At 39.3% G+C, this 287,350-nt stretch overlaps 13 protein-coding genes, 3 long non-coding RNA genes and 1 other non-coding gene across 35 annotated transcripts in view; 14 read left to right on the top strand and 3 right to left on the bottom strand.

Annotated features, from left to right (window-relative positions):
• Positions 1-8,038: 8,038 nt before the first annotated feature.
• LOC114155553 (uncharacterized) lies at positions 8,039-11,393 on the top strand. The gene is made up of 4 exons (XR_003597776.1): positions 8,039-9,216; positions 9,682-10,010; positions 10,109-10,267; positions 10,542-11,393. It is a non-coding gene; the product is annotated as an uncharacterized LOC114155553 (long non-coding RNA).
• Positions 11,394-38,752: 27,359 nt separating this feature from the next.
• Positions 38,753-42,949, top strand: LOC114156174 (uncharacterized). The gene is made up of 3 exons (XM_028036446.1): positions 38,753-38,995; positions 41,608-42,266; positions 42,890-42,949. Exons 1-3 carry the CDS (start codon positions 38,950-38,952, stop codon positions 42,947-42,949), a joined length of 765 nt encoding a protein of 254 aa, XP_027892247.1. The 5' UTR covers positions 38,753-38,949.
• A 1,822-nt stretch (positions 42,950-44,771) lies between these two features.
• On the top strand, positions 44,772-47,079 carry LOC114155554 (uncharacterized). The gene is made up of 4 exons (XR_003597777.1): positions 44,772-44,906; positions 45,372-45,700; positions 45,799-45,957; positions 46,232-47,079. It is a non-coding gene; the product is annotated as an uncharacterized LOC114155554 (long non-coding RNA).
• Positions 47,080-57,728: 10,649 nt separating this feature from the next.
• Positions 57,729-59,170, top strand: LOC114155555 (uncharacterized). The gene is made up of 3 exons (XR_003597778.1): positions 57,729-57,787; positions 57,886-58,044; positions 58,319-59,170. It is a non-coding gene; the product is annotated as an uncharacterized LOC114155555 (long non-coding RNA).
• A 3,303-nt stretch (positions 59,171-62,473) lies between these two features.
• Positions 62,474-66,408, top strand: mark3a (MAP/microtubule affinity-regulating kinase 3a). 3 transcript variants are annotated; one of them, XR_003597775.1, is made up of 3 exons: positions 62,474-62,693; positions 63,175-63,219; positions 65,945-66,004. XR_003597775.1 is itself a non-coding variant. In XM_028035493.1 (2 exons), exon 2 carries the CDS (start codon positions 65,976-65,978, stop codon positions 66,288-66,290), a length of 315 nt encoding a protein of 104 aa, XP_027891294.1. In that variant the 5' UTR covers positions 62,499-62,693; positions 65,945-65,975; the 3' UTR covers positions 66,291-66,408. The 3 variants fall into 3 exon arrangements, 2 of the variants coding, with proteins under 2 accessions (XP_027891294.1, XP_027891292.1); XM_028035493.1 differs by lacking the exon at positions 63,175-63,219 and having other exon boundaries at positions 62,499-62,693; positions 65,945-66,408; XM_028035491.1 differs by lacking the exon at positions 62,474-62,693 and having other exon boundaries at positions 62,724-63,219; positions 65,945-66,408.
• Positions 66,409-67,521: 1,113 nt separating this feature from the next.
• trmt61a (tRNA methyltransferase 61A) lies at positions 67,522-100,905 on the top strand. Of its 2 annotated transcripts, none has more exons than XM_028035490.1 (4): positions 67,522-67,713; positions 81,116-81,460; positions 89,305-89,571; positions 100,152-100,905. In XM_028035490.1, the coding sequence occupies exons 2-4, from the start codon at positions 81,130-81,132 to the stop codon at positions 100,466-100,468; spliced, it is 915 nt and encodes a 304-aa protein (XP_027891291.1). In that variant the 5' UTR covers positions 67,522-67,713; positions 81,116-81,129; the 3' UTR covers positions 100,469-100,905. The 2 variants fall into 2 exon arrangements, with proteins under 2 accessions (XP_027891291.1, XP_027891290.1); XM_028035489.1 differs by lacking the exon at positions 67,522-67,713 and adding an exon at positions 77,110-77,324.
• On the bottom strand, positions 68,727-78,044 carry ckba (creatine kinase, brain a). 2 transcript variants are annotated; one of them, XM_028035487.1, is made up of 8 exons: positions 77,904-78,044; positions 72,674-72,861; positions 72,393-72,547; positions 72,191-72,323; positions 71,228-71,399; positions 69,448-69,571; positions 69,171-69,360; positions 68,727-69,093 (listed from the first exon to the last, which is right to left on the bottom strand). In XM_028035487.1, exons 1-8 carry the CDS (start codon positions 77,924-77,926, stop codon positions 68,915-68,917), a joined length of 1,164 nt encoding a protein of 387 aa, XP_027891288.1. In that variant the 5' UTR covers positions 77,927-78,044; the 3' UTR covers positions 68,727-68,914. The 2 variants fall into 2 exon arrangements, with proteins under 2 accessions (XP_027891288.1, XP_027891289.1); XM_028035488.1 differs by lacking the exons at positions 72,674-72,861; positions 77,904-78,044 and adding exons at positions 73,990-74,191; positions 74,460-74,607.
• trnad-guc (transfer RNA aspartic acid (anticodon GUC)) lies at positions 80,916-80,987 on the top strand. Its single transcript has one exon. It is a non-coding gene; the product is annotated as a tRNA-Asp (tRNA).
• A 12,525-nt stretch (positions 100,906-113,430) lies between the features above and the next one.
• bag5 (BCL2 associated athanogene 5) lies at positions 113,431-130,523 on the bottom strand. Of its 3 annotated transcripts, XM_028035675.1 has the most exons (4): positions 128,617-128,734; positions 128,135-128,542; positions 124,479-125,372; positions 113,431-123,105 (listed from the first exon to the last, which is right to left on the bottom strand). In XM_028035675.1, exons 2-4 carry the CDS (start codon positions 128,164-128,166, stop codon positions 122,565-122,567), a joined length of 1,467 nt encoding a protein of 488 aa, XP_027891476.1. In that variant the 5' UTR covers positions 128,167-128,542; positions 128,617-128,734; the 3' UTR covers positions 113,431-122,564. The 3 variants fall into 3 exon arrangements, with proteins under 3 accessions (XP_027891476.1, XP_027891475.1, XP_027891478.1); XM_028035674.1 differs by lacking the exons at positions 128,135-128,542; positions 128,617-128,734 and adding an exon at positions 130,424-130,523; XM_028035677.1 differs by lacking the exon at positions 128,135-128,542 and having other exon boundaries at positions 128,617-128,752.
• coa8 (cytochrome c oxidase assembly factor 8) lies at positions 129,586-133,582 on the top strand. 2 transcript variants are annotated; one of them, XM_028035678.1, is made up of 5 exons: positions 129,586-129,862; positions 130,917-131,114; positions 132,700-132,763; positions 132,971-133,061; positions 133,439-133,582. In XM_028035678.1, exons 1-5 carry the CDS (start codon positions 129,737-129,739, stop codon positions 133,557-133,559), a joined length of 600 nt encoding a protein of 199 aa, XP_027891479.1. In that variant the 5' UTR covers positions 129,586-129,736; the 3' UTR covers positions 133,560-133,582. The 2 variants fall into 2 exon arrangements, with proteins under 2 accessions (XP_027891479.1, XP_027891480.1); XM_028035679.1 differs by lacking the exon at positions 129,586-129,862 and adding an exon at positions 130,477-130,575.
• A 2,091-nt stretch (positions 133,583-135,673) lies between these two features.
• klc1a (kinesin light chain 1a) lies at positions 135,674-173,260 on the top strand. Of its 8 annotated transcripts, XR_003597823.1 has the most exons (17): positions 135,675-136,124; positions 141,808-142,075; positions 144,336-144,566; positions 145,427-145,505; positions 148,039-148,267; positions 149,479-149,566; positions 151,401-151,502; positions 155,652-155,825; positions 155,962-156,061; positions 156,967-157,019; positions 157,244-157,311; positions 157,588-157,696; positions 158,173-158,334; positions 167,204-167,337; positions 170,302-170,368; positions 172,133-172,227; positions 172,675-173,260. XR_003597823.1 is itself a non-coding variant. In XM_028035802.1 (16 exons), exons 2-16 carry the CDS (start codon positions 141,809-141,811, stop codon positions 172,738-172,740), a joined length of 1,902 nt encoding a protein of 633 aa, XP_027891603.1. In that variant the 5' UTR covers positions 135,674-136,124; position 141,808; the 3' UTR covers positions 172,741-173,260. The 8 variants fall into 8 exon arrangements, 7 of the variants coding, with proteins under 7 accessions (XP_027891603.1, XP_027891601.1, XP_027891604.1 ...); XM_028035802.1 differs by lacking the exon at positions 172,133-172,227 and having other exon boundaries at positions 135,674-136,124; positions 158,173-158,307; XM_028035800.1 differs by lacking the exon at positions 172,133-172,227.
• Positions 173,261-177,798: 4,538 nt separating this feature from the next.
• On the top strand, positions 177,799-187,629 carry zfyve21 (zinc finger, FYVE domain containing 21). 4 transcript variants are annotated; one of them, XM_028035807.1, is made up of 8 exons: positions 177,799-178,006; positions 180,025-180,075; positions 181,367-181,535; positions 182,390-182,465; positions 182,584-182,675; positions 182,880-182,933; positions 183,258-183,388; positions 184,384-187,629. In XM_028035807.1, the coding sequence occupies exons 1-8, from the start codon at positions 177,881-177,883 to the stop codon at positions 184,417-184,419; spliced, it is 735 nt and encodes a 244-aa protein (XP_027891608.1). In that variant the 5' UTR covers positions 177,799-177,880; the 3' UTR covers positions 184,420-187,629. The 4 variants fall into 4 exon arrangements, with proteins under 4 accessions (XP_027891608.1, XP_027891609.1, XP_027891611.1 ...); XM_028035810.1 differs by having other exon boundaries at positions 177,983-178,089; XM_028035809.1 differs by lacking the exon at positions 177,799-178,006 and adding an exon at positions 179,411-179,564.
• A 1,514-nt stretch (positions 187,630-189,143) lies between these two features.
• On the top strand, positions 189,144-268,856 carry brf1a (BRF1 general transcription factor IIIB subunit a). Its single transcript, XM_028035403.1, has 19 exons — positions 189,144-189,412; positions 193,135-193,343; positions 195,570-195,650; positions 205,801-205,974; positions 210,506-210,537; positions 218,790-218,862; positions 229,173-229,322; positions 240,695-240,788; positions 240,943-241,069; positions 242,531-242,570; positions 243,010-243,102; positions 243,808-244,092; positions 252,738-252,799; positions 254,508-254,589; positions 255,356-255,411; positions 256,349-256,620; positions 265,792-265,843; positions 266,684-266,837; positions 268,005-268,856. Exons 2-19 carry the CDS (start codon positions 193,160-193,162, stop codon positions 268,040-268,042), a joined length of 2,049 nt encoding a protein of 682 aa, XP_027891204.1. The 5' UTR covers positions 189,144-189,412; positions 193,135-193,159; the 3' UTR covers positions 268,043-268,856.
• Positions 219,264-226,320, bottom strand: LOC114155497 (BTB/POZ domain-containing protein 6-B-like). Its single transcript, XM_028035407.1, has 4 exons — positions 225,389-226,320; positions 223,730-223,820; positions 223,509-223,627; positions 219,264-220,845 (listed from the first exon to the last, which is right to left on the bottom strand). The coding sequence occupies exons 1-4, from the start codon at positions 225,814-225,816 to the stop codon at positions 219,813-219,815; spliced, it is 1,671 nt and encodes a 556-aa protein (XP_027891208.1). The 5' UTR covers positions 225,817-226,320; the 3' UTR covers positions 219,264-219,812.
• Positions 268,857-272,120: 3,264 nt separating the features above from the next.
• Positions 272,121-276,082, top strand: LOC114155498 (tubulin beta-1 chain-like). Its single transcript, XM_028035408.1, has 7 exons — positions 272,121-272,277; positions 272,507-272,615; positions 272,984-273,094; positions 273,498-273,742; positions 273,856-274,178; positions 274,262-274,606; positions 274,677-276,082. The coding sequence occupies exons 1-7, from the start codon at positions 272,221-272,223 to the stop codon at positions 274,822-274,824; spliced, it is 1,338 nt and encodes a 445-aa protein (XP_027891209.1). The 5' UTR covers positions 272,121-272,220; the 3' UTR covers positions 274,825-276,082.
• Positions 276,083-278,261: 2,179 nt separating this feature from the next.
• Positions 278,262-279,952, top strand: LOC114155499 (golgin subfamily A member 3-like). Its single transcript, XM_028035409.1, has 3 exons — positions 278,262-278,679; positions 279,531-279,605; positions 279,683-279,952. The coding sequence occupies exons 1-3, from the start codon at positions 278,328-278,330 to the stop codon at positions 279,835-279,837; spliced, it is 582 nt and encodes a 193-aa protein (XP_027891210.1). The 5' UTR covers positions 278,262-278,327; the 3' UTR covers positions 279,838-279,952.
• Positions 279,953-280,578: 626 nt separating this feature from the next.
• LOC114155496 (myosin-2 heavy chain, non muscle-like) overlaps positions 280,579-287,350 on the top strand; it is a 9,528-nt gene continuing 2,756 nt past the window's right edge. The window contains exons 1-16 of one of the 2 annotated variants that reach the window (XM_028035404.1): positions 280,579-282,041; positions 283,097-283,168; positions 283,249-283,305; positions 283,825-283,887; positions 283,977-284,039; positions 284,121-284,183; positions 284,246-284,311; positions 284,390-284,452; positions 285,162-285,224; positions 285,318-285,380; positions 285,462-285,524; positions 285,739-285,801; positions 285,895-285,957; positions 286,044-286,106; positions 286,576-286,629; positions 287,339-287,350. The exon at positions 287,339-287,350 is cut by the window's right edge and continues 51 nt beyond it. In XM_028035404.1, coding sequence (XP_027891205.1) covers positions 281,906-282,041; positions 283,097-283,168; positions 283,249-283,305; positions 283,825-283,887; positions 283,977-284,039; positions 284,121-284,183; positions 284,246-284,311; positions 284,390-284,452; positions 285,162-285,224; positions 285,318-285,380; positions 285,462-285,524; positions 285,739-285,801; positions 285,895-285,957; positions 286,044-286,106; positions 286,576-286,629; positions 287,339-287,350 — 1,027 coding nt within the window. In that variant the 5' untranslated portion in view covers positions 280,579-281,905. The remainder of the gene's footprint in view (positions 282,042-283,096; positions 283,169-283,248; positions 283,306-283,824; positions 283,888-283,976; positions 284,040-284,120; positions 284,184-284,245; positions 284,312-284,389; positions 284,453-285,161; positions 285,225-285,317; positions 285,381-285,461; positions 285,525-285,738; positions 285,802-285,894; positions 285,958-286,043; positions 286,107-286,575; positions 286,630-287,338) is intronic. The other variant, XM_028035405.1, reaches the window with a different exon arrangement.

Below are 287,350 nucleotides of genomic sequence, written 5' to 3'. Positions count from 1 at the left end.
AACTTCTCAGATGGATATAAGAGCTTGTTTTAAGTCCCTAATTCCTTAAAATTGATAAAAGAAAATCCTAGTTCTTATAGCACATTATTTCACTTATAAAAAGATATTTTTCAGATGTTAAAGGTGAAACAATCTGCAGGTGGAACCATCACATTTTAAAAATCAATATTGAGAAACTGGTAACTTAAAAAGTTAGTAAGTTAGTTTTGTCTTATTTCAAGTGTACTAAGGTATTTGCCCTAGAAACTCGACTAAAACTACTTGGCAACACTTTGTGTTTTTGCGGCGAAAGGAGGGGAAGTGGTGGGAGGGAAACATGTGATCCCACGTGAGGAAATTTGTGTTTGGTCAACTATTTCATTGTACCAGTGGTTATTGGCAATAAATCTTATTCCCTTGAAAGCCTGTTTATTTCCTCTTCAACGTTCCCACATTGGGAAGGGAAATGCATTAATGGGCTTCACACTAAAAAAAACTGCGGAAGCTTCTCTCTGCCAGGACCAAACGCCTCCCTTTGCCCCACACCATCACACTGCCTCCACCAAAACGTGCTACAACTTCAGTAACACATGCATCATAACCTCCACCACCAGCCCACAAATGTGTTTTCCAGACGGATGTGGAGAGGTTTAAGCAGAATTAAACTCGCTTTTAGCAGTGTGCGATTTTGTGCTGAGAACATTTGTTACGAGGAGAGAAAAAAAATCGACTAAAATCCAATTTTTCTTGCTTGTACTTTTGCCATCTTGAGTAAACGGCGTCTTTCTAACAGGACCGGCCTGAAAGTGTCGGTGCTGATTTGTTGTTGACTCCCTGCTTTCTGTGCAGATCTACACTGCAAAAACACTAAAACTTACCGAGTGATTTTGGTTCTCCTATTTAGAGCAAATATCTTAAAATATCTGAAATAGGAGAAAACAAACTTACAATAACTTTTCAGCAAGCTATAGGAGCTTGTTTTAAGTGAATAATTCCTTAATTGAATTTTTTTTAAGTATTTGTTCTATTGGCAGATTATTTCACTTATAATAAGACATTTCTTCCCTGTTATAAGTGAAATAATCTGCCAGTGGAACTATCACTTTTTCCATCAACTTTAAGGAATTATTGGCTTAAAACAAGCTTCTATATATGATGAAAAATTATTTTTAAGTTAGTTTTGTCTTATTTCAATTGAACTAAGATATTTGCACTAGAAACTAGACCAAAGATACTTGGTATGATTGAATGTTTTTGCAGTGTAAAGTGTCCAAATCAGTAATCTCCTGGGATTATTTCACTATTAAAGATCTGCTTGTTTGATACGTGTTGAACCCTGCTGTGACGACATCAGCTGGTTTTTAAAGACATTTGAATATTTGTACAGTTCTTTCCTCTCAATGTTTGCATATTTGGACTTCATTCTAAACTAGAAGTTGATTTGTTGAATGTCTATATGTAGATGAAGACAATGAACAAAGTTTAAGAGTTGCACTATTTTATTACTTTTTTTTTATTATAAAGCATCATCCAACATGTCTTAGGAAGTGAAGTGAGCTGCAGGGGGATCAGTGCAGGGATGGGCATGAGGATGTTTGAGCAGCAGCAAGTATTCAGTACATGTTACCTTCTTACAATAAAACAATGTGTCAAACTTCCCTTCAGTTTGGTGATTCAATTGAAAGATGGGATCTGTTTTAAATGTCAGCTGACTTCATTCAGATGTTTTTCATCTCTCCTCTATAAGGAAGGGAAGGTGAGAGTTTTCCAAGAACAGCAGATTTTCTCTAATTCCCACATTCACAAAATAAATCAAATGATATAAACATTCTCTGATATACGTCCAAAAGTAGTTGCTTGTCTATGTAACAATGTTTCTGTGGCACCAAAGAACGGAAGCTACACTTATAACGATTTATATAAAGATAACAATTTAACATTAATATTAAAATACTAACATATCTTTTACTATTTAGCTGGTGCAATTTGCCACTTGTACAGTCCAATTTCTCTCGCGCACCAGCGCGTGCATTCGTCATTGAGCCTTCGTCAATGAAAGTCATGGAAACGACGTTAGCGTCGGAAACCCTATAAATGACGCCGACCTTCTGAATTCTTTCCTTTTGCTACGGGACTTTTGAAGGAGACGCCTGAAGGAGCCTAACGCCTCGGAAGGTTTGAACCTGTGGAGAAGTCTACTTTGCAAAACTTGCTGAAGAAGCGCTTGGTGAATTACGCACTTGCTGAAGAATCCCAAAACCCACGAAAGATGGATCCTGGCCAGGAGAAGGACCCGCAGGGGGATCAGCTGGAAGGTTCATATCATTCTTCTATTATTTTTATTAAACAAAAACAAGTTATTGCTAAAATAATAATGAATTGTTTAGTTTATTTTGTGTTTGTGTGCGTTTTTTTAAAAGAAATATTGCCTGCTGTATAAAAAAAGACAAGTAGCATTCTTGCTAGCATAGATCTTTCTCAACTAAGGAGTTTTTTTCTTGACTGAATTTCCAGGAAATGTCAGGAATGTTAAACTGGTGTAGTGATTTAAGAAACATATGTATTTTAGTTAATTATAGTCAAATTAGTTGAATTACTGTCAAATTCTTGAAAAAATTTGTTGGTTCGTGACCGTTATTTTTTGAAAAATACTCTGATAAACATTCAGTTTCCATGGAAACGCTAAATAAAATACATTAGCTATTTAATGTTACTTTAAAAAACATTTAACAACATGTATTTTCCCCTTTGATAGCCTGTAATTTAATTTAGTTTTATTATTTGAAGAAAGAAACATGTAGCCTGTTTTTTTTTTTTGTTTTGTTTGGAAAATTAGTTTGTTTTTGACCGTTATTTTTTGAAAAATGCCGTGATACACACTCGGTATCCATGGATACGCATTAAATATTTAATATTACTTTAAAAAACATTTTTAAAAATGTATTTTCCCTATGACAAACTATGATTTAATTGTTTAGTTTTATTATTTTTTCAAGATAAGGACATGTTGATCTGGGGTTTTTAGCATCGCCAGGAATGCTAACATGGTGAATTGATTAGAAAAAGCTAAAACGGTCAAATTTAATCTAACAGTATCAGGTTTGAAGACTTTGTGGTCCAATACTTCGAAATTTTGTTGACTTCTTTGAAATATATAGCTTCAATAGGTCTTTTTTGCTTTTGTGGGATGAAACAAATATGTGAGTTAATTTAAATAGTTTAGTGACTTATGTGTTAGCTTATTGAAATTTGTGGATAAATGTCTGGGATGTTAGCACTAGTGTTTGAGAAAAATTGGTATACTGGTTTGGAAAAAAATAAACGGAAAAACTGGCTTCTTTTTGACCGTTGTTTTTTAAAATGCCCTGACAAAACATATTTGGTTTCCATGGCAATGACATCAGACTTGTAGAGGTTTATTGAGACACTCAAAGAGGCTTTACATAAAATCAGTAATTTCCATTCATGCACATGTTCACACACTGATGATGATAAGCTAATGGATTGTAGCCACAGCTGTTATATCAAACCATTGGCCCTTCTGACCAACACCAGCAGGAAAGTGGGAGAAGAGTCTTGACCAAGGACACAACGACAAAGGCAGGCCATTGCAGGGCAAACTCCTACCACTGTCGCCCCAGTAATAAGCATTATATGTGTGTGTGTGTGTGTGTGTGTGTGCGCGCGCACGTGTGTGTCTGTGTCGTAGTGATCATCAATCAAAGCTGATTTTCAAATACAAAATAATGATTTCTTTGTGAAAATTAGCTTTTATGACTTTGGTGTCTAATTCTTGGCAAGCTGGATGGTTCTTTGTCCATTTTTTTTGAAAAATGCCCAACCATATTTAGTTTCCATGGATACATTGGGGAAATTATATAAAATGACTTCAATAAAAAGTTAAGAAAGACAAAAACTTAGGAAGGTATAATTTGCATTTTTGGGATGCAACATATTTGTGAGTTAATTGAATTTGTTTTGTGATTTATATGCTAGTTGTTTGAAATTTTGGAAAATGTCAGTAATGCTGACTGTAGTTGTTTTTTTTTAAAATAAGTTTTGGAACCAGCTTTTCGAAAATGTAGTATATGTAGTCTCCATGGATACATTGATTAAATGACAACAGACAACTTTATTCTTAGAAAAAATCTCTAAAGAACAATCAATGTGTGCCTATTGATTTCACAAAGTAACTAAATTATTTATTGTAATTACTCAAGATCAGAAAACAGTGTTTTGTTCCATTGCATTTTAGTGATGTATCATTTTCAGAAGTTACTTGAATGTTATCAGTGAATGTTAAAATTCATTAGAAAAACATTGATCTCGGTTTCAGTTAGTCTGGTTGTGATTAATTCGTTAGTTAACATTTTTTGGTGAGAATGTGGGGGTTTAACACTGCTTGTCTGGTTTAAAAAGTTATTTCTGGTTTTAGAAGATCTGTTTTGTTTTATTCAGATCTTTGGAATAAGAAGTCAGTGCCTGTTCCGGGTTTCAGAAAATGCCTCAAAAACACATTTGGTCTCCTTGGATACGTTGCTTTAAATTAAACCTTAATACTTGAAGATGAGAAAAGTTTATATATATATATATATATATATATATTTCTGTTTATATATCTGTTAGATATTTTAGATCTATATTTCTCCTGTGTTATTACTAAATAGTTTAGTTTATATTATTATTATTGTTCAGTTTTATTTTAATGCTGTCATGGCCCCTTGCATATTTCAAGCTGTAATATATTTTCATGCTGATTACGTTTTCAGAAAGAGTCAGCATTATTAATAGTGGTGTGGTGATTGGAAAACTTATTATGTTAGTTTGAGAGAATTACTTTTAGGGAATCCATTTTGTTGATGTTCTTTGTCTCCATGGAGAGAGTAATATTGACAGAATTCAAATTCAAAAATACTTTATTAATCCCAAAGGGATTTCTGGGTTGTGTGCAGCCATGATCTTCAGACTGATGTAATGAATTTCATAACACTACCTTCAGCCATAACTGAGCCATTTGGAGTAATATTAACATGTGATAATAAGACTTTGAGGCATCATGCACACATAAGGGATGCAGATTATTATTTGAATTATTTTGTCTGGCTTATCTCCAGACAAAATATAATGGCATTTTAACACTGGATATGGATTTCTAAACCAGATAAGCAGTTTTATTTTTGTAGGAGCTCCTTTTTACTGGAAACGGAGGAAAGGCCACTTGTGCTGGCCTGTTTATTTACAGTAGATCCCCAGTCTTTAGACTCTGATTTTTACAGATGTACATTTCTGCTGTTGGCTATATGTAGGGGTATATAGGTATTTATTCATACTGTAGGATTTACTGACGGGGTGTCAGAGTAGCTGTTGATGTGATTCTGAAAATTTGTGGAGCTCAGAGGATTTTAATTTAATTAACTACAGTTAACATTTTAGTCATTTAAAAATTCTAATGGAAACATTAATTATTTTTCAATTCTTTTATAGTGTTAAAGTTATGTAAGCAGTAATTTAAGTTTAATAGTAATGAATGACTCATGTTTCTTGTTTTGTCTGTTAAGATAAAACTTACCTGTTCAGCAGCATCAAAGATTTGTGAGAGTTATAGGAGGGTAAACTGAGTAACTTGTTGCAGTGTTTTATTTTATTCACACTAATGGTACAATGTAAGATTAAAGGTATTTTATTAGCTATTAAAAAGTCCTCAACACAGCACATACTTCTTTAATTTATATTTAGACATTCTCAAACCTGGGTTAGTGTATTTTGGTATTTCAGTGTTCTCTTTAAACATTGCTTTGGATTTTTGTGAAGGTCTTGATGCTGAACAATGGTTTTTTCTTGTTTTCCTTCACAGCTCATAGTGTAGGTCTTCCAGCAGACGGATCCCCAACGTTGAAGGAACATCCAGACGATGGTAAGGATCTTGGTAAGGTGTGGTCAAATGTTTTCCAAGAAATCATGTCAGACAACATGGTTTCTGGAGATCATGAAGAGGAGTCGAGGTGTAGTTCACCTCCGCAGTCTGTTGACTGTAGTACCAGCTCCAGTGGTAGCTCCAGTCAAGATGACTGGGCTAGCAGTTTCAGTGGTAGCTGTATTAGCAGCTCCAGTCGTAGCTCTATTACCATCTTCAGTGAAGATGAGGTAGGTAGTGACTGGACTAGCAGTTACGGTAATATCAGTACTACCAGCTGCAGTCCAACAGTAGACCGTCCTTACGCTGAGCTCGAGATGGCTCAGAAGCTTCAAGACGGCATTTTTCAATTGACCTCACTTGAAGAGCCTGTTTTGAGTCCAGATGACTGCAGACCTTTTGGTATCTCGCAACGTCATCAGGTAGGTTTGGTAGGGGATGTGACTCGTGTGACATCTGCGACCGGCATAAGCAGAAAGAGGACAAAGGACAGTGACTCTGAAGAGGAGCCCCCTGCCAAGAGGACCAGGGACAGTGATGCTGAAGAGGAGCCCCCTGCCAAGAGGACCAGGGACAGTTTTGATGAAGAGGAGCCCCCTGCCAAGAGGACCAGGGACAGTGACGCTGAAGAGGAGCCCCCTGCCAAGAGGACCAGGGACAGTGACTCTGAAGAGGAGCCCCCTGCCAAGAGGACCAGGGACAGTGATGCTGAAGAGGAGCCCCCTGCCAAGAGGACCAGGGACAGTGAATCTGAAGAGGAGCCCCCTGCCAAGAGGACCAGGGACAGTGATGCTGAAGAGGAGCCCCCTGCCAAGAGGACCAGGGACAGTGAATCTGAAGAGGAGCCCCCTGCCAAGAGGACCAGAGACAGTGACGGTGAAGAGGAGCCCTCTGCTAAAAGCACCAGGGAGCATCAGCCTAGAGATGAGCTCCCCTCCAAGAGGACCAGGGACAGTGATGCTGAAGAGGAGCCCCCTGCCAAGAGGACCAGGGACAGTGGTGCTGAAGAGGAGATCCCTGCCCAGAGGACTAGGGACAGTTTTGATGAAGAGGAGCCCTCTGCCAAAAGCACCAGGGAGCATCAACCTAGAGATGAGCTCCCCTCCAAGAGGACCAGGGACAGTGGTGCTGAAGAGGAACCTGCTCTCAGTCCCTCCACAAATACATTGTGTGAGGATTCTTTTCAGTACTCCCCTGTCTCCAGTCCCTCACCCATGCCATTCTGGGTGGATCCCATGTTTTCACCCTTCAGTCTTTCACCTAAGAGTGCATGTGAGGATCCCATTCTGTCCTCCCCTGTCTCCAGTCCCTCGCCTATGCCATTCTCGGTGGATCCCATGTTTTCACCCTTCAGTCTTTCACCTAAGAGTGCATGTGAGGATCCCATTCAGTACTCCCCTGTCTCCAGTCCCTCGCCCATGCCATTCTGGGTGGATCCCATGTTTTCACCCATCAGTCTTTCACCTAAGAGTGCATGTGAGGATCCCATTCTGTCCTCCCCTGGCTTCAGTCCCTCACCAAGATTGCCATGTGAAGGTCCCATTATGTCAGTCTATGCCATCAGTCCCCCAATCAGAGAAGATCCTGTTTTGTCAACCCCTGTCCTCAACTGTCCACCAATGACAGTGTGTGAGGATCCCATTGTGTCTTCTCCTGCCATTAGTACTTCCCCATCAACATATTGCAAAGTTCCAAGTTTGACATTCCCTTGCATATGTGTCTGTATGAAGTCTCAAATGGAAAAAGAAGAGGAATCAATGCCTTCAAAATCTGGAATTGGACCTGACAGAATTAGAGGAAGAGAGAGTTCCAGACAAGTGTATTTTAGACCTCACTACGACTTGTCAAGTGATGACTCTGATTAGATTGGGTTCTTGAAAAACTGAAGACCTACCGGAGAAGTCCCATTAGGATAACGTAATTTCTCTGTTGTTTTTGTTAAAGCCAATGGCTTTCTAGCAGGACCGAGGATGCCTTAGGTAGCGCCTTGCACCGGGGCTTTTCTTTATCCCGCTGCTAGATGTTTCATTTTAGATGTTAAGGATTCTAGCAGGACCGAGGATGCCTTAGGTAGCGCCTTGCGCCGGGGCTTTTCTTTATCCCGCTGCTAGATGTTTCATTTTAGATGTTAAGGATTCTAGCAGGACCGAGGATGCCTTAGGTAGCGTCTTGCGCCGGGGCTTTTCTTTATCCCGCTGCTAGATGTTTCATTTTAGATGTTAAGGATTCTAGCTGGACAGGCAATGCTGACTTTTTTGCTGTTGATGAATGTATGACTAAATGCTGGCGGATGCTAATTTAAATTTCTGAGGAACAAGACCTTACTGCTGAACAAAAAACACTAAAAGGAGTCGGACATGGATGGTGCGTAAAAGACAAATGCTAAAAGGAATAAGACAACGCCACAGGATTAATACTAAATCTAAACCAATCTTGCTGGGCAAAAATCAAACCAACAACAATTAAGACAACGCAGCTCCGGACACTGGAATCAATACAATTGAGACAACACTGCTGCAAATGAAACTCTAAAATTTAAACAATATTTCTGACAGTTCTAATTTTTAAGACATAATAAATTCAATATAATATGCAATACAATATAATCGGTTGAGCTCTGGTGTAAACGGATTGAAACAGCGGTTTTAAAGTTATAATCATTCTGGTCTGGACATTATAAAATCCACAGGGAGTGAAGCGTTTTACGTATGAAATAACAGTAACAACGGGAGTTAATTTAAATGTTCATAGATGAAAGAGGAAGAGAGAAATAGGCAGGACCTTTGGATCCCGGATATGAACTGTTGATCCACGGATCAATCATTTGGCGGCTGGATTCCAAAACCCTCAAGGCCACATGTTAAAATGAGCAAGACATTTAAACTCAGGCGATAATTTTAAAAGTAAGTAATGCTGCTGGGTGTCAAACCTAAAATCTCTTAAGACTGAGAAGAGACAACGCTTTTCTGGACAAATTCATTTCTCTAAGGATGGAGACAACGCTTCTCAAGTAGTGAGAAATTTAAATCTTTTAGGACTAATATGATGTCACGGTGGACAAATTAAAATGTAGAGGAATTAAAACAACCCCGCGGAGTACAAATTAAAATCTTTAAGGATAAAAGAAAAAGACAGAAATAAATGCCAAGTTTCAGGGTGTAATAGCGGTGCTTCCCCACACGGTGCGCTCTAATATAGTAAATTGTTCTCACCTGTACCTTCATTAATCCAGTCTCCCAGTTTTAATCTTCCAGGTTTTAGCTGCTCATCGCTGGATTCTTTCGTGGTTGTCCATGTGGTTCCTGTCCTCCTGGTTCCTGTTTGTAAGTTTTTGCATTCCACAACACGTAATACTGCTGGCCTCCTGCTGGCACTGGGACCATCAGCTTTACTAAATAAACATAGAAAGAAATTCACTATTAGTAGAAAGTGTTCCTCCATATAGAGTTCAAATTTACATTAAGTAAGGAAAGTTTTCCTGATAATATTTTGTATTAGAGACTTAATTAAAGCATCAAATAAGAAATTAGAAGACAGAGGAGAAGATAGACAGAATTTGTGATTGAGGGATTTAATTAAGAGCTTTTATGCAGAGGGAAACTAGAGAACAGGGTCAGAGGGAAGGAAAATAAACTATTAATCTCATAAAACAAATAGTTTCTATGGCCATATTCATGTGTTGCAACACAGAAAGATCACAAAAAGAGAATAGACTTTAAAAACTACAGATACTAGTCTCTGATCCAAGATCCAAACTTCTCAAATCTCTGATGTTCTGATCATCCCAGGTTGGATCTCCTGAGCCTGGAATCCTCCACCTTCAACACCGTCTGTCAGGTGGAGGAAGATAAGAGAACCCAGTTGACGAAAAAAGTAAGAACATTTCTATCTACAAAACATAACTAAACATTTCAGATGGAGCTGCATAGAGTTGAGCTGAAAGTTACAAACTGGTTCTGTCTGCTGTCCATGATTATTTTCCTCTTTAACTCTGTTGTCTTTTCTCTTTATTTCATTTCTCTGTCAACTCATGTCACATGACTTGAGTTGACCAACAAATAAAACAGAAGACCTGCTCCACCTGCTGATCTACTGGTTGGAAGAGATTGTGGAAAAGGTGAGGACATGATGATGACTTGATCAGAAAGTCTCCTTCAATCATCTGTTATTTAGACTGAATGTGTGTCTGATTATGTGTTGATTCTCCAACATCAGCGAGACAAGACAACAACTTTTGACTAATGAGGAGAGAGAAGACACAGAGGACTGAGGAGACGCAGAAAATCCTGCTGGAAATCAATAAAAATGTTTCCTGATGGAACAGGGGGACGGCTGAGGACAGGACACAACATAAAGAGACAGAGACCATGTGAAGTAGGTCCTTCAATAACAAACCAAGATTTTTTCAACTATGTTAATTTAGTTACTATTTTGTTGCAGTTAAAACAAGTGAATGTAGGGTAAGAATCGACAGTAGCCAGCAGACAAATAAGTAAGAACCTGATTCAAGTGCTTTGCAATATTTGCTGTGCTAAACAAAAAACAAGATTAGAGATATTAATGTTTATGTATGACTGTAAAACACATCCATTTGATAACATGCTCTTTTTAGCATCAGTAAGTGATGTTTGTACTAAATGTTTTCTAGATTCAAGGATGGCCTTTCAACCCTGGATTTCATTTATGCTTTGGAGCTTCATGCTTCTGTGTTCAGGCCCTTTGTGTGCGGAAAAGCTGACATCAGAAATGTGAGAGGAAATCTTTGAAGTTCAGCTCAGCGAAAAGGGCAGCACCAGACGACAAGAAGAAACCAGACTGCTAGGATTCTCCTTGAGACAGACCAAACCTCGCTTTCCTGTTCAAACTCTGACAAGATACCAAAGCCCAAGACATACGATCAGTTTCAAAGAAGACATGAACTTTGAATTACAAAACTCTTTGGACTTTATTAAGTTCAAATACAGAATCACAAAACATAAATGTGGATGTTGGCCTGTGAAGGCAGATGTTAACTTGTGAAACCTGCTCTGTCAAAGTTCTGACTCTGCTGCATTGTGGTTGTTTGACAACCTTTAAATTTTAGACTCATTTATTTCCAAGTCCACCATGTTTTCTAGTCTTGTGTAGTTTTCCACATAGGATTCCCAAGTTAGTGGATGCACTAGGCCACTGTCTCTGGAGGTCCTCAAACTGTCCCTAAAGACGGTCATGGCCACATTGACTGCTGATTGACTCGGTCATAAACTGTCCCAATTCCTCCTGGGAGTCTGGGAACCTACAGTCTGTTCTGCCAAACCCAGGAGTAAAATATGCATCAAAACAGGACACATAGTTTAGTTATATATTTATATTTCTTCATTCAACTGTCACTACCAACTGCTACGACTATTGTTGAAAACTGTTGTAATGTTTAATTGTATTTACATATAAATATTAGAAATGAAAATGTTTATGTCATCAGAAACTGTTCCAATAAAAAGTGACATATTATTAACACATGGCTGATTTTTTTTAATTTTTTTTATGACATATTATTTTCGAAAGCTGCCAAACAGGCAACAAATTAACCAGATATTAATTAAATAAATGAGAAAAACAACAACAAAAATCTTGTTAGGTAGGTGGTACATGACATCCGGTTTAACAGATGAACAGTGAGACTGTTTAGCAGGACTGATGGTATTTGTAGTCCATCTTTTCTTGCTTTCATCAGTGTCACATTGCAGCAAACCCATGAACACAAACCGTGTCTGTTCATGACTGCCACTAAAGACGTGTCTCTGCTTCAGATCATCCAGAACTGGGACTAACAACAAACCAAAGTTATAGTAAATGAAGAAAAATTTCAGCAGAAAAGACACAAACTCTCTAGAATGACATCATTGGTTTCCATAAAATTGATAACTTTTTAAATTTGCTCTTTAAAGAGCAAAGTCTCATTTGAACATTGTGAACTGTTGATAAGAAATCCAAAACTTCTGCATGACTGTAGCCGTCATGAAAGTACATCTTAATCAGATCCTCTTCTGAGAGCGAGTCCAGCACCGACCCTGTAAAACAAAATAGAGCAGAATAGAAATTCTTTTACTGTCCAACAATGGAGAAATTCAGGAGCTAAACTAACAATTAAAGCAGTTCGGTTCACATGAAGATAGAAGATAAAATATGTAAAAACAGAGTAAAATGCTGTAAAGGCAAAAATTCAACGCAAGTACTGTGGAGTTATTAAAAGTAGAATATAAATAGTGTACTCAAAAGTAATGTACAGTAAAGTATGTTAATTTTAAAATATTCAAAAATCAGAATCAGAATATATTTACTGATAACTAGCTGGTATTTCCATCTATGGCTGGTTGAACCAAGAGAACTTCAAGACTATTTACTGATGTCTTCACCTTGTGCCAAGAACCGAACATTTTTCCACATGAAAAGCAGAACATTTGAACTGTCCCTAGATTTTGACCACAGAAGACAAAAAACTTAAAACATGGCCACCTAAAAAAAAAAAGAGGGACAGTTGAAACCAGATATTTATACACCAAGAACAAGATACAAACATCTCTCTGTCTGTATAGATAGATTGATATCTATCTATGGAGCAGGGCGCCACCACGAAACTTGGGCCCCATGACAAAAAATTAAATTTGGCCCCCCTGCTGTTACAATTTGTTGAGTCTATTTGACCCATAAAAAGCGGCACAATTTTAAAGGCATGCAACTGCCTTGCTTTCTTGTCATGACAGTTTGTTATGAGACAGATAATCTGTGAAAAGATGAATCTCCTCCTCCTCCCTGACCGACTACTGACGGCTAAAGATTGTGATTGACAGCGCTAAAACCCTCCTCATGCGTCTGATTGGTTGTTTGTAGAGAGCACTGGGAGAACTTGCATCCACACACACACCCACACACACACACACACTAACTTGAGTGACCTTCCATGCTTAGTTTACATAGTGCAGCATATTACTGTAAAAATCGTTCAAATATGAATAAACATAACAGTTTGTATCTTTCCCTTTCAGGTCGTAAGTTTTTCATATTTCCCAAAAACCACTTGAATTTCAGGATGACGGACATTTTTCAGCGTGATCCTTTTAAACCAATTAGTGCCACAAAATGTTACCCAGTTTCATAATTTGGATTAACTATATATGTTATGTCATCTGCTTTTGACTATGGTGACTGTATTTCTAAAACTTTAGAGTTGTAGCAAAATAAGAGTCCAAAACTGAACTTGAGGACTTTGCAGTCTGCGAGACCAGACTGGAGAGACGGTCGTCTTTAGTGGTTAGCATTAGCTTTTTGTGTTTAGTGTTAGTTTCTGATACTTTTAATGAGCTTAGAGGTCTAGTGTTCGGTTCTACTTTTTTGTACATATCGTTATCTTACAATATTTTTACAATTTATTTGTGTTTAGTGTTAGTTTCTGATACTTTTAATGAGCTTAGAGGTCTAGTGTTCGGTTCTGCTTTTTTGTACATAACATTATCTTACAATATTTTTACAATTTATTTGTGTTTAGTGTTAGCGTCTGCTTTTTTATGCTTAACATTAGCTTACTATATTTTTTTGTGTTTGGGGTTTTAGCATAAACGTCCACTAAGTTTTTATATGTTTAGTGGTTTGGTGGTAGATGACCCCCACAGAAAGGGGTCAACTGCTGACCCCACCCTATGGTTTTACTTGGTTTACCACTTCACGGCTGAATTTCTGTCCTTCCCAGTCACTTCCACTTCATCAGAATACCACTAATAGACCGTGGCATATTTAGTGGTCAAAAAAAATTGCACAAATAATCCAATTGATTCAAACAAACGACTCTTGACTTTTCCAAAGAGCATTTGGAAATGCAGGCATGACATGCAGGGTAGCAATTACTGAAAAGGGATAACGTTTGTGATCCATACCATGAACATATGGGAAAGCAGCAGTTTGGTTTAACTCTGAAGAAAAAAAGCTCTGCAGATCAGGTTCACTTTATATGTGTTGATAGAGAAGGTGAGGAGATGCTTTCAAGAAATGAGCTACAGTATGAAGAAGCTAGGTGTAGCCAAGAAGAATTTGAGTGCGGTGCCGGGATGCATGAAATTACTGAAGCTGAACAATATAAATTTAGAGTTAATCCTGCACAGCCACAGGCAGTGTTCAAGCAAGTTCCAGAGCAGAGCGTTGCCATGGGGAGAGAGGATGGAGACGAGGATATTCTGGAAGAGGAGGATAGCTGCATGAGTGACAGAAGGTTTACACGATGAAGGACGGGATGGGATGGGGGAAAAAAGAACGGGGGATGAAGATGGTTGCTTTGTTGTTTAAAGATGCAGCGTTGAGTATTTTCCAGGCACATGGTGCCATTTTCTAATGCAATTAAGTAACATAGCTAAGATCTTGAGTTTCTTGATCCAAACCCCAGCAGAGGGAGCGTCCACCTCTATCTACTGCTTCTTTACACCAGAGAATAAGATGCTGACCGGTGGATTCTACAAACCAGTGAGACAAATTAAATAATGCTGTGTTTTATATAATATAGTAAAACTGGTGAAACAGAACTGTGTGAGATGAAGTGGATAAAAACACAAACATTTTATAAAAGACCAAGTATGAAGACAAACATACAAAAACAAACCAACAAAACCAAAACACTGTAGCCAGCAAAGTTAATAATTCACCTTTTTAAATATCTTTACCTCAATCTTCCTCTTTTTCCAGGAACTGTGCTAGAGCAGACAGCTGAAGGGCAGGTGAAGATGATGGCACAGCTTTGAAGCTGTGGGCTGCGAGCTGCCACCTCCTGGACATCCGCTGGACATAAACAACTCTGACTGCACTGTGCAGCAACATTTATATACGCTTCAGAAATACCCTGTTCATCTTGTGATCAAAATGTTAAAATCCATTGAACATTATTCATGTCCCTGACATGTTGTAAGACAACTTGGCCTACAACAAAATCACCGTTTAAGTTTGAGTCTTTCCATAACTTATAAAAAATACATGATTAGATTTTGTTTTTAATAATATACATGCTAAAACTATGTTTGTTTGTTTTTTTGTTTGTTGCCTCTGCAGCATTGTGCAGTTGGGGCCCTATTGTTCAGACAATATTATTCTAATGCAGTTGATTACAAAATAATTATCACAGCCATTTTTTAAACTTTATTATTAACTAACAGCAACAGGAGATGGATGCAAGCACGTGCAATTTGCGCGAATGCACCAGCGCGTGCATTCGTCATTGAGCCTTCTTCAATGAAAGTCATGGAAACGACGTTAGCGTCGGAAACCCTATAAATGACGCCGACCTTCTGAATTCTTTCCTTTTGCTACGGGACTTTTGAAGGAGACGCCTGAAGGAGCCTAACGCCTCGGAAGGTTTGAACCTGTGGAGAAGTCTACTTTGCAAAACTTGCTGAAGAAGCGCTTGGTGAATTACGCACTTGCTGAAGAATCCCAAAACCCACGAAAGATGGATCCTGGCCAGGAGAAGGACCCGCAGGGGGATCAGCTGGAAGGTTCATATCATTCTTCTACTATTTTTATTAAACAAAAACAAGTTATTGCTAAAATAATAATGAATTGTTTAGTTTATTTTGTGTTTGTGTGCGTTTTTTTAAAAGAAATATTGCCTGCTGTATAAAAAAAGACAAGTAGCATTCTTGCTAGCATAGATCTTTCTCAACTAAGGAGTTTTTTTCTTGACTGAATTTCCAGGAAATGTCAGGAATGTTAAACTGGTGTAGTGATTTAAGAAACATATGTATTTTAGTTAATTATAGTCAAATTAGTTGAATTACTGTCAAATTCTTGAAAAAATTTGTTGGTTCGTGACCGTTATTTTTTGAAAAATACTCTGATAAACATTCAGTTTCCATGGAAACGCTAAATAAAATACATTAGCTATTTAATGTTACTTTAAAAAAACATTTAACAACATGTATTTTCCCCTTTGATAGCCTGTAATTTAATTTAGTTTTATTATTTGAAGAAAGAAACATGTAGCCTGTTTTTTTTTTTGTTTTGTTTGGAAAATTAGTTTGTTTTTGACCGTTATTTTTTGAAAAATGCCGTGATACACACTCGGTATCCATGGATACGCATTAAATATTTAATATTACTTTAAAAAACATTTTAAAAAATGTATTTTCCCTATGACAAACTATGATTTAATTGTTTAGTTTTATTATTTTTTCAAGATAAGGACATGTTGATCTGGGGTTTTTAGCATCGCCAGGAATGCTAACATGGTGAATTGATTAGAAAAAGCTAAAACGGTCAAATTTAATCTAACAGTATCAGGTTTGAAGACTTTGTGGTCCAATACTTCGAAATTTTGTTGACTTCTTTGAAATATATAGCTTTAATAGGTCTTTTTTGCTTTTGTGGGATGAAACAAATATGTGAGTTAATTTAAATAGTTTAGTGACTTATGTGTTAGCTTATTGAAATTTGTGGATAAATGTCTGGGATGTTAGCACTAGTGTTTGAGAAAAATTGGTATACTGGTTTGGAAAAAAAAAACAACAAAACAAAATGGGAAAACTAGCTTATTCTTAACTGTTTTTTTTTAAATACCCTGACAAAACATGTTTGGTTTCCATGGCAATGACATCAGACTTGTAGAGGTTTATTAGAACACTCAAAGAGGCTTTACATAAAATCACTAATTTCCATTCATGCACATGTTCACACACTGATGATGATAAGCTAATGGATTGTAGCCACAGCTGTTATATCAAACCATTGGCCCTTCTGACCAACACCAGCAGGAAAGTGGGAGAAGAGTCTTGACCAAGGACACAACGACAAAGGCAGGCCATTGCAGGGCAAACTCCTACCACTGTCGCCCCAGTAATAAGCATTATATGTGTGTGTGTGTGTGTGTGTGTGTGCGCGCGCACGTGTGTGTCTGTGTCGTAGTGATCATCAATCAAAGCTGATTTTCAAATACAAAATAATGATTTCTTTGTGAAAATTAGCTTTTATGACTTTGGTGTCTAATTCTTGGCAAGCTGGATGGTTCTTTGTCCATTTTTTTGAAAAATGCCCAACCATATTTAGTTTCCATGGATACATTGGGGAAATTATATAAAATGACTTCAATAAAAAGTTAAGAAAGACAAAAACTTAGGAAGGTATAATTTGCATTTTTGGGATGCAACATATTTGTGAGTTAATTGAATTTGTTTTGTGATTTATATGCTAGTTGTTTGAAATTTTGGAAAATGTCAGTAATGCTGACTGTAGTTGTTTTTAAAAAAAATAAGTTTTGGAACCAGCTTTTCGAAAATGTAGTATATGTAGTCTCCATGGATACATTGATTAAATGACAACAGACAACTTTATTCTTAGAAAAAATCTCTAAAGAACAATCAATGTGTGCCTATTGATTTCACAAAGTAACTAAATTATTTATTGTAATTACTCAAGATCAGAAAACAGTGTTTTGTTCCATTGCATTTTAGTGATGTATCATTTTCAGAAGTTACTTGAATGTTGGCCTGTTTATTTACAGTAGATCCCCAGTCTTTAGACTCTGATTTTTACAGATGTACATTTCTGCTGTTGGCTATATGTAGGGGTATATAGGTATTTATTCATACTGTAGGATTTACTGACGGGGTGTCAGAGTAGCTGTTGATGTGATTCTGAAAATTTGTGGAGCTCAGAGGATTTTAATTTAATTAACTACAGTTAACATTTTAGTCATTTAAAAATTCTAATGGAAACATTAATTATTTTTCAATTCTTTTATAGTGTTAAAGTTATGTAAGCAGTAATTTAAGTTTAATAGTAATGAATGACTCATGTTTCTTGTTTTGTCTGTTAAGATAAAACTTACCTGTTCAGCAGCATCAAAGATTTGTGAGAGTTATAGGAGGGTAAACTGAGTAACTTGTTGCAGTGTTTTATTTTATTCACACTAATGGTACAATGTAAGATTAAAGGTATTTTATTAGCTATTAAAAAGTCCTCAACACAGCACATACTTCTTTAATTTATATTTAGACATTCTCAAACCTGGGTTAGTGTATTTTGGTATTTCAGTGTTCTCTTTAAACATTGCTTTGGATTTTTGTGAAGGTCTTGATGCTGAACGATGGTTTTTTCTTGTTTTCCTTCACAGCTCATAGTGTAGGTCTTCCAGCAGACGGATCCCCAACGTTGAAGGAACATCCAGACGATGGTAAGGATCTTGGTAAGGTGTGGTCAAATGTTTTCCAAGAAATCATGTCAGACAACATGGTTTCTGGAGATCATGCAGAGGAGTCGAGGTGTAGTTCACCTCCGCAGTCTGTTGACTGTAGTACCAGCTCCAGTGGTAGCTCCAGTCAAGATGACTGGGCTAGCAGTTTCAGTGGTAGCTGTATTAGCAGCTCCAGTCGTAGCTCTATTACCGTCTTCAGTGAAGATGAGGTAGGTAGTGACTGGACTAGCAGTTACGGTAATATCAGTACTACCAGCTGCAGTCCAACAGTAGACCGTCCTTACGCTGAGCTCGAGATGGCTCAGAAGCTTCAAGAGGGCATTTTTCAATTGACCTCACTTGAAGAGCCTGTTTTGAGTCCAGATGACTGCAGACCTTTTGGTATCTCGCAACGTCATCAGGTAGGTTTGGTAGGGGATGTGACTCGTGTGACATCTGCGACCGGCATAAGCAGAAAGAGGACAAAGGACAGTGACTCTGAAGAGGAGCCCCCTGCCAAGAGGACCAGGGACAGTGATGCTGAAGAGGAGCCCCCTGCCAAGAGGACCAGGGACAGTGACTCTGAAGAGGAGCCCCCTGCCAAGAGGACCAGGGACAGTTTTGATGAAAAGGAGCCCCCTGCCAAGAGGACCAGGGACAGTGATGCTGAAGAGGAGCCCCCTGCCAAGAGGACCAGGGACAGTGACGCTGAAGAGGAGCCCCCTGCCAAGAGGACCAGGGACAGTGACGCTGAAGAGGAGCCCCCTGCCAAGAGGACCAGGGACAGTGACGCTGAAGAGGAGCCCTCTGCTAAAAGCACCAGGGAGCAGCAGCCTAGAGATGAGCTCCCCTCCAAGAGGACCAGGGACAGTGGTACTGAAGAGGAGATCCCTGCCAAGAGGTCCAGGAACAGCGATGATGAAGAGGAACCTGTTCTCAGTCCCTCCACAAATACATTGTGTGAGGATTCTTTTCAGTCCTCCCCTGTCTCCAGTCCCTCGCCCATGCCATTCTGGGTGGATCCCATTTTTTCACCCATCAGTCTTTCACCTAAGAGTGCATGTGAGGATCCCATTCTGTCCTCCCCTGTCTTCAGTCCCTCACCAAGATTGCCATGTGAAGGTCCCATTATGTCAATCTATGCCATCAGTCCCCCAATCAGTGAAGATTCTGTTTTGTCATCCCCTGTCCTCAACTGTCCACCAAGGACAGTGTGTGAGGATCCCATTGTGTCTTCTCCTGCCATTAGTACTTCCCCATCAACATATTGCAAAGTTCCAAGTTTGACATTCCCTTGCATATGTGTCTGTATGAAGTCTCAAATGGAAAAAGAAGAGGAACCAATGCCTTCAACATCTGGAATTGGATCTGACAGAATTAGAGGAAGAGAGAGTTCCAGACAAGTGTATTTTAGACCTCACTACGACTTGTCAAGTGATGACTCTGATTAGATTGGGTTCTTGAAAAACTGAAGACCTACCGGAGAAGTCCCATTAGGATAACGTAATTTCTCTGTTGTTTTTGTTAAAGCCAATGGCTTTCTAGCAGGACCGAGGATGCCTTAGGTAGCGCCTTGCACCGGGGCTTTTCTTTATCCCGCTGCTAGATGTTTCATTTTAGATGTTAAGGATTCTAGCAGGACCGAGGATGCCTTAGGTAGCGCCTTGCGCCGGGGCTTTTCTTTATCCCGCTGCTAGATGTTTCATTTTAGATGTTAAGGATTCTAGCAGGACCGAGGATGCCTTAGGTAGCGTCTTGCGCCGGGGCTTTTCTTTATCCCGCTGCTAGATGTTTCATTTTAGATGTTAAGGATTCTAGCTGGACAGGCAATGCTGACTTTTTTGCTGTTGATGAATGTATGACTAAATGCTGGCGGATGCTAATTTAAATTTCTGAGGAACAAGACCTTACTGCTGAACAAAAAACACTAAAAGGAGTCGGACATGGATGGTGCGTAAAAGACAAATGCTAAAAGGAATAAGACAACGCCACAGGATTAATACTAAATCTAAACCAATCTTGCTGGGCAAAAATCAAACCAACAACAATTAAGACAACGCAGCTCCGGACACTGGAATCAATACAATTGAGACAACACTGCTGCAAATGAAACTCTAAAATTTAAACAATATTTCTGACAGTTCTAATTTTTAAGACATAATAAATTCAATATAATATGCAATACAATATAATCGGTTGAGCTCTGGTGTAAACGGATTGAAACAGCGGTTTTAAAGTTATAATCATTCTGGTCTGGACATTATAAAATCCACAGGGAGTGAAGCGTTTTACGTATGAAATAACAGTAACAACGGGAGTTAATTTAAATGTTCATAGATGAAAGAGGAAGAGAGAAATAGGCAGGACCTTTGGATCCCGGATATGAACTGTTGATCCACGGATCAATCATTTGGCGGCTGGATTCCAAAACCCTCAAGGCCACATGTTAAAATGAGCAAGACATTTAAACTCAGGCGATAATTTTAAAAGTAAGTAATGCTGCTGGGTGTCAAACCTAAAATCTCTTAAGACTGAGAAGAGACAACGCTTTTCTGGACAAATTCATTTCTCTAAGGATGGAGACAACGCTTCTCAAGTAGTGAGAAATTTAAATCTTTTAGGACTAATATGATGTCACGGTGGACAAATTAAAATGTAGAGGAATTAAAACAACCCCGCGGAGTACAAATTAAAATCTTTAAGGATAAAAGAAAAAGACAGAAATAAATGCCAAGTTTCAGGGTGTAATAGCGGTGCTTCCCCACACGGTGCGCTCTAATATAGTAAATTGTTCTCACCTGTACCTTCATTAATCCAGTCTCCCAGTTTTAATCTTCCAGGTTTTAGCTGCTCATCGCTGGATTCTTTCGTGGTTGTCCATGTGGTTCCTGTCCTCCTGGTTCCTGTTTGTAAGTTTTTGCATTCCACAACACGTAATACTGCTGGCCTCCTGCTGGCACTGGGACCATCAGCTTTACTAAATAAACATAGAAAGAAATTCACTATTAGTAGAAAGTGTTCCTCCATATAGAGTTCAAATTTACATTAAGTAAGGAAAGTTTTCCTGATAATATTTTGTATTAGAGACTTAATTAAAGCATCAAATAAGAAATTAGAAGACAGAGGAGAAGATAGACAGAATTTGTGATTGAGGGATTTAATTAAGAGCTTTTATGCAGAGGGAAACTAGAGAACAGGGTCAGAGGGAAGGAAAATAAACTATTAATCTCATAAAACAAATAGTTTCTATGGCCATATTCATGTGTTGCAACACAGAAAGATCACAAAAAGAGAATAGACTTTAAAAACTACAGATACTAGTCTCTGATCCAAGATCCAAACTTCTCAAATCTCTGATGTTCTGATCATCCCAGGTTGGATCTCCTGAGCCTGGAATCCTCCACCTTCAACACCGTCTGTCAGGTGGAGGAAGATAAGAGAACCCAGTTGACGAAAAAAGTAAGAACATTTCTATCTACAAAACATAACTAAACATTTCAGATGGAGCTGCATAGAGTTGAGCTGAAAGTTACAAACTGGTTCTGTCTGCTGTCCATGATTATTTTCCTCTTTAACTCTGTTGTCTTTTCTCTTTATTTCATTTCTCTGTCAACTCATGTCACATGACTTGAGTTGACCAACAAATAAAACAGAAGACCTGCTCCACCTGCTGATCTACTGGTTGGAAGAGATTGTGGAAAAGGTGAGGACATGATGATGACTTGATCAGAAAGTCTCCTTCAATCATCTGTTATTTAGACTGAATGTGTGTCTGATTATGTGTTGATTCTCCAACATCAGCGAGACAAGACAACAACTTTTGACTAATGAGGAGAGAGAAGACACAGAGGACTGAGGAGACGCAGAAAATCCTGCTGGAAATCAATAAAAATGTTTCCTGATGGAACAGGGGGACGGCTGAGGACAGGACACAACATAAAGAGACAGAGACCATGTGAAGTAGGTCCTTCAATAACAAACCAAGATTTTTTCAACTATGTTAATTTAGTTACTATTTTGTTGCAGTTAAAACAAGTGAATGTAGGGTAAGAATCGACAGTAGCCAGCAGACAAATAAGTAAGAACCTGATTCAAGTGCTTTGCAATATTTGCTGTGCTAAACAAAAAACAAGATTAGAGATATTAATGTTTATGTATGACTGTAAAACACATCCATTTGATAACATGCTCTTTTTAGCATCAGTAAGTGATGTTTGTACTAAATGTTTTCTAGATTCAAGGATGGCCTTTCAACCCTGGATTTCATTTATGCTTTGGAGCTTCATGCTTCTGTGTTCAGGCCCTTTGTGTGCGGAAAAGCTGACATCAGAAATGTGAGAGGAAATCTTTGAAGTTCAGCTCAGCGAAAAGGGCAGCACCAGACGACAAGAAGAAACCAGACTGCTAGGATTCTCCTTGAGACAGACCAAACCTCGCTTTCCTGTTCAAACTCTGACAAGATACCAAAGCCCAAGACATACGATCAGTTTCAAAGAAGACATGAACTTTGAATTACAAAACTCTTTGGACTTTATTAAGTTCAAATACAGAATCACAAAACATAAATGTGGATGTTGGCCTGTGAAGGCAGATGTTAACTTGTGAAACCTGCTCTGTCAAAGTTCTGACTCTGCTGCATTGTGGTTGTTTGACAACCTTTAAATTTTAGACTCATTTATTTCCAAGTCCACCATGTTTTCTAGTCTTGTGTAGTTTTCCACATAGGATTCCCAAGTTAGTGGATGCACTAGGCCACTGTCTCTGGAGGTCCTCAAACTGTCCCTAAAGACGGTCATGGCCACATTGACTGCTGATTGACTCGGTCATAAACTGTCCCAATTCCTCCTGGGAGTCTGGGAACCTACAGTCTGTTCTGCCAAACCCAGGAGTAAAATATGCATCAAAACAGGACACATAGTTTAGTTATATATTTATATTTCTTCATTCAACTGTCACTACCAACTGCTACGACTATTGTTGAAAACTGTTGTAATGTTTAATTGTATTTACATATAAATATTAGAAATGAAAATGTTTATGTCATCAGAAACTGTTCCAATAAAAAGTGACATATTATTAACACATGGCTGATTTTTTTTAATTTTTTTTATGACATATTATTTTCGAAAGCTGCCAAACAGGCAACAAATTAACCAGATATTAATTAAATAAATGAGAAAAACAACAACAAAAATCTTGTTAGGTAGGTGGTACATGACATCCGGTTTAACAGATGAACAGTGAGACTGTTTAGCAGGACTGATGGTATTTGTAGTCCATCTTTTCTTGCTTTCATCAGTGTCACATTGCAGCAAACCCATGAACACAAACCATGTCTGTTCATGACTGCCACTAAAGACGTGTCTCTGCTTCAGATCATCCAGAACTGGGACTAACAACAAACCAAAGTTATAGTAAATGAAGAAAAATTTCAGCAGAAAAGACACAAACTCTCTAGAATGACATCATTGGTTTCCATAAAATTGATAACTTTTTAAATTTGCTCTTTAAAGAGCAAAGTCTCATTTGAACATTGTGAACTGTTGATAAGAAATCCAAAACTTCTGCATGACTGTAGCCGTCATGAAAGTACATCTTAATCAGATCCTCTTCTGAGAGCGAGTCCAGCACCGACCCTGTAAAACAAAATAGAGCAGAATAGAAATTCTTTTACTGTCCAACAATGGAGAAATTCAGGAGCTAAACTAACAATTAAAGCAGTTCGGTTCACATGAAGATAGAAGATAAAATATGTAAAAACAGAGTAAAATGCTGTAAAGGCAAAAATTCAACGCAAGTACTGTGGAGTTATTAAAAGTAGAATATAAATAGTGTACTCAAAAGTAATGTACAGTAAAGTATGTTAATTTTAAAATATTCAAAAATCAAAATCAGAATATATTTACTGATAACTAGCTGGTATTTCCATCTATGGCTGGTTGAACCAAGAGAACTTCAAGACTATTTACTGATGTCTTCACCTTGTGCCAAGAACCGAACATTTTTCCACATGAAAAGCAGAACATTTGAACTGTCCCTAGATTTTGACCACAGAAGACAAAAAACTTAAAACATGGCCACCTAAAAAAAAAAAGAGGGACAGTTGAAACCAGATATTTATACACCAAGAACAAGATACAAACATCTCTCTGTCTGTATAGATAGATTGATATCTATCTATGGAGCAGGGCGCCACCACGAAACTTGGGCCCCATGACAAAAAATTAAATTTGGCCCCCCTGCTGTTACAATTTGTTGAGTCTATTTGACCCATAAAAAGCGGCACAATTTTAAAGGCATGCAACTGCCTTGCTTTCTTGTCATGACAGTTTGTTATGAGACAGATAATCTGTGAAAAGATGAATCTCCTCCTCCTCCCTGACCGACTACTGACGGCTAAAGATTGTGATTGACAGCGCTAAAACCCTCCTCATGCGTCTGATTGGTTGTTTGTAGAGAGAACTGGGAGAACTTGCATCCACACACACACCCACACACACACACACACTAACTTGAGTGACCTTCCATGCTTAGTTTACATAGTGCAGCATATTACTGTAAAAATCGTTCAAATATGAATAAACATAACAGTTTGTATCTTTCCCTTTCAGGTCGTAAGTTTTTCATATTTCCCAAAAACCACTTGAATTTCAGGATGACGGACATTTTTCAGCGTGATCCTTTTAAACCAATTAGTGCCACAAAATGTTACCCAGATTCATAATTTGGATTAACTATATATGTTATGTCATCTGCTTTTGACTATGGTGACTGTATTTCTAAAACTTTAGAGTTGTAGCAAAATAAGAGTCCAAAACTGAACTTGAGGACTTTGCAGTCTGCGAGACCAGACTGGAGAGACGGTCGTCTTTAGTGGTTAGCATTAGCTTTTTGTGTTTAGTGTTAGTTTCTGATACTTTTAATGAGCTTAGAGGTCTAGTGTTCGGTTCTACTTTTTTGTACATATCGTTATCTTACAATATTTTTACAATTTATTTGTGTTTAGTGTTAGTTTCTGATACTTTTAATGAGCTTAGAGGTCTAGTGTTCGGTTCTGCTTTTTTGTACATAACATTATCTTACAATATTTTTACAATTTATTTGTGTTTAGTGTTAGCGTCTGCTTTTTTATGCTTAACATTAGCTTACTATATTTTTTTGTGTTTGGGGTTTTAGCATAAACGTCCACTAAGTTTTTATATGTTTAGTGGTTTGGTGGTAGATGACCCCCACAGAAAGGGGTCAACTGCTGACCCCACCCTATGGTTTTACTTGGTTTACCACTTCACGGCTGAATTTCTGTCCTTCCCAGTCACTTCCACTTCATCAGAATACCACTAATAGACCGTGGCATATTTAGTGGTCAAAAAAAATTGCACAAATAATCCAATTGATTCAAACAAACGACTCTTGACTTTTCCAAAGAGCATTTGGAAATGCAGGCATGACATGCAGGGTAGCAATTACTGAAAAGGGATAACGTTTGTGATCCATACCATGAACATATGGGAAAGCAGCAGTTTGGTTTAACTCTGAAGAAAAAAAGCTCTGCAGATCAGGTTCACTTTATATGTGTTGATAGAGAAGGTGAGGAGATGCTTTCAAGAAATGAGCTACAGTATGAAGAAGCTAGGTGTAGCCAAGAAGAATTTGAGTGCGGTGCCGGGATGCATGAAATTACTGAAGCTGAACAATATAAATTTAGAGTTAATCCTGCACAGCCACAGGCAGTGTTCAAGCAAGTTCCAGAGCAGAGCGTTGCCATGGGGAGAGAGGATGGAGACGAGGATATTCTGGAAGAGGAGGATAGCTGCATGAGTGACAGAAGGTTTACACGATGAAGGACGGGATGGGATGGGGGAAAAAAGAACGGGGGATGAAGATGGTTGCTTTGTTGTTTAAAGATGCAGCGTTGAGTATTTTCCAGGCACATGGTGCCATTTTCTAATGCAATTAAGTAACATAGCTAAGATCTTGAGTTTCTTGATCCAAACCCCAGCAGAGGGAGCGTCCACCTCTATCTACTGCTTCTTTACACCAGAGAATAAGATGCTGACCGGTGGATTCTACAAACCAGTGAGACAAATTAAATAATGCTGTGTTTTATATAATATAGTAAAACTGGTGAAACAGAACTGTGTGAGATGAAGTGGATAAAAACACAAACATTTTATAAAAGACCAAGTATGAAGACAAACATACAAAAACAAACCAACAAAACCAAAACACTGTAGCCAGCAAAGTTAATAATTCACCTTTTTAAATATCTTTACCTCAATCTTCCTCTTTTTCCAGGAACTGTGCTAGAGCAGACAGCTGAAGGGCAGGTGAAGATGATGGCACAGCTTTGAAGCTGTGGGCTGCGAGCTGCCACCTCCTGGACATCCGCTGGACATAAACAACTCTGACTGCACTGTGCAGCAACATTTATATACGCTTCAGAAATACCCTGTTCATCTTGTGATCAAAATGTTAAAATCCATTGAACATTATTCATGTCCCTGACATGTTGTAAGACAACTTGGCCTACAACAAAATCACCGTTTAAGTTTGAGTCTTTCCATAACTTATAAAAAATACATGATTAGATTTTGTTTTTAATAATATACATGCTAAAACTATGTTTGTTTGTTTTTTTGTTTGTTGCCTCTGCAGCATTGTGCAGTTGGGGCCCTATTGTTCAGACAATATTATTCTAATGCAGTTGATTACAAAATAATTATCACAGCCATTTTTTAAACTTTATTATTAACTAACAGCAACAGGAGATGGATGCAAGCACGTGCAATTTGCGCGAATGCACCAGCGCGTGCATTCGTCATTGAGCCTTCTTCAATGAAAGTCATGGAAACGACGTTAGCGTCGGAAACCCTATAAATGACGCCGACCTTCTGAATTCTTTCCTTTTGCTACGGGACTTTTGAAGGAGACGCCTGAAGGAGCCTAACGCCTCGGAAGGTTTGAACCTGTGGAGAAGTCTACTTTGCAAAACTTGCTGAAGAAGCGCTTGGTGAATTACGCACTTGCTGAAGAATCCCAAAACCCACGAAAGATGGATCCTGGCCAGGAGAAGGACCCGCAGGGGGATCAGCTGGAAGGTTCATATCATTCTTCTACTATTTTTATTAAACAAAAACAAGTTATTGCTAAAATAATAATGAATTGTTTAGTTTATTTTGTGTTTGTGTGCGTTTTTTTAAAAGAAATATTGCCTGCTGTATAAAAAAAGACAAGTAGCATTCTTGCTAGCATAGATCTTTCTCAACTAAGGAGTTTTTTTCTTGACTGAATTTCCAGGAAATGTCAGGAATGTTAAACTGGTGTAGTGATTTAAGAAACATATGTATTTTAGTTAATTATAGTCAAATTAGTTGAATTACTGTCAAATTCTTGAAAAAATTTGTTGGTTCGTGACCGTTATTTTTTGAAAAATACTCTGATAAACATTCAGTTTCCATGGAAACGCTAAATAAAATACATTAGCTATTTAATGTTACTTTAAAAAAACATTTAACAACATGTATTTTCCCCTTTGATAGCCTGTAATTTAATTTAGTTTTATTATTTGAAGAAAGAAACATGTAGCCTGTTTTTTTTTTGTTTTGTTTGGAAAATTAGTTTGTTTTTGACCGTTATTTTTTGAAAAATGCCGTGATACACACTCGGTATCCATGGATACGCATTAAATATTTAATATTACTTTAAAAAACATTTTAAAAAATGTATTTTCCCTATGACAAACTATGATTTAATTGTTTAGTTTTATTATTTTTTCAAGATAAGGACATGTTGATCTGGGGTTTTTAGCATCGCCAGGAATGCTAACATGGTGAATTGATTAGAAAAAGCTAAAACGGTCAAATTTAATCTAACAGTATCAGGTTTGAAGACTTTGTGGTCCAATACTTCGAAATTTTGTTGACTTCTTTGAAATATATAGCTTTAATAGGTCTTTTTTGCTTTTGTGGGATGAAACAAATATGTGAGTTAATTTAAATAGTTTAGTGACTTATGTGTTAGCTTATTGAAATTTGTGGATAAATGTCTGGGATGTTAGCACTAGTGTTTGAGAAAAATTGGTATACTGGTTTGGAAAAAAAAAACAACAAAACAAAATGGGAAAACTAGCTTATTCTTAACTGTTTTTTTTTAAATACCCTGACAAAACATGTTTGGTTTCCATGGCAATGACATCAGACTTGTAGAGGTTTATTAGAACACTCAAAGAGGCTTTACATAAAATCACTAATTTCCATTCATGCACATGTTCACACACTGATGATGATAAGCTAATGGATTGTAGCCACAGCTGTTATATCAAACCATTGGCCCTTCTGACCAACACCAGCAGGAAAGTGGGAGAAGAGTCTTGACCAAGGACACAACGACAAAGGCAGGCCATTGCAGGGCAAACTCCTACCACTGTCGCCCCAGTAATAAGCATTATATGTGTGTGTGTGTGTGTGTGTGTGTGCGCGCGCACGTGTGTGTCTGTGTCGTAGTGATCATCAATCAAAGCTGATTTTCAAATACAAAATAATGATTTCTTTGTGAAAATTAGCTTTTATGACTTTGGTGTCTAATTCTTGGCAAGCTGGATGGTTCTTTGTCCATTTTTTTGAAAAATGCCCAACCATATTTAGTTTCCATGGATACATTGGGGAAATTATATAAAATGACTTCAATAAAAAGTTAAGAAAGACAAAAACTTAGGAAGGTATAATTTGCATTTTTGGGATGCAACATATTTGTGAGTTAATTGAATTTGTTTTGTGATTTATATGCTAGTTGTTTGAAATTTTGGAAAATGTCAGTAATGCTGACTGTAGTTGTTTTTAAAAAAAATAAGTTTTGGAACCAGCTTTTCGAAAATGTAGTATATGTAGTCTCCATGGATACATTGATTAAATGACAACAGACAACTTTATTCTTAGAAAAAATCTCTAAAGAACAATCAATGTGTGCCTATTGATTTCACAAAGTAACTAAATTATTTATTGTAATTACTCAAGATCAGAAAACAGTGTTTTGTTCCATTGCATTTTAGTGATGTATCATTTTCAGAAGTTACTTGAATGTTGGCCTGTTTATTTACAGTAGATCCCCAGTCTTTAGACTCTGATTTTTACAGATGTACATTTCTGCTGTTGGCTATATGTAGGGGTATATAGGTATTTATTCATACTGTAGGATTTACTGACGGGGTGTCAGAGTAGCTGTTGATGTGATTCTGAAAATTTGTGGAGCTCAGAGGATTTTAATTTAATTAACTACAGTTAACATTTTAGTCATTTAAAAATTCTAATGGAAACATTAATTATTTTTCAATTCTTTTATAGTGTTAAAGTTATGTAAGCAGTAATTTAAGTTTAATAGTAATGAATGACTCATGTTTCTTGTTTTGTCTGTTAAGATAAAACTTACCTGTTCAGCAGCATCAAAGATTTGTGAGAGTTATAGGAGGGTAAACTGAGTAACTTGTTGCAGTGTTTTATTTTATTCACACTAATGGTACAATGTAAGATTAAAGGTATTTTATTAGCTATTAAAAAGTCCTCAACACAGCACATACTTCTTTAATTTATATTTAGACATTCTCAAACCTGGGTTAGTGTATTTTGGTATTTCAGTGTTCTCTTTAAACATTGCTTTGGATTTTTGTGAAGGTCTTGATGCTGAACGATGGTTTTTTCTTGTTTTCCTTCACAGCTCATAGTGTAGGTCTTCCAGCAGACGGATCCCCAACGTTGAAGGAACATCCAGACGATGGTAAGGATCTTGGTAAGGTGTGGTCAAATGTTTTCCAAGAAATCATGTCAGACAACATGGTTTCTGGAGATCATGCAGAGGAGTCGAAATGTAGTTCACCTCCGCAGTCTGTTGACTGTAGTACCAGCTCCAGTGGTAGCTCCAGTCAAGATGACTGGGCTAGCAGTTTCAGTGGTAGCTGTATTAGCAGCTCCAGTCGTAGCTCTATTACCGTCTTCAGTGAAGATGAGGTAGGTAGTGACTGGACTAGCAGTTACGGTAATATCAGTACTACCAGCTGCAGTCCAACAGTAGACCGTCCTTACGCTGAGCTCGAGATGGCTCAGAAGCTTCAAGAGGGCATTTTTCAATTGACCTCACTTGAAGAGCCTGTTTTGAGTCCAGATGACTGCAGACCTTTTGGTATCTCGCAACGTCATCAGGTAGGTTTGGTAGGGGATGTGACTCGTGTGACATCTGCGACCGGCATAAGCAGAAAGAGGACAAAGGACAGTGACTCTGAAGAGGAGCCCCCTGCCAAGAGGACCAGGGACAGTGACTCTGAAGAGGAGCCCCCTGCCAAGAGGACCAGGGACAGTTTTGATGAAAAGGAGCCCCCTGCCAAGAGGACCAGGGACAGTGACGCTGAAGAGGAGCCCCCTGCCAAGAGGACCAGGGACAGTGACGCTGAAGAGGAGCCCCCTGCCAAGAGGACCAGGGACAGTGACGCTGAAGAGGAGCCCCCTGCCAAGAGGACCAGGGACAGTGACGCTGAAGAGGAGCCCTCTGCTAAAAGCACCAGGGAGCAGCAGCCTAGAGATGAGCTCCCCTCCAAGAGGACCAGGGACAGTGGTACTGAAGAGGAGATCCCTGCCAAGAGGTCCAGGAACAGCGATGATGAAGAGGAACCTGTTCTCAGTCCCTCCACAAATACATTGTGTGAGGATTCTTTTCAGTCCTCCCCTGTCTCCAGTCCCTCGCCCATGCCATTCTGGGTGGATCCCATTTTTTCACCCATCAGTCTTTCACCTAAGAGTGCATGTGAGGATCCCATTCTGTCCTCCCCTGTCTTCAGTCCCTCACCAAGATTGCCATGTGAAGGTCCCATTATGTCAATCTATGCCATCAGTCCCCCAATCAGTGAAGATTCTGTTTTGTCATCCCCTGTCCTCAACTGTCCACCAAGGACAGTGTGTGAGGATCCCATTGTGTCTTCTCCTGCCATTAGTACTTCCCCATCAACATATTGCAAAGTTCCAAGTTTGACATTCCCTTGCATATGTGTCTGTATGAAGTCTCAAATGGAAAAAGAAGAGGAACCAATGCCTTCAACATCTGGAATTGGATCTGACAGAATTAGAGGAAGAGAGAGTTCCAGACAAGTGTATTTTAGACCTCACTACGACTTGTCAAGTGATGACTCTGATTAGATTGGGTTCTTGAAAAACTGAAGACCTACCGGAGAAGTCCCATTAGGATAACGTAATTTCTCTGTTGTTTTTGTTAAAGCCAATGGCTTTCTAGCAGGACCGAGGATGCCTTAGGTAGCGCCTTGCACCGGGGCTTTTCTTTATCCCGCTGCTAGATGTTTCATTTTAGATGTTAAGGATTCTAGCAGGACCGAGGATGCCTTAGGTAGCGCCTTGCGCCGGGGCTTTTCTTTATCCCGCTGCTAGATGTTTCATTTTAGATGTTAAGGATTCTAGCAGGACCGAGGATGCCTTAGGTAGCGCCTTGCACCGGGGCTTTTCTTTATCCCGCTGCTAGATGTTTCATTTTAGATGTTAAGGATTCTAGCAGGACCGAGGATGCCTTAGGTAGCGTCTTGCGCCGGGGCTTTTCTTTATCCCGCTGCTAGATGTTTCATTTTAGATGTTAAGGATTCTAGCTGGACAGGCAATGCTGACTTTTTTGCTGTTGATGAATGTATGACTAAATGCTGGCGGATGCTAATTTAAATTTCTGAGGAACAAGACCTTACTGCTGAACAAAAAACACTAAAAGGAGTCGGACATGGATGGTGCGTAAAAGACAAATGCTAAAAGGAATAAGACAACGCCACAGGATTAATACTAAATCTAAACCAATCTTGCTGGGCAAAAATCAAACCAACAACAATTAAGACAACGCAGCTCCGGACACTGGAATCAATACAATTGAGACAACACTGCTGCAAATGAAACTCTAAAATTTAAACAATATTTCTGACAGTTCTAATTTTTAAGACATAATAAATTCAATATAATATGCAATACAATATAATCGGTTGAGCTCTGGTGTAAACGGATTGAAACAGCGGTTTTAAAGTTATAATCATTCTGGTCTGGACATTATAAAATCCACAGGGAGTGAAGCGTTTTACGTATGAAATAACAGTAACAACGGGAGTTAATTTAAATGTTCATAGATGAAAGAGGAAGAGAGAAATAGGCAGGACCTTTGGATCCCGGATATGAACTGTTGATCCACGGATCAATCATTTGGCGGCTGGATTCCAAAACCCTCAAGGCCACATGTTAAAATGAGCAAGACATTTAAACTCAGGCGATAATTTTAAAAGTAAGTAATGCTGCTGGGTGTCAAACCTAAAATCTCTTAAGACTGAGAAGAGACAACGCTTTTCTGGACAAATTCATTTCTCTAAGGATGGAGACAACGCTTCTCAAGTAGTGAGAAATTTAAATCTTTTAGGACTAATATGATGTCACGGTGGACAAATTAAAATGTAGAGGAATTAAAACAACCCCGCGGAGTACAAATTAAAATCTTTAAGGATAAAAGAAAAAGACAGAAATAAATGCCAAGTTTCAGGGTGTAATAGCGGTGCTTCCCCACACGGTGCGCTCTAATATAGTAAATTGTTCTCACCTGTACCTTCATTAATCCAGTCTCCCAGTTTTAATCTTCCAGGTTTTAGCTGCTCATCGCTGGATTCTTTCGTGGTTGTCCATGTGGTTCCTGTCCTCCTGGTTCCTGTTTGTAAGTTTTTGCATTCCACAACACGTAATACTGCTGGCCTCCTGCTGGCACTGGGACCATCAGCTTTACTAAATAAACATAGAAAGAAATTCACTATTAGTAGAAAGTGTTCCTCCATATAGAGTTCAAATTTACATTAAGTAAGGAAAGTTTTCCTGATAATATTTTGTATTAGAGACTTAATTAAAGCATCAAATAAGAAATTAGAAGACAGAGGAGAAGATAGACAGAATTTGTGATTGAGGGATTTAATTAAGAGCTTTTATGCAGAGGGAAACTAGAGAACAGGGTCAGAGGGAAGGAAAATAAACTATTAATCTCATAAAACAAATAGTTTCTATGGCCATATTCATGTGTTGCAACACAGAAAGATCACAAAAAGAGAATAGACTTTAAAAACTACAGATACTAGTCTCTGATCCAAGATCCAAACTTCTCAAATCTCTGATGTTCTGATCATCCCAGGTTGGATCTCCTGAGCCTGGAATCCTCCACCTTCAACACCGTCTGTCAGGTGGAGGAAGATAAGAGAACCCAGTTGACGAAAAAAGTAAGAACATTTCTATCTACAAAACATAACTAAACATTTCAGATGGAGCTGCATAGAGTTGAGCTGAAAGTTACAAACTGGTTCTGTCTGCTGTCCATGATTATTTTCCTCTTTAACTCTGTTGTCTTTTCTCTTTATTTCATTTCTCTGTCAACTCATGTCACATGACTTGAGTTGACCAACAAATAAAACAGAAGACCTGCTCCACCTGCTGATCTACTGGTTGGAAGAGATTGTGGAAAAGGTGAGGACATGATGATGACTTGATCAGAAAGTCTCCTTCAATCATCTGTTATTTAGACTGAATGTGTGTCTGATTATGTGTTGATTCTCCAACATCAGCGAGACAAGACAACAACTTTTGACTAATGAGGAGAGAGAAGACACAGAGGACTGAGGAGACGCAGAAAATCCTGCTGGAAATCAATAAAAATGTTTCCTGATGGAACAGGGGGACGGCTGAGGACAGGACACAACATAAAGAGACAGAGACCATGTGAAGTAGGTCCTTCAATAACAAACCAAGATTTTTTCAACTATGTTAATTTAGTTACTATTTTGTTGCAGTTAAAACAAGTGAATGTAGGGTAAGAATCGACAGTAGCCAGCAGACAAATAAGTAAGAACCTGATTCAAGTGCTTTGCAATATTTGCTGTGCTAAACAAAAAACAAGATTAGAGATATTAATGTTTATGTATGACTGTAAAACACATCCATTTGATAACATGCTCTTTTTAGCATCAGTAAGTGATGTTTGTACTAAATGTTTTCTAGATTCAAGGATGGCCTTTCAACCCTGGATTTCATTTATGCTTTGGAGCTTCATGCTTCTGTGTTCAGGCCCTTTGTGTGCGGAAAAGCTGACATCAGAAATGTGAGAGGAAATCTTTGAAGTTCAGCTCAGCGAAAAGGGCAGCACCAGACGACAAGAAGAAACCAGACTGCTAGGATTCTCCTTGAGACAGACCAAACCTCGCTTTCCTGTTCAAACTCTGACAAGATACCAAAGCCCAAGACATACGATCAGTTTCAAAGAAGACATGAACTTTGAATTACAAAACTCTTTGGACTTTATTAAGTTCAAATACAGAATCACAAAACATAAATGTGGATGTTGGCCTGTGAAGGCAGATGTTAACTTGTGAAACCTGCTCTGTCAAAGTTCTGACTCTGCTGCATTGTGGTTGTTTGACAACCTTTAAATTTTAGACTCATTTATTTCCAAGTCCACCATGTTTTCTAGTCTTGTGTAGTTTTCCACATAGGATTCCCAAGTTAGTGGATGCACTAGGCCACTGTCTCTGGAGGTCCTCAAACTGTCCCTAAAGACGGTCATGGCCACATTGACTGCTGATTGACTCGGTCATAAACTGTCCCAATTCCTCCTGGGAGTCTGGGAACCTACAGTCTGTTCTGCCAAACCCAGGAGTAAAATATGCATCAAAACAGGACACATAGTTTAGTTATATATTTATATTTCTTCATTCAACTGTCACTACCAACTGCTACGACTATTGTTGAAAACTGTTGTAATGTTTAATTGTATTTACATATAAATATTAGAAATGAAAATGTTTATGTCATCAGAAACTGTTCCAATAAAAAGTGACATATTATTAACACATGGCTGATTTTTTTTTATTTTTTTTTATGACATATTATTTTCGAAAGCTGCCAAACAGGCAACAAATTAACCAGATATTAATTAAATAAATGAGAAAAACAACAACAAAAATCTTGTTAGGTAGGTGGTACATGACATCCGGTTTAACAGATGAACAGTGAGACTGTTTAGCAGGACTGATGGTATTTGTAGTCCATCTTTTCTTGCTTTCATCAGTGTCACATTGCAGCAAACCCATGAACACAAACCGTGTCTGTTCATGACTGCCACTAAAGACGTGTCTCTGCTTCAGATCATCCAGAACTGGGACTAACAACAAACCAAAGTTATAGTAAATGAAGAAAAATTTCAGCAGAAAAGACACAAACTCTCTAGAATGACATCATTGGTTTCCATAAAATTGATAACTTTTTAAATTTGCTCTTTAAAGAGCAAAGTCTCATTTGAACATTGTGAACTGTTGATAAGAAATCCAAAACTTCTGCATGACTGTAGCCGTCATGAAAGTACATCTTAATCAGATCCTCTTCTGAGAGCGAGTCCAGCACCGACCCTGTAAAACAAAATAGAGCAGAATAGAAATTCTTTTATTGTCCAACAATGGAGAAATTCAGGAGCTAAACTAACAATTAAAGCAGTTCGGTTCACATGAAGATAGAAGATAAAATATGTAAAAACAGAGTAAAATGCTGTAAAGGCAAAAATTCAACGCAAGTACTGTGGAGTTATTAAAAGTAGAATATAAATAGTGTACTCAAAAGTAATGTACAGTAAAGTATGTTAATTTTAAAATATTCAAAAATCAAAATCAGAATATATTTACTGATAACTAGCTGGTATTTCCATCTATGGCTGGTTGAACCAAGAGAACTTCAAGACTATTTACTGATGTCTTCACCTTGTGCCAAGAACCGAACATTTTTCCCACATGAAAAGCAGAACATTTGAACTGTCCCTAGATTTTGACCACAGAAGACAAAAAACTTAAAACATGGCCACCTAAAAAAAAAAAGAGGGACAGTTGAAACCAGATATTTATACACCAAGAACAAGATACAAACATCTCTCTGTCTGTATAGATAGATTGATATCTATCTATGGAGCAGGGCGCCACCACGAAACTTGGGCCCCATGACAAAAAATTAAATTTGGCCCCCCTGCTGTTACAATTTGTTGAGTCTATTTGACCCATAAAAAGCGGCACAATTTTAAAGGCATGCAACTGCCTTGCTTTCTTGTCATGACAGTTTGTTATGAGACAGATAATCTGTGAAAAGATGAATCTCCTCCTCCTCCCTGACCGACTACTGACGGCTAAAGATTGTGATTGACAGCGCTAAAACCCTCCTCATGCGTCTGATTGGTTGTTTGTAGAGAGAACTGGGAGAACTTGCATCCACACACACACCCACACACACACACACACTAACTTGAGTGACCTTCCATGCTTAGTTTACATAGTGCAGCATATTACTGTAAAAATCGTTCAAATATGAATAAACATAACAGTTTGTATCTTTCCCTTTCAGGTCGTAAGTTTTTCATATTTCCCAAAAACCACTTGAATTTCAGGATGACGGACATTTTTCAGCGTGATCCTTTTAAACCAATTAGTGCCACAAAATGTTACCCAGATTCATAATTTGGATTAACTATATATGTTATGTCATCTGCTTTTGACTATGGTGACTGTATTTCTAAAACTTTAGAGTTGTAGCAAAATAAGAGTCCAAAACTGAACTTGAGGACTTTGCAGTCTGCGAGACCAGACTGGAGAGACGGTCGTCTTTAGTGGTTAGCATTAGCTTTTTGTGTTTAGTGTTAGTTTCTGATACTTTTAATGAGCTTAGAGGTCTAGTGTTCGGTTCTACTTTTTTGTACATATCGTTATCTTACAATATTTTTACAATTTATTTGTGTTTAGTGTTAGTTTCTGATACTTTTAATGAGCTTAGAGGTCTAGTGTTCGGTTCTGCTTTTTTGTACATAACATTATCTTACAATATTTTTACAATTTATTTGTGTTTAGTGTTAGCGTCTGCTTTTTTATGCTTAACATTAGCTTACTATATTTTTTTGTGTTTGGGGTTTTAGCATAAACGTCCACTAAGTTTTTATATGTTTAGTGGTTTGGTGGTAGATGACCCCCACAGAAAGGGGTCAACTGCTGACCCCACCCTATGGTTTTACTTGGTTTACCACTTCACGGCTGAATTTCTGTCCTTCCCAGTCACTTCCACTTCATCAGAATACCACTAATAGACCGTGGCATATTTAGTGGTCAAAAAAAATTGCACAAATAATCCAATTGATTCAAACAAACGACTCTTGACTTTTCCAAAGAGCATTTGGAAATGCAGGCATGACATGCAGGGTAGCAATTACTGAAAAGGGATAACGTTTGTGATCCATACCATGAACATATGGGAAAGCAGCAGTTTGGTTTAACTCTGAAGAAAAAAAGCTCTGCAGATCAGGTTCACTTTATATGTGTTGATAGAGAAGGTGAGGAGATGCTTTCAAGAAATGAGCTACAGTATGAAGAAGCTAGGTGTAGCCAAGAAGAATTTGAGTGCGGTGCCGGGATGCATGAAATTACTGAAGCTGAACAATATAAATTTAGAGTTAATCCTGCACAGCCACAGGCAGTGTTCAAGCAAGTTCCAGAGCAGAGCGTTGCCATGGGGAGAGAGGATGGAGACGAGGATATTCTGGAAGAGGAGGATAGCTGCATGAGTGACAGAAGGTTTACACGATGAAGGACGGGATGGGATGGGGGAAAAAAGAACGGGGGATGAAGATGGTTGCTTTGTTGTTTAAAGATGCAGCGTTGAGTATTTTCCAGGCACATGGTGCCATTTTCTAATGCAATTAAGTAACATAGCTAAGATCTTGAGTTTCTTGATCCAAACCCCAGCAGAGGGAGCGTCCACCTCTATCTACTGCTTCTTTACACCAGAGAATAAGATGCTGACCGGTGGATTCTACAAACCAGTGAGACAAATTAAATAATGCTGTGTCTTATATAATATAGTAAAACTGGTGAAACAGAACTGTGTGAGATGAAGTGGATAAAAACACAAACATTTTATAAAAGACCAAGTATGAAGACAAACATACAAAAACAAACCAACAAAACCAAAACACTGTAGCCAGCAAAGTTAATAATTCACCTTTTTAAATATCTTTACCTCAATCTTCCTCTTTTTCCAGGAACTGTGCTAGAGCAGACAGCTGAAGGGCAGGTGAAGATGATGGCACAGCTTTGAAGCTGTGGGCTGCGAGCTGCCACCTCCTGGACATCCGCTGGACATAAACAACTCTGACTGCACTGTGCAGCAACATTTATATACGCTTCAGAAATACCCTGTTCATCTTGTGATCAAAATGTTAAAATCCATTGAACATTATTCATGTCCCTGACATGTTGTAAGACAACTTGGCCTACAACAAAATCACCGTTTAAGTTTGAGTCTTTCCATAACTTATAAAAAATACATGATTAGATTTTGTTTTTAATAATATACATGCTAAAACTATGTTTGTTTGTTTTTTTGTTTGTTGCCTCTGCAGCATTGTGCAGTTGGGGCCCTATTGTTCAGACAATATTATTCTAATGCAGTTGATTACAAAATAATTATCACAGCCATTTTTTAAACTTTATTATTAACTAACAGCAACAGGAGATGGATGCAAGCACGTGCAATTTGCGCGAATGCACCAGCGCGTGCATTCGTCATTGAGCCTTCTTCAATGAAAGTCATGGAAACGACGTTAGCGTCGGAAACCCTATAAATGACGCCGACCTTCTGAATTCTTTCCTTTTGCTACGGGACTTTTGAAGGAGACGCCTGAAGGAGCCTAACGCCTCGGAAGGTTTGAACCTGTGGAGAAGTCTACTTTGCAAAACTTGCTGAAGAAGCGCTTGGTGAATTACGCACTTGCTGAAGAATCCCAAAACCCACGAAAGATGGATCCTGGCCAGGAGAAGGACCCGCAGGGGGATCAGCTGGAAGGTTCATATCATTCTTCTATTATTTTTATTAAACAAAAACAAGTTATTGCTAAAATAATAATGAATTGTTTAGTTTATTTTGTGTTTGTGTGCGTTTTTTTAAAAGAAATATTGCCTGCTGTATAAAAAAAGACAAGTAGCATTCTTGCTAGCATAGATCTTTCTCAACTAAGGAGTTTTTTTCTTGACTGAATTTCCAGGAAATGTCAGGAATGTTAAACTGGTGTAGTGATTTAAGAAACATATGTATTTTAGTTAATTATAGTCAAATTAGTTGAATTACTGTCAAATTCTTGAAAAAATTTGTTGGTTCGTGACCGTTATTTTTTGAAAAATACTCTGATAAACATTCAGTTTCCATGGAAACGCTAAATAAAATACATTAGCTATTTAATGTTACTTTAAAAAAACATTTAACAACATGTATTTTCCCCTTTGATAGCCTGTAATTTAATTTAGTTTTATTATTTGAAGAAAGAAACATGTAGCCTGTTTTTTTTTTTGTTTTGTTTGGAAAATTAGTTTGTTTTTGACCGTTATTTTTTGAAAAATACCGTGATACACACTCGGTATCCATGGATACGCATTAAATATTTAATATTACTTTAAAAAACATTTTTAAAAATGTATTTTCCCTATGACAAACTATGATTTAATTGTTTAGTTTTATTATTTTTTCAAGATAAGGACATGTTGATCTGGGGTTTTTAGCATCGCCAGGAATGCTAACATGGTGAATTGATTAGAAAAAGCTAAAACGGTCAAATTTAATCTAACAGTATCAGGTTTGAAGACTTTGTGGTCCAATACTTCGAAATTTTGTTGACTTCTTTGAAATATATAGCTTTAATAGGTCTTTTTTGCTTTTGTGGGATGAAACAAATATGTGAGTTAATTTAAATAGTTTAGTGACTTATGTGTTAGCTTATTGAAATTTGTGGATAAATGTCTGGGATGTTAGCACTAGTGTTTGAGAAAAATTGGTATACTGGTTTGGAAAAAAAAAACAACAAAACAAAACGGGAAAACTAGCTTATTCTTAACTGGTTTTTTTTAAATACCCTGACAAAACATGTTTGGTTTCCATGGCAATGACATCAGACTTGTAGAGGTTTATTAGAACACTCAAAGAGGCTTTACATAAAATCAGTAATTTCCATTCATGCACATGTTCACACACTGATGATGATAAGCTAATGGATTGTAGCCACAGCTGTTATATCAAACCATTGGCCCTTCTGACCAACACCAGCAGGAAAGTGGGAGAAGAGTCTTGACCAAGGACACAACGACAAAGGCAGGCCATTGCAGGGCAAACTCCTACCACTGTCGCCCCAGTAATAAGCATTATATGTGTGTGTGTGTGTGTGTGTGTGTGCGCGCGCACGTGTGTGTCTGTGTCGTAGTGATCATCAATCAAAGCTGATTTTCAAATACAAAATAATGATTTCTTTGTGAAAATTAGCTTTTATGACTTTGGTGTCTAATTCTTGGCAAGCTGGATGGTTCTTTGTCCATTTTTTTGAAAAATGCCCAACCATATTTAGTTTCCATGGATACATTGGGGAAATTATATAAAATGACTTCAATAAAAAGTTAAGAAAGACAAAAACTTAGGAAGGTATAATTTGCATTTTTGGGATGCAACATATTTGTGAGTTAATTGAATTTGTTTTGTGATTTATATGCTAGTTGTTTGAAATTTTGGAAAATGTCAGTAATGCTGACTGTAGTTGTTTTTAAAAAAAATAAGTTTTGGAACCAGCTTTTCGAAAATGTAGTATATGTAGTCTCCATGGATACATTGATTAAATGACAACAGACAACTTTATTCTTAGAAAAAATCTCTAAAGAACAATCAATGTGTGCCTATTGATTTCACAAAGTAACTAAATTATTTATTGTAATTACTCAAGATCAGAAAACAGTGTTTTGTTCCATTGCATTTTAGTGATGTATCATTTTCAGAAGTTACTTGAATGTTGGCCTGTTTATTTACAGTAGATCCCCAGTCTTTAGACTCTGATTTTTACAGATGTACATTTCTGCTGTTGGCTATATGTAGGGGTATATAGGTATTTATTCATACTGTAGGATTTACTGACGGGGTGTCAGAGTAGCTGTTGATGTGATTCTGAAAATTTGTGGAGCTCAGAGGATTTTAATTTAATTAACTACAGTTAACATTTTAGTCATTTAAAAATTCTAATGGAAACATTAATTATTTTTCAATTCTTTTATAGTGTTAAAGTTATGTAAGCAGTAATTTAAGTTTAATAGTAATGAATGACTCATGTTTCTTGTTTTGTCTGTTAAGATAAAACTTACCTGTTCAGCAGCATCAAAGATTTGTGAGAGTTATAGGAGGGTAAACTGAGTAACTTGTTGCAGTGTTTTATTTTATTCACACTAATGGTACAATGTAAGATTAAAGGTATTTTATTAGCTATTAAAAAGTCCTCAACACAGCACATACTTCTTTAATTTATATTTAGACATTCTCAAACCTGGGTTAGTGTATTTTGGTATTTCAGTGTTCTCTTTAAACATTGCTTTGGATTTTTGTGAAGGTCTTGATGCTGAACGATGGTTTTTTCTTGTTTTCCTTCACAGCTCATAGTGTAGGTCTTCCAGCAGACGGATCCCCAACGTTGAAGGAACATCCAGACGATGGTAAGGATCTTGGTAAGGTGTGGTCAAATGTTTTCCAAGAAATCATGTCAGACAACATGGTTTCTGGAGATCATGAAGAGGAGTCGAGGTGTAGTTCACCTCCGCAGTCTGTTGACTGTAGTACCAGCTCCAGTGGTAGCTCCAGTCAAGATGACTGGGCTAGCAGTTTCAGTGGTAGCTGTATTAGCAGCTCCAGTCGTAGCTCTATTACCATCTTCAGTGAAGATGAGGTAGGTAGTGACTGGACTAGCAGTTACGGTAATATCAGTACTACCAGCTGCAGTCCAACAGTAGACCGTCCTTACGCTGAGCTCGAGATGGCTCAGAAGCTTCAAGAGGGCATTTTTCAATTGACCTCACTTGAAGAGCCTGTTTTGAGTCCAGATGACTGCAGACCTTTTGGTATCTCGCAACGTCATCAGGTAGGTTTGGTAGGGGATGTGACTCGTGTGACATCTGCGACCGGCATAAGCAGAAAGAGGACAAAGGACAGTGACTCTGAAGAGGAGCCCCCTGCCAAGAGGACCAGGGACAGTGATGCTGAAGAGGAGCCCCCTGCCAAGAGGACCAGGGACAGTTTTGATGAAGAGGAGCCCCCTGCCAAGAGGACCAGGGACAGTGACGCTGAAGAGGAGCCCCCTGCCAAGAGGACCAGGGACAGTGACTCTGAAGAGGAGCCCCCTGCCAAGAGGACCAGGGACAGTGATGCTGAAGAGGAGCCCCCTGCCAAGAGGACCAGGGACAGTGAATCTGAAGAGGAGCCCCCTGCCAAGAGGACCAGAGACAGTGACGGTGAAGAGGAGCCCTCTGCTAAAAGCACCAGGGAGCATCAGCCTAGAGATGAGCTCCCCTCCAAGAGGACCAGGGACAGTGATGCTGAAGAGGAGCCCCCTGCCAAGAGGACCAGGGACAGTGGTGCTGAAGAGGAGATCCCTGCCCAGAGGACTAGGGACAGTTTTGATGAAGAGGAGCCCTCTGCCAAAAGCACCAGGGAGCATCAACCTAGAGATGAGCTCCCCTCCAAGAGGACCAGGGACAGTGGTGCTGAAGAGGAACCTGCTCTCAGTCCCTCCACAAATACATTGTGTGAGGATTCTTTTCAGTACTCCCCTGTCTCCAGTCCCTCACCCATGCCATTCTGGGTGGATCCCATGTTTTCACCCTTCAGTCTTTCACCTAAGAGTGCATGTGAGGATCCCATTCTGTCCTCCCCTGTCTCCAGTCCCTCGCCTATGCCATTCTCGGTGGATCCCATGTTTTCACCCTTCAGTCTTTCACCTAAGAGTGCATGTGAGGATCCCATTCAGTACTCCCCTGTCTCCAGTCCCTCGCCCATGCCATTCTGGGTGGATCCCATGTTTTCACCCATCAGTCTTTCACCTAAGAGTGCATGTGAGGATCCCATTCTGTCCTCCCCTGGCTTCAGTCCCTCACCAAGATTGCCATGTGAAGGTCCCATTATGTCAGTCTATGCCATCAGTCCCCCAATCAGAGAAGATCCTGTTTTGTCAACCCCTGTCCTCAACTGTCCACCAATGACAGTGTGTGAGGATCCCATTGTGTCTTCTCCTGCCATTAGTACTTCCCCATCAACATATTGCAAAGTTCCAAGTTTGACATTCCCTTGCATATGTGTCTGTATGAAGTCTCAAATGGAAAAAGAAGAGGAACCAATGCCTTCAACATCTGGAATTGGACCTGACAGAATTAGAGGAAGAGAGAGTTCCAGACAAGTGTATTTTAGACCTCACTACGACTTGTCAAGTGATGACTCTGATTAGATTGGGTTCTTGAAAAACTGAAGACCTACCGGAGAAGTCCCATTAGGATAACGTAATTTCTCTGTTGTTTTTGTTAAAGCCAATGGCTTTCTAGCAGGACCGAGGATGCCTTAGGTAGCGCCTTGCACCGGGGCTTTTCTTTATCCCGCTGCTAGATGTTTCATTTTAGATGTTAAGGATTCTAGCAGGACCGAGGATGCCTTAGGTAGCGCCTTGCGCCGGGGCTTTTCTTTATCCCGCTGCTAGATGTTTCATTTTAGATGTTAAGGATTCTAGCAGGACCGAGGATGCCTTAGGTAGCGTCTTGCGCCGGGGCTTTTCTTTATCCCGCTGCTAGATGTTTCATTTTAGATGTTAAGGATTCTAGCTGGACAGGCAATGCTGACTTTTTTGCTGTTGATGAATGTATGACTAAATGCTGGCGGATGCTAATTTAAATTTCTGAGGAACAAGACCTTACTGCTGAACAAAAAACACTAAAAGGAGTCGGACATGGATGGTGCGTAAAAGACAAATGCTAAAAGGAATAAGACAACGCCACAGGATTAATACTAAATCTAAACCAATCTTGCTGGGCAAAAATCAAACCAACAACAATTAAGACAACGCAGCTCCGGACACTGGAATCAATACAATTGAGACAACACTGCTGCAAATGAAACTCTAAAATTTAAACAATATTTCTGACAGTTCTAATTTTTAAGACATAATAAATACAATATAATATGCAATACAATATAATCGGTTGAGCTCTGGTGTAAACGGATTGAAACAGCGGTTTTAAAGTTATAATCATTCTGGTCTGGACATTATAAAATCCACAGGGAGTGAAGCGTTTTACGTATGAAATAACAGTAACAACGGGAGTTAATTTAAATGTTCATAGATGAAAGAGGAAGAGAGAAATAGGCAGGACCTTTGGATCCCGGATATGAACTGTTGATCCACGGATCAATCATTTGGCGGCTGGATTCCAAAACCCTCAAGGCCACATGTTAAAATGAGCAAGACATTTAAACTCAGGCGATAATTTTAAAAGTAAGTAATGCTGCTGGGTGTCAAACCTAAAATCTCTTAAGACTGAGAAGAGACAACGCTTTTCTGGACAAATTCATTTCTCTAAGGATGGAGACAACGCTTCTCAAGTAGTGAGAAATTTAAATCTTTTAGGACTAATATGATGTCACGGTGGACAAATTAAAATGTAGAGGAATTAAAACAACCCCGCGGAGTACAAATTAAAATCTTTAAGGATAAAAGAAAAAGACAGAAATAAATGCCAAGTTTCAGGGTGTAATAGCGGTGCTTCCCCACACGGTGCGCTCTAATATAGTAAATTGTTCTCACCTGTACCTTCATTAATCCAGTCTCCCAGTTTTAATCTTCCAGGTTTTAGCTGCTCATCGCTGGATTCTTTCGTGGTTGTCCATGTGGTTCCTGTCCTCCTGGTTCCTGTTTGTAAGTTTTTGCATTCCACAACACGTAATACTGCTGGCCTCCTGCTGGCACTGGGACCATCAGCTTTACTAAATAAACATAGAAAGAAATTCACTATTAGTAGAAAGTGTTCCTCCATATAGAGTTCAAATTTACATTAAGTAAGGAAAGTTTTCCTGATAATATTTTGTATTAGAGACTTAATTAAAGCATCAAATAAGAAATTAGAAGACAGAGGAGAAGATAGACAGAATTTGTGATTGAGGGATTTAATTAAGAGCTTTTATGCAGAGGGAAACTAGAGAACAGGGTCAGAGGGAAGGAAAATAAACTATTAATCTCATAAAACAAATAGTTTCTATGGCCATATTCATGTGTTGCAACACAGAAAGATCACAAAAAGAGAATAGACTTTAAAAACTACAGATACTAGTCTCTGATCCAAGATCCAAACTTCTCAAATCTCTGATGTTCTGATCATCCCAGGTTGGATCTCCTGAGCCTGGAATCCTCCACCTTCAACACCGTCTGTCAGGTGGAGGAAGATAAGAGAACCCAGTTGACGAAAAAAGTAAGAACATTTCTATCTACAAAACATAACTAAACATTTCAGATGGAGCTGCATAGAGTTGAGCTGAAAGTTACAAACTGGTTCTGTCTGCTGTCCATGATTATTTTCCTCTTTAACTCTGTTGTCTTTTCTCTTTATTTCATTTCTCTGTCAACTCATGTCACATGACTTGAGTTGACCAACAAATAAAACAGAAGACCTGCTCCACCTGCTGATCTACTGGTTGGAAGAGATTGTGGAAAAGGTGAGGACATGATGATGACTTGATCAGAAAGTCTCCTTCAATCATCTGTTATTTAGACTGAATGTGTGTCTGATTATGTGTTGATTCTCCAACATCAGCGAGACAAGACAACAACTTTTGACTAATGAGGAGAGAGAAGACACAGAGGACTGAGGAGACGCAGAAAATCCTGCTGGAAATCAATAAAAATGTTTCCTGATGGAACAGGGGGACGGCTGAGGACAGGACACAACATAAAGAGACAGAGACCATGTGAAGTAGGTCCTTCAATAACAAACCAAGATTTTTTCAACTATGTTAATTTAGTTACTATTTTGTTGCAGTTAAAACAAGTGAATGTAGGGTAAGAATCGACAGTAGCCAGCAGACAAATAAGTAAGAACCTGATTCAAGTGCTTTGCAATATTTGCTGTGCTAAACAAAAAACAAGATTAGAGATATTAATGTTTATGTATGACTGTAAAACACATCCATTTGATAACATGCTCTTTTTAGCATCAGTAAGTGATGTTTGTACTAAATGTTTTCTAGATTCAAGGATGGCCTTTCAACCCTGGATTTCATTTATGCTTTGGAGCTTCATGCTTCTGTGTTCAGGCCCTTTGTGTGCGGAAAAGCTGACATCAGAAATGTGAGAGGAAATCTTTGAAGTTCAGCTCAGCGAAAAGGGCAGCACCAGACGACAAGAAGAAACCAGACTGCTAGGATTCTCCTTGAGACAGACCAAACCTCGCTTTCCTGTTCAAACTCTGACAAGATACCAAAGCCCAAGACATACGATCAGTTTCAAAGAAGACATGAACTTTGAATTACAAAACTCTTTGGACTTTATTAAGTTCAAATACAGAATCACAAAACATAAATGTGGATGTTGGCCTGTGAAGGCAGATGTTAACTTGTGAAACCTGCTCTGTCAAAGTTCTGACTCTGCTGCATTGTGGTTGTTTGACAACCTTTAAATTTTAGACTCATTTATTTCCAAGTCCACCATGTTTTCTAGTCTTGTGTAGTTTTCCACATAGGATTCCCAAGTTAGTGGATGCACTAGGCCACTGTCTCTGGAGGTCCTCAAACTGTCCCTAAAGACGGTCATGGCCACATTGACTGCTGATTGACTCGGTCATAAACTGTCCCAATTCCTCCTGGGAGTCTGGGAACCTACAGTCTGTTCTGCCAAACCCAGGAGTAAAATATGCATCAAAACAGGACACATAGTTTAGTTATATATTTATATTTCTTCATTCAACTGTCACTACCAACTGCTACGACTATTGTTGAAAACTGTTGTAATGTTTAATTGTATTTACATATAAATATTAGAAATGAAAATGTTTATGTCATCAGAAACTGTTCCAATAAAAAGTGACATATTATTAACACATGGCTGATTTTTTTTAATTTTTTTTTTATGACATATTATTTTCGAAAGCTGCCAAACAGGCAACAAATTAACCAGATATTAATTAAATAAATGAGAAAAACAACAACAAAAATCTTGTTAGGTAGGTGGTACATGACATCCGGTTTAACAGATGAACAGTGAGACTGTTTAGCAGGACTGATGGTATTTGTAGTCCATCTTTTCTTGCTTTCATCAGTGTCACATTGCAGCAAACCCATGAACACAAACCATGTCTGTTCATGACTGCCACTAAAGACGTGTCTCTGCTTCAGATCATCCAGAACTGGGACTAACAACAAACCAAAGTTATAGTAAATGAAGAAAAATTTCAGCAGAAAAGACACAAACTCTCTAGAATGACATCATTGGTTTCCATAAAATTGATAACTTTTTAAATTTGCTCTTTAAAGAGCAAAGTCTCATTTGAACATTGTGAACTGTTGATAAGAAATCCAAAACTTCTGCATGACTGTAGCCGTCATGAAAGTACATCTTAATCAGATCCTCTTCTGAGAGCGAGTCCAGCACCGACCCTGTAAAACAAAATAGAGCAGAATAGAAATTCTTTTACTGTCCAACAATGGAGAAATTCAGGAGCTAAACTAACAATTAAAGCAGTTCGGTTCACATGAAGATAGAAGATAAAATATGTAAAAACAGAGTAAAATGCTGTAAAGGCAAAAATTCAACGCAAGTACTGTGGAGTTATTAAAAGTAGAATATAAATAGTGTACTCAAAAGTAATGTACAGTAAAGTATGTTAATTTTAAAATATTCAAAAATCAAAATCAGAATATATTTACTGATAACTAGCTGGTATTTCCATCTATGGCTGGTTGAACCAAGAGAACTTCAAGACTATTTACTGATGTCTTCACCTTGTGCCAAGAACCGAACATTTTTCCACATGAAAAGCAGAACATTTGAACTGTCCCTAGATTTTGACCACAGAAGACAAAAAACTTAAAACATGGCCACCTAAAAAAAAAAAGAGGGACAGTTGAAACCAGATATTTATACACCAAGAACAAGATACAAACATCTCTCTGTCTGTATAGATAGATTGATATCTATCTATGGAGCAGGGCGCCACCACGAAACTTGGGCCCCATGACAAAAAATTAAATTTGGCCCCCCTGCTGTTACAATTTGTTGAGTCTATTTGACCCATAAAAAGCGGCACAATTTTAAAGGCATGCAACTGCCTTGCTTTCTTGTCATGACAGTTTGTTATGAGACAGATAATCTGTGAAAAGATGAATCTCCTCCTCCTCCCTGACCGACTACTGACGGCTAAAGATTGTGATTGACAGCGCTAAAACCCTCCTCATGCGTCTGATTGGTTGTTTGTAGAGAGAACTGGGAGAACTTGCATCCACACACACACCCACACACACACACACACTAACTTGAGTGACCTTCCATGCTTAGTTTACATAGTGCAGCATATTACTGTAAAAATCGTTCAAATATGAATAAACATAACAGTTTGTATCTTTCCCTTTCAGGTCGTAAGTTTTTCATATTTCCCAAAAACCACTTGAATTTCAGGATGACGGACATTTTTCAGCGTGATCCTTTTAAACCAATTAGTGCCACAAAATGTTACCCAGATTCATAATTTGGATTAACTATATATGTTATGTCATCTGCTTTTGACTATGGTGACTGTATTTCTAAAACTTTAGAGTTGTAGCAAAATAAGAGTCCAAAACTGAACTTGAGGACTTTGCAGTCTGCGAGACCAGACTGGAGAGACGGTCGTCTTTAGTGGTTAGCATTAGCTTTTTGTGTTTAGTGTTAGTTTCTGATACTTTTAATGAGCTTAGAGGTCTAGTGTTCGGTTCTACTTTTTTGTACATATCGTTATCTTACAATATTTTTACAATTTATTTGTGTTTAGTGTTAGTTTCTGATACTTTTAATGAGCTTAGAGGTCTAGTGTTCGGTTCTGCTTTTTTGTACATAACATTATCTTACAATATTTTTACAATTTATTTGTGTTTAGTGTTAGCGTCTGCTTTTTTATGCTTAACATTAGCTTACTATATTTTTTTGTGTTTGGGGTTTTAGCATAAACGTCCACTAAGTTTTTATATGTTTAGTGGTTTGGTGGTAGATGACCCCCACAGAAAGGGGTCAACTGCTGACCCCACCCTATGGTTTTACTTGGTTTACCACTTCACGGCTGAATTTCTGTCCTTCCCAGTCACTTCCACTTCATCAGAATACCACTAATAGACCGTGGCATATTTAGTGGTCAAAAAAAATTGCACAAATAATCCAATTGATTCAAACAAACGACTCTTGACTTTTCCAAAGAGCATTTGGAAATGCAGGCATGACATGCAGGGTAGCAATTACTGAAAAGGGATAACGTTTGTGATCCATACCATGAACATATGGGAAAGCAGCAGTTTGGTTTAACTCTGAAGAAAAAAAGCTCTGCAGATCAGGTTCACTTTATATGTGTTGATAGAGAAGGTGAGGAGATGCTTTCAAGAAATGAGCTACAGTATGAAGAAGCTAGGTGTAGCCAAGAAGAATTTGAGTGCGGTGCCGGGATGCATGAAATTACTGAAGCTGAACAATATAAATTTAGAGTTAATCCTGCACAGCCACAGGCAGTGTTCAAGCAAGTTCCAGAGCAGAGCGTTGCCATGGGGAGAGAGGATGGAGACGAGGATATTCTGGAAGAGGAGGATAGCTGCATGAGTGACAGAAGGTTTACACGATGAAGGACGGGATGGGATGGGGAAAAAAAGAACGGGGGATGAAGATGGTTGCTTTGTTGTTTAAAGATGCAGCGTTGAGTATTTTCCAGGCACATGGTGCCATTTTCTAATGCAATTAAGTAACATAGCTAAGATCTTGAGTTTCTTGATCCAAACCCCAGCAGAGGGAGCGTCCACCTCTATCTACTGCTTCTTTACACCAGAGAATAAGATGCTGACCGGTGGATTCTACAAACCAGTGAGACAAATTAAATAATGCTGTGTTTTATATAATATAGTAAAACTGGTGAAACAGAACTGTGTGAGATGAAGTGGATAAAAACACAAACATTTTATAAAAGACCAAGTATGAAGACAAACATACAAAAACAAACCAACAAAACCAAAACACTGTAGCCAGCAAAGTTAATAATTCACCTTTTTAAATATCTTTACCTCAATCTTCCTCTTTTTCCAGGAACTGTGCTAGAGCAGACAGCTGAAGGGCAGGTGAAGATGATGGCACAGCTTTGAAGCTGTGGGCTGCGAGCTGCCACCTCCTGGACATCCGCTGGACATAAACAACTCTGACTGCACTGTGCAGCAACATTTATATACGCTTCAGAAATACCCTGTTCATCTTGTGATCAAAATGTTAAAATCCATTGAACATTATTCATGTCCCTGACATGTTGTAAGACAACTTGGCCTACAACAAAATCACCGTTTAAGTTTGAGTCTTTCCATAACTTATAAAAAATACATGATTAGATTTTGTTTTTAATAATATACATGCTAAAACTATGTTTGTTTGTTTTTTTGTTTGTTGCCTCTGCAGCATTGTGCAGTTGGGGCCCTATTGTTCAGACAATATTATTCTAATGCAGTTGATTACAAAATAATTATCACAGCCATTTTTTAAACTTTATTATTAACTAACAGCAACAGGAGATGGATGCAAGCACGTGCAATTTGCGCGAATGCACCAGCGCGTGCATTCGTCATTGAGCCTTCTTCAATGAAAGTCATGGAAACGACGTTAGCGTCGGAAACCCTATAAATGACGCCGACCTTCTGAATTCTTTCCTTTTGCTACGGGACTTTTGAAGGAGACGCCTGAAGGAGCCTAACGCCTCGGAAGGTTTGAACCTGTGGAGAAGTCTACTTTGCAAAACTTGCTGAAGAAGCGCTTGGTGAATTACGCACTTGCTGAAGAATCCCAAAACCCACGAAAGATGGATCCTGGCCAGGAGAAGGACCCGCAGGGGGATCAGCTGGAAGGTTCATATCATTCTTCTATTATTTTTATTAAACAAAAACAAGTTATTGCTAAAATAATAATGAATTGTTTAGTTTATTTTGTGTTTGTGTGCGTTTTTTTAAAAGAAATATTGCCTGCTGTATAAAAAAAGACAAGTAGCATTCTTGCTAGCATAGATCTTTCTCAACTAAGGAGTTTTTTTCTTGACTGAATTTCCAGGAAATGTCAGGAATGTTAAACTGGTGTAGTGATTTAAGAAACATATGTATTTTAGTTAATTATAGTCAAATTAGTTGAATTACTGTCAAATTCTTGAAAAAATTTGTTGGTTCGTGACCGTTATTTTTTGAAAAATACTCTGATAAACATTCAGTTTCCATGGAAACGCTAAATAAAATACATTAGCTATTTAATGTTACTTTAAAAAAACATTTAACAACATGTATTTTCCCCTTTGATAGCCTGTAATTTAATTTAGTTTTATTATTTGAAGAAAGAAACATGTAGCCTGTTTTTTTTTTTGTTTTGTTTGGAAAATTAGTTTGTTTTTGACCGTTATTTTTTGAAAAATACCGTGATACACACTCGGTATCCATGGATACGCATTAAATATTTAATATTACTTTAAAAAACATTTTTAAAAATGTATTTTCCCTATGACAAACTATGATTTAATTGTTTAGTTTTATTATTTTTTCAAGATAAGGACATGTTGATCTGGGGTTTTTAGCATCGCCAGGAATGCTAACATGGTGAATTGATTAGAAAAAGCTAAAACGGTCAAATTTAATCTAACAGTATCAGGTTTGAAGACTTTGTGGTCCAATACTTCGAAATTTTGTTGACTTCTTTGAAATATATAGCTTTAATAGGTCTTTTTTGCTTTTGTGGGATGAAACAAATATGTGAGTTAATTTAAATAGTTTAGTGACTTATGTGTTAGCTTATTGAAATTTGTGGATAAATGTCTGGGATGTTAGCACTAGTGTTTGAGAAAAATTGGTATACTGGTTTGGAAAAAAAAAACAACAAAACAAAATGGGAAAACTAGCTTATTCTTAACTGGTTTTTTTTAAATACCCTGACAAAACATGTTTGGTTTCCATGGCAATGACATCAGACTTGTAGAGGTTTATTAGAACACTCAAAGAGGCTTTACATAAAATCACTAATTTCCATTCATGCACATGTTCACACACTGATGATGATAAGCTAATGGATTGTAGCCACAGCTGTTATATCAAACCATTGGCCCTTCTGACCAACACCAGCAGGAAAGTGGGAGAAGAGTCTTGACCAAGGACACAACGACAAAGGCAGGCCATTGCAGGGCAAACTCCTACCACTGTCGCCCCAGTAATAAGCATTATATGTGTGTGTGTGTGTGTGCGCGCGCACGTGTGTGTCTGTGTCGTAGTGATCATCAATCAAAGCTGATTTTCAAATACAAAATAATGATTTCTTTGTGAAAATTAGCTTTTATGACTTTGGTGTCTAATTCTTGGCAAGCTGGATGGTTCTTTGTCCATTTTTTTGAAAAATGCCCAACCATATTTAGTTTCCATGGATACATTGGGGAAATTATATAAAATGACTTCAATAAAAAGTTAAGAAAGACAAAAACTTAGGAAGGTATAATTTGCATTTTTGGGATGCAACATATTTGTGAGTTAATTGAATTTGTTTTGTGATTTATATGCTAGTTGTTTGAAATTTTGGAAAATGTCAGTAATGCTGACTGTAGTTGTTTTTAAAAAAAATAAGTTTTGGAACCAGCTTTTCGAAAATGTAGTATATGTAGTCTCCATGGATACATTGATTAAATGACAACAGACAACTTTATTCTTAGAAAAAATCTCTAAAGAACAATCAATGTGTGCCTATTGATTTCACAAAGTAACTAAATTATTTATTGTAATTACTCAAGATCAGAAAACAGTGTTTTGTTCCATTGCATTTTAGTGATGTATCATTTTCAGAAGTTACTTGAATGTTGGCCTGTTTATTTACAGTAGATCCCCAGTCTTTAGACTCTGATTTTTACAGATGTACATTTCTGCTGTTGGCTATATGTAGGGGTATATAGGTATTTATTCATACTGTAGGATTTACTGACGGGGTGTCAGAGTAGCTGTTGATGTGATTCTGAAAATTTGTGGAGCTCAGAGGATTTTAATTTAATTAACTACAGTTAACATTTTAGTCATTTAAAAATTCTAATGGAAACATTAATTATTTTTCAATTCTTTTATAGTGTTAAAGTTATGTAAGCAGTAATTTAAGTTTAATAGTAATGAATGACTCATGTTTCTTGTTTTGTCTGTTAAGATAAAACTTACCTGTTCAGCAGCATCAAAGATTTGTGAGAGTTATAGGAGGGTAAACTGAGTAACTTGTTGCAGTGTTTTATTTTATTCACACTAATGGTACAATGTAAGATTAAAGGTATTTTATTAGCTATTAAAAAGTCCTCAACACAGCACATACTTCTTTAATTTATATTTAGACATTCTCAAACCTGGGTTAGTGTATTTTGGTATTTCAGTGTTCTCTTTAAACATTGCTTTGGATTTTTGTGAAGGTCTTGATGCTGAACGATGGTTTTTTCTTGTTTTCCTTCACAGCTCATAGTGTAGGTCTTCCAGCAGACGGATCCCCAACGTTGAAGGAACATCCAGACGATGGTAAGGATCTTGGTAAGGTGTGGTCAAATGTTTTCCAAGAAATCATGTCAGACAACATGGTTTCTGGAGATCATGAAGAGGAGTCGAGGTGTAGTTCACCTCCGCAGTCTGTTGACTGTAGTACCAGCTCCAGTGGTAGCTCCAGTCAAGATGACTGGGCTAGCAGTTTCAGTGGTAGCTGTATTAGCAGCTCCAGTCGTAGCTCTATTACCATCTTCAGTGAAGATGAGGTAGGTAGTGACTGGACTAGCAGTTACGGTAATATCAGTACTACCAGCTGCAGTCCAACAGTAGACCGTCCCTACGCTGAGCTCGAGATGGCTCAGAAGCTTCAAGACGGCATTTTTCAATTGACCTCACTTGAAGAGCCTGTTTTGAGTCCAGATGACTGCAGACCTTTTGGTATCTCGCAACGTCATCAGGTAGGTTTGGTAGGGGATGTGACTCGTGTGACATCTGCGACCGGCATAAGCAGAAAGAGGACAAAGGACAGTGACTCTGAAGAGGAGCCCCCTGCCAAGAGGACCAGGGACAGTGATGCTGAAGAGGAGCCCCCTGCCAAGAGGACCAGGGACAGTTTTGATGAAGAGGAGCCCCCTGCCAAGAGGACCAGGGACAGTGACGCTGAAGAGGAGCCCCCTGCCAAGAGGACCAGGGACAGTGACTCTGAAGAGGAGCCCCCTGCCAAGAGGACCAGGGACAGTGATGCTGAAGAGGAGCCCCCTGCCAAGAGGACCAGGGACAGTGAATCTGAAGAGGAGCCCCCTGCCAAGAGGACCAGGGACAGTGATGCTGAAGAGGAGCCCCCTGCCAAGAGGACCAGGGACAGTGAATCTGAAGAGGAGCCCCCTGCCAAGAGGACCAGAGACAGTGACGGTGAAGAGGAGCCCTCTGCTAAAAGCACCAGGGAGCATCAGCCTAGAGATGAGCTCCCCTCCAAGAGGACCAGGGACAGTGATGCTGAAGAGGAGCCCCCTGCCAAGAGGACCAGGGACAGTGGTGCTGAAGAGGAGATCCCTGCCCAGAGGACTAGGGACAGTTTTGATGAAGAGGAGCCCTCTGCCAAAAGCACCAGGGAGCATCAACCTAGAGATGAGCTCCCCTCCAAGAGGACCAGGGACAGTGGTGCTGAAGAGGAACCTGCTCTCAGTCCCTCCACAAATACATTGTGTGAGGATTCTTTTCAGTACTCCCCTGTCTCCAGTCCCTCACCTATGCCATTCTGGGTGGATCCCATGTTTTCACCCTTCAGTCTTTCACCTAAGAGTGCATGTGAGGATCCCATTCTGTCCTCCCCTGTCTCCAGTCCCTCGCCTATGCCATTCTCGGTGGATCCCATGTTTTCACCCTTCAGTCTTTCACCTAAGAGTGCATGTGAGGATCCCATTCAGTACTCCCCTGTCTCCAGTCCCTCGCCCATGCCATTCTGGGTGGATCCCATGTTTTCACCCATCAGTCTTTCACCTCAGAGTGCATGTGAGGATCCCATTCTGTCCTCCCCTGGCTTCAGTCCCTCACCAAGATTGCCATGTGAAGGTCCCATTATGTCAGTCTATGCCATCAGTCCCCCAATCAGAGAAGATCCTGTTTTGTCAACCCCTGTCCTCAACTGTCCACCAATGACAGTGTGTGAGGATCCCATTGTGTCTTCTCCTGCCATTAGTACTTCCCCATCAACATATTGCAAAGTTCCAAGTTTGACATTCCCTTGCATATGTGTCTGTATGAAGTCTCAAATGGAAAAAGAAGAGGAACCAATGCCTTCAACATCTGGAATTGGACCTGACAGAATTAGAGGAAGAGAGAGTTCCAGACAAGTGTATTTTAGACCTCACTACGACTTGTCAAGTGATGACTCTGATTAGATTGGGTTCTTGAAAAACTGAAGACCTACCGGAGAAGTCCCATTAGGATAACGTAATTTCTCTGTTGTTTTTGTTAAAGCCAATGGCTTTCTAGCAGGACCGAGGATGCCTTAGGTAGCGCCTTGCGCCGGGGCTTTTCTTTATCCCGCTGCTAGATGTTTCATTTTAGATGTTAAGGATTCTAGCAGGACCGAGGATGCCTTAGGTAGCGTCTTGCGCCGGGGCTTTTCTTTATCCCGCTGCTAGATGTTTCATTTTAGATGTTAAGGATTCTAGCTGGACAGGCAATGCTGACTTTTTTGCTGTTGATGAATGTATGACTAAATGCTGGCGGATGCTAATTTAAATTTCTGAGGAACAAGACCTTACTGCTGAACAAAAAACACTAAAAGGAGTCGGACATGGATGGTGCGTAAAAGACAAATGCTAAAAGGAATAAGACAACGCCACAGGATTAATACTAAATCTAAACCAATCTTGCTGGGCAAAAATCAAACCAACAACAATTAAGACAACGCAGCTCCGGACACTGGAATCAATACAATTGAGACAACACTGCTGCAAATGAAACTCTAAAATTTAAACAATATTTCTGACAGTTCTAATTTTTAAGACATAATAAATTCAATATAATATGCAATACAATATAATCGGTTGAGCTCTGGTGTAAACGGATTGAAACAGCGGTTTTAAAGTTATAATCATTCTGGTCTGGACATTATAAAATCCACAGGGAGTGAAGCGTTTTACGTATGAAATAACAGTAACAACGGGAGTTAATTTAAATGTTCATAGATGAAAGAGGAAGAGAGAAATAGGCAGGACCTTTGGATCCCGGATATGAACTGTTGATCCACGGATCAATCATTTGGCGGCTGGATTCCAAAACCCTCAAGGCCACATGTTAAAATGAGCAAGACATTTAAACTCAGGCGATAATTTTAAAAGTAAGTAATGCTGCTGGGTGTCAAACCTAAAATCTCTTAAGACTGAGAAGAGACAACGCTTTTCTGGACAAATTCATTTCTCTAAGGATGGAGACAACGCTTCTCAAGTAGTGAGAAATTTAAATCTCTTAGGACTAATATGATGTCACGGTGGACAAATTAAAATGTAGAGGAATTAAAACAACCCCGCGGAGTACAAATTAAAATCTTTAAGGATAAAAGAAAAAGACAGAAATAAATGCCAAGTTTCAGGGTGTAATAGCGGTGCTTCCCCACACGGTGCGCTCTAATATAGTAAATTGTTCTCACCTGTACCTTCATTAATCCAGTCTCCCAGTTTTAATCTTCCAGGTTTTAGCTGCTCATCGCTGGATTCTTTCGTGGTTGTCCATGTGGTTCCTGTCCTCCTGGTTCCTGTTTGTAAGTTTTTGCATTCCACAACACGTAATACTGCTGGCCTCCTGCTGGCACTGGGACCATCAGCTTTACTAAATAAACATAGAAAGAAATTCACTATTAGTAGAAAGTGTTCCTCCATATAGAGTTCAAATTTACATTAAGTAAGGAAAGTTTTCCTGATAATATTTTGTATTAGAGACTTAATTAAAGCATCAAATAAGAAATTAGAAGACAGAGGAGAAGATAGACAGAATTTGTGATTGAGGGATTTAATTAAAAGCTTTTATGCAGAGGGAAACTAGAGAACAGGGTCAGAGGGAAGGAAAATAAACTATTAATCTCATAAAACAAATAGTTTCTATGGCCATATTCATGTGTTGCAACACAGAAAGATCACAAAAAGAGAATAGACTTTAAAAACTACAGATACTAGTCTCTGATCCAAGATCCAAACTTCTCAAATCTCTGATGTTCTGATCATCCCAGGTTGGATCTCCTGAGCCTGGAATCCTCCACCTTCAACACCGTCTGTCAGGTGGAGGAAGATAAGAGAACCCAGTTGACGAAAAAAGTAAGAACATTTCTATCTACAAAACATAACTAAACATTTCAGATGGAGCTGCATAGAGTTGAGCTGAAAGTTACAAACTGGTTCTGTCTGCTGTCCATGATTATTTTCCTCTTTAACTCTGTTGTCTTTTCTCTTTATTTCATTTCTCTGTCAACTCATGTCACATGACTTGAGTTGACCAACAAATAAAACAGAAGACCTGCTCCACCTGCTGATCTACTGGTTGGAAGAGATTGTGGAAAAGGTGAGGACATGATGATGACTTGATCAGAAAGTCTCCTTCAATCATCTGTTATTTAGACTGAATGTGTGTCTGATTATGTGTTGATTCTCCAACATCAGCGAGACAAGACAACAACTTTTGACTAATGAGGAGAGAGAAGACACAGAGGACTGAGGAGACGCAGAAAATCCTGCTGGAAATCAATAAAAATGTTTCCTGATGGAACAGGGGGACGGCTGAGGACAGGACACAACATAAAGAGACAGAGACCATGTGAAGTAGGTCCTTCAATAACAAACCAAGATTTTTTCAACTATGTTAATTTAGTTACTATTTTGTTGCAGTTAAAACAAGTGAATGTAGGGTAAGAATCGACAGTAGCCAGCAGACAAATAAGTAAGAACCTGATTCAAGTGCTTTGCAATATTTGCTGTGCTAAACAAAAAACAAGATTAGAGATATTAATGTTTATGTATGACTGTAAAACACATCCATTTGATAACATGCTCTTTTTAGCATCAGTAAGTGATGTTTGTACTAAATGTTTTCTAGATTCAAGGATGGCCTTTCAACCCTGGATTTCATTTATGCTTTGGAGCTTCATGCTTCTGTGTTCAGGCCCTTTGTGTGCGGAAAAGCTGACATCAGAAATGTGAGAGGAAATCTTTGAAGTTCAGCTCAGCGAAAAGGGCAGCACCAGACGACAAGAAGAAACCAGACTGCTAGGATTCTCCTTGAGACAGACCAAACCTCGCTTTCCTGTTCAAACTCTGACAAGATACCAAAGCCCAAGACATACGATCAGTTTCAAAGAAGACATGAACTTTGAATTACAAAACTCTTTGGACTTTATTAAGTTCAAATACAGAATCACAAAACATAAATGTGGATGTTGGCCTGTGAAGGCAGATGTTAACTTGTGAAACCTGCTCTGTCAAAGTTCTGACTCTGCTGCATTGTGGTTGTTTGACAACCTTTAAATTTTAGACTCATTTATTTCCAAGTCCACCATGTTTTCTAGTCTTGTGTAGTTTTCCACATAGGATTCCCAAGTTAGTGGATGCACTAGGCCACTGTCTCTGGAGGTCCTCAAACTGTCCCTAAAGACGGTCATGGCCACATTGACTGCTGATTGACTCGGTCATAAACTGTCCCAATTCCTCCTGGGAGTCTGGGAACCTACAGTCTGTTCTGCCAAACCCAGGAGTAAAATATGCATCAAAACAGGACACATAGTTTAGTTATATATTTATATTTCTTCATTCAACTGTCACTACCAACTGCTACGACTATTGTTGAAAACTGTTGTAATGTTTAATTGTATTTACATATAAATATTAGAAATGAAAATGTTTATGTCATCAGAAACTGTTCCAATAAAAAGTGACATATTATTAACACATGGCTGATTTTTTTTAATTTTTTTTTATGACATATTATTTTCGAAAGCTGCCAAACAGGCAACAAATTAACCAGATATTAATTAAATAAATGAGAAAAACAACAACAAAAATCTTGTTAGGTAGGTGGTACATGACATCCGGTTTAACAGATGAACAGTGAGACTGTTTAGCAGGACTGATGGTATTTGTAGTCCATCTTTTCTTGCTTTCATCAGTGTCACATTGCAGCAAACCCATGAACACAAACCGTGTCTGTTCATGACTGCCACTAAAGACGTGTCTCTGCTTCAGATCATCCAGAACTGGGACTAACAACAAACCAAAGTTATAGTAAATGAAGAAAAATTTCAGCAGAAAAGACACAAACTCTCTAGAATGACATCATTGGTTTCCATAAAATTGATAACTTTTTAAATTTGCTCTTTAAAGAGCAAAGTCTCATTTGAACATTGTGAACTGTTGATAAGAAATCCAAAACTTCTGCATGACTGTAGCCGTCATGAAAGTACATCTTAATCAGATCCTCTTCTGAGAGCGAGTCCAGCACCGACCCTGTAAAACAAAATAGAGCAGAATAGAAATTCTTTTACTGTCCAACAATGGAGAAATTCAGGAGCTAAACTAACAATTAAAGCAGTTCGGTTCACATGAAGATAGAAGATAAAATATGTAAAAACAGAGTAAAATGCTGTAAAGGCAAAAATTCAACGCAAGTACTGTGGAGTTATTAAAAGTAGAATATAAATAGTGTACTCAAAAGTAATGTACAGTAAAGTATGTTAATTTTAAAATATTCAAAAATCAGAATCAGAATATATTTACTGATAACTAGCTGGTATTTCCATCTATGGCTGGTTGAACCAAGAGAACTTCAAGACTATTTACTGATGTCTTCACCTTGTGCCAAGAACCGAACATTTTTCCACATGAAAAGCAGAACATTTGAACTGTCCCTAGATTTTGACCACAGAAGACAAAAAACTTAAAACATGGCCACCTAAAAAAAAAAAGAGGGACAGTTGAAACCAGATATTTATACACCAAGAAAAGGATTATGAAAAAAAGAAAAACGTTTTGGCTCTTTCCTCTTTTCTCTTCCGAGTCCTTGGCGAGTGACGCTCTCCGTGGGCGACGTGCAGCGACGGCGTGCTGCTAAAACGAAACAACAACAAAGCGTGTTGACGTCACAGATCACAGAGTTTAATTTCATACAAAGCAATGAACAACAAAGCTGCAGAGGAACAGAGATATGCATTTTTCTCATAAAAATAAAGACACACAAGGGGAGACAAACAAACACGAAACAAAGACAAAAAAGGCAAAAATAGCGGCCGCTCTCTCTCTCTCTCTCTCTCTCTCTCTCTCTCTCTCTCTCTCTCTCTCTCTCTCTCGGCGCGCTGACCTGGAATTTTAAACTAAAGAGGTGTTTCCCTATTTAATATATGCAGTCAAGGCGTTCCGTTCTTTGACCAATTAGAAACTCCCTCAGCCCTCAGAGAGACTTGGAAACTCCCCTCATTTATGGCAAAGGTGTCTGGTTTTTGTCTAAGTAAAAGGGCGGACCACTTCGTGTTCATCTCTGTCTGATAGGGGAGATCCCTGGCGCCAAAAAGTCTCTTCCCCCCTTGGAATGTAAATTTTATTGCTTTGTGTGTGGGGGAGGCAAAGGGCCCTGCTTGTTTGAATGTCTGCTATTTTCAGCTCCCACATGCTCAACAGAAAACTGTTCCAAATAAGAGTTTTGGCTATATCTTTACACATGTCGTAAGATTAACTGTGTTAAGCACCAAAATAATCATTATTTCTTAACAAGATACAAACATCTCTCTGTCTGTATAGATAGATTGATATCTATCTATGGAGCAGGGCGCCACCACGAAACTTGGGCCCCATGACAAAAAATTAAATTTGGCCCCCCTGCTGTTACAATTTGTTGAGTCTATTTGACCCATAAAAAGCGGCACAATTTTAAAGGCATGCAACTGCCTTGCTTTCTTGTCATGACAGTTTGTTATGAGACAGATAATCTGTGAAAAGATGAATCTCCTCCTCCTCCCTGACCGACTACTGACGGCTAAAGATTGTGATTGACAGCGCTAAAACCCTCCTCATGCGTCTGATTGGTTGTTTGTAGAGAGAACTGGGAGAACTTGCATCCACACACACACCCACACACACACACACACTAACTTGAGTGACCTTCCATGCTTAGTTTACATAGTGCAGCATATTACTGTAAAAATCGTTCAAATATGAATAAACATAACAGTTTGTATCTTTCCCTTTCAGGTCGTAAGTTTTTCATATTTCCCAAAAACCACTTGAATTTCAGGATGACGGACATTTTTCAGCGTGATCCTTTTAAACCAATTAGTGCCACAAAATGTTACCCAGTTTCATAATTTGGATTAACTATATATGTTATGTCATCTGCTTTTGACTATGGTGACTGTATTTCTACAGTTTTGGCAACCTCAAGTTCAGTTTCCAAAATTGAGTTTGAGGACTTTGCAGACTGCGAGACACAGACTGGAGAGAAGGTTGTCTTTAGCGATTAGCATTAGCTTTTTGTGTTTATGTAAGGCACATAAAATGGGGATGCCTCTTTAAGAAACAGAGGTTAGGGAAGCTAGGTGATCTACCTAGCCAATAGGAAGTTTAGTTTCCAATGTGTATCAACTAATCAGAATGCAGACTGCCGCTGTAGGTCCCGAGCCGTAGCATTTTCCAAATTTATCAAATCGTGCATATTTTTCAAATCAAGCAACAACCAAATCAACAACAACAACAACAACAAAAAAACTGAATAACTTTTGCTTCGTTGTTTGTTTATTAAATTTCCCGTAGAAAAAAACAGCAAAGCTATTTGCTGTTTGTCCATGGACAAACTCCTTAACAGTCAGCCGGCAAAAAACTGAGAAGGAGGCTCTGTGGGAGGAGAGCAAAGCGAGTCAAAGCAGCTGAATTTTATTACAATGTACAATCATAAAATTTTTTCCTTTATTCCATTCATCCATTTCTATCTAAGGGGAACACACTCACACCTAGTGAGAATTTGGAGTGACCAATGAACTCTTACCTTGTTGTCATGTTTTTGGACTGTGGGAGGAAACCGGAGTACCCGGAGGAAACTCACACATGCACAGGGAGAACATGCAAACTCCATGCAGAAAGGCTGGGAAGCAAACCCACAACCTTCCCACAACCTTCAGACTGCAAGCGTTACCAACTGAGCCACTGTACAGCCCAATATATGATGATGCTCCTATTAATATATCTTTGACTATTTTGACGTAACCGCGGTCCTCGACTGACGACGTTAGAGAAGCATCCGGGGTCTTTCTTCGCCGGGTGATCATCATCCGGGCCTTTTCACGTCACTTCCGTTGAAAACAACACCACGTGCGTTGCCCATGAACGCCGTAGCTGTCACTTCCAGCGGGATTAAAAGCAGCATTTATTTGACGTATAAATGCAGACTGGTTGAAGCTAGTTTGAACCAAAAAAGTCAAGCTTCGGAGAAGGTAGGGGTTGAGTTTGTAGCGGCTATTTTGCTTGCCAAACGGAACCACCGGTCAAGGAAACCGGTGTCGCTTGAATTAGCTCATGTCCTCAAATCTCCAAACACGTTCGACGTTCACCTTTGAAGGGTTTTGTGAAAATAGCTCATGCTAACAAACGCTTTGCACCTCGTTATGCTCCTGAAGTAATTTGTGAAATGCAATTAAATAACATTACATTGTAAGAAACTGAGACTTGGAAGCTAACGTTAACTTGAGGCAGCAAACGCTGACTGCTCACGTCACTGAGCTCACTGCTCAGTGACGTTTGGTGGTGGCTCACACCGTCGCTAACGTATTCCGTCACACACTTTATTTCTCTTTTCTTTTCTCTTCCATTCACTGAAATTGGTGAGAAATGATTTGTGTTGTGCACAATCCACAATCTGTTTTGTTGTTTTCTTCTCCTCTGACTCCCCGTGTGAATTTTCTCACGGCGCCTCAGAGTCTCAACCGAGTTTGAGAGAAACGGGAGACTTGAGGGCTCAAGGTGAGCTTATACCTGCTGCCCCCCAACACACACACACACACACACACACACACACACACCGCTTCCCATGTAGCGTCAGGCCCGCGCTGCTTTGCCCTGAGTGTGTAGGAGTTGCAGCAGTGTGTTGTTGCAGCTTTGTTGCTGCGGTTGCATGGCTGTGTGACGTGCCGCTCTGCTAACGCTGCATGCTAGCTGAAGATTCAAAGTCTGCTTTAATTCTGCTGAAATGTCTCCGGTTTCTGTTGAGATTCTCCAAAAATATTCCTTTACATGATCTATGAAAAACCCAGAAAGCGGTGGAGGCTTTTAGTAAAAACTATTTTAAAATGTCAAATTTTGGTCATTTAAAAGAAAAATGGATATGAAAAGTAGAAATGTTTTTTTTTGTTTGTTTGTTTGTTTGTTTCTTCTCTGGTTTGTAAAGCCAGAGAAGAAGAAACGACCAGAATTTCTTTGTGTTATTTACTAAATAAATAGATTTAAATGTTAAGTCAATAATTACTGGGGTTTCAAATCAAAACGACACAAAAGACAAACAAAATAGATTTATTTCAAATAAAACTAATATACATTGGAATACTGAAGTTACAAAAAGATTTTATACTGTTATGTAAAATACATGTTTTGAAGGAATCCCTTTGATCTTATAAATTAGTAAGAAGACGTGGAGCTTCTGCTACATGAGGAAACATGGAAAGAGCTGATCAGAAATAAAAATAGATTTAAAAAAGTTTGACTGCTTTAAAGTCAGTCAATATTTTTTTAATTGATTATTGAGGAATGTTATAAGTAGTTTAGTTACTTTGAAATTCTTACATTATCTTTTGAGATGCTGTTGTCATTTCCTATCAGAAATAAGTTTTTAATCTCCAATTGTCAGGTATGAAGATGTTTATGTTAGTGATGGGTAAATGAGGCGTCATGTATCGTTTTGACCCAAAGCAAAACTGTATTGATACCGCGTCTATACTGTGTCACTGAATACTGACACCTGCTGGACATTAAAAATCCCTACAGGCAACGCAGTTCACAGACTGATTTGATGACCTAGTCTATACAATAAGATTTAAGTCATTTAATTTCATCGTATATTATATATTGTATAATGTCATATCTTCAGTTAAAATCAAAATATATTTGATATTCTTCGATACAGTCAATAAGTAATGTGAACATGAACCAAGTGATGAAAATGAAAGCGATCGTGTTTGGAATGAGGATGCTTGTGGACTGGGGGTTTTTTTGTTGGTGTTTTTTCCCACAAATTTTCATTTAAAAAAAAAAAAGTTTTTTCTAAAATTTTGAAATTTAATCTGTTCCGTTTTTTTGACACAACTTCTCCTGCTGTAGAAAAAATGAAGTAAACAAAACATTTATATGAAATAATTGATAAAAAGCAGCTGAGTAATTTGTAGACTGGCTGTATACCTGAGTTTATCCAGGTGTATCTGTGACTTCATTCTGATGCCCTATGCCTCAGCATTGAGGAGGTGAATTTATTTAAATAAAACAGATTTTAGTGACACTGTATATTGTTCACATAACTTACATTTTGTCTTTTATATTTTGTACGCAGATCTTTATGGATGTGTTTTGCTGGAAATGTCTTTTGTGTATTTATTTATAGCGGGATTGTCTTTATTTCCCTTTTTTCTGCCTAAAGATTTTTATTTATGGAGGGTAATTTAAGAATAAAATTATGAAATGTATAATTTCAAAGGAGAAACATGCAAAACTTAACCTGCGGAATATAATATGAAAGTAAACTAAGAGTCGGTTTCAGCTGAATTTGGATTCAGATAGATCGAGTAGAAACTGAAAAGAACCGGATGAAACAACTACGAAGTGAGAACCAATACCTTATTTTCTGACGTAAGATTAAAATGGCCCCATACTACCAAACCTTTCGTTTGCCTTGAGGCTCCATAGTTGACGCTGTACCGTAAAAGATCGAGAATTATTTTGGCAAATGCATCCCGTTGACAGATTGGCTTCCATATATAAACAGTTTGGCGCACCAGTGTCATTTCGAAACAGTTCCTGTATCGGTCACGTGACTTGCTGAAAACGATACGCGCACCGACGCTGATTTTGGTCTATGAGCTTGACACATGCGCCGACGCATCGGTGTTACCGGACCCATCACTAGTTTATGTTTCAAACATCTTATCGACAGTTAAAGAACTTTTTTAAAATGTATTTATGTACAGTGAATCAAATCTTAATGTTGCAGTGATATTCTGGGTTTTTCAGAGATGGCTTCAGTCTGTTTTACTTTCTTTTACTTCCCCTTTCTCAGTTTGGAAGTCACAGACAAAATGTAGTAAAAGTAACGAGAGAGTAAATATGCTAATAGATTATTTAAAACCGTTTTTTATTATTATTAAAACAAGATTTAACTTTACCGTTAAACTGGAATAAAATAAAAGTTGGTTTCACAAGCAACAAATAAAAAAAGCTGTAATGACTGTTGACTACATTTTGTCTAGTTAAAGGCTCCACAGCTTTGTGCTGCAACCTAAATGTGACATAAAGATAAACTGAGCTCAGAGCGGCTCAGGTCACAGTAAGAAAAACTTCAGCTTTATAAGACTTTATAGTTTCATTCACTGCCGCCCCTAAAAGAAACAAAAAGTCACTTCTGTGAAAGATTTGTTGCAAACAATCCCAGCAGGATTTTAATTTATTCTAAGCCAAGCTCTCCTCCGTGTCTTTCTCCCCACAGTCGCCATGTACCTGGGGATCAGAAAGGGGAAATGAAAGACGGTAAGCCCCGCTCCCTCAGATTCACTTGGAATATGAGAACCACCAGCTCCATGGAGCCCTGCGACATCATGAGGGAGATCCGCAAGGTGCTCGACGCCAACAACTGCGACTACGAACAGCAAGAGAGTTTCCTGCTCCTCTGCGTCCATAGCGACGGGCGGGTCGAGAACCTGGTCCAGTGGGAGATGGAGGTCTGCAAGCTCCCCCGTCTCTCCCTGAAAGGCGTCCGCTTCAAAAGGATATCCGGGTCGTCCATCGCTGTCAAGAACATTGCTTCCAGAATAGCCAACGCCTTAAAACTATGAACAAAAGGACTTAAAAGATAAGTAAAAAAAAATCTAAATCAAATCTATATTCAGAGGTATTTAAGCTGTACAATCATCCAAGTAGCAGTTTCCAAATGTCTCCGTTTTGTCCCCTGGGCCAACCGGGTTCCCGCGGGCACCGTGTTGGTGACCCCTGTTTAGGATCAATAAAGTATTTTTGAATTGAATTTTGAATTTGAATTTTTCTTCCAAACCATGCTTTACGACAGAGAGAAGTTTTCCCCATTTGAAGGTCCGAAACTGAAAGCAGAAATATAATGTCACACCAGCAGTGAAAGTTTCAAAAATGTCATTGTGAACTTAGACTGGTTGGCCAGTAGGTGGCAGCATAAGGAGTGATAAACATGACAACGTGATACTTATGTGGCAGTATGCCCTGTGGGCTCTGAACGCGTCACACAAGTGCCTGAATTTAATTGGTTGTGGCGCTGTCTGTATATACAGGGCCCTCCCTCACCTGGTAGACATCATGTTTTCCTTCCGGTTCACACCTCGCTGTTTGCTGGCGCTGCACGCCAGCCGCTTACTAATGCGCTCTTGAATGATGCGCTTAACGACGCACTAATCGCTGATCGATCCTTCTTGTGGTAAGAAGCTTCTCACACCCTTAATGTCTGTTAGCCTAGCCTTAGCTAAAAAAAAGTTGGTTTCACAGTGGAAAAAAAACGATTCATCAAATTGTGCATATTTTTCAAATCAAGCAAAAAGAACTGAATAACTTTTGATTCGTTGTTATTAATTTTGCCGTAGAAACCCCCCCAACAAAGCTCCTGTTTGCTGTTTGTCCATGGACAAACTCCTCAACAGTCACCTGGCAAAAAACTGGGAAGGAGGCTCTGTGGGAGGAGAGCAAAGCGCTTACTGGCGAGTCAAAGCATCTGAATTTATTAGGTCTCTATATGGCGATTAACATAAATCATTAAAAAAAATTTTATTTTCCATTCATCCATTTCTATCTAAGGGGAACACACTCACACCTAGGGAGAATTTGGAGTGACCAATGAACTCTTACCTTGTTGTCATGTTTTTGGAATGTGGGAGGAAACCGGAGTACCCGGAGGAAACCCACGCATGCACAGGGAGAACATGCAAACTCCTACAGTAGTTATGGGAAGCGAACCCACAACCTTTCGACTGTAAGGCAACAACCTTACGGACTGAGCCACTGTGCAGCCCGCTATAGAATGGCGCTACTATTAATATAACTCTTAGCATTTTGACGTCACCGGGTGATCATCATCCGGGCCTTTTCACGTCACTTCCGTTGAAAACAACACCACGTGCGTTGCCCATGAACGCCGTAGCTGTCACTTCCAGCGGGATTAAAAGCAGCATTTATTTGACGTATAAATGCAGACTGGTTGAAGCTAGTTTGAACCAAAAAAGTCAAGCTTCGGAGAAGGTAGGGGTTGAGTTTGTAGCGGCTATTTTGCTTGCCAAACGGAACCACCGGTCAAGGAAACCGGTGTCGCTTGAATTAGCTCATGTCCTCAAATCTCCAAACACGTTCGACGTTCACCTTTGAAGGGTTTTGTGAAAATAGCTCATGCTAACAAACGCTTTGCACCTCGTTATGCTCCTGAAGTAATTTGTGAAATGCAATTAAATAACATTACATTGTAAGAAACTGAGACTTGGAAGCTGATCGATCGTTGTTAACTTGAAGCAGAAATTCGACTCATTTAATGCCTTGAAATTGGTCCTGTGTCTTCCTCAACATGGCTTCTTTACCGTTTCTGCCAGCGTTGAACAGAGAAGTAGCTCATGAGCTCAGCAGATGTGCCGCTTCACCAGATGTTTGCTAATTGCTGCTGCTAGTCTGAAGGTGACAGAGGGAGGTGCTGCTCTGAGGTGGAAGAACAGCTGGAGAACGTAGCGCGAAGGAGGAGCATCTCAATGGTGAATGGTTGCCGTGGGAGATTAAAGGATTTTTTTTTTTTCCAAAAATGCAGAAAAAAAATCAAGCCAACACTCCAGGTATGTTTCTGACAGAATAATGATGTAAAGCTAAAAAAAAAAAAACCCAAAACATTTTTCCATAATACTGCATTTTTTTGTACATGTTTCAGATCAAACATATCAATGATAATGTGATGGTTTTAAAAATAGGATTTTGTATTTACCCCTACAAGAGAAAACAGGCGTTCTAACAGACAACCATATGTGAAAATAAAGAGTTGAGTTTTAGCCAAAGCTGTAGAATCAAGAACTCAGCAGGAAGTGGGCTAAAAGATTGCAGAAACATATCATGCTCTATATTAAAATAATTCAGATAGAGAGAGCTACAAATGGGGAATTGCTTTTTTCACATAGGGTCAGGTATGAATGTTGGCTTTTATTTCCCTCAGTGGAATCATTAGAAAACTCATCTTTCATATTAAAACACTTTGTTTGGGTTAAGGAACATTACAAATCTCAACTTGAACCAAACCATTTTTATTGCATTTCAGATCTTAAATACACAAGTCAACAAGTGAAACTGGGAGTGCAGCCAATCAGAGTGTAGGGCTTTGAGGGAAGATAGTGGTGGTTAGAAAGGGACAGAAAGGGAAAAACAGGAGTATTCTTTGTTTTTTTTGTTTTTTTTTCTCTTTAGGAGGACTTTACTTCTGGGCAGGCATCAGGTTGTCAATGGACTGGCCTTTCTCCAGCCTCTTCTCCATCTCCACCAGCAGCTTGACCCCGTCAACCACCATCTGCACCAGCTCCACCTCGGAGAAGCCCAGTCGGTCAGCGTTGGAGATGTCAAACACTCCGCCGACGGCAGCGGTGTCCACGCCGCCTGAGAGAGGACAAGAGCAAGTCTAACACAAACCTGCACAGGATGAGAAGAACCGGCGCCGGGGCGACCGTCCTTACCAGTGCCCCGTTTCTGGAGCCTCAATTTGGAGAGAATCTCGTCAAACTTGGCTTGCTTGCTCATGTTTGGCAGCTTCACATGCACTCCTGCACGCAGGCCGGTGCCCAGGTTGGAGGGGCAGGTCAGAACGTAACCCAGGTGTTCGTTCCACATGAAGGCGTGGCCCCTGTCCCTGAACAGGGTCTCGATCTACCGACACGATGCAGGTCAAACGTTAGGTTCAGCGGACGGCTTTTGACGAGACAAAGGTTCTGGAATGGAAACATCCCGACTGACCTTGGTGAGACCGGTGCAGAAGCGAGTGAACACTTCCTTCATCTTTCCTCCCTTCTGCATGGAAATAACACGCAGGTGGTCTTCCTCGTTCACCCACACCAGGAAGGTCTTGTTGTCATTGTGCCTGTTGAAGGTGAGACAGACTGTCAAACGAAAACTTTAAAAAGGGGGAGGGGGGACTGGAGGATATTTGGCAACTGGAATAAATAGAAACCCTAATAATGTTGCTAAAATAATGACCCAAGTCTTTCTGGCAAAAATCATCTTTTGGAATAAAAAATGATTCAGATCAATGTTTTAGCAAGGTGACGATATGCAACACATTTGAAACATTGAATAATAATAAAAAAAATGTAAATTGAATTCAATAATACTTTGATACCCAAAAGGAAATTAAATGTCCCAACTCATTTAATTCAGTTTTTGTGGATGATGATGGATGTGGGCAGAAAGGGGAAAAGGCTACTAGTAGACTGTTAGTAGAGGATATTGCTTGTAGGTCTGAACAATCGGTCAGAATTCAGTCAGGAAAAGTCACATTTGTCACAGGAGATGGTGTTAGACAATTACATTTCATGCAGACATGAACTTTGACCAATAATTGTATAGAATACCTTCATCCCAACGTTACATTGAGCTGCAAATTGTACATGAATAAAAAAAAACAAGCTGGTTCCACTGGTTTTAGAATTTGGTTTGTTTTTTTAAAGAGTGAGCTTTGTTTGGTTTTGCCTCTGCCGTTAAACAAACGTAGAAGATTAACTATCAAGCCAAAAACATCCAGGTTGTCTGGTCTTGACCTGCCCCTTAGTTAGTTTCACTAAAGCAGTTGGTTACCATAGTGACCTTTGGAGAGTCAGACAGACTTTGTTAGTACTGGAGTGTGTTTACATTCCCAGTCACTTTAAACAGAGGTTTTCCATTCATTGAGCCTGATGAATCATTTCATGTGTTCATCAATCTGTTTAAGTTACTAAACATCATCTGGTGAGTTTACTGTGATCACTGTTTCCATTAGAATAAGTGAATTAGTACTTTTACACTGAACACAGTTAATGCAGTTAAATTATTTTCAACAGTTTTTGTTAAATAGCTGCTGTTTTTTTTGTCATAAACTTTTTGCCGTGACGGTCAAAATGGTCAAGTTGAAAGCGCTACATGAAAATATATTTTTGTTAAATAATAATGGAAAAATAAATATGTTGCACCTTACTGAATTGAACAGAATAAACAGATTTTTATTGAAAATGGATCAAAGAGATCCAAAAATGCATTATTATAACACAGGTTTACATTTTCTAAAAAATTGTTTTGCTTTTTGCTGGATGTTTTTGGTGCTAATTGATGAATGAAGAAACCTGAATTGTTTGTTTTTTAAGGTTTGTGCCTAATTTTAGGATGACTTCATATGTGAAAAGTTGCCTTGGATGTAAGTTGAATGTCCATCATCTGCATCAACCTGCATTCGGTCGATGCAGAAGCTACATACTGGTGGAGCTTGATACAGTATGGAACTAGAGATGCACCGATTGCAGTTTTCTGTCCGATCACCAATCTTTAAAAAGCTTGTTCTGAACCTTATTGAACGGTTTAAAATAAATGTTCCATTGTCTTTAACTGTCTTTTCCTTCCTTTTCCGGTCACATCATTTAAACAGAATCTCTAGACGGTTTGAGTAGAAAAATTGGGTTTCTGAATCGAATCGCTAGACACCGGCAGATTTGCATCTTTGCCTGGAACGTCGGCCGATTCTGATATCAGGAATGACAGGAACCCTCACCAGATTCCTCTGGCGTCCGGCCAATCACGGGCCATTCCTGAGGCCAGCAGTAGAGGAGACACGGGCTTATCAAAGAGGAAGTGGTCATCAATGAGCTGCTGCTGCTCTGCCTCTGTCATGTTCTTCAGAGCGTAGTATTTCCCCTTCAGGTCTCCACTGAGAGCGGCCAGAGCTGCAGGTACAGAGGGACACACGTCAGACAGCAGTTGAAACACAGGGCTGGGTTTATTCAAGCCCGTTTGTATGCAAATAATGGATCAATCAGTCAATGTGGCGCACTAGAAGAAAACCGGTTATAAATTCATAAAAAATGTATTAAACGTGAAGACAGGACTAGCAGAAATACTAAGTTTAGCTCAGAACTATAAGTTAATTAGAATATCGTCATCTTCCTGAAATAATGGTTTGCGCCATTTATTTGCCAAAAGTGATTTTATTTATTTATTTTGCAAAAATCATTTTGCCTTTATTTTAGGAAGGTGACAATATGTGTTCTGTGAGACTCGTTTTTCAAATTAAGAGTACATTTGAAAAAAAAGCATCTTAAATCAGGCATTAAAATAATATCACATTTCTATATAAAAAGGTTTGTTTTGGTCTGATGTAATATTTTTTTATTTTAAGCCAAATTTTTGTATTAACCGTTGACAAACAAATAAAGGCTTTCAAATAGTCGTTTGTATGTTACCAACCTATATAATACGTTTCACTCGGAGATAAAGTACCTGAAATAAATGGCCTTTTCAATAATATTCTCATTTATTGAACGGGTCTGAATTTTTCAGACTGCTACCACTAGAGGGCATCCTCCCTTCAACAATAAGTTCCAGTCAGGTTTACTGTCAGAAAACAGATCCATTGTTTTGTTTTTTGTTTGTTTGTTTTGCATAATAATCACACATAAATAATATGAGTCCCAGCAGTAGCCATGTTCCCTGCAGCTCCAGGCTGAGGACTCTCTACCTTCAACAGAGAGCTTCTCCACGGCCCGCCGCTCTCCACGGCTGCAGTGCGGCGGCAGACAGAAGCCACGTATGCTGCGTCCTGTTCTGACCCGGGAGCTCAGGACATACTTGGGGTCAAGGTCGTCGCCGCCCTGAGAGGATGCACAAACTGTTTAGAAATGGTTCCCATCCCCCGAGTCCCCTTGGTGAACTACCAGTACCTTCAGGTTGTCCGGGTTCAGGTCAGTCTTGTGCTTGTCTGTGGGTTTGTAACCTCCGTGTCTGTCCTCAATCACAGGATCCAGCAGCTCTTTGAAAACTTCATACGTCTCCTCATCCCCAGCCACACAGCCCACGGTCATAATAAATGGGTGGCCTGCAGGGAAACGTCACGTCGCAAGACAAAAAAAAAAAAAAATTATTACACTACATGTAATTCTTCATTCTCGTCAACTCAACATGTCAACTTTGATCAGGTTCAAAGGTGGAACCGTTACTGTACCCGGATTATCAACCCCTGTCTGAATGACACCCTCTATGGTGAAGCCGTTGGGTGTCACCCGCTCTCTCAACTTCTTGTAGATGGGCAGAGTTAAGACTTTAGCCATGTGGTTGTTGTGCTTAGAGAGATCTGGAAACTCATCCTCAGCTGAGAGCCACTTCATTGACAGCTTGGCCATGCTCTCAGAGCTAAACAGAAACACGGTCTACAGGGTGAGGCTACACTTCACTTAGCACATTATGGACAAAACGCTACACTGATAAGAGAATGGAGCGAAAACTTAATTCAATTTAGCTAACGCTGGAGTTTGTAACTTTTATGAAAATATGATTTTTACATTTAATAAAACCGTCACCATGTCATGACAGTGTGAGAGAGAATCTTCTCTTTTGAATATAGCAGTGGGCGACATTCAAAAGATCAATCTCGCCACTTCCTCCCGGTGCCACTATGCACCGCTCCTGGTCTAAATCAACCAATCAGAGCCAGGAGAAGGGTTTAGCGCTATCAATCAATCTCCTGTACATTAGCTACATGTGCTAATGGTGGAAAAACAACTTATAGTTGCACAAAAACTGTTTATCTGCCATCATCGGTGGCTATGCTAACTAGCCTTAGTGGCAGGTTGTGTTGTGGTAAGCCAGCTGTAGCTTAGCAAAGACCGAACAGGAAGGGGTGAGCACCAGAGTAATTGTAGTGTACCGTAGTTAGTAGAGGAGCTTAACTTTTTTCAGAGATACCAGCACAAGATCATTTTAACAGATATGTAACAAGCTTTTATTCATAACAAGTCACACACTGCAGCTTTAATTTGTTACATGTAATCAAATGAAGTTCGTCAAAATTACTATAGTTTGTTTAAAATGACAATTTAATTGAAATTCAAAAACATTAAACTTAGAGGAACTTCATTTAATTACAAATCAACTACTTTTTTTTGGATCACCCGTTTTCTTTTTTCAGTGTAGGAATATGATTCGCTTTTCTCACGCTGTGGGTTATTACACAAGAAATGGATGACATCACAAACCTTAGAGCAGCTGGGGATTATCAGCGGCAGTTATTCATAAACTATGTAATCTGCTTGGCATTTGCTGTAAAAAAAAAATTTGCACATTTTCTGAGATAAGTACATTTAAGGCAAGATGGCAGTTTGTGACACATAAAACTTTTATGTGAAAATGTTGGCCCTAGTTTATCTCATTGAGGTCGAAGTCCGAAAAGCTGATGTCTTTCTTTTTAGCCATTCAGGCTTGATCGTCAAGCAACAATTTATTTTGTTTGTTATAGTTTTGTTTGCTTTTTAATTCGTTTACCTGGGTTATCAACCCCAGTCTGAATAACATCATCCAGAGTAAATCCACTGGGTGTCTCTTTGGTCCGCAGCCGCTCGTACATGGCCGCAGTCAGGATCTTGGCCATGTAATTGTTGTGTTTGCTGAGGTCCGGGTACTCCTGCTCAGAGGAGTATTTCAGCTTCGACTGGTTGTGCGTGTTTCCGAAAGGCATGGCTGTTCCCTGGGCGGGTGACGGAGGGGAGAGGCGGTGAAAAGCAGCGACACAAACCCTCACCTCAACGGTAGATTTTAAATCATCTAAAACATTTATTACTATTATTATTATTATTATTATTATTATTATTATTAGAACTATTAAAAAATCTTCATATTAGCAGTGTGAAAAACGCATAAATGTCAAAAAAGAAGCCTCCGCCGAATAAACATCCAAACAGTTAATAAGACAAGCTGCCCAAATAAAACGGACTGGAATTAAAAGAATCCCCTACCTGTTGTGTTCGGGCTTGGAGGGAACTACTACTACTATTACTAGTTGATGCAAAGATCCCTATGTTTCCGACCGAAGAGCACGCACGCACACACACACACACACCACCGGCGGCGTCCTAACTGCTCTCAGACCAGCCTTCACTTGGGATGGGATTTATAGATGACGGTCTCTGCTCCCATTGGCCACTATTTGTAGTCCATTCAGTCAATTGGAGGCGTGAATGCGGCTGCAGCGATAACTTCCGCTCTTCTCGAATCACGTTCTTCTCCAGTAATTTGCAGCAGCTGAACTACAACTAGCAGTCGAATATCACCAGCACTTCCATAATAACAGGAGCAAAACTTCCTGCAACTAATTCATCCATCCATCCATCCATCCATTTTCTGTGCACCCTTGTCCCTAATGGGGTCGGGAGGGTTGCTGGTGCCTATCTCCAGCTACGTTCCAGGCGGGAGGCGGGGTACACCCTGGACAGGTCGCCAGTCTGTCGCAGGGCAACACAAAGACATACAGGACAAACAACCATTCACACACAAACACACACCTAGGGAGAATTTAGATAGACCAATTAACCCAACAGTCATGTTTTTGGACTGTGGGAGGAAGCCGGAGTACCCGGAGAGAACCCACGCATGCACAGGGAGAACATGCAAACTCCATGCAGAAAGACCCCGGCCGGGAATCGAACCCAGGACCTTCTTGCTGCAAGGCAACAGTGCTACCAACTGCGCCACTGTGCAGCCCGCAACTAATTCTACATTTAAAAAAAAAAAAATTAAACTTACTTTAAAAATTGTTTACACCTATTGACCCATTTATATGCTGTCGTGAGACGTTATGTATTCAAAATCAAGACACATAATGAACCACATTTTACCAGCTAGCTCCACCTGCAGTGCAGCCGACACCTTCAGCAACAACTACACCTTTACCACAGGCAACAAAAACTAGATTGAAATCTTTGTTTCCGAATCCCAGCTGACCAGATCAGTTCTTGTGCCTCCTATGATGTCATTCAGTGCAAAGCAGAACGAGCTGATTTTTAAAAGTTATTAATAAAAAAATTATATTGTCAGGTTACTATTGTAAATAAATACATACAAATATACAAATAGTTTATTGACTGAGAAACAGAAACTAGAAAAAGCCTGTAAACTTCCCAAAACAATTATTCATCACTATTAAGGTAAGAACACTTTCTACCTTAAAGGGGCAGTATGGCGTATTTGCCAGGCACATAATGTCATTTTACAGCACAATTAAGTAACTATTTTACCTTCAATTGTTATAAAACTGCTCCATATATCAAATATGACTTAAAAGAAATTTGACTTGACGCCTTGAAATCGGGCCTTTGCCTCTTTAGCACCGTCTCTTCCTCACACTCCACCTTCATCATGTCATCACAACAACATTAATTAAGCCTTTAATGTTCTTACCAGTGTTGCACTGAGAAGTTGTTCCTATGGTAACCTCAGCAGACGAACAGCTCCACCAGGTGTTTGCTAATTGCTGCTGCCGCTAGTCTGGAGGAGCTGAGTGGGTCAGTCTTGGGAGAAAGGCTGCTAAATGAGGCAGAGGCTCAGCTTGGAGACCATAGCTCCCAGGAGGAGCTCTGTGGAAGGTGGTGCTTGGCGAGAGTAAGCGCTTTGCCTTGTAGGTGGAGCTAGGTCCTTCCAGCTTAATCTCACAGGAGATCAAAGAATTTCTGCAAGGTGTGCTGTGGTGGCACAGGGGAAAAGCACAACCCATGTAAGGAGGTCTCATTCCTCGCAGGCTTGAATCCTGGTCTGGAGACATTTGCCGTATGTCTTTCCACTTTCCTGTCTGACCCCTTTCAAATAAAGGCCACTAGAGCCATTAAAACAAACAAAAAAAGGGATTTATCAAATTGTGCATATTTTTCAAATCAAGCAAAAAGAACTGAATAACTTTTGCTTCTTTGTTTGTTTATTAAATTTCCCATAGAAAAAAACAGCAAAGCACCTATTTGCTGTTTGTCCATGGACAAACTCCTTAACAGTCACCCAGCAAAAAACTGAGAAAGAGGCTCTGTGGGAGCAGAGCAAAGCGCTTACTGGCGAGTCAAAGCAGCTGAATTTTATTACGTCTCTATATGGCGATTAACATAAATATATAATCATGAAAAAATATCCATCCATCCCTCCCTCCCAGAGCAACACACTCACACCTAGGGAGAATTTAGAGCAGGGGTGTCAAACTCCAGTGCTCGAGGGCCGCAGACCTACAGTTTTTAGATGTGCTACAGGTACAAACCACTGGAATGAAATGGCTTAATTACCTCCTCCTTGTGTAGATCAGTTCTCCAGAGCCTTAATGACCTAATTATTCTATTCAGGTGTGGTGCAGCAGAGGCACATCTAAAAGTTTCAGGACTGTGGCCCTCGAGGACTGGAGTTTGAGACCCCTGAATGTTACATTTACCTGACTGTCATGTTTTTGGACTGTGGGAGGAAGCCGGAGCACCCGGAGAGAGCCCACGCATGCACAGGGAGTACATACAAACTCCGTGCAGAAAGGCACAACCTTCTTACTGCAAGGCAACAACGTTACGAACTGCGCCACTGTATTATTATGATCATATTAATATATCATTGAACAGTGTGACGTCACCGCCGTCCTCGACTGACGACGTTAGAGAAGCATCCGGGGTCTTTCGTCGCCGGGTGATCATCATCCGGGTCTTTTCACATCACTTCCGTTGAAAACAACACCACGTGTGTTGCCCATGAACGCAGTAGCTGTTACTTACAGCGGGATTAAAAGCAGCATTTATTTATTTAACGTATAAATGCAGACTGGTTGAAGCTAGTTTGAACCAAAAAGTCAAGCTTCGGAGAAGGTAGGGGTTGAGTTTGTAGCGGCTATTTTGCTTGCCAAACGGAACCACCGGTCAAGGAAACCGGTGTCGCTTGAATTAGCTCATGTTCTAAAATCTCCAAACACGTTCAACGTTCACCTTTGAAGGGTTTTGTGAAAATAGCTCATGCTAACAAACGCTTTGCACCTCGTTATGCTCCTGAAGTAATTTGTGAAATTCAATTAAATAACATTACATTGTAAGAAACTGAGACTTGGAAGCTAACGTTAACTTGAGGCAGCAAACGGCTATCAGACGTTTACTTTTTCTGCTTAGCTAGCGGCTAACCGACAACTTTATGTGTTTTTTACAAACTGCCATCTTTCACTGCTCAACTGTATCCCCAGATATTTTAAGGTTTCCAATAATTTAACTTTAGTTACTAATTTGCTGTAGCTAGTGGCTCAACTATTACGAAGCTAAAACATTGAATAAACCGTTAGATTTAATTTTAACTGGTAGTAACAATATCTGAAATACTACAAGTTGACTAGATTTTGACATTTAAATGGCAATTTTAACTTGACACTCTGTAGCGAATTGTTAGAAAACCTTACTCACATTCTCTCTATGTTGTCTGACATCTTGACGTCTTTCTTTTTTGCTTTCAGACAGAAAAAAAAGTTTTTCTTTTCTCTCTTTCGAGAACTGCCTCGAGTAGTATCCTAACCGTCAGAGTGCGTGGTATAAAAAGAATGGTTACCATGGCAACTGTGGGAATTTAAAGTAATATTTTTGTTTGAAAATGTGCACAGTTAATCGAATGTCCGCAGCATGCTGTGAAAAATAAGTCATATTAGTGCAATTATGTGGAAGCACCAACATATCACCGAATGTGTCAATATGACATAATGATGCTAAAAGTTTTTAGTATTCACCAGAACAACTTTAAAGGTCATTTATTCACTGTAAAATGCATTTAATTAACTTTTAATCAAAGTATCACTAAACTGGGACGAAAAATATTCATAGCTTAGTACAGGGGCGCTGCCAGGAATCTTGGGCCCCATGACAGAAAATTAAATTAAGTGTAACAGGACAGCTGCTGTTACAATGTTTTGAGTCTATTTAGCCCATAAAACACATCACAATTTTAAAGGCCTGCAACTTCCTTGCTTTCTTTGGTTCAATACTGATACTCGCACATTACTTACTGCTTGTAAATTTTACATGCAACAGTCCGCATACTTTATACAAATAGGTTGCTTACATGTTTTAAAATTAGTTTTAGATTACTAAAATGTCTCTCCCCACCAGCAACAGTCATAGGCAACATGTAAAATATACATGAAGCAAACCAGACTTCTCAAAAACTGCTATGTTGTTGCGCTTTATTAAAAATGCAACATATAACTGTAGTTTTCTCCATATTTGTTAAAGTTGTTACCATATCGTGACAGTTTATTAGACAGATAATCTGTGAAAAGAGATCAATGTTCTCCACCTCGTCTCTGAACTACTATTGCTGGCTGAAGTAATTCACCGTTCTGACCAAAAACACCAATCAGAACCAGTAGGACGCTCTTAGTGCTGTCAGTCGACCTCATTCACTCACTGCTAAATGTGCTAATGGCGGAGAAACAAGTCATCACAACAAGAAAACTGTTTATTTGCTGTCATTGGTAGCTATGCTAACTAAACTGAGCATTTTCAGCAGGTTATGCTAGTTGCACCATAGCACAGAGCCAGGGGGAGAGAGGACGAGCAGTCACATGAGATTGTGACTGACGGCGCTAAAACCCGCCTACTGCCTGATTGATTGTTTCTAGATAGCATTGGAGAAGGCAGAGGAATTAAATTTTTCACAGATTATCTCTATACCACACTGTCACAACATAATGTCAGTTTTCACAAATATGTAAAAAAAAATTTTTTTTATAAAAGTTACATACTGCAGCTTTAATTTCACTTAGGAGAGGGCAGGTCAGGAGGGACGTGGCAACAGATATCTGTAATTTATTTACAAGCTACGGTAGGACTGTTTGGACTGGCTTGATTGGATTGGACTGGATGATTTTTATTACCATTTCATAAATATTTTTTGAATTTCTCTCAGTAATAAATGTATTGTTTTTGTTGTGTAATTGTAAAAGGAGCAGCCAAGGTGTTGAGGGGATCTGTTTTGGTGGCCTTAGGATCGCATCTCTGCTTTTTGCAGACGATGTGGTCCTATTGGCTTCATCAGGTCATGATCTGCAGCTCTTGCTGGAGCGGTTTGCAGCCGAGTGTGAAGCGGGTGAGGATCAGTGCCTCCAAATCCGAGGCAATGGTCTTGAGCCGGAAAAGGGTAGAGTGCCTTCTCCAGGCCGGGGGGAGTGTCCTGCCCCAAGTGGAGGAGTTCAAGTATCTCGGGATCTTGTTCACGAATGAGGGAAGAAGGGAGCGGGAGATCGACAGGCGGATTGGCGCAGCGTTTTCCGTCAAGTGGGCGCTGTACTGGTCCGTCGTGGTGAAGAGAGAGCTAAGCCAAAAAGCGAAGCTCTCGATTTACCGGTCGATCTACGTTCCCACCCTCATCTATGGTCATGAGCTTTGGGTCATAACCGAAAGAACGAGATCACAGATACAAGCCGAAATGGGTTTTCTCTCCGTAGGGTGTCTGGACTCTCCCTTAGAGATAGGGTGAGAAGCTCAGTCATCCGGGAGGGTCTCAGAGTAGAGTCGCTGCTCCTTCACATCGAGAGGAGCCAGTTGAGGTGGCTCGGGACTCCTCCCTGGTGAGGTGTTCCGGGCATGTCCCACCGAGAGGAGGCCCCGGGGAAGATCCAGGACACGTTGGAGGGACTATGTTTCTCGGCTGGCCTGGGAACGCCTCGGGATTCCCCTGGAGGAGCTGGAACAAGTGGCTGGGGAGAGGGAAGTTTGGGCCTCCCTTCTGAAGCTGCTAGCCCCGCGCCCCGACCCCGGATAAGCGGAAGAAAATGGATGGATGGATGGATGGATGGATGGATGGATGGATGGATGGATGGTGACTACGTAGTCGAACTCAGATGTGGACTAAAAAAAGCAAACTCTGGTCCGTCCACAAATCTCGGTCTCTGTTTGGTTAAAGCGAATTCTGGTGTGTTTTGAATGTGCATGAGAATGTCAAGCGGACTGGAGACTGCTCAAAAAGCTGGCCGTGGACTGCAACGCAGGGCATTCTGGGTAATTATACCCAATACAAACTCAAGAGTCTAGTGCTATGGGAGAAATGACCTGTGGTCGTTTAGTAAAGACAAGAGAAATTCTACAACCTCTCCTCCATTTTTGTTTCCATTTAGTGAAGAAGGAAACAAAAATGGTCCTCGTTGTCTTCTTCAGAGGCTTTTGTGTCATTTCCTTTGGTAGTTTTTGGTGCAGCACCCCCACAGATGATGGGGGTGGAGGGAGGTGGGGACATCTTTTGTCCAAAGGTTTTGGTTAGTTTACTCAGCTGAAAATGTAACAAATGTTGCGATTTTGGTCCCCAGTCAAGACCTTAAAAGCTTTAGTTGAAGGTTTGTTTATATTTTAGACCTTTTTAAAGTTTTATATTGTACCCAGTTTGCTTTAATTTAGGCTATATGTTAAGTTTCCTCCTCCATGACCATCTCCTCGTTAGTATAGTGGTGAGTATCCCCGCCTGTCACGCGGGAGACCGGGGTTCGATTCCCCGACGGGGAGTGAAGTTTGTTTCAGGCCCCTCTTGAAAATGAGATCTAGATCTCAACGGGGTTTACCTGATTAAATAAAGGAATAAAAAAATTTTTTTTTCTCTTTTTAATTTAACATACTTCACCTCTGTTTTCCAGACTGACTGCCAACCATGAGTTTCATTGAATATTCCGATTTAATCCAAGATGGGGATGTTGCCATTGTTCACCTGGGCCACAACTCAGTGACAGCCGTCAAAGTGCAGCACGGTGCTCAGACACAGACTCGCTTCGGAGTCATTCGCCATTCCACAGACCTCATCAGTCAGCGCTACGGCTCTAAAGTAACCTGTAGTAAAGGCGGGTGGGTACATGTGCTCCACCCCACACCCGAGCTGTGGACCGTCGCGCTGCCTCACCGCACCCAGATTCTCTACACCACAGACATCGCCATGGTGACAATGATGCTGGAGCTGAAGCCAGGATCGGTGGTCTGCGAGTCAGGTGGGAACTGTTTCTTTGTCACATGTGTTTGACGAACTGTTGTTGTATGCGGTTGAAGTTACAAGCATGTTGGGTTGTGTTAGTAGATTTTGATAGTTCTCATGATTTGTAGCTGTATCTGGTTACTGTCTTTTACACTCAGCTGCCCTCGGGAAAGGGTGTGGGCATATGTGGCTGTTTGTTCAGTGTATTTCTGTTTTGGACTGGCGACCCACACAGGTTGTACCCCTTCTCTCACTCAGTTTTAGTCAAATTGTTGACAATCCCAGTCATCTGTTTGGGATTTGGACAAAGCTTTGGGATTGTGTGAAGTGATTGTGTGTGGTTGGTGCTGTGGAGTACTAAGAATCCAGATTCGAGCCACAAAAGGAGATCTTAGACATTTTGCTAAAGATGTTTTTTATATAGGATTTTCATCATTTTAACTGTGACTGCATTCTTTTTTTTTCATAAACTATAACTTAAACTGGAAGTATTTTTTATTATCATTATATTGTATTTATGTTTATAATAATCCTGCTTTTTGCCATAGCTCCTGGTTATGGTTGTCACCATACTAAAATTTAAAACTCATTACTAACACGAAGAGCTGAAGTTGGCTTCAAATTGAAACTTTTGATTCAAGAAATGGCTAAAGGGAACTTATTTTCTTTCTGCTACCTTGAGTACCTTTCTCTGCTACTGTAATCTCATGTATTTTAAATGTCAATACTTTGTGTTCAAACTGGGACAAGATTATTCAACATTAAAATCAGAATATTTGAAATCCAGTTTGTAGTTTCGAAAACCTTTATTTAACATTAAATACAATTCCCACAAAAATCTTCCTCAGAATCAGAAGCTTCAATGGGAAGCCAACTTCAGCTCCGTATTAGTATCAGTATTGTGTACGGATGCTTATGTTTGATGTCACGTTGGATTACAGTAAATACTACAAGACAACACGTCAATGAATCAAATACATGCCGCTTACAGATATATTAGACATTTTCTTTAAACTGTTTTCTTTAAAGAAAAAAGTATTTATCTAATAAAGTGGCTGACCAGCCTAGTCTGCTAGTTGTTAGCTTCTCCAAAGCAAACGCTAGTGAGCAGCCTCCGTCTCATTTGCCAGCAGCTGCTCAGTTAGCTGTGCTGGGCTAACATAAATCAGATCAGTAGCTGGTTTTGGAAATACATATAGCCTCCTGTGACAAGGAATTAGCCACCGCTATTAGGTGTCCAATAGTCTTAATTTTGGCTCCAATACTGCGCCGTACTCCTAATCCCTTACAGAGGAAGAATTGGCTATTAGCAGCTGCAAGAAAGTCTGGTTTTAGAGGCTGACTGGCTACAATTTTCACCTCTGCAGGTATCATTGTACTGCTTCTTTCAAAGATGTAAAACAGTATTATTTATCTCATACAGCGAAACATTTAAATTACCCTTAAATTTACTGCAACCCCCTTGTTTCTCCTTCTTCTATTCATGACTTAATCACACTTTCTGTTTCCCAGCTTCCCATCCATGACGTTTCTAAAGCTTTGAAAGGTTTAAATTGTTACGAATCAGTAGATCCCAACAACCCATTACTACTGGCAGTTTGTGTTTCTGAAAAAAACCCCAAAAAAACCCATCAAGAACTGCATTAGTTTTTATATTGATATTTAAAAACAATATTATTTTTAGCCAAAGTTGTTAAGAGACTCCAAAGAGCTACTATCAGCTCCGGAGCTGCAGGTTGTATATTCCCTAGGCTAGACTGTTTTCAAGTACCGTATATTCCCAGCAACAACTGTATTTACCTAGGTTTAATTATTGGGTGTGCCCTAGTGGTGTGATGGTACACAACAAAAGTGATGGTTTGATGCAATTTCGTCACACTTCAATCAAGAAGATAAATAGCAATGTAGGATTTTGGTCTTTTTACTTTAGTTAGCAATAAACAAAGAATCCGTTTCAGTTTCTAAAATGATTTTTGATTTGATGTTCTAAAGCTTTAAATGGGCAGTGTAGAAAAAAGACTGGAAATTTTGTTTCTTGATTTATTTTTTTCAGTGAATAAAGTAGTATAAGCAGAGATAGATGATTCAAATTCAGAAATACATCAGTAAATTGTTGTTACTCATATTATCCAATTTTCTTCAGAGTTGTTGTAGCTGCTGCTTAGTGCTGTGTTATGAATGTTTTATTTATTTGGCGGCCAGTGGCTAATTTTGACGTTCACACATCTGAATCTGCGCCAGATGTTTTCACCCAGAGAAGCTCAGGTGTTTCAGTAACACATACACACACACACACACACACACACACACGTGCACGCACACACACACATTCTGGGAAGTGTTTTGTTTGTACTCTTGTTTTTTCCCCAGAGTGGCTGCAGCGCATGTTGTTGTCCAGTTTGCAGACTGTTTCTACATTCAGTTTTCTGCTCTAGTTCCATCACTAAGATTGAATGACCCAAATGTTTTTGAGTGTTGGACTTTCTTTCAGCCAGTGGGAAGTGAAAGATGGGTGGGTGTGTGTGTGCTGATGGTGCACAATGCCATGTCATTGATTGTGTTTGGGTAATAAATGGTGTGTACGTGAGCTGAGATGGGAAGTTTCTCAATAATATAAATGACTCCCACATACATTCTGTTTATTCAGCACTTAGTGCAACTGCTGTAGCTGGAATGGGATTACCTCACTCTTTAATTCAGCAAACATGAGTTCAAATCAATGGGAGTAAATGGAAGTTATTAAAGCATTTTATGATTACATAAGTGACACACATTACTGAGGAGGTTACTAACCAGTGTGAGCTTGTGTTCTGTATAAACAAGGTGAGATTAGAGGTGTTTGTGCTGTTTAACGTTCTCACACTCCGGTGCCCACCACAGTGGCTCAGTCTATTATCAGCTGTTGCTATTAGAGAAGGGTCTAATACACTGAATCATTTACTACCACTTTGCATTTAGTCATGCCTGCATTAGCTTGGCTAATGTTCATTTAAGCATTCATGTCCAATGATTAACTTGACAACAGGCGAGTTTTCACTACTGGAAGTATTTCCAAACAGCTGAATTTACCCTTTTATATAAGCGAGAGGGGAAAAAAACAGTAGGGCTTTTTTATCGGAAAATATCAGTTTTCTATATAAAAAAAAAAGTCTTAAAAATGGGTGATGATTTGGTTTTATCATTGAATCAAATTTTTGGATTTTGAACATTTCGTTTTGAAAAATTGAAATATCTCCCCCATCAATGCAGTCCTTTTGTTTCCATAGTTCAGATGAAGGTCAGCACACTCACAACTGCAATCCTGTTTGACAAGCATGCTTTACACAATATTTTATTTGGACTTTGAGGTCTATGATATAATATTAGTCAGGTGAATATTTTTGTTTATTTATTCAATTACGAGAATTAGTCATATTAAAAGAATGAGGTTGTATTTTATGAGAAAAGAAAACTAACAAGATACTAAAATGAGGAATGTTGAGCATCTTGTGAAGTTTCACTTTGATTTTACAGATAAGTCTTAATAGAAATACTTTATCTTTTGTCACCTCAGCAATAAATGATCAGTTTCAGGACTTTGAGAAGACTTTGTAAGCAACTGTCTTTTTAAAAAAATCATCCATTACATTTTTTTATTAAAACAACTTTTTTCTCATAATTTTAAAACATGATTTTCTGGTAAAGGGGTGTTTATTCTGCTATTATTATAACTACATTTTCATAATCAGTCTGGTGTTAATACGCTTGCGTACAAATCACAGAAAGGATGATTGAAATAAAAGCCACTGTTTGGGAAATAGTTTCTGTCATTGGGGGGGTTTAAGTGAGAATACAAATAGATTAAAATCAAACTTGGTGTGAAAAAATAAGATTTTCTTCTTAAGCCACAACACCCAGACCCCAATTCAAACTTGGATGTCTTTATCTGTGAGTTGCTACAAATGGTTAATCAATTATAGTTTACAACTTATGTACTGACTCAAAGCGGTGCTAAGCACAGCTTTGGTTCTGGTCCAATATTGTGTCATGACGCCACGTACGCTCAGCATCAACCAGAATAGCTGCCGCCACGTGCAGTTGGCATCAAGTTGCTGCTCTACAACATGTGGAATTAGACTCTTAGCTCAGGTGATCAGCCTCTGCAGTGGGTTAAGGATGAGAAGACATTATTGTGTTGCTTTTGTTTTCCAAATCGACGGCTGGGAAGTTCAGTCAATTGACCTCTTTCTTGGTTTTCTGTCATGGTCTACTCTGCAAAGCAGTGAAATGTGTAGACCTCTGAGTTGCTCCTCGGAATTTGCTGCTTTGGTGGTTTTGGACCAGTGTGGCAGGACGTTCACTGCTCTAAATGTTTGCACATAGCAGATAAAATGTCTCGTATTTTCTACGTCTCAGCAGAAAATATCTCCTATAGGTGAAGCCTGGCAGCAGAGCTCTTGGTCTGCAGCCAGTAGACCGTCATATCACTAAAGGTGCTGGGCTGGTGTATCAGTGTATCAGGTGTACGTATCAGTATGTAGTGTGGCTGCAACAAATTCTATGTCTTCTTTAAGTTTTCTTAATTATGGTGTACCTCAGGGTTCTGTTTTGGGGCTTTTGTTATTTCTGGTGTAGATGCACCCTCTTCAGCACATAAAATTACATGTTTTTATTTATTGGTCATTATTTTATTAAATATATTTTTACATGCAAGAAAAAAGTCAAAAAGCCATATTTTGTTGATCATGATTGATTTGTAAAAGCAATAACCAGGTAAAACCTCCAAGGAAGTGAATACCTTTTCTAGGCGCTGTATGTTCTGTGTTGTCTGGTCTTTATCCTATTACTTAGTCAATAAAGTTATCAAAAACACCTGAGATTTTCACAGAACCTGCTGTATTGATATTTCAGATTCATATAGAACCACTTGCAAACCATGTATCATTTTTATGCGCTACCTTGTCTTGATTTGTCCAAACAAAACCTGTAGAAGTTTCTTTCTGTGCAGGATCCACCAACTGGCTCGATGACAGCCATTCGGGCTGAGCCTCGACTGCTTGAATCAGTCCTTTTTTTAAACTACATCCTCTGTTTAGCTCTGTCACACTGGAACTTTTAGTCACTGTTTCCAGTGGATTTTTTCTGTCTGTAAAATCTTTCCAGTCAGCTGATGATTTCCATCCGGCTGCATCTGCTGCTCACATGTTCCTCCTCCTGAAAGTTGGAACTTATGTTTCAGACTCATCCGGATTATGGGTGCAATTGGTCGCTTTGTGCCGACATGTCTTCGTTGAAGGAAATACTTTCTAATAGCAACCTTGTTTTACTCCATTTAATGTTTTTTGTTTTTATTTAAGAAAAATGTTGTAACATTGTGGTAAAATTTGATAGAAAATGGCTCTCTAATGGGCGCCTATGCAGTTTTCTCATCTCTCTCTGTCTTTCTTCCTGCCCATCTACTATTGAATAAAGACTACTAGTCATAGAAAAAGCCCTTCGGGAAGAAAAAAGAAAATCCCTATTTAATTTCAAAGCAAAGCTGCTAATGTTTTATGTTTCTCTGAGGTCTGGCTGTTGTACATCCTTTCTATTTCCGGAACTTTTCATAAAACAGGAAACCATCAGCATCCTGACTTTGCTGATTTATTGAGCTGATTGGACCCAGACACTCTTTGATGACAAAAGTGTGCTGCAGCCACTAAGCTATTTCCTATTAACAGTAAACTTTTCATTTATGAGCAATGTCTCGGTACATCTCTGCTTATATAACTGCACAAGTCTAAGTTTGCAGAATGATTTTTGTTGGATCCTACAGGACCCAAGTAACCATGCTGCTGTAACACAGTACATGGCTGAAATCCCTAAGCTTCATTTGTTACTTGTTGTAAAATTAGCTTAGAAACAATGTATTAATTAGGCGTGGTGAATAGAAGCAATTTGTACGTGGGAAAAAGTTGGTGAATAAACTATAATAGGGGCAAAATGACTTGTCATAAGTGACATTGTAAAACTAATGTTTTAACTAAGTTAGCTCCCGTTTATTTTGTGTGGCAACATATTTAATTCAAGTTCACCAATTGTGAAACAATAAACATTACATTTTGTCATGTGCAACAAAATCATCAATGCACATCAAATATGTTGATTATTGTTCCTTTTATTATGGTTCAAAAGCAATTTTAAACAGGTGGGTATTTAGCCTTGATTTAAAGGAACTCAATGTTTCAGCAGTTTTGCAGTTTTCTGGACGTTTGTTCCAGATTTACATACAAGTTGAATATTTTGACCAAAATTTCAAGAATATATATATATATATATATACATATATATATATATACACAGTGCAGACCAAACGTTTGGACACACCTTTTAATTCACTGAGTTTCCTTTATTTTCATGACTATTGACATTGTAGATTCACACTGAAGGCATCAAAACTATGAATAACAATGTGGAAATATGCACTAAACAAAAAAGTGTAAAACAACTGAAAATAGCCCTTATATTCTAGTTTCTTCAAAGTAGCAACCTTTTGCTGTGATTCCTGCTTTGCACACACTCTGCATTTTCTTGATGAGCTTCCAGAGGTCGTCACCTGAAATGGTTTTCACTTCATAGGTCAACCTGCCCTGTCAGGTTAATAAGTGGGATTTATTGCCTTATAAATAGTTATGAAAATAAAGAAAACCCATTGAATTAGAAGGTGTGTCCAAACTTTTGGTTTGTACTGTATATACATACCAAGCAGACAAAGAGATCAGAGTGACTGTAGATCCTTTATTGTGCAAAGTCTAAGGCCTGGAAACTAACATCCCTTTATTGAGAAGTTAGTTGCTATGGGGGAAAAAAATCTCTCAAATTGTCCCAGGAGAGTAATTGTTGTGTTTACCAGCCTTTAGTTTTCACCACATTCAAATGGAACTTAAAGCAAACAGCTAATAAACTTTGAAGGAAATCCACTTGAATGTTAGTTTCCATCCAGTGTGGGCTGTAGGCTGATGGGAGTGCTGATGTAATCAGTTGTGGTTTCAATGCGTTACTGACTGAATGTCTGAACAGGGAGTTCATCATGTAAAGACACTCGTTTTATGCAGTAATGAACAGGATTATAGAACAGAACCGTCTCTTTTTCTGTTCACCATTTATCCAACAATCTTCCAAGTTTTTATCTCCTTTTTCAAGTGCCACCGTGAACCTTAGTTGTTGTTTGTTAGCGGCGACTCTCCATCCGGTCCAGCAGTGTGGAGGTTCTAGTCGTGTTTCAGAACACTGCCTTCTTTGTGGCCTCCGCAACAAAGGCGGCGGTGACATCACTTCATGGGTTAAAGTGAAAAGTCTGGGAGGATGGGATCTGCTGGCCTCTCCTTCTGGTTCGGACTCTTGCTTGCCCTCCCCTTACTGTAAGTCATTCTGAACAGGGCTGCTCTCCCATCACGTACATTAGCAATCATTGTTTCTGGCACCCAAAGCACTGTGACATGAAAATGAATGGCTCTTTGGAAGTCAAGCATCCTCTTATTGGTAAAGCGCTCTGGAAGTATACAGAGTGAGCAGCTATAAGCTGCTTGGAGCCACCTGGGACAGGCTTACAGCTCTTTGTGAGAAATGACAACATCTCAGTCTGGGTCTTGCATAAAGATTTGATCTGAACATTTGGGCAAAGTATTTTATCTTCAGATAAAATAAGCGGATAATATTTTGTTTATACAGAGATAAAAACACTTCACTAAAAAATTTTTTTGTGGAACCTTATTCCAGAAAAGCTGACCTCAGATCCAGAACCACACAGCATTCTGGGGGATGTAGGCAGAGACAGCTTTGAAATCTTCTGTATACCTTTAGACTCATAAACATCTCGCTATCCCCTTTATGGTTCTATAGGTACCGGTAGTGGATCCCTCTCCCACGCCATCCTGCGCACCATCGCCCCCACTGGCCACTTGCACACAGTGGAGTTCCACCAGCAGCGGGCAGAAAAGGTGGTGGAGGAGTTCAAGGAGCACTGCGTGGATCACTTGGTGACCATCAGGAACCAGGACGTGTGCAAGGACGGGTTTGGAGTGACGGGGGTCGCAGACGCAGTCTTCCTGGACATCCCCAGTCCCTGGGAGGCAGTGGGACATGCCAAGGCTGCTATGAAGAAGCACGGTAAGATGGACTCCATGAGGGAATTATAACTTCTGGTTGTTTGTTGACCAGCAACAGAATAATTTAATCACTTAAAGGGGCAGTGTTCTGTGTTTTCCAGGCACATAGTTCCATTTTATAGCACAATGAAATGACTGTTACCTTCAATTGTTATAAATATGACTTTACTTTTTTTTTACTTTGTTAATTTAACTTCTTGAAATTGGGCCTCTGTCTCCTTAAAAACTCCTGCTTTTTCTGAAGCTCTGCCTTCCGTATGCCATCACAACATGGCTCCTCTATTAACCCTTTAAAAACGTTTTTACCTGTTCTGCTCTGAGAAGTGGCTCCTATAACGAGCTCAATAGATTCGCAGTTTGCTAATTGCTGCGAATTAGCAAATTTGCAGAAAGTCTGCAGAAAAGGCGGAAACTTAGAAACCACAGCTTAGAGGAGGAGTTTCACCTCAAAGGCTGAGCTAGGTCCACCTTTGAGGCGGACCTAGCTCAGCCTAGGCATTTTGCACAGCTGAGTAGTTGCCATGGGGATTAAAGGATTTCTCAACATGCATGAAAGAATCAAGGCAACACTCCAGGTATGTTTTTGATGAGGGAATAACATGACATGGTGTAAAGCTCAAAAAGTCAATTTAAATAATACTAACCCTTTAATGTAGCAGAATGGCGAACAAATGATGTTGGATTATTGAACTAACTACTATTGATATGAAGTACAGAACTCTGCTCTTCGGTCCAGAGCTCACCCAGGCTTTAGCTCCACCTGCGACTCTCAGCAGCACATGATGCACCACAGCTGTTATATAAACAATGTATCTGCTCACTCACCATGCACTTTGCCTCTCTGTAATATAATAATTTATCATTTCCACTCACTCTCCCAATCAATCCTTCTCCACTACATTACCGCAAACACGGAAAGGTTTCCAGTGAGTGCTAAAGCTGCAGAATGAACATGGTATTATCTGAGGCAGACATGTTGTTTGGCCATGGTTCCACCAGGAACCACTTCACAATAAACAACATTTAGAGTAGCACATTTCTGTCAAGATGTTTAGTTTTTAGTGCTGTCCCAATACCAGTTTTTTTTCCAGTCATAAACAAGTTCTTAAATTGAAGTACTGACACAGTGTAGCTTCTAACTTTTTTTACGTCTACATCACACAATAACGTTTGAAAACATATTTCATTTATTCAGAACATGGTGGCTCTTCTTTATGGGCCTGCAGTCCCTCTGACTGCATTAACAAATCAAAGCTACAGCATGACATACGTTGTTGAATACTTTTGAAATAAAAATAATAAATATGATCAAATAAACAATAAAGTTAATACTTTTTAATACCCTCCACATTTATCTTTCAAATAACTCCAAACCTGTAGATTTCCACCCTCTCCCATGTCGAACTTCTCTTCTCTTCTTCTGTTTTTTCTTTCTCCTGTAACGTCCCTGTAACTTATTAGCACCACCACCTAGTAAGGAGTGCAGTCTAGACTTTAAGTTGCAGTGCAGCTCACGAGGAAAATTAAGCAACAGCTGACATCTGTCAGGTTGCTTCTACCGCAAAAGCTAACATCCTTGTTATCTCTATCCAATCAGTGCCAACGAAAATGAATTGATTAGCTGCTTTGAAAGGACCAGTCAACAAGTCAAGTAGCAGTGAGGATATGTACAGTATTTATTTCATCTTCCCAAGCTGTGCTTTTTTTTGGAATTCTTTAGTTATGATCGGAGAAAAGAAATCAGTGGATAGGTGGATTTCCAATGAATTATTAGAGATATTTTCTTTTATTTGGGTTATTTGCCTCTTTGCTAAATCATATACACATTTCATAGATAGTTACTATTTCACCCCTCCTTTTTTCTAATTTTTACCAGTTAACACACCGTTCTGTCCAAGCACTTAAAACCACCGCACATTAGTTTTGTTGTTGTTTTTCTGTTTGCAGTCGATCCCTTTTTAGATCATAGTTCCACACTAAACACACAACCACAAACTTCCTGTCTCACATCACTTTGTCTTTCTCATTATATGAGTAGATCAGTTGAGATCCCTGGCCCTGTGAGCTCACATGGGATGTTCTGAAGTTTCAGAACCAAAGGAGCATGGCTTCCACTGCCCCACATTCACCTGAACACTGCAAGCCAGGTCTGGGGAAATTCCACAAGTTAAGTGCTGACTTTCTTTCAATCCTCAGCAAGGTTTTTCAAATCCATTCATTAAAAGAAAAATAGTTGTGGACTATCCTCAAGTTGTTTTTGTTAATCTGTATCCCATTCTGCTGAAGCACATATTTCTCATGATTTGATGGAGTCTGGAACATAATTCTGTTAGTCTTCTCCCACTGTGCACCATGGACTTCTTCTGCTGATTGGTACTATATCACTAAGTCACTCATTCTGCCTTCCTGTTTTACCCTGACATTTTATAGTAGAAACAACCACCTGAAGTGGACCAGGGGTGTAATATTGGTAGGATGGCTTCAGTTCCTGATTCCATGGAGCAACGTTTCCAATCACGAGACCTAAAGAATACATGTAGATCACACAATGATAGTTTGTCCTGAAGGGGATCTAGTACTTTTATAAAATAAATGGCCATAAAAATGATGAATTACCAGAGATGATCATTTCTATCTTATTTTTTGGTAAACTTTAGATGACCCCATACTGTCATTAATTTTGACCAAGTAACTTTAATTAATTTCGACCAAGTAACTATGACGAAGTAAACGGATTGGATCAAACCAAATGAATAATATTGTACTGTGGGGACATTGTTTGCAGGAATAAAATCTAAACACTGCCTTACATGGAACTAAGTAGACTATAAAAAATCATATCAATTATTATTTGTCATAGCAGTCCAAGAAAATGTATTACTGTTACAAAGCAAATGGCTCCTTTTGTTCTCAAAAAAGTTAGGATACTAGACCACTAAACATTTAAAGGTATGAAATGGTAAAGATTGTCCCAGTTATGCCTGTAATTAAAATCTATTCAAGCTGAATCATTTGGAAGCTAAATGGCAATAGGGTGACTGGCTATTAAGACTAAAGTTAGCCGCCCATAAGGCTAAAGTTAACATCCGATTCAGAGCCTCTTTCAGCGTGATGAACTATTTAAATTTAATAACCCAAAAAGGAGCATAATTTTCAATGCTTTTTTTGCTTATTGATCACCTTTAAAATTAGTTAAACAACAATACAGTGAACCTCCAGCTATATTCCTGTTCAGTATTTGCACTTTTTTGCGAATTTTTCTCTTGAACGCAACTCTGTCTACCGTGGAAAATTTGCCTATTTGCACATTTGTCTGTAGAGCACACATAAATACATAGACACAATGTGATTTGGCATAAGGCAACTGGACACGCTATTGACTGGCATGTGCAAAGCAGCTAAATCAGGTGTGCTGTTTATTTTCCTTTTCACTGATCAACTGGCTGATTTAAGGGAAGACTGTGAATATTAGCTTCCGTGATTGTGTCAGGATGGTTGCTACTGTGCGTACTAATGCATATTAAAGTGTATTTAGTATTTGAAGCATTAAATTAGACTATTGCAAGCATCAGAGGAGTCCTAAAGTATTTGCAGATTTCAGCTATTCACAAGAGAACTAGTTATGGTCTCTAACCCCCACGAATCCTGGGGATCCTCTATATTTTGTCAAGTTAAACCTCCATTGGGATATTCTACATTGATTACACATTCTTTAGAACACATGTTGTATTTAGGGAAGAAAAATAGATTCTTATGGTGGTTTTAATGTGTAAGCCACCTCAACAATTAAACACAATTACAAATAAAAAAATCCAACAACATATTCAAAAACATAACGACATCAACAAAGCACAATTACAATTTAAGAAAACAAAACATTAACAAAGTGGAAGAGGCGGGTCTCAGAGGGAAACCTGAGACATCACTGATTGGAAGATTCCATTTTTGGCTTTAGAACCAGAAATAATTCTGGCATTCACTCTCTTTGTTTTAGATAAGCGAGAAGACAGTCACAAAGCTATGTGTTGCTAACAAGCTTCAAGTCTTGACTCAAAATATTCCTGCGTAGCTATAGCCACGTTTGCATCCCCGGTAACGTTCATTCATATTTTTAACAAATACACTAAAGCCAGAATAATTTCCAGTTCACAAGCTGTGTCAACCAATCAGTGATGTCTCAGGTTTCCCACTGGGACCCGTCTCTTTCAGTTTGCTAATGTTGTTGTGTGTTTGATTTTGTAATTGTGCTAAGTTAATTTCACTGTTTTTAAATTTGTAGTTGTGTTTAGAGAATTATTGAAGTTCTTCAACCCTCCCAACAATGTTTCTTGGTTTTTCCTAAACATATTGTAAGAGTTGTCATGTTGTGAGCCCAGTATTACATTTCCTTACGTCATAATGCTAAATTTAACATCTATTAAAAACAGTTTATTGGAGGGTCAAAATGAGGTATTACATTGTTTTTAGATTTTTTTATTTTATTTTGTATTTTTACGTTTTTCACTACTGTGAATCCTGTTTGCAGTCACACTGAGGTCAACATACCCAGTGGTATACCTTGTCAGGATATTTTTGTATTCTTGTGTTTTTTGTTGTTTTTCCCAAACCCTCATTCTTGTTGCTCAGTGTTAAAGGGAGATTCCCTGCATCACAAGGGAGATCAATAGCATCATTACAAGCATTAAGCCTCAATATGAAGATAAATCTGAAGGAGGAGCCAGTATGCTGCAGAGCAACTCTCCTACCTCCTCTCCCTTTTATGGTGCCACTGCTGCATATTCCTTTCATAGACTAGCCTCCCTCACGCACACACACACACACACACACACACAGATCCAGATAAATAACATGCTGCCACATCACTGTTAGAGCGATCCCATGACCATACTGGGTATTGCTATGAGCAGAGGGCTGCTGGATGCAACTCCATATGGAAATGCTCTGTTTTCTTCCCACTGCAGAACAAGTTGGGTTTTTTTTCCTGTCTGTTGCTGACCTGAAATGATCTAGCCAAAGTCTGACATGTTTATGCCTGGGTTAAAAATATAAAGCTAAGGAAATCTGTAGAAAAAGTGTCCCTCTTTTTACTGAGCCACGTAGGTGAAACAAAAAAAAGACTCTTGACTTCCTTTATTGTTGTATTTTGTGGTTTCTGTGAGTTGAAGCTGAAAAGCTGCAGGAAGTTCTTCTCCTCCAGTGGATCTCGTAGGAAAGCATACTTTTTTTCCCCCCTACTGCGAGATGTAATTTTCCTGATGTTCTGGCCTGCAGCCCAGACCTCTGAGACGGACTGTAAATCCTAACAAGCATCTCCAGCCTCCCTCTTTCTCTCACTCACTGCCTCACTTTCTCTCTCTCTGTGTTTCTCGTGAAGATAAACACTTGTAAACCGTGAACTTCACCAGGAGGAATCACAGGATTTTTCAAAATTGCTTTCTGTTTTAGACTTTCAGTAAAAAACTTGACAGCATTAACAGCCGCTTGGAGACGCCCTTGTTGAATGATCAACCCAACCCCTCCCAGTGTGTTCGTCTTGTTGCCAGGAGACACTAAACTGTGTGACCGTTTCGAGGGGAACACTGGTCCTGTTTGCCAAAGGAACGACTGCTATCTGAAGTATGCTGCGGTCTAATTTAATGGTTACCAGATACAATACACTCCTCCTGTAGAGGATTAAGTCTGTAGACTTAATCTTTTTTTTTTCTTTTGCGTTTTATTGGGACTTCATACAGTATGCACCTTATCCTCACATGCCTCATAAAAGCTAAACTGCATTAAAACCTTCGGATGTACAGTGAATCACCAAAAGGATCACGTGCCAGGCAGAAGTTATTAAAAGGCTTGAAAGGGAACATGAAAACTGTTAAAGCAAAGAATGTTTGGTCTGGTGAACGTTGCTCTGAATAAGACAGAATAAGTAAGACTCTGTGTGATGTAGCCGAGTTAGAAAACCTGAAAATACACAGGTAAATATAGATCAAATAACACATTTAAAGGTAAGTGTTGAGCTCCTGCGGTCATAATGCAGAAACACGACGTGACTATCTGCACAGCTACAACCCAGGAGGAAGTAATGCATCAGATGCTTATGAAATATATTTTCCTTGTGTTGGTGAAGTCACTTTAGAAATCCATGTGTTTGATTTAAAAGCCAAGCACAACCATGCTCTCTTAAAATAATTTGGATGTTTATTGGTCAAAAGCAAAGGTGTCACAAAATATTGACTCTAAAATTCTGATATATTTGCTGTGGGATTTTTTTTTTTTGTAGTAAAATCTTTGTTTTCTTAAGTTTTCAAGATTTTTATGTGGCAAAAAAAGTAGTGGTTCTTGTTTTATACTTAGTTTGATTGTTGTGAATCACCATTCCAGTAAAGTGAAATGGTGATTTAATTTTAACCATAATATATGTTAATAAGTGAATAGTTATTATGTGCACTTTGTCCTAACTTCTACCTATAACCTTCAAGCACAAGAACAGGAAATGATAAATATCAAATAAAACATGAACTTTGCACTTTAGCCGTGGTCAGGATTTCCATATTGCCACCTACTGGTACAGCAGTGCAATTACATTTGTTGGAATGTTTTTGTCAACAAAAATGTTTTTTATGAATGGATGGTAAAAATCTAAGTATTTAAATATACCCTCATTCTGCAGCAGGCTTCTTCTCGACACTAAGGTTCTCTGATGAACTCTGCTTAAATGTAGAAACTCTAAGCCAAACCAACAACGAGGTTCCTGCAGGCCAGATTGACAAATTGGTAACTTTGTATTCAGACTTCTGGTGTGATTTGGAACTTTTGGAGTGAAAGCCCATGATTTTGTTCATTTAACAAACAGCAGGTTCTCCCATGAGTCACTCCCCCATCCTAAAACACGTACAGACAGTTGAGTCCTTAAGTCTCAGTCACAGACTGCACATAAATTGTAGATCCTCAAAGCCAATGATAGAGCAGAACTTAACTGGACTGACACCTAAAAGTTAAAAGCAAGCATGAGTTGAGCAAGCGGTGTGACTTTCATGCTTGATGCGGAGGTTGGTACCATTTTCCCCCGAAATGTATCCTCATACAGGGATCATATAAATATTGGTACAGTTGAACCTGCTGTGGAAGAGCACCTTCCAAGTTGTCCAGTTTGAGCGATCCACACTAAGATCGCTCAAAGCAGTGAATTTTGAGCGAAAATTCAGAGGTACATGACCAGGAACTAGGGCAGAGCGCAAGACATGTTGAGTGATTGACATGGAGATCCTGCAGCCCAGGTCAACGCTTGAACTGTAAACCTAGTTTGAGAAAGGGCTGATGGTAGATGAGCAATCACTAAGGGACAGAAATAGCTGACAATATGATCTGGCATTATTTAGATAGTCTGATAAACTGTGAACACATATAATTACTACGCACCACGATCAGCCTCATGTGCATGGCGGGGTGCCCCTCTTGGATAATGGTAGAAGAAACACTGAGCTTGTCTTGATTGGGTCACTTTTGCCTCTCCTGAGGCAACATTTACTTTTTTTTTTTTTTTTTTACCTGATTTTTGTATTTTACCAAAAATGAATTTTCTTTCCAATAGTGTAAATTAGAATATCATATAGGTGACTAGTTAAACAAATTATGCAATGTCATTTAGCAACTTGCAGTGACTTTTAGGATAGCTAGTTGCCTTCTTGAGTAGTCGGCAACATTGCCAAGATCACCGTCAGAGACGATATCAGTTGCCTGCAGAACACATTCTAAAAACAACACGGGGCTTCATGAGATTATTGGTGGGATTATTGGTCAAACTTGCCAGTCTGAATTGGTTAGGAATCCTGGGAGTCCTGTCAGTTGGCCTCTTCCTGAGGATTCCGTCTGGCCAAGTTTACACACATTTTTTTAAAGGTTCCAATTAACCAGCTGTCTTGGGACTACAGCATACTTCTGTTTAGTATTTTGTTGGGAAAGTTCAAGTTAAGGTCAATGTTGGCCATGCACTCTTTACCACTAATTTTTTTTTTCTTTACCTAATCGTTGGTTGAGGGGAAGCTGTTGAAACTCCCACCACCTCGTCTTATTTTTTAAGGTGGGCTAAAGAGCTAGCAATAGCCTCGGACATGGACGTCACTGTTTGTTTCCTTTGGCAGACTTCTTCTTAAGTCATTTTTGCCATTCGACTTGGTTAAAAACAGTTGAGCAGTACAACACCACTTCTCAATACCATGGCCTGTTAAAGTCCTGCTATAAATATTCTACTATCTATACATGTGAGTCTTTTTAGTGCTAAGCTGAAGCTTTCACAGTAAAACTATCAAAAATACCGATGGCTTTAGCCCAGTTTTCAGTCATAAACATTTCTTGTAGTTGGTTGGTGGTTGCTGTTGAGAGAACCAGGGTTTACAGATGAACTTGCCAGCTGACTCGACAGGTCTCCTTGTCTTTACAAACTGTTTTATTGAGTCTTAACTCATTTTATAGTCTCCATTGTGAATTATTACGTCTTCTTTTTTTTTTAAGGTCTTCAGTCGTTCCTAGAGACGAGGCACTTAGAACCTTGTGTTCACAACCTGTTCAACACCAGCCGACCTGTTTGTTTTTAGAACCTTGGAAACACTAGTTGAGTTAATAATTAGGGTTTCCATTAAAAATCATTGGAGTTGGGAAAGAGTGTAAAACTGTTCATCCGGTAAATAAACCTCATCAAAGACCTATAATTAGATCACACCTCCATATGACTGTCATGAATTATTCTTCAGCCTTTATTGCAGGGATAAAGTTTGCATGTTTCTTGCCACGTTTCACTTTTTAAAACTCCTCCCTAGTTCAGGTTTGAACTTGAAAACTCAGCTTATTTTACTAACCCAAGAGCTGGTCTCTGCAGCTGCACCGCTCCGTGTCAGTGTGTGTCCTTTAGGTCAGCCATGAATGGCTTGTTGGCGTGTTTCTCCGGCCTCCCGCCGAGACGACCTCAGGGCTCGGCGTGGAGACGAGAGGCTGCGGCCAGCAGGTGATCCTCTGATGATCCGCACGCTGCAGCTGGGAGCCAACAATCTGCATGGATGTTTTTCTTTTTAATATCCCTGTTTGTGGGAAACGAATGCATGTGTAGAAGTTGTATTAAAGGAGGGAATGTTTTCTCAGAGTAAACTGGCCCAGGAATCCTGTCCAAAACATTTACCTGAGGGATGTTTAGTTCTTTCGAAGAAAACATCTAATTTTACACAAACTGATTTCTATAAACATGGAGTCAAGTGTGTCTCAGCCAAAAGAACTAACCAGTGAAGAATCTTTCTTTTTTTATGTTCTTTCTTCATATGTCCTCTCTTTGGCGAAATCCACTGCCTTTAAATGTATTCTTGCACATTTTATGTTATAGCTACATGTCACATTGTTCAATGAAAGGATTTTTTAAATGTTTTTTGCAAAAGAAATCAGTTTTTTTTGTTTTGTTTTTTTTTTTTTACAAAGAATCCTGTTCAACCAGTTAGATAATCAAAGTTTTACTGATTTTATCTCAGTAAAACTTCAGGTTTTTTTTGTGTGTGTGTATTATAAGATTATATATAGATATAACAATATTCATAAACGGGTTAATTCCAAGTGTTCTACAAGAAAACAAAGGATCAGAGCTACGACAGCTTTAAAAACACCAAACGTCCAGCAAGGCATCACACAAGAAGAGGTTAGTTACACGTTTAGGGCGAATGGAAAACCAGAGCTCCAGTGGAATGGTGTAGATTAAAAATATTTGTGTGTTGGTCCAGTTAAAGGAGCAGTACTATGAAAAATTGACTTTTTGAGCTTTACATCATGTTATCATTTTATTCTGTCATCAAAAACATACCTGGAGTGCTGCTTTGATTCTTTCTTGCATATTTGAGAAATAGTTTCATCTCCATGACAACCGTTCAGTTGTGTAAAGTGCCTGAGTGGACTTAGCCCCTCCTTCGAGGCAAAGCTCCTCCTCTGAGCTGCAGCTTCCAAGCTTCTGACCCTTCGCCCTGCGACTTCCCTACTGGTCATTAGTAAACACCTGGAGGATCTGCGCCTCATAGGAGCTGCTTCTCAGAGCAACACTGGTAAAAATGTTGTTAAAGTTTAATAGAGGAGCCATGTTGTGCGGAGAGCAGGAGCTTTTAAAGAAACAGAGGGCCCATTTCCAGGCGTTAAATTACAAAATCAAATTTCTTGTAAGTCATATTAGATATGTTGCATTTTTATAGCAACTGAAGGTAACATAATTACTTGATTGTGCTATAAAATTGCACTGCCTGCCTGGAAAATCTATAATACTTTAGCTTTATATTGAGAATGGGTGTCTTGGTTTAGAATTGTAACGCTCGTAAAGACTTCCTGAAAACACCTGCATGTGTTACATGGAGATCTGCAAAGTATTGACTCATATGCATGCCTCACTACCCGGACTGCTATTTTAAAAAATTCTTACACATAAAGTCAAAGCAATAAATTTGACATTATAAAAATAAAAAAAAAATCGAAATGTATGAAAAACGTGTGCATATTATGCAAGTGCTGACTTGATGGTAGCATTAACCAGTTTCTTATCTGGGTGTGGTTACCCGTGTCGTCCTGCAGGGGGCCGGCTGTGCTCCTTCTCTCCGTGCATAGAGCAGGTTCAGAGGACGTGCCAGGCGCTGACGGAGCGGGGCTTTGAGGAGGTCAGGACCCTGGAGGTTCTGCTCAGAGTCCATAACGTCCGACCCGTCACCCTGCAGCTGCCCGACTTCGGCCCCGACTCCGGCTCTCCCTCGTCCTCCTCTCAGGCCGTGGAGGAGGCTCCTCCCGCTGCCGCTGCAAACCCCGCCTCCCTAAAAATCAAGACCACCACTCCGCCCAGAGAAATGCCGGGCCACACGGGGTACCTCACCTTCGCCACCAAACCCAGAACCTGAAGGCTGGAAGCCGCCGGTCACTGCTTGCATCAAGCAGAAATTTGGACCACGAGCTTCTTCTGGAATATTCAGGATGTTTATCTTTATGAGTTGTGATATTATAAGGTTAACCTTTTATACCTACTTTTAGGTTTGCTGAGCATTTTGGTTTTTTGTGTGTTTGTTTATACAGGCAATAAATGAGTGAAATTTATTGTTTTTCATTCTACAGCCTGTTGAACTGAACCCTGTAAGGAAGAATACATGAAAAATAATAAATTAGCTGAAAGGATTTTGTGTCTGCTACACGGTGCTTTACCAACTATTTCACATTTTTTCCTCATCTCAACAATTTCATTGGGATTTCACATCATAAACTAATGCAGAGTGTAATTGGGAAAAGGACCAAGAGATGCATGATTTTTAAATTTATTTTACTATTAAATATCTAAAACATCCGTCGTGCATTTGTGTTCCAGAACTTTGGAATTTTTAATTCTTCATAATCTCGGTTCTCAGGAAGAACATTGGTACCACACTGTCTCCTCCCTCTAGTTCTCCATATACGTAACTGATTTTGGTGTAAACCGCCACACGATGTGAATGTGCCGCCGCTGTAAAGCCTCATAATGGCCGTTTGCAGTGTTTTAAAGATTTGAGCTGTTTTAGTCTCTGCCTGTATCCAACCAGCCATCAGTCTCCCTCTGAAAGCAGCTAACTGGATTTGTTTTCTTTCTCCTGTCAACCAGAACTCTTCCCCAGTGCATGAATTACCATGCTAACCGTGTTTGAAAAGTAAATAGGAGCACTTGCCAAAAATAAAGTTCCTGCCTACTGTAAGACAAACATTGAGCTGAATTTATAGAGTTTTTCAGCTCAAAACAAACTGAAATCTGCTCAGCTAACGGCTAGCTAGTGAAGGGAGCGACTTGTTTAGCTGCTGAAAAGCTTATTTATATCAGGAGTTGCAGATAGAGCCATGAAGAAGTATTAAAACCAAACAAATGTCTAATTACATTAGATTTTAAGTGATGAACACTAAGTAATGCATAATTAAGTAGAAAGAAAAAGATGAAATATAGTTTTTATAAAACTAACAAAAACATAAATATGAAAAGTGTGGAATGTGTTTGTATCTAGCTCGTCAGTTAGCCTGTTTAAAAGCCGCCCATCGTTCTACACTTTGCTTCATACAGAGGGTCTGTTAGGTAATTACTGTGAGGCGTGGCCTCTGTTGAAGTTTGTCTTAAATGTTCCTCTTGCTGCGACTTTAACATCTCTGTATTTGGAAGCTGTACCAACACAGACTGTTCACTTCCTCTGCTGCCACTGCTAAAACTACAGGAGGGGCAGACTACAATTCTAAAACAGAAAATGGACATTATGTTTCTCTACTTCTGCTTCTGCTTGCTGATTGGCCAAGATGAAGTTCAGCCAGAGAAATCCAGCTGAACGGAAGAAATCCCAGATGGGGCAGTGAAGGGAGATGAGAACTGAGCGGAACTGCAACAATCAGTCTAGTTGTTATTGTATTGTTTATCATTTATTGTGATAAATTTGTTATCAGAAGATTTTGACTTATTGTCATAAGTTAATTAATGACGTATATACCTCCCAACCCCCCCGAAACTGTCCTTATTGTCAGGATTGATAGTTTTACTATTTTTTCAACTGTTTGTTGAATAAAAGCATCAATAAATACCAATAAATTTTTAAATTAAGTTACCATGAGCAGCTGAGTGTTAATAATAGTGTTAATAATCACACTTCTATATGTGACTGGTGTCCTAAAGAAGCTTTATTACAAATGGGAATGTTTTGTAAGAGCAATATTTGTATTTGTGGGGCTATTATTTACTGTGACACCATCAGTCATACTGATGGTGTTGCAGCACCATCACATTATCATGATCGTTATCACAACGTTACTGCAAAATATGGTAACGTTTTCCCATATCGCTCACTCCTAATGTAAGTTTTTGCTATTTTTGTGTTTCCTCAAATGCTAAATTTGTGGAAATCATGACTAACAGTTGTGTTGATAAATTATTCAACTGGAGTTGTTGCTCTTTACAGCTCCTCCAGAGTTAAAATTCATTTAGCTTCAATGGCAGAATATTGTTTTAGAACTCAACCCTGCTACTTCTCTACAACTTGTCTGCCAAACTGTCTGCTGTATTAATTGAGTTTCATACCCTGTATATTAATGCTGCTAAGTTAAATAAACTTACCTGAGGCCTTCATAAAACATCTGGATTTAATATGGGGATGGGGATGCAATATGGAAAAGGCAGAGGGGTGTAAATACTTTTGTATGTCGCAGTAATGGTTTGGTGGACGACGACATGAAGCTAAATTGCTCCCTGAACGGAGGAGGAGGTAATCCTGGTGGACCAGGCTGGGAATAGCAGCTCTGATCTGCTGGAAATCCCGCCACTTAATCAGCTTGTCCTCCGAACAGCTGAGCCGCGGCGCGCTGAGACCTCACTGGGACCTCACTGGGACCAGTCTGGACCTCCGGGACCTGGCCGAGGAGCATGGAGCTGAATTAGGGCCAAATGTTATATTAATATGAAACACAAAACTGTAATAGAAAAACTAAAAGTCAAATTTAGATGCTCATTTTTTTGTTGTTGTTGAAAACTTGAAAAATACAATCATGTATTCAAATAAAAATATGTATGCTGTTTTTTTTCTTCTCTCAGTTCAAATAAGTTATTGATTTAATTCTGGAATATTTTTGAAGAAATTATTCATTTAAATTGTTCACTTCGCCTAAGATAATCTCCTAAGTCTTTTGCCAAAATCACTTTTGGCAAAAATTGAAATAGGCCATTATTCAAGGAAGGTGACAATATATGAAGATTTTTTTTTCAGCTCCACATTTTATGTTTTCAGAAACGTTCGGTTTTTTTACAACTGCAATTTATTTATCTTTTCACTTTCAGATCAGTTTTTTTTTGTTTGTTTCTAACTTTTGGCCCAGATTTTGTGTAGGGGGCAACCTTAAGTTTTCAATTTCAAGTTTTAGTTTTTCTATTACATCTTTGGTTTTTTTTTTAAATTATCAAAACTTTTGGCCTTAATTTAGCTCCATAAAGGAAGATCTGTTCAAGACACCCCAGCATGCAGTTGGGCCATATGAGGAAGAGGAGGAGCGCCAGCCCTCTGCAGGTCCACCCGACGATGAAGGAAGATCTTATGGATAAAGAGACGATTTAGTTTTTACCATTTAATATTTTTTCATACCCTTTTTGACATTTAAAGCTGTTTGAGCTGAAATAGATGAAAGAGTGTTTGAATGAGATTTAACAAAAACATTCATTGTATTCATATTGATACAAGCTTTTAGTTGCTGTTTCTCTCCACCCATCACAATTATTCCACCCTTACAAAATTACCACTGCTCCATACTAGACCTCAGTAAACCGTGTGTGTGTGTGTAGAGTGTGTGGCACTCTGCTTTCCTTTGACCCCACGCGCTCCACACAGGAACCACAGGAACCTGCATGAACCTCTTTAGGTTCATGCAGGTTCCCAGGGAGGAGAGAAAGGAAAATTAGCCGTGATCAGATTAGAGGCTGAGAGCGCTAAAGCTGTGAGCATGTTAAGGTGTTTGTGTAAAGCTCTTACAGAAGCATCACATTCTGCCGCAGCACACAAACACATCAGACCTGAAGTTGTTTCTGAGTGAAACCGAGAGGTTTTTGCTTCACCAAATGCTGCGGGGGCTGAACAGCTGCTTCTCTGCTGCAGCTGTGTGGAAGCATCAACACTCACATGACACAATTCAACAGACATATATGTTGGATTTCATATTTCATACAGATTGCATGTGTATGCTCTAAGAGACAACATAATGTTTGAAACTCCTGCAGCTCCTCCAGTGTTACTCTCTTTGATACTTTCTTTTAAAAATCTTGGGAAAATGGCAATTCTTTTAAATTTTTTTTTTTTAAAGTAGCATAGCATTTAACATCTATTTGGAAACCTTGCAAGGTGACTGTGTACAGGTGATGGATTGCCATCATCCTCATGTCATGATGTCAAAGTGTGAATGACATGAGGAAAATAACACTTATTATAATTTTTTATTAAAAAAGCAACTATCAGTGGTTGATCCAGAGAAAAAGAATGATTGTCATTCAGCTGACTGGCACAAAAAGTCTCCTATAACTGCAGCTCTGACACTTTGGGTATCAATTAGATTTACCTGTTCATTTTAAATTAAAAAAAAAAGTTAGACATTGGAAACAGTTTGATGAATAGTTGTGTGGTTTTCTGTTAAAATTTTAAAATGTCAGAAACTAAAAAGTGCGGTGTTCAATACTTGGTTTTAATCAGGGATGCATCGATATGATGATTTGGGCCGATAGTCATATTGATAATCCAGAATACAGCAGCAGATGCGTCTAAAATGAAAAACAGGTTCTACTAAAAACAAACCCTGGAATGGTATTTTCAAAGTTCTACCAGTAAGGATGATTAAAAATATCCATTAATCTATGCATTATTGATTATTGAAAACCCTGTAAATTGCGCTATCTCAGCTCCATGTCACATATGAAACACCTGGATGTGAAATCTTCTTCTTGGGTTTATTGGCGGTTGGCAAACAGCTATTCGGTGCGCTTTGCCGCCACCTACTGGTGAGGAGAGTGTGTGTGTGTGTGTGTGTGTGTGTGTGTGTGTGTGTGTGTGTGTCAGAATCACAACGTTGTTCAAATATGTTTAAAATGACTTCGCATTCTGTGTTCTATGCCTTCTTTCTTTATATTCGCAAACAAAAAATATGACTTCAACAAAAATAAAATGTAAAAAGTGATTTCCTACTTTACTTCCATTTAAATACAATAGTGTCGTGTTTTAACTTTTGTTCTCCATATTGAGCCAGTGTTTTATTTTCAGATATTTTACTACTCAAAAATGTGAATGTATGCACTGTAATGTAATCTATGCCATAAGGGTTATTAATATGGGCAGGAAAATGTTAAAAATATTAGATATAATTATTAATTTTATGTGATACTTAAAATTACATAAGATTTTCAGTGTACTACTTATTAGACATATTTAAACCAATATTGAATGTAATTGTGACCCAAATAATCAAATTTAAATTGAATTTTGCTGTTCTAAGTTATTATTAATTGGTATGGATCTGATTAGATGAAATGCTGCTTTAAACATATATGGTCCTTATGGGATAACATCTCCTAAATGTTACAATCCTTATGAACATTTTTATCAGTTTTCTAAGTGAAGTCATGCTTTCTGCCAGGTGGGTATTGCAATGTGTAGATTTTTATTTTTAGAATTATTTTTAGAACAGTTACAGGAGGTAAAAAGCAGCTGATGAAGCAGTAAAGTAAAGAATAAATTGAGTGGTGCTGAGAAAATGTAACCTGATCAAAGTTTGTCAAAGTTTCTCCCACAGTGACACAGTAAACCAAGTTTCCATCCTGCCTGGCGTCTCATATCTCGTTACAGTATGAAATATTGATTAGAAACAAGGAGCAGACAATTCTAGTGTCACGGCTAATTAGTATTTGAAAAAATAAAAATAACAGTGGTTCAGAAATGCACTGAAATTTGCTGGTTTTGTAGATTTACTGACTGTGTTCATGTAGTTGGAGCACAAGCCCCATCAGTATATATATGCACATATGAGAAATTAATAATACTTCCTGAAGAGTGTGACCTTAACTATTTTAATATGAAATATTTTCAGAGTGTAGCCTCCCAGTTTTGTGCATGTTTTAGATGTTTGTCTGGTCCATTTGGGTCGGTACCAGACCTGTGGAGAACTTGACGACATGCTGGTCATTCAGGCCGTCTGGCTGGAATCAATCTGGCCGATCTCTGCAGGAAGTGGGAGTAATAAATGGGAAAGCATCATTTCTGGACTGGGAACGCCTATAACAGTATTAAAATCAATGTTTCTAACTGAACTAGCTGTCAGAAACAGCAGTTAGATTTGCTCAGTTTTAACAAAGATTTTATGGAAATTACAAGCTGCCTCTTCACCTGAACAGAGTCTGTCTAATGGCTAACACTCAATTAAACTAGAATTAAATTATACAGTGAATTAAAATGTTGACTCTAATTAAATAAATTCAGTTCATTTAACTTTTTTTTTTTTTTTACAGTTATTTTTAACGTAAATATGCCGAAGGCCTATTGAGGTCAAAACGTTTTCAAATGAACTTGGTTCATTTTAAGTAATCTGGAAGAGTTACCAGCAAGGTATCCCACAATGCATTGGATACATACAACTGCACCATGGGTGAGGTGTATGTATGTTCATTTTCATGAGCGGTCTTATGATTGTGTATGTTTTGCTGAAAATAAGTGGTTAAACTGATTAGTATGAATTCTATATTCATTGAGTTCCACTTTTCTGGTTGCTTCATAAATTTCGCCGCGCTTCTTCTTCTGCTATTTTCACCATTCAACTTTTATATTATTCAGCTTGGTCTCCTAATGACCAATATATCTCTTGGTATTCATAACCTTCATACTTGTTTTTATGAATTTTTCACCCCATGGGGAAACCGCTCCATCCTGTGGCAGAATTGAGAATTACAATATAAAATGTCCGTTGTGTTTCACAGTGGATGTTTCAGGTCCTGCCTGTTAATGACGACCAATCACCACTTTCAGAGGCAGTGGCCATTTTGAAGTTGGGCAGTTTAACAGCTTTGATGCTGTTTAAAACCTGGGAATAATTTGACTTTTTGATATTGTTTTTTTTTTTCATACTGCATGTGGCATGTTTTTTTGTAGTCGCCGTGCTAAACGATGCCTCCAAACAAATGTTGATATCTCAGGAACCATAAAAGATATGGATTTTATTCACCCACCGTTTTTACCAGAAGGAACAGGGGAACGTTTCTGTACTTTTCAAATGTTAAGTTTTACATGAGTTTTTTTTTATTTATTTATTTGTATTTATTTATTTTTTTACATTGCATGGAATATACAGTATATTACTGTAACCCAGCATGCTAGTGGTATCCTAGATGCTATCATTAGTATTTTAACTTTTTAGCTAAGTTTGGCTTTTACCTGGGTTTTTCACACTGCATGGACTATTTCTTACCTTTCTGCAAGTCTTCAGCAGTTTTCTTCAAACGCTTTTGCCATTTTCACCAAAAGCATTCAGCATTCAGCATTCACACTTGCATTTTCATAGGAAATGCATTTTCATAGGAAATACATTTTCATAGGAAATGAACACTTTCTAGTTATTTCATAAGTTCTGGTAAAGGTTGAGTAGAGAAACAGTAAAAAGCAGGAGCCAGTCATTTTTATGTAAGTACCTTTAAGTAAAATTTTTTAAAAAAGCCTTCAGAAAAAAAAAAGTTTCAGGTGTTGTTTAAGTAATTACAGCATACTCAGATTTATTAAGTTAACATAAGTTATGCTCACAAAAACTGCACAAGTTAATGTTACTCAGCTTAATTTAATGTAGACAAAAAACTTTGAGGCAACAATTTTGCATCTATTTTTGAAGTAAGGAGAACTAATTAAGTTTTACAGTGAATAGGATCAAATATTTGAGGTGTGGAAGGAGAGCTGCTGGTCAAAGGAGGATGTGACATCAGCTTGGCTGAAGTCATGAGTGTAGGATGTTTATTTCTGAAATCTTTCTATTGATTCATTTGTTCAGTTCATTGGAAACTTCAAACTACCCCAAACTCAGAACCAGATATACGAAACAGATCTTCAATTTGAAAAGAAAAGAAAAAAACAGCTTCAGGGTTTCTCCACCTGTCTGCTGAACTTGATGGGACAGTTGTTGTTGTTTTCCTGGGAACTAAGCTCATTAACACCCGGCTCCCCTCGTCTTGCTGTGGAACTTCACTGGAATTCCTGCGGCTCGTTCTGGATCCCTGCCAGGCCTTTAAATGTGTGCGGTCAGGAGGGAACGACAGAGGAGGCTTAATCAGAGGTCCGGGTCAGCTGATGAGAGCGCCGCTGCTCAGATCGCCTGCATCCGACGGCAGATCTAGCTGGACGTGTTCCATCAGTGGAAATGGGAACACAGCAGGGGCCATTAAGGGCCTGGAAAGCCCAACATTTGCATAGTTAGGGCCTCGTTTTGGTAGAGCTGGATTATGTATTTGTGTAAATTCCTTGTCCTTCATGTCGTCTGCGAACTCACACGGATGGAGGCATTGTCTGGTTGCAGGGTGTGTGTTGTACTGTGATTCTTTGTATCAGGCAGGCCAGAGCTGAGTGTGTGTGTTATCAGTGGTGAACTCTCAGAGGTCGGAGGCTTTGTGCCGCCTCGCTCTGACGTCACGGAGCTGTCAGCTGAGTCTTTGTCACATTCTGCGGCCCTGAAAACTCCTGTGTCCTGCAGACACTCTGCACAACTCAGAGGGGGAAATATCATTTTAGCAACAGTTTACATTAACAGTCATGAAATCGACTGTTTTGACATTACCTCTCAGTAATCAGCACCCCAACTTAATACTGTATTACAGCTGATTAAAATTGTTACAGCGCTTCAGTGTTGGCATGAATTGATCACTCAAAATATTCAGTTAAGTTTGATTTTAATTAAATATCTGCCATTTAGCCATCCTGTCTATTTCCTATTGATCTGAGTTAGCTTACATGACAGACTTGTTAGAGGTTTTCATATCAGCTGGTGATGATAACATGTCTAAATGAGGAAGTGCATTCTATATGAGACGCTGGCTTGGCGACCTTCCTGTTGACTTGGAGACGGTCCAATCTCCGTTGGACCTCAAACACACCGAGACCAGTTAGCCTGCCAGCGTTTAACCTTGTGATAACTGCAAGATAACAGCAGCCTGGACTAGTGATCAGAATGACTGAACTTCAGAGGGAAAACACAAGGGATCGAAGCCGACTGAAGAAAACAGATTCAATCCTTGTAGATTACATTGATTCAACATCCGAAGTGTCTCAGAGTGACGTTTTCAGACTTTTGTTTGGTTTGCTCATCCTCCTTAACGAGGTTCATTTGAACTATGGTTTCTGGTCGTGTCAAGTTCATTTCCTTTTCCTTGGTTTTGGTCTTCATTATGGTTGCTAATTTCAACAGGCAGAAAGCTTTTTAAGAAGATGTTTTTCTGAGAGCAGCTGTAGGCCGTCAGCATCAGGGAAACATGACATGCTCTGATTTATACAGCTTTCTATGAATGTCTCACACCGCCTGGTCAAAAAAGAAAGTTGTTACCGAAAAAACCAAAAAGGTCCCATTAATATTTTGTTGAACCGCCTTTAACTTTGTTTTGATGAGTTTCTGAAATGTCAGAAGATTTATTTTTATCCAGTGTGGCATTAATCTCTCACCAAGATGATGGAAGAGTCCTTCTCCAGAACATCCCAGAGACTCTCAGTGGGGTTCAGGTCCAAACTCTTTGTTGGCCAATCTAAAGTAATGTTGCTGAACTTTGACCTGACCACCCGGAGCAACCCCGGATCACAGCACTGACCCAACAAGATGCCATGATGGATCATCACTTCGTCTGCCTCTCTAATGGCTGCTTACCCTGAAGCGCCCATCACTCTGGACCCATCAGATGACATGATCTTCTTCCATCACTCTACAGTTCATTCTTTTGTAGGTTGCAGTGTCATTGATTGGAGTATTTCTCCTGGCTACTCAACTGTTTGGTCCCAGTCCCTTTGAGTTCCCATCACATTGTGATGTGGAAATGTTCTTGGAAATGTTAAGCTCTTAAGCACATCCCAGAGATGTTGACTCAAATATGATGTCACCAAACATTTAACAGATCACAGGTCTGGATTATTCAGGGTTTTTCCAACCACATTTCTTCTTCAAAGATGATGGTCCCCCACTGTCCCTCCAGTTTGTAATTACACTGGGTTAAAAAAAAGAGCATCTTTTGGAAGTTGTCTATGTTTTTTCAACTGAATTAGGACTATTTTTCACCTCTGCATCCAAAAATAACATCCATTTTTCTCAATCAGGTCAGGTTTTTGTTCTAATTTAATTAAGAGAAATCATCTTCTGACTAAATTGATAACATTTCTGTGACATTATCAGTTCATTTCTGTTCATATTTCTTATCTGGAAAAGGTTTTAGGGGAAATAAATTGTTTTCTAACAGAGTGTATTAATTAAATGCTACAAACTTGGATTTCTATAAATTGAATAATAAACACTAAGGGTAAGTACATGTAAATTGAACATTATGTCTTCGTTGTGTAAAATTCTCCGTCTCTTTTCTGTCCTGATGGAATCTCTCCTCCTGCTCATCACTCAGTGATCCGGATGTCAGAACAAGTCCTGCATTTTGATGCTCATGTTGCTCCATATTCAGAAAGTTGATCTGATTGAGCAAAACCAATGAGATTTTTGAATTCAGCTCATCAACATGACCCTAACACAGTTGAAAAAATCCCAGGCAGTTTTTTGGCTGTTGACCAGAGTTCTGCATTAAACAGTTCTCAACCCCATTTTAGTCATTTCTGAATCTCCTGAGATGTTCTCTCTGCTTGACGCTAACGATCTGACCCTTGTTAAACAGGCTCACATGTTCTATGACCACAGGATGCATCCTCCCACATGGTTGTTTAAGAAACGAGAAGCCACTGAGGTTAAATAACGTGAGACAGTTGTCCATGCAGTAGCTGTCCAATAGGAAGCCTGTACCTGTTTGTTCAGTTAAATTCAGGTGGTGACTGTTTATTTGGCCAGGCAGTGTACAACATGAACCAACTGCAGATGGGATGTTTACTGTTCATGTCTGAGTCATGCCCCAGTGTCTGGGTCGTTCACCACCTCTTTGACTGCAGCAGGTCACTGTGACTCTGAACAGGATCAAGCAGGTATGAAAACTCATAAATATTTCAGTCATGCTTCATTTGACTCTCGCAGTGACATTTTATTGGTTGCTACCAGCACAGGAGTGTGTTGTTTTCCTGACCAGAAAACAGGACAAAACACTTCTTTGTCCCCTTGTCTGGACTGAAACTCCACACTCCACGTTTCTAAGTGCCTTGTAGCAACGTCATTGTCTTCCTTGCTCCTTTTGCTTACTTTAAAAACTCCTGCTCTTTCTGAAAGGTTCAGGAAGTCAACAATACATGGCTTCTCTATTAACCCTTAAAAAAACGTTTTTATCAGTGTTACACTGAAGTAGCTCCAACAATGAGCTCAGCAGATGTGCAGTTTGCTAATTGCTGCTAGCTAGTCTGAAGGAGGTGAGTGGGGGAGCCATTGTTCTGTGAGGCAGAAGCCTAGAAGCTTAGAAACTGCAGCTCAGAGGAGGAGCTGTGCTTTGTAGGCGGGGCTTGGTCCACTCAGACATTTTGCACAGCTGAATGGTTGCCATGGGAGATTTCTCAAACATGCAAGAAAGAATCAAGATAACATTCCAGGTATGATTTTAAGGGAACAACATTATAACATGATGGAAAGCTAAAAAAGTTGATTTTACATGATACTGCCCCTTTAAGTTGTTTTCTTATAGTGTCACACAAGGAAGCAAATTGTTTAGCATGTACCTGCATCAAAACCCAACAGTGTTCCTCAAATACCGGGGGACGGGGGGAAGAGTTCACTTTTAATACGAGAGTAGAATATTCAGCTTTAACGTTGCCTCCACACCGTTTGGGCTCTGGAACAACTCCTGGTGAATGATGTTACAATAAACTAGTGGAAAGAGATTCACATTCAAGTTAGTCACTGGAGATCTGCTTCCACCCTATGACTTCACAGTCTTCAGGTCAAACATTCAGACAGGACCTTAACAAGGTCGGTAAGAAGTCCTGCAGTTTTTCAAAGAACATAGCTCCCAACAACTCAGGCCTAAGTGTGGGATTCCGCAGGTCTTCTACTCAGTGGTTTAGTTTATTTAAATTGGCTGTAAACAGAGCTGGTGGAGGAGCTTTGGCCCAGAGATCATGGTTCGTTTCATGTTTTCCATGTGTCTGAGTCCAGGCAGCGTTCCTGTGAGTCACTGTGTCATGGGACTTCTCAGAGAAAATAGAAAACAGAGCATAGAAACACAGAGAAACACACTGCTCTGACTGAGGAACCTCAAGAAGAGACAGACTGAAGCAGCCAACAATAGAAACTTCTGTTTTTACCTCTGCACAGGGGAGCCTGTGTCTCCCCCTTGTGGCAGAGATTTGATCTACAGCAACATGTTTGGTGCCATTTTTTTTATTAGTTGTCCTCATGTGAGGAGGGCTTGAACTAAAAAAAAAGTAGGAATTTGTTTTTTGTGTAAAATATATATATATAAAAAATATTCAGCATGTCCTCTAATAGGAAATGCTGAAAAATGAATAGCTGTCATTGTTTGCGAGTTTAAGTTGCACAAATGCATGTTTACAGTCGCTGAAAAATCAGAATTCCTGATGGGAGGACTCGGGTTCATTCTGTAGGTATTCTCATTTGAAACATAAAGAAATCCATCTGCACTCTTACACGGATTAAATGATACATTTTCCATCCATCCATCCATCCATTTTCTGTGCACCCTTGTCCCTAATGGGGTCGGGAGGGTTGCTGGTGCCCATCTCCAGCTACGTTCCAGGCGGGAGGCGGGGTACACCCTGGACAGGTCGCCAGTCTGTCGCAGATGATACATTTTGTAGATGTTTTTTTTTTTTTAATTAACCAACTCAGATGCATATTCCTTTGGATTAGACTACATTGTGTTTATTCATGCTGATATGTTGACCTTACAGTACAGTATTTTTAATCTGTTTATGTATTTTATATTCTATATTTGAGTCTATTGGAAAAGCTTGTGAGTTTAACAACTCTTCTGCTGAGAGAATGCTGCCCTCTGGTGGCAACATACAATTTTTCTTCTTCCAACTTTGGTAGTTGATCAATTTTTATTGAACAAAACCTCCTCTTTATGTCCTGGTGAAAAACAAAAGGAATCTTAAACAGTCTGATGTTTTCTGAGGTTCTTGCAGCATGATAAAAACAGCAGGTTTGGGGAAAAGAGAGACGAAGCATGCAGAATAAGACCATCTTTATTTTGGAATTTGGGAATACAAATCTGAAACACAGCCATCCATGGAGCATTCACACGACACGGTCAGTCCGGTAGCGGTGTGCTTTTTGTACAAGCGCAACATTTGGAAACAAAACGAAACAAACAAACAAAAAAAATCATAAAACATCTGTGACAGTCAGTGCAGTTAAAGGCAACTTAACATCGGGTATTTGGAGGAATAAACTACACGCAGGACTCCAGCCACCTCTTAAGGGAGTAATGGTGTTTGCAGACACAAACGCAAGGCTAGTTTCTAGGTTAGAGACTGGCTTCAATAGGAAAATAGATTCCTGTTTTTTTTTATTTCATTTGATATTTACTGTTCCCCACCCAGAAAGAAATAGACTATAAAATCATCAGACTGAAACAATAAGCAACAGTGATGCACCAAAGTCCCATTTAAATTTGACCTCACCATAAAAATACAAATGTTTCCTCCATCAGATGAAATATTTAGCTTGGAGGCCGACTTTAAACTGTGTTTGACATTTAAAATGCTCTTTTCAAACATTGTTCTTCTAAGGCTCATAAAAGAGAAAATAATGAATGTTGGATGCCCTGCGACAGACCGGCGACCTGTCCAGGGTGACCCCTGCCTCTCGCCCGGAACGTAGCTGGAGATGGACACCAGCACCTCCTGACCCCACTGGGGACAAGGATGTTAGACAATGGATGGATGGATAATGATTCAACTTTTACAGTCAGATAAATCCAGTCTTTTTGTAGCTTCACAATCATTCAATCTTGAGGCATTTCCTGTCATTCTTTAATAACACATGCTGCTACTGCAATGCCTTGTTAAAGTATTCACGCCCCTCCACAGTTCGTGACATTACACCCAGACTTTGTCGTATTTGATGAGATAAACCACCAAAAGTAATTGTAAAGTGGAGAGAAAATTCAGACAATTTTCCACCTGTTTTTTTATTATTATTATTAATCTGTAAAACATGGCATGCTTTAGGACGCAGCCCCCTTTAGTCAGAACCTTGTAGAACAATACACACAGATGGACTCTGTTCAGTACTTATTAGTCTTCTTAGGGAAATCACTTGTACTGGAATTCACTTATGGGTATCAGAATACAACTGCATTGAACACTTCTCAGTTTTGTATTTATTAGGATGTAAAAACGTATCTGTCTATTTTTACTCATCATTGCGTGCTACCTTGTGTTGCCCCATTTAATGAAATACTAAAACATTGACATTTGCGGTTGCAATGTGACAAAATACAAAAGTCCATAAGACATGAATACTTTTTGCAAGGCGGTGAGTGTGAGAAAAATGTTTAAAAAAAACAAGAACCGACATAAAAGACTACAGTGAGCCGAGTGGAGACAAATCTGACCTGTAAACTGTTTACTCCGTGTAAATAACTGAACTGAAGGCCTGGCTTTGAATCCCATCTGGATCGGAGTTTTTAACTACACTTTAATGGACTCCCCCTGCCAAGTTCAGACTCTTAACAAGCAGGAAGCTGTTAGAGGTTGGAAAAAAAAAAACAACTAAAAAAAAACTCCCCAAATAAATAACACACCCGTGTTCTGATGTGGTAAAACACTGGGCTTTTATATTCATATAAAATCTTTGGGATAAATGTTTGAATACTGGCTCAGATTGATTGGGTTTGCAGGTACGTCTCAGTAAATCAGTATCTGTGTTCTGATGAGACCCGTTACAAAACGCACTCATTAAGCCCACATTTCTGTATTAGAAATGTATTTTTTCAATGAGTCTTACATAATATTTTAATATTCTAAGCAGATAAATGCCATGCTTTTATTAGCAGTAAGCAGAAAATTATAAGATTTCACATGAAAATATAAAAACAAAATGTGTGGAATTAATCTAAATGATGGGTTTCACTTTGTAAATGGACTTTTTAATAACATTCTAAATTATTGAGATAAACCTGTTTGTCTAATCCACACCTTAAAATCTCTGTTATTGATAATGATCAACATTCTGACAGGTAGGTCATCCTGACAGTAAATAAAAGACTGTAAACATGGCTTCCGGCGGGAAAAACGATCCCAACTAAATCCTTCACTTTGTGTTGATTCTTCTTCTTCACCTTCCATCCTGTAATTTTAACTCTTCCGGAAGCACAAGGTATGAATCTGTGTTGCTGCATCGTTTGAAAGTGCTACATTATAAAATAAGTAATGCACACAAAGCAGGCAGTAGTAGTAGAAGAAGAAAGCGGAACGTTTTTGTGAAGCCAGGAGTCAAAGGAAAGCACACCCTCTTTCTCCTTTGAAGCCTCTCCGCCTCCGGAGGATTTAACGCTCAGATGTTGTTTCCTGTTTGTTGTCAAGGAAGAATTTTGTCTCATTCTTTGTCGAGGCTTTAAGATGTGGGAATTTTGAGAATAACTGTCAGAACGCCCGAATCCCGAAAAGAAAGAGTCCGAATTCTGAGTAAAAAAAAAAACTGGATTCTTTTTTTTTAGTGGCACTAATCCTCTTCCCTAACCTGTTACTAAATTTCTACAAAATTTGTGAAGCTGTTGATTTTTTTTTATTATTTCTCTGAGCACAGTAGCAATTTTGACAGACATTAAGTGTAAATAATATTTCTCACTTCTAAATGCTAGACATTTTGGAAATGACCTCATGAACTCTTTCAGGTGACAGTAGTTGCTTCTTTACAGTTGTTGCTGTTCCCCCCAATACACACCAGTATCTCCCAGACCAACAACTGCATCCAGTGTTGTTGGTCACTGAATACTGTGACCAACAACACTGGAAAGCCGAGACATAAACTCCTATTTTCTAAGAGTCGGTTATACTTCTGAGAAAAAGGACAGAATTCTGATCATCCAATCAAGTTCTTTGATCAGTAGTAGCTACTTCCCCACTAAAATCTCGTTCAATCAAAGCAGGAACTTCGATTTGCCTTCATAATGTTGACATCATTTGCTAAACCAGGGTGAGAATACAGTTCAACCTGAGGCTAGCCTGAACTCATTGTACAGCCAGAGTACCCTCAAAGGTAAAAACTTTGAATAAAAGAGGGTGTACTTTCTTTTCCCCGTGACTGTTTTGTGAATTAGGCAGAAAAAAAGTGATTGTAGGCTGTGTGTGAGTTTGTCTTTGTACGACTAGCAAAAATCACGGCTTGCAAACGACGCAACGTTCGTCTGGACACGCAGGAGAAGCTGGAGGCTTCGTGCCAAAAAGTGGCTGCAGCAGATATAAGATGATCTTATGAGATATGATTTTGCTGTGTATTAAGACGCAGTCAGTTCTCAGCGGTTTTGGGAAAGCCATCAGGAGATGTGACCCTTTAATGTACATTTACCCTCTCAGCAACCACACCAAGGAAAACAACTACCAGTTTGTGAAGTCGGCTCACCCAAACCACTGTAGGACAATCTGACAGCTTGAACTTCTTTCACTTGTTGAAATCTTTTAAACTTGCTTTGAACCAATCTGCCGTACTTCAGTTTTTGGTATTTGTCTTGTAAATATTTCTTAAAGAAGACGATTTAGTCAAGATTAGAGTAGAAATAAATGAAACTGAAGAACAAGGAGGGCTGCACATGTTGACGCTGCGCATATTGATGGAGTTACACGAGTGCTGCAATGAAAAACCCAGGAACTGGAGGCAGAAAAAAAAAGTTAATTAATGTGAAGATGCTTAAATAAATATGACTTTAGAGAATAATCAATGCCAAAATGTAACAAACAGTTGCATTAATTACATGAAAAAAATGTATCTACAAAAATGGCTGGTTTTTGTAACAAAACAAACAAAATAAAGACCATGATGAATTATGTCAATACTCTGAAATTCATTTTAAAAGTCAAAAATATTCAGAGCTAGCCACATTCTGGTTACATATATCTGTGCACAGTATTACACTAATTTCAGAATATCGTTCCCTTTGGTGACACATTTAAATTCAGTTCACCTGCCGGACTGTGACGGTATCTTTTGTCCGAAGTTCTGTTCAGGTGACAACCACAGATTCTTCTCAGGTGGAGACATTATTTAATTTATTTTAATATGTTTGGACTCACAGCGATACTAAGATACTTCAGGTTAATCTGTTAGTGTGACTAACAGTAGAGAACTCAAGAAGACTTGAATTCTTCAATTGCATCTGAAGTATTAGTCGAGGGGTGTGCACACTTCCGGAACCAGAGTACGACTCTTTCTTTTTATTAAATGCTTTTCTCTTGACCAAATTTGTTTTTCAGTGCAATAACGAAACATTTGGCGGGGAGTGATAGCTCAAAACATTTATTCTTAAGAGGAGATTAGATGTTTTTAAAAGCATTTTGATGCTGCGCTTTTGTCCCGTTTTATCAAACGCTGTTGTGACGAATTCTGAACTCCACGTCATTTCAAGCAGAAACGCCAACGCCGCATCGGCTCAATGGCCTGCTGTAAATTTCAAAGCCCCGGCTGGAGTTTAGTTTAGTTTACTTTCTGAAGCTGCAGCCCGTCACATGCTGTGCCTCATGTATACAATTGTGGTTTTTCTGCATATCGGCACAAACCTCTAATTTACATTTTGCATAAATAAACTGAAGCTGCACTGGATGTTAGCTTGGTGTATAAACAGCAGACTCCACTGTGTTAACAGACAGTTCAGTGACCTAAATACGAAACTCAGCTGTAAACAGTCCTGGCAAAAAAAAAAACAAAAAAAAAAAAACAGTTCAATGTAGGCAGTGCAGAATTCAGTTTTATATAAAGAGGCTGGATTTAGGTTTGGGAAGGTATTCAAACCACTGGAGCTTTTTCACATTCCTTGAAAGTGAAGCAAACTGCTATTTGCAAAATAGCTTAAGTTTATTAATATTGGAGGGAGAACAGCTTTCAAGTGCTGCCACAAACTCATCTAATGAATAATTAAATACATTAATAAGAAATGTGATTAATAATCCAAATCAACTTCTTTATTTCTGAATTTAAATTCAATTTATATCTCTGAGCAGACCCTAAATGCCTGCTGAAGAGCATCCCCACAGAATGATGCAGCCACTGACATGCTTCAATATAGGGATGGTGTTTCCATGGTAACGAGCAGTGCCGCTCTGTCAGATTTGACAAGTGCATTGCATTTGTAAATTATAAATAAATAATAACCTTGCAGTGCACAGGTTTTAATTTAAGGGTATCAGAGTAAATACAAAATGTATTAAAATGCTTTTGAAACTTTCATTTGTTAGGAAAAAAAATGTAATTACTTAACTACCAAATGACCAAACCCATCCTCTCCCACTTCTGAAACACATAAACAAACGGCAACAAAATGGAACTTAACATCAGTCTGTATATATAGCCTGTATATATGTATATATATATATATATGTATATATATATATATATATTAGGGATATATTATCCCTAAATAAATCTAAATATTGTGTTGTTCTCCATCTTAAAATCCCAATAAAATACATTGACGTTTGTGGCTGTTTGTGAAAAAGGTCCAGGCATATGAATATATTTACAGAACACTGTATCTTTTTTGCGTCTCTCCAACTAATGATAAATTGGTTCTGTCAGTAGATTATTGGGCTACAGTTGACGCCGTAGGAGAAAGCAACTCGTATAGTTGCTCGATTAAGATGTCAGTCTAATTAGAACTTTGTTGGGAAATAAATACGCATTTATAAAAAAAACAGAAAAGAAAAGGAGATACAACAAACAAACATAAAAAACAGACTCCCAGTGAACATGTTGTGATACTGGCCAAGGTGCTCTCTCAATAAAACACATTCAGTACTTGGTTTCCTATTCTAGTGCATTGATGCATACCATAAACGACGCGTTCTATTTTTGCTACACTGAAACACCGTCTTACACAAACTGATGGGTAAAAAAAAGGCTGAAAAGTAAAAAGGCACAGAGCTCTAGACTTCTCTACACGTCCCTTCTCTCTCTCCCTCCTTCTCCAGCAGCTCGGAGAAGTTTCTAGAAGGTTCTGTCGACTGTGATCTCCGTCAGCGCCTCCCTGCCGAGGGGCCCTCCAGGGGGGGCCCCCCCGAGCTTCAGCCTCGACACGCCAGTCCTGCGGAGATCGTCGCCTCGGCCTCTTTCTGTCCAATTTCCTCAAAAGGCTTCAGTCGCACTCCTCCGTCAACAGAAAGCAGCGGGTGGAAACAAGTAGACAGACGAGAAGCCACAGAAGCAGCGACGGCGAAATATCGCCACGCTTCTCCTGGAATAATTCATATCTGATCTATTTCCAGCCTGGTGTGATCACAACACGGTCAGGACAAACATCTGAGAACAGACGACAAGAGATGCAGCTAAAAGTGAAGTCTTCCATCTCTGTAACATCCTGCTTTCTGCTAAAAACAACAAAAAAAAAACATTCATCCATGACTTCCAAGTAATCTTAAAATAGATTTTTAGTGCTTCTTTGTCAACTGTTAGGCTGTTTTTTTCAGGTGGAGCTTTTTTGCGCTTTGGGCCCCGACTCTCGAGACTCGGGGACAGGTCGGTGACTTGAAACAGACCATTTCTTTTAGCTCACTTAGAAAATAAAATCTGTGAGAGAGCGAGACTTGGGCTGATAACATGAAGGCTTAGCAGCAAAGTCGCTCTGTTTTCTCCTTTCGAGCTGGTTGCAACCTCCCTCTGCCTGTCATAGAACATTGAAATCTATTTGATGCTACTGGTTTGGTAGCTTGTCATGCTAATTGCTAACATGAGATGCTAAAGGTGGTTTTCAATGAGTGTCTTTGCTTTAAATGCTCTCAAAGGGCCAGTTGTCCAGAATATATTGATAAAACACATAAACAGCTGTTAAAATAGTAAGAACTAGCTGTACTACTTAAACTTTACTTCTTGAGCTCTTTTCACATTGAGCAGTCCTTCCAAATTATGGTGATTGATTTTGTGACTTTTTTTTGCTATCAGAATCACAGACTTTTTGGTGCTAATTTAGATATTTACAAAGAATTTTGAGGTATTTACACTAATATATGGCGGTCAATGTGACTTTGTTGATGGTGGTTTATAACCTGATGAAATCTGAGCCAGTGTTGTATTAAAAGTAAGAAATACTGCCACCCATAGGTGGAAATTAGCATAACTTGAATTAAACGATTTCGACAATTTGCAGTAAACTCCAAATTCTGCAGATGGATTTTGGAGAAAAAAGCTCTGCTGCAGTGGTATCCTAAAAATGTGGATACCTGCTGATTTTGTGTGAATTTCCGCAATCGATAAATCTAAAACAAAACTGATGTTTTATTTGGCTGTTTACTGATTAAAAACTGCTTAAATTTGATCAAATGATGTTCAAGCACAAAGCTGCTCTCTTGTGCTCCTCTGGAGCAGAGCTATCCAAATATTTTGTCTCAAGGGGAAAAACGTCAAGTCTGCAGAATGGATGGATTCTCACAAGAGAATACAAAAAGCTCGGTCATTGAATACTTTGTACCATAGCCAACATTTTTAAGATTTCTACTTGTCTGTAATAGTTTTTTCCTGGTTACAAATAAAAGTCTCCATTTGTGTCAACCACCTGATCAAACGGCCCTCTGGAGTCGCTTTAGGTCCCTCTGCTCTGGAGTCTAGAGGGCCACATAAAAACTACGGGAGCTACATTTGGCCCCCGCGCCTTAAGTTGGACTCATGCTTAAATGATCAAAACTGTATTTGACAGCAACTGATGTGGTGTGATGTCACTTCTCCTCCTGATAACCTAATTTTTCTGGCCTTCTTCCTGTGGAGGAAAAATTATTCTGAATGCTGTAATTAGACGTGGCTATATTAAAACTCAAGGGGAGAAATCAGACCGGATCTAAATCTACATCGGCAGGTCGAAGCTTTACAAAAATCATAGATCAGAAATTGGCCTCAAAATTCAGATTCTTGCTTCTTCAGTGGAGAATGATCGTAGATTAGCAATCTAACCTCCTACTGTCTAATTCCATCTGGTAGATCACAGTTGTTATTAGATCCATGTGCATTTCTGCAATCTGACCCTCGAAGATGTAATAAAGTAGAAAATGCAGCAACATCAGCCTGAAGTAGCTGGGTTTTCATTATAAATGTTTGCAAAACGTTGTCAATAATCTGTTAATGTAAAAAAAACACAATTTTTGCAATTGCTGTGTTTCCACTAAATAAGAAATAAGTTAAAATCACACATGAATAAGTTTGTTCACGAAATATTAAAAATATGCAGCACCATGATCTTTCTGTTTCCTCCCGTTTTCTTCTTCGTGGTTTTCGCCAGTGGCAACATCTGGTTGCTGTTGATCATGCGAGTCGTGTGACGCAAAGATGAGACAATTTTTTAAAAATCGGTTTATTTCGCAAAGTTGCAATGGAAACATTTTCTTTGATTCAGATGATCAACAACTGGACATTGTCGAACCACGTCCGTGGTTTTTGCCACTGGCGAAAACCACAAAGACAACGACAACAGGAAGAAGTTGGAAGAGCGGCACGGACATTAATGACTTACCGCGTGAACAAACTTATTCACGTGTGATTTAAATTCCGTCTCAATTAATAGGAACACTGCAACTTGTGTTTTTTTTTTTTTTGACACTAGCACAATAGACAAAGTTTTGCACATATTTGGAGCGGAAACACAGCTACTGCCTGGTTTTTCTAATTATACAGAATGAGCCACCCCTGCCTCTGGTAGCGTATCACCAGCTGTCGCCATTAGCAACTGACAGTCAAGATAATAAAAGAGGCTACTGATTTACAATCACTCTAACTGAACGTTTTATCAATATGAAGTGCAGTCTGGAGGAGAAGACAACGAGCGTTACTCAGTGCTTTGGCTGCAGGCTCCTACTACCATACACCAAAACACAATGACACCAACAAGCAAATCACACACACACACACACACACACACGTACACCCGCGCGCACACACAAAATTGTCGAAGAGCACACAGAAAAATACGTGTCAAAATGTGTTTCACAAAAGGAGTTTCATACGGGTTGGCCTTGACTACCACAAAGAGGGGAAAAAAAAGAAGCTCTGCTGCAGTGGATTCTGGGTATTTCAGGCAATATTTACAGCTGACGGAATGATGACGCTCCATTTTCAAGCTCCTTTAATTCCTGCAGCCGTGTCCGACCCGACGTGGTCCTGGATTCATCAATACTCCCACTCGTCCGTCTTCATGTCTAGGTAGTTGAGAATGTTCTGGGCGAACTTCACCGCTTGCTTCCGTGCCATCTTGGTGGACGCGTCGCCCTGTGGATCCACAGCGTCCAGCGCCAGCAGCTGTTTGGTCAGCAGTTCCTCCAGCATCATGTAGCTCTTGTCGGCCCGCTTGCCGTCAAAGCCCAGGACTTGGGCCTGCAGGTCGGAGAGGCTGCCCAGGACCAGCCAGACGGCGCGGTGCGACGGGTGCTCCCCGGGGCCCGGCTGGCGGCACACCAGCGCCTCGCGGAGGTCCAGGAAGGTGACGACGGCCTGGACCTCGACCACAGCACGACGGCGGGCCTCTCTGATGCACGGGTTTTTGGCCGTGTCCACCTGGTCCAGGTGGGTGAGAAGGCTCTGGAGTTCGGCTTTGGGCCGGAAGCTGAGGTCACCCGTCACGCAGTGTCGCAGGACGCCCTCTCGTAAGTGGGAGACGTGGGCTCGCACGGCCTCGATCTCACGGATGGAGTTGTTCTGCGCCAAATCGTACCTACAGAGACGGACACAGGTTCACCATACTGAGCGCTCCCTCCCATCATCGCTGGATAATGGAAACCAGAAGGAAAACAGAACAGGGTTCCAAACTTTCTTAGTATATGTGTTCAGCTCCCCTAAGACAGGACTATGTGGAACAATCTTTTGCTGCAATGTCCAGGTACAAGTGTTTTGGAACATGTGTCTACCAGCTTTGAACTTCTGGAGAATAACATTTTTGTCCATTCTGTGTTACAGTCTGCGACGCTCAACATTTAGGTTTTGCCACAAATCTACCTGGAACAAGTTCCACATGTAAACCGCTTGTGGTGAAGGTAAAACAGGAACTCATATTGATTTCTTCTCGCCACTCTTCCATCATCCTGAGCTGTGGATTTACTTTTACTATTAGAGGCGCATCAATAAATCTGCCCCAGTTTCGTTAATTTCGACAATGGACCAATACTCATCCCCATGTCCAATCCCAATGTTTCCTTTAGAATTTTGTGGAAATGGGGCCAGAATTTATTTGGACATGATTTTTAGAGGCCTGTTATATTTTCCCCTTAATGCTACTATGCTAGTCTTGCTGACTTTTTTTTCCGGTACGACTTAATAATTAGAAATTTTGTCTCTGTGACAATAGCAACGATGAGGACGTTCCTGACAAGCAACGTACATGGGCGGCTTCAGATGTTAGAACAGGACCTTAAAGACAAACTGACATTTATTTTACGTCTTCTATTTTTTTTTAATTATTATTATTTTATTTGCATGGGACAGTTGCTGCTCTCTACAGACTTTGGACTTGTGGACCTTTGCCACATATTTTGCTCCAACCACAACACAAAGTGGTGTGTGTGTGTAGCAGTAATGCCTGTTGATGCACATTTTATGCCGATTCAAGCAAATTTACATTTTAAATACCAAAACATTAATTTATGATCTGATGGGCATCAAAAACAGAATTCTTTTGTTATCAATTCAGGCAGTTAAAGGTTAATATTACTATTATTATGTCATTATAATTAGGCCTGTAACATAACAAATGCGAATAATTGTTGCAATAAATGATAATATTGCTGTGGAGAGCATTTTCAAGTAATTTACTGATAATGGCCTATTAATGCAGAGTCGCCCTCTCAAACTGTAATCTTCTAGAAATCACACTAGAACTGGAAGATATTTGAAATATCCTAAATAAAATACGACAACCAAAAACGGGAATAAAACTAAAAGACAACCAAAACTCTAAATACAATGTATGATAAGGTCTCTGTAAACATAATTGCCCTTCAATCATCAGAATGAAAATTATTGAGCTCATTTATGGTGCAATTAATTAATTGCTTATAGCGACAGTCCTGGTTGTAGTAAACTGAGATGTACCTGCGAGTGTCGTCCCCCTCTCCCTCTAGGTCCAGGTGTTTTAGCAGGCCGTTTATTTCCTCCACCACCTGCTTCCTGTAATTCCGGATCGCCGCGTTACCGGAGACGTCCAGGGCGTCCAGCTCCACCTGCAGCTCCGTCAGGATGCGGGACAGGTGCGCGCAGCTGTCCCTCCCGCTCAGCCCCATCAGCAGAGCCAGCAGCTGGCTGCGAGCCATGCTCACCTTCACCATGACCTGGTTGATGCGGTTCACGGCCTCGTGGGTGTCCCCCGACAGGGGCAGAGAGAGGGTCTGCTGCGGCGTGCGGCTCTCCAGCACGTCCTGCACGGCGCAGAGCCGCGTGAGCGCTCGGTAGCGCGCCTTGCGGAGCGGCACCCGGCCTTCAGTCTTGATCTGGGTGAGCCTGAGGACGAGCTCCTGAAGGGCGTCCACCAGCTCGTCGTTTATCTCCGCCACCCCGCCGGCCCGCTGCGGCGCCACCACCCGCTCGTCCACCAGCTCCCGCGCCGCGTTGCTCAGCTCGTCGATGGCCAGGCGGGACGGGTGGGAGGCGTTCTCCTCCAGGTACCGCAGGAGGCCCTCCACCTCTTGCGCAGCCCTCTTGCGCGCTCCTTGCAGCTCCAGCTTGCCCTCCGTGTCCACCTGGTCCACCTGCAGCAGCAGCTGGGTCAGCTCGCGCTCCATGCGCTTGTACTCTCGGTCGTTCTGCAGGCCGCTGAAGGTGCAGACCTGCGGCCCCAGAGTCGAGACCTCTTTCTGGACCTCGTAGAGTCTCATCATCGCAGGAGGCTGCGGATGGTAAGGCTGCTGCTGCTCAGCCGGATGCTGCTGCTGGTCCTGTGGACCGCCATGGTCCATCCTTTTTCCACCATCAAAAGGCTTCCCAAAGAGACTGGAAAAGGGGCACAATGACAGCAGATCAATTAGCAGCCAGCTCTGAGGCCTGGTGCACACATAGCTGGACGTCTGTGAAAGCAAATGCATTTTTATGGGTTTTGGCCTTTCTTAGAACTCTATCACTACAAATGATTATTTAGGAAAAGTCAGACTAAAGCAAGGAATTTGAGAAAATTGTATCTTTGTGTTTGCGTGTGTACATGGGAAAAATTAGGTTCTGCGACAAATAAAATGGCAATAAATCCACATACCTGACATGAGTACATTCCCAGTCGGCATCACCTTGTGTTTTAATAACTTTATTTTCTAATACGCTACTTAAAAGTATTTCAACCTATATTTCTGTCCACACAAAGGCACCTCCTGTCTGATGGATGGTTTAGCTGCGCTACACTGCCCCCTATGCCTTTGGCAGGCTTAAAACAACACAGTGGTAAATTTGTGTGGATGAAAACTTTTCTGAAAGCAATCCCATGTGGACAATATTCTTTTAAAACAATGTGGGAGATATATTCATTTTGATCAATTCCGGGCTAAGTGTGGATAAGTCTCAAGTCTGAGTGGAGACAAGACGGTGTTGAAGGTTACCGTTGATATTGTTACTGGACTTACCTGCTGAATTAGACCACCGACTAATAAAAGAACTAAATATCCTCAACTAAGCAGTGAAATTAGAGTGGCAACCTTAATTGGACAGTTTTATTTTTTTCAGATCAGTGAGAGCACTATCAATAGGTGTTAACAGCAAGAGGAAGTTCAAAATGTGTAAGAAGCTTCTAGATAGGCTGCAACTTTTAAACAGGACATGGGAATTTGTCAAAAAAAAAAACAGGAAGTGAAACATGTCACAAGAACACTTCTCTGTCTTAGTCCAGTTCTATTTCTTTAATACTTAGCTGGCAGAGAGGTTTACAGTTAATGTTTACTGTCTAAGTGGGGCTTAGCTGGCTAATTAGATAGCTAGCTAGGTAGGTAGCTCGCTAGCTGGACGCTAGTTAGATATCCCTAATATTTAGTACCATTCTGGCAAATCAGATTTCATACAAATAATCATAAGTTCTGAATTTACTAAAGCAACCATTGTCTATCACAATGACAAGGATCCACAGTACCATGTTCTAAAACCGAGCAGGAAATAATCACAGAAAATAGAGACGAAAAAACCCTTAGTGTAATATATTCTGTCCTCCAAGACAGTAAATGAGATACGCTGCGATACCTTTCGGTTGGGTTTAGCTCTAGAAACACCTCTGTGCCATAACCCTAAAGGATTTGAATCTATCTGAACACTTCAAGTAAGGCAGAGCGGCAGCTGTTTAACTTTGAGTTGTTTTTGAGAAAATAGTTTTCTTTTAAAATTGTATTACTAAGATGGTTACATTTTCAGCTTAGAAAAAGTATTTTGTCTTTATTTCTAATTCTTAGAGAGAAATTTGGAATCAGCAGGTCAGAGTTTTACAAATTTTGACCGGATGCATTTACAGACTCCTGATTAAATGTTAAATCACCCCTGGGCTCCTCGGATCCAGCTAAATAAAATAGCATTGCACAAATCACCATAAACTGACTCCTGCTGACTACAACCTTTGTAGTTCTGTGTGTCTGAGCTCTGTTGTGATTGGTTGTGGATGCTCTCTGTGCCTTTTAGTTTCATTGTTGTAGTTCTGTCTTTAGCTTGATTTCTTTGAAGCTCTTATACTTTTGTGCATGATTCTCCAAGCTACATATATAATCGGCTAGCTAAGCATTTATTTTGTAAACTAAATATTGTTGCAAGTTCAGAGCTAAATATTTAGTTGTTCAATTAAGTATTTCATTTGCTAACTAAATATCTAGCTTCAAACTAACCAGTTAGCTTGCTAACTAAATATTTGGTTTGAAGGTATGACATTTATAAATGAAGGACTAAAATGGTGAAAACATGACTTTGAAAAATTAACCCTCATTTTTCTTTTTGCCTACAGGCTAAATAACCCAATTTATTGCTGTTATTTGTTTATTTTATTTTTTACTGTAATTTTACAAACGACAGCACTTACTAGTGTACTCCGTAAGCCCGGTCTCTATGTTAGGGTTGCCAAAGTGAAGATTTTTGATAAAAGAAAGTAATTAGAAATTCTGTTTTAAATCCCTCAAGTCTTGAAGGACAGAGGTCTCCAACCCTGGTCCTCCGGGCCCTCTGTCCTGCACGGTAAAGAGCACAGTTTCATGGTTCTAGAAAACAGGTGCGGTTCCACAATATACCGGTAATGTTTGTTTTTTTTAATCCAAAGCATGATTGGAATAAATGTTGTTTGGAGTCAACATTCCATTATGTAAGGGGATGTGCATTTCCAGAATAGTGGATGATCACATGCCAGGCGAAAGCTTCCAAATCCGAATATTTAGTAGGATAAGCTCAGGAAAAACAAATCCAGCATGGAAAGCCACTCCTCTCCTGCTTCCCTCACGGCATTCAAGATTAGGAAAAATAACTAATGGGAAGATGCGAACGATAACGTCCGCAGCTAGTAGCAAGCGGTCACCCAGCATGAAGGCTTACAGGGCTACAGGTAGCATGCGACCCACCACCAAGCGCCATCCCCAGCTCCAGGCTGCCTGCACGGCATTGCGCATTATGTCACCACGGAATACCCCCGATCGGCCGGCTGGTTGCTAAGGGATCAGGAACCAGCGCACACACACCCCGAAGCATCTCCGGATGCTGTCAGCTGCATCCCCGCTCACACACACCGACACATCATCGTTAGGTCTCACCTTTTCAAAACGCCGAACACATTCGCGCACATTTTGGCCGAGCTCTGTTTCCATCAGCCAGATCGGCCTGTGAAAGAAAAAGGCTTCCGAGCGTGGTGAGGCGAAGGCAGGAATTTCGGTTATGCTCCCGGGTCAGCTTCACTACCTCACCACCGAATCTTCTTCTGTCACAGACTGAATGACTGCGGTCGGAATGGTGTCGCCCCTCCCACGATAGAAACCACGGTCTTCATTCACTACCATTCAAAGCCACTTAGTTTAGAAATAAATGTGTAACTAAAGCATACACACAGATTAAACGAATGATTTCAAACCTAAAAGCACCGAACAAAAAAAAAAAAAAACAGCTTCCATACACTGTTAAAACCATTGTGTTTCAGTGCCGATGATCACCTGACTCTGCCCCACCTGCTGAAACAAAAACGGGGTTTTAGATCTAAAATAACCCTTCAATTTAAAAATATACCAGCTCCCCCCCTTACCTGCATAACCAGCGTACAGCCATCTGAACTGCTGTGGGATAGAACGCTCCTTCGCTGATTAAAGCTTAACATTAGCCTACCTAGCTACCTTCTAGCAGTTACTTTCCTGCTCAACTGTGTAAACTTACACGGAGTTGAATTTTTCCCAATTAGTATACGGTAATTTACTTACGCTGTCTATGTAATTAAAAAGCACACTATGTGTATATGTTTGCATAACGCATGCAAATTAGTTTTACATAGTGAGAAAAATATAATAAAGTGCCGACTTTCTGATAAAAGACTTTACAATTTTCTAACTCGGTGTAAGTTTTTGTTGTCCAACATTTGGTGCGCTCCTTTTACTATCGCAGTCTCAAGTGGTCAGAGGAGAGGCAAGTACGCCCGAAAGCACCTGGAATACAGGCGGGGTTTCTAAGAACTGGGTGCGCGCTGGTAACGTTTTCGAGCGCACCTACACACCCCTTTGCATTAACTTGCTTAAAAGTAAGAAGGAACCGAGGTATCCAACGAAAATACAACGAAATACTCTCCCTTTGTCTATGTGCTCTGACTTTAATGCACTGTATTTGTTTTGACTTGGGCGACTATTATAATCGATCTGCACCCTTTAACGGTGAAAATGATTACATTTGGAGCTTTTATTAAAAAAACAAAAATAGAAGATTTTCTGATTAATTACATTTCAATGTTTTTTTTATTCACAGGTACATATTTTAACAAATAAACTCACATATAGAAAGAATAATTTATTTGGGAATTACCTGAAGTTGGTGAAGAATCAAAAAAAAGTTTTATTAATCATGATACAAAATTATATTTGTTAAATTTCTGTGTCGAATTTTATTTGATTTTATTTGTTCAGATATAATGGGTAAGACTAAGCCTGTTTGTATACATATTTAATAACTTAAGTTTTCACTCCCTTGTGGCAAGTCGTTTTCATTAGGGTGACACCGACCGGCAGGTGGCGCTGTTGGCAGAAACATTTGTCGAAGTAGTAGAGTTTGTCTGAACAGAGTAGAAACAGGAGGGCGCTAGCACATTGTGTTAGCAAAGGACACAATGTTTTTCTGCTTTATCACCATCACAAATACGGATTAATGTCGAGGTATTTAAAATGGCAAACAAAGCAGCGGCGACATGGAGGAGCGTCGGTGGCTTCTTGTTGCCCCCTTTGCTGCTGCACCGGATGTCAGGAGCCAGCAGTCGGCTCTGTAGTTCCGAGAAGCAAAAAACTATAAAGGTCCGTATCAGAGCTTTTATTTTATGTGTAGACTGCTCGTTTAAAGCGTTTACTGTCCACTGTTACTGCCTAGTTTATTTTAAAAGCATGGGTTTACTCAATGTCAAAGAGAGCGGGTACATTTTCAAGATTACTCAAGCTTGTGTGTGTCGTTTTCTCCTTAAAACCATTCCCATATTTGTAAGCAGTCGCCTCTAACCGTCATAATCTGAATTTTAGTAACCAACTTTAATGGCCCTCCGTCCCCCCTTTCATCGGAACAAACCAGACTTGTACATTAACAGTCTGCGTGTATTTGGAGGAAACCAAACAGCATCTCAACACAAACCAACCATGTGTGTATAAAACACGGTGGCGGGGTGGTGATAATTTAGGCTTGTGTCAGAAATTTGACCCCGAACTTCTCTGTTTACTAAAAGATTCAGGAGTAATATGTGAGGCTATCTGCATATATGCAACAGAACATTCAATCTAAATAAACGACTGAACGATGAGGAAAGAAAAGAATCTAGGTATAAGTCATTTGGTTGCTGAGAACCTGTGTGTTTCAGGTGTGTGTACCTTTTTCTTGGTCCCTGACTCCTGGATCGTGTTTTTCTTGCTTTTTCCATGACGACGGCTGCTCAGAGATGATAAGCACAGCATTTTATCATCTCAGTTAAAGACTTATGACGTCCATCTGTGCACAGGACAACTACAGTGCCTTGCAAAAAGTATTCACTCCCTCTTTTTAGCACTCAGTAAAGTGACGACCATAAAGAACGATTCAAAAAGGATTTTTTAATTTATTCTTTTTATCTAGTTGCACTTTAGGCTCAGTGCATTATTTGCTCAAATTTTGGTCATCATTGAAGGAGAGAGGATCAAAAGCGGTGTTTTCACCCTCACTGGTGGAGAACACGGATGTTTTAATTCAAGGCAAATTATTTCCAGAATCTTTGTTCAAACTAAAGGAGTGGTTGTAAACAACTCGCATCATATATATATATATATATTTTTTTATTTTTTAAATTCAGTGCTTCTTGGTCTTATAACCACTTTTTGATATATATAGATGTCTGCATCAAGGCCAGAGCCCAGCTCCACACATGACTGGATCGGTCCTCCAAATCCTCTGTCAAACCTGCGACCCATTGTCTACCGTGTCAGTGAGAACGAGTCTGATCTGGAAAAGCAGCTGAGAAAACTGAGGCAGGAAACTGAGGACTGGAATCACGTATTCTGGACCAGGCAGAACGTCAGCTTCAGCAAGGTTTGAATTCACGTTTTCCAACTCCCTTTGTTTGATTCATTTATTGGGTTACGTAAGCATATATATTGTTCACAAGTAAAATTCCCAGAAGATTTCAATTTCTTTAATTCATTGCTCATAGTCTTATTTCTACCAGCAGAGGGCAGCAATCTACAACAGTCTGTAGAAAATATACTAAAATAATTATGCTTTCAGTGTTCGTACAGGTACATCTAAAAATAATGATAATAACAATAATAATTTTCTGTAAAGGTTGTACATATTATTTTCACTATTTCAGAAAGTGAAATTCATATTTAGATTCATGCCTCGAAGCCAGATGGTCATAGGTTTGAATCCCAGACTGGGGTCTTTTCTGCATGGAGTTTGAAAGTTCTCTCTGTGCATGCGTTGTTTCTCTGCAGGTACTTCCACTTCACTGTTGGGTTAACTGCTGTGTGTGTGTGGGGGGGGGGGGTGTACATGGTTGTTGATCCCCAGAAAGGATAATGGATGGATATAGATTTATTACACATATATTTCACACCTTGTTTTTTGTCATTTTGATGATTTTGGCTTAAAGATGTTGACGACCCTAAATTCTGAGTCTCAGAAAATTGTAGAACTGGGAAAAAGTTCAATACTGGAAACTCACATTAATCAGTTTATTAACTCAAACCACCAAGCCACAAAAGGTCATTTCTGAAGAAGCTGGTTGTTTACAGAGTTCCACTGTTGAAGAATAGTGAAAGAAAGTCGAGTGGAAGGAAGGGACAGCTGCAGACGTAAGTAGATTTTCAAACAAAATTTGTCAAAAAATTTGGAGAAGCTTCACAAAGGATTGGCTTGAGTTCTGGATACAGATGAATCCTACACACCAAGAACATGACTATGCCTCAGTGGTCCAAGATTTTCTTTTCAGATGAAAATTTAGTTTCAATTTCATCTAGAAATCAAAACCACTTCCTGGTCACCTGCTGCTGTTGGTCCACTGAGTTTTCTTTTGTCCGTCTACCAGGACATTCTGGAGCATCATGCTCCTTCCTGCTGACATCCTGGATGGAGATGCTTTCATTTTCCAGCAAAACTTTTTACCGGCCCACTCTGCCAAAAATACCAAAGAAATACCAAAAGCTGCTTCAGTGACCGTGGTGGTACTGTGCTTGATCCAATCCCTCTATAGAAAGTCAATAGAGGGTTTTCAAGAGGAAGATGAGAAACACCAGGATCAACAAGGTAGACGACCTAAAGGCAGCTATCAAAGCAACCTGGGCTTCTATTGCACCTCAGCTGAACCAATGGCTGATCTCCATGTCATTAGTGATGCAGTAATTCATTAAACAGGAACCACAACAAGAACTCAGAGAATAGAAGTGAACATATATTTCAGAAGCCTGTCAAAACAAACTCAAGGTCTTATCTTAAAAGAATGACTTAATTCAACAGCTGACAACTGTTAGTTGGTGTATGCTTTTATTGTCTCAATAAAAGCTTTTTTTCAAAGTCCTGTTTTGTTGGGGTTTTTTTTTTACCACTTTTAATAACATTTTTCAAGGGAAAAGTTTAAAAGCAGAAAACAATAACTTTATTTTCCTCTTCTCTACAGGAAAAAGAAGCTTTCATCATCTCACAGCTGAACGCAAAAGGCTTGACTTTGCGTGGAGAAGATGGTGAGTATATATATATATATATATTGTATATATATAAACTGTATATACATAAACTCTCTCACACTTAACAGGATTCAATAGGTGCAGTAGACTAGAGGAATTGTTGATGAGAATAAAAATTCCTTTAAAAGTTTCTCTAGGTACACTCTGATGTTTTAAGATGACATTGTAGTAAATTAACGTGAAGCATCTTGGTCTCTCCCTCAGGAAGGCGGCGTTCCCTAAGCAGTGAAGAGATGGCTGTGTTTTACAAAAGCTTCTTGGACAAAAACAGAATGCGGCATGCAGATTACAACAGGTGAGTTGTTTTTGTACGCTTGATGTTTCCCATGATGCTGCTGGTGCATGTCCCAGTGCTCCAGCAGCGCTGTACCGCTCTGTGTGCAGAGAACAATCATGACAAGCTCTAGAGAGAGTTTTGTGAATAAACATGCTACAGTAGCGGATTTGTTTACTACCTAAATGCATCAACTCTTCAGGTGATTTTGTTGTTGTTTTCCTTTCTGCTCGTTTTTAATTATTCTCATTATTTTTACAATCTGTAATCAACCAGCTAGTAGCTTTTTTTTAAATGCAAATGTGTATCAAAAGCAGCAATTCAGTATTTTAACAGCACACTGCAAACTAAATATTTTTGCATGACTGAATTTTTTGCCTTTCCTCCCATACACCCAGAGAGTGGTACAGACGTAACTTCACCATCACTTTACTGATGGCTCGAATTGCCCTCAACAACTTTTGGAGGACTGTAACCGAAAGACATCGCAAGAAGAAAAACAGCACTCCAACAATTTAATAAATAAATATTTACATACTATCCATATGTCTGACTGTGTTTTGATTTCATTAGCATTATGTATTCAGAATGTTTGTAAAGTTCTGATAGAAAGTAAGGATATGTCTTTCTAAAATCAATTAAAAAGATAAAATCAATCTGCAGCTAGAAGAGTAATCACCAATCAAGTGACTGGAGCATACATGGCAGCTGCTGGCTCACTGACAGTAACATAACATACCAGGTGACACTCAGAAACTAATAGCCAGATCCTGATTTAAATAGTTTTATTATTCTCCCATCATTTGGGAGTGAGAATGAGTAACGATCACTCAAAATTGGCAGGCTGTAGAAGAATAAATGTACAAGCATACATACATTTATATCTTAAATTTATTCAAACTTCCCTCATGAATTAAATTTGCGAGAAATATTATGCGTTTAAGACTATCTGGCAAAGATGTGCACCAAATTTGTAGGGGTGACCATTGCCTCCCATGCTCCCCCCCTTGATGGCGCCACAGTCTTCGTCAACTGAACTGTTTTGTTTTTTTAACATAACTTGGGTCGATCACTGTAAGATATTTTTCAGTCCCAAAAGATAATATACTCTGAAGCATACATTGAGAGCCCCCAGTTTTGTTTTGTTTTTTCAACGCTCAAGATTGTATCACTACGGTACGGAGCCCTCTAGGGGACATGGGGAATTTTTTTTCTTTTGCGTTACCTCGCAAAACTTTTGCGTTCCCTCGCAATACTTTTGCGTTCCCTCGCAAAACTTTTGCGTTACCTCGCAATACTGTACTGGTCAGTTATGCAGCATAATTGAATACTGCAAGTCTTTATTACGGTGGGCGCCGTACTTTCTGCTTTAATATAAGGTTATGTGAGGTTTTTCCATGAATGTTAGTATCTTTTTGTGAAATATCTGAAGTTTTATATCTTTCTTTAGGATAGAAAGGCACCACAAACCTACGATATAAACAGAAACCTTCCATAAGTAGGAAAGAAATAAAAACACATTATAATTTGGACTATTTCTGAGTTATTATCGCGGGTAATAAATCATCTGACAGTTTTGATTGTGTCTCTGTTGTGCTGGTTGTCTGAATGGTTTAAAGGGCCGTTTTCATGTTCAGTTCCATCTCAACCTTAACAGACATAAACATACAGTAATAAATCGATTTTCAATCTGTTTTTTTGCACCAAACAGTTAATAATAATAAACAAGTTTTCACTGAGGCTCTGTAAGAGCCATGTGAATGAAATAAGTAATTATTGATATGACAGGAGCAGGAGGCTTTGACACCTGGGTGGTGGGTGTGTCGATGTGGGCGTGACGTCATCAGGTATGAATGGGAAGGATACTGGCTTTGTGCGTATTAGGAAGCAGGTGAGCGGGGCGGTCAGTCCTTGCAAAGTTTGGAGCCTGATCATCAAAATGGAATAAATCGATAATTGTGACAGAACAAAGAAATGATCTGGACTTGATTGATAAACGGACAGATGAGATTCCCAGAGTTAACCCAGTGCGGCCCTTTACCATCATTAGTTTGTCGTGTTTTTAATAATAAAAACTTGTTAACAGTAAAAACTGTTTGGTGCAAAACACTGATTGAAAATCGATTTATTACTGCATGTTTATGTCTGTTAAGGCGAAGATGGAGCGGCAGTGAAAGCAGCTCTTTAAACCATTCAGACTAGAACACAACAGAGACACAATCAAAACTGTCAGATGATTTATTACCCACGATAATAACTCAGAAATAGTCCAAATTATAATGTATTTTTATTTCTTTCCTACTTACGGAAGGTTTCTGTTTATATCGTAGGTTTGTGGTGCCTTTCTATCCTAAAGAAAGATATAAAACTTCAGATATTTCACAAAAAGATACTAACATTCATGGAAAAACCTCACATAACCTTATATTAAAGCATAAAGTACGGCGCCCACCGTAAGAAAGGCTTGCAGTATTCAATTATGCTGCATAACTGACCAGTACAGTATTGCGAGGGAACGCAAAAGTTTTGCGAGGGAACGCAAAAGAAAAAAAATTCCCCATGTCCCCTAGAGGGCTCCGTATATCACAAATCTGGCTCATTACTGTCACCGCAACTTCCTCTTTAATCCTGTCAAGATGACATCAGTGTTACGGAGGGAGGACTGAGGGGGAGCCGGCTAACGCCATTTTCACGCTCCGAGCAGTCACTCACCGTCTCGCGGAGCTGTCATCTGCAGCACCGCTTCATTTGTTCAGTCCGTCACGTGACGCCTCGGTCTGGGCAGTGACGCGGAGCTGCTGTTGGTATGGAGCAGGACAGGATATTCACCTGAGCGGCTGCGGTTGGACTCAATGTTTTGACGTAAGGCTGCTAAGTGCTAGCATGTAGCTAACCGGACCGTAGCATTTGATGCAGTGAGGTCCAGCTAACCAAAAGACACCCAACCACTGGACGAGCCACTAGTTGGAATTTCTGTTTCTTCCTTCTTCATATTCTTCACAACCATAAGCTGTTGGTGACGGATAAAGGGGACATTGGAACGACTCAGTGGAACTCCACTGGCAACGAATGTCCCACAGAACGGTAAGAATGGCTCCGAGTATTTATTGGGCGGCACTCATCGGCTAATTAACACATCTCCCTTACATACAACCTTCAGAATGTGATTTTAAACCATTTTCTCAGCGAACACATATTTGAAATCAAAGCGTGTAAATAAACTGAACAGTTTATGTACCCGAACGTCTCAGGGAATATGCTGGCTGTAATGTGTTCAGTGTTTACGTTGATGCCAGGAATTAGACGCCACAAGCAATTATCAATGAACGCTAGCTCGGGAGTTTGCTCTGTGGTTCGACAGGAAAGTACTGGCTTACTAGTTCTTCTGGTTAATCCACTTGGAAGTGAACAAATAAGAGCACGGGCCGGAGAGACGTTTGCCTGTCAGCTTCTGAAAACGCCTGAAAAAAAAAGTCTCTATGTCTTTTGCATCTCATTGATATTCAGAAGAGATTGAGAAGTGTCGGGCAAGAGACAGTGGATCTCAGTGTGTAGCTCACAGCTGGGAGAGCAGGAAGACCTGAAGGTGTCTGCTGTGGATGTTTCACATTTCAGGGCTCGTGCTGATCCACAGCGAAGTTTCATTGTTTTCACAGTGATACTCCCACTCCCACAGGTCCACTGCCACACCTGGACAATTATACCGTCTGAGTCAACGTCTTCTGATGAACAGAGTCATGGTGACGCTCAGGATGTACTGCAAGATTTTCAATGCACTGTTTAAGTGTCATTTTGTTAGCGGAGTGGCATAATTTGCCAAAATCATATATTTTTTTCAAATTAGGCAATTATGATACTAGGCTAACGATTTGATGACTTGGCACATGTGCTCTTGTAAATAGTTTATTTTTAATGCAAATGTACAGAGAAGCTCTGTGAGACACCGGCTGATATAAGATTCTCGCATTGACCAAAAAGTTAAATGTATAACATGGCTTAAGTGTAAATATTTTAATCAGTAAAGAGTTGTTCAAATTTGACGCTGAAATAACGTTACATTGACTAGGACAGTTATAGTTACTGGACTGGACTAGTCATTCAAAACACTTTCACACTAGAGCCACAGTTACCCACAAGCAGCGACATGTCCACACACCCAACACATTGGCAGGCAACTTGAGGGTAGGAATTGAACCCACAACTTTTCCCATTGCAAGATATGATGTCTATTTACCAGTTAAAGATGTTTTTTAAAAAATGATGATTTTAGGAGGTTAATTAGATTGGCCTGGAGTTAGACACTTTATAGACATAAACCAGGATTTAAAATTGCCTTAATAAGAGAGATGACACTACTTTAGTTGCCAAACTCTGAATGTTTTTCATGACCAGAGATATTTTTTAAACTGCAGAATCTTTCTTTCTTGTAGAAATAAAAAAAAGTAGATTATAAAAATCTTCTTTCTGGCTTCTGACCAGCAGTGCACAGCAACAGATGGGGTAGGGGCACTGCTTGTCCTCCTCCAAGCCCCAGGCAGCCAGAGAACACTCTGATCATGGTGGTGTTTCCCCGTAGTTGTTGTTTTTTCGGAAACACAACCTTTATGTACCTCGACACAAGTCAACAGTTCATGTCTGTTGTGGATCAAAGTCTAACTTTCCATCAACTCTCGCCAGCTGGAAAGAAAAACCAGGATCACACAAAACAGCAAAAAAACTGAAGACCAGTTTGGACTGATTTACAGTTTCAAATTTCTTAAACCACTCTGATCGATGAGTTTTAGAGACATTATTTTCCATGATAATAGTTAAGTGTTGGTGGAGGAATGAGTTTGATCACCAAGTGGATTTCTTCCAGAGTCAATGAGCTGGAGCTCCAGCTGATGTGTAAACGATTTGATGTAAGAAAATTACAGACATCATCTTCTTATAACTTCTGCGCAAAGATGGTGTCTTCAGTCAGAGGCTTTTTCAGAACCACTGCAACACAGACCACTTCAGGAGATCTTTCCTGCCCTCAGCCATCAGCATCGACAACAACTCTGATTAAAATGAGGCGTTACTTCATTAATGCTAGAGGGGAAATAAGTGTATTTTTGAATTGCAAATCATTTGCAAATATTTCTGAACAATAAATTAACCCAGAAATTATTATGCTAAACTATAATATCATTGTTCTGAGACCATTTTCAAATGATATATTGGCAATCACATAATAATACAAGTTTGCCTTCTTAAGGACCAATAAACTTACATTTTTGTTAAGAACCAGAACAGGTTTTAAATACCCAAAAACAAAACACAACCAAAATCAATAAATTAAAACAAAATTAAGAACCACACGCAACCAAAACCATTAAGAAACTAGATTATGAAGTCTCTGTAAACATAATTTCCCTTCAAAAGATATTAATTGCCTGAATGGAGATTTATCTCATTTTTAGTCATTTTAAATTATCATGCAAATTGATTAATCGCCTATTGCGATTAATCAATTAATCATTGGCTTAGCGGTTGTAGGCGTGACTAGGACATTGCAGAAAACCTTCAAACTTGAACTTCATCATATTTAAACACCGGTGTTTAATTTGTGCTGTGAGCAGTTCTATAGTGCTATACAGGACAACAGCAAGTACAGAGTATAAAAACTATTTAAGGTTCAGTTTTTATCGCCATGGACTCATACCGTCAGTCAGACCTGAACTTCTGTTGCCTCTATTTGCAGAGTTTTGTTTTTAAACAGTTTAAAACGTCATTTAAAAAGATGGTCATCGCTGCATGTTCATATGAGAAATAGTTACTGTTACTACTTCTATTATCAATGCTGTTACTGTTTAATTAAGTTATCAATTATTACTGATATATTGGTTTAGAAAGAATTTTAACATGTTAAAAATGATTGATGCTTGCTCAAAATGACATGAAAATATGAATGAATGTGTTGCATCAGTTATAGATATGGATATAGAAAATCCTGAGTAAGAGACTGTTAACACAGTTAACATGAATAGTAATTTATTGGTTGATGCTGTAGATGTGAGGGGTGGGTGAAATAAGTTTATAGTTCTACCAACTCTTTTGAATGTGTAAACATAATTTACTACTGTTTCTAAATTTATTTTGCTTTTTATTCGTTTATTATACTCATTCAATAAAATCAAACTTAGTGTTTACATCAGATAATAGTCCTGCTGTGATTTGTAATATGCAAAAGCCCATCTTCTGACCTGATGAACAACTTTCTAATTAAGTAGAAGATTTAAAAAATACTTCTAAGTTGCATTTTCTCATTTAGCTGCACAAACATTTCTGAAACCCTTTCAGTTCCAAAAAAAAAAATAAATCAGCTTGATCTTAATGTAAATATTTTGGGGGCTCTAGTTGGTTTCTCCTCGCTTCACAAACCCTGTTTGCCACCGGCTGCTTCTGCGCCCGTCCGTCTCCCTAACAACAATACGCATGCAGTGTCAGCTTCCAACTTCCTGTGGATCTGATAGGCTGCGGGCCGGTTGCCGTGTCACATGGAGCGATCGGAGCTGCAGGCTTTCCTCGCTGGGTCCGCCTGGTTTGGTTTGCAGCTCGCCTCTTCTCTCTTGTGCGTTAGCTGACATCCGAAATGTGTGTGGCGGCTCAGGAAGAACTCGACGTCTCCACCTGGACCTGCAGAAGCGTTTACACAAAGGTGGGCCGGCTGCTTCGTAACGCTATCTGGGAAACGAACAACGATACACACACAGGAGTCTCATTTGTGTATTTAACCACATGGTGCTTTTCTAGTCATTCAGCTGAAATCAGTGGAGTTTGTCTGCTGTGCTTAAAGAGGTTTATTTAGTAGCTCGCTATAAGTTCTACAAAGCACTCCACTATAATCCTCTTACGCGCGGTGTGTGTGTGTGCATAAAGAATAGAAAGCAAAGAAGCAGCATTGTGGAGAAGTCTAAAGTATGTGAGCAGAGGTTATTGAAAGCTGTCACTAATTAAATCTTCATGCTAAGAGCATATACCAACTGATTGCTGTAGAACTTTGTTAATCAATCAAATGTTATTTGTATAGCACATTTCAGCAGCAAGGCATTTCAAAGTGCTTTACATCATATCAAACACAGAAACACAAAGTCATCAAGTGGGGGGTTCTTGCTTTTGCATCCATAAAAGTTACACTCCTACTGTGTTATATGGAACAAAATACCTATTGGTATTTTTATTCCCCCTCACGCTCACAATCACGCAGTTTAAAACAATGTAAACAGCCTTTCAACGGGCTTCCTGTGTCTCCGTACACCTCTTTCACGGAATTTCGAGCTGGGACTCCGTCGTCCCTCACGGATTATTGTGCGATTTTATGGTACTTTATTATATCATTATGAGGCGTTGCTTATTTCAGGAAATGTTTAAGCAGACAGCACATTTGCCTCATTATTTGTGTCAGATGTTTGGAGGTTTTTATGTGCAACAGTCCATCCTTTGTATCACTTATCTGTAAATCAAACGCAGATCACGGCCCTCAGAACCGTCAGCAGATAGCCGTCTGGTTTGAACCGGGTCCTCCAACAGCACCAGAGACACCAGGATGCTGCTGCTCTCAAACGGAGCGCTGTCCAACGCGTTCTATTGGATAATGTTTCACAGGCCGGGACTGTGTGAAGCGTACGGAGAAGGATTCATGACGTTTAAATTACCGTATAAATCAAATCTGAAAATTGTGCGATTCTCATCAACAGTGAGTCGTACCTCGCAGAGAAACTGTCTGTTGAAATTACAGCTGCAATAACTCTACCGGTAGAGACTGAATGGTTGCCCATTCCTTGCAACATTGCTCAGGGTTAGAGTGTCCATGAACTATTTTCAAAGTTTTCGCTCACTTTTTCTCCTTTTTCTTTTTTTTTTGTAAAGTCTGGCTGACTTCTGTCTGTTGGACGGATGGAAGTAAATATTGATTATTGAATATCGGTCCAGTATTACTTGTAGGACAGATCCTGAAATACCAAAAATACCAATGTGTAACATTGGACGATTCTAGGGCTGGAAGATGTATGTTTTTATGAATGTTTCATATCGGCTAATATCAATGATTATTGATTAGTTTTTTATTGTAAAAATCTGAAATACTGCCAAACTGGTGGTGTGACGTTTCCTGTTTTATCCAGAGTTTTCATTCCAGATTGTTTTTTAAATTTTTATTTTTAAGCAGTTATCAGGTGGTGAAACCTGAACCCGCTGCTGCACAGGTTACTCAACAGGTCGCTGCTAGGCAACCAAGTACTGATGGAGTTGATGCCATCCACTTTTCTTATCTAGTCCTGAGAGGTTGAGCGGATAAACTCTTTCCTCTGCCTACATCTCCCAGAAAGGAGTGCGGTTCTGGATTGGAGTGCAGTGACTATTCTATCATATGTTTTATATATTAATATCGATCATGTTTCTACCACCACATACAGTATATCGTTATTGATTTATTGTCCAGCTCCAGCTGATACTGATATAATGCTGTTATATTGTGCATCGCTACAGAAAAGTTACTTTTCTCTTTAACGACTTCCCCACTGAAGACTGTAGTGTAACTTGTATGCGCTCACACAAATTTTCAGTGGATCTCTGTTAATCTCGACCACATCTGGTCCTTTAGTAAGGGATTTATTACACACTATTATTATTATAATACAATGTTTTTGCGCTAATTTGCTGTTTTTCTGTTGGAATGATGCGGTTTTGCAAGTCAGTAACCACATCTTTTGTCTTTTCTTTTTGTTGTCACTGAAATGTGCAGGATGCGTGAGGACATGTCCACCATGGTGTGCGTGAAAGAGGAGGAGGATCCGGGGGAGAAACTGTCTCAGGATGAGATCATCTCCCGGACCAAGCAGGTGATGCAGGGCCTGGAAGCCCTGAAGCAGGAGCACCATTCCATCCTGGAGGGCCTGCTGGGCACGCTGCGCTGCCTGAAGCAGGACGAAGAGGGAGTCCTGGTGGAGGAGAAGTCGCACATGATCCGGAAGTCCCTGGAAATGCTGGAGCTCGGTCTGAGCGAAGCTCAGGTAGGCAGAGTCGGCGCCTTGGCCGCTGATGAATGAGGAACCTTTAGAGATCCGGAGGATTTGATTGTTTTCAGGACTGGTGGAAATATTTCAGCTTGGGTGGGTAAAATTGCCAACATATATTATATACTGTTGTTCTCATGGAACCAACACTGGAATAAATGACACAAGTAAATCCCTACTGACTGACTTATTTTGGGAGTTTATCATATTGTTTATCATTATTTGGATAATAATTAGTTTAGATCAGAGGTGTCCAAACTTTTTGCAACATTGAGAAGAAACTCGGCGTTGAAAACATTGAGGGGCTTTTCCAACTTAAGGCATAAAAACATTGTGTTGTGGTTTTTAAAAAGTTTTTTGTCTGCTCTCCAATAAATTAAACAATACAATTTCAAACAACAAAAAAGAGAACTTTTTTTAAAGGCTTTTTTTTTCTAGTAAAATGTCGCTGGATATTTATAGTCCTACTTACTATGTAATTATAATGGGAAAAAAACAACAACCCACTACTATTAAAAAAAACTTCTTTAACACTTTCCGACAAAGAAGAATTTAACTTTTCAGTTGGCGGCCACATGAAATTGTTTCAAGGGCCACAAATGGCTCCGGGCCGCACTTTGGACACCTCAGCCCCTCCATGATATACGGCAGTGGCAGCATCATGCTGTGGTAATGCTATTCTTCCGCACAGACTGTTGTAAACATGTCTAAATTTGAAGATGTTTATAGGTATGAATATTAGACACTGAACATGTGGCAATGATATGGGAATTTTTTGTGTTTGGACCTGGCAGACTGCAGCAAACTGTTCATGTGTCGCAGGTTAAATGGAGACATTTTTAGACCAAACTGAATGAAAATGAGAAGTGAAGAACAAAAGCAGAAGTGCTCTTGATTTTCTTTTAAATCGCAACTTTCCTGTGCCAATGTGAGTCATAAATGATTTGTTATTCATGTTGCTGCCTCTCTTTAAGTCATCAGATTAAACTGCACAGCAGGAACACTCTGCAGACTCTAGTTTACACCATGTAGGTTTTCTTTAGTTTTGCGGCTTGGTATCACTAATGTCTCTGTGCAGCAAACTCATCATCTGCACACAAAAAAATCTCATTAAATTTGTACTTTAACTACAACATGAGAGTAAAGTTCTGAAAGCCAGCCACCGTCTCCCTTGGAAGAGGGCGAGTTTTCAGGCAAAAAAAAAAAAATGGTTTTAGCTTTTTTTAAAATAGATCAGTGATTGGTCAATAAAACTGCAATGGTTGCAAACCTGGAGAGTATACAGGTTCAGTTTCTATTCAAAGTTCAAAATCCATTACTTTAGCTCCCTTTCTTACAGACCGTGCAAAAAATAATGAGATTCTTCAGATATTCCTGATTATTGGAGGATCTGAAAAGATTATGCCAAGGCTGGACTGAAAACTAGTGCAGATAAGATGAGGAAATTCCAAGCATTACTGTATCGTTTATCACTCATCGTGAAATTTCTTTAATTTATCGTTGTCACGTTAAGCTCCATATAGTGATGTTGGAGATGCTCCAAAACTGTCTGTGTTACCAGGATTGTTAGATTTAATATTTCCTTGACCAACCAATCAAGTTTGTTTGTATAACACATTTCAGCAACAAGGCAGCTCAAAGTGCTTTAGATCATAAAAACCCAATGTTTGATCAATGATGACATCAGTTAATGTGAACATTTGATTAAACGCAATTATGATTTGGAGTTTGATGTAAATCACACTTCTTTATATGACTGGTGTCCTAAAGAAGTGAATTAAAATGGGAATGATGGGGACGTGCCGTGGTGGCGTAGTGGTTAGCGTGACCCATATTTGGAGGCCTTCAGTCCTCGACGCGGCCGTCGTGGGTTCGACTCCCGGACCCAACGACATTTGCCGCATGTCTTCCCCCCTCTCCTTCCCCGTTTCCTGTCAGCCCACTGTCATATAAGGGACACTAGAGCCCACAAAAGACCCCCTGGAGGGGTAAAAAAAATAATAAATAAATAAATTAAAAAAAAAATGGGAATGATTTTCCAAGAGCAGTGTGTCTGTGGCTACAGAACAGTTTCCTAAAAAAGAACTAATAAATCCTTCGTATCATCACTTCTATCGTTATCACAGTGGCACCACAAAATATCTTGGTAAAACTTTTAAGTCCAGATCCCCGACACGGAATATGCTGCTTCTTCCACACATCATGCACCGCGTTGAGTCGTGTTACCTCACCTGTGCTGGAACGTGTCTCTGCTCAGGTGATGATGGCGCTGTCCAGCCACCTGAGCTCCGTTGAGTCAGAGAAGCAAAAGCTGCGGGCGCAGGTACGCAGGCTGTGCCAGGAGAACCAGTGGCTGAGGGACGAGCTGGCGGGAACGCAGCAGAAACTGCAGAAGAGCGAGCAGAGCGTAGCGCAGCTGGAGGAGGAGAAGAAGCACTTGGAGTTCATGAACCAGCTGAAAAAGTATGACGAGGACCTGTCCCCCTCGGTGAGTCCTCAGCTCCTGCTGTACGGGAGTTCAGAGCGTCATCTGCAAAGAAATGGATCCATTTTTTGAGTTAGAAAGCTTCAATCAAACCACATTTAATGGATCAGTGTTCAGCTAGTCATATTGAGTCTGACTGTTTGAAAACCCTAATGGCAAATAATTTCACCTAAAATGTAAAACATGTTAAGTTGGTTTTGTTTAAAGGGGCATTATTATGTAAAATTGACTTTTTGAGCTTTACATCATGTTATAATGTGATTCCCTCATCAAAAGCAAACCTGGAGTGTTGCTTTGATTCTTTCATGCATATTTGAGAAATCCTTTAGTCACCATGGCAACAATTCAACTCTCCAAAACACCTGGGTGGACCTAGCTCCACCTTTGAGGTGAAGCTCTTCCTCAGAGCTGCAGTTTCTAGACTTCAGAGCTTCCTCCTCAGAGCAGCCAACAGCAATTCTCAAACACCTGGTGGAACTTCAAATTCAAGCCAGTCAATTACAAAATACAAATTGTTTTAAGTTATATTTGATATATATGGCATTTTTTTAACAACTGAAGGTAACATATTTAGTTGATTGTACTATAAAATGGTGATATGTGGGAAATACGTAAAACTATGTAAATCCTCTCTTCTTGAATAAGACAGAATTTCCAAATGTTGGTGCTCCAATTATCAGTTTGATATGAAAATCGTTTAAGAATGTTTTGCTTTCCTAATGAATTGTTTTGTGTGTAGAAATCCAGAGTTCAGAATGGCTGCTTTGAAACTTAACTTGTTCCTGTTTTTAGACAAAGACTTGACATTCTCTTCTCCTTTTTAAAAAAAATCTGTCCATTTTTATCCTTCTTTTAACAATCAGGAAGAGAAGGAGTGTGACTCCAGTAAAGAGACCTTGGATGACCTCTTCCCAGATGACCAGGATGACCAAGCTCCAGGCAGTAAGTGCTTTCATCTGCTCTCTATATAGAAACATAATACTGTGCAAAAGTATAGTATGGTACATGTTTTTTTTTTTTTTACAAGTTAAAATCTGAAAATCTTTGATAACCTTTAATGACACCCAGAGCAATTTTTGAATAAATATACACATGAGCTCAACAACAAAGATGTTTAGTTTTTAATGTCTTATTAACGTTTTATGCAAAAAAAGGGATTTTTTTTCTCTTGTTTTTAGAGCTTCAATATCTAATGTGTTAATTTTGATTCATTAATTACATAAAGCCCTAGCCCTATTTTATGCATATCAAATGTATTTATTTGACTGAAAGTGGTGGTAGGTGGTTTAAACACGTTAATTAAGGACGGAAACCTAGAAATGTGAAGAAGGTGGGGAGAATCACACAGTTAAAGGAAAATAAATCAAGATAAATAAGATGGAGTTGAGTGTGGAGCCATTACATAAGCTTGCTTATGCAAAAACATGCAACACCTGCTTCTTTCAACATCCACTGATTCCATAATATCAGTTGAAATGCTACTGTTTGTGTCTGGTATAAACAGACTTTGGATTCAAACACCACCTGCAGAGGGACCTGGTTATTTATATTGCATTTATGAACATTAAGTCGACAAGCACCGTGTCTGTTCACTTCACTGCGTTCCAAAAGTGGAGGAAAAAACGACAAAAAATAAATTGGTATTATGAATTTGAAATAAAATATGCAAAATGTATGAAGAGACAGAATGTCTGTGTTGTGGTGAAGAAAATGGGCCTCATTATTCTTCTTCTTTCAGTGACTGAGGCGCCTGAGGCTCTCAGTGTCGGTACGCGGTGGATCTGGGGCGAGTTGTGGAGAAGATTTGATTTAGCTGAGCTCTGAGCTTGTTCAGACAGTTTTTATTAAACTGCAGTCAACAAGACAGGAACAATGGGGATGACAGCCCTGCATTCGCTGAAATCAGCTCACAGCATAAAGACCCATTTTTGCCCGTAATTACTATAAAATACACCACAGTTTTCCGTAACTTGAATAAAACAATGGAGGTATTTAAAGCGGTGCAATGCAACTGCAAATGGTGTAACTGATGATTCTCTTGTTCGCCTTTAAAAGTGACGTTTCAAGTTCCAGCTTTGATTTTATTAAATGATGCAAGAGTTACAATAACAATATACTGATGCATTTTACTGCGAGAGCTTGGGAATAAACCGAAGAGCAGTTTTTGATTTAATTGAAAACGTCCTCATTTTAATTTGCTAAAAAAATTTGCTATAACTAGATTCACATCTCATTAAAACCAAAACATATCCTCTTTTGAACAAGAAAGGTGGTAACAGTAAAACTGCAACACCTCCTGGGATTTTTAGAAGTAGAGGACACTGGGTGAGGAGGAGGAGAGTCGTAGCGAACCCCTCTATGCCTTTTTAACAAGTCGTAATCTGTCAGAGCAGCACATCTTTTTCCTCATTATAATGAGATAGAAATATATAAAACTCATCTCGTTAAAATGAGAAACTTTCTTGTTTAAGGAGATCCGTCCATTGTCTTTACACGCTTGTCCCTAGTGGGGTCATGAGGGGTTCTGGTGGCTATCTCCAGTGGTCAAAGGGTGAGACGCGGGGTCACCCTGGACAGGTCATCAGTTCATCACAGGGCAACACAGAGAAAGACTGGAAAAAATCTAAACTCTTCTCTTTCTCCTTTTTGTGTGGTGTTTAAATGTTTTATGTCATTTGAACCTGACACAATCATGCACACACACACACACCTACCTACCTATGACAACGCTCTTGTTTTTGAACTATGGGAGGAAGCCAGAGTACCCAGAGAAAACCCACCATTCCACAGGGAGAACATGCAGAAAGACCCCTGAACCAGTTCCTGAAGATGAATTTTATATTTCGTTTTAGAGAGATGAGTTTTATGTCTCGTTTTAACGAGAAACGTTTTTGTTTTAACAAGACATGCTCTTGTTTTAACGAGAAACGTTTTTGTTTTAACAAGACATGCTCTTGTTTTAACAAGAAACTAACCTTAGTGAGGTGAGTTATATCTTCTTTTAACAAAAAAACTAGTTAGTTTTTTTTTTTATTGTCCCGCAAGGGGTCTTTTTGTGGGCTCTATTGTCCCTTTTTTCAAAGTAGGCTGACAGGAAAGGGGGAAGGAGAGGGGGGAAGACATGCGGTAAACGTCGTCGGGTCCGGGAGTCTAACCCGCGACAGCCGTGCCGAGGCCACGTTGCCTCTGAATGTGGGTCGCGCTAACCCCTCCGCCGCGACGGCACGCCCCCACAAAAACTAGTTTTAACAAGATGAGTTTTATATTTTATTTTAATGAGATGAGTTTTATACCTCACTAAAACTGGACTTTTTGATTAAATCTGAAAAGTTTCTTGTCTTAATGTGTTTTGCATCTTGTTATAACAAGAAAGTTTCCTCATTAAACTCATCCGTAATGATACCAGTGAAAAAAATCTAGAGATTTTTGGTTGTCATCTTGTATTTCAGCGATGTGTTTGTGTTTATGCGTGCAGTGCAGCCAGCTCACGGTAGCGCAGCGGCTGCAGCTGCCCAGCAGGGCGGCTATGAGATCCCAGCCCGCCTCAGGACCCTCCACAACCTGGTGATCCAGTACGCGTCCCAGGGGAGGTACGAGGTGGCCGTGCCGCTCTGCAAGCAGGCGCTGGAAGACCTGGAGAAGACCTCTGGACACGACCACCCAGACGTAGCCACCATGCTCAACATCCTGGCGCTTGTTTATAGGTAAGGGAGTTCAGCTTTCACTACATGACAGTAGTGTTTGGAGTTCTCATTCATTTTCTCTTGTCTTAACATGTTTTCGATAAGTAGCAGAGTTGGACATTTTATCTTAAAATATGTTTAAAAAAGTTTTGTGCGAAGGCTGCAGAGGTTCACAGACCACAAGTCATTGAAAAAGACCTACCTAACAAATCCTTTTCTCCTTTTATGAGAGAGAAAATGACCACACACACATATATCAATAAGCATTTAATTAAAACAGGCTCAATCATTTCTATTTGCATGATTCATTGTTTTCGCTTTTCTCTCTTTCTGCCATAAACCGGATGATAAAAGTCTTCAGTTTGGTGCTTTGGTCTCAGGTAGCCCTTTGTTTGAAGGACAGTTTTGTTACAGAGATTTCATAATTCATTTTTATTTGTTGTTTCTGTTTTGCTTATTTATTTTGGATATTTAAAATGTCTTTCAGTTCCAGTGTTAAATGTTCATTAGAACTAATGTGTTTTGGCATTAGCATGATATTGCTTAAAAATGGTCTCAGAACAACAATAACATCCTTTATCGCAACAACTTCTGGGACAATTTTTCGTCTAGAAAAATTTGTTATTGTGACAGGCTGACACAATAACAAATGTATTTTGTTATTGTGTATGAGCTGCAAGCGCTGCTGGATAGAAATTCTGGGGCGGACTAAATGCTGGAGCGGAGTGCTTCTGTTCTTATGTCAGATTTTAGGTGATGTCCAATATTATCTGTTTTTTCCCTGATATTGGACTGATTTCCGATATTGATATCGGACTGGGACACAATCACTTGTAACATTACTATTCTTTGAAATGTTTAGCTTGGATTCTCATTGCCTCGCGTTCAGATGCGAGGCAACGAGAATCTGAAAGACAGCTTTACACTAGCAAAAATGGAAGTGTCTAGCTTTTCCACCAGATGGGTGGAAATTAATACTAATAATACATTTTGTTTTTCACACTACTCTAAGTACTTGAGTACCTCTCTAAGTACTCAAATACAAACTACATTCCTAAGATACCAGGAACAAGAATGGCACAGAAGAATTGCACAACCATTTTTCCTGGATTGTTGTTGGATGTTTTCTTGCTTGAAGCCCAACTTGTCAGCTCACTTATACATCACTGCAGAAAACAAAGTATTACCTTGCTCTGTGTATTTATGCCCCACTCTTTATTCCTGTCTCTAAGGGATCAGAACAAATACAAGGAAGCAGCCAACCTGCTAAACGATGCTCTGGCCATCAGAGAGAAGACTCTTGGCAGAGACCATCCAGCTGTAAGTACATCTGCCTGCATAGAATACTAGGAAATACTCATACTGTCATTTGGTTTGTAAAAATATTTGTGAACAGAGCTGACGGACTAGAAAAACTTTTTGGAAGTAAAATGACTGATGGCAGATGAAACAGATACCTGATTCATGTTGTGGCAAACAGTTGCTCAACTGAGCGTAAAGACCGAGGATGTAGAAATAAAGCTATCCTGCGTTTAGAGAGCTCATGACTTTGTTTTTTGGCTTGTTATAGTCTGGTTGACGACAGTGAAATATATTTGTAGTGAAATGTTGCATTTATAAACAAATATTACAAAAGAAAAAACAAAAAAACCTGCTCCATAGAGTCAGTGACTGTCGATGGTTGAAATTAATTTGAAGTAAAAGTTGCCTTGAATTGTTAATATGCCACAATGTTGAATTTTGTGTTCCTCTAGCATTAGGTTAACTTTAGGATAATCAAAGTTAACCTAATGCAAATGACATTACTTTTTGTGTTCCTATATTGATTTCATCTTATTATATAAAAGACCCAAAGATTTGAGTGTCTGTTTTTGCTGAATACATGAATGTAAAAGTTAGAAATTTACTTCGTCAGACACATAGATGCATTTTATGTTGTCACACAAAACACATTATACAGTATGACTGCACTATGCCTTGACCTGCTCCCAATGGAAAACCACAAAGAACCACCAACAGATAAACAATGCTGCCATTACTCTCACTTTTCACAATAGATGTAATTGGATGGCATTAAAACGCCTTAACCCATATAAAATGCATTTCTTTCTTGTTATAACTCAATAAGTTGGTAGTTCAAACAAGTGATTTACGCATCGGTTTCCTTCTGTTTGTACATTTCAAAGTGAGCATTAGCAGGTGGACTAACTATGTTAACCCCAGCAGGACAGTGTATTTCCTGTTTGGAGCCTCATCACTCTTCAGTTTATCAAACTGAGTAAGCCCTCCACTCCTCTCCTCTCCTCCAATCTGCCATTAGGCCCAGATTGTGTTTTTCTATAATTGATAGTTTTGCTTTTATATCTTGAACAAGCTAAATGTGACTCATCTGTGATATCATTTTTTTTTTTTAGAAATCTGCTTTTCTGTTTGCTAAGATTTTAACGCTTATACGTTTAGACTTAATTAGATGGCCTCACATTAAACCAGTCAAGCTAATTATCCAGCTAACCAAAATTAAAAGCTGAGAAAAACAACTTAGTTCTTAGAAGAGATGTAAAATCAACCAAGCTCCTGGCAAATCGTTGGTAATGGGAGATTGTTCTACAGTTTAATACCTTTAGCTGAAAGAACTAAGTGTAATAATAATAATAATAATAATAATAATAATACATTTTATTTGTAGGTGCCTTTCTTGACACTCAAGGTCACCTTACATAATTTATATTAAGTTATAGAGATCTTTAACGTATTGGATCTTTCTATGATCAATCCACCATTGCATTTGTATCTTTTTCTATCAGCTCCTACAGCCACATCACACCTTTTCTTCTCCTCAAGTCTTTCCTCTTTTTGTCTAATGGTCCTCACAACGTAGTCTAAATTGAGCTGCAACAACACACCTCCAGCGGCCTCCCTTTTTCTGAGCGAATACAGGTTCAATCAACTTGATTTGGATCATAATACTGGTCACCACAATCACTTCCTGTTTGTATGATGTCATTTATGAGGCACCTCACTTTCCCCCCTGTCAATTACTCGTGTCGAATCGGTTGCACTACACTGGTGTGGTGGTGATTGAGTTGTTTGTGGAGAAATTTGATCAAACATTTAAAAACATTGTAAGATAATGAATGCTTTGTGTCCTTGGTAGGTGGCGGCTACCCTCAATAACCTGGCTGTCTTGTATGGGAAGAGAGGGAAGTACAAGGAGGCAGAACCTCTCTGCAAGAGGGCGCTGGAGATCAGAGAAAAGGTACGTCCTCCATCAGTGGGGTTAGTTTAAGGTCATGTGCTAACGAACCACAAGTCATTGAAAAGAAGGACTTGTCCTTGGACAAGGGAACACATTCACAGAATATTTTCCGTCTTTGACGGGGTTGTTTTAAACAGTGAAGGAAAAATCAGAAGGCCATCCATCATTTTTGCAAGTTACAGTTCACCCCACTAACTAACCACTTGGTGCACATGCACAGACATTTTGAACTTTACATTGTGTACATTGCCGAGGTAACTATATAGATTGATAAAAACTCTCTATTAGAGTATCATGTCTGACCTGGACTCTAACCTCAATTCATCTCGCTTTCTGGGAGCTGACAGCGCGTTGAAGAGTTATAGACAGGATGCTTTGGAGCGCATCCTGCAGGATTTTGTACCGCTGCCTCTCGTTCAGAGGGTTATGTCGACTTTTGATCTCTTCAACTGGAGAAATGTTCCCCGATTTCAAAACTTTGGCTGAGACGACACTTGTAATTTCAGTCTCCAGATCAAAATCAAAATCTTGAGACATTTGATGCAATTCGTGTCCATGCTCATAATTTCATTGTTTCTATGTTTTTACTGGGACCAGTCAGCGGTTTTTAGTCAGAGCGGAAAAAACGCTTCATGCATTCATGGCAAAACGTGGATTCTCTATTCATTTTGTTGAATGTTAAAATGAAATGTAATTTAATATTTCATTGTCATGATTTTACAATATGACAAAAATTGACAGATTTTCTTTGCCTGTCAAAATGATGGACAATGAAAAAGTCTAGCGCAACGTCTGCCTGGGACAAAGCATGTTAATACAACGTATGTATGAATGTATGTTCGGTGCTTTTACATCCAGTCACTATAAATTTAAGTATATTTTACTGGGATTTTATGTTGTTGCGTTTCCAGTGACCACATAAATTGGAATTACAAAAATAAATTTGCTTAATGGAAATGCAGACATTTTGAAAATAAAAAAATATATAATTTTTTTTTTATAAAAACATTTTTGCTGTAGGGTGAGGTAATTTTTCAGCTGTACCAACATTTATGTATGTTGCAAAACTGCATAGGAACACTTTTTGGATCATACAAGTCACATGATTAACAGCTGGATGTTACTACTGCTGAAAAAGACGACAGGAAATCGTACTAGGATGATGACGCGGCTTGTTTTTAATGACTTAATCAGTGAACACGCTTGTTCATGTGTGATTTTAAATACTTTTCTTACTTAATGAAAACGCACCAATTGCGTTTCCATTCAAACACAGAACATCAAAAAAGTTTTGTGTACATTTGTTTTGGAAACACAGCTTGTGATAGATGTTCCATAAAGCAGTGAGTTATTGTGCACACTAAGAGAGAGAGACTGAGAGGTCAGTTTGAGTTGAGATTGAGGAATTTTTGCTCTTCTGCTGCTTTTACTGAGAATATTCTCTCCCACGCTGTTCAATTTACTGCAGCTTTCCTGAGTTGTCAGTGCAGTGTTATGAGTCCTGCAGAGCTGATGACTCTGGAGCGCTTTTGCAGAAGCTCAGGAAAATTCGGCTTCTGCCTGACTTTATGAATAGCAGGAAAGTCGAACTTTAAAGTGGGAGATTTCATTTTTCTTTTCTTAAAGAAATGGCAAATAGACCCCAAAACTGTTCAGAGCATTTCTAGTTTTATATGTACAATAGTGCCCATATTTGCTTGTGTTTGTATGAGCTGATGCTATGCCTTTCTACATCCACACAGTAACTGACGGGGAATAAATAGAGTAGAATGTTGAAATATTTAAAAAATATATAATGTATGACTTCTCAGATTCTATCTGTATATTAAAATAGTGTCTTATCATCTATAAAAAGATGTTAACTTCTCCCCATTAAACCCATTAGTGAAAGTGGCTGATATTTACTTAAAGACACAATGAAAATCTGCTGTAAAGATTGAAGACTTAAAACAGATACTTAGTTTTGTCTGTAGTCTTTTATAACAATTTCCTAACTCCTCTGAGTAATTATTATACTGTCTAATTTGAAGTATTCAATATATTATATTTGATATCACTGCTAATTGTTATCAAAAGAATAGGAAAGAACAATTTCTCAATTTAAAATATTGTATTTTAAATTGTACAAACTATTAAATTCATGCCATTATTCTTTTCAACAAGAAAATAATGTTTGATATTTTTCTGTTGAAAGTTTATTGATGCAAGAACAGAGACAGTAAATAAATAGTAAATAGGTGTATTAATATGCATTGAGGTCCTGGTTCAGTACGTCCCTGGGTTTTAAATGTACACTTCTGAATGCTTTTGTTTCACTTCTATCTATAGAAACAATTTTACTTTGCTCAGCAGTAAACAAAGAGTTTTTCAAATTTGTGAAAATAGTTACATTTTATTAATTTTTGAAAACTTTGAAGAGTGGCTGATAAAGATGTCTCTACACAGTTGGTTTGAATATTTCTAATCAACTAAGGATAATCAGGTATAACCAATAACTGGATAAATTATGTGACAGTAAAATATTGTGTATAATTCTTTTTTTGTTATTTTTGAAGTAGATTGCACTGATGGTTGATTATAAGACATCCTTACACCACTTTGTAGTTGTATGATAATATGTGTCATATGTGTACGAGTTGTCCCTGAATGCACCTTAGAGGTTCGGCTATTATAATGTTAAGTCTCTCTAGACAGTTGAATGCTACTAGATGCAGCAAGTTTTATATGTTCTTATATTTTCAGTCTGATTAGTAATCTGTTCACTCAGAATATATAAAATTAGTAAACTTGTTAAAATTTGAGAGGAAGTATCGATATATTAAGTAGTATTTTCTTTTAGCATACTGGCAAAAAAATCAACCAGATTTATATTGACTCAATGTATTGGAGTTGAGTACATTATTTTTATAGTTTTGTTTTATAAGTATATCAATAATGTGAGCTGTAAGTGGATAACTTCTTCTATGACGCCTACAGGCATATTAAGTCACATCTATAAATGGAAGTGAGAACTGATCTTGCCTCTTGAAAGCATTTCCCATTTTTCATTGGAACATTTGAGCCTCTTCCTGAGTGAACTGCCAAGGGATGTGGTGAAAGGAGAGTGCTAGAGGTTGGGATAAATGACGTGAGGATATGGGATCCAGCACTTCTGTATCACAGGAGGAAGTGTTAGCAGTCAGGACTAAGTTAATAGTGCTAATAAATTTTCTACATCTGAACCACCATGTGGGTTACAGACACTGAAGTGTGTCCACAGTGGGTTGCAAAGCAATCCAGCAGGGTTGAGGCTTTTCACAGACTGGCTCAGTAAACTAACAGCAAACACCAAAGTGGAAAAATAACTTGCTAGCGTGAGGGTTTATTGCCTATCTTGTCTCTGTTTCTATGAGCAACGCAACGCTGAGGGTTGCTGTTTCCTTTTACAAACAGCCGTGTGACACATCCTTACTCTTTCCTTTATAATTTCTCTGCTTGGTGACCCTGTTGACCCTGCCAGCTATGCTGCTCAGCCAGACTCAGAACACACCTTCTGCGATGATGTCAAACTGCCTCGGATGATCCTCACAGAGATTCTCTGATCAGAATCTTGTAGCCAGTTTCAGACTACAGCAAGGGTCTCAAACTCCAGTCCTCAAGGGCCACTGTCCTGCAGTTTTTAGATGTGCCACAGGTACAAAACACTGGAATGAAATGGCTTAATTACCTCTGTCTTGTGTAGATCAGTTCTCCAGAGCCTTAATGACCTAATTATTCTATTCAGGTGTGGTGCAGCAGAGGCACATCTAAAAGTTGCAGAACAGCGGCCCTTGAGGACTGGAGTTTGACCCCTGTGGGCTACACACAGTGGCCTGTAAGCATTGAGATCATTAACAAGATCATCCTGTGTAATTGTTTGCTGATCCCTCACCTTTCTCAAGATCTTCCTCACTGTTTGAGGAAAGATCTTGTATGAAGCCAGGAGTTTCATTTCCCAATAATTGTATGAACAGTTGTTACCAAGGTTCTTGTTGATGGTCTTGGAGCCTTTTGTAATTTTTCTTTTTTTCTCCTTCAACAACTCTTTGAAGATGTAGATGGCTCAAGATTTTTGGTGGCTGTTCTCTCTTTTTAAAGAAAGAAAACCCTTGATGCTTTTTTTCCCCTCAGGTGTTGGGCAAGGACCACCCAGACGTGGCCAAGCAGCTGAACAACCTCGCCCTGCTGTGCCAGAACCAGGGCAAGTATGAGGAGGTGGAGTATTACTACATGAGAGCTCTGGAGATCTATCAGACCAAACTGGGACCAGATGACCCCAACGTGGCCAAAACCAAGAACAACCTGGTGAGGAAGGTTGAAGCTTTTAGGAGGGAAACATTCCAGAGCATAAAATACTCCCGTCTTGAGGCTGAGACTTTGGCCTCGTTGGATCTCTTTTCACTGTAATTCTGATCACAATAACTGGTTCTGTGTTCTTTAGGCTTCCTGTTACCTAAAGCAGGGCAAATTCAAGCAGGCTGAGACTCTGTATAAAGAAATCCTCACCCGCGCGCATGAGAGGGAGTTTGGCTCTGTTGATGGTAAGATTATATAGGATTATCAACTAGATAATAACATATATAGTTATCACAAACAAGTTAAAAGTATTCAACAATCCTTGATCTACCTAAAGAAAATAATTTTCTTAGTTCAGACTTCTATTGCAGTGATTGGGGGGGAAGAAAACAAAACATTTTTTGTTTCGTGGGTATCAACTGGTCAGAGCTGGTCAAGTGTAGAGATGCACCGATTGGATATTATCCATATCGTCCCAATATTGAAGGAAAGAAAAATGATAGATCAGATATTCTATGCTTTGTTCTGTGAGTGGCATCATGTTTTATTATTTATTTTACATTATATTTCGAATTCCTAATTGCTCTTTCTGAACCATTTGAAAGAAGGTTTGTTTAAGTTTATTTTTACATCTTTTACCAAAATAGCCAACCTATTGTTTTAGTCAGTTTCAGTTTCTTTATTACTTATTTTACATTGGCTGTTCTACTCCTAATTACACTGACTGAACAAATGAAAGTTGTTTTTAAATGTTTTTATATGTATTTCAGGGTTCTGTACTGGAGTTAGCAAATACATTTATAATTCAGTACTCTCTGTTATAAAAAAAGAAACATTTGAAATAAATTCAGTCATGTTTTTCTACATCGACCGACACTAAACCTCAGATATATCGGAAGTAAGAAAAAAAAAAAAAAAAAGTGGCCGCTGCATCCCTTGTCATGTGTAAAATTAACCAGTTGTGGTGGCCAGTCAGAGGTCATCTGTAGTTCTGACTGAATTACAGCTGACATAGAGACAAAAATAATTAAAAACTATTTTTAAAGCAACCCCCAACTTCTGCTGTCAAAAGGAAGACAGCTGTAAACAAAAACAACCTTTTACTTTACATGCTCTAGTTGCCACAGCTGATTTTTTTTCTCTCTTTCAGATGAGAACAAACCAATCTGGATGCATGCTGAAGAGAGAGAGGAGCAAAGCAAGGCGAGTTTGCAACACACTGATTCTTAAACGTCTGTTTAAAATCATTTTATTGTTAACGTATTGGGATGTCCCTTAATAGCAGTGGTGCACAAGTTGACAATTTCAGGTTCAGTCTTGCAAGTCAAAGGCTTTTACCTGCCTGTGTTATTGGAATACAACACAGAATAAATGCTGTATGTTCAGGCTACTCTTTCTAAAGAATAGTTTTGTATGTTATTTCACAGGGGAAACTGAAGGACAGTTCACAATTTGGAGAATATGGAGGCTGGTACAAAGCATGTAAAGTTGACAGGTCAGTTTTTCCTCCTACATATGACATCGTCAGCCTGAAATATTGTTTATTATCAAGCTTGTCTTTGATATTCCAGATTCATCCGAGTTGTTCCCACTTCCAAATGACCACAGAACACACCTGAACCGATTTACACATTTTCTTTGAAAGATTTGTAATTTGTATTGTGGAGATGGCTAAAATGAACATGCAGTAAATCAGTAAACAATCACAGTTCTTATTTTATTGATCAACAAAGTGACTTACAAACATTATAATCCTCTCACCGCTTTCCAGCCCCACGGTGACCACAACCCTGAAGAACCTGGGGGCTCTTTACAGGCGGCAGGGCAAGTTTGAGGCAGCCGAGACTCTGGAGGAGGCAGCAATGCGCTCCAGAAAGCAGGTGGGCGGTTTCACTTCTGCTGGTTGATATATATATATATATATATATATATATATATAATATTGAAAATGGGTTAAATATTTAACTTGATGAAAATGCTCATTTTGAGAAGACTTAAATAGAATCTGGACCAGAAATGGTCAGAGAACAGAGCAGGATAGCTCATACTGCAGAACTTTTTCTGGAGAACTATGTGTAAGAATATCCAAGTGAAACTGTAAGTCACATGGCAAAAACCCTTGGTTAGAATATATCAAAACAATATGAGATAAAAACATGCTGAAGTTGTTGCACCTAATATCTTATTCAAGTCTAGATCAGCAAATAGCATGACACATTACTGTCTAGATATTAAAAAGTAATTAATTGAATTACTTTGTTGTGGTTTATAAAATAGTTGCAGTGAAATTACATTGACCTGTTGTTGCAACCCGTTCCATTTTTAAAGTAACCTACCGAGCTCTGTTGTGTTTCAGGGTCTGGACAACGTGCACAAGCAACGCGTTGCCGAGGTTCTCAGTGAACCAGAGGCCGGCGACAAACAACGCAGCCGAGAGAGTCTGACTTCAGACACGGTGAAGTACGAGAGCGGGCCGGACGGTGGCGAGGAAGTGAGTATGAGCGTGGAGTGGAACGGGGTAAGTACAGTACACAGCCCTCAGCACTTTATACCAGCAGCCTGTCAGCTGAAACAACAGCTGATACTCAGCCTCCATCTTTATGGACCAAAGCCACAGTTGCAAATGAGTGAAGGGAGTGAGGATAAAAGCAAAGTACTACAACCATCTGAAAGTTTCGTTCAATCAGCGTTGTAAACTTAACAACTGTTTCTTTTATTAGATTACAATTAATGTCTGTTTGGATGTTTGGGGGGGGGAACATTGTTCAGTGGCTTCTCTCAGTAAAGATGCATACAAAGTGTTTTTTCTAAAACAGAATAGCATTATCTAAAATGGAAACAATTTTACTGTTTGATCAGCTACTTGTGGATGATTTCAGTAGTATCTTACCAATGATGCTGATTGACTGTCGCTGCTGTTTCCATGCTGCTGTTGCAGTTGGGGATTGCTTATTGTAGGTTTATCTCTTACAGAAACTCAGACTTTTTTGGACAAAACAGGCACACAAACATATATTTTAAAAAGATGAAAAACATATCGCTATATAGGTCTGAAGTCGTTGAAAAGATTTAATGCAGTGAAAGCGGGAAAAAAATGAATATTGAATTTTTATTTAAGTGTTATATGTTGTACCAAGTGGGGTTGAAAAGTGAGTAGACAATTTAAAGGTGCCTCAAGGGTTAAAACTCAAGTAACACAAGTTGAATTGTAGTCCTTTAATGAGCCATCAGAAAATCTAAGATTTTTTTATTTTTTGTATGATTTCTGATCTATAATTTAGTAAATTTCAAATGTTGCTCTTTTAATGTTACAGTAACATCCAAAGGTTATAGGACATGGATTTTAATTATAAAACCTTTTCAAAAGGATTATAGTATGTCTTCTATGAAACAGATTGAAGTTTCATCATTTGAGGGGAAAAGCTACTGAACTATTGTGACCACACAAAGCGTTTTTCTTATGATGCATTAATTAGTTATATTTGTGTATATTTATGACAAAGACACAATAACAACAAACATTTAGCATCTTATATTAGCAGTTACTAGCATTAGCCTGGCTAGCCACCTGAATGGACAGCTTACATACAGCTTCCTGTATCTCTGTGCTTCTTCTGACTTCATTCTTCAACATTTCACTAATACTGAAATTGTGGAACTTTCAGTCATCTTTCTGAAATAACTTCCATACTGAAGTGTTGTTGGCTCGATCTGGTAGCATTCAATGGTTTTCTTTATGGACATCGAGACTTTGGCCTTATCCACATGTAGCAAGGTTCTTATAAAAATGATTAACTCCTCCACATTGTTTAAAAAGAAAAAAAAAAAATCATACACTTAGGATCGGTTTAAGAAAAGTTTTCATCCACATGAACTTCCACAAATCCCCGTCTGAGCTTTGTTTTAAACACGCCAACCCAGTAGGGGCAGTGTAACACAGAGCTGAAGGCTTCAGCCAATCAGAATCCTTCAAAACAACCTCAACTTCCTGTTAGGAATTAAACATGACTTCATTTGTGTGGACAGGCGTATAGGTTGAACTGCTTTTAAATAACGTATTAGAAAACATACTTATTAAAACATAAGACAATGTTGATTGGGAATCTTGTCAAAGTATGTTGATATATTGGTGCATTGTTAGTCGCAGACCTTAAAACTCTGTTTTTCCATGTACAGTCAACCCTCGTTTTTCGCGCGGGTTGCGTTCCGAAAATAGGCGAAATCCGTGAAGTAGTTGCCTTTATTTTTTTACAATTATTATACAGCCTAATTAAATACTCTACATTGAAACCAAAGAACAAAACGTGTTTTCAGGCCCAAGCATTTTTTGAAACAAATAGAACACTTTCTTACAAATAACTACAGTAAAATAATAATTGTAATCATCAATACGAAGTACAGTGGGACAAACTGTGACTCGATTATTTCACTGTTCTTCTGACTGTGACGCTGTGGCCTGACTCCGCTCTCTAGTGTCTTTTTCTTCTGAAGCCTGCGGTGCAGGTGTCTGTTTTCAAGAGAAGAACATAGTTATCGGTAGTTGTTGTTGTCGTTCTTTTTTTCTTCTGGGCAAAAATATTTGCCAAAATTTGCCAAGCTGTATATTTAAATACCTTAACGTTATTGGCACACAGATAGAGAAGAAGCGCGGAGTCTGTTTAGCCAATCAGGACGCAGAACACAATGCACTGTGTAGAAAAACTGCACAAAAAACTCTACAAAGCAGCGAGGCTGTGAAAGGAGAACAACGTTATAGCGAGGGTTCACTGTACACACGCAAACAGAAATGCTGTTTTCTCAAATCTCCACTTCTGTTGGAGTTTTCATAAATAATCATTTTTAGTGATTTTAAACTGAGCTTTTTGGATGAAAGGCCAAAATACATTAAAATATATTAGTTTCCCCAGAAATCCGGCTGTGTGTGGACCAGGCCTAAGAGTATGTTTAGTTTAAAGCAGGCCAATCAGTGATCTGGTCCAGTCAAGGATAAAATCATTAGATCCCAGATCTCTGCTAGCTTAAAATGTTCTCTGTTCCACTTTCTAACCCACTAAAACATTTTTCTACAGTAAATCTACCACATATAAACCCATCCAGCCTGACTCTCTGCAGCACAGTCACGTTTCTAACCTTCTGGAGAGTCCGCAGTGTTCTGCTTCCAGTCGCTGCAGTGACGCTACATGTGGATGTAGACTTGGCTGTAAATTGCTGCTGCTTCTGCTGAACTAGTCCTCTTGCATAGCAACGGTTGCCATAGCACCCTGAACAATCAATGAGCATCAGAGCCACCCCTGGTCATGACTGTGGGAGTGTTTCTAGAGAGGCTGCAGCCGAACGATACACCTGAACCCAACTGAACTTCAGAAGGGATTGGTTTTGTCTTCATTTATACTTAACAGAAAAAAATATTCAACTGAATTTATATTATTAATAGATGATGAACTGTTGATTTACAATACATTATTGTCAAACTTGTTACATTTTTATGCCTGTACTTCACCATCTATCTGCAATTTCACAACCATATTTTGGTTTTCAACTTGTCAAACAAATCGTTTCCTCTTCAGTGCCTCTACAGGCAACTGTGAAACCACTTCTAACCTCTAATTAATAAATCAAACTGAAAAATCTTTTCTGACTTAACCAGGGCTCTGTACTGTACTCCTGCTTGATGTTCTCTATCTGTGTGCATTGTGCTGCATGAGTCCATGCATTTGTTTGATGTGCTGCTTTCTGAGAACGAAAACTGACTTTTCTCCTCATTTTTTTCATTGTTTTTGTTTTTGTTTTTTCTACTTTGTCCCTAAACATATTTGCAGCCAGAGAGAGGAAAAAAAGAAATGGCAGTACATAGTTTATCTCTTTTTAGCTCTACTTTAAATACAAGAAAAAAATCAGAATTGGAAAAAATGTCTAAGTTAATAGCTTAATGAGGGGGGTGACATTTTTTAATAGGTTAGTTGAGCAAAACAACAAAACAAACTCTTATATCTATTGGCAAAATAATTCAACCCCCCGATTCAGCAGAGCTCTGGCTGCTCTCGTGTGTTTTCTTTATTCCTCTCTTGTTTTTTTTTTTTGTTGTGCTTTAACAAAGTTCCACCGCCTTAATAAAAGTCTCTCAGCTGTTTTCCAAATTCAGGCACAGGATTAAACCAGCACAGTTGAACTGTTAAACAGCTCCACCTAGTGGCCAAACCTAAAAAATGCAGTATTTCGTGATAAAGTAATAGTGGAAAATGGAAGTCAGACCTCGAGAAAAGGTTTTCTAGACAATTGAGGAACCTTAGACCCATTTGTGGAAATGAGACCTGCTGTACTTGCACAAATTGGGAAAATATCACATTGTTTACCATATTGAATGACATAAGTATATATTTCGATTTGTGCCTTTTGTTTTACTATTTCTTTTTTGTTTACCATACCATACCATACCAACTTTATTTATAAAGCACTTTAAAACAACCACAGCTGATACAAAGTGCTGTACATCAAAACACAACATAACAATAAAAAAGCATAAAATAAAAACTTATAGTTTAAAAACAATAACATACAATTTAAAACTAGATCCCGCTAGAGTTGAAAGCCAAATAAAATAGATGGGTTTTAAGACGAGCTTTAAAAGTTTGATGTGTGTACAGATCTAGTGCTTCCTTCCACTGTTTGGTGAACAGAGCTTGTGTCTGATTAGTGTCTACTGCTGTTTTTGTTTCCCTCCATCTGCCTGCTTAGCTTTGCTTTTGCAACTTTTGCTCCATGTCTCATGTGCCTTTGTTCCTCTACCTGTCACTGTTTATATTTCTTTCTCTCTCTTGTCTTTCTGCTCTGTCTGGATGGCAGCCTTAACTCCAGATGCCTTGTAATGGTTCTAAAAACTTGTCTTCTGCATGATGGATGCCTGGCCTCACCTCGCCTCCGCCCCTCCAGCTTTGCGGTTTTCTTCAATTTCCGGCTCCAACCCCCTCCAACCCCTCTCTCTTTTTTTTTTTTTTTTTTCCTGGAGGGATTCTTCACACCACTCTGATACCACTCTGACGCCCCTCTAACCCCACTGAACCGTTCATCTGCTGTGGGTGGTGGGCGACCGCTGTGACAGTATGTCCATAAACATAGCTGTTCTGCCCAGGAATTCTCTTCATTTTGGCCTGAACTCCAAAACAATGAGCTTATTGTTCAGTTACTGTTCCTCGCAAAAGTTTTCATATTTCTGCAACTTTTTCTCCTTTTGTCAGGATACAATCATAAAATTCAGTGTTGTGATCTTTGGAGGATTGCAGGAGAGAGACTAACACAAAGTAGTGCATAATTGTGAAATAGAATGAAAAGATAAAGTTTTCAAAACCTTTTACAAATTAAAATCTGAAAAGGGTGGCAATTTTTTTTTTTGATTCAGCACCCTTTACTTTGATATACACTAAAAAATATGTATCATAGCAACCAGCTGCCTTCAGAAGTCACCTGATTAGTTGGTACATCTGCTGCACAACATCCACAGTGAATCATGGTGGTGGCAGCATTATTCTGGGTAGACGGAAAAGAAATGGCTGGTCAAAGTAAATGGACAATGACTTGTAAACATGTGACCAAAGATCTACATTCAGATGTAGGACTGCAGCTAACAATTATTTTAGTAATTGAGTATTTTATCAGGTATTCGGATAAAGAAATTGGCACATTATTCAGATTTTTCATTTAAGACCTTTTAGGCCTATTTTATACTAGAAATATGTTAAAAAAAAAGGCAAATAAACAATTCAATTCTCTTCTCAAAATAAGAAAATAAAAATTTTATTGCCTAAAATTTAATAACACCATTCCTTTAGTGAGCACTTGATCATATGTAGCAAATTTACTATTTATTTGACTTATTTTACTAATTGACTATTTATTTTGCGGAGTTGGTAAGAAAAGCTGTTCTGATAATGACTGAAGAGAGCGGGATACAAAAAATACATGGAAGCTACTTTGTGTTGGTTTATTGCTTTAAAACTCTAAAAATAAGAAAAAGGTTTGTGATTGTAACTTGAACAAGTTATAAGGGGGAATGAATTCTTTTGCATCACATTTAAATACGAATTGCTAACGTTGTTAGCTGTTTAGAGCTCCACAGAGCTGTCGGATGGTTGTTCTAATTCTTACAGGTTGTTTCTTACGACACCTGTGTAAGTATATGCAGTTTTATGGAAACATGGATCTCATTTATCAGAAATTAGTTTGGACAAAAACCTTAAAAGAAATGCTGGTTTTTGTTCAAAAAGCAGGTTTTCGACTATATCAAAAATAATCAGGATCAAGCATTGGATCTGCTCCTCTGTCATTAGTCGTGTTTGTAAAAACGGAGCCGACCTGAAGGCTTCACGTCCTAATGAAACAAAACTGTACCAAAGTGGCAAGGACGAAGAGAAATAACACAGATGAGAAAAGAAACATTATGGCTGATGTTGATTTTCCTTTGGGTCAGAATGAAAGGGAAACATTTGGATGTTCAAAGATATCAGCTCCTATTAAAATCCACTACAGTAATCTTAATGTCTTATAAAAACATAGCCTGTAGATGGCATTATGATATGACCAGATATCCCAGTCAGAGAACACACAGTAGATGTTATTCAAACTTTGTCAAATCCATTTAAAGCATGTCACCAGGTTATGATATCCTGCGGTTCTAATGAACTGTATTATCCATTTTCTGTTGACAGAAATAACCCAAGTAGTGACTAAACACATTGTAAATAACAGCATCAGCATGATCAGGAGCAGCGTAGCTTGTAGTTCTGCACATCTAGGTCTCACTTCCTGCCACAGTAGCCAATAGTTTGTCACTTTGTGCTCGTCTGTTTACTGGGAGGTCAGGGGTCAATAGAGCATCTGAATGGCAGCTGGTTTTCATGCAGGAGGAATTAAAATGCGGATTTAAGAAAAGCTGCAAGTTTTTTATTATCATTATTTATTTAACTTAAAACTGTATTCAGATAAATTCAACTGAACAAAAGAGTTTCATCTTTACCGTCTGTGTATCTATCTTAGGGTTGGTAGTGAGAAAGTGATGGCATTTGGTGTAAACAAGCATTTATTGTTGCATTTCCTGAAACTTTGGGGTTTAACTAGCCTTTTCCTCAGCCTGTCCTCGACTTCTGCTACTAATATTCTGTGTCCTCTGTCTCGTTTGTGCATCTCCCAGTTTCTTTAACTGCTAATAAAACTTAATCTCTCTGCTTTACCTGAACCTGTGCCTCTTGCCTCTTTGTGCGTTCCTTCTCTGCTTCTGTGTGCCTTCGTGACCGAATGAGTTTCTTGCACCACACAGCAGCAAAACACTTTCATATCTCACTTTCCCGTGTCCTTTTTCATTCCACATTTTTGTAAATTATCTTTGAAATTGTCAATCTTCATGTTCCAGAGGTTTACTGGGTAGCTTGGTGTCCAGGAGTTCACTAACCTCAGTTGACTTCTTGGAGACATTGGGTTTGTCAAAGCTATAGTCTAGATAGCCTGAGATCAAAGTTAGCTGTACTTTACAACATGATCAAACTGTTTTAGGTTAAAGCAGAAAAGCCTTTATGCTTCAGAAATAATGTAGCATAATTATCACAATTTAACTAGTCATTCTTCTCCAATATTGACAGATAGACTCAAGGAGTTACCAAGGTAACCACTAAATTTAGTGCTAGATTTCAACTGCTTGGAGCAAAGAATAATATGCAGTCCAGAGAAAAAAATATAACACCGTACAATCACATATGTGTATTACAATAACACAGAACCTAGAAACTGATCACCCAACAATGGTTTATTGGTAAGGGTGCACCGATAAATTGACCGATTGAAAAATTGGCCCTGATTTTCTTAACTTTGGGTGACCGACTATCGGCCGATCTTAAACCCAGGACAGTAACCTCCACACGTGGTGCGTCTGCTCCACCAACTGCGCCACCCAGACCTCTACTCCTGTAAAAGTGGCTATAGCAGATTTTCAGAGTCAAAATTAAACCTACACATTAAAGTTCCAGCTCTGCCTTGTCAATGAGTGTGCAGATACGTCAATCAACATCAGTTTGGGCTTATTTTGATGTTGTTTTTTGATCTCACTGCAACACTTGTTTGTCTGGTATAAAATATTGTAAAACTGTTTTGCATAAAGTTGTAAATATGTAATTAATTATATTGGTGTTTTACCAGTTCATCATATTAGTGCACCAAGCTTTGATCGTTCTTTTCTTGGACATGAGAGATGCACAAAGCAGAAATTTGTGACCCATGTAAGATCACCAAGTTTGACCTATCAGTATCAGACGATTTCACTTTAGTACATACAAATGCAAATAATAGAATTTAAAGTACATTTGCAAGCCGATGGTTATTCATGTTGGGATCTGTGGTGATGTCAGTGTGTGAGGAAAGTGTTGCTGCCAATAGCTGTGTTTCCATTACAAATGTGTGCAAATCTTTGTCGATATTCTGCTAATGTTGAAAAAATACAATTTTGTAATTGTGTTTTTTCCTGAAGGACCCCGATCCGTCCCTGAAGGACGGATCGGGGTCCCTGAAGAGACACGACTTTCCATTAAATAAGAAATTAAATTAAAACCACACATGAATAAGCTTATTCACATAAGTCATTAAAAATCATGGCAGCAATAGATGTAAAGAGTTTTTCATAATTCAGCCTTGGTGCTAGCATTCATCATCTATCAGCCAATCAGAGGCGACGTCGGCATCTCATTCAGGCGTTGGAGCAACTTGGGGGCGGCTATGTGGCGCTTTGTGGAGATTATAGTTGTGATTTTACAGAAGATCTATGAATTCAACACGTTGGAATGACGCACACCTTTTTATGACCCGTGTGATGCTGTGAGAGCTCTGATGGAGGCAGCTGTACATTGTCCAAAAAACACAAAAACATCCTTCTGCTACTTCCTGTAATAGGAAGTATTACAGTTTTACTTCCTATTACTACATCCTGTTATAGGAAGTAGTATTTTTCTCCATTAGTAACGTCCAGCTGTTGATCACATCACTAGTGGTATGTGAAAAAAGTTTTTCCACTGCAGAAACATACATTTCAATACAGCTGAAAAACCACCTGATCCTAGGGCAAAAACATTTTATTCATAAACGTGAGTTTTTCAAAATTGGCCTGTTTCCATAGAGCGGATTTATTTTCATAGTTTCAATTTGCATAATTTTATGGTCAATGGAAACACAACCAGAGCGACCTGGTAGGCCTTAGTCACTGAACATCATCCGATTCCAGTCACAAGCCAGTTTTTCTTGGTGCATCTCAATTGCAAACTAAATGCTGGTCAAATATGAACGTCCTTAAAATCTGTGCATATCTTAGAAAGTGGCGTGAGTCAGGGTAAGCCTGTGATGTGTCCCACCAGGACGGATCGGGGTCCCTGAAGAGAAGCGGCTCCTTCAGTAAACTGCGGGCGTCGCTCCGTCGAAGCAGCGAGAAACTGGTCCGCAAGCTAAAAGGCGGCAGTTCGTCACGAGACGGCGAGCACAAAACCCCCGGGTAACTATCAGCAGCTCTAGAGTCCTGCATTAACTGCTACAGGTGGCTCCTGTCACACACTGGAGCCTGGAGGAGCAGGCTGGCTGGTGCGCTAACCAGAACCAAAAGAAGCGAACTCTTCTACTTCGCCGGTGGTGAAGTGGTGTAACTCTGAAGCTGTGTTTGCACACAAGTGTTTTTAGGGACTCTTGTCCCATATGCAATTATTACTTTCCCCCCTACATTTCTTTATAGGTGTCTTATCTACATGAAACAGAAACAAACTCTGACTTCTGCAAAGTGCCTTTGTTTTTGGTAAAAACAGTTATTTGTTTAGGTGAAAGTGGGGTGAACAAAGTACTTTTAGAAGTATTGTAAACTAGTATATAATATCTTTTATAGAAACGTGCAGTATTGTAAAAAGAACAAATTTAAAGTGGTATTTACATCTGGGGTCATTTTGTAACATTAAAGAAACAGTTAATTCTCCAGATAGAAAATATGATTTTAGAGAAAAGCATAATTAAAAAGGGTGCTGCCCTAATGGAAACACACATCTCGAGGAATTTAACACATTTCCAAAAGATTATGTTTTTTTTTAAAAATCCACTAAATCCTTATATTTTATTTAAGGAACATTTGCTATTCTCTTTTTTTATGTATGAGTTCTTGCATTTTCTTAGCACTTGCACTGACTGATACACAGCCCTTAAAGTGCCGATGGTAAGAAATCTTTAACCTCCGTGTGTAAGATCTTTTTTTTTGATTGACTTGAATGACGGAGATTTGAAACCTGCAAGTCGGACTTTAATGGCTCCGTAAACCAAACCTGAACATCTTCACAGTGAAAAACCAAAGACTAACGGATAAATGGAGGGAAGGTTTTTCTACTGGAGGCGTAGCGGGCCGTGTCTAACTACTAATGTCTCCCAGTGATTTTTCCATCGCACTTGTTGTGCCCATGGAAATAATTTCCAACTAATCATTCCATCTATTCACTGCATTTTGTGGCTGAACTGTAACTTGTTCTGGACTTTTATAAGTCTATCTTTTTGTTATTAAATGTCTGCATGGCTGTCCTGTGTAGAATAAAAATGTATTTTATTTTTCATTGTTCTGTTTTTCTTTTTTTTTTATTATTTATGAATAAATTTTTATTTCTTCTGAATGTCGACTTGCATGCCTCATCTTTGTTCTTGCTGGTCTCTTGTGTTCCTTGGTGCTGCTCTTCACTGGGCCTCATGATGGTGACGGACAGGATGTTGGTGTTCCTCATCACCATCATGACCGACTCACTGATGTGTAACGTCACTGCAGAAACATCTTTAACTAAATAACTCCCCTTTTATTTGTTCTGAACAGATATCACGAATGTATCAGTTTTTGACTCGTATTTAAACCAAAATAATTACAGACTTTCCATTTTTTAACCGTGTTTAGCATATCTACATTAGCGATTAGCCCACTTAGCACAGCTAGCTAGCTTGGCTAAGTTTCCTTATGTATACCCCAGAGAATGTGCATAATTCCGTCGGCTTTAATCTTTTCAAAACACTTCCAATATTCAGAACTCCATGTTGTTCAACGACAAAGACTGCATGTCACAAGAATAAAAACAGAGCAGCTTTGCTTCACTCCGGTTAGCCTGCCTGTTACCTGCTGATGCGTTTTCCCCATTGGAAAATATCAGCGCCACGTGGCAGCATTTATTCATGGTGTGTTGTCACTGGTCAAGGTTGCTCATTAAAATTCAAAAGATTCTGGTCACCTGACAATTTGTCTGTTTATCTATATTTGAGTCTAATGTTTAAAAGTGGAGTAGTTAGATTTCTGAAAGAGAAATTGAACTACGGTTATTACAGTGAAGCTGCTAATGTCGACATTGGAAAACCTGTTTGACTTTTTCTACTGGCAGTGAAAGTTGAGCCTCGTTCAGACATAACATTATGTGTTTCAGGCTATTTAAGAAGGAATGTGCATCGTAAAGTATTTTTAAAAAATACTAAACCTTTAGAGTATTAAATGCACTTTCAGATGGACGTTTGCTGCAGTGACATTCACATAAAACTAAGTTTTATGCTTTATGTTTTGAGTGTGTGTTGAACTTGCAGTGTGAATGTCTTGGTGCACAACATAGTAAAACTGTTTCTTAAATCTTTTTATTCACTGCAAAAACATAAAATCTTACCAAGTATGTTGGTCTGTTTTGTAGAGCAAATATTATAATTCACTTGAAATAAGACAAAACTAACGTGAAAGTAACTTTTCAACAAAATACAGGAAATTGTTTTAAGTCAATATTCCTTAATATTGATGACAAGTACTTATTGAATTGGCAGATTATTTCACTTATCAGAGAAAGATTTTCCCATGTTATAAGTGAAATAATGTGCCAATGAAACTAGTACTTTTTAAAATCAATATTAAGGAATTATATATATATTTTAAAAAATCTTAGTTTTGTCTTATTTCAAGTGTACTTGGCCAAAAATACTTGGTAAGATTTTGTGTTTTTCAGTGTTGGTAACTAAGCACAGATCAGTAGCTGGTTTCACAGTTTGGTCTGCCAGACCAAACTCAATCTGAATGGTCAGTCACAACTGCTGTCCCATCAGTAAAAGGCAGAATAATCTGACTTTTTTTTCTTTTCTTTTTTTTCCCCCAATTTTACACAAACATGCAGCCCAAAATGTCATAACTGATGTCTAACAACACACACACATTGCTGAATTTTCCATCAAATTAACAAACTAAATGTGTAAAAAAAAAAAAAAAAAATTTGCAGATTTGCGTCAAGTGGTGCTAACATTGTACATGTCTAATCTGAATACAGAAGATCCGATACATTATTGTGGAACTAACCTTTTTGTGACATTATCATTAACCCTCATGTAACTCCACTGAGTTTAAAAGCTCATGGCTGACTTTCCACCCCTCACCTCTGACCCCTGACCCCTCACCCTGCCTCTCTGCATGTGGGAGCAGCATGAAGCGGGCCAGCTCTCTGGGGGTTCTTAACTTGCCGGACAAGCCTGCCAGAGACCACTACCAAGTAAGGAAGCCCGACTGTCAAAACATTGGTGTTTGCAGTGAGTTCTCCGGTTTGTTTTTCTAACTGCTGTTTTGCCAAAAGCTTTCATAACCGTTAACGTTTATCACAATTATTCATGTTCCATTTGTGTTACTATATGTGCTGTCAAGCACAAAGTTGTGCATAAGTTAAGTGGAAGAAAGATGATGCGTGGGTTTTTGCCTTTTTGAAAAAAAACACACCAAATATCAGAGAAGTGTGGAATGCATTTGTATTCGCCTCCCCTTTTAATAAGATACCCCCAAATAAAATCCAGTGTGACCAGTCTTTAAGGTAGTAAACAATGTTTAATTTAATGTTAATGTTATGGGTGAAGCAGGGTTGTAATAGTTTTGTTTTTTTCATTGTAGTTTAGTTTTATTTCTTGTGATTTTTCTTTTGTCTAATTCAGTTAGTTTAAATTAGTTTTTTGAGTATTTTTGCTAGTTTTTATTCATTATTGCTAGCTAAATATTACTTAAAGTTTTTACTAGTTAATTACATTTTTTATTTTATTCAAGTTAACAAAAATGTTTTCTCATTTTTAGAAGTCATTAATTGTAGTTAACGATAAAGGCCTTGGTGGGAAGGCATCAGAGGACATTAGGGAACAAACAGCAGACAGGTGGGAAATTTTAAAGCGTGATTAAGTTATATATTAACAGCCTGTATTAACTTTGAACATCTCACTAATCACTGTTCAGCCCATCATCTGAAAATGGGAAGAGTATGTAAGACTACCCAAACATGGCTATCCACCAAAACAGGCAGGTTACCTTTGCCCCTGATTTGGGATATTTCTCTTATTGTGCACTAACAAGTTGGGTGTTTATGGGGAAATGGCAAGGAGACGACTATTGCTTATATAAAGCTAAAAGGTTTTGCTATAAATTTGCCACAAACCATGCAGTGTACATGGCAAACATGGAATTCAAATTCACTAATACTTGGATGCCAAAGGGAAATTAACACACCAAACCAAGTGTGAAACCAACCAAAGTACACAGTTTCAGTTTAGGTCTCAGCAAAGTTTAGCAAACTCTGTGTAAAAAAGAAAAAAAAATTGAAAAAGAAAAGTCATTTTGTAAACTATATAATTTAAATACCTAAATTTAAGACATCTGTGCATCAGTTTCCTTGATGGACAAACGAGTTTTGAATCTTAATGGAATTGTTTAAATAATTATTCTCATTTTTGCATCAAAGCAAAAGTCACTGAACTCTTCTGAAATTAGGGAACAAAAAGCTTGAAAGAAACACAACGATAACGCTGTTTAATTGTTATTAATCAAATATGCGAAAGTTAGTTGTTTTTTTCTTGTGGTGCATTTAAAGAACTAAGGGGAAAAAAGGAATTTGAAGAATCTGATTCCTTTTCTTCCTCCACCCAGATGTGATCAAGGTTAAACTAGTTAGACTGGAGCTTCTGTTCCTCTTTACCTGTGGAGCCATTTGAATAAACTTGAGCCAAATATGAAATAATTTTCCTCCATTGTGACGACAGTGAATAAAGCTATTGATCCAACCCATAAAATTAAGATCAAAGCTAATTTGAAGGGTTTTATTGTTTGTTTGTTTTTTTTAGAACTTTATGCATGTATTTATGCATTTGCTCGGGCAATAAAATATCATTTATCAAACAGTTGGTCCATATTTCTGATAATTCTGTGAATTACACTTTGATGGTAGAACAATTTTTTTTTCATGACAAAACAACCCAATTCTGATTTTACACTTTGGTGCGAGTTGTAGATTACTGTCTGTGATTGGAGCAACTTGACCCTGGATGCTGCAAGAAAAGGGAAGACAGAAAATTAAGATTTTAAGAAAACTATTGTGAGGTGATCAGTTGTTTAAAGTGGTGGAAAAAAAAACCACACCTTGTTTTCAATTCTTAAAAAGTGGAAAAGAACTGAACCCCCTTTTTCTCCTGTATGTCTCTCTCTGTTGGTGTATATATACACTGCTCAAAAAAATAAAGGGAACACTCAAATAACACATCCTAGATCTGAATGAAAGAAATATTCTCATTGAATACTTTGTTCTGTACAAAGTTCCATTTGCACAACAGCAGGTGAAATTGATTGTCAATCAGTGTTGCTTCCTAAGTGGACAGTTTGATTTCACAGAAGTTTGATTTACTTGGAGTTATATTGTGTTGTTTAAGTGTTCCCTTTATTTTTTTTGAGCAGTATATATATATATATATATATATATATATATATGTTGTTATTTCACTAATATCACTGATCTGGCACTGAGCTCTGACCCGTCTCTGTTTCCGTCAGGAACGAAATCATCGTTTAAGAAAACATCACGACCTGAGTGCCAGCCAAACCGATCTGGCGCATTGAAGGAAGTGAACTACCACCTCTGACCACCGGACTGCCTTCGCTGTAAATTTCTGTTTGTAGGAAAGCTTCGCGCGTTCGTCGCTCTTCAGCATCGCAACGCAAAGTGCTCACTGGACGGCCTCTGAACTCTGACCCCACTGCTGCAGGTTTGAGCTCCCAGCAGGAAGCCTGTGCTCCTGTCACTGCGCATCAGGGGTATGAATGTACAGCGCTCTGCTGCATGTGTGTGTCTTGTGAGAAAGCTCATGCTACATCAAACTGTTTCCTGGTTTTAGTGATATGAAAAATATGAATTATGCTGGAGTTGGTCTGAAGGCGGACACAGGCGCAGGTTTTACTTCACCAAGCTGCGGCTCAAAATGAACTCCCCCGTTTCACCGAGAGAAACTGAATGTCTAGTTACCGCTGGGCTGAAAGCTCCGTTTTATGAAATGATGATGTTGGTAATGAAACAGCAAAGCAACTCTGTGGTTTAGCAGCCATTTTCTACAAAATACTGTCTGAAATGAGTCACCTGCCATCAAAACGAACAACGTTTCTCTTGGAAATGCTATGTTCAGATTATGATTATTATTATTATGCACTGTTCCCTTTCTAAAAATATCCCTAAATTAAATAATTAATTAAGCTTACAGGGGCAGTATTATATATTTTCCGGGCACATAGCGCTATGCATATATTAAATATGACTAAAGAAATTTGACTTTGTATTTAACGTCTTGAAATTGGGCCTCTGTCTCTTTAAATACGCCTGCTTTTTCTGAAACTTTGCCTTCAGGAAAGCATCACAACATTGCTCCTTTAGCAACATTTTAACCAGTGTTGCACTGAGAAGTAACTCCTAGAACAAGCTCAGCAGATGCTCAGTTCCACCAGGTGTTTGCTAATTAAATCTGGCTAGTCTGAAGGAGCTGAGTGGGGGGCTGGAAGCTTGAAACTTTTACAACTGCAGCTCTGAGGAGGAGCTCTGTCCTCGAAGGCGGAGCTAGGTCCACCAAGTTGTTTTTGCACAGCTGCATGGTTGCCATGGAGATTAAAGCGTTTCTTAAGCATGCATAAAAGTATCAAAGCAACACTCCAGATATGTTATTGACGAGGGAATAACATTATATCATAATATAAAGCATAAAAAAGTCTATTTTACATAATACTGCCCCTTTAAAGGAATATATTCAGGATTTTTTTAAAGGTTTTGTTGAAATGTTATAAACAATTAGCATTTGTTTTCTTTTATGCCAGTCTTGGCATTGCTGGCATACCATATAGAGAAGCTGGTTGCCTGCATGTTTCCAGGACATATTTGCTCTACAAAAATGAGATGTGAAGAGTGAATCCTAATGGCGTTTTTAAATCAAGACTCCATCTTGTAACAAAGCAGGCAGAGCACACTGAGGTGATAGCAGCCTGGTTGTTTGACCTGAAAGCGTTTCATTTGTGTCGGTGCGTGGGTGTTTGACGTGGGTGGTGTTCAGAGCTGCGTGGTTTGTGTTGGAGTGGGTTTGACCCCTGGAGGTGCACAGATGTTAGTTAGACCCCAAGTCATCCCCACACCTCCATTCCCCCAAAATAACAGTCTTAATATTATATCAGCTTTGGTGTTTGGTGTAGCTGTTAACTTCAGTCTGTGGTATCTACTCTGGGTTTATGCTAAGACAAAACATCTACAGAGTTATGCTTAAGCCCGAAATTATTCTCACTCCCTTCCGATTTAGTTTTGAAGCAGCCTTTAAATTTTCCCACCACGTTTCTTCTGACTGGAAGAAATATTGACGTTTTGGAGTCCCAGTCGGAATGTGCAGGGACCTTCAGGTTGGGGTGAGCCATCAGTCTCAAACACCTGGAGCTCATTAAAACATTAAAATTGCAGTGTAAACACACATAAAGCCGGTTAGCATCTCTAACAGTTGCTAACCTTTACAGATTGCTGCACCATCAATCAAGGTTTTTCCATTCAGTGTTGAAATGGGGTACATATTTTTTTACAAACACAATGTGTAAAATATGTGGTAATATAAAATATGTGAAAATATTTGTTTTTTTCAGAATCAATACCCATTTTAAATAGTTTTACCTACTGGGAGATTCTGATCTCATTTCACATCAGAAAAAAACCCTTTTTGCTAAATAAAAACAGTTTTAACTCGGACTCTGACAGGGGTATTGATGAGTTTGGGCTCAATCATATCTACCGCAGGTAAGATATTAACTACTTACAAGCTTTTAGTAGGAACCTGTTTAAAAAAAAAAAAGCAAATATTTGTTCAGTTAGGTTTTAATGTTACTCCGGTGTCCATAGAAACACGATCGCTCCAGAATAGCTGAAGATTTTTATGACTGACTGGAGAACTTACAACTTTAAAATCTCAACAAACCAGTTAAGTGACCCAAAACCTGTACATGAAACCTAACAAATGTCCAAAGTTTGTCTGATAAAATATTTGCATTAGAACATGTCTGCCTTCCCTGTGCAAAAAGGAGAAAAGCGACAAAGAAGAGCATGATCTAATTGTTTCGAGTGTCTAAGTTTAACCCTAGCTCCTCAGCTAGCTCTTCAACTAGCTCTCAGGTCAGATTTGAGTTTATGAAGGGACAGAAAATCCACTTGTATTTGAAGGACAGAAGTTGAAACTTGACTGGCCTCATCTCAGCTGCTTCCTCTTTAAAACGTTCTGTTCTGTGTTGATTAAAGTTTTAGCTTCTGATATATGAAGTCCTGTGTTTACATTTTTGTCAATGCTGTTTTATGTGTATTTATCCATGCTGTGTTCTGGAAAATCCTTATGTTTATGCAAAAAAAAAAAACAAAACAAAAAAACACTTCATATTTATTCACGCTGTCACCTGGAACTGAATCAACTGGAACGTGACAGTTGAGGCTAATTTTACACAATTTGAAATTATTTATCAGTTTCTCCAACAGTACCAGTAGAAAGATCTCCAGTTGTTCTCAATGTCTGATCCGGACAAGTCTTTACTTGAGTGAAGTGCAATTTATGAAAAAGATTTAAAGATGATTTAAATTGTAAACGCAAGATTTCAGTGTGTATTCTGATGCTTTCATTCCAAGAGGTTTATAGGAAGAAAAAGTTCCAGTGATGTGTGTTATGCTAGTCTGCTCTGCTTTAATCGATTCAAGCTTCCTATACCATTCTAATTTAATGTGTAAAGATCATTTTGAACCAAAGCTGTTAACCTTTGATTAAACGTTCCAGCCTTCCTGAGCTTTTCTCTCTGCTTTTGTTTTCCATGAACAAACCTGTGTAGTGTACACCAGGTCGATAAACGCACTGTTCCTTTAAACAACATCCAGCAATTAAAAACCTTGCTGCGTAGCCCTGCTAGATGCTTTGAATTAAATTCATAGTCAAAAAACTTGTATTAAATTGAGTTGTAACCGTAGGAAAGTGACATGACTGAAATATCAAAAATGACGGAAATCAACGGCTGTCAAAGTGAAAAGCAAATATGTTGCTCACAGCTAAGAGCTGGTCCAGATTTTTGAGGGAAAATATGAAGTTTTCAGCAACAAAGATAGATGTAAAAAAAAAAAAAAAAGAACTTTGTAAAAAAAGAACAGAGTAAAAAGAAATTACTCTGATTTCAGCTTTTGCAACTAAAGATGCTTATCAAGAAAACTGAATTTCATAGAACACTTTAGAGTTTACATGAGCCACAGACCTGGACTGCAGGTAGGTTAGTCAAGCAAACACTTTGTAAAGTTAAACTGATTCTTGTCATGCATGGTGTAGTTTCTCATTTAAGGTTTTAAACATATTTATTAAAACTAGTATAAAGCTAATCTGGGAAAACAGGTTAGCTTGATGCTAGCACACATCGCTGCAAACTGAGAACTAGACGTCTACGTAATGTACATATCGTAATATAAGAGAAGCTCTGCTATGGAGGAATATTGCTGCTATTCCCTCAGTGGGAATAGCAGTAAATTGGCTCATCTGCAAACACAACCATTGATTGAATGGATCAGATTTCATCGCTGATGAAACAATTTCCTTTAAAATCTGGCCTCAGGTCTTAAGATGCTGTCCTGTATTTAGCGCCAACATCTTCCCACAGCATGATGCTGTCACCACTATGTTGGGGTGGTTTGTTTTAAATAAAAGGTTTATGAGTGACTTGTAGATAAATGAATTTTATATACATGTATATATATATATATATATATATATATATATAAACAAACATTTGTGTAAAGGACTTTTATGAAGAAAATGAAGTGCTAGAGATAAAATTGGTTTAAAATGTACTATAAAAACAAAACCATAAATTGAAGAAAATCACACAACTTTAAGTAAACACTACCAATCAAAGCTTTAGACATGTATCTGAATGAAGCTAATTCATTTTGGTTTCATTACTTTGTTCCTTGAAGTGCAAGATTGGGAGGAACGTACAATAAACAGCAGGATCATCGTGTTTGAATTTATTGCTGATATTATCTAAACCACACAGGATCAACTTTGTACGAACAGATTCAAACAAACAAGTAGCAATTAAAGCTTACATTACTTTTAATAATAAAACATGTGACATGAAATTCTGGCTTGATATAGTTCACATTTCTTCTTAGAATAGACTGAGCCTTAAGACATACTCCACACATTTTCATCATGGTTTTAGATGAGTATTCCAAAATAAATGTTGAAGTCTGTTTGAGATTGTCTCTGTTGGAGGAACACCCAGCCATGTTCACATGTCAGTCTACCTGCTGAGTCAAGCAGAAGATGGGGAACTTAAACCAGTCAGACAGTGCTAATTATTAACAAGTATTAACAAACTGAAAATCAAAGCCAATGTGACTTTTGACTGTCATTAATATAACTTTATTTGCAAAATAAATGTTTATTAATTGCTTTGTAATTTATCTTCATTTACATTTTGAATGAACTAAATTGTTCACTTAGCTAACACTCCGAAACAAATGCTTTTTGTCGTTTCTCTCGAGTAGATTGTAGTATGTTTTGATTCCTAGTGGACACAAACAGCCCACTCGTTCACACTTGTCACGTGACTTGAGATATGTGCTCTGATTGGTTGAATGCTCCTGGAGGGTGTGGCTTGATTGGAGTTTGTGATAGAAGAAGACGACTCGACAGAAGAGAGGAGAAAAGCTTTAAAGAAAATGTCCTCGGTACCAGACGGGAAGAAGCTGGTCCGCAGCCCCAGCGGCCTCCGAATGGTCCCGGAGAACGGCGCCTTCAACAGCCCGTTCTCCCTGGACGAGCCGCAGTGGGTCCCGGATAAAGAGGTGAGACGTTTGACGGCCAAATGCTATCTGAAGTGGTTACACACCAGCGCGAAGCTATCGAGTACGTAAACATTTCGCTTCCGGTTAGTATTTTCAGACTAAATGTAAAAAAATGTGAAGTTTGTCAAAACAAAATAAATTGTGACAACTGACGCTTTAGAGTTGAAAATATATATCCTTTATTGTACTTTAGAGGGGAAATTCAAATGTACCAGCAAAGTGTTAAGCTAAATGGAAACATACAGATTCACTACAAAGTAAACATATTGAAAAAACGGATAAAAAAAACTACAATAAGGGGAAATTTCTTAAATGCAATATAAATATTTAATGGCAGAACCTTTTACAAGAAGAAGTTTTAAAAAACAAACATTGCAGCCCACAACACGAAAGTACTAAAAAAATTTAATTGGTGAAAGTTGACGGTGCCCCATGGAGCAGCCAGTGCTACTCCTCCCCTAGCATGGTGCTAATGGGACTAGCATAAGAAGACTTATGCTTTGTCCTTTGCTTACAGGAAAAACAAATTTAGCAGCTGGAACTATTTCTAATTTGTGAAAATGCAGATTGTTGTCTCTATCTCTGTTTATGTATATTAAGGTGCACCCGGGAAAAGTTACCTTCCCATTTCAGGGGCAACACAGAGATGCATAATACAACATCACAGTCACACCTAAGAGACCAATGAACCTTAACAGGAAACTTGAGTACCCCGAAAGAACTCATGCAGGAGGAAAACCTGGGACCTTCTTGTTAGTTACTGCTGTGTCACCACTATAATATGTGATGAGCAGGCATTTATTTTTTTTAATTGTGGCACTTTTGATCAATGATTGATTAAAAATAGTGACGTGTTTTGTAGTGTAGCAATGCTACAAAAAAAAACATCAGTATATTTTTAGGTGTTAAATTGACACATTTTTTTCACTTAATTTTTCTTATGACTCATGACACCTTTTGATCTCCATAACTGTTAAGCGCAAGGTTAGCTTTTCATAATTAGGTAAGCTCTAAAATGCCGTGTTTTTAATTTTTGTTCCTGAAGTACTTTTTTATTAGAAAGTAAGCAGACAGGAAGTGGTCACGGAGAGGTGGGGAAAGACGGGCGGCCAAGGAATCGAGGACGGGGCTCGAACTCGGGACGCCCGACGCCTGGAAGCTAGCTTTTATTTATTTACTTTTTAAAATTTTTTCCCCCTCCAGGGGGTCTTTTGTGGGCTCTAGTGTCCCTTATATGAAAGTAGGTTAACATCAGAGGAGGGAAGACATGCGGCAAATATCGCCGGGTCCGGGAATCGAACCCGCGACGGCCACGTCGAGGACTCAAGGCCTCCAAATGTGGGTCGCGCTAACCCCCACGCCCAAAGCTAGCTTTTATTTTTGTGGGGACACGTTGCCGTATCCGGTTTTCTGCTCCGAGCTCCCGCGAGCTTGACGTGTTTGTGGACATCGCAGTTGGCTCCTGGACTGGGCGTTGCAGGCTGCCATGGCCAGTCTGGTAACAGAAGAAGTTTGCGAGCCAAGCCTCTCCCGTCCAACTAAAGCCAGAGCAGAGCTGGTTAGCATCAGTGTAGCAGCCGGTTACAGTGACATCGTGCCTGTGTGTGTGTTAGCCAACAGTCACGCCCGCACATAGATGATAGTATTTAGCTAAATTGTTGCGAAAGGAACACTACTAAAAAGAAAAAAGTCTGTCTCCTTTTAGTGAGCGTCAGAATCACAGAGCCCAACACTGTCTGTTGAAGAGCAGATTGCACACAAATAAAGTTAATCCTTTATTCTTGACTTTAGTCTCTGTTTGTTTTTCTCTGAACTTTTAATTCCTAAAAACTTTTGGGCCGCAATGCCTCAAGAGTGAGACGGAAAGAAAACAATGTGGGAAAAGTGACCGTCCAGCAGAGAGAGTACGTGTTGTGTGGCTGAAGCAGAGCAGGAGCCAGGCTGCTGTTTAACTGGAATCTGCTCAGCTCAGCATGTTGTGTAACATCCTGTTTTTCTTCTCTTTCCCTGTCACCCAGTGTCCGAGATGCATGCAATGCGACACCAAGTTTGACTTCATCAGACGAAAGGTTTGTTTGGTCTTTGTTTCTGCACTACCATGGTGCTAAATCACAGCTGTTGTCTGACTGAAGACAGGAAACCAGACTCTGTCTGATCAGGCCGCTTACACCAGTGGTGTCCAAACCCTTAGTCACGTGGGCCGAAATGGTCAGGTCAAAAAAAAAAGAAACTAAAACTACAAAAGAATTAATTCTTTTTCTTTTTCACTGATCAACAATTAACTAAGCGCACAATAATTCTAATTATACATGTAAAAATGTCTTTTTTTGTTTTTATTTTTTGTGGGAAAGGAGAGTTTAAATCCTTGTGGATCCAATACAGAGTTTTTCACGTTGTTAAAAGAAAGATATCCAGTTTGCACATTCTACTGGACTCGGATGAAACAAGTTAAATGAGACATTCTACTTCTTCTCAGCAATAAGAACAGGATTTGAGTCTCTGTCTCTTTAGAAACGGCGACTAAAGCAAGGTTTAACAAATTAAAATAAAGCAGATTGTCTGAAGTCCGTTTCCCACTGAGATCACATTTATCAACTGAATTCTCTGAGGAGTTTCTCAACAGAAGTCAGATGATAAATGTGATCCTATTTATGAAATTACAGAGGAAGCAAAAAGCATGGCTAAGACAAAAGCTTGGTGGTTTAAATTTTGTCTTTTTTTTAACTTTTCTTTGGAAATGTTAAAAATAACCAGAATAAATAAATACAATCATCAATATTTTCCATCAACATTTTAATTTGTCATTAATAATTTTCCTCTAATTTAAGAATAAAATTCTCAATCTGCATAAACCACCTGTTGTGGTGGGCCGTGCAGAATCATGGGGCCATAAGTGGCCCCTGAGCCACACTTTGGACACCCCTGGCTTAGACTTTTATCTTTGTTATTTTTTTTTTAATCATTTGCATTATCCTCTTCTTTTCATTGTTTAATTTTTTTTTTAAGAAACCTTCTTAAAATAGGAACCTGTTTCCAAGGAAGCAACGAAAACGTTGCTAGTAATGATTTCCATTCACTACCAAAACTCTGGCTTGAAGTGTTTCCCAGTTTATCATCTTCTAAACTCAAACTGTATTAGCTTTCAACCCTGCTGAGCTAACACTTTACAACAAGCTGAGCATTTGAGCATTTCTAGTTGAAAACAGCTCAGGCTCTTTCAGAATGCGTGGAGAAAGCTGGTCTGTTTACAACGATGTGCTGTGTTCCTGTCCCTCTCACAGCGCTTCACATTTCAATCTTCTGCCCTTTTAGACCCACTAAACATCAGCCTCGCTCTGATTTAACGTCTGTGTCCTGCAGCACCACTGTCGGCGCTGCGGCCGCTGTTTCTGCGATAAATGCTGCAGCAAGAAGGTGGCGCTGCCCCGGATGTGCTTCGTTGACCCGGTGAGGCAGTGTGCAGAGTGCAGCCTGGTCTCACAGAAGGAGCTGGAGTTCTACGACAAGCAGCTCAAAGTGCTGCTGGGAGGTAAACTGGCTCTCCGCTCGCCTTGGTTTGGCTCACTGACTCTCATGCCATCACCAGTACTTATGTATACAGTGCAGTCAGCATTTTAAATGCACTTACTGTTGCCAGGAATGTAATATTAATATTAATCTTTTAATGATGCAGTGGGGGGAAAAATCCAAGTGAAATTAGAACTGTCATGATAATGCACTTTGCTGGAAAATGAGTTTTCCCAGAAGTTATTGCGATAAATGATAATATTGTTGTTTTGAGACCATTTTCAAGTCATTTAACGCTAATAACATAATAATGAAAGGACACATTCTCAAAGATCAATAAACTTTAAGTTCTAGTGAATATTTAACACTAGAACTGGAAGACATCTTAAATATCCAAGATAAATAAAACACAAACAACAAATAAAATGAATTAGGAAATCTCTGTAAACAAAATCATCCTTCAAACATGGATTGATTGATTGATACCAAAAACACTTTGAACTGTCTTTTATGTGTGTATATATATATATATATATATATATATATATATATATATATATGTATAAAGGTTTTGTTGGCACTAGTGGCCTTTATTTGAAAGTAGTTTGACAGTAAAGAGGGTAATGAGAGAGGGGGAAGACATGCAGCAAATGTCTCCAGGCCGGGAGTCGATCCTGCGACCACTAAGGCCTCAATACGTGGGTTGTGCTTTACCCCTGCGCCACCACAGCACCAGTATATAGGTTCTTTAAACTTAAAATTCAATCATTAAGTCTTTTTCTTTTTATCCCAAAGAAAGTATCGCCAAGCTAATCTTTAAAAAAAGAAAGTGTGAAAGATGTTGCCCTTTTCAGTCTTTTTGGGGTTTTTTTCCAGGAGGGACGTTTGTCGTCACTTTGGGAACGTCAGATAAATCTGAAACCATGACATGCCGCCTCTCCAACAATCACAGGTCAGTGTGAAACGCTCCGACCTGCCAAAGCCTTCTCTAATGTTAGTCAAACTTTAATGCCCTTTAAATGAGAAGGGAGACTGAGTCTACTTTTATTTTTTTTTTACCTTCTCATCAGATACCTGTTCCTGGACGGTGAAAGTCACTTTGAGGTGGAGCTGTCCCGCATCTCCAGCATGCAGATACTGACAGACGGGACGAGTCCAGGAGGTAAAACGCTACAAACATCACACTTTCGACTCAGTGGGGTTTTCCTGATTTCTGCCGCTGTGAGAATAAATAGTTTTTGCTTCCTTTTCGTTTTTCTAGCTCTTCTTAAATGAGTTGTTTTGAATGTCATTAGAAGATGACTGCAGAATGTCTTTGTTCTCTAACACTGCTGCGCTGACGGCTCTGCTCTTCCTCTGGACCCAGAGGAAGACGTTCACACTTACACCAGCCTACTGGACGGCCTGTGTGTCTCTGAAGGTTGGCTGCTGCTCGCCCCTCAGCGTCTACATCCACCCTCTGCCCCGGCCTGATGTCACCCCATCCCATTACCCCATCCTGGAGTTTGCATGAAAGCAACACCTGAATTACTTTACTTTACCTCCTTTGGAGTCTGAGGGGAAAAACTGTTCTCCCATTTTCCTTTTCAGTCAATTTTGGTTACTTTCCATATCTCATCTCATCCAGTTGCTCTATTTAATGTTGAGTTTTCTCTGGTGTTTGAGTCCAGACAGACAACAGATACTTTTCCAAAAAGTATTGAGTTGGTGATGTGTGTGTGTGTGTGTGTGTGTGTGTGTGTAGGAGGGACGTCGCGGGCCAGTGGGATGCTCCTCCATTACAAACCAATGGGCTCCCAGGATGCCCAGCAGCTGCAGATGGAGGCTGCAGAAGACAAGAAGGTAGCGTCGCTGTGGCTCGCTGCAATGCACAAGGTACAGGAAACCTCACACTGAATATGGAATTATTATTTATCTGCTACCTCTGCATCAGTACGGTCACTGAAATACACCAACAGCTCCACCAGCTGGTCAAACATGGAAAAACAACTTTAGTTTGTTCAGCCAATTCAGTTAGGAGTAGAACAGCCAATGGAAAATAAATACTAAAGAAACTGAAACTGACTAAAACAACAGGTTGACTACCTTGGATAAACCTGTAAAAATAAACTGTAACAAACTTCTTTTAAATGGTTTAGAGAGTTTAATTAGGAATTCTAAATATAATGTAAAATAAATAATAGTGTTTCAGATTAACAAATATAAGAATTAGACAGAGAGTCACAATGAGGACATAACATGTAGTGTTTAAATAAAGGTGCTTATTCAGAATGGAGGAAAAAATCCAAACCTATATGCCTGTGTGAAAAAGTAATTGTCCCCCTAAAACTAATAACTGGTGGGGCAATTATTGTCATCATCAACAATGAAATAAATGGCAAGTTATCTAAATGGAAATCTCCTGCAATGCTGTGCAGGAATTCTGAGTCACATTTTGAGTATGAACCAAACCTGTAAGGTCATGCCCAACTATCCAAATGAGATTCAGGTCAGCACTTTAACTAGGCCACTACAAAGTCTTCGTTTAGTTTTTCTGAAGCCGTTCAAATGTGGAACCTATTTAGTTTGTTTTTTGTTGATGACAGTTTCTTTACACAGGTCCATGTCTGTTTGGATTTTTTTTATTTTTCAAACACAAGCTGCATTTTGTGTTTTTATATGTATCTGATATATCCACATTGTTTATGTATTTTTGTTGTTGTACATGCTGCAGTAATACATTAGCCAACGATGTGCACAGAGCGCTTCAAAAGCACAAAGGGTTAAACTTGTAACAGTGCTGAGAGTATTTTATCAAGAAACAATGATGCAGTTGCAAGTGTCTCCATAAAGTCTCCATTATTAAAGGGAAGGTGTTGTCTTGACGACAGGCGGCCAAGCTGCTGCACGTAGCTCGAGACCAGTGACGTCCAGGGGGGAACGGAGGCAGCACACACCCAAGTGTTTTCCAGCTGAGTCGGATTCAGATCGGGTTTGCTCTCATCACCGCAGATTCACTTTATCCATCTGATCTCTTATCGGTTATTTATGCGAGCTCGCCATTGTCATGTTTTTTTTTGTTGCAAGAAATCTTTCTAAAAGGAGAAAAAGAGCACTTCACTCACCTCTATAAGCAGTACTCTGTCTATTCTGCGTTTTCTCTCCGTTCAACGCTCCAGTCTGGTTTCACTCACTAACTGGGCCGTGCAGATGAAACGTTTTTACAGAACGTCGAGGCTTGCTAATGTTGGAGGATTTAATATTAATTCAGAAATGTTACTCTGTATTCTTATGAAGGTTGTACAACACACTTTTTACACTCGGTTCATTGCGCAGGGATTTTAAACGCTGCTGTTTGTGCAGGGATGACAGAACCAAGTCGTATCTTCCAGTTCCAAACTCTTTCTAAGCACATTAAAGGAAACATGCAGCTTAACTTGTGGCACAAGGTTGAGAAGCAGATATATTCATCTTTCCTTGGTATTAAGAAGCTGTAGTTGTTGTCTGAATTCCTTTGAAAACCAAGTAAGAACTGGGTCTTCTGTTCTACTTTACATTAGCTCTTTTAAACTATTTTAAAACTTTTTTTGAAAACAACAATCACTTCTTCTAGAGCTTTTTTCCATGCTGCCACTTTCCTACATTGTGCATGGATCTGAATTTTCTTGGCGGCCGTTTCCAGTCTCAGCGTTTTGTAAAGCTCTAACCTGCCCAAACAATTATTTTCCTAAAGAACAACGGCAGAATATAGAAAAACATAGAAACAGCATTCCAATTTTCTTTGTATCCTTCCTGTTGAGAGAACCTGTTAGGCTTCTTCCATCTCTGTGCTTCCTGTGGCCTCAGTTTGGAACACCTCACTGATGGTGAAAATGATTACAGTAACAGTCAGTCTTCACTCAGTAACGACTTCCACACCGAAATCCATCGTTACTGTGACCCATCTCTCTGTCTGTAGAATGTCTGACCCTAAAGTTGACCTTAAAGTCCCCAACACTGGGTACCAGCTGTCTGTTTGGTGGGTCTCTAATTTAAATGTGCATGAACATGTTAACTTGCTAACGTTCAACTCTGAAGGATTTCCTGAACTGATTTTGCTAATTACAGTAGAAAACCGCTTCTGAGGCAGAAGTGAGAAATATTAAGTGCTAGGGAGGACAGAGGACTGTCAAAATGTTGCTACACTTTCTCAGTCAGCTGCAAAATATGTGCATAATTTTAATAGAAAATAAGGAAATGAGAAGAAGAAGGTCATCGGCTTTAGAGGCAACAGCCAAGAAAGAAGGCACAGAAACGGACTGAAAGATTCTGTAAGTGTTTGAAGTGTTCAGGATTTTCTGGATGAGGCCAAACCCAGAAAACACACCCATCTGTCCAGTTTCTGATAGGCTGATATCACTTGGTCCTTTTTTTGGTTTATTGTTTTTGTTTTAGTTCCCCCCCCCCCCCCCCCCCCCCCCCCCCCCCCCGATTTTTGACTAACTTGCACTCTAACTCGTCTGCTTCTGTGTCTAATGAGCTTCAGACTATTCACTGACCAAAGTGAGGAATAAACACAGAGGAACTTTAATTGTAGTTTCATGTATAAAAGTTTTCTATGAGCTATTGTGTTAACTATTCCTGCTTTGAGTAACAGCCTGTCTGTTCTTCCATCTTTTTTAAACTAAACTGTATTGAAGTATTATAGTCACTTTATAGATTTTATTTTGATTTGTCACCTCTGTGTGATGTGGAGCATTTTAGCAGAGGCAACACACTACAGTAACTCTGAAAAACTGTTACCTGGCAACAGACCTAGCATGTGCTAATGTAAAAATAAAACCAGGTAATTTGAAAAGGCTGCTGATATTTTTAGAGTTCCATTTCAAATAGGTTTATGGGTATTTGTGTGTATTCTTGGGAAAAAAAACCCCACCATGAATTCATCACATTGATGTATTTGGGAAAAAAAGACAATTTATAAATTGAGATAAATATCTACTATTGAAAATTTATTTGAAAACATAATTTCATTTGTATTTCTAGGATTCAAAGACGAACATAAAATTTAGCAAAAAGATTTATTTTTTTTCCTCTGGGGCCAAATATTATGAATAATAAAATGACAAAAAGTTCAGATCTATAAAACATTTTGCTGGTGTTTGTAGTAGAAATTCAATGCAAAGACAGGAATAAACTGAGAAACTGTTTTAAAAAAACCTCCATCTTATTGTTTAATTTTTAGTCAAAGTTATTGAGAGCCATAGCTGAAGGTCTAAAGGGCCTCTTGTGGCTCCGGAGCCACAGGTTGCAGACGGGTGTAGAGTTTTCCACCATGCTTCTACGGTTCTATAATCTCGGCTGTAGTGAGGTGGACGTGTAACATCGTGTTAGCATGAATGATTTGAAAGCACGTGGTGATTTATGAAGAGGATTCATGGAAATACGGTTTTAAAGGAGCTTCTGATTTAAAAGTAAATTTCTTGAGAACTATTCAAAAGCTTCTTTAGTGTTGAGGTGGGGAGAACAGATCGCCTCTCCGGTTCTGTGGAGGTAAAAATCTGACTCTGGTCAGTAACTGACTTCTCTGTGGATCTCTAATCATTTAACAAGGAGATTCTTTAGTAAACCTGCTCAGTAACAATTCAGATGCCAATGTTTGTTACTGTAGTGTCGCTGACTCCCCCAGAATGCTCCTGTGTATCGGCGTGTATCTTATTTCTCCACATGAACAACAACAGAATGATTCTTGTAGCACAAAATTGATCAGCGAAATGTCTGTTGGCATGCCGCCTTCACCTCACGAATTAAAACACATTTCTTCAGCTTAATTCTACTTCAACGCACAGATGTTTTGTTTTTTTGATCACATGATTTAGAAGGTTTAGAAGATGGAGAAAGGCAAGCCCTAACCCCAAAAAAGAGATATGAATAAGAAGCAAAACTGTACTTTAAATAAAGGAGTGGCAGACTGTGCAGCCCCTTCATTATAATTCTTTCTATTTTTTAACCAAATGTAAACTGCCGTTGTGTACGTGTGCAATCTGTTCTGCTCTGAGTACACTACAATGTTTCTCCTTCTTGTTTGTTATGTTGCTGACGGCGCCACATGTTGTCGGACCTTTCTGTTCAAAATAAAATCAAATGTTTATACATAATGTCTTCTCTCTGTTTTCGTCTTCATTTTGTTTATTGTGGCCCAAATAGCATTTTTGGTCTTTCAAAAACATTAATGCAGGTGGATGTTTTACTATCACACCTTCCGGCTTTATGCATTTACAAAATAAAATGGCTGACGATGCTTTATGCATCAGAGACCCTTAAACCTGAGAGTAATAAATGTCTTGTCTACTGCATGAAATCAGTTATCAGTGCAATAAATGCAACGTACAGCTACAAATATAACCAGTGACTCATACGTCACTGATTATATGCCTGAGTTTAGTAAAATAAAACAATTTGAACTGGGTAGATGTCAACAAAAATACTGTACAATAATCTGGCTATACGTTTACCATGGCAACTGCAGCATTATGTACTGGGGGTTACTTTTTTCAGAAGGAGCTTGGGTTTTGTTTTTATTTTTTTTTATTTCAGTCAGATTTGACCCATGATTTTCTGGTGTCTGCTAAACATGAGGGATTTTATTTTTTAAGTAAGGCAACATATACCCACACATTTACAACAAAATAACTTTGTGAGAGGAAGAAAGTAGGTTTTGGAATAAACTTTCGAGAGTCCGGAAGTCAATTTGTCAGAAAGTCTTTCGAGCCATCCAATGAGGATAACAGAAGTCCAAACATTCAGAGAGTTTGGGACACAAATTTGTGAAAGGTTTAAAATAGATCAAAAAATAAAAAGAGGATGGATACATTTTCTTCAGGGGGATGTTGACATTTGTGAAAAATGATTTTGAAAAAAATCCCAAAACCGAGCACTGTTTTGGGATTAGGTTGGAAAACACGCACAAAAAAAACTGAAAGATTTTATTTCTACTTTTAGTATCATTTTGTTGTGGAATTTAAATGCAAATATTTCATGTGGAAAAGTGGACAGAGTGCTAAACATTTATTCTTATATCTATATTTAAAACATCTGTTGTGTCTTCATGATTTTTAGCTAAAGTTATTAAAAGCCGTTGTACATCGTCCAAAGAGCTACTTGTAGTTCTCGAACCTCCGGTTAATTGTTTTTATCTATATCGGAGGTTTTTACACAAAAACAATTTACACATTGAGACTTTTCAAAAAAAAAAAAAAAAAGAGAGACTCCGTGTTTTTAGTGAACTTGACACACCAACACATTTTCTTTACAGACGTGGCATCGTTTCAGGGGAAAGCTGTTTAGCATTTATTGCAATGAAATGACTACAATTTTATTTGATTTTGTTATAAATGTGACTAAATTTTGGGACGTAAAAATAGCAAAGAAATAACTGTTTTTAAAATATAGTAATTAACTTAAACGTGGAGGCGGAAGTTGGAAAGTTCCAAAACAATATAGGTGGAACTACGATTATCGTAAAGTGTTTGTATTTATTTACAGTCTTAAAAACTGTTGTTTTTATATTCCACTACATAGTACTGAGTAAATGAGTAATACAATAGATTCCCCAGCAGTGTTTGAGCTCAGTTTTCGTCCCCTCCTCTCCGCTAACACCCCTCTGAAGTTGGTCTCGTCCGGGTCTCCCCAACGCAGCAAGCGCACGTGCTCGGTGTTGTGCTGGGAGTTGCGCCGGTGTTTCAGCAGATATCAGGCTCGCGTAAAATGTCATCACGTGGCTAGCTTCGCTTACGCTCCCAGCTCCTTTGACAGAAGTGTGGAAGTGAATACGACGCCTTTGCGTTACAGAGTTTACGTGGGGACCACTTATTTTCACCAAGGGTGGCGTCGTCACGGCGTGACCTGACGCTGCTCCCGTCGAAGTTCACCGGACTGAAGGTATGGAGCCGCTGTGGCCACACGGCGTTGACATGGTGTCCGCAGACACACGTCTCGTAGAGTTCAACACTTTGCTGGTGTCTTTCAGACATCTGTTAGCTTGTCCCACCCAGCTCTCACCAGCTTCATGTGGCTCCCAAATAGTCCGTAATGGCCACTGAAAAAAGAAAAACAACCAGCACATCTAAAGCACATTTTTATTCTCTAATTTCTCCTAAAAGTCTGTTTCTTGGCTTGTAAAGGTGGGGGTTGCGGGTTGGGGGCTCGCGAGACGTGTGCCACGTCGCTGACCGAAGGATGGGAGCAGAGTACTGGGGGATGTTCTGCACAATCACTGCAGAATGAACTGCAGAGGCGTTCATTTCTGTGTACAGTCCAGCAGCAGATTAGAATGTGCTGGGAAACCATACTGTAACCGGAATAAGGCACTGGAAATACCGCAGCATCGATTCAGACACTCTAGTATGGGCGCATCGATTGCTCGGAGGCCCCGGGCTCTAAAGACGCTGATGGGCACCATGATGCAGCACAGCTACCAGCTGCACAAAGTATATAGGTGTTTCAAGACAGAATTTTAGTATTCAAAGTTTCTTTACACAATAGCATAGTTTCTTGTTGTACTAAAATACTAAAAGACCAACCTGTGAAAGAAAATTGACTTTTTAAATAGTTTGTTTCTATCATTTGGGGATACAAATATTGTTGATTTGCAACAAACTTTAAGACATTTTCAAAAAGAAGTTAAGTGGGGGGTGGGGGGAATTTGAAACTTACAAACTGTAAACTTTCTATTTATATTATGTAAATTAATCAGGATTTATGGGAATTGACTGGAACTTGGAGTACATATATAATTATATAGCTTCCATTAGAAAATTACCCCAGAATTTGTGTGCTTAAACACTATAGCTGTCTTTATGGAGGCCCAGAAGGGTCAACAAAATACAAAAGCCACAGAGTTAGAAGTCACCTCCCGCTCCAGAAAAACAAATAACAAGCTGGAAATAAATGTTGACTGTTACTATTGGCACAGTTTTACGTACCAATACCATGTGTATATACCGTATTTTCCGCACTATAAGGCGCACCGCATTATAAGGCGCACCTTCAATGAATGGCCTATTTTAAAACTTTTTTCATATATAAGGCGCACCGCATTATAAGACGCATAGAATCAACCCATTCTCACTCCCAAGTCGTCATATATTGACGCATAGGATGGTCTGTCCTCATCACATATCAATATGTGAAGTGAGGGGTTTTACCCTAAGGGTTTTGAAGGTTGCGAGAACCCGTGCTGTGGCAGGGGGTTAGCACGCCCCATGTTTGGAGGCCTTAGTCCTCGATGTGTCCCGACGACCTTTACCGCATGTCTTCCCCCCTCTCCTCACCCTCCTTCCTGTCTGCCTACTGTGGAAAAAATAGGAGCCACTAGCGCCGCAAAAACTCTTCGGAGAAAAAAAAACAAAACGAAAAAAAAACAAAATACGTAACCTTCAAAAATCGTCAACATGTGAAGCTGAAGGACCCTGCCCAAGTCGTTGCATAATATGCAACGCATGGTCCGAAATCGTCCCAACTAGAGTCGGGAGTGAGAATGTGTTGATAGAATAGACGCTACAGTAGAGGCTGGGGTTACGTTATGCATCCATTAGATGGAGCTGCGCTAAAGGGAATGTCAGCAAAACAGTCCGATAAGTCAGTCAAACTTTATTAATAAATTACAAACCTTTATTAATAAATTACAAACCAGACAACTCCGTTAACTCCCAAAATGAAAAAACAGCTGTTTTATTTTTTTCCCCGAGTCAGTGACGTAGCTGTAAACTGTAAACAGCAGTTCAGCTGTAAACACACACAATAAACATGCAAAGCTCACCTTACTAATTCATTACTCATCCACAAATCCCTCGAATTCTTCTTCTTCAGTGTCCGAATTAAACAGTTGGGCTAATGCGGCATCCAACATGCCCGGCTCCGCTTCGTCAAAGTCCTCATTAATCGAGTCAGTGTCGCTGCTGTTGTCTAGCGGTTCAGTGCCAATTCCTGCCTTCCTGAAAGCTCGGACCACAGTTGAGAATGATATATCAGCCCAGGCATTTACGATCCACTGGCAGATAGTGGCGTATGTCGTCCGGCGCTGTCTCCCCGTCTTGGTGAACGTGTGTTCGCCTTCTGTCATCCACTGTTCCCACGCAGTTCGCAGTCTAGCTTTGAATGCCCTGTTGACACCGATATCTAGTGGCTGGAGTTCTTTTGTCAATCCACCCGGAATGACGGCGAGTACTGAATTAGTGCGCTTCACTTGTTTTTTGACACCATCGGTGATATGGGAGCGCATGGAGTCGTAGATCAATAGGGACGGAGCTGTGTGAAAAAAGCCACCCGGTCTCTTCACGTAAATTTCTCTCAACCACTCACTCATCTTTTCTTCATCCATCCATCCCTTCGAGTTAGCTTTGATGACGACGCCAGCTGGAAAGTTTTCTTTTGGCAAGGTCTTCCTCTTGAAAATAACCATGGGTGGAAGTTTCTGGCCATTAGCCTGGCAAGCAAGAACTACAGTGAAGGATGACTTCTCATTCCCTGTGGTGCGAACATTTACCGTACGTGCTCCCGTTTTATCCACAGTGCGGTTCACAGGAATATCAAAGGTGAGTGGAACCTCGTCCATGTTAATGATGTGCTCTGGCCGGATCTTTTTTTCAGTAATATTGTTGTTGCAATATGCGCGGAAAGTGGCCAACTTTTCTTGGTAGTCTTCTGGCAGTTGCTGTGAAACAGTAGTTCGTGTGCGGATGGAGAGATTACGTCGTTTCATAAACCTAAAGCACCAAGAAGGACCGCCTCTAAATTCGTGAATGTTAAGTTTGCTTGCTAGCGTTGTTGCCTTGATTCGAATAGTGATTGTACTGACACTTCTACTTGCTGCTCTCTGTTCAACAACCCACTGTTCGAGTTTGTCCTCCAACTGTAGCCATCTCGCTTTGTTCCCTCGGAAACTCTTTTTAGTCTTTTTTACTTGGCGCAGGTCATCTTCTTGCTTCCTCCACTTCCGCACCATTGATTCATTAATATTAAATTCTCTCGCTGCTGCTCTATTCCCATGTTCTTTTGCGTGACTGATTGCCTTGAGTTTGAACTCTGCCTCGTAAGCGTGTCTTTTCTTAGGAGCCATTTTGGGGTCTTTACACAAATACAAATGGAAATGGCAAGCTTCGCTCAGTCATATATCCCAGAATGCACCGCGCGCTTCTTCTTCTACGGGGAAAATGAAGTCGGCGGCTGCTTACCGTAGTTCCGGCTGAATATTGGTCCATATATATGGCGCACCGGATTTTAAGGCGCACTGTCGGCTTTTGAGAAAATTGAAGGTTTTTACATGCGCCTTATAGTGCGGAAAATACGGTACACATGGTATACCGATGTTTGTCTTTTGTTATATATATATATATATATATATATATATATATAACAAAAGACAAACATCGGCTTATACCAATGTTGGTGATATATTGTGCATTCCTAATAAGGTTCATCCTAAAAGTAATTAAAAATGTACTGGACCCAGTACATTTGGGCCCAGTGCATTTCTCTAAATGCTCTGAGGGCACGTAGAGGGTCTCCCTCTGGTAGTGATAAATGTTGCACTATTATTTTTTATTTTTGTTCTTATTTTGTCAAGGAATTCATATTTGACATTTTGTCATATTTTCATCCAGGTTTGGAGGTCTGCAGAACAAAACCATGAGCTCCAGGGTGTGTAAGCACTGCGGCAGCTCGGACATCGATGTTGACCAGGCGCGTGGCGATGCCGTCTGCATGGGCTGCGGCTCCGTCCTGGAGGACAACATCATCGTCTCCGAGGTGGAGTTTGTAGAGACTGGCGGCGGAGGCTCCCTGGCTGTTGGACAGTTCGTGTCTTCAGAAGGTGAGACTGATGGGACACCTCTCAGAGCGTACGGACGTGTTAGTTTCTGGTTTGTTAGGGTGTGAGATTTTTTTTCTTTTTCCACTTTTATTTTATACTGCTTAGCATTGTTAAGATCCACAATTTCATTTTGGAACAAGAAGGACTTGTTCACACAAGTTGCAAAAAACAGTGAGATGATTATGGCACTGAAAGCTGGAACTATTGAACAATAAAATGTCTATGTAACCTCAAAGTAGGGCGCATTCACACTAGCCCCCTTTAGTTTGCTTTAATGAAATTCTGGTTCGTTTGTCTAGAAAGTCTGGTTTGTTTGGTGAGATGTGAATGCTAATCAAACTCTGATCCACCCACGGTCACGGTTTGGTTGGCGTGAACTCTGGTGCGGTTCGAATGCATATGTGAACGCCAAGAAAGCGCTCCAGAAGCAGGTAGTGGACTACAGTGCAGGGCATTCTGGGTAAATGCAACCAAAACAAACGTGCTAGCCTAGCTTGCGGGAGAAATGGCTCATTGCCAAAGATGATAATGGAATGCTACAGTCGCTAAAATTTCACACCACTCCAATCTGTTTTACATTTTGTGACAAAGAAAGTTGTATTTCCTTTGTCACAAAAGAAGAAGGAAGCTGAGAGCAACTGTTGTTTCCTTCAGTGGTTCCTGGTGCAGCGAGGAAGGGAACAGGTTTCTCAATTAGCTTGGATTGTTTGACTCAGTGCAGTGTGAAAGTGAACTGCTGAAAATGTAGCAAATGTTGCAATTTTGGTCCCTTATAGAACCGAGTCTACCGGACCATCAGGTGTGAAAACACACTTAGATTCATTCCAAAATTCAAAATTAACAGAGTAACTTTTGAGGGGGGAAAGGCTAAATTGCTAATCATTCATACAAAACAATGGCTCAGAACACACAACTAACTAAAAATATGTCCATTCAGTGAACCTGTTCCAACTGTCTGACTTAAGATAAAAGTTTTGACAGAGCAGGACTGTGAATTTTCCTCACCTGGGTTTGGACGGGTTGCTGTACAGTTGGAGCTGAGGCGTTTTGTATTTTGCTCATTGACAGACGTTGGCCCTGAAGTGAAGTTGGAATCCACGTGCCGAATGATTAGTTTTTCATCTTTGGATAGAGTTGGGCATATCTTAAGTCATGAGACATTTAAGTTTACTGTTTATTCAGTTTTGGTTTATTTGTCTTCAGTCTATATTTTATTACCAATCTCAGTTGTCCTCTGTCCTTCCAGCAGAAGAAGGACAGAGGAAAGATGCCAGGTCTCAACAGTCTTGGGACCTGGTGTCCATTTTAGGCTGTCTACTCCTGCCTGTGGTCATCCTAACACTGCCCGCTCCTCTGGGACCTGTTGGGCCCCCCTGGTGCCCCAGTCCTCATGCAGAGATCATTTTATCACACCTTTTCTCATACAGCTCGCTGTGTGTGGTCCTGGTTCAGTCTTGTTCCTTGCAGTGCCAGTTATTAAGTTTTTATTATTATTATTAAGATATAGTAAAGCTTTCTATAGTAGTAATTATTTTTCTTTTTTTGCATTAGAGGATCAACACACATCTTCTTATTTAAATGTGTTTCTGATTTTCTTTGCTGTATAGAAGAGCTGGTAGGAGAAATGAGTCTCTGTGTTATGTCATATTTATACCCCACAGACACACACAGTTGTGGATTACTAATTAAAATGTCCCCAAAACTCAAAAAGTATGCTAAATTAAATATTACGTTCATTTGCTTTATTTTTTAGGAAGTGTTAATGGAGCCCACTGATGATCCCACCCCAGTAAATAAATGTATTTAAATTAAATTAAAAGTTGTATTATTCTAAATTTTCCAGAGTGAGCTTATGCTACTGCAATAAAAGATACATTTTGAATAATTGTAAGGCTAAAGACATTCACATGTACCAGTCAGTATTTCAATTCTGTCTAATCAGACTCTCAGTTTTCAATTTTATTTATGTAGATGGGCCGTTTGACCACTAGAGTACGCTGTAGAATCACACTGTTGTGTTTCTTTAGATTATCTTGTTGGTTTCTGATGGTGATGTTGATCTTCACCTTTTCTTTTTATTTTAGCCAATTTACAATTTGTGTTTATTTTGGAATCTGTACAAGGTCTAAAATGGTCTTTTAATGGTTTGAATGTTAATCGAAATAAATTTTACATTTCAGCACTTTGTGTTTTGAGTTACTTACAACTTTTTATTATTTTTTTTAGGTGGTCTTAAAAATCCAACTTTTGGGGATGGACACTTCTCAGGGATGGGGTCAGAGTCCAGAGCTCAGACGTTGCAGAGAGGTGAGTGACCAGCAGAGGGAGCCACACTGCTTTAGCTAAAAGTCCCTTAGTGAAACTATGGGACGTTTGAAAGTTTTTTGTTTTTGATCTTTTTTTTTTTTTTATCTTTTTTTCCACCCAAATTAGATGAAATAAAGAAACATAAAGAGTAATGTTGATTCTGCTCAACATTTCATGGCGTTTTTAACATGCTACAACATAAATGTTAAAAAGATGAGTACTGTAAAGTCTCCCTGTTGGACAGAAGAGGTTTGGACTGGGGACACATTACTCGACTTTTGGTCTTTACAGATTCTGAAAGGACTCGGTTTCTCCTTCTTTTTTTGTTCCACAACTAAAAGACCAAAGATCACTCAAACATTATTTATGCTGAGGGAAGTAAGACTACAGGATTCATCAAACAAACCTGAGCCAAACCGAACTCAACAAACTCTTGTGGAAACTCTTGCAAAAGTGACAGAAAGTACAAACCTACCGTTAGGTGGCAGTAATGATAGATATTATCAAAAATTGCAGATTACAACTGCCAATGACTATTAATTTTATTTTATTTATTTTTTGGTTATTTTCAATCATTATGGGATTATAATTAGCTAGTTTATGGAATATATGATAGCTCATAATGTTTCTATGGGTTCTGTTTATTTGGGTTAGTCATAGATATGTGTTTAAATCTTGAAGTCTGTGTTTAGTCCCTCGGATGCAGGACAGCAATGAAAGGATGAGACTTTGTGCTTTTTTGTCAATTATGTATAACTTTAGTTTAAATATCGTGGTTTGGCTAATTGAAGCATGTTTAAGGTTCTGCTTCATACATACTGTTATAGGAATAAAAGTGCATTCCTTCACTTATATTACTTTACATATCATGACAAATTAATAAAATCAATAAAAATGACCTGGTATTTAACAGGTTGTAAAATGAGTTAACTCTAACCTTCAGTGTATAAACTCACACATCAGATTCCACACTGATAGCAATAACTGTCAGTGTCTTCCATCAGAGTGCAGGAGTTTCAGCCCACTCTTTATGTAGACATTTGCAGATGTTTCTTTCTGCCCAGCTCTGTTCATTTCAATCAGGTTGAGGTCCAGACATTGACTGGACCGTTGGAACATCTTGATTCATTTCTGTCAGCCACTCTGTCGCAGGTTTTGCTGCTGCGATTGGGATCATTGTTGTCCTGCTGACGGCCCAGTGAGGACAAAGCTTCAGCTGTCAAACAGGACCCCTCAGATTTTGCAGTAGAATTTGTTATGAACAGATTTACATCATGATCTGATCTTAGTGGAAGGTTGATTGTTTGGTCTTGCTTCACCACCATGCTGGTTCAGTGTAGTATTTGCATGAACATGCTGCGTTTCGTTCTCTCCATAGATGTCACTGCATAATAGGGCCAGTCATGTCTGCCCTGGTTCTCCTCTCACAAAAAGTCATTCAAACACAAGTCATACAAATGCAGCTCCCTTTACACCTTACCTGTGCTGCCATTCTTTTTAGTGAGAAACGAGCTTTAGAGTCTGCAATGGAGCTGCAGTAGAAATATCTGAAATGACTCGGATATATTGTCTAGCTTGTGTATATCTGCAGTTCTCCTCCTTCCTAACTCCTCAGAGTTCTTTGGTATTCTTCATTGTTGACTCTCACTTCCTGAGTCCCTGAGTTCAGTAAAACTAAACTCTTTTACAGGGCAAAGAGAAGCTCTGGGCTGCTCCCACCATATGCTCAGTCTGACTCATTAACCGAGTCACAGAGCCTTCAGTCTGCTGCGGGCTCTGAGTAACAGCAAAACATTCAAGGATTCTGGGGATTATTTTAAACAGTGTGTGTGTTCCCGTTAGTGGATAGGGACTGTATAGACTAGGGAAAAGTTTGCAATGCGATAATCAACTTTCAACTACACATGTGGTCTGGATTCCTTTAGAAGAACAGAAGAAAAAGAAGTATTCCTTTAGTGTGAAATTAGGACTTTAAATACCAACTCCATCTGGGCACCTAAAGAGTGAAAAAAACATTAAAAACAAAGATTTCAATGTTTAACTGAATAAAGGTTTAACTCTATCCGTCCGTCCGTCTGTCTGTATCTTCTTTCTAGCTCAGCTCTCTTTTCAACAGAATAGAGCTGCAGATGCAGCACCAATCTGCCTATCGATCTCCTGCTCCATTTTTCCTACGTTGTGAACAAAACCCTGAGATCATTAAACTCCTCCACTTGATGCAGAACCTCGTCCCCATACCAAAACAAGGTAGTCCTTATCAGCCAGTACATTTAGTACATTGGTGTCCTCTTTGGTTTACTGCTCCCTGCTGGGACTTTGGTAGCATTTAGAAGAGTTTGAAATAGTCAGACTGTCTGTCTGTCCATTCTGTTTTTGAGGACTACATGATGTGTTCTATGACAGAATAAATAGAGATATTACTGCAGTCTTTCTCTGTCTTTCTTTCTTCTTTTTTTTACTGTAACTTCAATTTTTTTGTGTGTAGTGGTAACCACTGTGAAATAAAAGCAGTGAAGTCATAGAGCCCATTCCGACAAATAACTCTGAAAAGTCTAGTTACCAAAGGACAAGGCTTATTGACCTGGGAATTATTTTGCTATGTTAATGAAATGTTTTTTTTTAATGTTTTATCATGTAGCGTACTATGAACTTTCTCTATGTTCTATAAAAATAAACTTGACTATTAACCGCCCATCCAAAAATGTCATCATAATTTGATTGGACTTCCTACATCTTGGATCACTGCTCCTTTTTTCAAAAAGCTTCTGAAATGTTTAATTTATTCCATTCAGAGTTGCATTCATTTTGGGAATGGGACAGTTGAACTTTCACATGAAAAAGTTAGGACACTTCCTGTCTGCAATAAATTAACGTTACTGACATATAGGCAATAGGGGGCGCTGTAAGCTGTACTAGCACCATACATCTGCTGCCCATGCAATGTCAAGTGAAAAGCATCCTTGAGCTCCTAACATATCAAACTACCCATCCCAGGTTTAAACTGTGCATGTGCTGTTTATTTTACTTGCTTTGATTGGCTTCCCTAAAAGCTATGTGTTTTTTTTGGAGGGGGGAGGGTTGTAGCTCATCTGTATGTGTTTGTTTCCAGGCTGACTTAGTCAGATAGACGAGTAAATGTCAGACCATCACAGTGTCCTACTCCCTCTTCATGTAAATGTCATGAATAGGGACTTTGATAAAACCTTTAGCTCCTTAGTTGGGTGGAATAGTTTGAACTTGTGACCAGGAGCTCCAATGAAAGCTGCAGGCTGATTTCACTTCCTGCTTACTTTCTCTGATATGAGGAACCATCATTGCCATTAGCTTTGGATCTACAGCAGCTGGTTCAGTGTGGAGCCCTTATACATTACATTGTACCGTTAACATAGACTTGTTAGTTTTGCTTGGTGATTCTTGGCTTTAATAAAAATCAACAAATAGCAGGACTGCAGGTCAGGCTTTTTGAAGATTGATGATCAGTCAACTGCTTACATTTCTGTTCTTCTTCTGGCTTGATTTTTAGACACCTCACATACTGAAAATTATTAACTTTGCATCTTTTCTCAATAGTAGCATCCACGCTGAAGAGTATTGTCAACATTACCTATTAGTCTAAGGTGCCTTCACTGATTGGACAAAGTTTTCCCAACCTGCTTGTGTAATCAAGAAACCACATGCTCTATAGTAAAAATCAGATAAGTCCAGTATGCATAAATGATTGGAATCTTCTAATCTCATCATGTTTGTTTGATGTTCATCTCTTTCAGGAAATGTGTGGTTTACACAAATGGGTTGAAATGTGTGTAGGCAGACATTTGGAATTAGCAATTCAGACTAACTAAAGCTTTTAGACTTGAATGGTTATCGGTAGTGACCAAAAAAAAAAAAATCCTGATCTGTGTAAATCTAATGTCTAATTCAGATTCACACATAAATCTAGACTTGTTTACAACATATTAAATCAGTCTCTCTCTGGCAGGAAAAATGTGATTTTTTTTTGTACTCTATTTCCCCAAGAAGCTGTTGTAGTTCATTTGTTATAGCAAAAAGTTCTAATCCACTTAACGATACTAATTTTTATTACAGACGCAAGTTATCGACTAACTAATAGGCGGCCATTTTCTTCAAAACCTGCGTATTTACTTGTATCGTGGAGTTGACGTTTTTTTTCATGTGCTGTATTTGAACAAAATCAGTTTTTTTATGTCGTCAGCTGTGTTATATACTGACTGAATTAAAAGAAAGTTGTGGTTTCTGGCATTATTAAACTTATGCATCTTTATAATCTCCCCGAAACCCCTAAATCAACCATCCTCATTGGCATTTGATCATGTTAAAAATGTTGCTGCATCATGCTTTCCGCTTTTCTAGCATTACATCCTCGCCTTTATATTACACCAGTAGCTTTTGAATAAGAAGTTGACGCTGCTCTGCCATCCAGCTCGGCTGAATGAGCGCTGATAAGGTCAAACTTGAGGATTTTGTCGAGTGTTTATATTTCTAAATAGAAACGCAAAAAGAGCATTTTGCATCCCACACCGGACTGTCTGGACCGTTTCTCTTGTTAAAGGACGCGCCATCTGCCGTCTTTCTCTTATAACTGGCTCCTCTTGGACGACGAGCGGCGCCCTCTTCTGGATGGCGGCCGAACTACAACACTGAAAGAAGGTAGCGGACGTTATCAGTTAATCGATTGTAACTAATTCTAAGCCATTAATCAACAATCAAATGTAAGTCGATGAAATTTTACACCCCTATTTTTTAGAATTTTTTTTTTTACAGTTTTGATTACATTTATAGAAAAAGTGCAACAACATAAAACAAACATCTCCGTTGGGACTCCAAACAGATACGATGTTCCGGTAGAAATGTATTTAATTTTATTATTATTTTATTGCAACCCAGGACAGATTAATCGAAGTGAATAAGACGAGTAGCTATGAAGGATTGTTTAGACGTGGTTTTGAGTAGACTATGATAACGTGTGTTTGTCTGATGCAGCGTACACACTTTGTGACTCCACATCCACTCAGCATGATGAGCTCAGTCCCTCACATTCCCAGACAACCCACTCAGTAAGGTCACACATCTGGCTTTGTGTGTTAACTTTCGACGACCTGTTTAGCACATATGAGGTCATGAACTACAGACACACACACCACAGCTTCCTGGCAGCACTTAGTGCAATCATGTTTGACCTGGCTCTCCATCTGTTGTACCTGAGTCTGTGTGTCTGCAGATGGGGAACACGTGTTTGAGTGAGTAAGTCTGCTGCTCGTTAGAGCCTGAGTATTTACTCCTAATAGAACTCAGATAATCTTTGCAATTGCGCAATAACAATACCACTGTAATGATGGATGGAACATGACAGAATACTGTATAATTGACTGAGCAGAAGAAGCTCTTATGGAGCGTTAGACTGTTCTCTTGGGTTATGAATCATTTCTGCTTATGGTGGTTTATTATTTTACCAGCTGGAACCACCATGCTGTCGATATTCAACACGACATAAAATACATAAATCAGCACCATCAGCTTAAACTTTAAGCAGCACTATTTAATTCAAGCAATTAGATCTGTATTGACTTTATAAAATAAATCATTCAGCTTAAACTTATCACATTGGGTCGTATGTTATGTCATTGTGAAATGATGTGACAAGTAAAAGGAAAATGATATATTAATTTCAACACTTGTTTTTATTTTTGTTACAAACAAAATCTGAATATTTTGCTATGTCTTTATAATCACCTTATACTTTGATATCCTGAAATAAAATACAGTGAAGTTACTTTCCTCTAAAAGTTACTTAATCCTCCTATTATGTTAGTTTCTGAGGTACAGCAATAATGTTCATGCAGTAGTGTCAGAAACCAAAAAAATCCTCCTAAACATTTTTGTATCTGATTATTAACTCCAATACTAATCATTTTAATCAATATTTGTCCAATGATGTTTTTTATTTCTCAGAAATTAAGGATCAGTGACGACAACCTTCTCATTTACTCATTTGGACATGAAAAAGTGGAATTTACATTTTTTATGTCCACTGTTAAAAACATAGACACAAAAAAACAATAATTTCCTTGAAATTGATCTTTGGTAAAAAATTTTATATTACACTTTTTTTTTTTTTTCAATGGGTGATCTTTATAATTGAACTTGAGACACACATACTATTCAGGGTCAAATTGACCCGCTGATTAAAATCAAGATAAATGAGTCATGCAGAGAGTATTGATGTTTCCCTCCACTTCTGCTGAGTGTCACTCAGTGTGGGTGGAGTTTATCCACTGGAACAGAAAAGATTCCCGTCAAAAGTTGTATGAACACCTGCTTTCTCGCAGTTTCCTAGTGAAGTGAAGAGAATAGTGAGAAAGTGGGCTTGTGTGTGTCTGGGTGTGCATGTACAGTATGTGGGTTGTGTGTGTGTGGTGAAATATGATTCATAGCTACAAGGAAACATATAGAATTGGATATTCTAAATATTTTTTTATTTTAACCTGACTGCCGGGTCAAATTGACCCAAACAATATCTATGTAAAACGTAGACGCAGGGGGTGGTGCAAATGTGTAAAATGAATAAATTTTCAATTTCTATGTAGAGTGCACCTATTAAGACATAAAAACGTTTCATGGAAAAAAAATACTTCCAACTATTTAAAAAAAAAAAGTTTAACTTTAAAACAGGTCAGTTTGACCCAGAACATAACAGGAGGGTTAATACATAAAAACTATTGAACTGGATGGTTTTCCAGCTACATCAAAAACTTGGACTATCAAAAAAAAAAGAAGTTTAAATATTGTTTGTAGTTTCAAAAAGTGTCCTCTTTGTCCAACTAGCTAAATTTTATGTCGGCATGAAAAACGCGGATTCATAACGCGTGGAATATGCTAGCCAACAATAATTAAACTCCAAACAGTCCTTTACAATATTAATATTTCACCCACTGATTGCTATGGTTATATAATTGAGGTATTTTGTGCTTCCAAATCCTATAGCGCAGTGGTTCTCAAACTTTTTTCAGTGATGTACCCCCTTAAAAATATATTTTTAGTCAAGTACCCCCTGACACGGGCAAAACATTTTTGGAATTAAAAAGAGGTACAGTGCTGTAAAATCACTGTCTGATTTATTAAAGCCAAACAACTTATATCAGTGAACCTGACAAATACATCCATATTGCAAACATTGCATGGTTAAACAAAAAAGAAAAACAGAAGACGGTGACCACCAGGAAGGTATAAAACCAGTCAAACCGTTTTATTTTAAAGGATATTGAAACTAAATACTGAATATAAAATTCAGTGCATGAACTTATCGAACTTTTCACAAACTAATTTTTCCCAAGACTTATTATGAGGAGCCTACTGATTTTTTAAAGATATTTTGAAAAGCTTCACGTACCCCCTGCAGTACCTCCACGTACCCACGGGGGTACACGTACCCCCATTTGAGAACCACTGCCCTAGAGCAACGCATGGAAGGAGCAGAGAGTAGAAACGGTAGAGAGGTACTCAACTTTTTCTACTACTTTTACACGACTTCACAGGCCCTCGCATACAGGTGCTGGTGCGAGCGCCAGCACCTGTATGCGTGGACGCGTCCCTCGCGTCCACGTTCGGTGCGAGGGCCTTCACAGGCCAGGTCCTTGAAGAATCCCTGGCCTTCACAGGCCCTCGCGTCCACGTTCGGTGCGAGGGCCTTCACAGGCCAGGTCCTTGAAGGATCCCTGGCCTTCACAGGCCAGGTCCTTGAAGAATCCCTGGCCTTCACAGGCCCTCGCGTCCACGTTCGGTGCGAGGGCCTTCACAGGCCAGGTCCTTGAAGGATCCCTGGCCTTCACAGGCCCTCGCGTCCACGTTCGGTGCGAGGGCCTTCACAGGCCAGGTCCTTGAAGGATCCCTGGCCTTCACAGGCCCTCGCGTCCACGTTCGGTGCGAGGGCCTTCACAGGCCAGGTCCTTGAAGGATCCCTGGCCTTCAAAGGCCCTCGCGTCCACGTTCGGTGCGAGGGCCTTCACAGGCCAGGTCCTTGAAGGATCCCTGGCCTTCACAGGCCCTCGCGTCCACGTTCGGTGCGAGGGCCTTCACAGGCCAGGTACTTGAAGGATCCCTGGCCTTCACAGGCCCTCGCGTCCACGTTCGGTGCGAGGGCCTTCACAGGCCAGGTCCTTGAAGGATCCCTGGCCTTCACAGGCCCTCGCGTCCACGTTCGGTGCGAGGGCCTTCACAGGCCAGGTCCTTGAAGGATCCCTGGCCTTCACAGGCCCTCGCGTCCACGTTCGGTGCGAGGGCCTTCACAGGCCAGGTCCTTGAAGGATCCCAGGCCTTCACAGGCCTTCACATTACCACGTGGTCGTCTTATTCAAGCACTTCTGAAGGAACAGCCTGCGATGTCATCGATGACATCACGTTCGTTTTGTCGGTCTGATGTCATCAGTGACAGTCAGGGACGGACGTGATGTCATCGATGACATCGCAGGCTGTTACCTCAGAAAAAATATTTTTTATACCTATGTTACATGTCTCAGCTGTATTGAAACAGTTGTAACAATTGGTGTTTGTTTTGTTTCGTCTCTTCTTCTCCTTTCTTCCGAGTGGGAAGCCTGTAAACAAGAACAGCTTTAGCAAACGAAGAACGACCGCCGTTTTCTTCCCCAAACTCTGTCTGTTTTATTACAAATTGTCAAAATCATGAAATCATGCAATCATACATTGAACATTCCTTTGTGCATTCATGTCCATGTGTCCTTCCGTTGCTCCAAAACAACCATATTCCATCTACTTCAATAAACAACATCAGCCCCCACCAGCTGTGACAGCATCCATGGGCCAAATCAAAACAATTCAACAATCGATTTAAATCTTACAGATTTACATAAAAAGAAAACTATTCCTCAAGTTCAGTGAAATTGTAAGGCTACTAATTTCTTTGAATTGTAATAACTCTGAAAAATTTAATCATATTATTAGTTCTATAATTTAATATGGGCATATTTAGAGGACTAGATCTAGCTTAAGCTAGTACAGTAGAATCAATTACAGGGTAGTAGGGGACAAGTGGTAACGTCTATAATAAATGTTTGAAACTGATGAGAACTGATTTCCGGTACATGTAACAGAGTAACTTTAACACTTCCTATCAAAAGATAACACAATCCGTCAGGATACCACCGAAATCTTAATAAGGTTGGGTCGGGGAGTGGATCGAAGTTTAGATACATGTAGCAAACTTCTATAACGGCTGTTTTACGACCGTTATAGCTACAAACCGTAATTATGAAACAAAATCACTCTTTTTCCCTCGAACGTCTAAACACGTCTAGCAAGTAATTACGAAATCAGCACCGAATGAACTTGTAAATTTACATTTTAGCGGGGACAGTTTCCACCAGCTTCACACTACTAACCTGTAAACAAGAACAGCTTTAGCGAACGAAGAACGACCGCCATCTTTTTCCCCAAACTCTGTCTGAGGCGCAAGGGGGAAAGGGGCGGGGCTCCTCACTCTAGGTCTCCTGGTGAAACGCTGTCTATAATTTGGCTCTAACAAAACTGGAAACATCAGTATGAGACCTGAAAGAGCGTAGGGACACCCTAGAGCAGTGGTTCTCAAACTTTTTTCAGTGATGTACCCCCTTAAAAATATATTTTTAGTCAAGTACCCCCTGACACGGGCAAAACATTTTTGGAATTAAAAAGAGGTACAGTGCTGTAAAATCACTGTCTGATTTATTAAAGCCAAACAACTTATATCAGTGAACCTGACAAATACATCCATATTGCAAACATTGCATGGTTAAACAAAAAAGAAAAACAGAAGACGGTGACCACCAGGAAGGTATAAAACCAGTCAAACCGTTTTATTTTAAAGGATATTGAAACTAAATACTGAATATAAAATTCAGTGCATGAACACACATTTATATTTTATCGAACTTTTCACAAACTAATTTTTCCCAAGACTTATTATGAGGAGCCTACTGATTTTTTAAAGATATTTTGAAAAGCTTCACGTACCCCCTGCAGTACCTCCACGTACCCCCAGGGGTACACGTACCCCCATTTGAGAACCACTGCTATAGCGCATAAGTAGAACAACTTCTTCCTCTGTAATTATTCTGAATATGTGGTTTTGTGTTTTCAGCTAAACAACACATCAACACCCTGGGCCACCAGCTTCAGATGAACCAGCACTGCCTGGACACGGCCTTCAACTTCTACAAGATGGCCCTCAATAAAAGCCTGACACGCGGCCGCAAGTCTGATCACATCATGGCCGCCTGTATCTACCTGGTCTGCCGCACCGAGGGAACGCCTCGTATCCTTTCCGTAACCAAGTGTGCTATGTGTCGATGAGTATATTCTTTGATCTAAAGAAAAAAAAACATCAGTCTTTTCTCATGGCAAAACAAAAATTTATGACTAAATACCAAAAAGGCACCTTATTTTACTTATTTACCAGAACATGTCATCAAAAACATTTCTGAATGAAACATCCTAGAGTCTCTGGGATCAATCTGAGGAATGTGTGCACCACTGCGGTGAGATGTTCTTGCATGTAGAGCTTATTCCACTACTTCAATTGAAATATATTTAGAAATGGTCTTGGTAATTGACATCTTGAACTGCCTTAATACAAACCTAAATGTTACAGCGGACAGGAAGTACAGGTAGAACTTTGGGACTTCTTGATGAACATAGAACCTCTTTACATTTGGGCTAGGCATGTCTATGCCGTGCCGTTCCCGACACGCCTGGCCTGTGAGGATGATTGGGTTACACAACCGCCGGCGGGTTTGTTATTCTGATGAAAGAGAGGGGAGCAGGCACTGTGAGGCCTTTGCTCCTGCGTTGTTGACTCAGCTTCTGTTTGTGTCTGTGTTTCTGTGTGGGTTCATTTCCACAGGCCTTTCTGTTCACGCATGTTTGGAGGGATAAGGCTGTGGTAAAAATAGTTGCCTCCCCTCCTCCTTTTCCCACAGCTGGGTGAAGTTGTAGAGATGATCAGGACATAAACAAAAGGAGAAGGAGGAAGAGGAGGAGGAGGGCTCAGTCTTACCTGGAGTTGAATTTAATGAGCACCAACAGCGTAGAGATGCTCAACAGTCTGGAACACAGATCCATTTTTAGACCTCAGACAGATTATGCACACACAGCCAGTTCTGCTTCAATTTGTGTTCTTCCGGCCTACGTTCTGTTTCCTTTAAACTTTATAGCGTAAACTTTTTTGCCACTTCCCCTGTTATCGAGTAGAAATAACTATCAAGCGCTTTGAACTTCTTGCTGATCTAACTCGACCATTAAGCAGAACATTCTTGTAGAAGGCCAGCAGCATCTCCATTAGCTATTTTTAAATTTCCTCAATGAGAGAGGTCAGCCCAGTTACTAAAAGAGGCTAAGCAACGCCGAATCTCTGAACTGGGATGCTACTGGGCTTTCTCTCGAGGGAGGAAAGAGCTGCTTAACATCAGCAGGTTGCTGTGGCCTTGTTCTAAATCTGAACGTTTTGTTCCTCCTTAGAATGGAACCGCTTGCAGTCAGACCACCGAGTCTCTTGAATCTTAAGGACTTCTGTTAACAGAGTCCCACACATTGTTGGTATGTTTGAGAAAAATTAAAGAAGTACCTCTCTATGAAAATCTGGAGCTTGGACAAAGAAAGATTGTGGGCCACAATCAAACATATTGCAAATGGTTGTTTTTGTGTAAGCTTGTAGCATAGTAGATGCTCTTAGAGAACTACTTAGTGTTTGTTGGACTTCCTCATAATTCTAAGTTAGTGTCAAAGGTGACGGTCATTCTTTGATCTCCACAAATATTACGTTTAGTAAATGCCGGGCCAGAGAGGATAATATCTTGAACCACTGAGGACTGAGGAGGTTTTGAGGATCCTTCAGGTGTGTTTAGGGAGGCGGAAACTCTGAAGTCTGGTAACTGCGTTTTGAAGGCGGAGCTACATCCACCCAGGCGTTTTGCACAGATGAATGGTTGCTAAGGGAGATTAAAGGATTTCTCAAACATGTATGAAAGAATCAAAGCAACACTCCGGGTAAGTTTTTCATGAGGGAATAACATGTTATGATGTAAAGCTCGGAAAGGTTCTGCCGTACTGCTCCTTTAACCAGGAAAATCCAATTGGGATTAAAAACCTAGAATCCTGGCCAAGAGGCGGCAAAGGTTACACAACAATTACAAACAGTTACACAGTTAAAATACCATACAAATAATAATTATTAAAAACAGTCACAATTTTAAGAATTTATCTGTAATGCTCTGTCTGGACTTAAAAGTGCTCAATGAAATTAGTTCAATTAATTTCCAATCTTTTTGCAACATATGTTGATGGAGCAGAGTAAACAAAGGCAGTTGTTCCCAATTCTGTGTGGGGAAAAGGGACAGAGAACAAGAAATGATCATTTGAACACAGAGTGAGAATCAACGTTTCTCTGTGTGATTAGATCACAGATGTAGGAGGGCAGCAGCCCAAGCAAGGCCTCAGAAATAAAAGTGTTCCAATGTCTCAACCTCCTGGTGGACAAAGACGGCCAGTTCCCTCGAGTGGAATGATGGGTCAAGGCTTTACAGTTTGTAACAAACCCCAGAGAAACATGATGGATAGATAGTATCAACTTTTTAGCAGCAATTGTGCTGAGGCGTTCATATATAACAAGTCTCTGTAATCTAAAACAGATAAAAATGTTGCTGTGACCAGATGCTTATTCACCTTTAAAAGAACAATGACATTTGTTTCAAAAGAAGAAACCCAATTTGGGTTTAATGTACTGCGTGGAGGAATGCAGTGATGCTGTGATGCATTGTTTTCTGGTGACAGCAGTAAACCAGAGCCATGGCTCGCTCTGGTTCGCAGCCTATCCGGTCACACAGTTTTACTTCAGCTTGAGGTGTTGCTTTTTTTAAAACTGTGGCCATTGGCTTTGGATGGAAATTCAGTACGTAAATAATTGTACAGTTGTGGTATGTCTCATAAGTTTTTACCTCTAAACATTCACATTTTATTCAGATGATGGTGCTGCAAAGCTCCATAAAATGCTCGTCATTTTATAGCACAGTTAAGTAACTGCTACCTTCAGTTTCTATGAATTACAGCATACATCAAAGATAACTTAAAAGAAAATTGAATTCACAATCCTAACGCTTTGAAATTGGGCTTATGTCCCTTTAAGAAGCTCCTACTCCCTGACTCTGCCTTTGGCATGTCACCACAACAATGCTGCTCCATTATGGCATTTACACCAGCTCTTTGGAGAGTTGGACTAATAAGTAGTTTCTATCATGAGCTCAGCCCATTTCCAGCGAATGTTTACTAATTGCTGCTACTAGTCTGGAGGAGCTGAGTGGGGGAGGGAGGTGTACGCCGAGAGGCGGAAACTTGGCTGGAGACTGCAGCTCAGAGGGAGGAGCTTTGTGGAAACAGGCGGAGCTTTGTGAGAGCGAGCATTTAGCCATGCCCGAATGGTTGCCATGGGAGACTGAAGGATTTCTCAAACATGCATGAAAGAATCAAAGCAACACTCCAGGTCTGATTTTGATGAGGAAATGACATGATATAAAGCTGACCATTTTCAATTTTACATATTGCCCCTTTAATAAGCACATAAATGTCACATTACTGTTCAGAGTACAGGTGGAGCATTTGGGTTAAAGTGTGGATGAAGCAAGACAATAGTCACTAACAAAACTAAGGAAATTCTTAGTTGGTTTCAGAGATCAAAGGTAAAATTGCTGGACTGGACCAAACACTTGACTTTTATCCAAATGAAAATTTATATAAAGACATTAAAACTTGATGGCTAAATGGTTGATCTTATCTTTTCATTGCTCATATGAACAGCTGTGCTTTTTGTTTTACGTCTTAGAACAATCTGTCCTAAGACGTAACTCGACATTAAGATAAACATCTGTAAGCTCACCACCCATCAAACTGGACCTTGTGTCCTTCCCGGTGCTCAGGAGCAGAACCCAGATGTGTGTTTAAGGTTCTCCTGGTTTTGGTTCTCCTGATCGGTTGCAGGTTGTCCGTTAATCTCCAGGTGGCGTGTGCCGGGATTATGTTTTCCATCTCATCTGCACGCCTGCTAATTCTATTGTGAGGCCCGTTTCAGAGGAGCCTCGTTAATCCAGCCTGACACCCTGGAGACAGGTGCACCTGTCGCCACGGAGACACTGTAACCACGGCAACCAAATGTCTGCGCCAGCTGAGCACTAGGAGGAAGAGACATCCAGAGGCTGATGTTGCCGAAACGGTGTGTTTTTGTGAAACACGTTTTGGACTAGTATATAATTAGGATTTTTTTTCTTTTCTTTTTTTAAGACGTTGGAAATTAAAATTAATCCCAATTTGGCAGCCAGACAGTCACATCAAAAGCAACAATTTAAGTGAATTCATAAAAATCTTCCTTATGTTCTTCATGTCAGTTACTCAACTTCCTTTTTGGTTTGTTTTAGGGTGATTTCACTTTAATCCTTTTCGTTTTCAACCGTTATGTTGTAGATTATACATGCATATTTAATCCTAAAATCCTTTGGGTTTATAAAAGTATTTCTGCGTTGATTTTAATGAATCCCGATGAGTTAAAATCATCAGTCCGCCACTACCGTGCTTAAAAGAACTGCTCTGCATTGAGTGTTGCTCTCATTAGAAAACACTAAGCATGTAAAGAGCACAGAGTGTATGATACAGGAACATTTATCTATTTATTTTCTCAAAATATTGTTTCAAAGAAAATATTGAAGTGAAGCCGTCATCAGCCGCAGCTGTCCTTTCCCATCTGTGGTCAACCTTTCTGTGTTCTTCCTTTCATTCTGTTTGCCTTGACCTTTTTTCCTCAGACATGCTGCTGGATCTCAGTGACATTTTGCAGGTATGTTATCAGTGCAGCGCTGTGAAAAATGATTTCAAGTTTTAATGTTAGACGGTAACCGGAGTAAATACACAAACCTGATTTCATCTACCAACTTGGGTGAAAAGCTATCTGAAACAGCCCGGCTCTGTGGGGGGTGACGGTCATTTCCCTGCCATTGGAAGTAGAACATTTCATCAATTTTCTAGAATTATTGACCTAAAACATGCTGCTGCATCTTGCTGAAAAGTTTAGTTTTTGTTTTAATTAAGATATTTGCGTATTTCTGCGTTTCTGCCTGCACTAAGAATTAGATTTTTTTAAAATACTTGATTTTGTGCTTTTTGCAGTGCATTTGAAATCAGTTTGATTTGAAAACATTTGTGACAAATAGAATCTTTTTTACTGTGCCGTTTAAAAAAACATACAAAATAAAATTTTGCTTTGCTATAAAGTATATTTAAATTGCTTATGGTTTCCTCTTCTGGCTTTTACAAGGCTAACTAACCATTATGAGGGTAATTCCATTATGATTTACTGAAACAATCGTAGCGTGCTTAACTCTAAAATTAAACGTATGCTTCCTCTATTTTTTTTCCATTTAATTGCCAACAAATGTTCATAAGGTGCAGAAAATGGCTCCTCGCCCCTCACTAGGTTGTGCCTAAAAGCAGCTCTTCCTCACCGCTCAGCCACACGTCTGTTCTGTGCAATAAAACCTGAGGTGCGTGTGTGTGTGTAAATTTAGAAACCTCCATTAGTCTACATATTTAATGGCAGCTGATTTGCAGTGAGTGGAGGGTGTGGTGGTCATGGTGGGACATTTCTTTGAGTCACAGCTGGTCTGGAGCTTTTATTTTTATGCTCCCAGCTGTCCTGCAGTAGCTGGTGGCCTCTCCCCCACATCCCCCGCTCTATACAACCTGGTATTTGGAGGCTGAGGGTTGTCTTTTTGTGGCGAGGGGCTGAGAGGGGGGTTATTAATGGTGGGTGTTTGGGCAGTTGTGGGCCAGTTCCATTCCACTACTTGTGTTTTTTAGTGGATCCATGCCCAAGCCACTTGATCTTTCTTGCATTATCTGAATGACTGCGCCACATCAAAAACATTTCCTTTAAATATCAGCTGTCTTCTGCAGCTTTTGTGAGGCATTTTCTGCGTTTCTGCCTGTTGCTGTGCAAAGAAATCTCCGGATGACTGGATGTGCCGGTGGATGTACGCAAACTTTCTCTCGCCACAAGCGTCAGCATCATCTCTGCGACTTTATGTGCTAGAGATCAACTTAAAGTGGCACAGAATTGTAAAATGATTACATTTATTACAAATAAAAATATGAAACTATGCAGGCGTTTTCATTCCAATCCACTCAATCACTAGTTGCATTTCCATTGAGCATCTAGTTGCGCAATTTCACAATTGGCCATATCAAAACTGGTTTATTTCACAAAACTGCAATGGAAACTGTTTTTTCATATCACACAAGTCACATGACCAGCAGCCGGATGTTGCCACTGGTCCAAACCCCGAGGCAGAAGATAGGAATTAGTAGGAGGATCATGGCGTGGCATGATTAATTTTTAATGACGCTTATCACGTGAACAAGCTTATTCATATGTGATTTTATTTATTTAATGGAAACATCGCAACTGCAAAATTGTGTTTTGTCGATATTAGCGGAATGTTGACAATTTCTGCAGGCGCTATTGTAATGCAGCTACTACCACTTTTCAATCACAGCTTCTTTTATTTTCTGTCATTTCTTTTTTTCAGCTTTGTACGTCGTCAGACTGAATGTTTTCCTCGTTCTTTGTTGCAAAATGACTCAAATTGTCTGAAATGTGTTTCAGCTTCTAAGACTTCCTGCAAGTGATCCAAACCGTTTTATGCCTGAGCTACTCTAAGACACGATTGTGCTTTGATCTAAACCATTCCACGTGTAAGTTACTTTCCTAGGATGTTCTGTTTGCAGGGTCAATACAGATCAAACATTTGATTAAAAAAAAAAAGTTCTAAAAGTTCTGGTTCACAATATTTCCTAAAACCAGTATGGGTTTTAGGGCTTTCAGGATGCCTTTACTGTATGATCGCCTCTTAAATTTACAATTTATTTAGCATAATACTGACCTTGTTCTTGTGATTATGTTACCGTACAGTTACTATGTTTTCATTTTAAAAAGCATTGAAACAAAAGAGGCTTAGTTTTAGGGTTTAATAGATGAAACTGTTCCACTGTGCAACCCCTTTTTTACTGTTTTGTTTTTAAACAATGAAGTAATAAAATAGGATCTGTGCTTTCATATTGCCAAATGGTCATTAATAACAAAAAAAATGATGTTGAACTAAATCTGTAAGTGGTTATGATCCATAAAACATTGTAACATTGTCGATATTTTTGACTGCTTGGACTCGAAATGTTAAGTTTTATATCAGTTATGCAGAAAAACCTAAAAAAAAAAAAAAAAAAACTAAGAAAAAAAATCATAATGCATTACTTTAAACTTAAAAACTAAGCTTTTAAACTATAACTTTGTTTGTTTAGTAAAAAAAAACATAACTGAGGGCTTTTTTTAAATAAAGGATGATAAAACAAAATTTTTTCAATAATATCGTCCACACATCAAAGAGTTGTCTATTTTGGTTCATTTCAGTTTGTCTTTGCCTCCTGCAGTGTGTCACTCAATGGATTGGTTTAATTTTCTAACCTGCTGATCTCTGATCAGGGCAGATCAAACAGGGTTGATTTTTGTTCACTTGAATAACAGTAAGAACAGATTTTAGCTGTTACTGCAAATGTTTTTCGTATTTCTTAATTCTTTGTACTTTAGAGGTTGCTACTCGCCACAGGCTTTGTTTTTTTTATGATCAGTTTTTTTATGCTGATATTTTCATGTTGGCATATGTCTCCATTTCCACGTTTGAGTCTAAATTCCTTGCTGGAATCCAGGGTCCCTGCTGACTCCCTAGGGTGCTGCAGTGAGGCTCTATCCATCTGTCTGGCCTGGATGCCTGGCCCTCCTTAAGCACCAGGAGGTCCGGGCAGACTGTCTGAAGGAATGGCAGAGCTTTCACTGGAGATCATGACCTTATTCTCTAGCCTTTGCGGCCTTCTGCTCCAGATTTCAGCACTGAAGCCCCCCTTCCTGCCCCAGGTCTTAATTTTGGGCTAACTCTGTTACCTCTGGAGGAAGACGATAGAATGTGGCTCTGTCCCTTTGTTATTCCACAGTATCCATCAGTATGTCCTTTCAGAGGGTGGGTTAGGGGGTCGAATTTACTGCAGAGCCTTCTGGACGGCCAGTGGGCTGAAACACAATGAAACATCTGTGATGGGCGGTTCCGACGCAGACTATTGTACCGCCCCGCTAGGCTTCACCCAACTCCACCCACACAGCTCCTCCTGCTTCCGTCAGCTCCACGAAGTTTCAAAGAAACTCTTTGATCCCCTAATTTATTCATTATCAGTGAGAATGATGCTTGAAGTTTTTAATAATGCCACAAAGAAAATGCACGGCAGAGATTCATTTAACAGAATGTGGCTCTGTTTATCAGACTAAATAACTTAAGGGAACGTTGCTGTTTTTTGTGTCCAGCTTGGAATCTGATTTATTTGACATGGTTGACGTTGGTATGGAAAAACAAAATGGGTTGGAAAATCTGAGTAATTTCCGACTTTATTGTGGATCCTACTGTCGTGCTTCTTTCCTCCCTCAGCATGTTTAGTGGCATCAGAGTTCAGTATTCACAGATTCACCTTCTCACAGATTCTTAAAGGGGCAGTATTAGTTGTTTTCCAGCCACATAGTGTCATTTGTTGCACAATCAAGTAATTATCACCTCAGGTTGACATAGTGACAGAAAACTCAAAACATCTAACTTTTTTGAGAGTGTTTCCAAGCTGGGATGAAAACATAAGAAATACTCCAAAAAATGAATTATGGAGGGTTGGGTTTACTGCTACACCGAGTTACACTGGCCAGGTTAGAGGGAGTTCAACCCATTTCTCTGTCAGCTGGTATATTGTTATGGGTTCTCACCGAATTGCTCCCATACTTCACTTTCATTGTGGCTTTATGAAGAAATATGTTCTACTTTGGATTCTTGTGTTTTCTTTTGAATTGTTTGTTTGCTGGTGGGTTTTTTTCCTGTATTCTTTTTTTTATGCTGTGATTAAACTGACAGAAGAAGCCTAGCCTGGATGTCTAACAAACTGTACACATGTTTTAAATGTTGCCTTTTTTATAAAAAAAAACAAAAAAACAAAACTTTTTGAAGAAGTACATTCAGTTCAGATGGAGACTAGTTAACAACTATGTATCGATTTGAGTTGTTACAGTCTGCATTTTGGGAAAATCATCCTCCAGAAATGTAACTTCCAATGATGTTGACTCATTTACTGGCTGTAAATACACCGTCAGCTTCTGTTGTTGCTGGACCTCACCGCTGCTTTTGGTACAGTAGATGACTGTATTTTGCTTGACAGAATTATTTCAGCATCTCAGGACTTCAGTGGTAAAGATATTTATAATCAAATGATTTTTCTTGTATTTTGCACCATTTGGTCTGATTCTACCATCATGTGAAGTAACCTCTCACCTATATATGCACATGTATGTGCATTACAAAATGGATCTGAAACATCTGGACCACTCATTGCCTTTTACTTGACCTGTACATAAAGGACTGACCAGCTTAGTCTTTTGTAGCTTAGTCTTTTGTAGAATAAGAGCAGATCAGATGAAACCTGTCAAGATCCTCATTCATGTCCGCCTTTTAAAGATTAGACTATTGTTAGAAACTATTATCAGGTTTACCAAGGAAGACTCCTTGGAGCTACTTCTCAGTGAGCGCTGGTAAAAACTTGACTCCTCTATTAAACTTTTAGCAACATTGTGATGATTTCCTGAAGGTGAAGTATCAAACCAGGATTTTTTTTAAAGAGGCAAAGGCCCAGTTTCAAGGCATTAAATTACAAGGTGAAATTTCTTTTAAGTCATTTGATATAGGTAGCATTTTTATAATAAGTGAAGTTAACATAGCTACTTGATTGTGCTATAAAATGGCACTCATGGTACTGCACCTTTAATCAAGTTTGCAAAACTAAAACAAATTTTTATTTGAGTGTCTTTGCTTTTTAATTACATATGTGCTAGCCTGTTGCTTTTTATTCATTGTATGTACAGGATTTTGACAGACAAATTTAATTTATTAAACTTTCTGCGTTTCTCGTCCTCCCTTCTTTTGACTATTTTCTCTGCAGAAGGTGAATTTTTTTATTTTTGGCACTGCTTAATGAGTAATTTTACTGTCTGAAAGCCTTGGACAGCTCTTTTAACCTTATAATGGAGTTCACTGTTGGTACAACTGTCAAGAAAAAGAATCAAACTAAGTGGCTGAGATTTATATATTTTTTGTACCCTGCCAGGGGGTCTTTTTGTGGGCTCTAGTGTCCCTTATTTTTTGAAAGTAGGCTGACAGGAAAGGGGGAAGGAAAGGAGGGAAGAGATGCGGCAAATGTCGCTGGGTCCGGGAGTCGAACCCGCGTCGAGGACTCAAGGCCTCCAAACATGGGTCACACTATCCCCTATGCCACCCCGGCGCGCCCCAAAATGGCTGAGATTTAAGCAGTGCAAACATTTTAAAAGCTAGCTAACCATGTATCTAAATATGTAATATTTGTCAGTATTGTTAAAGTCGATATTTAATTTCTTTACATTGGTGGTCAGCTGTGACTCGAGTGGTAGAGGTGGTCCTGGAGGTTCCTGGTTCAAATCTGGTTCCTTCCTGCGATAATTAAGGGGGTGGGATCAGGAACGTCCGCCAAGTTTGTGTGCGCACAGCTGTGGAGTGAGGCTGCTTAGCTGTGGCATTCCTGGTGCAGGAGGCGCCAGAAGGACAATAGAAACAACATGTAATATTCTTATTTTTCACTTTTGGACCCTTTAAAATACAAATATGAAATCTTTACTCTAAGAAAACACAAAAATTAGCTTTTTTAATACTTGCTGCCACCTTAGTAGTATACACGTTCCAAAGACAGACTGCCATATTTTGTACTCTGGAATAGTTCAGTGCAAGGGCAGTAGCTTTCTTGCATTTCATCCAAAACTTGCTTTTCTTAAGTTTTTTTTTATTTTTTATTTTTTTTAATTCTGGTTCTGGATATTGTGGAGCTGATTGACCTCTCCATACCTTGCATAATACCTGCCAGAGTACTGTGGTTGCAGTATTTTGTGTTTACAGATAGGTGGATATTTTTAGCTATTGGTTCTTAAACCTATTACAGACTGAGGAAGTTCACCATTGTTGCCAATAGTATACATTCTGCCATCAGCCGATGGCATAACATGCAGTCTCATGTCATGCCGACAGCTCAATTGTTGCTAAACTACAGTCACAACACCCCATTACATTTGCAGATTTTAGCCACACCTCATACCCTGCTACATCTCCGGCTTTTCAACACTTTTCAACACTTGTAAACTGCATTACCAGAAAACACGAGATGTTAATTTGTTTCATGTGAAAATGCCAAGGATCCATACACTTCTTCTACGAAACCTGCTCTTGGCAAAGAAGATCAATCTCTTATTTGTCTGCTTTGAGTATTAGCCCTTTGTTCAGAGACAACCTGTTCTTTGAAGAACCATGAGAAGATAAACCTGAAGAAGCTCTATTAAGGTGTTGACCACCTATTTGGGATTCTACTTCACTCTTCAACCTTTACCTGGAGAAGACCCTGGAGATATTTCTATCACTGTGGATGACACCCTGCCCTATTCCAGTGCCAAATATAGCTAACCAATCAGATTGCAACAACTACGGACTTGTTCCCTGACCTCACATCCTGAAGGTCTTGGAGACTCTTGTTGGTCCACCTGAGTAGCAAACAAGCATATGTCAGGACCCTCTGCAATTTGCGTGTCGCAGTGGAGTTTGAGTTGAAGATGCTATAGTACACCTATAGGGAGCACTTTGAGGAGAATATTCTTCAAATTATCCAGAAAATGTAATAAAATAAAACCCAGTTCACTGTTCAAGAAATGCCAGCAGAAGTTGGTAAAGATCCCCGCAAGGCCTGGATCAATGATGGATGCTAGTTTGGAACTGAAGGACTGTGTGTCTTAACCAGGTGCTCAGGAGTACCACAGGGGACTGTACTCTCACCATTCCTTTTCACTATGTACTCCTCAGACTTTAGGTTAGGTTAAACTTTATTAATCCCATAGGGAAATTGAGGTTTTAAATGCATCATTCCTGTCATCTGCTGGAGATACTCTGACGACTTCTGTTTTCAGGCATGCAAGGAATAAGCAAGAGACTGCATTAAAAAGATACAGTCGATCGCATTATTGTGTGGTATTGGAAACATTGCTAACATTGAATGTGAACATAAAAAAATGATTTCATTTGAAGATTACAGAAGAAGCTGTAATGTATCACAGATGGTTTTCATCATGGGAGAAATGAAGGTGATAGAAGAGTAACAATGCCTCAGTGATCTCCCAGATCATGGACTAAACTGGAGCCTAAAGAATAGTTATGTGGGAGCTACCATCAGAGAGCAAATTCTGTGATGGTTCGTAGATCTTAAACATCCTAAAACTCTTCAAACTTTTTGGATAGTGGAAGTTTAAAATGTTATTGGAGACATTGGAGATAAGAATGTTCATAGAAATTAAAATTTTTTCCTGTTTCTTGCTTGACTCAGGTCTGTAAAGGTCATATTGTTGTAGATTTATAGAAGTAGTGCTTCGTTCAGACGGAAGGAGGCCTTGACTCATCGTATCAATCAAAGGTAAAATAAAATGATCAGAACTGAACATTGCTAAAATGTCAGCAGTCCACAGTCATTCAGGAAGAAGTGTGTGCAATCTGACCATGGGGTACAATGAGATTTCTAGTTGAGATGTGGAAATTCTGTCTGCTGGGGGGAAAGGGTGCAGTAACAGAGTGCAGCTCAAATTCAGTTTTTAATCGGTCATATTCATGTGAAATATTTTCACACTTTGGTTCTTTTGCATAATATGATTGCTAAACCAGTCTGGGAAGCAAAGGGTGTATCAGATGCTTCCAGTCTGCTTCACACAAACACTGCAACTGGTGAACCAAATGGACTGAAGCCAGGTTAGAAGTCTGTATGTGGCTTTGGGCGGATTCAGTGGCTTAGTCGATGCTGTACAAATGTCTGTTACAGACGTAGGAGGATCTAGCAGTACCAGGTTTTCACATGTCTAATCAGTTTTGTAATAACTTCTTCATGTGTTTGTATTCACAGGTGAATGTCTATGTGCTGGGAAAAACCTTCATCGCGCTGGCCAAAGAACTTTGCATCAACGCTCCAGCTATAGGTATTGATTTTCACTTCATCCTCTTCATTTAGCATTCTCTGATTTTTTTAACAAGGCACTGTAGCTTCATACTGCTTGATGTGGTCACAACCACAAACATCAGCCTATGTTACAGAATAGATGGCACAAATTAGACCAGAAATGGGAAGTGGAGGAAAAAAGCTAATAAGAAACTTGTCTAAACTTGGTTTAACTTTTCCTTCTCTATAATAATATTCTATCAACGTTTCAATAAAATAACTGAGGTGAATGAACATTTCATCAATATTCTAATCAGAGATGCACAGGTGTTCTGATGGAGTAATCAATCTTTTCATTAAAATAGGTTGCAGTTCATTCCTCCTTACCCAGAGGGCACCATAACCCCTTGTTTGTCCCCACAACACAAAGATTAGCATCTGTTTACGTTATAACTTTAACATTTTATTATGAGGTGTGTAAGCATCCTTGGACAGAACACATCAGGTTTTTAACAGCATCAAGCTGCTAACAGTTAAATTGTATTTTACAAAAGAAAAATGTTTGTGAGGTCGTCCTGTGAAGTGCAAAGCCACCGTTAGTGAAGAGCTTTCCGCCTCTTCCTGTACGTCTACTCACAACCCTACATTAAGGTCGCTCCTTGTGGAATATTGCTGCTGTAACTGTAAGAACAACATTGTATTAAACTACGTCTTAAAGCAGTCTCTACTCACTCCAGGTTTGATTACTTAAGCACAGTATGAGTGTTGATTTCCACAGCAGATGCAGCCCTTCGACACAAGCAGCAGAGTAAATAACCTTTAATCAGCACTTAAATAATAATTAAAAAAAAACTTAAATTAAATAGAATATAACGGCTCCTGTTGCTTTTAAAATAGTCTCTGGAGGAACTACGCAGGCTAGTTAATGTGACGTTAACAGAATGTCTGAATGCTACATTAGCTTGAAGGCTAGAAGGCGGTGACAGCAGCTCAGGCGTAGAACACCAGCTCTGGGATCTGCCCTCCCTGCACTCCTGTCCCGTTGGTGCTGTCCGAGGAGCACTGGAACTGAAAAGTCACCTTCCCACATTGCACCTCCGTCATGCCCTCCTGACCGAAGTAGCTCAGCTCGTTCCCATCCAACACTGCGCTGACTGTGTAGAACGTGTCCTGCTCCACCTGGACGGGATGCTCGAACCACACGGGGAACGTGCTGCTGGAACCGTCCGACACGAACTTGGTGCGGTTCTGAGCCAGGGTTGCCCCCTGCCTCTTGAGCTCGATCTTCACGGCATACTCGGCCTTGCCGCCGCTCGACCCGTACAGTCCCAGTCCAGCGATGAAGATCCTCTTGTCCACGGCGAACTGGATGCTGTCGCATCGGCCCCGGTAGCGCCACTGGTTGCTGCGGTAGGCGGACGACTGGAAGCGGTGGCACTTCTGTGGGGACAGGCCCTTCCTCGGCGTCAAGGGGAAGTCCAACATGGGCTTCTTGGCCGCCGTGTACCACAGGAAGACGTTGTGCGTCTCCTCCAGGGTCAGGATGTCAGACTGCGCTGCTCCGTTGGCGAACTCCTCCACGCTCATGGTGGGAATTCGCACCAGGAACAGCGCCTTGCCCAGGACGTCTCTCTTGTTGCGTGTGGTGGGCCCCAGACCCTGCCTTTTGCATTCTGCCACAGCCCAGTTCATGACCGCGTTGAACACCACCACCTCGTCCGTGTTGAGCGTCTCCCTCTGCAGGATGATTTCCAGCGTCTGCAGGTCGATCTCGCAAAATCCCTCTGAGCGCAGCGCCAGCTCGGCCTGGGTGTCGATGACCTCCCAGCAGCGCTGCGTCAACTCCGGCTCCTCAAACAGCCGGCTCTGGGAGAGCAGTACACAGGCGTTTTTGGCCTCCAGGCTAGTCTCCAGGAAGGTGACGCAGGCCTTGGCCAATGCTGGGACGATGTACTTCTTGGCGGCGTACAGAGTGGCCAGCACCGTGTCTGCCTCCAGGTCAATCTCGTCGCTGTACAAGTATCTGGGAGCAGAAAAAATGTTACAAAATTAGGATTATAGAAGTGCTAAAAGATGCAAATCTTTCAGTGTCTAGCGATTCAATTCCAGCTTTCAACGTCATGATTCTATTCACAAAATATATAAAAAAAAAATATTTTCTTTAATTAAAAATATTTAATTAAAAAATTTTATATTTTTAATTTGGAAACCAATTCTTCTATTCAAACAATATTGAAATTCTGTTTAAATTATGTGACTGAGAGAATGTAAACTAGGGATGCACAATATATCGGCACTAACATCGGTATCTGCTTGATAAGTAAAACTGCACTGATATTAAGCAACTTCCCCTCGGGGTTCAATAAAATATGTCATATTTTATTAACAACCGATATTTATTTCCATCTTGTTGCTGTCTGTTTCTGGTCATTTTTTCTCTAAGGCTGTCAAAACGGTAGAGAAATATATATAATATCAGTAAATTTCGGTTATTGGCCATAACAGCAATATTATCATGTGTGTCGATATCGATCCCAATTTCCATATCGGTGCAACCCTACTGTAAACAAAAATAACATTTATTTAAAATGACTGTGTAACTTTCTACACTGTATTAAATTTCATCAGTTTATATTTAAACAAAAATTGGATTGTGCATCAAATTCTGTAACTTAGATTACCAGTATTTGATTAGATTAGCTATTTAGATGCTAAATAAATGGATCTAAATTAATTATAACAGAATAGTAAAGTTTATTCAAGTAATCATGAACTCATTCAGTATAAACAAAGTGAAATATTTCAAGCAGTTTTTATTTAATTTTTTTAAATTTCCTTTATTTAACCAGGTAAACCCCGTTGAGATCTAGATCTCATTTTCAAGAGGGACCTGGGCAGAAGTCTGCAATACACAGCAACCTGGTTACTGGTTGCTGGTAATTTTGATAATTATTGAAAACCAGAAAGTCAGAGTTTTTTTTTGTTTTTTAATCTAAATATTACTGTACATCAAACGAGTGAAAAATGATTACTACAGAAATGTGACAGATGAAGAGGACTGCTGACTTGGCAGTTGTCAAGCCACTTATACCCCCCACATAGAGGGTCAGCCAGACAAGATCAAACATGAAAAAAGCTGATTGTTCAGAGTCCTGTAAAAGGGATGCTAGAAAATGGTGGCCTGACTGAACTCCCTTAGAGAACGTATGGTGTGTTGCTAAGAGGAAGGTGAGACATCTGAGCCAACAACACAGGCGAGTTGAAAGCTGCCATTAGAGCTACCTGGGCTTTCTTACAGCCTCAGCAGTGTCACATTATCTCCATGGCACACTGATGCAATTATGCATAACAAAAAAAGGCCAGAAATTATGTGAATATACTCTGTATATTCTAGTTTGTTAAATACTGTTCTTTAGGCCAGATTGTCATGATGATCCTAAGTGATTAAGTTAAAGGAAACTGGACTTCTTTTCTTTTTCCTTGAAGACATTTCGCTTCTTATCCAAAATGCCTTTGCCTTTCTTTTGGATGAGAAGCAAAATGTCTTTAAAAAAAGAAAAAGACTCCATTTCCTTTTACTTGAGCAATTAGGGTCATCAGAATGAGCCAAAATAGTCAATCAAAACTACTTTACTATGTAAAAAGGGAAATGAAAGGTTCTGCTAGCTCACATCATCCAAGTATCTTGAAAGTGTTCTACAAACGATCTGCAGTGGCAGTCAGTATTACATTGAATCCAAACAGGCCTCTGACTGAAGAGTGTTGCTGAATGGCAGTCTCATGACACTAACACATTTCTGTGCCCTGGTGTGCTAAACCACTGCATTTGCTTTTACTGCTCCTCTTTAAATGTCTGTCTGACTGTATGGTTAGAAAGCCAGGATCAAAGAGACGTTGTAGTCGGCTAGGCGATCCTTGCCTAGATGTTTGAAATATATCACTCTGTATCAAGTGTCTTTATAAAATTAGTTTTACTTTTTCAATTATATTACAAAAATGTATTTAAAAGGGCAGAATTATGTGTTTTCCAGGCACATAGTGATGTTTATAGCACAATCAATTAACTGTTAACTTCAGTTCTTAAAAAAGAAAAAGAAAGTTTCTCTAACAACTGTTTGTCATAAACATTATGACAAACTGAAGCTTAAAAACTGAAACTCTGAGGAGGAGCTTCGTCTCGAAGGCGGAGCTAAGTCCATCCAGGGGTTTTGCAGAGCTGAATGGTTGCCATGGTAGATTAAAGGATTTCTCAAACATGCATGACAGAATCAACACTCCAGGTATTTTTTTGATGAGGGAATAGCATTATAACATGATGTAAATCTCAGTCAATTTTACATAATACTGCCCTTTGAAATGCATCAAATTTAAATGTATTTTTATGTAACTACAAAAATCAACATCGACAGGTGATACACTATTATTCAAAACTAAGCGCAAAAAAAAGCTACGTTAAATTAAGTTACGCAACTTCTGTTAATATGTGTCTGAAGATGAGAAAAGATGTCTGAGGATTTCTAAGGAGTGAGGAGAAGCCCAGCATTTCCAGAGCGCTATCGCTCTCCACTCCCAGACCTCTGGCGTTTTGCCTCCGCCTAGCTTCGTTCGGATGAGTAATGACGCGCTTTGAAGTGACGCTGACTGCGCTTTGTGATGTGGGCCTCTGCTCGGTCATGTGTGGCTTACTTCAGCAGAATTAGAAAAGCAGCAGGTTCCACATCTGGGATATGGATTTCCAACTCCTCCTCGGCTAAATCGCCGTAAAACATGGCGCAGAAGACGGAGCTTCCCACGGCCAGGACGTACTGGGAGGAAAACAGGAGACGCATTTATCACACCTGGCTTTTTATTGTTATTAAAGGCAACAAAGGAACAGAAATAGCTGTGAATCACACACACGGTTTTACCTTGTGAGCAGGTATTTTCTGTGACGCCCCCAGGGGCCCCACGATGAAGTGAATGTCAGCCATCAGCTCATTGTTAAACATCAAGGCATTCCTGAAAGACCAAGTTTCACAAGTGAGGCCCAGGATTGTATAACATCAGTTGCCGTCATGTTAGATACAGATGTTAGTTAGCCTCGTTGTTAAATTATGCACTTTCTGTTTCAAATGTATGCTTATATTTAAAGCAAAGATGCACCAACCAATCAGATCATTTTTTAAACAGCCAATCAGTGACTGTGGGTTCCAGTACTAAAAAAACAGATCATTTTCTCATTTATTCAATGCATCAAAACTAAGAAGTCCTCTTTTTTTGTCTTTAAATGTAAATCTTTAAATAACAGAAGTATTTCACATTGTTTGGAGAAACCCCACCACTTCCCCACCTGTTGCTTCTGAAAAAGAACAATGTTATAATATTATTGTTTCAGAAGTAGTTGGATTAATTGTTGCTTTGTTTTACACAAACGCATGTAAAAAAAAAAAAAAAAGTAGGGATGCACCAATCTGAAAATCTGGACCAATTTCAACACCCGATATTAATACTGTCGTGATAGCCGATATGTTATATACATTTTTCTACTCTTTCGACGTGTAAAAGCAACCGTATTGCCTACATCGATTCTCTGTTTTAGCTAAGCATCCCACAAACCTGTGCTGCTTCCCTGTCACATGACCAAACATCACAAGGCTAACCCTCCTTATACAGAATCTGATCTGACTACGATCCAAAACAAACTTCACATAAACACTTCCAAGTTGCTCTGACAACAACAACCTGTAGCGTTTTTTTGAGCTAGATTGGTAAACGTTGGCAGCCTTTAAGAGTTCAAGTAAGGAGGAATACACTCAGACTGATGTTTTGCTAGCCACAGTAGTCACTCAGAATTCAAAACTCTATAATTTTGTCTTTGCTTTAACATACGAGCAAAACCTTGTTTTAAAACGTGTCTCTTGTTGACATTGCCACATCACCTGTAATCCCCTAATAAACAAATCTGACATAATTATTAGAGCATAATAAAAACGGGAGTCCTGCTGTTATCTCTTTATTAAATACTTCAGGGTTCTGCAACCTTTACAATCTAAAGAACCATTTTTACCTTCAGTCCACAAAAATAAAAGATTTAGGGCCACAATTATTACCTGACCTTTTGAATTTATGGTAAATATATAAACAGGAAATCTGTTATTTTTAAAGACCAACCATTTTTAATACAAAGGAAAAACATAAAGATTATGGCTACACTTAAGATGATGATGTTTAGACATAGTTTCTAGTCTAATAAGAAAAATAGATGCAAATAAAAAGTAGACTGGCACTTTGTCATTCTGTTGTGAAATTTAAGTGTAATTATTTGATGCAACCCCCCCTAAAAAAAACAAACAAAAAAAAAACACTGCAACTATTTTTAAAAGTTCAGATATTAGCTTATAATATTTTTAGTCAAAGTGTTTAAGAGCCGTTGTGGACGGACCAAAGAGCCACTTGGCAGGTTGCAGACCTGTCTGGAGTACTTGAAGAGAAACTTTATTGTTACTCTGCTTTAAAACTGTAATACTGCTTCAAAAGTAAGGAGCCCAGAGCTCGGTTCAGAGCCCGGGATTAGCAGCGGGATCTACCTCTCTCTGAGTGTGGGGTGGCTGCATTGCCAGCTGGGTGGATCTACGTTGTTGTTGTTGATGTTCTGCTGGCTGGTCGGAGTGCTGGCCGCGCTGCCGCTGCTCAGGCCGCCGGTGTTGCCGCCGCTGTTCGCCAGGCACACCGCCTCCTTAGCCTTCTCCGCATCCGCCACCGTGGTGCCGTTGGCCAGGCTGGTGCTGTTGGGACCGGCGGCAGAGAACAACTCCGCAGCCATCTTCGTCGTCTTCTCCTCCTTCTGCTGCTTCTTCTTGGTGCTCGACAGGGATAAAGTCAGGATCTCATAACATGCCGGCAGCCTCCCCGGGAGCTTCTTGGACTTTTTCAGTGTTTCTGGAAGCAGTAGCAGATAAGTCAAACACCTCATGATCCGGCCATGATGGAACAAGCTACAGTCTGCCGTTGGCATCGGCACGAACGGCGGATCTCCGTGTTGATGCCCGGTGTACTGGCTCGGTTTTTCGGGACGTGCTGTACCAGTATGTCCTGAGTGGAGAATTTAGGGATTTTTTTTTATGCATTTAAAACGTCATCCAGGAATATAAACATCCGTCCAGGTCCGGACTAATGTTCCCCATCCGCTTCCATATAAACACTTTAGCTCCTTTTCTTTGGCGTTCAGCTCATCCTCACTTCCCTTCATTTGTTTTCCCTTTTCCAACGAGAGTAATCCGGACAGTCCTGCTTATTTCTCCGCCTTTCCTTTGCAGTAATCCTCACGGATTGTCCTCCGTGTTTTTCCGCGCAGCCGAACACCCAGCCTGCCGGGACGTCACGCCACATCCACGGCCATCCCAAATAAATGGGTATTAGTCGTGAGTTTTGGGGCTCTGCTCTATTTTTACTGCGTTTTTTTCTCCGTCCCGATCTCCTCTGACGCCCAGACTCGATGAGAACCAATCATATCAAGGCTTGGCGCTAACGTAAGAACTGCAGAAGTCCCTCCCCCTGCTTCCTCCGCAGAGTGCGTCACTGGTGGCGGGCGGGGTGGGAGGGTTCGGGGGCGGTCGGGTTCTCCTCTGGCGCCTCAGAGAGCTGAAGGACCAGGGGCGGAGGAAGAGGCAGCGCCCCCCGGGGCACACAAACATCCTCCAAGCCCAACCAGAATTAGATTGTTTCCACTAGTCCTCTGTTTCAGTGGCGGTTTTAGACCAGACTTGGGGGGAGAAATAGGAGCACGGGTGGGGTCATTTTTTCTTCACAGGGGCACGGAACAAAAGAATAGAAACTAAAAAAAAAATAAAAATTTTCCCCCCAAGTAACTTCAGAAACATTTTAATCCTACAACCCCTAATAATTTTCTTTCCCTTTTTTTAAAAAAATAGTTCAGATAATTTTGTTTCTGTCTTCATTTATTGTATCACTTTCTTTTGTTTTGTTTTTAAAAGAAAGGTGAATTAACTGACCACTTGATAGTTTCACAAGCCTGCCCTGTATGCTAACAGATGTGCTAGCAAAACATAATTAATTAATAATTAAAAGTTAAAACGAGGAATAAGACAATTTAGAATGGGAGTAAACAGAATCGGTTTGACTGAAAGGAGCAATTTAAGTTCTCTTTCTTAGAGGCATTAAGATAATGTCTGGGTAAAATTTATCCAGAGGAAGGAATTGTGCATTAGGGTAAACTGGTGTCTTTTTTTTTTTTTCTCTGCCTGGTCCAGTAAAACTTGCAGCACTGGTGCAGACGTAGCATTATTACATGATGATGAGGAGGAGGAACGAATCAGCCTCAATCTTATTACCAGCTGACTTAACACAGCTTTCCACTGCAGTCCTTTGTGAGAAAAGACGTTAAATTCAAACATATTTATGTCCGCTGTCATAGCTGGGCGAGATAAACTACTACTTCTGGCCAGAGAAAAAAAGATTGCTTCTCATTTTAGTTTCTCATTAAAATTGTGATTGCTGCATAATTTTCAGAGGCAGGAAGTAAAAAGAGCCCACAAGTAATTTAACCAGCAGCCATGCTATTGGTTGTAAAAGTAGAAAGTTAAAATTTTTATTAATCTTATATTTTTCTACTTTGACATGGCACAGTTGATATTCACATTAAAGATAACTTTACCCAGAGCAGCTGTTCTCAAAGTAGAGTAAAAAAAAAATCCCTTTGAGATTTCTTCTGCTTTTATTGTATCACACTTCCATAATTCATATATTAAAAAAACTATAAAGTCAGACATAACCTGAGTACACCTGTAGTTTTTCACATTGCACTCTTAACAGATTTATGTAATATATGTGATATCTTGAGGAAAAAGTAAAAGGACCGAAATGTCCTCAAGAGGACTGAAGCAATTAATCGGATTAATAAATCAATCACGTTTATTTGTATTGCACATTTCAGCAACAAGGCAGTTCAAAGTGCTTTCCATCATGAAACATAAAAATGCCATACAGTCACTAATTGTGAAATCAGTAACGGTACATTTTGTCAAGTACCATCATCACAATCAATACACGTTAAATATGTTGGTCAATGTTCCAGTGATGATGGTTCGAAGGCAACTCTAAACAGATGAGTGTTTAGCCTTTCGTTTTTTTTTCTTTTTTGGAACTCAGTGTTTCAGCTCTTTTTCAGTTTTCTGGAAATTTGTTCCAGATCTGTAGTCCATAGAAGCTGAATGCTGCTTCTTCATGCTTGGATTCTGGGGATGCAGAGTAGACTACTAATCGTCGTAAATTGAATATTGAAATAATTGTCAACTAATTTAGTAATCGATTAATTAACTTGAGTTAATTAACAGACTCAAAAAATGTCATTTTCTGAAAGAACAAGTAATCGAGTAATCTGTCTCTTCTTCTAACAATTACTCGAGTAATCAAATAAAATATTGGTAAACTTGTATCAATAATTGCTCACAAAAATCTGAAATTCTTTTCAATGTAATAACAAAAAAAAAGCTTGTTTTTTTTATTTAAACTGCGCATGCTCCAGTCTTTATTTATTCCTCTTCAGTCAAGTTAATAAACTCTCACTTTGCACAGCCTTTTTATAAGGCGTCCATGTGAGTGACGGGATCTTTAGGACCTATGTCACACACCGAAACAGATATTCCAGCTTTATGCACACCATGGTGCGCTCTGCTACCCATTTCTTTGGAACCGGAATAGTAGGAAAATTATTTTCCGGTTCGTCTATCAAGCTAAACATGGGCAGTCCGCTGTGTTCCGTCTCTGCTCCACATGTATATGTATACCCACTTCGCCGTCGTTTGCTCTGGGCCACCCACTAGGCAGGAGTTCATGGAGGACGTCCAATAAAGAAAGGCCATCTTATCACGGCAATCAGTTTATGACAAAACCCCAGACATTTTCATCAATCAATGAAATCCCAATGGACAACCCGGAAAGAACGTGAAAAGTGAACCTGTCCGGGGAAAAGAGGACATTTTCCCCAGACTATTAGGCTATTAATAGGCTATCTAATAGCACTTATGAGTTGTAAACAACTCATTGGCAGAAGTGAGAGCTTTGCGCATGCGCAACACAACAGAGTGCACTAAACAGTAAATGTAACAAAGTCTCAAGGAATTTCCTCTAGGCAAATTTCTCTAATTTGCCCAGAGAAAATTCAATAATGGAGGCTCTCCAATAATTCACTGAATTGTTGCAACCCTAAAATTAATTTGAATCGTGATATGTCAAGAGCAGCAAACTATAATTATTTTTTGTGTCCAAAAACTACAGAAATATTTATGAGGGTATTAGAATCTTTCAAAGTCCCAGTTGAGAAACATGTTTTTTTTTCTTTTTCCTACACAGACCCATGTCTTTATATACCCCGTTTCACCCAAATGCTGGAATTCGGCGAGAAGAGCCGTGAGGTCTCCATGACGGCACTGCGACTGGTTCAGCGGATGAAAAGGGACTGGATGCACACGGGAAGGCGGCCATCTGGACTCTGTGGAGCAGGTAACCACAACATGAGGCAGCGATAGAGAAGTACACTCTTTGCTGTGGAAAAGCTTTAGTTCCCCCCCACCCCCACACCCCCTCCAAAAGGGAACTTTATGTAGTAGCAGAAGCTGGAACATTTAAGGGAGGAAAGTAATTACTGCTCTGCTCTTAGTTCTCCAACAACAAAGTTGTCTTTAATGAGCTGCTTAAACCACAGGTCACCAGACGGCTTTGCAGAGGCCAGCAGTGTTCCTGATAGAAGAGACTCTCTCACTCCAGTAGAGATTTATTTGTTAGTAACTTTTTTTTTTACCCCTGATTTCATCCATTAAACACCTCTTAGTGGCACTGACTGGATCAACACACACAGTTTGTGGCAGCATAAAATGCTACCGGTTTGAGCAGCGTTTTCCTGAAGTAAGCAGCACTTCTGATACCAGGGTTATTGTGTGGTTTGCCAAGGCAATGAAACTAGATTTTTCAGTGTAATTAGTAAATGTATTCATCTCTCTGTCCACCCATCTGTTCACCCATTCATCCTTTTGTCAATCCTCCATCCACCTTTCTATTCAGCATCCATCTATTTACTCTTTGTTCATCCATTGTTTGTCTATGATTCTGCCATTTTTCATCTTCCATTTGTCCATTTTACAGCTGTTTATCAGTTTCTGAATTTCTGTAAATTCCATATTTGATGTGAAAATATCAGATAGAATTGTGTGGTGATATTTTTTATCTATAATCGTATTTATGAGTAAGAAAGGTCTAAAAACACTAGAATTTTCGGACTAAAAAAGTGAAATTTTGTCATGAAAAATGTCTGGAAATCTCCATGTTACTGTGCATCCTAAAGCTGCTGTCACATGGTTTTCTTTGTTGTCATATTTGCTGGTGGGTTCAAAAGCAACTGTTCCATAGGTGTGAATGTGAGGAAATGAAGGAAGTTGTTTGTGGATTTCACACACGAAGCCAACACAACACGGCTTTGTGTGTTGGTTTTGATAAGCTGCTACGGTAAAACTAAATGGAAAAACAAAACAGTTTGCCTCCAAGTGGTCAAATAAATGTTAGTAAGTTGACAGTAAGTTTTCATTCACACGATTAACTGGAACTGCAAAAACATGTTGCCATCCAAATGATCAACCAGGACATGTCATGTCAACGATAAAACTATCTAGTGTTAGCCTGCCGTGTCTTTAAACGCCTCCCTCTGCAGCCATCAGGAGTGGAAAGAAATTCATGTTTACTCACCTGTTTTAGCTGAGTACCTAGTCTGGTCAGGATTCAAAAATAAATGTCAAAGCTGTGCATGTTTTTAGTTTTGTTTTGTTATATTACTCTCTGAGCAAACAAATTATTTGTCACTGAAATTAAAAAATACATATATTGATCATCGTTATTGGTGCACAAGATAGGACTGTATAAAACCATTGTGGATTGGGGTGGAGTAGGCCAGGTTCAGAGGCTATTATTTCTTAAAGGCGTAGTATCATGTAAAATTGACTTTTTGGGGCTTTACATCATGTTATACGCTGTTATTCCCTCATCAAAAACATTCCTGGAGTGTTGATTTGAATCTTTCATCCATGTTTGAGAAATCCTTTAATCTCCTGTGGCAACTATTCAGCTGTGCAAAATTTGCCTTTGAGGCGGAGCTCCTCCTCTGAGCTGCAGTTTCCAAGCTTCCACCTCACAGAGCAGTCCCCCAGACCCCCACCATGACTGCCCCAATCAGCTCCTTCAGACTAGCCAGCAGCAACACCTGGTGGAACTGCACATCCGCTGAGCTCATTATATGAGCTACTTCTCAGTGCAATTAGAGGTCTGCCGATCCATCAGCCACCGATGATAATTGGCCGATTTCCATGAAAAAGTGTATGATCGGTGATCGCCGATCACGGTCTCTTGGTACCGATCGCCAGCCTGAGTGTGCAGCTCATCTCCTCTCTCCTTCACGCTGCGCAAGCGTGCGGCAACAAATCCTCGTGTGGAACTTTAACACTCTGAATGAATGGGGAAGTTTGCGTGTTGCGGCGGAAAATTACCTCGGGAGTGAAGCATGTCATAATGCATCAACAAAACGAATATAATATGGCATTTAAAAAAACAAGCAGTTGACGAAGTTCGGCTATATCGAGGCTTAATGCAGGAACAAAATGACATCCGGAGCAGCAGATAAAGCAGCGCTCAACTACCAACACTCACCCGGATTAGCATCACTGTCAGAAAGCTAAACGAATAAACTGAAAAATAATTCAAATCTTCGAGCAAGCGGTGATCTCGCTCTTGGATCGCCGCTATGCACTACTGGTAGTAATATTTCACAGACGGAGCGTCGCTCAACCTCGATCCAGCAGTGAACTCCCACACTGAACGTCTGCTTAAAGCTGCAGCATGTAACTTGAGCAAAAAAAAAAAAAGATTTTAGATATGCATTAAAACTTTCGCCGTCCTAACATAAAACAGATAATCTCTGACAAATAATCGATCTCCTCTACCTCCTCCCTGTGTTCTGCAGAATTACTCAGCTCAGTCAGAAACAGCCAATCAGAACCAGCATTAATCAGCTAGCCATGCTATCAGGAAGTTATGATTTAGTAACTCAGGATTGTTTATTTTAATGCAACCTGTATTTGACTTTGAATGTCTCCTTTATTACTTGACATTATTTGATGTAGACAGATTTATTTGACTAATAATTTATGGTAATAAGAGCCTTACTGTTAAATATTATTTTACTGATTTCAGGTTTTTCAGTTGTCCTTTTGACTGAATAGCTGCTGTATTGTGCCTGCAAGTATTTTGCATGTTCAGGTCTAAATTAGGGGATTTTATTGCCAGATAATTTTAAAATTTTGCCAGATCACTTAGTTTCATTTCTACCTAAAGCGGAAAATTAACAGTCAATCAAGGCAATCGGCAAAGATCAGTGATCGGCAGAAATCGGCCTTATGGGTGAACGGTATCGGAATTGGCAGCAAAGAACCTGATCGGAGCATCCCTAAGTGCAATGCATGTAAAACATTGTAAAAGGGTTAACAGAGGAGCCATGTTGTGATAACTTCCTGAAGGCAGGAGCTTCTTGAAAGAGACAGAAGCCCAATTTCAAAGAGTAATATAAAAATGTTTTTAAAGTGTTGATTTAGATATGTAGCATTTTTATAATAACTGAAGTTAACATAGTTAAATGGAAAACGTATAATAATACTCCCCCTTTAAGGCTCAATGCAGCCTGAGTCTCCTGTCCTTTAGACCTTTACTGGATGGTTAGCTGTCTGAAATTTAGGGTCCTTATCTGGAATTTTCTTTTCTTTTACAAGAACAGTTTCGTAACTTTCATGTGACTCGGGAGGCAGAGTGGAGTCTCCAGGTTGTTTGTCACCATCAGTGGTAAATAATACTGGGAAGGGAAATCTATTGGTACATCAGCCCTCCAAGAAGTTTATTCACCAGCCACCTCTGGGTGACTGTTTGAAAGAACCATGCAGAGGGACAATTAGGCAGAGGAGAGAGTTTGAGGTAAGGAGGTGAGGAGTCGCCCCGACTATGGAAACCTGATGAGAGAAGTCGTTAGTAGAAAGCGCCCGCAGAGAGGAGGTGGTGGAGAGTTGCTCTGACTCAGCAAAAAGAGAGGAACTAAAGCACAATTTACTGGAACGCTCAATAACTAGGGACGTAAGAAGAAAAATGGAAGGAAGGTTTCTCTTATAAGGATTCAAATGAACAGGAGGAAAATGACAAAAATGTTCACAATAATATATTTCTCAAACAGCAAAATAACATGAAGAATTACATTAGTTAAAAGCACAAGGTCTGTTTAGTCACTTACTTTGTCAGCAGCTAGCGAAATTGGACTCAAAACTGTGAAATGTGCCAAACTAATGTATGGTTGTCAGGGGCGTCACCATGTTTTTAGGACGAGGGGGGTTTATCCCCCCGAAGATGATCAGGATGTGAGAAAATGTAGCTGACGAGTAAAAAAGTTTTCAAACAGCAACAAAAATAGACAAGTTCCACTTTAAAAATGTGTTCATGGTTATAGAAACTTCTTCCACTACAGAATATGACTGTAAACAGTTAAAAAACATTATAATATAAATGTTTTTTTAGCAAGCATTGCTAAGGTAACTATAATTTTCTGTTGCTCTACACCTGAAATTGTACCCTTTGAAGAACATTTGTGCAAACTTTCATGTTGCTATCACTTCTGACAGATTTATGATCACATTTGAGTAAAAAAAATTATATGTGATCATTTATTTAAGGTCATATTCTAGCTACATTGCATTGAATTTTTTCGCAGATTTTTGTAAAAAAACAAAAAAAAAGTGATGGGAGAAAAACAACCCAATTATTTAAGCGAGTTCGAGAATATCTTATGGCGGCTTCAGTCCCACTAAAATAGCCCTATTATCTCCACTGATGACTACCTGGATGTATAACTCTGAGCAGACTACCTTCTATTAAAATTGAAGTGTAAAGATGTGCGTTTTTCTGTGTTCATTTAGGTTTCTGTGTCAGTTGAGTTTTAGTGTAGGGTAGACAGGACTACCCTTCAATGATCCCAGCTGTGTCTAGATCCCTTGATTACCCCCTGTGTATTTATACCCACATGTGTTTCTTGTTCCCTGTCAGGTCTTTGTCTAAACTGACTAGTTGTCTCGTGTCTGCTGTCGGTCTATTACTGTTTACCAGTTGCTACCAGAGACTAGCTCCTAGCTTTTGCTCCTCTGCCTGGATTTTTGGACATGAAGAGAATAAACTAATGACATCAGAAATAACCAAAACACTGTAAAAAATCACAGCTATGAACATAAAATTAATCAAGGAATTGAAAGGGCAAGAAGGCGCTTAGCAAAATCACAGAAGTCGTAGCAACATTTATCAGATGAGCCTTAGCACTATGCTAACCAGAGTAACAGAAGCATCAAGTAAACCACAGCAACTTTCATAACTGATAATCATCAACGACCTGATACCAGCTGATGAACATTTTGAAAAAGTAAGCAGCGGAAAAGAGCAGGTCAATATAGAAGCTAAAGCTAATAAAACACGCTGAAGAACATAAGTTGTAGCTCACCGGCCATCTGTAAAATCCTCTGCATTGTCATTCAAGCAGGAGAATTCGGTGCAAGCTTTCCCTAGACTGCTGTATTTGCCATAAAGACTTTATCACTATAGTGACGCAAAACATACTGGCATATCAAGGGCAAAATTCTGAGCGCTCAAAGACATTAAATGATGCTGATTGGCTAAATGACTATCATTTTTACCGTAGCAACCACATGTGATTAGCTTCATTCCATTAGCAGCCAGGATTCTGTCAGACTGTTGAATTAGACTTATTTTATTGAGTGAAAGTAAGTTGGTGGAAATTCTATCTAAATAACACACATACACTTTTAATCATGTTTATAGATCAATTTTAGATCCCCAAGGTCGACGCCACAGCGCCTCCTATGGACCAACCTGTACTGCAGTCGCCACCAGCCTACAATATATTTCTCTTAGCTTATTTCTGCTGCAGCTCAAATCAGATCTCCTCCTTTCCAGTCCTCCAGGGAACTCGTTGACCGGATCCAGAATTTTGTTTTATAAATCATTGTTTATTCAATAAATCATGTGAACTTTTTTTTATTTTACCATTGCTGATTTGCTCCAGTCACAATAAACCTCAACATGACATCTTGATACATCAGCTGTTTGGCTGCACGTAGTTCAGTTTATTTTGTTTATTCTTGTGTGTACAGTAATACACTTTAATCATTGAGGCATGAAAAATAATTAAGACAGTGGAGTTTAAATTGAAATGTCGTCAGAAGACATTTTACAGTGGAAACTTGTGCCAGTTTGGATGATGTGTTGTTCCATAATCATGCATTGAGATCCTTAACATGACAAACAGGATCAGTGACAAACGGCAGAGTCTAGCACAAGCCAGAAACATTTGCTTTGCCTTAGAGGTGGACAGAGGAACTGGACACATGAGAGCTGAAAGGAAGCTTCCTGAAGGCCTATGATTTACCGCTGATTGATTGGTTGCAGGCACAATTAATTGTTAAAGAAATCATCTGTTTCATTTTTGGTTTCAATCTGCAGTTGATCCCTTATTATACTAAATATCTTGATTGTTGTTTCTCCTGCTGTATATTTAGCAATCATAAGGAAGCAGTAGACAAGTAGAAATCTTTAATGTGTGTGTGTATATTTAGAAATATAACTGCATTGATAGTTTGTAACAAGATGTAGAGGTTCAAAACTAGCACAGATCACATATCCCCCCAAAATGGAGCGTGTCTCTTCCCCTCCAAACTTTAGGATGGACTTAGAAATTTTTCTAGGTTTCATGCCTCTTGTGAGGTACAAACCCACCAGTGGACAGGAGCATTCCACCATTCCCATCCCAGCCAAAAGTGCTGGGATGGGAACTTCAAGCTGACAGTCCTCCCTGTTGGGCTGGAGGTCTAGAGTTTGACATTTTCCAAGCATAAAAACCTTTTTGCAAAATTGAGGAAGTTATTTCAAATTTTGCCGTGTCCATCAGAATTTTGTCATGCAATACTTCAAAATGCGCATAAAAAAACATCGATGGAAACACGGCTAACAATGACCTGGCTGGAAACTCGCGCCGAGTTCATGGTATGTTTTTAGTTGCTGACATTCTGACAGTATTCTAGGCAACCAATTTTAAAACTTTCTTACACAGGAAAGGCATAAAGCAAAGTCAAGCACAAAATGCCTTTACCAGCCATGGTTTTAGTATTACAGAAAAATATCGCAAACAATACAGTGCAAAGAAAACTAGTGTTTGATGACTGGCCTATGATGACGATTGGCTTTAGGTTTTAGCGGTAATGGTTTTAGAACTGTGCTCAGAGATAAAGTTGGATATGAAATGGCACATGATGAGCTGTGCTGGGTTTCAAGTAACGGAGGGAACTGGGAGAGAGAGCACATTTCTACTTACTCACCACAAGATGAATATGTTTATGGTACCAAAACCATCTTCATTTTGTAATTGCGGCACTTATATGGGGTGTGTAAATGCAGCTGACATTGTGGCGAGATGGCCCGTTTTAACAAGAGATTCTGTCTTTCTGCTAGACAGTCTGGGAACAAACTGCAAGCTGGCACAAATTAAGACGGACGACTTGCCCCTAAAGCATATCGTACCCTCCAAAGTATCACCTTGAACTCATGTTATAATTAGTATTCAGTGTTTCAAGTTACAATTATGCATTGCATTGTTGACAATTTCATGGTAAATTTGTGATCTTAGAGTTTTTTTTTTTGAACATCTTTCCCTGCTAAGAAAGTTTACTTTATTTGGATTTTTATTTAAAGGATATATTTTTAAAGAATGTAAAAAAAAATGATCTGACCTCCAGTAGTGTTTGCATCACGGTTAGCGTTTTATTTGTGTGGTGGAAGGCTAACGGCTAATCAGAGGTACACTATTTATTTTAGCTAACTTGAGCTATTTAAAACAACTCGTACTGAAAAACTTTATATAAGTGGGATAAAATGCTGCATTAACTGATGTTAGCATTCTATGAGAGTGTTATTTCATTGCACTTTGATCAAATTAACCAGGACTGTGTTCCCGTCTGCTTAGCCTGGTTGTATCTGCTAGCTTAATAATTCCCACATCAACTACAACTTTATAGTTCTGCCATGAATGGAGTGATTTTGATTTTGTTTAAGTCAGTTGTGAAACAGCATTACAGATGGTATGTTGGTATGTTTCATGGTTGCTTGAAAATTATGCTAGTTTTTTTTAGCCGCCAACTTTTTACAGAGTGGCTGGAACAGAATAGAACAGAAATACTTTTATTGTCCCACAGTGGGGAAATCTGGGTGTAATAGCAGCAAAGAGATGAGGCATGAAGGCATGTTAAGACAAGGTATTAAAAACAAACAAAATTAAGAATAATATGTAAGGGGAAAGTTACAATAATGTACTCTGGAGTTATCAAAAGTAGCATAGTCTGATTCAAAGAAATGTGCAATTAAGACAATTCTTTTTAAATGTACAAAATGTGCAGGAGTATTTTTTTATTTTTTAAAAAAGGGCAGCACATGAAAATGTATAGCTTCTCACGAGCTTACAGTGATGCAACACCTATTGTGTTACAGGTAAAGGTGTTTCCAGTTATATCTTCTTAGGACATCACCTCAAAAATCCAAACTAGTGTTCTAACTCTGAAGTTGTCTAAGGACTGTCCACTTTTCCAAATGGAGGATAAAAACATAAAAGGAGAGGGGAGATAATAAAACATTGTAACTTTGCTTTACTTTGTTCAGCATTCTTTCTGCTGAAAGTCCTGCTGTCCTGCAGTGATGCTTAAAATAGCCAGCTTTAATTCTTTCTCCCTCACTGCAGAGTTCAAATGGGGGTTATTGTTACTGCAGTGCTGGCAGTGCTTATTGCATTTTCTGATCTGGGTATAAAAAAAAATTCTGACCAAACAATCAAAAAGCTGAAAATCATCTGATTCAATACCAATTTCTTGTATTTCTACTTCATATCTGTAAGTTTTTTTGCTGGGTAAACTACAGTTTCAGGTTTGTTTGGTTTTTTTTAGTCTCTGTTCACACTCAAGTCAAGGAAGACATATGTAAAGTTTTAAGCATCTACGCTTCAATTACTCCCCTATGTACTACTACATTCACTTACAGTAATAGTCCCTGTGATGTATAACAACAGCTGATGACTCAGATTTGGTACTTCAAATATAATTAAGTTTTTCTGCAGATAATTTCAGGAGCATCTAAACTTCTCATTTGGAGAAGTTCCTCTTCTTCCCTTGTCTTCCCTAAAATACATAATACAGTTATGTATTTTAAACGTGTAGATAACTACAGGCATTTTGACATCTTTTTCTTATTTATATAGAGGTATGTCTAGCATTCCCTAACAGGGAATGCTAGACATGAAAAATGTCCATAGATTTATATGTATGCACATTTCTATGTATGTAGATAGTTTTTGCTGTTTTCTTCTAAGCATCTGTGTTTAACTTGGACTCCATGTAACTCTACATTAGGTCTGCTACTGTAGCTGTGTGCTGAGCTCAGCTGTCCGTCAGTGTAAGACCATCTTTACCTTTGACACGTTAAAATCACAATTTTTCTTTTTCTTCCTCCACTCCCTGCATGCTTACACACAAGTTTGAATGTTCTGCCTTTTCTGTTCCTCGGCTGCGCTGCCTCAATAATTAATTGGTTATCATAAATCATTGAGGGGAAAACACTGAGGCTCAAAGAGCAGTAATCTGTTTCTAAAATGATCAGCAGAAGCATTCCTGTACTCCTTTTGTTCACAGATGAGTCCTTAAATCACAAAATCCGTCTCTAATGATGAGTCGTAGGATAACGGCTTGAGAAAAGGAACAGAACAGTGGAGACACTTGGAAAGAAAAGAAAATGTCTTTGCCTGTGTGTGGTTTCTAACTCAAGCCGTCCTTTCACTCCTAAAAGCTGCTAGAAGCGTGCTGCATATGGACGAAGATTGGTGCATACATCTTTTAACAGCCTCTTGAGCGCTGTAAGCCTAATGACAGTTATGTAACTGTTCCCCCTCAAGCCTTGCATGGCCGCTCATTGCATAATGTTAGTGTTATTTCTTTTATGCAGCAATGATTTTGTGTGGGGGCTGACTGTTGGTTCAGTGCCATAAGGTGCCTCCCATCTTGTTAGTATTTTTTAAGGTGTACAAAAAGAAATGCTGCTCTCTGGCTACTGCTGCTCAGTGCCTGCAATATACACTTGCTAGGTACTTTTGTTATAAGATAAAGCATGTTAGTCTTCTTTTTAATATGTTTTATATTGTACAGTGTCTTTTAGAAGTATTCCTTCCTCAAAGTATGTAACTTTTTAAAATAAAAAAATGTTAAAATAGTTCTTAAAGCTGTCACCATGTTGTGATGGGATGAGACAGATAATCTGTGAAAAATTTAGCATCTCTGGCTTCTCTCAGTGGTCCTACTGCCATCAGCAGAAATACACCGCTTGGTCAGAAACAACCAATCAGAGCTAGGGGGAGGGTCTTAGCACTGCTCACACCCTCCCCATTGCTCTCTGCTACAGCTTCTTCCCAATAGCGTAGCCTGCCATGAATGCTAAGGCTAGAGTTAGCATGGCCACTGATTATGGCAGATAAACAGTTTTCCTGTAACGGTAAGTTGTTTCTCCTCTAGTAACACATTAAGCAGCGTGTACACAGGCATGATTGACAGCCCTAAAACCCTCCTCCGGGCACTGATTGGTTGTTTCTGACCGGGAGCGGTGTGTCTCCGCAGATGGCAGTAGGAGCATTGGATGGAGGTGGAGGAGCTTCTTTTTTTTCCTTTTTTTTTCAGACTGTTTCATACTATCATAACGTGATTACAGTTTATACAATTATGTTTTAAACACCTTTTTTTGAATAGAAGTTACATTCTGCAGCTTTAACATCTTCAGGCTTTTTTCCATGAAAATTACAGACTTAAATGTATTTTGGGGAAATTTGATATTATAGTCCAGAACATAGTTGCACATAATTATAAAGTATCAGGAAAATCATATTTGGTTTAAACAATATTTTGGGAAAAGGCTCTGCAGATACGACTTCAGCTGAACAGTTGCAGCACAACTGAATCCTGAGGAATCGGTCCCAATCGCAGAATTTCCTGTTGATCTTTAGACGCAGCCTCTTTAATAGGCCTGTAGCCAGCACATATACTGTACCATACCTAGCTTTCCCAAACATATAGATCTGACTGTCAACAGTTTTTTTCTGCATGTTCATTTTCCATATCTGGTCTTCTGTACTGGGATCCATACCTTTCCTTATTTGAGCAGTGACTTCTGCTTTATCAGACACTACAGTAAAGATATAAAAACTGTACATGAATTAGAGTCTTTGTGCTCAGCCCATTTTACTCTGACACAATTCAGTAAAATCTAGTGTCACCAGCTGCATTTAGACATTAAGTGGTAAGTAGACTCCATATGTGGTTAATTTAGTGTCGGTGTTCTGTGAATGCATCAGAGAACAGCAGTGAACAAATAGCATCATGAAGACTGAGCACAATAAGCAATTAATTAGTTATTCAATTAATTGCATAATAAATTAGAATGAGCTTAATACTTTACTGAATGATTTGAAATACAGGTTAGATTTTATGATTTCAAAAATATGTTCAAATGTATATAAAACATTTATCAGATTCAATTTTTTATTTTTTCATCTTCTCTCCAGCTTTCTGTGACGCTCTGCCACATAAAGTTCTGTGGTTGTAATGTCATAAAATGTAAAGATGTCCATGGGTGTGGACGATGACTGGACCGTACTTTGCACACACTAGTAAAACTTTAATTGATTTATTTTTTGCCTGTTTTTCCAGCTCTTCTTGTTGCTGCTCGTCTGCACGACTTTTGTCGCACCACCAAAGAAATCGTGAACGTGGTGAAGGTCTGTGAGAGCACGCTGAGGAAAAGGTGAGTTGAGAAGATTTTGATTTGGCCCCTCCTCTTTCTAGAAATCCTCACAGCTTTTCTGATCCCTCCAGGTTTCTCAGCCACCCGTATTGAACTGCATCAGTATCGCCCAGAGAGTGTGTTTTTTTTTAAGACTTTATATTCCCTCTAACAGGCTGACAGAGTTTGAGGACACGCCCACGAGTCAGCTGACCATAGAGGAGTTTATGAGGGTAGATCTGGACGGGGAGTGTGACCCACCGTGTTTTACAGCCGGGCTGAGGAAGAAAAAGGACCAGCAGGTATTTGTTAGGGTTCCTGGCCTGCACAAAACGTTTTTCTACATATGATAAGTGTGGAAAAAGGAAATGGTGTGGAGAAACGGCTAAATTGCCAGAGTATTTTCCTATACTCTGTTTTGGTCCTCTCTTAACCCCTGGCGTCCAAACCTTTTTCCTAACGTTCCTCCTTCTGTCCTTCTATGTATCTTCCCTTTCTTTCATGTCCTTCCTTTTCTCCGTCTGTTGTTTCCTTCTTTCTGTGTCCTTCCTGCAATTCTTTGTTATCACATTCCTTTATTCTTCGTCCTTTCTTCCCCTTTTTTTTTTTAGGTTTTTTAGGTCTACCTTCCTTTTCTTTCTTGTCAACCACTTCTTCCTCCCATCTTGTCTTGTTCTACCTGCCTTTGTGATCCTTATTTTCTTTCTTTCTTGTGTTCTGATTCTCCTCTCTTCCTTTCCTTGTTCTTCTTGCCATGTTTCCTGCTTCTTTCTTTCGTTCCATCATTTCATCTCCTCCTTCCGTTTGCTTCCTTTATTCTGTCCATGTGTCCCATCTCCTTTCTTCCAGTATTTTCCAGTGTTTTTGCAATTAATAATTTAAAGCCTGACCTCTGAAAAATGAATAACTTTAGTAACTTCATAGTCAGTTTGTTCCGTTTGTACATTAAAATAAACATGAGGGTCAGACAATTCAGAACAGTTCTTCCATAAAGTTGTGAAGTTACCCTGACTGATTTCAGCTCAAACTTTCAGAAAAAACCCCAACAGATTTCAAATGAAAAATAAAATATTTGTTACTTTCAGCAAACATAATTGCTGCTCATGTCACAGAAATCGTCAACAAAAACTCCACAGCTTCCATGTTGTTCCACTCTGTCTCTTTAAGAAGTCTCTCCACCTCCAGTTTTTGTTTGGTAATAAAATTTGTCTGATCCAAAAAAAGAAAACAAACAAAATAAAGGTGGCAAATTATTTTTCAGATATGTTTTTGACTCGGTTTTTAACTGTTACGTGAAATGATGTTTTTCTGGTTCCATAGTTAATGTTCTATCTCAATACATCAGGATTAAGACTGTTCGTTTTTTTCTCCGAAGAGTTTTTGCGGCGCTAGTGGCTCGTATTTTCTCTACAGTAGGCAGACAGGAAGGAGGGTGAGGAGAGGGGGGAAGACATGCGGTAAAGGTCGTCGGGACCGGGAGTCGAACCCACGACGTCCGCGTCGAGGACTAAGGCCTCCAAGCGTGGGGCGTGCTAACCCCCTGCGCCACCACAGCACGCCCCCTGTTCATTTTTTTTAAGTGAACAAAAACTTCAGCGTGAAATGAAATACAAAACATGGAGAAATGCACTGAGCATTTTTCCTGAGCTGTGTCTTGTGTTGGCATTGACATCAGACTCCTGTTATCCTCTCACTCTGCATTACTGGTCAGATTTAGAAAAGGCTTTCACTGTATAATTTGGTATTTTGTTTCCCCCCTCTAGCTGAAACTGGAGCTCCAGAAAAAGATAGGTGACTTTGAAGGTATGAAAATAATATTGCTGTTCCAAATTTAAATCTGATTCTCAAAGTCAAATCAAATTCTGTTTGCTGGCTTTGTTGGTGATCTGTAACTTTGACTTCTACTAGCACTCTTAGTTTATTTTCATATCCTACAGTGCATTTCAAACATATTTATATCACTTTCATTACATTTGAGGCCAAACTTTGGACAGCCCTGCATTAGGGGATGAAACAAGAAGACATGTCACAATAAACCTGTTTTCATATGTAGGAATTAAACACCATTTATCATGTCTTTCCTATTCATAATTGTCCACTACTTTATCTTGGCTTAACACAAATCCCATTAAGTACTCTGAAGTTTGCGGTTGCAAACTCAACCAGACTTCCAAAGAATCCAGTGTGTTTATCTGGCCTGTAGATCTGAAATGTTTTACCGCTTCACTTCTCCCTGAATCAGATGAAATCCAGGAGTTCAAGGATGAAATAGATGCAGAGCTGGAGAGCTGCAGACCCAAGCTGAGAGGAGTTTACGCTGCCTACACCAAGAAAGGTAGAAAGAATCACACCAGCATTCAGATATGAAAGTTCATTTGTGCAAAGAAGCCCAACTAATTTTTAAAAGTCAGTATTTTGTACTTATTGCTTGTGCTCAAGCAGTTGTTAAAATGGTCAATGGTTATCTTCTTTTTTTAAATACTTAACTCATCCAGATACATATTTAATAACCGATGGCAGTTTTCTGACCAATCACCAATCTTTAAAAAGCCTGACCTGATGATTCCACTTTTGGCCAGTACCAATTTCCCTTTCTTCCTTTCTTTCTTTTTTCTGTATATAACTGACACTGTCAAGTGTAATATGGTCAAAATACACCCTCGATGTTCCTCGATGTTCCAATATTGTTTTATTAAAAAACATTAAACAATACCTATGAAACAATACAACCTTGGCAACAGTGGATGACGATTAGCAGAAGTGACCTGGTGGGCAGGTCTGTCAGTCACGCCGCTCTCATGGCAGATCAGAACAGCACAGTGGCTGATTTACTTAGTCATATTAGCCTTTAGTTTTTTATTGTCAACACAGTTTCTGCACAATTATGTGTTCAAATGTCTCAAGACAAAATCTGGCATTCTTTTTTCAACTAAACCCACTGTGGGAATTGTTCTGCTGCATTAGATTTCAATTAAGTGGTGTCACAGATTAATGCTTAATTGATTTCGTCATGTCTTCACATCATGTTTTCTCCCCTCAGATGTCTTTAGTGATGACGATAGCTCCTCGTCATCTAAGGAGGAACCGAACGAAGGCGACGAGCTTCACGCCGTGGCGAAGCACTTCGGTAGAGAACTGGAAGAGCTCACCCTAGAGGCTCTCATCAAACTAGAGGGGGGAGAGTTAGAGGAGGAGAACCAGGAGGAGAATGTGCCCAAGCGAAAAGGTCCCTCACTGGCTTCCATACTGGGGAGAATGTCGTCCTCATCCTCTCTGGGCCTCTCAGAAACCTTCAGCCACTCTGTCGGGGACGACGTGGAGAACGGTAAGTTTGTCAGTAGAAACTCAGCCGGTAACTTTTATGTAGTTTTTTTCATTTCTTGGGATTTTTTTTCATTTCATTTCCTTCTATTCTTATGATGTTGCACAGTTATGTACCAACAGAATTACCCCAGTTATGTTAATTATGCCTTAAACCCTAATTACTAGTGATGCACTTATCTGAAGACTGTGGCCAGTTTCTCTTGCGTTGGGACCTGCCCATTCCATTAGCAGCCCACTGTGATTGGCTCTTTAGTCCTAATGCGTCGACTGTCTCCCATCCACACATGAACGACTCGCTCCAAACTTTTCTGGTTATACAGTATCTCAGCGATTATACACAATAAAAACATAAAAATACTGATAAACAAGCATCCGAATGAGGCAAGATTGCCTTTGCTGTCGATCTTGTAAATTGGATGATTACTGCTTAGCCAATTACCTTTCAGCAAGTCAACGCGTTATTTAACCCTAACTGGAGTTACTGTAAGGAGTAACTCCTCATTTAACAGCAGTGAAAAAAGACAGTCTATGGTTATGTAAACGTTGTTACTGTATTTAGGAAAAGTTACATTAGGAACGCATCAAGGAGAAAAAACATGTAAGGAGTTTGCAAAACTGTCCAATGCATTATTAAAAACGGTAAGGAAAGTGGGCAGCCATCATCTTCGAGGGAAAAATGTGATCCTGAATTGTCTTGATTGGCGATCCCTTCAAGTTGCAATAGATAATTTTTTATAAAAATCTTTTGTCACATATTTGCTCTGACAGTTTATGAGACAGATAATCTGTAAAAAAAAAAAAAGAGGTTCTCCTCCTCCTGCCACTATTGCTGTCTGATAAAACACACTGCTCTGTCATAAACAACCAATCAGAGCCAGGAGGAGTATCTTAGCGCTGTCAATTATCCTTGTGCACATGCTGCAGCTGTGCTAATGGTGGAGAAACAACTTACAGTTACAGGAAAGTCGTTTATCCACAGTCATCAGTGACCATGCTAAGTATCCTTAGCATCCATGACAGGTCATGTTGAGGGGAACTAGCTGTAGCCTAGCAGAGAGCAAGGGAGAGGGTGTGAGCAACCTATACATCAGTTGTGACTCCATTGCTGCTTCTGATTAAATATTAATCCGAATTATAGAGGTGCAGAAAAAAGTTTATTCTATAATGAGTCTCATTTGCTAGTCCTGGGAATTTGGAGTCAATTCAAAACTCTCAAGAATGTATTTTGCAATGTGTTTAAGTTGTTCGTCTTTGCTGCTCCTATTTCTGAGTAAACTTCTTGCTGTGCTATTCGTCCGCTCGGCCACCGTATGGAATTTGAATAATTCTTTGAGACTTTTTTGTATTTAACAAAAGTTCAGGCAGCTAAGCTAACTGGGCAGCTAAGTGATGATCGGGTACCATTGTCGTAAGGGTAAAATTGGGGCAAAAAATTGTGTAGTGTGAACTGGGCTCAATTTAAAGAATTTGATGTGCAAACCTATTTTTGTTGAAATATAAACTTTTGGAATTTGAAACAGCATGGATCCTTCTAGAATTGTTTTAAATAAATGTTCTACTTGTTTAGACTGACTTTTCCTCTTGTCAGTCACATAATTAAACAGAATCTACAAACTGTTTGAATAGAAAAATTGGTTTCTTAATCGAATCATGACCCTAAAAATCAGAATCGAATCCAGTTTTTTGTAGAGACATTGACATCTCTACAAAATTAAATACAATTCTGAAGGGAATCCTCCTACCGTCTAGTGCAGCTGTGGGAAATGCATCAAAAACAGCTTTTGGTTCAGCAATGAACACTTTTGTGATACTTAGATCCACATATTTAAACTAGTGAGCCATAGTTTCCTAAGATGTTTTCCATGCATTAGACAACCCTTCCTCTCCCATCAGAACACATTCACCTCCCACCCCGTCCTCCCACTGAGAGCCATAAAAACACGTTTCCTGAGAACTAATGCAGCACATGGTACCATTACATCACACCCATCAGCGCCTCTGCACACCCAGATAAGGAAGGTTAGGTACACAGAGCCTCCTATTCTTGTAATGAGGTAATTATGGGTTACGTATGACAGGTCCCTGCAGTGGCTTTATTTGTGCCACTGTTTGTGGGCCACAGTGACAAAGGCTGCAATTAGTTGCACTCTGTTATTTCCTGCCAGCAGAAAAGTTGAGTTGGCTTTGTGTTTAGGTATCAGTTAGGCAAACGTATGTACGTAGCAATCTGACCCGTGCTTCTCTTTTTATGCATTTATCACAACAGTTCTCTTCCAGTGGGGAGAGGCTGTGGTTATTTCATCCTTATGAAAACTAAATACAAGGTGTGAAGAAAAGGAGACGCACCTCATTTAACAGGAGCCTCTCCTTTTCTTCTGTCTGACATGAAAAGTAAGGAAACAAGCTAACAATGAAAAATTGCCAACAGGATTTGCTACACATTAAACCATAAAACCTCACAACATTCTGTCTTAAAGGGGCAATATTATGTAAAATCTACTTTTTTGAGCTTTACGTCATGTTATAATGTTATTCCCTTATTAAAGATAAACTAATTTTTGCCTTGCTTTGTTCATGCATGTTAGAGAAATCCTTTAATCTCCATGGCAACGATTCAGCTGTGCAAAACGCCTGGTTGGACCTCGCCCCACTTTCAAGGTGTAGCTCCTTCTCAGAGCTGCAGTTTCCAAGCTTCTGCCTCACAGAGCAGCCGTCCTCCATTACTTCCCCACTAGGCTCCTTCAGACTAGCCAGTAGCAATTAGCAAACTCCTGGCAGAACTGCTTCTCTGTTACTTCTCAGTGCAGTCCTGGTAAAAATGTTGATAAGGGGTTAAAGAGGAACCATGTTGTGATGAAGGCAGAGTTTCAGAAAAAACAGGAGTTTTTAAAGAGACAGAGGCCCAATTTCAAGACATTAAATTACAAAGTTAATTCTCTTTTAATTTATATGTGATATATAGCATTTTTATTACAACTAAAGGTAACATAATTACTTGACATAGTGTCTGGAAAATACTGCCCCTTTAAATGACCCTTCTCTGGTAATGCTAGTGTTATGAAAACAAATGTATTTTTTTGATGTATTTTATAAAGCAATTCTATTGTTTACTATGTTTCATTATTAATAGTTATCAACTTGTTATCTAAGCTGAAATGACAGATTTTCAACTTGATAGCTCTGGGCATGCTGAGAGCTGACCACACTCTTATGTGTGGACGTTACTACTGACTGAAGTAGACTCAGCATTTGGCCATTTCTGTTTTTATTTAAGCATTTAAAATAAGAAGAGAGTTACTGTTTAAAGGACATTGTTGTTAATACAATCTCAGTACATTTCTGTGGTTCATGTGAAATGGGAGAGAGCTAGACTCTGAAGAGAACAGAGGACAAGCCTGACTTTCTAGCTTGAACCTCTCAGTTATGGAATATGCTACACTGGGAAATGCCTTCATCCTTGTATAGGCCCCAAAGCGAGGGTGAGGATCTGTACTTACTAGAATACACATGAATATAAGCCAAAGACAGTTAAAAACATAATCTTATCATTTAGTCTATTTCAAAATAACGATAAACATTTTTCTGCATCCTTTCTCTCAGGATATATGTATATGTACCTAAAATGTACTGGAATAGTCAAACAAAAAAAGTGTGAGCATGGATATATTTTTTTAGATTAAAATGCAATACATGAAAACTTTTTTGTTATGACTGTATATCCAGAAGAGAAAAACATAAAAATGGTCCTTTAGGAAAAATGAGGGGATTAAAAAGCATTTAGCTATTCATAAATCTTAGTAATGATGGGAACAGATATGATGAAAGTGGTTTGAATAAAAGTCTTTAAAAAACATCCTTATTGCAGGTCAAACCAAGCAGTAACTTGATGAGAAATGTCCCCAGATAGCCTCTTTGACCTAATACATTATTGCTATGGAAATATGTGTCATGGGTGTCATTCTGAGTGAAAAGAGCCACAACTACATTGGGTAATTGCTCTTATACTCCACAAGTCCTTCAGTTAATTGTAAACGTCTCCCTTTTTATTGGTTTTGGTACAGAGTGACGTTAGCCTTAGTCATCCTTCTTGATTCATGGCCCATAGCACTCATTGCATGTAGCCACAAATGACAAAATTTCCTTTAAAATGACAAATGGCTGTGACAGAAGGGTTAAAGGCTGCTTGTGGAATTAGAGGTTGACCTCAATGGTGTAATTAGAGGAGAGTCATTCTTTTCTCAGAAGCCCTCTGTATGTTCAGCCTCCCTCTGCCATTATAAAACATAAACTAGAATAATAGTAGTGCTTTCAGGGCTTATTAATAGCAGAGTTCTGCCCAAATGATTGTTCTTAATGTTCTTTTGTCTGGCTTCCTACTGTGTGTGTGTTAGTAAATTATGTGAACGGGGTTTACTATTTTAAAAGACAGACCAACAGACGACGGAGCTGAGATGTTGAGCTGTCTTTACTTTTAGAACCGGCTCAGTGAGCAGTGCCTGATGAAATAGCCAAATCTGGTATGTTCATAAAGGGGGTTAACAGTTTCAATGTGTTCAGCCTTCCCATTACCTACAGAAAAATCAGCTTTATCTCAGCCTGAATTAACTGAACATTTCCACAAACTACACAGCTTTTACATAGCTTCTTACATCTCCATTATTTCTAACTTCCCTTTTAAACATCTCAAGTGTTAGCCACTGCTAACTAAAAGGTTAGTTGCAGTAACTCTGTAGCACTCACCATAAATGTTACTTACGGTCAGCAGTACACAAACAGTTTTTAGCAGAAGCTAAGGCTAAAGTGTTAACTTCAATTTGATTTAAACCTGCCCTTGAAAGACTGTAGTCATTGAGCACCAATTTGATTTGGACATAATTTACATGTTCTATGATGCCGTTAGACGGTGTATTTATATTTATACCTTGTTCTCTACCGTCTGTTTTATTTTGTTCTTTCTTTTTTTGGTTGAACTAAAAAAAGAGTAGGAAAAAAACAGGGTGAACGCTGCATAAAGTCTTCACTCACTTTAAAATAAGAGCATGAATATGAAAGTGTAGCTACTTAGAGTTGATCATCAAAACCTCATCCCAGACTTCAAACGTTATTCACCTTCAAGTTTACAAAGCAGCCACGTAAATCAGCATTTTACATTTTGTCTGGAAAAATGAGTTTGGGGGAAGATAAGTGCACTAAATGTTTTCAAAGTTGGCAAAAGCACTGAACAAAAAATCAGATATGCTATTAGTGGATTAGCATAAGTGTGGAACTCTGACAGGAGAAAACAGCTAGATTGGAGGTCTCTATCGTTCACTGTGTCCTGTGGCATTTAGCAGGGAATACAACATTTATATTGTAAAAGAAATTTCCAAACGGCTTTGTTTTTAATCAAGGAGAAAACTGTTTACATTAAGTCGCCAGCAAATGTTTCATCTGTTAGGTAATTATTTTCACATCTGCGTTTCCAGAGAAAGAAATTATGCTAATGGTTCCTCTGACTGTGACTTATAAAAAATTGATAGCGTCTTTCTTACACACTCTTGACTGTATTTGTGCCAGGACAGCTGCGCAGCCTGACTTTAGATCTGGTACAGTTGAAGTTGACAGCCATATGGCTGAATGGGCACAGCCTCTCAGGGGAAATGTTGACATGATTGGGTGGCAGACAAACGGGCTTTGACAGTTTGAGGAGACAGGTGTCACTGATACAGAGCCAGTCTGATGTTTCCTTCAGATTCGTGGTATTCTCGTAGGACAGCTTGTTATGCGGCGAACTCCAGCAGCATCACGCTGTGCGTCTGCAGGGCCTGCAGCAGTCAGGGCAGTAGTGGCCCATCACAGCACTTTGCTTTGATTGGAGATGATGCGCATCTTCTGGCCTAGGGAGATGAAGGGAAGCCGTTCCATTTGGTACAGCCAGCCTGACAGGAAATGACAGCTACCATTTAGCAGACGTTGCCAACGCAGGAAACTACTCCCCTTTTTGCTGTTGTCACAACGGATTTGACTGTCACTCCCTGTAACAAGGCGGCCTTTTGCGGATGGATTTACAGTGGAGATGAAAGTTGAGGCAGAGTAGGGTGGAAACAGCACCATCAAGACACAACATCAAAACACAACATCAAGAACAATGTCACAGGTGCAACTTACATATTCCCAGCTGTGAAGGACCAAACCACCTCCAAATCACAGGGAATCTCAATTGACCAATTTCTACCTATTTGAGTAAAATACCTTTCATAAAATACAAGCATTTATATTTACTCCCTGCTGCCCTCTGGAAAGAGGTTCTGCAGCGTCCGGTGCAGGTCCACCAGGTTCCGAAACAGCTTTTTCCCACTTGCCATCAGACTGCTGAACTCTTAACTGGACTGCACTTAAAATCTGGTCTCCACTTTATACCTTGCACATGTACAGAGCTAAATAACTTATATTTTACTGTCATTCCTGCACTTTATATTTTATATTTAGATTTATATTCATATTTTATACTGTATTTTATTTTATTCCGGAGTAACCTCACAACATTGGAAGCTCAAAACATTGTCCTGAGCTGTATGCAACGAAATTTCGTTCTGTATACACCCTGTGCATGCAAAATGACAATAAAGTCTGTCTAAGTCTAAGTCTACTTTTTATACATATTTTATGTTTTATCCTTACACCATAAGCACCATTATGAAACACCACAAAAACTCACAAACAATTCTCCCCACATACTTTTCCTTGGCCTCCCCCGGATCCTATAAATGGTGTCAGGATCCCTGGGGAAGTATTTGTTCACCCTGGATACACAGGAAAGACAGGAGAGTCACTCCATATTAGCACCTTCACACTTAACATATTATGCACTAACATTTGCTCAAGTTTTACAAACCAGTAGCTCCTTGTTCTGAGTAACAATTAGCCTCCTTTCACAGGGAACCACCTCACTTCTCAAAGAGGAGCAGCTGTGCAGAGTCCAGAACAAAGGCTGAGTTTTTTTGTCTTGACTTTACACAACTCCTCATGCTTCTTCTTAGGCATGTCGCAGTGAATTAATTAATCACATGATAAATGTAATCCTGGTGTGTATCAGTCTGAAGCGATACAGTTGATGCCAACTCGGGGTTCGAGTTGGTGATGCCAACTCGAACGCCAAGGTGAAAACGACACAGTTGATGCTGACGCTCGGGATGGTAGCTGTGGGGGTCCACCATCCTGGCTGTAACACAGAGGAAGCCAAATTGATCCTTGTTGTTATGAACTAACACCTCCACCATAACGCATAACAACAAGCAGGGTCTGACAGGGTTGCACACAAGGGTTAACTGCCACAGACTGATCAGGCAGAGCAGCACAGGAGGATCTGAGGGTGAAATTAAAGTCTTGGTATTTCACATTCTAGTTTCTTTTACATCAGATGAAAATTTGATGTATTGTTATGCAGATTTGATCAGTCCGTTTAAGAGAATCAAATAAAAACAGAGTTTGATTCGTCAATGTGGCTTATCATCTCACTAGTTGATGAAAATTAATTTTATGGCTGCTGTCTAGCATTTTAAATGTTTGATTCTCATACACAATGATGGACACATCACACACTGAATATGTGCAACAGATTTTTAAGCCTTGCCTTCCTCTCATCTGTCAGTCATTCCACTCGTCTCATGGTGGTTTCATTTTGTAAACTCACTCTGTGTAGACGATTTCTTCTTTCTGCTGATTGAAAATGACTTAATCTGTTTGGAAGATGCTACATTTTGACATGTATTTGGCCAAAATATTTAAAGTATCCAAAATACGTTCTGTATAAACAGTTATCCAGTTTATGCATGGATACACAGATGTGGCAGCAAGAAAGCGGTAGCAACAATGATGGATGCTTTCTTTGTTTCATTGTGATGGTGGAAGTGTCAGCATAGTTTGCCTTCTCATGCTCATTGGACGTTCGTAAAGCTGCAGTAGGTAACTTTTAGAAAAAGAATGCTTTTTGCATATTTGCTAAAACTGTCACTACATCCTGACCTTATAATGAGACGGATAATCTGTGAAAAAATGAAGCTCTTCTGCCTTCTCCCTGCTGTCCTACTGCCATCTGCAGAAAAACAACGCTCTGTCAGAAACAACCAATCAGAGACAGGGGGCGGATCTTAGTACTGCCAATGCTCACACCCTCCCTCCTGCCCCTGGCTCTCCTCTACAGCTCCTCCCCCATAGCGGAGCATGCAGTGAATGCTATAGTTAGCTCGCAGCAGGTTTTCAGTAAGTTTAGGTTATTTCCTCTATTAGCACAGCTGCAGCAAGTAGGCAATCTTGAGTTTGTTTGCACATACACAAGCCTGATTGACAGTGCTAAAAAAACTGTCAATCACAAGAAAATGATTCAAAATAATTTCTTGATCCAAGAAAATAAAAATTAGAATAATTTTAGAGTATAATAACTATAAAAGTCTTATTTGAAGTCATGTTTAATTTGGAGAAAATTTATAAAGGAGATAGTTGGTTTTTTAAAAAAATTTTACAATCCAGAGCAGAGTCACTGTTAGAAACATATATTTTGGTTATTTTTCTCTATGGGTAAACCTTGGAATGGGAATGCTGCAGTAACAATGTGCTCTACAGAATATCGTCTCAACTCGTCCATTCTGGTTATTGTTTCCATGACAGATGGCACTGCTGACAGCGGAGAGCTGGACCTGAGTGGCATAGATGACAGTGAGATCAATTTGGTATGTAGAACCTCTTCATGGATCCTCACTCAGTAGCCAAACATCTATACACATCCCTACATATAGAAGAAAACACTTTACAATTATTGCAAAAAATTCAAAATAAATCAAATGTTTAAAGTGCATCAAAGCTAGACAGGGTGACTGTTGCAGGGTTAATTTCTGAGTTCTGTGGAACATTGTTAGAGATGTTTTATTTCACACAGTTCAGCCAAATGAAAAGTGGGAACACTAAAGTTTTCATGATGGCCAGATTGAATTTCTGACGTCTTTACACAAATGTGGAATTGGAACAATACAAAACTTCAGATTTACATTCTCTTAATATTAGATTTCAGCATTGAACCAAAAATAAATCCAGACATTTGCTTTTATTATCAAACATGTGTGCCTTTGTGGGGAGTAGGAAGATGAATAGAACTGACATCTATCAGCTAGAGAAGCTCTGCTTTCTACTGCTAAGGATGTGTGACGTTGTTTTGACCCGGTCACTTCTGCTCAGTGTTCCTCTGGACAGGCATTGCTGTGCAGCGTGATCAACTTATTGAGATCTAGAAATACATTAAAACACGCAAATGCACAATTCAGTTCTTTTTTTTCAAATGAAAATTAAAAATGTTATCTAAAAAGCAATAACAGCATTCCTTTAGTGAATGATTATTTATAGCACAGGAGGAATCTGTAGCTAAGATAATATTTCCAACATCAACATGTGGAAAAGCTCAGCCATTTCAATAAAAAAAAGTTAATTACTAGAAGGTTTTTTTATTTGAAAATATAAACAGATGAAGCTAAACATACCACTTTAGGAGTTTGATGTAGAACATACTTAGACAAAAGTTTTTGTTTTTTTGTGTTTTTCCTAAATGCAAAATGTGTAAATTTTTTTGTACAGTTTTGGCTTAAAACAACATTCTGTGATCTTTATGGAATCCCTTCTGATCTTTGTTTTTGTTAATAAAACTGAGAACCGAGCACTGTAGAATCTTCAAGGTCTTCTGCTATCAGTAGGTCTGTTGCAACATGCCTGAATCAACACACACACACTCTCACACACACACACACCTTTGTATCACATTCCAACAGCTTGACATGTGCAGACATTGACCAGTCCATGGTATTATCATCCAGCCAGTTAGATTGTGGTGTGTCCCTAAGTCCAGCCTATTGTCCCAAGAAGATAAAATATTACATTACTTCGCATTACTTTACAATGCAAAGTAATGTAATCCGATTACTTTGCATTAAGGGCCCAGCACTTTACAACTTTACATGTGGTCAAGACTAAATTAGACTTTGACTTGTGAAAACTGACACTAATTTTCCTCAGACTGTGAACAAAAGAACTGGGTGACAGGAAAAGCCAACAAGTGAATGAAAGGGTTGCCAAAATGAATCCTCTCTTTTCTAAACAGAATGTGGCTGCAGTGTTTTTGGTTTGCACAGTTTAGTCCTGGAAAACCAAAAGCTGTCCATTTTTTTGACAGATGAATCTTAAATGGCTGTGGATGTGTGACGATTCGGGCTTGTTTTGCAGCCACAAAACCTGAGCGCCCTGCAGTGATTGAGTCACTCTTGAGCTACTCTTTATACAAACATATTTTGGAACCAAATGTGAAAAACATGTCCTGTACTTTATTGCTGTAAAATCGCTCACTTTTTTTTCTTCTTGAATTTAACTGCTCTATTTTCTTTTGTATCTCTGCAGTATCTGCTGAGTGACAAAGAAGTCCAAATCAAAACTGCACTCTGGATGGCAGAAAATGCAGACTACCTAAAAGCTCAAAAAGGTACTGGAGGCCGCATGACCGGTTAGCCTAGGTTGTACTTCAGTGCAGAATTTTCTTTTTATTTAAATACAATGACTGATTTCATACCTTGATGTACCTTTCACTTTTTAAGTCAGCTCTATAGACACGCTATTGAGCGTTATTATTGTTTACATTTGGAAATTTTGCACAAGCGCCCAACTCTGGAGGGCAGACAGTCTATTCTTTTACTACCCTCCCATAGCTGAGATGTTGCGGTAGAACAATTTCATTGTTAAAATGATGCCTGGACATGTAGGTGTTATTAATTTGTTGCTGTGCGCCACCTGAAATGGAAAGTACAGCAGAAAAACTGGTGAACAAAAAAATAACTCGATATCACTCATGTTTTTTTTCACCCTCTATTGGCTTTACACTACTCACAGACCTGTTGTCATTGCAACTGACAGCAGCCGTTTTTTTTTTTTTAATTAACTGAACCAAAAAGCACAGAATTCTGCAGTATATCTACATGTTAAGGTTTTCAAAGTCAAGCTAGCATAACTAACCTACTTCCCTCTCCCTCACTATTTTCTTTTTTAATAAAAAATGTTTTACTCACCTGGAAAATGTGATACCATTGGAGCTCTTTGTCTAGCTGTGATTGTTTTGGCAATTAATAGCAAAACTTTTTTTTTGTACATTGCATACATTTGTGATTTAGCGACATTTAGCGCGTAGCAAGGTGTCTATAGGCGCACAGATTGTGGTTATTGGTTTTTATGCTCAACATTGTTCTTGTTTGCAGAAAAGGAAGCAAAGATCCAAAAAGAGAAGGAGCTTGGGATCTATAAAGAAAAAAAGGTAAAGCTAATCAGCCTGGAAATGTTGATTGTTGGAATTTCAACAGAAACACAAATAGCTGATCAATGAAAAAAATGTGAAGTAAAAAAATCTGACAGCTTGAAAGTAAAAGTCAGACAAAAGGGCAAAGGTGGGCTTTTATTAAAAGCTTAACTTGTCCTGTACCTTAGATATGTTTTTAATATTCAAAGTAATTGTGATTTCCAAATCTGCACTCAAAACACATTCTGAAAAGAACATGCCATTTACCTCGCAAAAGTAGAATAAAAAAAAAAAAAATTATGAGTTGGATCAGGAAATCAGGAGTTGGCCAGTTGGTTTTCATCTCTACTGGAGCCTGGCCAATAGGAAGCCGAAAAATCAAACCTTTTCTTGATTGAAGAATGCAAAACTGTGCAGCCAATTATTTCTTGTTAATGTCATAATAAAAGTCTGTTTTACAGCAACCCATCTTTCACATCATAGCAAGAAAGTAAGAATATTAATATTTTTCTTTTCTTATATCTGCTAAGATAGTATTTCTTAAAAACATTGCATAGTCTAAGTGTGGTGTTCGTAGGTCAACCCTTTAAAACAAAACAGAAAATATTTGAATGAAGCTTTAAAATATATAAATGATTTGAGAATGAGAAGGTCATTCACCCCAGAAAATTGGGGATTAAATAAATAATTTTAAAAAATGCACCTCAAGTTGTCTGTTTTTGGTTTGTGAACCATTTTGATAATTATGTATCACATTAAGTCCCAGTAAAATACATTGTTTGTGGCTATGTGCCAAACTGTAGAAATGTTTATTTTGTTTGCTTTTAGATTAACAACTTTGTCTTTTGGTATTTAAACTCATGTTTGATTGGGAGTGTTGTCATTGACAGACGTTTCAAATAATGTCACATTTTCTACACTTCAGCTTGTCAAGCGTCCTTTTTGTTTTGAACAGCCCAGACGGCCCTCAAAAAAGCACGCTGCCATCAGAGCCAGCACTGCTGACGAGGCCATTGAGAAGATGTTGGAGCAGAAGAAGATATCCACCAAGATCAACTACGACGTGTTAAAGGACCTCGTCGTGAAGCCTGGCAGCAGCCCGGCTGGTGTGGGGGAGTCACCGAAGATGGAGCCGCCGGCACCTAGGACGCCCGCCTGCACCCGCAGACCTGCGCCCACTAGAACCCCCCTGAGCCTCAGCAAGCCGCTCAACACTCTGGGAAAACGGTAGGTCGTCCTGTCAGCTTAATAAACATGTTGGACCATTTACTAGAGGATGTTTGTGACGGAGGAGCCGTCACGAGCTGGGACTTAATTAGAGAGTCCGTGTCAGCATGCGAGCACGCCCGCACACACAAACACACAAACGCGTACACAATCGCTAACTTACTTTTTGTTGCAGCTTAAACTGATGCAGTTCATCGTGGGTGCACACGCGGTGTTCCTGCTTCAGTTAAACATTCATCCTAACCTGCTTTCAGCTTCAAACATTTTCCCGGTTCTATTTTCAAGTAGGGTTGTTTCCAGATTGTGGCGTGCCGGGAGGGAGTCACATGATGTAGTGATGTCATCAGAGCGCACTGAGTGTTGTCTATTAAATTGAGTATTGTATTTTTGTTTACAAGTTTATTTATTTATTTTTTTGCTCTTATTATTATTGTTATTATTTATTATTATTATTTTATATACTTTAAGAGTTTATTTGAGTTAGAAATAATTGCTTAGTTTTTAATTGTTTGGACTTTCTGTGGGTGGAGCCTGTGGCTTTAAAAGCAGGGCTCTGCGCCACAGGGAGGCAGTCTCTGACTAGACACCTGAGAAGTCACATTGAAGGTGATGGACTCTGACAACAAAGGTACTGCTGTTTGTCTGATTTTAACCTGCCTTGGATGTCCTTTGTAAATACTTTTCACCTGCCACTTTGTTCACCTGAAGAAAAGCTTAATAAATTTCACTAAAGTGATCTCCGGCCTTGGCCAGTCATTTATGTTTGACCAAGTCATAATAGAACCCCGTCACAATGTTCCTAACAAAACAGCAGGTATGTAAATTTGACAAAATCAGAACTGGAAGAGTTATTGCTGTTGGATTTCATTTACGTTGTTTTAAGTGATTTTCATGCTGCAGTATATATTCAGGACACAATATCCAAGTGATGATGCTGGATCTTTGAGGAAAAACAAGAAACCTTAGTATTCATCAGGTAGGTCTGTTCCTCCACAAAAGCAACAAGTAGCACTAACCTGGAGAAGAGACAGCATGCAGACATTACCTGTCATGGAAATATTCTAACAGCTGAGACACAGAGCAGTGGTTCCCAACCAGTTTTTCACCTGAGAGTCACAGTGTTTTTATTCCTGATAGTCCAGTTTGATTGGGAACTGAAGTTGCAACATTGTCAAACTAATCAAAGCCTTTGAAAAACTTGTTCCCCTCCTCGCCTGTGGTGGCGCCGCAGCAAGAACCACTGAAGGAAATTACATAAAAAACTTCTGAAAAAGACTCTAGCAAAACTTCTTTCTTCACGAAATGTAAACAAAAATGGAGTGGCATCAACTTTTAGTGTTAGTAGGATTTCTGTCTTGTCTTTGGCTAAAGACCTCTCAGTAGAGGTGCACTGATTGCAGTTTTCTCACCGATTACCGACCTTTTAAAAAGCTTAACCTGCCGATTCCGATTTTGGCCGATACCAATTTTTTTGTCTGAAATGTTGCTCAATATAGCAAGAAAGTTGTTGAGTTGGCAACAGTGGGGTGACTAATGTTAACTGCAAACGTGCAGACATATCTTGGTGGGCTGACGTGTCAGTCAAACCTTTCTCACCGGAGAGCAAAAGAGGACAGTGGTTGACTCTTTGCCAAGCTAGATAAGATTGGTGGATAAAATCAGCTTCACATGTAAAAATCAGCCAGTCGTTGATCTCCCAAAATGAAGGAAATCAGCACAGATAAATTGGCTGGCCAATAAATCGGTGCACCCCTTTTACATCTCTGTAGCCCTCTGACCTTATTTTAAACACTTTTTCCAATACTGAAGACAATACAACTTTGACTTTTTTTTTCTCAGTAGCAGGATCTGTACCAAATGGGGGGATGGGTGCAAGTTCAAATTGGTAGTGCTTACATATGATGCATTCACTGACTGAAAGAAATTAAATGTTTTAGCTTCCAGCTGGCCCCTCAACAATCAAAGACGATCAATCTAAAAATTGACGCATTCGTCTCCAAAAAATACAAAGGGAAATTTGTAGGATCCTTCTGGAAAGGTGAGGTATGCTCGTCAGTAGAGCATACCTCTACTGATGAGGCATAAAACAAACATCAGGATGGTTGTTTTAGATTGTATTTCAGACAACACTGCGTGCCTTTTGAATGTAGAACCCCATTAAATCTTCTCATCTCCTCTGAGAGGATTTCAGCTGTCCTTTGACAAAAATGCCATCTTGACTGTTTTCTCTGTTTCTTCCAGTGCTAGAAGATTTTGTTGAATCAGTAGGTTATGTCAGAGATGAGTGTATCTCTCATGATTACTGCCTTAAGCATTTAAATCTGCCTATAGTTACGTTAGCTTAGCGATCCTTCAGTACCTCAAACTATTAAATAATCTCTGTCCCTAACAGCCAATTACATCAAGACTAGATAGATGCCAGCTGTTTCTTTACTGCCACACCAGCCATTCCTTCTCTTCTGCTACGCTCAGACCTAGATGTTTAATTTTTTTCCCTGGCTTCAATCTGTGAACACTAGAAAGCTCCTCCTTGTCTCCTTCCGCTTGACTAACATAATCAGCTGCGTCAGGAGGACAGATGCTCGGTTTGCCTCTCCACTCCTGGGGGATATTCCTTTTTTCTTTTTTTTTTTAACCATCTTCTCAAATCCACAGACAGGATTTGTCTGTGGGTGTTGCTTTGACGACAAGCAATCACAAAAAAGATCCGCTCTGTTCCTTTCAGAAGAATTGAATCGTTCTGGGTTTGCCGTACAGGAAAAACTAAATGGTTTCTACTGTATTTGATTTAGGGAGGAATTGGTTTTCCTACATGACTTTGTTTTCTAAAGCCCTTTGAGATGACGCTAGTTTTGGGTGCCATCTTTGAGCTTTAGTGGACCGCTGTAGGGGCAGCTGTTTGGTGATTAAGGGGATGTAAAGCCCCACTGTTGGCTCCGTCTCTCATCTTTTGGTTAATTCATCTCTATTCATTGGTAGCCGTTTGCAGGGCCTTTGTAAAGCCGGTTCTGAATCATGATGTAGTGTGCTGTTTGGTCTCAGAGACGCCGAAGGATTTTGATAAGTCTGTTAAGTCTGCTGCAGTTTATCATGCTCTTTTTTAGCAAAGGCTACTTTTGTTGTTAGATTAAACACATTTATAAACCCTCCAGCAGACTTAGCTTATTACTTGCCTCCACAATGAGGAATTCAGAAATTCCACTATATATATAAGATTTAGAACCACCTTTATACAATACTTTGACAGATCCCAATAGTATTGGATGAGTTTTACATTTATGTCCACTTTGATCAGTCATGGTTCTATAACATGCAAGAATCCCTCAACAGCAAGTCATTTCAGCGTTCAGATTAGTGGACATGAATGCCATATCTACTATCGTCTGGTAGTCGCTGCCTGGTTATCAACTTCTCTGTTCTATGTCTCTGTTAGGTGCAGTGAGAGTAAATACTGTGTTGGTGATCAGTGGAAAGGTTTGTGGATTGTTAAATTAGAGGAAAATGTGTAAACAGAGAAAATACGCTCTCCTACTGCGTAGAAACAGACTTCAGCTCTCAACAGAGCTCTGAAATTCGAAGACCCTTGAACCAGTTCATGAACAAAAGATGTATGGAAGTGTTTTCTGATCTGGAAACACTTTGAATGGATGATCTGGAGAGTCTCAGTGTTTGGGGTTTCCTCCTGGGCCAGTTATAGTTGCAACCTGATGTTGGATAAGTGAAGATAGACAGACAGACAAATCAAAAAAGCGTGTTTGTGGGTGTGTGTGTGTGTGTGTCATTTTTCCACGGCAAGTTCAGATCCTGGATAAGCCCCCAAGAATCGTCATTGCACATTACAAATATGGGAGTTAAGAGACATTTCATTCAAGTCTTATTTTATTTTCCACAGCTAGCTCATTCTGAGTTTAGCTTTCAAATACACCAGAGATTTTAATGGTTAGTAATCTGAGGATGTAGCTACGAGAGTTTAATATTTTTAAGTCTAGTTTATTTAGATTTGTAGTCTTTAAAATGAGCCTGTTTCTAATAAAGGCCAGAGACATGACTGCATTTGTTTGATTCTAGATATTTGACTTGGCTAAGTTGAGTGACAGCAGCTCATCCTCTGCCGTCCAGACATCCTTTCTTAGCTGAATACAGACAAATAATGACAGAAGCTACGGGATAAAAAAAAACTGGGCCATTTGGATAAAATCCTTGTTTTATCCGCCAAATAAAACAAAATGTAGCCTAACCAACAATTAACAACATTCACATTAAGTTGATTTTAGCGTGATAGATGGTTTCCTTTGGCAAGCCTTGCTACCTAAAAGTTATGTTATCTTTCCTGCCATGTTAGTCTTCACTCCCAAAACCTTACATTTATTCACTCTTCCTGCTCTGCTTTATTGAACCCCCACCCAGCACCACCTCCCCCACCTTACCAAGCTATTACCAGTTTTCAGCCATTGGCTAAACTACTTCCCTCAATCATCTTTTCAGCTCAGGCTGAGTGTCATTGGCAGTAAGCTGATTAGGAACGCACGGCTAAACCCAGCAGAGACTGAAAGCCCAACGTAGCGTCTTGCCTGAGTGGATGGATAAAGCCGGCGACGGAGGAGAGCAAAGGGAGGGAAAGTGAATGTGCAGACGAAGTAAAATGGGGTGGACAGGATGGGAGGCTGATTAATAGGTTGGATATCATTCTGTGTCACGGTGCATCTCTTTGGGTAATTAATCTACGGTATACATTTTAACTGCAGCTTAAAGATGGGTTAATGAGATCGGGGAGAAACTGCGGTTTGACTGCTGATGTATAAGGAAGAACTCAAGTAACACGATGTGCAGTGTTAAGAAAGACAAACCGGAATAGTAGGCAAAATGGATCCGTGTGTTTTACTGTAATGAATGCTAAGTGGCTTGTAGTATAGCCTGAAGACATCTGAGTTAATACAATAGCTACATCAGAGTCATAAGATGTATAAAGCCTTAAGATGTATAAAGGAAACAATTCCAGCTGTCAGGGAGCAAATGTGTAATTATTACCATGGTGAAATTAGATAGTGTTAGACATGGACCAGTAGGATGTTCTTATTGTATGATAACCAGGAAAGGCTGCAGTTATTCATGCCGCTGCTGGAAAGATGGCTTACTAATTGTTCCAGTTCTAATGATAATATTAAAGAATAAGCTCTGGACTTGAACAATGGAACATTTCTGACAGAATTTTGGTTTTAAAAAAAACTAACTTTTTAAAAGCTTGCCATAAGTTTAATATGTATGACAGCATGTTAGGGCTATTGTAGACAGAAAAAATGAGTAAATTTCCATCAGAAAAATGACATTTTAGCTTAATCTCAGAAATTTTCCAGAATTTTTTTTTTTAATTTCTGAGTTTCAAAAGTTTAAAATATTTTTTTTCCCAAGCAAATTTCTGAGATTAGTGTAAAATTTATGAGGTTTTTTTGTGTATTTTTGTGCCTGAAGGTGAAAAGGTTTACAGGGTGTGAATACTTTCACAAAGCACTGTAAATAAACACGCGTTGTTGCATGCATGGCTTATTGTTCAACTGCATGTGAGCTACAATTTTCTTCTCCACTTTTCAAGAAAAATTCTCTGAGTGAACCCTGTTGGATTTCCATTGAGCAGTGCTGGTTCTCCATATTTAAGTTTCAGTGTTTTGGACGTCATCTGAACCGTTTGGAACTGGACTAGCCTGGACTGACCGGGTTGTACTAATGTCTCTCCACATGCTGAGATCAAGAGGTAGGAAAGACCTCAGTGAGAACACTGCTCTCTATTGTACTCTGCTGGAGGGAGTGATTTATTTGTACTCACTATGTCGCCTGCTCCACTGACCGAGAGTCACTCCCTGCTGTTGTGAATGGTCGCCATGGTGATAAAAGGCTGCCAAGAAGTCTGCCACCGCAAGCCTGGCAACACTGCTGATGGCCTTTTGATCTTTGACCTCCTCAATAGACTGTGGGGATCTGATATTAATGATTTCTGTCACGCAGAAAGCAATTAGCTTCACTGTGAATAAATATGACAGAAAGTGGAAAACCTTTGCCAGCAGATCTGTGTTGTTGAGGACTATTGCTCCAAAGTATGGAGCAAAAGGGTTTAAACCACCCAGTAAAAAGAGGGGAAGTTTTCTTGCATCATACAATATAAAGTGGCAGTAAGTTGTATTGTTTTCTTTTTCCTATTAAGCAAAAGTTTCCCTTTGAAGACACAAAGTATATTCTGAGAACAGCAACAGATGTGTTTGTCTCATACTTAGTGGTGGATCTTTATTGCTGGTTGGTTCTTCCGATCCAAACAAAAACAGCAAATCGGTTCCTTTTTGCCTGAGATTTGCTACTTGACATCTTGCACCATCCTCACCCTAAAGAAGTGTGCTGCTCCTTTTCTTAACACATTCGTCACACTTAGTCTATTCTATTAATTTCTTATTGATGATAATTTGATTCAAAACTCAAAATTTCATCTTTAGACGTTTCTCCATCTATCTGACCTTCTAAGTGCTGTTTGCTTTACGTCAGCCCACACCATGACGTTTCCACCTGCAACCTTCACTTTTGGCATGTTGGTTTTGGGTTGATGTGCAGAAGCTTTCTTCTTGTAAACATGGCTGTTAGCCGTAAAGTCCAAAGAGTTTAGCTTTAGCATTATCCGACATAACTATTTTCTCCCAGTATTTCACTGGCTTCAAATCTTCTGGAGCAAGCTTCAAATGTTCTTCAGCAGACTTTTCCTTTTCCAGCAGTGGAGTCTTGTGCAGTGCAAGGATTGACTTGTTTCTAATCTCATCCACACACTGTGATCAGCTTCCCTGAACCTGCTAAAGAAAAGGATCATCCCAGCACGAAGCTGCTGCCACCGCCATGGTTCTGATGTTGGAGTTTAAAACTTCTAGCATCAAGTTATTGTTTGATGAAAGTGGCCAAGTGTCTCTGTTATTGCTGCACAGTTACAGGAAAAGTGTCATGGTTTGGGCAGCTGTGAATGAGTCGGTTTAGACTTTGAATAATCCAGTTTTCTAGTACAGATATCAAAATCTAGATTTTTTAACAACCATAATCCCAACGCAATTGGGAAACCCTGGATCATGTAGGTGGATTCATGGGTAACAACAGCCAGTTATCCAAACCATTTCTGACACAACTTCACCGACTCCCAAGGTGCACAGAGGGGACTAAAAATCTGTAAAAGATGAACCGACAGATTACTAAACCCATAACTCCCAGCCTGACTTTTACCGCCCTCCCAAATTTCCTTCAAATATATTAGTACGGGATTTTTTCCCCCCTCTAAGATAATTTTTAACTTAAAATGTTAACAGTGTAAAGTTGGCTGGTCAACTTGAAACAAGGTAGTACAGATGATACTACCTTCAAGTTCTAAATAACAACTTTATTGAAAGACCAATGCAGTTCAGCTGGTGACTTTCAGGAGGCCACAAGTCAAAATGCATCATTGGTCTTTCAATAGAGTTGTGTGCAGCATGTTTCAAACTCCAGTTTTGTTTTTGATCAAACCCATGGATCCATCACTTTTACTTTGTCACTTCTTTTCTTGACCTCTCTGTGACCTTTGCCTGCATTTTACTGATTTGCCTTTTTGTTTTTATTCCTCTACCAGGTTCCTATAGTCCCTCACCATTCCCTTCCTTGACAATGTCCAGCTCAGCCCGCAGGGGAGTTGCTCTTGTCTAACACATGTGACCTGAATATTTCTCTCCGTAGTGAGTGGTCCACCACCTTGTCTGGGATATTATAATAAGGTTTGAGAATGAAGGGGGGTAGCGTTGGGGGTGAAGATGAAACATTCCCCGCTCTCCCGTCCCTTTACCCCGGTTACAGCAGATTAATTAAAAGCTCACTCGCACTCTCCGTCTTATCAGTGAGAGTTGAGCTCGGCACCCGGCTGGGTGGGCATTAAAGAAGGTGGGGAGCCCCCGGGAGTTATGTTAATATCAGCCAGCGTGGTGGGATTTCTACTTAGGAATTACCGCCAGTGGTAAATTCATTGCTGATTATCTCTTGGGCTGTCTAAGAAAAGATTTCCTTCTCAGAGAGACATGTCACTCAAAGTTGGGTCTGAGCTCCTTCTCATTCACACCATTTCACTGTCAGGTGCTTGGAGCCAATAGAGATGTAGAGAATGTAGGACTCTAACAAAGTTATTTGCTGGTATTACCTTGTAAATCGGCTACATTGTCCAGAGTTTCTGTAGATTATGAATGTAAAAGGATCAATTTATAACTAGCCGTAGCGCAGGCAAGGATTTGTGGCCAAGAAAAACATTTGGACCAATCAGTGTCTGAAACCAAAATCTATGTTTGGTTTTCAGTCAACATGAAGCTCAAATTGAGAGCCTTGTTGAGCTGCTTGTCGTCTACGTCTTGATTTTCAAAGACTTTTATAGATGAAAGGTTGAGACTGCAGTGCCTCGCATACACCCCAAACATTTTCCTGTTTCTCACAATACAACCAAAAACCTCTGTATATTTCACTGGTACTTTATATAATAAACCAAGAGAAAGGACAGTAAGTGCAAGGAAAAGGAAAATAAATCATTAATTTCAGGAACAACAGAGCTTATTAAAAATGTGTGTGGGTTTAATTTCTTTTTTTTTTTATGAATGTAGTGCTAGCAACAGTCTTCAGAAGCTAGCTAGCTAACTTAGTAGATCCTGAGTGTAACTTAACTCCAGTAAAAATGAGCGTGTTAGACATAAATATTTATAGAAATAGTGCTAAATACAGATGTGAATTGCAGATGAGGTGCATTGTGGGTGGTTTTCATTAGAAAAGCTTCAGAGGGGGAACTTCCTGATGCAGCTTTCTTAACATACTCATGTCTGACACACATTGAAGATTCATCCACCTGTCCACTGATAAAATCCAGCGTCATTTTGCCTTTCCTCTCTCCTGTCAAGTTTTCTAAACCACATGTATTAGCTATTAAAGGATTTATAGCCTAAATAATAGGATGCAACTTGCTTGAATCTCAACATTTATATAATAAGACAAATTAAATTGGATTCATTTTGTTTACATGGGGCCAATTTATGGGATTCATATTTTTAGCCATTGCATTATTTTCCTCCTCTGTAAAGATTAAAAGTGTAATTCCATTTAGATTTTTTAGATTTGATGTCTTTAATCCTCCTTGTGTTGCAGATTGCAGCCGTTCATCAGCAGACAACCCAAGAAGAAGCTGGCTGTGGAGCAGGTGAACTTCCTGTTCATTTGCTCACCTGCAAATGAACCAACGTTTCATTTGCAACAACATGAGCATCAAAATGCAGGACTTGTTCTGACATCCGGATCAATGAGTGATGAGCAGGAGGAGAGATTCCATCAGGACAGAAAAGAGACGGAGAATTTTACACAATGAAGACATAAAGTTCAATTTATATGTTCTTCTCCTTATCATTGTTTATTATTCAATTTATAGGAATCCAAGTTTATAACATTTAATTAATACACTCTGTTGGAAAACTTTTATTTTTCTCCTAAAATCTTTTTTTGATTGAGAAATGTGAACGGAAATGAACTGATAATGTCACAGAAATGTTATCAATTTAGTCAGAACATGATTTCTCTTAATTAAATTAGAATAAAAACTTGACCTGATTGAGAAAAATTGATGTCATTTTTGGATGCAGCAGTGAAAAATAATCCTAATTCAGTTGAAAAAACATAGACAACTTCCAAAAGATATTTTTTGTAACCCTTTGGAGTGAACATTTGTTAGCTTAACTAATATAATGGGAAGACCTTGAAATACAAAGAAAAACTCACTTTTTGAACCATGAAGAAAATTAGTTTTCCAAAGCTCTGATTAATATCTAATTTTTTCATGCAGGTAAATGATCTGCTGGTGGGGTTATTAAAAAAAATAAAATTAGGTGCTGAAGTCATTTACTGCAATAAGGTGAAAGATGTTGGTCACACTACAACGCTACATTTAGCACATCTACTGCCTCCTCCGCTGTAGTGCCACGTCTTGACTATATGAGCCACTAAAGTGGTGAAAATAATCAGCGTCTCTTCCTGATTGTTTGGTCAGACTGAAGCCCCTCCCCCACCGGCAGCGACTGCAGAGGCCCCGCCCAGTGCAGTTGTTGTCGAGAGTGGACCCGTCCTGTATGACGATGTAGACGAGGAAGAGGATGAAGAGGAGGAGACCTGTGTCAGTGCCATGGAGCTGCTGGGCGGCGACGGTCAGTTTAAACACACAGCAGGTGTTTTACCTTAGAGAGCGCTTGATGAATAAATGTAGTTAGTTGGTATTTAAATATGTTTTTGGTTTTTTTCTTGTTTATTTTAAACAAGTGGTACCATATTGTCAATTTTCCAATGTTTTCTCATCACTAATTTTTATAACAAGTTAAGTCTGGAGAAACTGAAGCGTCTTCTTGTCAGATCTCTTTATACCACAATAAGGCTACATTCACACTGCAGGCAAATATGATGCAAATCCAGTTTTTTTGCCCATATGCGACATGAATTCTATTTACTTGACAGGAGTCAGAAAGATCCAATTCCCATCTTTTCACCCCACAAAACGATTCTGTGCCACTTCCATATGTGGTACTAAGTTGTAGACGCTTTGAAATTTTTCAAAGCGATATTTCTGATAATTCTGATCAATATTTTTTGATATTTATGTAAATACAGAGGAAAACAATGGCTGACATTAGAATTCAGAACGTATAAAAGAAGTCTGTCTTTTTAGTTGTGCTTTATTTTTATTTGTTTCTTTTGTGTTATGATCTTGTGATGATACGCTCCACTCTCATTGCTGAATAAACTTTAACATTCATCCATAAACTTCTCCATCCATCATTACTTCTGTAAACTGTATTACTTCAGTGTGACATCTATGTTCTTCTTCGGTCACTTTGGGATCCTGAACCGTTTACACAGAAGTCTGATTGCGGTCGCATTTAATTAATAATATGAACAACCACATAAAAAAAAAAAAAATTACATTTCAGCAAAAAATCAGAGTTGAGCAACGAGACCTGCTGTGTGAATGTAACAGATATGTCATTTAAATGCCTTTAACAAGACAAATGGGTCCAATGCATACATTTAGAGTTTGAGATTCCAGTTAATAAAATGTAACCTAAGACAGTCCAGCTCATTGCATTGAGTCACCGCAGCAGTTCCTCATATTGAGAAAGCATGCTGTGAAAGTGGAAAGGAAGAATTCCCTTTCAACAGGAGGAAACCTCCAGCAGGAATCGGATTCAGGACCACATGTGGAAGTGACTCAAACCTGACTCAAAACAATCAGATCTGAACCAGAGGAAAGATAAACTCAATCCTGAGTCTCTCACTACATGGTCATTCCCTTTCCCCCCTCTGTCTCTCCCTCCCTCCAGGTTATGGATGTGACGGGGATTATGATGATGGGTACTAGCCACATCATCCACCTGGCTCATCATCCCCAGCCGGCCTTGGAATCTGAAGTTGGAGCCGACCTTCACTAACAGGAACCCATAACGAGCTGCTAAGGATTGGGCACAGGAGCAGAAGTTTACAGAACGCCATGCTGCTTTGCTCCAATCGGGCTGAAGTTGGTTGACCTGGTGATTATAATGCTGCTCTTTGAACGGCCCACTGGATCGTTTGCAGGTTGGACTTATTGGGTTTTTTAACCTGTAGAAACAACCTTTTAGGAAGATCCTCCTCCAGTGAGAAAGAAGCTGAGGCTGTTCTGGACTTGTTGCTCCTGCACTACATCCCTCCTGAGACCTTCCATCCAGATCTGTGATGGTTTTGTTTTGTGATTAGTTGTTCTCATTACCTTTTGGATGGAAGTTGAAACGGTCTCTTAGGTTGAATACAATGTTCTCCAGGACCATCAAGGCACAGATATGAGAAAGTTTACGATTTTGTTTTCTAATTATTTGGCAATGGCCTTCCCCTGTTTACTTTCTGCTGAAGCTGTACCATAACATCTTTATATGGAAGGAACATCTGATTTAGGTTTTATGTTGCTTCCAATATCATTTGGAGGGCTCAGAAAGCTTTCAAATTAGAAGTTGGAAATGCATTTTTGTTAATATATTTTGCATTATGGAGTTTTGTCAGGGTTGAGATCTCTTTTTTGAATGATTGCGTGTTAAGGTGAGGATTATTTTTGCTGTATTGACAGAGCAGTATTCTTAAAGTGATGACTGTGATTATGTATCTATGTAGTACATTAAAGACATCACTAACTGGGAAAAGAAGTGTTTGGGATCTGTGCCTTTCTTCAAACCACTATAACATCTCAGGGAGATGCTGGAGGAGATCAATCTTTTCACAATTATCTGTCTCATGGCGTACTGTCACAGCATGGTGATCGTTTTAACAAATATTTAAAAAATGTTTTATTGAAAAGCTACTTACTATAGTTTTCAATCATCTGACTCAGCTAAAGAAAATCCATATTTTGTCAAGTTGTGGTTCGACATGCTTAGGTACAATGACATAAAGTTAAATGATTCACATTAACTGGGCTGGGCTTTCATGCTATAAGCAGAACTAAAATACCAGCTATTCAACCCAACCATACAGGAATAAAGACCAGAATAGGGGGAAAAAGAACAAACATCTTTTCTCAGTGAGTTCCACTCAAATGAACTGTTCTAAAAATTCAAGCACTTTTTTTTAAATCTGGGAAACAGAACATTACCAAACTGTGCAGGAAATTAAATATAAAAATCTATGTAGTCTCAGTCATTAATTCCTACCCAGAATATCCTCCTCAATTCCAGTCAAAGCCAGAATTCACTGGAATTGCTGAAGTGGCTCCTGAAAAAAGCCGACAGTTCCTCCTGAAGAGACTCTGTTTGGGAGGAGGAATAAATAAAATGTAGCAATTTCCTTTTCCTACTCCTGTTTAGAAACCTGAGAATGTTTTGTCTGTGCAGTTGGGATCATTTGTTTAACGCTGTTGATTATCATCCACAAATGTTGGTCCAAAATAGCAGCAAACAACTGGAAAAGTGACCCAAACCACAAACTCTTTGTTCCATTTCTTAGCTCAAGCGGAGGCTTCCCAGAGATCCTGGGACTTTTCCTCTGTCTCTCGTGTTCTGTTTCAGATCAACCTGCTGTTCCTTCCCCTGCCGCCAGAGGGCAGTGGATGAATCATTCACACTGAGGATTTGCTGTTGACTGTGCTTTGTCATCAGAACATCTAAAACATTTAGTTTTAATATGCTGACATTACTTTTCTCACGACATACTCTTAAAAACATAACATTAACTTGATCTTGTAAATAAACAGTCAGTGCTTTTATTGTTTCCACATCCTCAAACCATTACCTGCCTCATGTTGTTCAGTTCAACACCACCCAGATGGAGGAAGGAGGTGGAGTTGAAAGCAGCTCTGCTCTCCAGTGGAGCAGGTTAAACAGAAACGGGAGGCGCGGCCCGCAGCAGCTCTTCCCTCTGACCTCCGTTTTTTCTCCTTCATCTCAGATTCCTTTTCTCCTGTAACTGAGACAAAGACACGGAGGTGTAGTCAAAGAACACGCCTGATTATAATCAGACACATGTCGTTTTATCTTTTATTTCTTTACATTGACCTTTTTGTAATAGTTTTGGGTGTTTCTAATTGATTTCAGTCCCTGTTTAAATTTTCACAGAAAGAACAAAAAGCAATTATATACGAAAATGTATTCATACTTTATCTTTTTCTTCCATACTAATTCAGATCTAGAAAATATTTGTAATTGGACTCCACACTTTTCAAAACTACAAGCAAAACAAACTTTGGAAGACTTCTAGAAAATTCAGTTTTTCCTCCAAAGGTAATGGTGGTCATTATGGCCAAACGGTTTCATCAGACCACAGAACATCTCTCCAAAAATAAAGATCTTCATCGCTGCATCTGCAAACTGGCCTTTAATGTTTCTTTTGAAGTAAAGGCTTCTTCCTCGCTGAGCGGCCTTTCAGGGTCCAGGACAGTTTGACTGTGGATAATGAATCTGTCTTACCAGCTTCAGCAGCATTTCCACAAGATGTTTGGCTTTTCTGTGGTCTATGTACTCATTTTGGACAAAAAACCATTTTCTAAGACACAGGACCTATCAAGTGACAAATCAGAGGTTTTCTTCTGAATTTGAAGAAAGTTACAAAAAATCCTTTAGGAATGTTATTGCTAAACTTTCTGACATTTAACAAATAGGAATTATTCTGTGAATTGTAACTGACCAAAAACAAGAGAAGTTCTGATTTAACTTCAGATAGAAAGAAATGAGTTTGTCTCTTGTGATTCTGTGAATGTAAACTTGTGGTTTCAACTGTATCTTCTGAAAGAAGAAAAAACAAAGTTTGGTGTAATATTTGTGAGAATGTGTGTGTTCCGTAGCTACGTCTCCTCTGTACAAGGACTTATAAGTCCAGTTTACAGTCCACACAGGATGGACACTCTGTAGGCGACTGGAGGTCAACCAGCAAAGTGAGTTGCTAATGAAACAGATTGTTGCCTACATAAGCACACACATACACAAAAACATAAATCCAAAAATAAAAAAAAGACTTTAGCTTTCTAAAAATATAGCAGAGCTTCTCCTCAACTAGTCCTAATCTCTTACCTTTTAAAATCGCGGTGATCCAGCATCAGTCTGATCTATTGGTGCTGGATGCCTTCTTCTCTACTAATGTGCATTTTCTTATTTTTTTCACCTATCTTTTTTATTCTTTAGCGGTCTATCATCTCATAACTCCTAATATAATTCCTACCTCTCCTGTTTGGCTTCTTGATGGGCTTAAAATCGACAGTGTTGTTAGGAAATACCAATTTCCAGTCTGAGACCTTGGTCTTAAATAAACAATAAAATTGGTTACATGAGCATTGTAAAAATTCATGGATGATGTCTTCATAACAACTCAGTTTTCAAGGATGACAGGTTGTGTAAATATCCTGGACATTATTTAGAATTGTCCAAATTTTAATAAAAAGAGACAACTGGCAAGTTTATTAAATACATACTGACAAGCATTAATTACACAGAAAATGTAAGAAAATATTTAATAAAATAAAAAATAACATGCAAATGAACACAGATATAAGAAAATTAATAAACTAACGAGAAATGAAATGCAGACTATGAAACGAGCATAAGAATACAGAAGGCTTACCTATAATGGAAACATTCAACGTGTAAAATGTCATTATTTCAACTTTTACATTTTTGTATTTAATTTATTTTTATTGCCCATTTATTCTGTATAAACTTTCATCACAAAAAAAATAAATACAGATGAATTTAGTTTTAAACATGATATGCTTGTAACTATAAGAAGCAATAAAATATGGTGAAGCAGAATCTTTGGCGAAAACACTAGCGGCATTGATAAAGGTTTAATTTTGGTTTCCAAGGCAACCCGGTAACCCCGCTCACTCCAACCAATGTTTGAACTGAAGTTACATTGTCCAATCAGGAACCGTTTACAATTTAAGTGAAACCCTTCTCATCCAATGGCGTGTAGCAACCGTTAAGCAACGTTCCCACCCACCTCCTAGGTTTATAATCCTCTGCGTGGAGTAGCGCACCAACTTTGTCTGTTCGTGAAGGTTCACAAAGTCTTTATTTCGACAAAATGAGGGAAATTGTTCATCTTCAAGCTGGCCAGTGCGGGAACCAGATTGGAGCCAAGGTTAGAAAGTATTCATGCTTGAAACTTCGGCCTAAATTCGTTGGGATACCGACTGAAAAATTACTTAGTTTGTTTGCGCTGCTAAATAACCAACAGCTTGCTCAGCAGGAACAAAGCTAGCGTAGCTGTTAGCTGAAATGCTATCCATTACTGTTGGCTTGCGTTGTTTTCAGTAAATCTCTCTGCTCTATTAGTTAGTTTAATATTTTTCTTCTCTTTTCGGTTGTAGTTTTGGGAGGTGATAAGCGACGAACACGGTATTGACCCCACCGGGGCATACCACGGGGACAGCGACCTTCAGTTGGATCGTATCAACGTGTATTACAACGAGGCGTCAGGTTGGTTCATAGTTTGCTTCATAGTTGTGTACCATTACTTCAGTGGAGGTCCAAGTAATTCAATATCTCAAAGAAACATTTTAGTACCACGACCGTCCACCAGAGGGCCTGGCCTTTACGTCACCGGATTTCAATTCAATGGTTACTAGTTAGCTGTTGCTAACGGCAACTGTTAACTTTAGGAAGAGTTGTTGCTAACGGTTAGTTGTTGGCAACAGATAACCGGTTGCTACAACTTTTCTCCCACATGTTGCGCACACTGGCTTTTATAATTAGAGAAAATAAATTATTATTGCAGTTAATGGAGAAAATGTTTTTCTTTCTATTTTTTTTTATACTTTAGTCCAATTTACTTTTGTCTCATGTAGGTGGAAAGTATGTCCCTCGTGCTGTTCTGGTGGACTTGGAGCCGGGCACCATGGACTCGGTGAGGTCTGGTCCTTTTGGACAGGTGTTTAGGCCTGACAACTTTGTTTTTGGTGAGTGCATTGCTTTAACATATTTACATTTTATTTGCATAGAGCAGCCACACAAAACTGGAAGATTGTCTATTTTTTGTATTTAACAAATCCACAGAGAAATGCGAGCCTTAATGTTAAATATGATGCAGGTGAACTGAAACAAGCTGATATTATTTCTGTTTTGAATGAGGCTGAAAAGGAAAATAATCCTTTAAACTCACTAATAGATCTAATGTTGACCAGGAAGGAAGGAAACATGAAGCAGCCTGAAGGGAAAGGACTCGATTTAGTTCAGGTTTAAGAAATCTGGATTGAAGATGAAATCATAAAACTAGTCAAATCTTTACAGTGAACTTTGACGACTAAGTCATGATGGTCCTAATACAAGTAAGTGTTTATTCTCTACTTGGGTCTGTTCCAGGTCAGAGCGGTGCTGGTAATAACTGGGCTAAGGGCCACTACACTGAAGGAGCGGAGCTGGTGGACTCAGTGCTGGATGTGGTGAGGAAGGAGGCAGAGAGCTGCGACTGCCTGCAGGGCTTTCAGCTCACCCACTCCCTGGGAGGAGGCACCGGCTCCGGCATGGGCACGCTCCTCATCAGCAAGATCCGGGAGGAGTACCCGGACCGCATCATGAACACGTTCAGCGTGGTGCCGTCACCCAAGGTTTACATCCAGCATTCAAATCACTTCAGATAAGGTGCTCTGCCTCATAGCTGCTTCCTCTGGGTCCTTAACTAGGCTCCATTGTTCTCTGTAATCCCGCCCCCTCCTGACAGGTGTCAGACACCGTGGTGGAGCCCTACAACGCCACCCTGTCCGTCCACCAGCTGGTGGAGAACACTGATGAGACCTACTGCATTGACAACGAGGCGCTGTACGACATCTGCTTCCGTACGTTGAAGCTCACCACGCCCACCTACGGCGATCTGAACCACCTGGTGTCGGCCACAATGAGCGGCGTCACCACCTGCCTGCGCTTCCCCGGTCAGCTGAACGCCGACCTGAGGAAGCTGGCCGTCAACATGGTGCCGTTTCCCAGACTGCACTTCTTCATGCCGGGCTTCGCCCCGCTGACGAGCCGAGGCAGCCAGCAGTACCGGTGAAGACGCTCAGTCCAGCCTTAGATTAGAATCAACCCCACTGTTTTAGAAACTTCCTTTTAACTGAAAGTCTCTCTTCCAGGGCCCTGACAGTCCCTGAACTCACCATGCAGATGTTCGACGCCAAGAACATGATGGCGGCGTGCGACCCGCGCCACGGCCGCTACCTGACGGTGGCGGCCATCTTCCGCGGCCGTATGTCCATGAAGGAGGTGGACGAGCAGATGCTGAACGTTCAGAACAAGAACAGCAGCTACTTCGTCGAGTGGATCCCCAACAACGTGAAGACGGCCGTCTGCGACATCCCGCCACGCGGCCTCAAGATGGCCGCCACCTTCATCGGAAACAGCACGGCCATCCAGGAGCTGTTCAAGCGCATCTCGGAGCAGTTCACCGCCATGTTCCGCCGCAAGGCCTTCCTGCACTGGTGAGTCCAATGCAGCGATTCATAGCGGCGTGTTGTACATCACACAGACACTGACGTTGTGTCATCACAGGTACACTGGCGAGGGCATGGACGAGATGGAGTTCACCGAGGCAGAGAGCAACATGAACGACCTGGTGTCAGAATACCAGCAGTACCAGGAGGCCACGGCAGAGGAGGAGGGAGAGTTTGAAGAGGAGGGAGAAGAAGACCTGGCCTAAGCAACCGCCATGTTGCTTTTCCTCCTGATCTGCAGTTACAGTCAGGAAGCATTTAGGTCAAAACACTGAAGTTGTGCTAAACAGCAGCAGCTTTACTGCTTCTGAGATTGAAGGATTTTCTCAGGCTCAGCTTGAAACATGTTAGATTTTACATTAGAGCTATATCTGGAATATACATATTTGAAATGTGTAAAACTGATACAACTTGTGATGTTAAAGTGTAACTAACCCTGTTAGAAAGCATTAAAGCAGGCAGAGCCAAAAGACTCAGCCAAGGCTGAGCGGTAAGCCTGTTATATTAACATAGTTTGCTGGATGATAAATTGTCCCAGACGTTATTGCAATAAACAATTATGTTCTTGTGTTGAGACCGTTTTCAAGTAATATCAGACAGTCATACTAATAATGTAAGAACACATCATCAAATTTCATTAAACTTTAATTACTAAAGAATATTTAACACTGGAACTGGAAGACATTTTAAATATTAAAAATAAATAAAACAACCAAAACTTCAAATGAAATGAATGCTGAAGTTTCTGTAAACAAAATTACCCTTAAATAAAACAGGCTAGTTGAGACCAGACTGAAGACTTTAGTAGAAAGAGACACGAGAAAAACAAATCGATGTAAATGGAAATTATTGAACGTGTTTTAATTTATCATGTGACGAATTGATTTATTTGGACAGGCTTGGTGAGCAGCGCTGTGGTCAGGATGACAGAACTGTTCACTTATCCAGTTTCTTGCCTATTTATTGTTTTGTTTGTTGCTTTTCCCTTCAACTCCTTAAAATTAGACAAATGTTTGGAGTTTTGTGTTTCACCATTCAACTGAAATTTGTTTAGAGACTGTGTTACTAAACAAATTTACATGATTTATTGAAAAACAGATAGTACCCTAAATAACCATTTTAAACAATTAAGACAAGAAAGTTGATTTGGGGTTAGTTACACTTTAAACCTTTGAGTTCTCTGCCTGTGAGCTGATTGGTTTTTGCGTTGCCAGTGGGACTGTGTAGAACGGTTCCATTAGAAGTCAGACCCGACTCATGTTCACTGTTCATAGAACTTTCCTCCAAGCTGCTGGTTACTTCCTGTTACACTGACAAGTTCTACATAGTTACTAAGTTTAGTTATTTTCTCTGGAAAACATATTTAGTTCACTGATTGCACTACAACACTGGAAATGACCATCAGTCTCTCTGTTACTTTTCTGCTTTTGTTCATAGATTTTAAATAAAACACTTTAAACTTGGTGCTGATGTGTGGATCATTATTTTTGTCACTTATAGAAGCATAACAATTTTTATCACATTCTCAAGGGTTCTGGTGCCGTCAGTGTTTGCAGTCCCACAGGGTTCAGTCTGTTAGCCTTCAGCTGGTGATTTGCTTTTAGACCAGCAGTGCTGTCAGTTTGTAGATGTTGTATAATGATTAAAAGAAAATTGCCAGTCAAATGAACTGGAAATCTTGCCAGTTCATTTGACTGGCAAAATTGACTCTGAACTTGACATTGTAGTGAACTGATTTTTTTTATTTTCCTTTAAGCATTCATGAGAGATTTTTAAATCTGTAATGAATGTTTGTACTTTTGAAAATGGACTTGAATGGATTGAAAACTCAAGTCTGAGAAAATGCAGAAACTTTGCCTTTTAACAGTAAACAAAAGGCGTGTCTGTAGAAACACTACAGTCTGACTAGCATGTTCTGTTTTCTGCATGCAGACAGTAAACATAAAGCTGGAGACTCCAGGTTGATGGTGTCAGAATCACCTTTTAAAAAGAGGAAAACATGAGTCTGTTGACAAATCTAAAGACTCAAAACTATTTACTGTTGCAGTTAATTACAGCAGCTTAATGTTTGGTGACCTGGAGTTGATGAACATGAACTGAAGATTGGATGTTGAACATAAATATGAATTATTAAACATAACAAACTGAACTAAATTCTATCTTTAAATGAATCTGATCTGTGGCTTGTTAATAGAAGTTGACAATCAGTTGGAAAAACAACCAACCAACAAAGTTATGAAAGGGAGGAAAATACAGGTACATGTTCAAGAGGGAATTAATACGATGGCCAGGATCCCACTGAGCATGCTCTGTAGGGTGCAGGTATCCAGGAAGAAACTGCTGAAATATTAATACTTCTGTTCTGATCAAATCATCTGGGTATGTTTCACCAACTGCTTCTTGATCCAAAAATATCTGAATAATCCAAATCGCTATAATGCTTCTGCAGCACCACCATTTAAATGAAAGGGAAACATGAAGTCATGTGAATGAAAACTTCATAGTACTTGACGAGGATCCTTCTGTGTGAATCAGCTCCATTTACTGCGAGAAAAGTGACTGCAGTGATGATAACAGGTGTAGCTTTGAAAGATTCAGAAAACTAGAGTTTCTGAGTGAGAGAATGAATAAAGTACAAAAAAGATTATACCAATTTACTGGACAGGTTTTACCTGATAAAACATTTAGGATGATGCACAAAATGACTACTTCCCTCCATGTTTATCAGCCTTTTCAAAAAAACTGTTTTATGTATGTAGCCCTGATTACTCTGATAGCCTTTAGCTCGCTTATAAGCTGCTAACAAACACAGAAATAGAAGTTGCTGATGGCCAAACGAAGCTCCGTGCAGCTTGTGTTGAATAAAGTTCATTATTCGACGCTTTTCAACGCTGTTCTCTTTACTGACACCTGGTGGCCAAAAGTATGAAGAGCAGCTTGAATCTACTAATGTGGATTTCCATAACTGATATAAATCCAGTCAGGTGGGTAGAGCATCCAAAGATTATACTTCACTTTAACATAAACTGTTGTTTCTGTGTCTTGTACATTTTACTTAAAACGAACCTGTTCTTCTTTCAGTGATGTTACTCACACTGGCTAGTTTCCTATCGGCTAGTACTGATACTTCATGTTAACAAGTAAAACATACGGTTTATTAAAATTACTCCCTAAAGTCAGTTGTTTCCAAAAGGTTACTCAAGTAAACGTAACTATGATCGACTCACCTGGTTGACCAATAAATTCTTCCACCTGAGCTGTGAACCTCTGCAGCTCCTCCCTGGTTACCATGGTTTGCTTCTCTGATAAATGCTGTCCCATCAGTCTAAGTGGACCTCCACCTCCTGATCAGAGATTTGTTCAGATCGGCATGTTGTTCCAGATCCTATCCCTGATTGAAATTTCTCCCTGGTCTCCATGTTGCTGCTTGTTCTCTAACAAACATCTGAGGCCAGAAACACAACAGCTGGATTCTCTTTACTAATCATGTGACTTCTGACAGCAGTGGCTTGTTCTGGATCTTATTTAGGGTTATCTGAATAAAGGGAGGATCATGATTACAGTTTAGTGTTAATGTGCTGTTTTGCCTGTTTCATGCATGACCAGAGGATTTATGGTGAGCCCCCCCCTCTCCACCCTGGAATGTTCTCCTGCTGGATTACTGGGTTAAAGCTGCTGGACTGGCTTATCTAGAACTTCTGGCTTCAACATGAGGTCTGCTGCTCTGTTCCTGCTGATGCTCTGCTGCTCCGTCGGTGAAGGCCGAGCGGAGGTCTTTGTTCCTGCAGACGATGGCACCAGGACCGAAGCCCGCCCCCCCAGGGACCTGAGCGTCCTCTGGGAAGAGCTGCAGGGCCTGAAGCAGCTGGTCCTCAGTCTGAAGGGGGAGCAAGTGGAGCAACGACAAGAACTCCGGACTGTGGAGAGTCGGCTGAGGGACGGGGAGATGGAGCTGCAGAAACAGAGCATGGATGAGCTGCAGGTGGCGCTAGACCTCCTGCTGACAGAGCAGACCTCTGGTCTGAGGAAGAAGGTGGAGGAGCTGGAAGAGCAGACCAAAGGTCAGACTTGTTGTTGTGTTTCCTGTTCATGTGCTTCATTAACCTTATCATCCTATTGGCTGATCAAAGCTGTGATGAGCAGATGAAGGCGAGATCCATCAACCAGAATCCGTTCAGTTCAGTGTATTTGGACTGATAAAGGCAGAGAGTTCAGGTTCAATTCTATCCAAACCTTTTCCAAAAAAAAAAAAAATAGTCTCAACTCAGCACAGCAACCTCTAAATCTCTGGTCCCGGTTCCACAAACAGAGTTCTGGTCCTCTGGGTTTTCTTTTGTGCGTATAGAACATTCTAGAGCATCATGCTGCTTCCTGCTGACAAGCTGGATGGAGATGTTGATTTCATTTTCCAGCAGAAGTTGGTATTGGCCCACACTGCCAAAAATACCAAAAGCTGCGTCAATGTCCATGGTGGTATTGTGATTGATTGGCCAGCAAACTGACCTTTAACCCCCATCTTCAAGAGGAAGATGATTGAGCTTTAGCTTTTTTTTTTTTCTTACAAAAACAAAGCAACAAAACTTTCAGTCTGCAGATGTTCAAACACTAAGAGACAAACCTCCAACTACCTGCAGCTGGAACTGCAGTGAAAAGTTGGTTTTCCACTCTACTGACTGAGTTAGGCTGAATAGAAATGCACACCGCACTTATCAGATTTTATTTATGAACAGTTGTAAAGTCATCCTCCACCTTCTGTTTATTTAGCACATAAAACTGATCAAATACCTTATTCCATCAGAGTGGGTTGGTAAGATGACAAAACGTTTCAAACCGTTATGGATCCGTCTCTCAGGCGTCGTGACCCTTGACCCCAGACAGCTCTGACATTTCCTGCCTCGTTTGTTTCTCTCAGCTGAGATATCAGAGCTTCGGGCCAGAATGAGCAGCAGTGAGAACTCAGTGGAGATCCTGAAGAAGAAGAACTCGGGTGAGTCCCAGGGAAAGCAGGAAGCTGCTGGTGTGTGTCTGTGCGGCGCTGAGTGGTTGGTGCTGCTGCCTCCACAGCTGTTGCGGCTGAGCTGCTGTTCCTGCAGACCAGACTGAGGGCCAGCGAGAGCAGCGTGGAGCAGCTGAGGAGGAAGGACACAGGTCATCACCATCATCATCCTCTCATACACCTTCATTACTTCTTCTCTGGGTTCAGTGCAGAGCTCTACTGAAGTGCTCACACTCCCTGACCTTATCCACATTTCCTCATGTTCCGACCACAAACATCTTTGTATTAATTAGAATTCTTTGGTGACAGACCGACACATACGACTGTGGAAGCAGAAAAAAAAGAAGAAGATAATTTAAAAACCGGAAAATCTAAAAGATGTGACGTGACTTGCGTTTCCAATAAACAGAATCGCGCAAATTGAAATTACAAAAGTGAATTTGCTTTCTGACAACACAAGAATTTTGAAAAAAATCTCACGTTTTTTGATAACAGGTTTTTCGGTCACATTAAATTGATGTTTTTTTCAAAACTGCAATGCAAACACTTTTTTCCCCGCTTCACACAAGTCACGTGATCAACAACTGGACGTTACAACTGGCGAAAACGTCGAAGAAGACAACAGGAAGTAAAAAAAAAAAAGACAACAGGAAGTAGCCACGGATATGAATACGGAAGTAGCAGGAGGAGGACAGGCTGTTTTGTTATCAGAGCTCTGACAGCATCACTCAGTTAATAAAAAGTGATGTGTCATTCTAAAGTGTTGAATCCATAACTCTTCTATAAAATCACGTTACAACTTCCTAGCCGTTCCCAAGGAGGCGGGGCTTGTGGCTCAAACGCCGACATTATTTCATTCCACTAGAAGCCCAGTGCAGAACTCCTGGAAAATCCTCATAGATCCCCATACTGCAGGATTTACCACAGAAGAAGAACATTCTGCCCAGATGATTTATGACGAACACAATGATTTGATTTTGTATTTGCAGTCCAGGAGGGAGAACAACTTTCTCTGCTCCTGCTGTAAATGCCTCCACAGTTTAGAACACAGCAGATTCACTTTTCACTCAAGGAAAGTTTAACTGGGCCAAATGAATATATCACAGCATTTCATTTATCGCTGTATAAATGTCAGCTCAAAACGTCTTAATGACTTAAAGATTTAATTATACTTTATCAGTGAGGTCCACAGTATTGAATGGCAAATTAATTCTTCCCAATGGGAATTCTTAGGTTTTTATTGCCACCACACAACCAGAATTAAATCAATCAAACTTAAAGTTGAAGTTCTTAATATTAATAGTTGCCACTTTGTCACCATTATTTTTTGTTAAGTAGACATTTGCCACATGTTCTGAGTTGGACGGGCCTGTAGAATCTGATCCAGTGGATTTCCTCTGGACTCCTGCTGTCAGTAACCTGCGTTTTGCTGCTTTCAGTTCTGGCAGGCAGACTGTGCAACACGGAGAGTTTGATGGAGGACCTGATGGGGCAGATCTCAGGTCAGGCTGCTCCTCACACTCTTTGTAGTCTGCTTCATTCTTAGATTCAGTGGGACTTTCTGAACGTTTCATCACACAGAGCTCAGGGTGTTTGTGGATCTAGAAAACGTCGCTAGTCACCATGTTTTCCTGAAGTCGTCTCAGTTCTGTCGCAGGAGTCTTGAATAATAAACTTCAGCTCAAAGTAAATTCTGAAGCCAAGTTCGATTTAGCAAAGGTTGTTTGAGCTCAATTTCAAACTAACAGCTGCAGGAACTACAGTAAAAGTATTCACACCCTCTGAGGTTTTTCACACTGCAGCCACGAGCTTCACTGTATTTCATCAGTGATGCTCTGAGCCTCTCTGCCAGCTTTAATCACCAGACTGAACGTTTGTTCGTGTTTCTTTGCAGAACGGATCAAGCTCGGTCAGTTTGGACAGAGGGCTTCTGTGAACATCGGTTTTTACATTTTGTTACAGATTCTCAGTTGGATTTAAGTTTGAACTTTGACTAGGCCATTTTAGCATGTCAGTATTCTTTGATCAGACTCAAAGAATGGCACGTCTGCTTTCTTATTTGTGAAGAAAATGTGAAAACCGTTTTTCTGTCACTTCACCAACTTTTATGAGCGACTTTGTGTTCGTCTATCACATGAAATCCCAGTAAAATATATTGAAGCTCATGACTGTAATGTGACAAAGTGTGAAAAGTGGAGCGTTTTATCATTGCGCTGTAACAGTTTGAATGGTCAGCAAGAGTAGAAAAGGAAAGCGTCTGGTCAGGAGTCACTACAAGCTTTTGTGTTGAAATGAAAACATTGGTCAGGTTTCCTTCTCTCCCAGAAATCCAGGCCTGCAACACTTCAGCTGGGATGGATTCTGAAGTTCTGGTGCTGGACAGTCACCTGAACATCCACCTGGACCTGCTGAAGGCTGACATTGAAGGTAACTGTCAGCCTTCTGGGTCCAACATGTTGGAAGACATTATACTAAGAGCAGTAATGTACAGACTCAGATCAGCAGGTAAAGCTGCTGCAGCTGTTAGCAACACATGAACACAGCAGCAGCAGCAATGAGCTCATAGTTACATCACATCCATGTTTCTGCAGTAAAGATCTGCCACCTTTTATTATTCAAAGCTCAACCACCTGTAGTGGGAAACTGGCGTGTAGCTGAGACTGTGATGAAAACTTCAGACGATCCTGGACGGCTAACATGCTAGCCAGAGCTATGCTACTGACATTCTAGACCAGTGGTCCCCAACCACCGGGCCGCGGACCGGTACCGGTCATTTGGTACCAGGCCGCGCAAGAAATAATGAACTACTTCCGGATCTTTTATTTTGAAAATCCTAAACCTGATTTTACCGGTTATGTCTTGCGCGTCAAAATTGAGCCAACTTGCAGCAGAATGAGTAACAAAACAGCGGCGCACACAACCCCCCCCCAAACAGCATCGGACTCGTTACTAACGGCAGGCGGACCCCCCTCCCTCCGGTCCGCAGCACAATTGCGAAGGGCTGACCGGTCCGTGCGACCAAACAGGTTGGGGACCGCTGCTCTAGACGACCTTTGACCCATTCCGGTTAAAAATCCAACATGCTTACAATAATTCAACTAGAACTGAATTGTTTGATTCATAATTAATTTTATTTGTGAAAACTAAAAAAAAAAAAAAAAAAAAAAACAGATGCAAGGGCTTTTACTAATATCTTAAAATAAGACATGAAATAAAACAAAACTAACTGAAAAGTAACTTTTTAGTAATATAAATACATTTGTTTTTAGTCAAAAAATTCTTGAATATAAATTAAAACATACTAACTCCTCAGGTTGATGGTTTCACTCATAACAAGACATTTTTTTCTGTTTAAACCAAGTTTAAATCTCCCAGTGGAACTAGTACTTTAAAAATCTATATCCAAGAGTTATTGATGTACTGTCTGCTTTACTGGTTATTAGAAAAAGTTAGATGTTTTATCTGACTCTCTTCCTTTCCAGGTCAGATTCATGAGTTGGAAAACAAACTGACTGCCAGTCATGTGCGCCTGGAAGGCCTGAGTGCTGCTGCTGGTCAGACCATTCAACAACCAATCACACGTTCAGATTCTTTTATTCTGCCCATTAACACCGAACTGAACTGTTTGCTGCAGAGCATCGCCTGAACGAAGCTGAGAGACAACAGGATGAACTCAGGAACCACAACACAGGTGAGCTGCACTTTGACCCATGTGAAGGCAGATGGGGCCCTAGAGGACCCGACCCACTGACCCAACATACAGGACATTACAGTAATCCACCCTGGGTTACTGCTGCCTTCAAAGATCAGGTTTTATTTTGCCAGTGGAGTTTGAGATCTGTGTCTGACGTTTGTAGTTAGTTAGTTAAATGAATTAAATAATGATGTTAGTAGTTTTGATTATAGCCATAGATGTTCTTCAGGATCGAGGTTTTTTTTTAAATCTGAAACAGGCGCAAAACATCTGTAAGCTAAATAAAGGAAGGCAGTAATCAGGCTGGCTTTGGTTGATGATGTGCATTGGTTTAGATGTAAGAAGAACATTTCAGGAAAGTATCTGTTTTAAAAGGAGGTTAATAAACTCTAGAATAAAGAAAAGTGAGTCAACAAAAGAGTCCAGTGGCAGCAATCTCCTGTGACGCTTCAAGGTCTAACGGCCTCGACAACGAAGAGACAAAAAGGAAACTATTTTTATTGTTGTTTTTTTTAGAGTTGGAGAGCAGACTGAGGTCCAGAGAAAAACAGCTGGAAGATCAGAAGACATTAAACACATGTATGATGTTTACTTTATTGAAAATGAAACTTATTTTAAAAACAAGTTGAAAAATTAAATATATAAGAAAAGGCTAATCTGTTCTGTAGACATGGAGACCAGACTGAGATCTACTGAGGAACAACTGGACCAATTAAAGAATCAGTCTGCAGGTACCATCATCAGGTCTTGTCTTTGGTTCTGTTCATCCTCAGTGAAATCATGAAATGAATGAATGAATGAATCCTGTTTAGTTCTGGAGGTCAGACTGAGAGTCAGTGAGAGACGACTGGAGGAGCAGGAAACAGGAAGCTCAGGTAACGTGAAACTTTTCTGTCGCTCATTTCAAACATAAATGACTGACTGCTGCTTCGTTCAGCTGACATCCTGGTCCAACTGAAATCCACCGAAGCTCAGCTGGTCCAGTTAAAGAACCACACAGCAGGTACTATCGTTAGTGCTTTAAATAAGTTTTGTATGATCGTTAATAATCATTATGAGTCATTTATTATGTCCTGCTCAGTTCTGGAGGTCAGACTGAGAGTCAGTGAGAAGATCCTGGAAGACCTGAAGAACAAAAACTCAGGTAACTGGATATTTACAACCATACGCTCTGACGTTTTATATTAAGAATCCAACAAATGAATGGGATATTGATCAGACTGAGAGAGAACGGTTGACTGTTCCCTTTGTCAGATTAATGTCAGAAATCAAAATGCCCCAAATGACCTGAATGAAGCAAAAGTATCTGTAAGCTTTTTGATAAATCTGCCAACATAAAAACAAATCTTACCATCGTTCCCCTGATGGAAGGAAATGTCAGATGATCTACTTTTATTTATCATGTCATGTTTTTGAGGTTTACATGGATTGGGATTCACAGAAACATTCAATCTGATTATGATTCAGAAGGCTCCGATGTGATAGATTATAAAATAATTATTGATGTAACATCGTCCTCCACCCACATTAACCTCATCACTGTTTAACAAACCGCCAACTAAAGACCAAAACATCACAATTATTTTCTTAGTTTTGCAAATCAGACTGAGGGTCATGGAGAGACACGTGTGTGAAGCTGAACATTTACCTTTAAATGTTTTATTTACAGAATGTAAAACTCAGATCAAGAGAACAGAGAAGAGCAGAAACACTGGAAAACTCCCAGATTATTAACTGTCTCAGATTCCTAACATATCCTAAACATAGTTAGAAATCTGTAAATTTGATTGAAAGAAATTAAATGATCCAATAATGGCTCCTTGAGGAACTCCCTGCTGATGGTTTGTGTTCAGAGTTGGTGAGTAAACTGAGAGCCAGAGAGACGCAGCTGGAGGACCAGAAGACAACAAACACAAGTACTAGTAGATGCTTACTGAAATATTGGCAAATTAATCTCTTTTTTAAAAATGAATAAAATTGTTAAATCAAAGATCTGATCTGTTCTGTAGACATGGAGACCAGACTGAGTTCTACTGAGGAACAACTGGACCAATTAAAGAATCAGTCTGCAGGTACCATCATCAGGTCTTGGGTTTGGTTCTGTTCATCCTCAGTGAAATCATGAAATGAATGAATGAATGAATCCTGTTTAGTTCTGGAGGTCAGACTGAGAGTCAGTGAGAGACGACTGGAGGAGCAGGAAACAGGAAGCTCAGGTAACGTGTTTTATGTCTTCTTCCTGTTCACATAAACTTGAAATAATAATAATTATTTAGCTGTAGCTCTTACAATTGTAGATAAAAATGATAAAGGTACATATTTCTGAAAAGTGAGCCAGGTCTTGACACAAGTTTGACTGTAGACTAAAACCGAATGATCCAACAGTGGCTCCTGGAGGAACTGCTTCCTAACAGTCAGTTTTCTGTCTAGAGGTGGAGAGCAGACTGAGGTCCAGAGAAAAACAGCTGGAAGATCAGAAGACAACAATCACTGGTACCACAGGACACTGAGCCACCTGAAGCACAATAAACATGGAAATGAAGTTGACATATTAAATCCATGAATAAAATCTGATCTGTTCTGTAGACATGGAGACCAGACTGAGTTCTACTGAGGAACAAGTGGAGCAATTAAAGAATCAGTCTGCAGGTATCATCATCAGGACGCTGAGTGAAATAATGACAAATGAAGATCATTAAAGAAGCTTCATTAGTAAAATCTGATTTGTTAAGCAGACATGGAGGTCCGACTTGGATCAACTGAGGCACAGCTGGAGCAGCTGGAGAATCACACAGCAGGTACCATCATCATCATCATCATCATCATCATCAGGGACTGAATTCATAGAGCACTTCTCCAGTTAATGGCAGCAGTTTCTCCTTTAGTGGCTCCATCTAGAGGAGAAAGTCTCCCAGTTCCAGTGCTAAATGTTCATTAGAATTTAAAGTTTGCTGATCTTTTAGGATGTGCTCTTGCATTATTTGTTGCCATTACCATTATATTCCTTAAAAATGGTCTCAAAACAACAATATTATAGGTTATCGTCATAACTTCTGGGACTATTTGTCATCCAATAAAATGTATTATCGTGACAGGCCTCCTGACAGTTAATCACAGTTAAAGCTCAGCCAATAGCAGCCAAGGAGACAGACAGGTCAAACAGAGACAGACAGGTCAAACAGAGACAGACAGGTCAACTACATCAGCCCCCTGCCCCCCGATTGAGCTCCTCAAGTATCTTCTTAGTCACTCTAATTTTATTTTCAGTCCAGTTCTCCCAGATGGAGTCCAGACTAACTGATGGACTGAATAGAACAACAGGTCAGTCACATTTTTTACTAATCATTTGGTTTCAAATCATTCATTTCTCTCTCTGGTTGCTAACAGCATGCTAACACAACTGCATCCACTTGTTCCTTTAGATGAAGAATTAATTCACTCTGGCAGTTCAGTTCAGTCATGATCAGTTGAAATATTAATACAAAATAAATTTGAAAGGTACACAAACAAACAAATAGAGGTGTCAAGGTTACAATATGAAATTAGTTATAGGTCTCCATTTTGTTTCTAAGGTCTCCATCTTGAGTTGTAGTCTTGAGGTTGTTTTTTCCATAGTGTAAACTTTTCTAATTCTATCTCTCCACTGTGTAATACTGGGAGGCCGTGGCCTCAACCAATCAGATGTTATACATTTCTTCGCAATCAGAAGCAAAACTCTGATCAAGTATTTGTTTTTGTCGATCATGTCCGAGGTAATTATTCCTAAAATATAAACCCCGCCTCTCGCCTGGAACGTAGCTGGAGATAGGCACCAGCAACCCTCCCGACCCCATTAGGGACACAGGGTGAACAGAAAATGGATGGATGGATGGATAAACAGATGCATCCAGATCTAAATAAATACCTAAAATATTTTTTTTACGTCTGTTTGCACCTCTTTCCAAAACTCGAAGAAATATACATGTTTTAATGGAAACTTTGTAGCCTTTTAAATAAAACAGGATGATCCAAAAAGGCTCCTTGTGTTCAGAGTTGGTGAGCA

Source organism: Xiphophorus couchianus, chromosome 13 (assembly GCF_001444195.1).
Source record: "Xiphophorus couchianus chromosome 13, X_couchianus-1.0, whole genome shotgun sequence".
Classification (NCBI taxonomy): Eukaryota; Metazoa; Chordata; class Actinopteri; order Cyprinodontiformes; family Poeciliidae; genus Xiphophorus; species Xiphophorus couchianus.
Note: the sequence above shows the minus strand (reverse complement) of the source record. Positions and strands in the feature narration are given on the sequence as shown.

Bases quoted from the DNA above. Each gene is read 5' to 3' on its own strand.
- coa8 (XM_028035678.1), top strand. From the start codon at position 129,737: ATGGCAAACAAAGCAGCGGCGACATGGAGGAGCGTCGGTGGCTTCTTG. The intron at 129,863-130,916 runs GTCCGTATCAGA...TGATATATATAG, and splicing joins AGAAGCAAAAAACTATAAAG to ATGTCTGCATCAAGGCCAGA. The intron at 133,062-133,438 runs GTGAGTTGTTTT...CCATACACCCAG, and splicing joins CGGCATGCAGATTACAACAG to AGAGTGGTACAGACGTAACT.
- zfyve21 (XM_028035807.1), top strand. From the start codon at position 177,881: ATGTCCTCGGTACCAGACGGGAAGAAGCTGGTCCGCAGCCCCAGCGGC. The intron at 182,466-182,583 runs GTCAGTGTGAAA...CCTTCTCATCAG, and splicing joins CGCCTCTCCAACAATCACAG to ATACCTGTTCCTGGACGGTG. The intron at 182,934-183,257 runs GTTGGCTGCTGC...GTGTGTGTGTAG, and splicing joins CGGCCTGTGTGTCTCTGAAG to GAGGGACGTCGCGGGCCAGT.
- trmt61a (XM_028035490.1), top strand. From the start codon at position 81,130: ATGAGTTTCATTGAATATTCCGATTTAATCCAAGATGGGGATGTTGCC. The intron at 81,461-89,304 runs GTGGGAACTGTT...ATGGTTCTATAG, and splicing joins ATCGGTGGTCTGCGAGTCAG to GTACCGGTAGTGGATCCCTC. The intron at 89,572-100,151 runs GTAAGATGGACT...GTCGTCCTGCAG, and splicing joins GGCTGCTATGAAGAAGCACG to GGGGCCGGCTGTGCTCCTTC.
- brf1a (XM_028035403.1), top strand. From the start codon at position 193,160: ATGAGCTCCAGGGTGTGTAAGCACTGCGGCAGCTCGGACATCGATGTT. The intron at 244,093-252,737 runs GTAAGTTTGTCA...TTTCCATGACAG, and splicing joins CGGGGACGACGTGGAGAACG to ATGGCACTGCTGACAGCGGA. The intron at 256,621-265,791 runs GTAGGTCGTCCT...CTTGTGTTGCAG, and splicing joins CTCAACACTCTGGGAAAACG to ATTGCAGCCGTTCATCAGCA.
- ckba (XM_028035487.1), bottom strand. From the start codon at position 77,926: ATGTCAGACAACATAGAGAGAAT. The intron at 72,324-72,392 runs GTACTGGTAGTT...GCATCCTCTCAG, and splicing joins TGAACCCGGACAACCTGAAG to GGCGGCGACGACCTTGACCC. The intron at 69,361-69,447 runs GTCAGTCGGGAT...TCGTGTCGGTAG, and splicing joins TCTGCACCGGTCTCACCAAG to ATCGAGACCCTGTTCAGGGA.
- klc1a (XM_028035800.1), top strand. From the start codon at position 141,809: ATGCGTGAGGACATGTCCACCATGGTGTGCGTGAAAGAGGAGGAGGAT. The intron at 142,076-144,335 runs GTAGGCAGAGTC...GTCTCTGCTCAG, and splicing joins TCGGTCTGAGCGAAGCTCAG to GTGATGATGGCGCTGTCCAG. The intron at 149,567-151,400 runs GTAAGTACATCT...TGTCCTTGGTAG, and splicing joins TTGGCAGAGACCATCCAGCT to GTGGCGGCTACCCTCAATAA.
- LOC114156174 (XM_028036446.1), top strand. From the start codon at position 38,950: ATGGATCCTGGCCAGGAGAAGGACCCGCAGGGGGATCAGCTGGAAG. The intron at 38,996-41,607 runs GTTCATATCATT...TTTCCTTCACAG, and splicing joins GCAGGGGGATCAGCTGGAAG to CTCATAGTGTAGGTCTTCCA. The intron at 42,267-42,889 runs GCCAAGAGGACC...CCCTGTCTCCAG, and splicing joins TTGATGAAGAGGAGCCCCCT to TCCCTCGCCTATGCCATTCT.
- LOC114155498 (XM_028035408.1), top strand. From the start codon at position 272,221: ATGAGGGAAATTGTTCATCTTCAAGCTGGCCAGTGCGGGAACCAGATT. The intron at 272,616-272,983 runs GTTGGTTCATAG...TGTCTCATGTAG, and splicing joins GTATTACAACGAGGCGTCAG to GTGGAAAGTATGTCCCTCGT. The intron at 273,095-273,497 runs GTGAGTGCATTG...GGTCTGTTCCAG, and splicing joins GCCTGACAACTTTGTTTTTG to GTCAGAGCGGTGCTGGTAAT.
- LOC114155497 (XM_028035407.1), bottom strand. From the start codon at position 225,816: ATGCCAACGGCAGACTGTAGCTTGTTCCATCATGGCCGGATCATGAGG. The intron at 223,628-223,729 runs GTAAAACCGTGT...TTTTCCTCCCAG, and splicing joins AGAAAATACCTGCTCACAAG to TACGTCCTGGCCGTGGGAAG. The intron at 220,846-223,508 runs GTAAGCCACACA...TTCTGCTCCCAG, and splicing joins GCTTTTCTAATTCTGCTGAA to ATACTTGTACAGCGACGAGA.
- LOC114155499 (XM_028035409.1), top strand. From the start codon at position 278,328: ATGAGGTCTGCTGCTCTGTTCCTGCTGATGCTCTGCTGCTCCGTCGGT. The intron at 278,680-279,530 runs GTCAGACTTGTT...TGTTTCTCTCAG, and splicing joins GCTGGAAGAGCAGACCAAAG to CTGAGATATCAGAGCTTCGG. The intron at 279,606-279,682 runs GTGAGTCCCAGG...CTGCCTCCACAG, and splicing joins CCTGAAGAAGAAGAACTCGG to CTGTTGCGGCTGAGCTGCTG.
- mark3a (XM_028035493.1), top strand. From the start codon at position 65,976: ATGAAAGACGGTAAGCCCCGCTCCCTCAGATTCACTTGGAATATGAGA.
- bag5 (XM_028035674.1), bottom strand. From the start codon at position 130,473: ATGGAAAAAGCAAGAAAAACACGATCCAGGAGTCAGGGACCAAGAAAA. The intron at 125,373-130,423 runs GTACACACACCT...CCCCTTTTCCAG, and splicing joins AGTCAGGGACCAAGAAAAAG to TCTCTTTGGGAAGCCTTTTG. The intron at 123,106-124,478 runs GTACATCTCAGT...CCGTCTCTGTAG, and splicing joins GAGGGGGACGACACTCGCAG to GTACGATTTGGCGCAGAACA.